Source organism: Pseudophryne corroboree, chromosome 4 (assembly GCF_028390025.1).
Source record: "Pseudophryne corroboree isolate aPseCor3 chromosome 4, aPseCor3.hap2, whole genome shotgun sequence".
Taxonomy (NCBI): Eukaryota; Metazoa; Chordata; class Amphibia; order Anura; family Myobatrachidae; genus Pseudophryne; species Pseudophryne corroboree.
In genome coordinates, this window is record NC_086447.1 from 533,019,790 (window position 1) to 533,283,781 (window position 263,992).

The following is a 263,992-nucleotide window of genomic DNA, read 5'->3' on the forward strand; positions in this document are numbered from 1 at the left end:
CCCACTCTCCCGGATGAAGATCGTGTCTGCTGAGGAAGTCTGCTTCCCAGTTGTCCACGCCCGGGATGAACACTGCTGACAGTGCTATCACGTGATTCTCCGCCCAGCGAAGAATCTTGGCAGCTTCTGCCATTGCACTCCTGCTTCTTGTGCCGCCCTGCCTGTTTACATGGGCGACCGCCGTGATGTTGTCCGACTGAATCAACACCGGCTTTCCTTGCAGGAGAAGTTCCGCCTGGCTTAGAGCATTGTAGATTGCTCTTAGTTCCAGAATGTTTATGTGAAGAGACTTTTCCAGACTCGTCCATACTCCCTGGAAGTTTCTTCCTTGTGTGACTGCTCCCCAGCCTCTCAGGCTGGCGTCCGTGGTCACCAGGATCCAATCCTGAATGCCGAATCTGCGGCCTTCTAATAGGTGAGCCTTCTGCAACCACCACAGAAGTGACACCCTTGTCTTTGGTGACAGGGTTATTCGCAGGTGCATCTGCAGATGCGACCCTGACCATTTGTCCAACAGATCCCTTTGGAATATTCTTGCATGGAATCTGCCGAATGGAATTGCTTCGTAAGAAGCCACCATTTTTCCCAGGACTCTTGTGCATTGATGTACTGACACTTTTCCTGGTTTTAGGAGGTTCCTGACCAGATCGGATAACTCCTTGGCTTTTTCCTCTGGAAGGAAAACCTTTTTCTGAACCGTGTCCAGAATCATTCCTAGGAACAGCAGACGAGTTGTCGGGATTAAATGGGATTTTGGAATATTCAGAATCCACCCGTGTTGTCTTAGCACCTCTTGAGATAGTGCTAAAGCTGTCTCCAGCTGTTCTCTGGACCTTGCCCTTATTAGGAGATCGTCCAAGTATGGGATAACTAATACGCCTTTTCTTCGAAGAAGAATCATCATCTCGGCCATTACCTTGGTAAAGACCCGAGGCGCCGTGGACAATCCGAACGGCAGCGTCTGAAACTGATAGTGACAGTTTTGAACAATGAACCTGAGGTACCCCTGGTGTGCGGGGTAAATCGGAACGTGTAGATACGCATCCTTGATGTCCAAGGATACCATAAAGTCCCCTTCTTCCAGGTTCGCTATCACTGCTCTGAGTGACTCCATCTTGAACTTGAACTTTTTTATGTAGAGGTTCAAGGACTTCAGATTTAGAATAGGCCTTACCGAGCCATCCGGCTTCGGTACCACAAATAGAGTGGAATAATACCCCTTTCCTTGTTGTAATAGGGGTACTTTGACTATCACCTGCTGAGCGTACAGCTTGTGAATGGCTTCCAACACCCTCTCCCTTTCGGAAGAGACGGTTGGTAAGGCAGACTTCAGGAAACGATGAGGAGGATCCGTCTCTAATTCCAACCTGTACCCCTGAGATATTATCTGCAGGATCCAGGGGTCTACCTGCGAGTGAGCCCACTGCGCGCTGTAATTTTTGAGACGGCCCCCCACTGTCCCCGAGTCCGCTTGAGAGGCCCCAGCGTCATGCTGAGGTTTTTGCAGGAGCCGGGGAGGGCTTCTGTTCCTGGGAAGGAGCTGCCTGTTGGTGTCTCTTCCCTCTTCCTCTGCCTCGTGGCAGGTATGACAAGCCCTTTGCTCTCTTATTTTTGTAGGAGCGAAAAGGCTGCGGTTGAAAGGTCGGTGCCTTTCTCTGTTGGGGAGTGACTTGAGGTAAAAAAGTGGATTTCCCGGCAGTAGCCGTGGCCACCAAGTCTGATAGACCAACTCCAAATAACTCCTCCCCTTTATACGGCAAAACCTCCATGTGACGTTTTGAATCCGCATCGCCTGTCCACTGTCGTGTCCATAAGGCTCTTCTGGCTGAAATGGACATAGCACTCACCCGAGATGCCAGTGTGCAAATATCCCTCTGTGCATCACGCATATAGATAAATGCATCCTTTATTTGTTCTAACGACAGTAAAACATTGTCCCTATCTAGGGTATCAATATTTTCAATCAGGGATTCTGACCAAACTACTCCAGCACTGCACATCCAGGCAGTTGCTATAGCTGGTCGTAGTATAACACCTGCATGTGTGTATATATTCTTTTGAATAACTTCCATCTTTCTATCTGATGGATCCTTAAGTGCGGCCGTCTCAGGAGAGGGTAACGCCACTTGTTTGGATAAGCGTGTGAGCGCCTTGTCCACCTTAGGGGGTGTTTCCCAGCGCGCCCTAACCTCTGGCGGGAAAGGGTATAATGCCAATAACTTTTTTGAAATTATCAACTTTTTATCAGGAGCAACCCACGCTTCATCACACACGTCATTTAATTCTTCTGATTCAGGAAAAACTGTTTGTAGTTTTTTCACACCATACATAATACCCTGTTTTACGGTATCTGTAGTATCAGCTAAATGTAACGTCTCCTTCATTGCCAAAATCATATAACGTGTGGCCCTACTGGAAAATACGTTTGAATTTCTACCGTCGTCACTGGAATCAGTGCCCGTGTCTGGGTCTGTGTCGACCGACTGAGGCAAAGGGCGTTTTACAGCCCCTGACGGTGTTTGAGGCGCCTGGACAGGCATTAATTGATTGTCCGGCCGCCTCATGTCCTCAACTGACTGTTTAAGGGAAGATAAACCATCACGTAATTCCACAAATAAAGGCATCCATTCTGGTGTCGACCCCCTGGGGGGTGACATCTGCATATTTGGCAATTGCTCCGCCTCCACACCAATATCGTCCTCATACATGTCGACACCACGTACCGACACACACCGCAAACTCACAGGGAATGCTCTAATGAAGACAGGACCCACTAGCCCTTTTGGGGAGACAGAGGGAGAGTCTGCCAGCACACACCACAAAGCGCTATATATACAAGGGATATCCTTATATTAAGTGCTCCCTTATAGCTGCTTTAATATATATATATATAGCCATTAATGTGCCCCCCCTCTCTGTTTTACCCTGTTTCTGTAGTGCAGTGCAGGGGAGAGACCTGGGAGCCGTTCTGACCAGCGGAGCTGTGACAGAAAATGGCGCCGTGTGCTGAGGAGATAGGCCCCGCCCCTTTTTCGGCGGGTTCTTCTCCCGCTATTTTTCCAGTCAGGCAGGGGTTAAATATCTCCATATAGCCCCTATGGGCTATATGTGAGGTATTTTTAGCCTTGTATAAGGTTTATATTTGCCTCTCAGAGCGCCCCCCCCCCAGCGCTCTGCACCCTCAGTGACTGCCCAGTGAAGTGTGCTGAGAGGAAAATGGCGCACAGCTGCAGTGCTGTGCGCTACCTTATGAAGACTGAGGAGTCTTCAGCCGCCGGTTTCCGGACCTCTTCACGCTTCAGCATCTGCAAGGGGGTCGGCGGCGCGGCTCCGGGACCGGACTCCACGGCTGGGCCTGTGTTCGATCCCTCTGGAGCTAATGGTGTCCAGTAGCCAAGCAGCAAATCCACTCTGCATGCAGGTGAGTTTACTACTTTCCCCCTAAGTCCCACGTTGCAGTGATCCTGTTGCCAGCAGGACTCACTGTAAAGAAAAAAAAAACCTAAACTAAACTTTCTCTAAGCAGCTCTTTAGGAGAGCCACCTAGATTGCACCCTTCTCGTTCGGGCACAAAATCTAACTGGAGTCTGGAGGAGGGTCATAGGGGGAGGAGCCAGTGCACACCACCTGACCTAGTAAAGCTTTACTTTTTTGTGCCCTGTCTCCTGCGGAGCCGCTATTCCCCATGGTCCTTTCAGGAACCCCAGCATCCACTTAGGACGATAGAGAAATATATCTGCAAGAGATGGTTTCTCTTATCATAGTCACAGCGAGCTCAAATCCTTTAACTTTAAAACTAATAGTCTCTTACGTGTCAGTCCTTCTTACGGGTTCACGAATATACATATAACACAGTTGTATTAAAGTGCCACAAGCTAGTCCTTGAATCGGGATGATATTCTAATCCTTTGTGGCTAAGAGGCTTTAACATCCATCCAATGTCACTGTAGTATGGCTACCTTTAATGTCCTTGACTCTAATTCTGCTAATTCAGGGGCATAAATACACACATTAGGTGGCAGCTTTAGGGTGTTACTTTCTATTTAGCGCTGCGGAACAATGTCTCTGGCTCTCCTTTGACTGATGTGATGCTGATATATGGGGGAGCTTTAAAACTATTTATGAAGCGTTAAACAGTTCAAGTTTCACTCCACTTTCACTCCACTCCTGTTACATATATATACCCAGTGCTTTCTACCTTCTCCTTAGCACTATGATTAAGCCATACATGGAACTGTAATTATAGGTCACTCTGACTACTGTGACCCATTACTATCCTCCTGCTTAATAGCCATTATTGCGGCCTAGCCCTGGAGTCCTTAGTCCCAATATGAAATTGACTATGTACCATAGTCATCTATGGCTTGCTGTGCTTAGTGTAGGGGTAATATAAATGGCTGGATTATGCACTCACACTTCTACGATCTAGTGGTGCCGCTGCAGGATGCTCCCCCAACTCCTCCCTTACACTTACAGCCACACAGAATGGAGCCTCTGCTGCTGGTCCTGGCTTCTTTGTTGTGGCTGTCAGAGTCTGTGCCGGTAATAGGTAGGAAGGAACCCTCTCTGTCTCCGTGTCATAGGTGCGCCCTTCCAATACTGCTGGGTGAGTCGACTAGCGCTGATGCCGGGTTCTATGAACAGTGCTGAGTCTCAATGCTGCTGTCACCACCTTTACAGTAAGGAAGCCCTGTTCTGGCTACACACACTAAGCCCCCTCCGGCCGCCGCAATGTATACCGCTCAGCTCTAATGCGGGCGACGGCCGGAGCAGCAAAAAACTATGTCCTCTCACCAAGGGATATGCAGTCTCTCCCCCAGCTACACTCACAGCACCTCTCCACCCCTCTCTAGTAGTCACATGACTCACTCTGAGGTGATGCCCCGCCCACTGGCAATCACCCCACTAGGTGATTGACAGTTAGGAGCACAAGGACATTAACCCTTTAGATACACTGTGAAACCATAAAATAAGCCTTAATTGTATTCACCACTACATTTACATCAATGTACATACAATTACATATATGTGAACTGTATTATTTACCTCAAAACATGCATACAGTATTACAACATCCATTAACTTTTATATGAATAATATATATGCTTATACTCCATTTTAGTCACCATATTATAACTACCTCAGTATAAGTGTTGTTTAAACCCTAAATCAGGGTTACACTACTAACAGAGGGACCGACCCAGCCCCACTGTCTCCCTGCACCCATCTCCAGTGTCTGCCGGGCTGCCGATCACTGCTGATCGGTCAGCATGGCAGGACCCCTCATCTTGCGGCTGCACGGAGGAACAACTGCCTGAGAAATGCAATGAACTTCCCCTGCATATTTTCTAGAATTCTACTTAGCTTTATGGTCATAGCTATTATTCAAAGACACACACCACTACACATTTATAGACCTATCAAACCCTCATAATCTGCATATGTATGTATTTGCTATTTAGATGTGGGATCAGTACGTAATCCCGCTGGACGGGATCCCGGCGGTCGAAATACTGACGCCGGAATCCCGACCACACAATCCCGACAGGGGTGGCGAGCGGAACGCAGCCCCTTGTGGGCTCGCTTCGCTCGCCACGCTGCGGGCACGGTGCCTCGCTACGCTCGGCACACTATTATATTCTCCCTCTATGGGTGTCGTGGACACCCACGGAGGGAGAATATGTCGGGATTGTGGCGGTCGGGATTCCGGCGCCGGTATTTCGACCGCCGGGATCCCGTCCAGCGGGATGTTGACCGCATCCCATTTAGATGGCTGTAAGAATTCTATTCAGATGAAAGAAAAAGGCTATATACAGATGTGTCCTCATACAGTACGTCTATCTTTTCTATGCAATATGGCTCAATTCCTGTGCCCTTTGGGCCTGATTCTGATGTGGTTGGAAGCTGTGCAATACTGTACAACAAATATTCTAATGCCGCAGGAGGTGTCTGTAAGAAATAGACGCCTCCTGCCAGCATCTGCGATCTGAGTGCTGTGTTTGAAGATGCAGCATTGGATGACCATCATGACCATTGCAACATTCAGCTAGACTATGTAAGCCAAAGCTTACTCAGACTGGCCGCCGGAACCCCTTTGCCAGGTCCCATGCCCCCCACCATTTTGTAGAACAGTACTGGTCACGGACCCCTTTCCTCCCCCCCAAATGCTGCAGCTAGGGAAGGACTGCAAGAGACCATGCAGGACTCGTTCTGCACAAATGCAGAACAGGTCCTGCGAAGACCCCAAACCATCGGATTTGTACATAAACCATCAGGTTTACATCCAAAACTTAATAAGGCCCTTTGTCTTCAGTTTTGCTAGTTTTTCCTCTTAGTCTGCATATATGGCCTGTTTCTGATTTTTACACAATGCCGATGTTTATACAGCTATGCAATTATCGAAAGACTGCACATGCGCTGTGGTTGCACTGACAAAGGAACCTTTGTGATGCCAACCACAGTGAGGATTTGTTCTCAGAGTGATTGACTTCCAGAGACCGTTTAGGGGAGGTAACGGGGACTGGTGGCAAAAGTGTGTCACAGCCATTTTCAGGGTGTGTCTCTGTCTTCATCTGTGATCACGGGTTCAGAAAACATAGAACCAGCGTTGCAGCTCTCGCAACCATTCTGTGGCTCGCTCAGACTCACTTTAGGGGTCATTGTTCCCCGGATTTGCGTCAATGCTGAAAAATGTATACGCAGTTGCTGAGATTCTGTGATGGCTCCGGTGAGTGTCTCTATTCACTTGTGTTGTTTCTCTATTCCGTAGGCTGAAAAATCGCAGCTGTGCTGGCTTTAGCGTACAAATCGGAATAAGACCCATAGTGTACTCGATATTTAGGATTAGTGTTTTTGTAGCAAAGGAATTAGTATAAAGTCAGATTAAGCATAATGATGAATGGCGTGGGGGCTTTGTATTGGCAGTGTTTTTTGCCACTTTAGCATACATTATGCTACTTTTTCTTCAATTTTGCATCTTAGTCTACTGATAATGGGGCTAATTCAGTAAGGATAGCAAATTCTGCTAATCAGCAGAATTTGCTATCCTTTTGGATAGCAAGGCAACCCAGCATACTGACCAGCGCCTCCCCCCCTGCTACAAGCAGAAATTGTGATCACTGGCAGAAACTAAAGATGACTCCTGCCAGCTCAGCTTAGCCATCTTACCTGTCGCGGTGGCTGCATGTGATGTCATGCAGCCGTCAGGACCATGCCCCCAATACACCCCTGTTCACGCCACAACGCCCACCATTCAGGTTGCCCCACCCCTGCAATACTCCATCTCCTCCCCGGAAATGGAGCGTTGACCACCCGCCCCGCAACCGCCTCTGCCTGATTGACAGGCAGAGGCAATCGCATTTTCTGCAGACCCCCCACAGAAAATGCGGGCGCATGCGCAGGATGGGCGCTGCTCATGCGCCCGCATCTTTTCAGCAAAAATGACAGTTGGATCGCACACTGCGATCCAACCTGAATTAGCCCCAATGTACTAGGTACTTAGGATTAGTGTTTTGTTGTAAATTGCAAAGTCTGTAGTCTGCTAAATGGGTCTTTTTGGCATGGTTTGAGGATAGGTGTATATGGACACATCTGTACTGGAGATATTCCATTTAATCTGTGTGGAGTATTGGTTTGTTTGTTTGTTTGTTTGCTTATACCCTGTTATTTTATTTGGTCAAATTATGCCACTTAGTAAATGTTTTATATGTTCAATAACCATTGCCCCCCTATGCAGCTGCCTAGTTCTGTGCAGTGTTGCCTCTGACTCTGAGGATGGGGTAAGAGGGCAGTAAAGCATCTGAGAAATGTGAAATGCTGCACCTCTCCTGTATATAGCAATAATGCTTAATTATTGTGAATGTGAACTACAATAGTTTGCTAATCTTTGACCTGCAAACTTTCTTGATTCCAGGGAATAGGATTGCCAACTAGCTGCAGCAGATGGGTGGATGAGTAAGCCTTTCTGATTACCCATGGAACAAAGTAAAGTGAAAAATGTTCACATACTGTAGCTTGATCCTACAGTGGAGGGCATGGCCAAGCATTTGCTCTCTGAGCTGATGGTCATGTAACCGATCAAGACTACCCATCTACCAGAATTACCTCAAGGACCTCTGGAGAGAGAAATCAACAGACCTAGCAAAGGGGGGTTGTTTGCTGTTGCTCAGTGGCAATCCTATTCCCTAGAAAATAGAGTTTTCAGGTCACAGATTCTTGCAAACTACTGTTTGTCTGTCTTGAGGCATGACAAGAGCAGAATACCACCTACTTGGTGGTTGTTCTGAGAAACTCGATATTTGCTTAATCTCGGTTAATCTCTAGTAATGCTTGCCAGATGTTTGCTCAGAGAACCAATGAGCAGTTGGTGGGTGATGCTAACCCTACTAAAAATTGTCAACCAGTAAACCCAGATGAGGAAATGGAGCTGTACTGGCAGTAGTATGTTATGCAGAAAATTATCTTAGAATCACAAAATATATGGTCAAAGCATTGTACTCAATGAGACATCAATGAGAGTTACTATAGAAAAAGATAACCTCAAGTATGTTAGTAGTCCAACAATGTCATTATCTACATGTACTGTGGTAAATTGTCTTGAATACCTGGAAGCAGACTTTGAAAAGACCCAGAGAAATTGTGGGATATTTGCACAACTGGCTGATTATCAGGAGCCATACCCAAGAGAGCATGAATGGATAAAAAAAGATTAACTAGGCTACATGGTCTCATGGGATTTTGGTAAATGTCTTTAGCAGACAGGCAGGTGGGGGAATGGCATATGGGGAAATAAGAACTGACAAGGAAAAACATTGCATCACTCTTGTATGCTACCTGTATCCATACTTGGACACACAGGTGGAAACCTGAGCATTGGAAAGGGTTTGCAAAAATATATATTCCAGGAACCTATAAAAGTTTGGATTATTGTTTGAAATATTAATTTCTTCAAGGCCACATTTCCCAGAGTTAGATGTTGGCAATAGAGAAAAATTGGATGGTTTGTTCTGTTTTTCTGTCCAGACCAGTTTAAATTGCAATGTTCCAAAGGTGATTGTGAATTATTGTAAAGCTCTGAATGATAACTTAGTTCTGAAGGCCATACCTCCAGAAGGATAAAAATACATTAGAGATAAAGAGGGGCAACTAAAGAAGGGCATGGCCTACATCACAAAAAACTTACCCAGAAAGAGTTTGAAACAGAGAAGGCAGAGGGGCGATATGATAGAAATTTTCAAAGATATTAAGGATTTTAACAAGGTACAGTAGGGAAACATCCTTCAAAGGAAGAGAAGTATTAAAAGGTAGAACATAATGATATGCACTGAATCTGGAGGAACGAAGGTTCAGGGGAAATTTGAGGAAAAATTACAGAAAGAGTAGTCGGTAGTGGACAAGTGGGATAGCCTCTCATCAGAGGTAGTAGAGGTTAATACAGTAGAGCAATGTAAACATGTTTGGGATTGGCATAAGTATATCCTTTCAAAGAACTAAAGATAAAGCAGGTTTTGAGGTTATTATAAGAAGGGGCAGGCTAAATGGACCAAGTTGTTCTTATCTGTTATCAAATTCTACAGTATGTTACTATGTTTCTATGTAATTTGGTTGCCTTCGACTCAAGCACATAAATATGAGCCTTCTGCTCTTGTGAAGATCATCTACCTCTCACTGCCTGGTCCTTGGTGAATGCTTCCCGGTCTCTCAGTGATGCATCTGAAGAAATAACTATCACTGCAGCAGAGTCTAGAAGATGTGTGAGAAGAGGATGAGATAAATAGGCCCAACTGACAATCTCTGGATGGACAAGAAACTTGAAAGGTCTGTGTAGTTCTGTCTGATCATGTGTAATTGTTGTAGCATAAATGTCTTAATAACTTCCATGATTGTTTACAGTGCAGATGAACATGGTGGTACCAGAGTGTAAGGCCTTCATTTTCCAATAATGTTCTCTAGGGCACTTAAATGACGATGATGAACTAAACGTAATTCTGAACATCTGACCACTTCTCTGGAAGGAATGCCAGGGAGAAAGAAGGGATACTCTATCTACTACCAATCCCAAAAAGGTTATGTTCTGGAAGGGAGTAAGAACAGGTCTTTGGCTCATTGATAGATAGACCAAGCTTGGCAAAGGTAAACAGTGTTAGATCTTTGCAACTGATATCTATGTCCCAGTCTGAAAATGTCAGCAGCATATCCACCAAGTAGAAAGAATCCTGTGGTTGGGGTAAGCTAGCGCTAAATAAGTCTATTTTGAGGCAAAAAAAAAAAAATGTGGCCAAAATAAAAATATATTTGTAAGCACTTTCTTCCTGTCTTTTTTTTTTTGTGGCAAATCTTATACATCTCTCCATAGACCCCACTGAAAGTTGAAGAATACTCCCACACATTCCTTAAAGAGTAGGATGGGTTCATGAATGGGGAAGCATTGCCAGGCTCAATCACCACTGAACCCTTAGTGATGGCTGTAGTTCTGCCCTTCAACATATATTTATGTGTATTGCATGTTTTTGTTTTCTTCTGAACCTACCTCTCCCCCTCAGACTTTCCACCTCTCTACAAAACTTCAAACGATCTCTCAAGACCCACTTCTTCACCAAACCCAGCCAAATCTCATCCTAACCCTCTGTTCTACGCAGTGGCGGAACAAGCAAGCGGTGGGCCCAGGTGCAACAAAATGCTTTGGGCCCCCCCCATCCCATCCAAGTCCACCCCATGGGCAGTGCGCGCCGTAGGCGTGGCTTCGTGGGGAAGGGGTGTGTCCACAAAATAATATCAATTCATAAAACGGTGCACAGTAGTCTCCATTCTTCAAATTACGCCGCACAGTAGCACCACTACACCAGGTAGAGACCCTTTTACTCCTTACAGCGAACAGATTCCCCTTTTTACACATAACGGCAGACAGCGTGCACTTTTTACACATAACGGCAGACAGCGTGCCCTCGTTACACATAGCGGCAGACAGCATACACTTTTTACACAATGGCAGACAGCGTGCCCTCGTTACACATAGCGGCAGACAGCGTGCCCTCGTTACACATAGCGGCAGACAGCGTGCACTTTTTACACATTACGGCAGACAGCGTCCCCATTTTACACATTACGGCAGACAGTGTCCCCATTTTACACATTACGGCAGACACCATACACTTTTACACATAACGGCAGATAGCGTGCCCTTTTTACACATTACGGCAGGCAGATTCTACCTTTTTACACATAGCGGCAGGCAGATTCCCCATTTTTATACATAGCGGCAGGCAGATTCCCCATTTTTATACATAGCGGCAGGCAGATTCCCCATTTTTATACATAGCGGCAGGCAGATTCCCCATTTTTATACATAGCGGCAGGCAGATTCCCCATAGGGAAGGGGCGTGACCACATAATAGTGTCAATTCACATTACACCACACAGTAGTGGCGCTTATACACATTGCACCAGGTAGAACCTCCTATGCACACTGATCCAGGTAGATCACGTCATACACTTTGCTCCAGGTACAGCACGTCATACACTTTGCACCAGGTACAGCACGTCATACACTTTGCACCAGGTACAGCACGTCATACACTTTGCACCAGGTACAGCACGTCATACACTTTGCACCAGGTAGAGCACGTTTTCATACACATTGCCGCTAGGTAGAGCACTTTATCATACACATTGCACCAGGTAGAACACGTTATACACACTGCGCCAGGTAGAGCACGTTATCATACACATTGCGCCAGGCAGAGCATGTTATCATACACATTGCCGCTAGGTAGAGCAAGTTATCATACACATTGCATCAGGTAGAGCATGTTATCATACACATTGCCGCTAGGTAGAGCAAGTTATCATACACATTGCCGCTAGGTAGAGCAAGTTATCATACACATTGCGTCAGGTAGAACACGTTATTATACACAATGCGCATGGTAGAGCACGTTATCAGCCACATTGCGCCAGGTAGAACACGTTATTATACACAATGCGCCTGGTAGAGCACGTTATCATACACATTGCGCCAGGTAGAACACGTTATTATACACAATGCGCCAGGTAGAGCACGTTATAATACACATTGCACTAGGTAGAACACGTTATTATACACAATGCGCCTGGTAGAGCACGTTATTATACACATTGCACTAGGTAGAACACGTTATTATACACAATGCGCCTGGTAGAGCACGTTATTATACACAATGCGCCTGGTAGAGCACGTTATTATACACATTGCACTAGGTAGAGCACGTTATTATACACATGGGCCCTCATTCCGAGTTGTTCGCTCGGTATTTTTCATCGCATCGCAGTGAAAATCCGCTTAGTACGCATGCGCAATGTTCGCACTGCGACTGCGCCAAGTAACTTTACTATGAAGAAAGTAATTTTACTCACGGCTTTTTCATCGCTCCGGCGATCGTAATGTGATTGACAGGAAATGGGTGTTACTGGGCGGAAACACGGCGTTTCAGGGGCGTGTGGCTGAAAACGCTACCGTTTCCGGAAAAAACGCAGGAGTGGCCGGGGAAACGGTGGGAGTGCCTGGGCGAACGCTGGGTGTGTTTGTGACGTCAACCAGGAACGACAAGCACTGAAATGATCGCACAGGCAGAGTAAGTCTGAAGCTACTCTGAAACTGCTAAGTAGTTAGTAATCGCAATATTGCGAATACATCGGTCGCAATTTTAAGAAGCTAAGATTCACTCCCAGTAGGCGGCGGCTTAGCGTGTGTAACTCTGCTAAATTCGCCTTGCGACCGATCAACTCGGAATGAGGGCCATTGCACTAGGTAGAGCACGTTATCATACACATTGCGCCAGGTAGAACACGTTATCATACACATTGCGCCAGGTAGAGCACGTTATCATACACATTGCGCCAGGTAGAACACGTTATTATACACAATGCGCCTGGTAGAGCACGTTATTATACACAATGCGCCTGGTAGAGCACTGAGGCACATTGCAGTAACCACTCACTTATCACCTCCAGTTGCACGAAGGGGCCGTTTGACACAAGTGGTTCCGCCCCCAGCAGCAACTCACTGACACTCACCATTTTTTCTGACAGCACAGTGCAGTGAGTGCACTGGCACAAGTAGCCAGACTGCGCCTGTAGTAGCCGCAGCCTGGAGGAGCTCTATGTGAAATCGCAAGCAGAGGCTGTTCTCTGGCAAGAAGGAGCTCGTCCAATCGCTTCCCCTGACGGGCTGGCCACTGCTAAATATACCGATAATCAGTTCCAACTGTGTCAAAGTAGTGGAGCCCCAGGTGCAATGGGAAAGTCAGTGTCACTGCACAGTTGTACTGATTACTGGTATATTTAGCAGTGGCCAGCCCGTCAGGGGAAGCGATCGGAGGAGCTCCTTCTTGCCAGCCTCTGCTTGCGATTTCACAGATAGCTCCTTCATGCTGCGACGCAGGCTGGCTACTTGTGCCAGTGCACTCACTGCACTGTGCTGTCAGAAAAATGGTGTCAGTGAGGCCCTGACACTCTGAGCGGCCTCACATTGCACACACGGAGCTTGCAGCCCCCGGACATCCCGCATCTGCACCAGCTACTCCAGGTGAAGCGGGGCGATGCAGCACTGTCTACTGCTTACCTACAGCGGGAGCTGCGCAGCCCGGCCGGCTCCTGCTGGAAGGTAGTTGTCGGGTCTCGGTGGGGCGTTGAGCGGGTCCCGGGTAGGGGGGTGGCGGCGGGCAGATCCGGAGCTGTACTCCCAGTCGCAGAGGAGGGTGCTGGCGGCAGAGCGGCAGTGGAGCCGGATGAGCGGGGCCAGTCTGTCAGCCCTGCAGCACAGATTCATTTGCTGGCGGGGAGCAGGATTCAAAGCGGGAGATGCTGCAGGCTGTGATTGGATGGAGACTACAGGAGGTGATTGGCCGAGGAAACAGCCAGTCACCTCCTGCATTCCGCTGACAGGCTTAACACATGCAAACACATATTCAGATGAGCGCGTCCTGTGGGACCCGCTCATCTTCTAAATGTGAGTCCTGGGCGGCTGTTTCTGGGTAAAATACGCGCCATAGCGCGTTTTTGCGATCACTGACAATAATGCACATGACACAATATGCACACACCGTAATGCCCTCTACACATTATGCCACACACTGTAATGCCCCCGACACATTATGCCACACACCGTAATGCCCCCGACACATTATGCCACACACCGTAATGCCTGTGACACATTATTCCACACACCGTAATGCGTGTGACACATTATGCCAGGAATCGCAATGCCCGTTATACATTATGCTACACACTGCAATGCCCCTGATACATTATAGCACATACAATGTCTGTGACACAGTATGACACACACCACAATGATCCTGAGACATTATACCACATACCACAATGCCCGTGATATAGTATACAACACACCGTAATGCCTGAAACATTATGACACACACCGCAATGTCCGTGATACATTATGCCACACACCGTAATGCCCATTACACATTAAGTTCTACAGTAAGGCTTCCAATTACTTTTAAATTACCTGCTTGTTGCCAGGGGTTTCATGCACTTGGTTCCATGCACGGTGCCAGGATGTCATGCTCGTTGCCAGGGGTTTCATGCACTGGGTGTCATGCTCGTTGCTAGTGGGTAGTGCTTGTTGCTAGGGCCGTGCTCCCAGTGCCACATATGCTCCCAGTGCCAGATATTCCCCCACAGTGCCAGGTATATGCACCCAGTGCCAGATATTCTCCCACAGTGCCAGATATTCCCCCCCAGTGCCAGGTATATGCCCCCAGTGCCAAGTATATGCCCCCAGTGCCAGGTACATGCCCCCAGTGCCAGTTATATGCCCCCAGTGCCAGGTATATGCCCCCCCAGTGCCTGCTTCCCCCCCCCAGTGCCAGGTATATGCCCCCAGTGCCGGGTATATGCCCCCCCAGTGCCAGATATTCTCCCACAGTGCCAGATATTCCCCCCCAGTGCCAGGTATATGCCCCCAGTGCCAGGTATATGCCCCCAGTGCCAGGTACATGCCCCCCAGTGCCAGTTATATGCTCCCAGTGCCAGGTATATGCCCCCAGTGCCAGATATTCCCCCCCAGTGCCAGGTATATGCCCCCAGTGCCGGGTATATGCCCCCCCAATGCCGGGTATATGCCCCCAGTGCCTGCTTCCCCCCCAGTGCCAGGTATATGCCTCCAGTGCTGGGTATATGCCCCCCCCCCAGTGCCAGGTATATGCCCCCCCCCCCAGTGCCAGGTATATGCCCCCAGTGCCAGGTACATGCCCCCAGTGCCAGGTATATGCCCCCCCCCCCAGTGCCGGGTATATGCCCCCCCCAGTGCCAGGTACATGCCCTCAGTGCCGGGTATATGCCCCCCAGTGCAAGGTATATGTCCCCAGTGCCAGATCTGTCCCCCCAGTGCCAGGTATATGTCCCAAGTGCCAGATCTGTCCCCCCAGTGCCAGGTATATGCCGCAGTGCCTGCTCCCCCGGCCCCCCCTCCTCCCCCCTCTCCCCTCTCCCCTCTATGTGTTGGAGGGACACGAGCGCATCGCGCGTCTCTCCTGTGTCCCTCCTGGCTCTCCCCCCGGCCGGTCTAATGAAGGAAGTGCCGTTCGTGAGCCAATCAGAGCTCACGAACGGCACATGCTTCCTTAGACAGCTGGGGGAGAGCCAGGAGGGACACAGGAGAGGCGCGCGATGCGCTCGTGTCCCTCCAACACATAGGGGGGGCCGGGGGAGCAGGCACCGCAGCAGGGAGGGAGAGGAGACCGCAGATTGACATGCGGACGTTCGTCCGCATGTCAATCTGTTCTAAATGCCGGCCGGCGGCTGTGGGCCCCTGAGTGCGGCGGGGCCCCAGTGCAATGCACTGCCTGCCCCGCCAGTAGTTCCGCCCCTGGTTCTACGCTCTCTATGTACCCCATGTGTCACCCCTGTCTGTCTACCCCTCCCCTTTGGAATGTAAGCTCTCACGAGCAGGGCCCTCTTCCCTCATGTGCTTATACTTTTCTTACTTTAATAATCCTCAACTGCATCACACCCAGCAGTCTTCTGCCACCTGATACTTATTCCAGTGTCATCTGCTGATGTAACTATGTTTATTTACCCTGTACTTGTCCTATATTGTTGTCAACTGTAAGTTGCTGTTTTCCTGTTTGATTATTTGTTTATGTACTCTGTAATTGGGCGCTGCGGAACCCTTGTGGCACCATATAAATAAAGGATAATAATAATAATAATATATACACAGTTGAAACCCTCCTATAGAAATCGTATATGTTTCCCGTAAAAAAAACTATATATTTTGCTAACAAAGACACCTATGAAAATAAAAGTACATGCTGTAAATTAACTTAGTTGCAAACGTTTAAAAATTACAGTGGCTTTTGACACTATTCATTAGCATAAGAATAGCGTAACCAAATCTAATTCTGATTGAGACTCTCTGCATGGGATCAGTGTCCAGTAGGGTGTATAGTTTCTATCATTGCCCGAGGGAGCAATACAGCACTACAAAAGGTCATCGAAAGCAAACACTGTCTCTCCACATAGCAGGGAGAAACATAAAGTCATCACTGGGGCAGGAACTCTGATAGAGCCATGTGTCTCAAATCAATACAATAAATAAATAGGTGAATACTATTGCAACTATACCTATATACTGCAGAAGATTACCTTATTTTCTGCTGTTAATCCACTGATTAGTGTGTGTTGATATCCATATATGGCTATATATTGCTTTGCTTATTATATGCTGTTCAGTTAGAGTTTCTTTACACCTAACCTGACATTACTCTTCAAAGACAATTTCCTTGTTTGTTTTGTCTGTCAGATATATAGTACATACAGGAAAATAAAAGAGTGGTATTGGCATCATTATTTAGCTTCTGTTTGTGCAATATAGGGCCTAATTCAGACCCGATCCCTGCTGTGCGTTTTTGCACAGCGGGCAATCAGGTCAGAACTGCGCATGCGCAGGGGCCACAGATGCTATTAGCATCCAGCCCAGCGATCGCCTCTGCCTGATTGACAGGCAGAGGCATTTGCTGGCCAGGAGGGGGCGGGCTGACGGCGTTGGGCTTCCGTTTTGGGGGCATGGTCTGGGCAATGCAGGCATGCCCGGACCGTGCGGGGGGTGGGCCGTGGCAACTGCGTGACGTCACACGCAGCCTCTGTGACCCAGAGAGCGACGGGTAGCTCCCTGCCACCGCGCAGGAGCTGCGCTGGTAGGTAGCTACTCTTCAGGTACAAAAGAATCGCCGCCTTACAATGCTTTTGTACTTGTGCGGCGGGGGGAGGGCCAGACATGTGGGGCAGACTAGCCCTGTGCTGGGCGTTCCCCCTCATGTCAGGTTGGCTGATCCTAGCCGTGCAAAATTTTGCACGGCTACGATCAGGTCTGAATTAGGACCATAGTTCATTGTTTTTCATGTGATCAGAGATCAGTTAACCTATAGTTTGCACTATTTAAGGGGTATGCTGTTAATATACCACCTGTCGGGATCCTGGCATTCAGGATCCGGACTCCGGAATCCCGACAGGCGGATAAATGCCGGTGGCCAGAATCCCATCGCAGCCTCGTATTCCCACTGAGATGGTGGGTCCACACCACCACCCAAGTGGGAATAAAATTTGTGGTGAGCTAAATTCGCAACCTGGCCCAATGTGTTGCGAGCACAGCGAGTCCACGAGGGACTCACTGCACTCGCTGCCGGTATGCCGCCTGCCGGGATACTGACGGCCGGCATCCTGGCAGCCGGTATTTCATATGTATTCCCCTTAGGATGGTTGACTTACATTGTGCTCCATTAAAAAAAACCCTGTGTCCTGGACTCCTATGAAATAAGCACATGCCTTTAGTCTGTTTTCTATTCCATTTAGTCCTGTTACATGCTGTGCTCCCATTGTTTCTATATAATTAGTATATTTTAATGCATATGTAGAAAACTATATACATCTAAATATATAGTATAGCCAGTGGTTCAGGGGCAAATACAGGATTTCCATAGGAGTTTATTCCAAATGTTTTATTCTACAGCAAGTGTCGCCAGCCCATTGGGGGGGCAAAAGAAACCCATCACAAACTATAGGACCTTATTCAGCACTGACTGTAAATGGTTGCGGCCACACAGCGCATGTACGGACTTTCACAGTGCGATCGCATCCCGGCAGGTGCAGCGACGCGGCATAAGGGGGGTGGGCCGGACAGCGCTGGCTGGTCCGGACTGTTTTAGAGGTGGCCACATGACGTCACATGTGGCTGCTGTGAAGGGAAACATGGTCATGCTGTGCATGTCTGCGCAGGCAGGGGTCAACCCTACTGTAGAGTTGCTGCATTTGCAATCTAATTGTGATGCAATCTCAATTAGATAGCAAATGCAGCACTGGGCGGCACTTACCATGCTTGGCGGCCTTCCCTGTGCTGGGCGGCCCCCAGCATGCGATTGTATGCAGTTGTAGTTTAGCTAAATTAACAAAACTGCAACTGAATCTGCATAAGGTCCATAGTCTACATCATGCAAAGTGCAGTGTATGTAATATTTTAGAAATATACAGGACCAGCGATCAAATTATCCCCTTAGTGCAGCAGAAGGACCAGACTGAATATTTTTCCCTGGATGTGGGCACAATCCAAGATCCCTGCTCTACAGAAAATTGGTGTCCGGGTGTAGCAACAAAAGAACGTAGCACCGATCCTTAACATATATGTACACATTGGTCTCCTTATGCACTGGATTGTTTATGTAATACATGCCCAGCAACAGGGGGTAGAAAGAGGACACTTATACTGGGCTCCAAGCTTCAAAGGGGCCCTGATGTCATCATGCTGTGCTGTATTCCATCCACTTTAGCTCTCTCCAAGGCTTGGTACATAGACCCCTTAATACTTTGTGTTCCTTTCGCCTCTGTATTGAGGGGTGGTAGTCATGTGACCGCCGGTCGGCTGACCGACAGTCACATGACCTCCTCCGTGAGCCCGACGGCTCACTATCCCGATGGTCGGCATGCCGACAAACAGGGACTATTTCCACTCGTGGGTGTCCACGACACCCATAGAGTGGGAATAGAACCCGTGGCGACCGCAGGTCGCCACCGAGCCCGCAGCGTGGCGAGCGCAGCGTGGCGAGCGCAGCGAGCCCGCAAGGGGCTTGCTGCACTCGCCCCTCCCCGCCGGGATCCCGGCGTCGGTATGCTGCCGGGATCCCGGCGTCGGTAAGGTGACCGGCGGTCAGGAGACCGCCGGTCACCCGTACTACACCCGTATTTAGGATATGAAGAAACCTTCTAAAGAAGACAAGTGGGGAAGTTGCCCATGGCAACCAATCACCTTCTATGGGCACATTGGGCCTAATTCAGAAGCGGTTGCTAATGCCTACGCAGCTGCAATTTTTAAAGCTACGGAACTGCGAAGCAACACAAGCCTAGCAGCCACACAGAAAGACACAGAGACACCTACCGGAGCTATTGCAACATCTCAGCAACTGCATAGCAGCAATGCAAAAGTACCTTGGCATGTGCTCAGTGCATGCGCAGTCAGCCGATAATCACTCCATTCTGTGAAGACACGCCCCCATTTTCGCAGCCGCGCCCCCATTCCATTAAAAAACACAACCTCTCTTTTTTGGCTGCCGCACAGGGTGTTGTAGGGGTAAGTGACACCACTGAACAAGGTGACATTACTTTCTTTATTTGCTCTAATAGGCTGATGCTGAGCTGGATATAAAATATTATAATTCATACTTAGGCATATATACCAAAAAATATGTTTCCTACATCCAAATGTAGGTGCAGACACGTTACACACATGTTACAAAATAAATCGATAACATAAAACACATCTTTTTTTAATTAATACAATTTATGTTGAATTTAAAAGTGAAGTATTAAACAATTAAAATATACTTTATTACTTGATTGACAGTTACACATCCAATACCCCTGGCACTGCCACAATTTGTAACACATATGCCCCTAATATTTCTGCAGCTGATATAAATATAAAGGTTTGTCACATTCAAACAAGAAATGACACTGATGCTCCTCACAGGACTGTGTCACCAGTTGTTTGTTGTTATTATTATTATTATTATTATTATTTGTGGTAGCAGTAGTAGTAGCAGCAGTATTTTTGTTGTTGTTGTAGGTTACAGGAAGTTATTTTTAATTATGGGCCTAATTCAGATCTGATCGCTGCTGTGTGTTTTCGCACAACGGGCGATCAGATCCGAAACTACACATGCGTATGCACCGCAATGCGTAGGCGCGTTGCATGGGTACAACGCGCTTTGCTTATCAGCGACAGGATGGTGCGAATGATCCATTCGTACGGGCGTTTGCAAGGAGTTGACAGGAAGAGGCCATTTGTGGGTGGCAACTGACTGTTTTCAGGGAGTGTCGGGAAAAACGCAGGCGGGCTGAGGTGTTTTCAGGGAAGGGTGTCTGATATCAGCTCCGGCCCTGATCATCAGGATTCTATTGCAAAGGAAAAGTAAGTCCTGGGCTGCTCAGAGACTGTACAAAATCAGTTTGTGCAGCTCTGCTACACATGCAATCGCACACTTGCACAACAAAAATATACTCCCCCTGTAGGCGGCAACTGTCTGACCACAGGGCAGCAAAAAACGCAGGCCAGAGATCAGATCTGAATTAGGCCCTATATGTTTAACAAATATAGAGGGCGGGATTAATTGGGTACAAGTTTTTAGTGCGGAACAAACTCACACCTTCTTGCACATTTGTAGGTGCAAGTTTGACCTGCAACTCGCACAATGTAATAGCCTGCAAATTTTTAAGTTCATGGCTATTACATTGTAAGAGTCCATGCAAGCTTTTTTTGTTGTAAATCCGCACCTTGTAATGCGCGTTTCATTACAAGGTGTGAGTTATACAGACTTATGAACAGATCAGTCTGTAAAAGTTTTGAAATAGTTAAAAAAAAAAGAGTCCCCACAATCAAGACCAGAACTGGGCTCTTTCAGCTGGTCCTGGTTCAAAAAATACAAGGGCAAAAAATCCAGACGGAGCTCGGGATGCCGGCGTCAAAATACCAACAGCAGAAATCCTGAACGTTTAGTGCGCGGGGGGGGAGGGTTTAGGGTTAGGCACTAGAAGGGGAGTTAGGGTTAGGCACCCACAAGGGAGGGTTAGGGAAGGGAACAGGGAAGAGTTAGGGTACTTTCTGGGGGCTGTCAGGATTCTGATGGCCAAGATGCCGCTGTCGGTATTCTGACCGCCGACATTCCATCCATCCGGATATCATACTGAATCCTGATTATCAAAGTTAAAAGTTAAGAGTAGACCTCTGGTCACATAGTGCTGCAGAGAGATCTTAGTAAAATTTGGGGGCATCATAAGCAAACACAGGGCTCCTCTTGGCCAGCGGCTCAGATTATGACCACAATAGTAAATGGGCCTACACATGGTGCTATTCTGCCTAAAGGCCTATTTTGACTTTGCAATTTCCTTTGAATTCCCCAGAGTCCAGAACCACTGATATTGACTATACACATGGTGCAATATTGGCTATGTACAATTTTGACTATATTTAATTTTGACTATATTAGAAACTAGATTGTACACTTCCTAGTCAAAATATACCTTCCTGCAAAGTATATTTTTCCTGTGATACCGCGCATCGGTAATGCAAAATGTGTATACACATGGTGCGATATGTACTATGTTTTCTACCGATATGGACTATAGACCATATCGGTAGTTATACCGCACAGTGTGTATGCGGGTTTTATAGTATATAATACAATTACTAGAGCTGCTGCCACAACATGCAGTTTGAGGGACACAGTGTAGCTGCTGCACATGCCCTGTGGTGGCGGCTTCTTCTACCGAGTGTGCTGTGTGCGTGGTTCTGAGCCCTCAATCAGTGCTCTGGGCCAGAGAGTAGCTGCCAGGAAGAAGAGACATTCGCCTTAGCATGAGTTGAGCCAACCCTAACCAATTTGATGCTCTAGGCAAGATTCTGGTTGGTGCACCCCTAGCACTGCCCCTAGTTCCTCCTCTGATCCATGAACCCTTCTACCAGCACAGTACCATCACCCAGCAGTACAGATCACAACAGCAACGAACAACACCCAACACCCTTCACCTATAGCAGTCCTCATCCAAAGAGCCGTATCTTAGACATTTTGGTGCTCTGTGCCAGCAAGAGTATTAGCGCCCCCACCACCCATATTTTAAATAGGGACAGCACGCTCCAAAGTGGCCTTGTAAAAGATTGCCACTTTAAAAATAGGGGCAGACTCACACAGAGTCTGCCTTTTCACTCAATTAAAAGTTTGGGTGGTATTTCGGAGAATCTGAAATAGAACGCAAGCACTTGTTGTTAAATTGAGTGAAAAAAGGACAAAATCTATGACATTGGGGGTAATTCCAAGTTGATCGCAGCAGGAAATTTTTTAGCAGTTGGGCAAAACCATGTGCACTGCAGGGGAGGCAGATATAACATGTTCAGAGAGAGTTAGATTTGGGTGGGTTATTTTGTTTCTGTGCAGGGTAAATACTGGCTGCTTTATTTTTACACTGCAATTTAGATTGCAGATTGAACACACCCCACCCAAATCTAACTCTCTCTGCACATGTTACATCTGCCCCACCTGCAGTGCACATGGTTTTGCCCAACTGCTAACCAAATTCCTGCTGCGATCAACTTGGAATTACCCCCATTGTTTTATTTTTATGTTTTACGTACACTGGTACTAGGTTCCCATTTACATTTTCTGTTAAGTTAAATATCCATCTGCAAGTACAATGGAGGTAGATCCGCACCAGTCAGAAAAGGCATTGAAACAGATAAATAACCAGAAAATTTATGAGAATATCCCTAGATAATGTAACTCTGGTGGTGCTCCCTGATTCAAACAGTAGAACTATTAAACACAAATAGAGAAAAAGAAAGACTCTTTTGTGGGTGCACAATTGTTAGTATTATAAGAAAGTCTGAATATTTATCTAAAATAAATAGTATCCAAACGTTGGGGACAAACAACATTGAAAGTTTAAAAACATACATCTGAGGTTTTGTGGTCATGTATAATCACTTATGATAGGTTCATATATTGAACTATAGACCAAATCCGCTTCACATGCAAACTATTAATTAAAATATAGACCAATTGGTCGATGGTATAAGGACTCACAAAAAAATACCTATCATAAGTGATTATACATGACCACAAAACCTCAGATGTATGTTTTAAAACTTTAAATGTTGTTTGTCCCCAATGTTTGGATACTCTATTTATTTTAGATGACAAGAAATAAAGTGTGTTTTAAATCTCTACAATATTCTGATTTTCTTATAATACTAACAAGAGTGCACCAGTGGCGTAAGTTCGCGACAGTCGCCCGGAGGCAAGATAAATATTGGTGCCCCCTTATTTCCTATATTAAGATAAATATGTGTGTGTGTGTGTGTGTGTGTGTGTGTGTGTGTGTGTATGTGTGTGTGTGTGTGTGTGTGTGTGTGTGTGTGTGTGTGTGTGTGTGTGTGTGTGTGTTGTGTGTGTGTGTATGGAGTGTTCTGAAAAAAAATTATATACTGTATTTATACATTTAATTGTCTTTTATTTTAAATGACACATTTCTTAGCAGTCATACCCAGGATTAGATCCCATGACCTGTTACACTAACAGCAGACACTTTACTGATGGAGTTATTTGCTCCTGTAGAGGAAGCATGAGAATTCTAACTATATGAAGTTATGTGTAATTGTCAGAGAAGTATCTTCATATACTGTAGTAAAAATTCTCATATTTCCTACAGGAGCAAACAGTTTCATCAGTAAGGTGTCTGCTTCCAGTGTAATAGGTTGTGGTTTCTAATCCTGGGTGTGATACTTGTAAAATGTGTATATTCAGTATAATAAAACAGGGTGTGATTTGTAGTGTGCAGGGACCAGTGAGGAAGTCTGCCACTGAAAAGACAGCTATCAATTAACTTAATTCAATGGTGTCACAGAATGGGAGGAGAGGTGCCCCCCCTCAGAGCAAGAGCCCGGCGGCAGATGACTCCGTTGCCTCCCAGAGTTCTGCCTCTGGAGCGCACCCAAAAAACAGTTATATATCCAGCGACTTCTGAAGGAAAAGTTGTAATTACTTCAAGTAGGTGTACAGTATATTACAGTTTATATTAAATAGTGAAGAGTTTTTCATACATTGTTTTTTTCTTTTTTTTATAGAACAATTTATTGAAAGATTTTCAATTGTAATACAGCATAGACATTTCAGAGAAAATGCACTAATAACAGTGGTAATGCAATAAACATCTAGAGAAGGGGGGGATTGGGGGGGAGAGGAGGTGGCAAGGGGGAAGGGGGGGGGGGGATCGTGCATCGCCACTCCAACGAGAAGTGGAGAAAATTATCCATAGGCATAATCATGAACATAACCAACAAGAGATAGAAAATCGCCTTTGTGGCATCTGCGCTAGGAGACTACACTTCGATCGACTGAGAAACACATGTTGGAGGTGGAACAGAGAGGCCTATGGGGCCAAGCTTCTTCACAAACCACAGGTGAAAGTTACATGAGTATGCTTTAAGTATAAGTCACAGAGAAAGTGCTTGGAGTATCCCCCTTTTTAAAGCTTGTTATTTTATGCTCACAGGAAAGGTGGAGCCCTATCCTCTATAAGCAGAAACTCAGGAGATCCGTGACAAGCACAGCCTTAACACTTATCTTTAACACAATGCACAAACAGCCTGTCCCCTCCTGTCACTACACACACAGCCTGCCCCTACCAGTCACTACACATACACATAGCCTGTTCCCTCCAGTCACCATACACACACACACACTGCCTGTTCACTCCAGTAACCACACGCACTCAGTCTGTCCACTACAGTCACTACACACACACAGCCTGTCCCCTCCAGTCACTACACACACAGCCTGTTGCCCCTATTGACCACACACGCACACACACATACAGCCTGTCCCTCCAGTTACCAAACACACACACACACAGGGGCGTATCTATCCATTGGCCAGGATGGCACTCGCCAGGGGCGCCAGGTAAGGAGGGGGCGCTGCCTGGCGGTGCCACCCGCGGCCAAAGGTTAGAAAAGTAGTGCTGTCATACTGTACCTGGTGAGAGTCTGTTACTGCCGGCGCGGCGCCGGTGTCCGTCAGCACCGCACTGTACTAGTGACTAATGATCAGACTAGTTTCCGGCAGCACCGCACTTGTAATCAGACTCAAAATAAACTACAGCTCCCAGCAGCCCTTGTTGCTGGGAGCTCCCAACTGCAAGGGCTGCTGGGAACTGTACTTTATTTTGAGTCTGATTACAAGTTCGTAGCTGCCGGACAATAATCTGATCATTAGTGCAGTGTGGTGCTGACGGACACCGACGCCGCGCCGAAAGTAACAGACTCTCACCAGGTTCACAGCAATTGTTTTATAGCACAGTGCTATAGATCTATTTGTTGTTGAAGATAATAAAAAAAGTGGCAGTGTTTGGGAGAAGGGACTGTAGTACCTGGAAAACTACACGATTTTCATGCATGTTAGATGTAAGTAAGTAATAAGTAAGCAAAAGCTTTAACTTGAGTGTAATAAAGAAAATACATATTTTACCTATTTCAAGGCCAGGTTCAAGGAAATCTATATCAGTTTATTGTATAATTGATCATTTTATCTTGGAAGTGATGGCACCCTGATGAAGCACTTCTACCATCCAACTAATGGTGTTTGGTTAATGGTTGGGTTCATTTGAGGCTCATCTCACAGCATTTCATTCGGGATGCAGTCAAGATGCCGGCGTTTGGCATCCCGGCAGTCGGAAAGCTGACGCTAGCATCCCGAAACTGCTCGGAATGCTGATGCTGGCATCCCAACATACTGTAGATAGCTATGCAGAAATCCAGATCAAGTTGGTGCCAAAGTCTCCACTAGCAAGCCACGTGGGAGGATTAGGGTTAGGCTGCGAGGGTGGGAGGGTTAGAGTTAGGCACCACTGAAGAGGCTGGGGGGGTTTAGGGTCAGGCTGTGGGAAAGGTGGGTTAGGGTTGGGGGGATGGTGTAACGTGAATACGAGACACTACTGTGTGGTGTAATGTGAATATGGGACACTACTGTGTGGCATCATTTTAATTTGAAGTACTATTGTGTCCACGCCCTTCCCCCACAAGACTGTGCCCCATTTCCAATACTCACACCTTATTAAAAATGTGTGTAGGGGGTCTGTGTGTATGGGGGAGGGGGTGGGGCGCCAGCCCCTTACTTTGCCTGGGGCGCTCGGACCCCTAGATACAGCCCTGCACACACACACACACACACACACACACACACACACATATAAAGCCTGTTCCCCCCAGTTGCCACACATAAACTCAGTCTGTCCCCTCCAGTCACTACACACACACAGACTGTCCCCTCCATTCACTACACACACACACACACAGCCTGATACACACAGCCTGTTCCCACCAGCCACCACATGCACACACACTCACAGACTGAGTGTACACACACACAGCCAATCGCTACACACACACAGCCAATCGCTACACACACACACTGCCTGTTCCCTCCAGTCACCACACACACAACCTGTTCCCCACAGTCAGTACACACACACACACACACACACACAGCCTTTCCACTCCAGTCACTACACACACACATAAAGCCTGTTTCCTCCAGTCGCCACACATACACTCAGTCTGTCCCCTCCAGTCACTACACACACAGACTGTCCCCTACATTCACTACACACACACACACAGCCTGATACACACAGCCTGTTCCCACCAGCCACCATATGCACACACACTCACAGACTGAGTGTACACACACACAGCCAATCACTACACACACACACACACACAGCCTGTTCCCTCTAGTCACCACACACACAACCTGTTCTCCACAGTCAGTACACACACACACACACAGCCTTTCCACTCCAGTCACTACACACACACATAAAGCCTGTTTCCTCCAGTCGCCACACATACACTCAGTCTGTCCCCTCCAGTCACTACACACACAGACTGTCCCCTACATTCACTACACACACACACACACACACACACACACAGCCTGTTCCCACTAGCCACCACATGCACACACACTCACAGACTGAGTGTACACACACACAGCCAATCACTATACACACACAATGCCTGCTCCCTCCAGTCACCACACACACAACCTGTTCCCCACAGTCAGTACACACACACACACACACACACACACACACACACAGTCTTTCCACTCCAGTCACTGCACACACACATACAGCCTGTTCCCTCTAGTCACCACACACACACAGCTTGTCTGCTCTAGTCTCTACACACACAAACATACAGCCTGTACCCTCCAGCCACTACTGTACACACACAGCCTTTCCCCTCCAGTCACCACACACACACACACACACACACACACACATGTTCCTCTTCAAGTAACAACAGGAACCAGCCAGACATGGATGGAGCAGGCTGGCTGCACACAGACCGCCCAAGCCAAGGCAAAGTCGATGGCATGGCCTACTCACTGATCCAAGTGGCCACGTCTCTTTTAAAAAAAAAAAAAAAAACTCCAATGCAGCAGGCACCTGCACCTTCAATTGGCCCAGGAGAGGAAGCACGGGACCTGCCTAGCAGATCAGTCAGGTGCCCCACAAAACTGCTGCTGCCCCTATCAAGCTGAAGCAGCCCTAGGCTTGGCATGCATGTCCCTAGTCAGCCTATACTATAGATCTATAGTGTTAAACATTAATACTATATTCCCTACTATTCCATACACCATAGACCAATGTGTACATTAATGTCCAGGGTTGGTACTACGTCTTTCTACCACTTTCCCACACTCCAGCACTTGCTCAAATGATCTGCAGAGTCGGAAATTGTGGAATGCGTTTGGAAACCCCCCTCTACAAATCCTGCATTTGTCCCTGCCCACTGACCCCATTGGGGCATCATCCATACCTTATAAGCAATTGGCGAAGGAGGCTACTTCCTCAAAATGTGGAAAAGATGATGTTCATCTAAATGATCTATTCCATGCGGAAGACATTTACCAGTAATTATGTCAAAGTACAGAGACTTCTGTCATGGTGGATTCCAGCGGGGATGAATTATTATTGTGTGAGGATGATGTACACATTGATGAGGATGGCAATGATGATGACATCTTGCCACTACAGAGCTGCTAGATTACCTGCCTTAAGTCCATTGGTAACTTCTTTTGGGGGGACAAACAAACCAAGCACTTCAGACACAAAAGTGTCACTGAAGTGCTTTGTTTGTTAAACTTTGCATGTCCTTTTTAATATCCAACATAAGGACAAGGACAATTCCATCTTGCACCACTTTGTCCCAAGGACAATTCCATCTTGCACAACTTGTAATTTCTGCCACTGCTGTGTGGCAATGTTTCTTAGATGTGCTTTAAACTTCAGTGTGTTTGTGCTGCTGCTCTGTTGCTTAATAACCAGCCAGCTCGCTACAGCCTTTGGCCTAAAGTGGATGATAACAATATTCTAAGCAAGCTGTAAGGTGGTCACAATTGACTGGAAATAAGTAAAAATTAATGTCATTGAGGCTAATAATACTATAGGAACAAAAAATAAAAATAAAAAGAATTATGTGATTTGATTTTAGCTTTCTCTGTACATATTTTGAAAAAAATCCAAAACCATAAGTTGATGACAAATTAGAACCAAAACCAGCAAAAATGGTCTGGCACACATCTCTAATCCTGACACACTGAAGCACACTGAATAAGAGGTTGAGCTCCCCTACTCTGATCTGACTCATGTGTGAGGCTATAATACAATTGAAAGGGCACATTCGATGTAAAAAATGAAACCTTGCTGGACTGAAAACAAAAGACTAAGCTAGATATTAGACTTTTTTAAACATATCCTTTGTTATATTGTTATAACAAATTTTATTTTGACATTTCTATATTTCCTATTTATCCGTTCGGATCCAGACATTTGAAAAGTTTATGTAGCACTATCTTTTGACTTAAGAAAAATTAGTGTTAAACTATTTCCATTTACTTCATTTCAAAATATGGGATGCTATGGAGGCTTGGCAAAAGGACAGCTACCGCAAAATCAGGGTTGCTTTTCGATCCATACAAAAAAGTTGCCTAGGGTTGCCAGGGCTGACAACAAAAATCTTGGGGCCCTCATCGAACACACACACACACACACATATATATATATACAGTAGCACTTGGGACAGCTGTGGAGGCCACGTGCCATTGAGGTGGCCATGATCAGCAACTCGAGGCTGCAACTTCGGTCAAAAGGGCAGACCACACACTCCAGACCTGAGTTTACCTGGCTAGATGACCCCAGTCGGGCAGGTTGAATAGGATCTGCAGACTAAGTCGGAAATCTGGGAATCCAGAACTGTAGCTGCAGACGCATCTCTCCAATGTTGTAGCTGTGCGAGATCTGAGTGCCACTCCGGTCCTGTTGGTTGTGGGGAGTCTGAGTTGGGGACTAGCTTGTGTTCTCTTTTGGACATGGAAAGTCCCAGCTCCATGTTGCCGCCAACCACCCCCACAGTAAGCCTGACAGGAGTTGGTTTTCCTGCTGGGCAAAGAGCTGCTCTGATTCTAAGGATTAGCTTTTTCAGTCTTTGAGTACTTCGAGAACACCATGGAAACAATACTATTTGTTGATATTAGCAAATTGACAAAATGTTTCTGTTCCCTTTTCACAATAATACCTTGATTCTAACATTTTTCCAATGTTGATTAAAGGATGTCCACTCAAAGTGAATTTTTTCCAAATTTTAGTCCCCCGCAAGGATCCTGGCATGACGATTTAGACAGTTGTGTCCAGAATTCCATGTTGCTTGCTACAGTTAGAGTAGATGCCAAGTAAGGAAGCATTTGCCAAACTATTCAGATCCCAGCTAATTGACCTCTGCAAGTTTGTTAGGATAGGGGACAAAGGCGGTAGACTTCTCCAATCAAACCATGAAGAAACCTATTTACCAACATGGTGGTAAATGTATTTCCACAATATGGGCATCACATAAGAAAATGAATTTGAAAAAAAAGGCTTTACTCTGTAAATTAAGCATTTTTTCAACATTAAAATTATTTTTATTATTATTTATGATTTTATATGACAAACTACAACATTTCAAGTCTGGGATATGCTTTTTAAGTTTCTACAATAAGTTATTAAGCATAGTAATGATACTGTATGTTAGTGAACTAGAAGTAACTGAGTGACCATTAAATATCATCTGCAAACTGAATTGTCTAAAACCTGACCCACAACAGGGCAGGAAATAGTCATTCATCTCTAGAAATACACTTAAAATCCTTAATGCACTCATTACAGTATCCTCTCAGATTTAGTATGTATATATGACATTTCCTGGTTCATTTGTTGTAAACAAAATGAAACCTGCTTGCTCTGTATTCTTATATGATCTGCATTGTACATGTTGTTTAGGTAATGTTATATGATGTGTAAAAGATTATGACAAGAGTCTATAAACTCTTTCCTGTGCAGACACCAGGAACATTCCAGAAGACAAACCCTAATGTCCAATATTCCTTTCCTCTTTAACTGGTCTCCAGGTCATCATTCAAACAAGCCATATCTTCGTCTGGTACATGGTATTTCTACTACTACCAAATTGTTTAGCTTACTACCACATCCTTCAGTAATTTACATTGTTTGCATATTGCACCTAAGACGGGGACGGACAATTATGTTTGTATCAGTGTTATTATTAACTTTGCTTAAATGGGAATTATTTAAATAAAAGTGTCTGATTTAAATGATAGAACGCCTTTTCAAGGGAGTGTGCAAATCAAGTACTTTCGATAGAAGAAAAGAGCTGGGTTTCCTACCGCAAAGGAAGGAATCCTTCTTTAAAAATGTCTTCTTCATTTGTTATATGTTTTACATGACCAAGACTTATTTAAATATTCCTCTACCACTTGAGTCTAATCCACAGTTAGCAGAGAACATCCCTGATCCACCCATTTGCCTCCATCGGATGGTGATTCATTTTCTATTTCATTATGCATCACTATCATAGTTGAGGGGCCCATTTATCAAACAGTGGGGCAGATGTATTAACCTGGAGAGTGCATAAGGAAGTGATAAACCAGTGATATGTGATAGGTGATAAAGGCACCAGCCAATCAGATCCTAACTGTTAATTTACATATTGGAGCTGATTGGCTGGTGCCTTTATCACCTTGCACATATCACTGGTTTATCACTTCCTTATGCCTTCTCCAGGTTAATACATCTGCCCCACTATTTGTGGCTATGTCCCCGAAAACCTCTAACCACAAATACTATTCAACCCTGCAATGTATGAAGGAGGGAACGCAGCAGGTATCTTCAATACCTGCTGCGTTCCCTCCATTGCCGCATACAGTCACACACCCCATAGGTTTCTATGGGGGATGCAATGCTGCCTGTTGTATCAATATCTTGATTGTGGTAGCCCATTGTAGCCTATGGGCTACACACCACGAGGTGTAGTTCCAGCAGGGTTCCCCGGGAGCCCTCCACCGGAAATGGACCCTGTACAACTTGGTGAGGCTACTACGCATGCCCAGGGGCCTGGACAACCCGCTCAGTCCATTGCAGTGACGGGCTCCTTTCAGCGCCCCTTTACCTTTATGTGCAGGATGTTACATACTGCCAATAGGATTGCATATTGCAATGCGATCCTGGGCGGTAAGATCCCGCCAAGATCCCATGCAATATGCAACCTTCGATAAGTGCCTGCCTCCCTCAGTCACATGTGCAAAAGGCAGCTCATAACATCACAAAAGAGCATTTAAATTGTGAATATGTACTTTTGTATACCAGTCATCTATTGTCACAGACTCATAGTGGTCAGAAATCACCATATTGTAAATTCTGGTGACTAATCTTTAAGTTCTACTTCGAGACTACCCATCATTCAGGCCAAGCAGCGTCTCTTACATACTGCCACTCCACCCAATTTCTTTCTTATGACCTGCTTTTATGTAACCAAAAACATGAGACCTGGAATAGAAAGGTGGCACTAGTCCTTCCTATTCACAATGGGAGTGTATACCATGGGCCATGAGGGGGTTACTCAAGGCATCATGGTGTCTTATGATGCCATTTCATATGCCCCCTATATACTCTGACCTGAGGCCAAGTGTTAGTATTTCACCTGTAAGTTTACTGATAGCAAATGAGGCTATATGAAAGCACATGACACTTGCTAACTATGTGTACAGTATATTAAGGGATCTAGTCAGGATCCCTGTGGACGGGATATCGACAGTCAGAATACCAATGCCGGAATACGGATGCTGCTCGGAATGCCGATGCTGGCATCCCATCCCAACATGGATTGAAATGCCAGCGTCAGGATCTCGACCTTGTTCTGCCAAGACTACGCACTGGTAAGACGTGAGGAGGGGTGGTTAAGCTGTGGGGGGGGATTAGGGTTAGGCTGCAGGGGGGGAGGTTAGGGTCAGGCTGTGGGGTGGGAGGGTTAGGGTTAGGCACCCTTGTGGAAGGTTAGTATTAGGCTACGGGAGAGAGAGGGCCAGGTTTAGGCTATGGGGAGGTGGGATTAAGGTTAGGCTCCACCCGGGATGGTGAGGGTTAGGGTTAGGCTGGTGGGGGGGTGGGCAGGTTAGGGTCAGGCTGCTGGAAAGGAGGGTTAAGGAGGCTAGAGGTTAGGGTTACTTTACTTAAAAACTAGGTGGCGGGATCTTGAGCATCGGGATGCCACTGTCAGTATTTTGACTGCAGGCATCCCAAACGGTGGGGTCCAGATACCATCCCTATTTTAGTTCTTTTCCATCCTATGCACAATCAAGCTTTACAACATCTGCCATTCTGGAAGTGTATACTTTTTACAATAGTGTGCTCAATATTCACAATGTTGCAGCAAGTAGCCAACATTTATGTCCTATACATATATTTTATAATTGCACTTAGCACAATGGGCCTGATTCAGATTTGGCTAGAGGTGCTATCACTGCTGATTCCCTGGAAGCAGCAGTGATAGCACTGTATGGTGAAGCAGCAGGAGGTGTCAATAATACCACTTTTACACTCGCACTCCCGGGTCACTCCCGGGATGCTTCCCGGGATGCGTCCCGGGATGCCTTCCCGGGACTGACCCCTTTCACACTGCACTAAGACCTGGGATCGACCCGGGACAGCCCCATTTACACTGATCCCGGGATATCCCTGCAAATGCACATGTGTGTCATTAGAAATGGCCTTTTCTGGCTCACATTGATGAGGTCACACTAGTCAACAAAGGGAGGGGTGGTGCCTGCTCACACCATTGCTGCAGTCATGGCCGACGGAGTACCAGTGTGTATGCCTGAGCTCATGATTCTTTCTGCTTTGCAGATGTTTCATACAGCCACTGACAGCATGATGCAGCTTATCACACTGTGCAGTATACTGCACATATATTTTATGAGGAGGAGGAGGGCGCAATTTATGCTGGATAGGGCTGCTAGTCGCCGCCAATATTTGCGCAGGAGGAGAGCCTTCATATCATCCAGGATGAGTATCATACTGAGCGTGAGTATGGGCCTTAACCGCTCATTTTGGTCCAGAGATCGCCGGCACGGAGAAGCCTTTATGAGGACCGTGGAAGCTTACCAGGATGAGGAGTGGATGGCTAACTTCCGTGTGTCTCGTGCAACCTTTAACTACATCCTGGAATTACTTACCCCAGCACTTGACATGCAGACCACCAGGCTTAGGAGACCCATCGAGGCACGCAGGAGATTAGCTATTGCATTGTTGTGGTATGCTACCCCAGGAGAGTACCGCTCAGTCTCATGCTTGTTCGGTGTTGCAATCTCCACCTGCTGTGTCATAGTCCACCAGGTGACTAAAGCAATTGTATCTACCATATACAAGCGCTTCATATCTCTACCACAAGGACAGCGCTTACAGGATACCATCATTGGATTTGTGAAGCGAGGCTATCCGCAGTGTGGAGGAGCGATTGATGGGACACACATCCCCATTATTGCCCCACGTGACAACCATGCTGACTATTTTAATAGGAAGGGCTGGCACTCCATCATATTACAGGCTGTTGTGGACCACAAATATTGGTAAGTGTTTATTTTTGGGGTGGTGGGATGAGTTGCATGTGTGAGTTTTACATTCTAATTGTTTTCAATTTTACTGTTCTTTAGTTTCCTAGATGTGTTTATTGGCTGGCCAGGCCGATCTCATGACTCCCGAGTTCTTGCCAATTCTGACCTGTACAACATCGTAGAGGAGAAGCAGGGAGGCTGGCTGTACCCCAAAGAGTGTGCAAAGATTGTGAATGGGGTGGAGATCCCTGTCCACATCATCGGGGATGCTGCATACCCTTTACGCCCCTGGATTATGAAAGGCTACACCCAACAGGTCCAGTTAACCCCAGAGCAACAAACCTATACTCACACCCTGAGTTCAGCAAGGATGGTGGTTGAGAACGCCTTTGGCAGGTTAAAAGGAAGATGGCGTTGTTTGATGAAGCGCAATGATGTGGACCTTATGAATATGCCTAATGTAGTAGCTGCGTGCTGTATACTGCACAACATCTGTGAACTGCAAAATGAGCTATTCCTTCCTGAGTGGACTGTGCAGGACCCTGAGGTTATAAACCCACATGTGGAAGGTGCTTTGTTTGGGACTGCCTCAAACTCCGCTGCAGAACAAATACGCCACACTATTACGTCCAACCTTGCAGCACTGGTACAATAGTGTTTAAGAATCAGCACAACATGTTTGGTGAATGAAAATGTTTTTATTTTGTATTCCACCTTTGATCTTTGGGTTCATTATTTATGTTTTTCCAAAAAAAACACATTGCCAGCAACTGTGTATATATGCATAAACAATGTAGAAAACACTGTAAACATGGTCTACTTTACGCACAAATGGGAATGTTATGCCTAGATTTGCAAACAAGTTTTTATTGGCATAAAAAAAAAAAAAAACACTGGTAGGTTTGTAGATACAACACCATAAACCACAGTGTCCCTGCAGTATATTATCACTGTGTAAAAAATAAATAAAGAGTGCTTTAATGTAGACACTATACAAAACAGAACATAGAAAAAAATGAAGGAAGGCACAAACAGTTGTGCATAAACAATGACCACACTGTGGTTATTTAACAACAAATAACAACCAAAAAAAGCAATTCACTGTGTTTCACGGCAAATTGCGCAATACAGTAAACTCTGGGCTTGGCGCACTAGATGGTGCAGTATTTGGGGCATAGTATGGACCAGGATTAAATGATGAAAAACCCTGCTCAGGGGGGTATTGTGAGTTGTGGTGTTGGTTTGGTGCTCTTGAGGTATTGGTCATACGCTCATAGAACGCCATGTTCATTTGGTGCAATTCCCTGTGGCGGTCATACTGCTCTCTACTCATGCGTTCCTGCATTGTCATGACTTGGGAAAGGAATGCATCATGCATTTGGCGTTCTGCCTCTAGAAACCTGTCGAGCCTTGCATCCTCCTGTGCGGACATTGTAGCGTCCATCTCTCGGAGTTGGTCGACAAGGACATTTGACATGGCTTTAGCCACTTGCTCCGCTCTGTTCAATTTCTTCCTTCTAGGCGGTACGGTGTAAACTGTGAAGAGAAGAAATACAAAATGAGCGTATATAAAAATAGCAGCGTTAGCAAACATGCGTTTGTGGCATTAATCCACCTACACACTAGCTACTCTGCAACATTGAACTTTTTTTAAAAATGCAAAGCCCCCCTGCGTGGGGGCAGAAAATGCAAAGTGTGCCACCGTGCCAGCAGCGTGTTGAGCGCAGTGATCCTGCAAGGGGCTCATTAGCGCTCGCCACGCTGCCGCCACACTGGCCACTCATACTACGCACATAACCGGATGATTAACAATTGTGGATTTGTGCTATGAGTGTTAATTTCTAAACATGTACTTACTGTTTTTCTGTAAAGTTGGGGTGACGGCACTTTGTACAGTCCCACTGTCACTGGTCTGAGCATCCACGACGTCTTCAATGGTTGCAGTTATGCTGTCGTCGTTTCTGGATGTGTTTATGGACGGCTGGGATGATGTGTCGCTGTCCTCAGGTGTGTCGTCAATTAACAACGGTGATGATGGACAGACGTCACTGCTTGTCTGTGTCTCTTCTGGAGTGCCTTCTGTAGCAGTGTACTGTGAACTGGAAGACAGACTCACCGGACTGCATATAGCTGTGTTTCCAAAGATATTGGCGCACATGTCATAGTACTGCCAGTCGATACGGCCAACACCGCTCTTTTTCCTGTTGTTGTCATGCACCTTAAGGAAATGCTTTTTAAGAGTTTTCATTTTGTTTAACACTTGCTGCTGTGTGCGGATGATTCCCCTGGCTTGCAGCATCTTGGAGATGTTTTTATAAATGACTGCATCTTTGACTGTGCCTGTGATCTGCCTCATAATTTCCTCCTCTCCCCTAATGCTCAGCAACTCTCTCACCTCCTGGTCTGTCCAGGTCGCCATGCTGCCTTCCTCACACGCATCAAGGACGCTCCCCAGGGCTCTGAATGATGACATCATCTTTTCTGAGCCCATGAAAGCTCCAATCGGAGGCCTTTTAACAGTCCCGGGTAGTGAATCCCGGGACGGGCCCTTTCACACTACCCAGCTTCCCGGGACGGTCCCGGGTTCAACCCTGCTTTTGACCTGGGATGAAATCCCGGGATGCTCGTCCCGGGAAATTGTCCCTGTACCCATTTACACTGAGAAGAATCCCGGGATGATGCGCGTTCACGTGCAATATCCCGGTATTTTTCTGCGAGTGTAAAAGGGGTATTACAAGCAGATGCCTTCTGTTGCAGTAGTTATCCGACCTGCATCCTAGGATGCAGTATCGGATCACTGGGCTCACCACTGAGCGGCTTGCAAGACTCATAGTGCCACGCAGGCTGCCCATTGCACAGGCCAGGAAATCTCCCTCCAATGACAGCGATCACTGGCCTCTTCCCTCCTCCTAAACGGTGGCGACACACCTCCGTTTTCACAAATGGAGGCCGCTGTCGCCACCCCTTCCCTGCTCCCAGAACAGCATCAGACTGTCAATTGCTGACAAAATAATATAAAAACAGCGCTACCAATTTTAAAACAATTTTTGTCAATTGCTGACAGTCTAATGCCGGGTTACTTGCTATCGGGTCATAACTGATATTTGGTACTTCAGCTACTTTAGATCATTGATTGTGTGATGTATGGGTATGTCAGCATACTGAAGGACGGGATCGTGGCTGTCACAATACCACTGTCAGGATCCCGCCAGGGGCACCATACCGCCGCTGGTGATTCCCCCTCTGTGGGTCTATGACACATATAGAGGGAGAATAAAACCTGTGGTGAACTAAGCTCGCCAGCGAGCCGCATGGGGCTTCGTTATGCTCGCACCCCCCCTGCTGGCATTCTAATGACTGGGATCCTGACATCAGTACAATGACCACTGGGATCCCGATGTATGATCAGGGGCAGTTTCAGACAAAAATAGTTAATGGACTGGGACCTTTATTTGCGCCTTATAAATAAAATTGCATATACAGGTTGAGTATCCCATATCCAAATATTCCGAAATACGGAATATTCCGAAATACGGAATTTTTTGAGTGAGACTGACATAATGAAAACTTTGTTTTCTGATGGCTCAATGTACAAAACTTTGTTTAATACACAAGGTTATTAAAAATATTGTATTAAATGACCTTCAGGCTGTGTGTAAAAGGTGTATATGAAACATAAATGAATTGTGTGAATGTACACACACTTTGTTTACTACACAAAGTTATTAAAAATATTGCCTAAAATTACCTTCAGGCTGTGTGTATAAGGTGTATATGAAACATAAATGCATTCTGTGCTTATACTTGGGTCCCATCGCCATGATATCTCATTATAGTATGCAATTATTCCAAAATACGGAAAAATCCGATATCCAAAATACTTCTGGTCCCAAGCATTTTGGATAAGGGAGACTCAACCTGTAATAAAATAGTATGCTTTAATGCACCAAATAAAACAGCCACTGAACCCCAGCATAAAGAACAACTAATGTTGTATGTTAGATCAGTATTGAAATTATATGTCACTCTGTTGGCTAGTTTAAAAGCAGATTCAATTCTACTGATAAGTGTGCATAACAAATCTTATCATGTTGACTAATTTCTAGTGATGAGCGGGTTCAGTAAAACCGAGTAAAACCGAGTAAAACCGAACCTCGCTCATCTCTACTAATTTCTATATCAAAGCACCATACTGGTAACTATTATGCAAAATAGAAAATATTTTGATGGTTAGGTCACAGTCAATAGGTGATTTTTCAGGGAACACTTGAAGGTTTGGAGACTAGAGGAGAGTCTTATTGTGCATGGACGGGCATTCCACAGAGTGGTGCAGCCCAAAGAAAATCCTGCAATCATGAATGGGAGCGAGTAATGAGTGAGGATGAGAGACGTAGATCTTGTGAAGAGTGAAGAGGTCAGGTTGGGAGATATTTTGAGATAAGCAAAAAGATGTACATAGGTGTAGTTTGGTACATTTCCCATGATCCTTAGCGGTTTATGTGTTAACGGTTTAAATAAAGCCTTTTGGGTCCACATAATTTACACAGCATATTTAAAATAGTGTTCTGTATAATGGAGGTTCACTCTGTTTGAATATTTATATAATTTGTTGATGTTTTAAAGATATGAAATTATGTAACCAATTAATGATGCGATTTCCTGCTGCTCACCTATTGGATGTTTGTAGTATAAATATCCAGACTCCCCACAGTACACACAGTTCTTGATAAAGGTCCTGCTAAAGACCGAAACGCGTTGAACGAACAGTACTGTGAGTAGCCTGGGACAACCAGAATTGGATTCATTTCTATTTTTTAATTTTTATTTTTTTATTTTTGCCACCTGTATTCCGGCACCTGTTTTTTTAAGAAGAATGTCTTTGACTTTTTAATGCTTTTGGGAAATAAACCCTTCGTATTAACTAAACAAAGAGGAACCTTTCCTTATTTTCTTCGTGTTTCCTGTATGGAATAATTTCCTGAGACAGTGGTAGGATTTGAACATCTCCAGATCCAGTGAGTTGTGGTACGCATTTTTCCTCGGTGGTAGAAAACTTAAAAGATACCTTTATATACATGTGCCAACTGCAAATTGTGTAAGTTGGGGTACGCATCTGACAGAACAAAAGTTTTTAAAGATACCCTTATGTGATTTCTCATCATTCCACTATTGTGAGTCTTGGGTACGCTCCTGAAATTTAAACTCCAACACTCTGAAAGAATATATTTTTGGTCAAAAGATACCTTTATGGGTTTCCACTCACTTGTTTCTGTGTGAGTGGGGTACGCCCTTTTATCTCCTTAGGTTGTGGAAATAACTTATTGGTGAAAAACTGTTCTACACATTTTTCTCTCTACTTCTGTTTTTATGAACATTGGGATCTGTGTATGACTCTACGAGAGGAGGAAGGAGAAATCAGGGAGACCATCAAGTTGTTATACGAAGGATATACCATCTTCTCAATAATAACAGGGATGTATTCCACGCTATAAATATTTTATATGCGCCCTGTACATAGACAGATACCACCTTTTATTGTGTATCAGTTTGGTTAATGGCCTTATTTGTGATTAAAAGTATTTTAAATTGAATACGGTAGAATACAGGTGGCCAATGAAGGGACTGACAGATTGGATCTGCAGAAAATGAAGATCTAGTGAGGAAGATTAGCCTTGTAGCTGCATGCAGAATGGATTGTAGTAGTGAGAGTCTCATTTTGGTCAGACCAGTAAAAAGACTATTGCAATAATCAATGCAGGAGATAATGAGAGCAGGCATTACAGTTTTTGCAGTGTCTTGGGTAAGGTATGGTCGTATTTTGGATATGTTTTTTAGATGCATGTAAAGACTGAATGTGGTGAATAAAGGACAGTTCAGAGTCAAAGATGACACCTAGGCAACGAGTTTGTGGGGTAGGATTGATTGTCGAGTTCTCAACAGTGATATAGATATCAGGTTGGTAACTACTATTGGCTGGTAGAAATATACTTAACTCTGTTTTGAAAATATTAGTTTGAGGTGGCGAGATGACATCCAAGATTAAATGGCAGAAAGGCATTCAGTGACATGGGCCAAATACAGATAGAGACAAATCTGGGGAGGATAAGTAGATTTGTGCATCATTTGCATATAGATGATACTGAAATCCAAAAGGGCTGATTAGTTTACCAAGAGATGAGGTATAGATGAGAAAAGCAGAGGACCTAAGACGCGCCAGTACTCCAACTGAAAGAGTTAGCGAAGAGAAGCTGGATTCAGAGAAGCGGACACTAAAGGAGCAATTGGAGAGGTAGGATTGGAACTAAGAAAGGGCTGTGTCTTGAAGACCTAGGAATTGTAGAGTTTGCATGAGAAGAGAGCGTTCAACAGTGTCAAAAGCAGCAGAGAGATCTAGAAGAATAAGAAGTGCATAATGGAATTTAGACTTTTTCTGACCAGATCACTCACTACTGTAGTTACTGTCTATTTACCTAGAAAACAAAGCTGCTCTATTTTTTTCTGACCAGTAAACAAATTTACTTTGGCAATAGTAATTAGTACAGCCATTCATTGTTTGTTGTAGGGATGGCCATCGGTGGGCTGCTCATCGATGGTTGCAATCGATGGTAGTATCAGTGAAAACAATTGATGTTAGTTGAACCATCTATGGTGAACCATCTATGGTTTGCACTGCTCGATGGTCACCGCTGGCAGGGCCATCGAGGTGGCCATAGTTGGGGGCTGGGCTAAGATTTGTGCGGGGGGGGGGGGGATATTTGGATTTACTTAGCTGTTGATGGCAGAGAACCATTGGCTCTCTGTCATCAATGGCAAAGCCATGGGCCATTGGTAGTTAGTCATCGATGTTTGGCAACTATCGATGGTCGATGGTCATCCCTAGTTTGTTGACAAACAATTTAGACCTAATGTTAAAAAAGTCAACAGCAGCACTTAAAATTAGATATAATTTAGAAACAGTAAATTCTGATTGCAAAGTCATATAGTAAATCCTTACTGCATTTCCCCAATGTTTGAGTCCTGTGCACACGAAGGTGGTATGCACCTCCTCCTGTATTTGTAATCCTTAGTGAATCACCTTAATGCAATGAAACAAATGAAACAGAGAACCAGAGACCTGTTAGAATCGATACTCACTAAAAATATAACCTTACTTGTAAAGTAAAAGTCACTGTATACTGAGTAATAAATAACCCAGAAAGGATGAGATATGTCTTTACACCGTCAAAAGGTTCTGAAACATTATATATACTGTATGTATATATATATATATATACACATATATTTAAGTATTAATGTCCTTCTGTAAATTAAAGTTTATCTATCTGTAGTGAGGAGAAACTGTAGAGCATTTGAACTTTTTTTTTATATTTATAACGTATTTGGGGGCCCATTTATAAAACAATATTTGCAACTATATCCCCGACAACATCCATTTTTGAGGGCTAGCTGCAAATAATATGTATCCCTGCACTGTATTAAGGAGGGATTGCAGCAGGTATTTCCACATTACCGCCCACAGCCACGTCCCATATAGGTTTTTATGGGGGATGCGATGCTGCCCGTTGTATCAGTATTGGCCAATGCAGCTTTGGCAATGTCCTGATTACGGTAGCCCATTGTATCCTACGGGCTACAATTCACTGTAGGTAGTTCTGGCAGGTTTCCACAGGAACCTTCCACCGGAAATGGCCCCTGTGCATGGCAGGGGAACTGACCGTGCATACGCAGGAGGCCCAGACGCGCACTCTGCACGTCACAAGGACGGGCACCATTTGGAGGCCCTGTCTGTGCTGTGCCGGGTGATACATTTTCCCGAAGTGAGCGCATTCTGCAATATAATTCTGGCTGCTAATATCGAGCCCAGATCGCATTGCAAATGCAATCATTGATAAATGGGCCCTTTAGAACTTGAAGTTATAGAATCTTATCTGTACTATGGGGGTAATTCCAAGTTGATCGCAGCAGGAATTTTTTAGCAGTTGGGCAAAACCATGTGCACTGCAGGGGAGGCAGATTTAACATGTGCAGAGAGAGTTAGATTTGGGTGTGGTGTGTTCAATCTGCAATCTAATTTGCAGTGTAAAAATAAAGCAGCCAGTATTTACCCTGCACAGAAATAAAATAACCCACCCAAATATAACTCTCTCTGCACATGTTATATCTTCCTCCCCTGCAGTGCACATGGTTTTGCCCAACTGCTAAAAAAATTCCTGCTGCGATCAACTTGGAATTACCCCCTATAGTACCATCAAAAAGAAAGTTATCATTGTTCTAAAACCGGCATGAAAATAAATTAAATGTGCATACTTTATTCCATCACATAAAAAACTCAATTGTATGTATACAAAGATTGTAAGGTTTTGGACTATATCAGTTTTAAATCATAGTTAATAGAAAAAAGCTCATACATACAAAGATTTACACTTGTCACAGCCCTGTTAATAATTGGTGCTGCAGTTGAAGCCATAATTAAATGGTATCCGGTCTCTAGGTCGACCACACTTAGGTTGACACTGTCTAGGTCGACCACTATTGGTCGACTGTAAGTAGGTTGACATGGTTTCTATGTCGACAGGGACTCTAGGTCGACATGTTCTAGGTCGACATGACAAAAGGTCAACATGAGTTTTTCACTTCTTTTTTTTAAACGTTTTCATTCTTTACGATCCAAGTGGACTACAATTGGGAACGGTAACCTGTGCCAAGCGCAGCGGGAGCGGAGTGAGGCACCTTGCCCGAAACATGGTGAGCGAAGCGAGCCATGCGAGGGGATGCGGTGCACTAATTGGGGATCCCGGTTACTGTACGGAGAAAACGACACAACAAAAAGTACAAAAACTCATGTCGACCTTCTGTTATGTCGACCTAGTACATGTCGACCTAGAGTCCCTGTTGACCTAGAAACCATGTCGACCTACTTACTGTCGACCAATAGTGGTCGACCTAGATACTGTCGACCTTGCATACCACACCCAATCAAACACAATCTTAATAACAGGTAAGAATAGCTAGCTAACAACACAGACAAAGAAATCAAATCCTAAAGAAACGGTGCCAGGCTAACAAATACACCATATTGTAGAACAAAATAAAAACTGGAAACATATGCAGACTCAATAGAAATGCAAACATATTTAAAATACATAAAACAGTTAAATATAATAGCCAACAACCCAGGGATAACTCAAGTCCCTCAACAGATGAATCTGCAAACTATAAATCCAGTCTCGTGGTCAAAGTGTTTCCATCTGAGGTCATCAAAATCAGATGCCAGTGGGTTACTCTTTCAATGCACCGAAATAAAATGGAATTGGCGTTGCCTGCTTATTAAGTCAAAAATACTGAGACACATCAGAATAGTTTTTCCAAAACTCTGTCATCACCCACCCCTCCCCTACAATTAATCCTGGTTTTACTTATATTAAATGCTTGCGTACAGATGGATGACTGAGGTACTTGTTGTCATATGTGCTCAAGCGTAGATATCCTTAAAACCTGGTCTGGACTGTTATAGGATTGTGAGGAGTCGGACCAAGTCTAGGAAACACTGCATTAGAAGTAGGAATGAGCGGGTTTGGTTCCCAGAGAACCAAAACCCCCCAAACCTGGGGGATCACGGGTGATCCGAGCCACAGCTCAGATCTCCCTGCCTGCCTCGGATCCCCAATCGAGGCAAAACCTCAGGATTCCGCTGTCGGATCCTGAGGTTTTGCCTCGGATGATGGTCTCCATAGTAACCTATGGAAGACCGCTGATTGGCTGAGAGAGCTGTCTGTCACGGCTCTCAGCCAATCAGCGTGTCCCCATAGACTACAATGGCCCCAAGATGGATGCCCCCACAGTGCTAATAGTGCCGCCGCCTGCACTGTCGACACCGCCACCCACACTGCCCACACCGCCGCCCACACTGCTGGCACCCTGCACTGGGGACACTGACAGCACTCCTGCACTGAGGACACCTCCCACACTGCCGAAACTGCCGGCACCCCTGCACTGAGGACACTTCCAGCACTGCCGCACCCCTGAACTCCTGCACTGAGGACACCTCCAGCACTGCTGCACTGCCGACACAGCTAAAACACCTGCACTGAGAACACTTCTGGCACTCCCACACTGCCGGCACCCCTGAACTCCTGCACTGAGGACACCTCCAGCATTCCTCCACTGCCGGCATACCTGCCCTGATGACTCTGTCAGCACTCATGCACTGAGGACACTGCCGGCACTCCCACACTGCCGACACTGCTGGCACCCCTGAACTCCTGCACTGAGGACACCTCTAGCACTCCCGCATTGCCAACACTGACGGCACACCTGCACTGAGGACTCTGCCAGCACTCCAGCTCTGAGGACACCTCCGGCACTCCTGCACTGCCAACACTGCTGGCACCCCTGCACTGAGGACACTTCCGGCACTCCCACACTGCCAGCACCCTGAACTCCTGCACTGAGGACACCTCTGAACACTCCCACATTGCCAACACTGCCGGCACCACTGCATTGAGGACACTTCCGGCACTCCCACACTGCCAACACTCCTGCACTGAGGACTCTGCCAGCACTCCTGCACTGAGGACACTTTCTGGCACTCCCGCTTTGCCGACACTGCCAGCACTCATGCACTGAGGACACTGCCGGCACTCCTGCACTGAGGACACCTCCAGCACTCCCGCAATTGCCAACACCGCAGGCACCCCTGCAGTGCCGACACTGCTGGCACCACCACACTGAATACACAGCTGACAACCCCGAACTGAGGACCCTCTGTCACAGTAAGTGCACTACTGGTGTATCTAACCTGCACTGTATCCGATCTGCACTGTAACCCATGCTGTATCTGACCCACACTGTTTCCGACCCACATTGGATTTGACCTGCACTGAAACCTGCGCGGTATCTGACCTACACTGCACCCAACCCGCATTGTATTTGACCCACACTGTATTATTATTATTATTATTATTATCCTTTATTTATATGGCGCCACAAGGGTTCCGCAGCGCCCAATTGCAGAGTACATAAACAAATAATCAAAACAGGAAAACACCAACTTACAGTTGACGACGATATAGGACAAGTACAGGGTAAATAAACATAGCTACATCAGCAGATGTCACTGGAGTAAGTATCAGGTGGCAGAAGATTGCCTAATTTGGTGCAGTTGAAGATTATTAAAGTAAGAAAAAGGATAAGCACATGAGGGAAGAGGGCCCTACTCGTGAGAGCTTACATTCTAAAGGGGAGGGGAAGACAGACAGGGGTGACACAGATGGGGTACATAGAGAGCATGGAACCAGGGCCGGTTTAAGCCCGCTCGGCGCCCCGGGCAGGAAACGGGGCGTGGCCTAATACAGGGGGCGTGGTCAGTTACGCCCCCTGTACATTACTAGCGCCTCTTGACTGCTGAGCGGTGCGCGATGACGTCATCGCGCACCGCACAGCAAAAGGTCCTCTCCACGAAGGGAAACTAGACGTCTAGTTTCCCTTCGTGGAGAGGACCTTTTGCTGTGCGGTGCGCGATGACGTCATCGCGCACCGCTCAGCAAAGGTACACTCCACGAAGGGAAACTAGACGCTATGCGTCTAGTTCCCTTCACAGGAGGCGGGGACACAGCGGGCAGCGGACGGGGGACACAGCGGGCAGCCACGGATCTTGCCACGGTGCGGCGCCCTCCGGATGGCGCCAGCGCCCTCCGGAAGGCGGCGCCCCGGGCAAAAGTCCTGCTTGCCCGTGGCAAGATCCGCTACTGCATGGAACAGAGGGTTAGGATGAGATTTGGCTGGGTTTGGTGAAGAAGTATCCAACCTACACTGTATTTGACCTGCGCTGTATCCAACCCACACTGTATGCGACCTGCGCTGTATCCAACCCACACTGAGTCCGACCTGCGCTGTATCCAACGCACACTGTATTTGATCCGCACTGTAACCTGCACTTTATCCGGCCAACGCTGTACCTGACCCACAATATATATAACTCACGGTGTATGCGACCCATACTGTATCTGACCTGCACTTTATCTCGCACTGTATCCGACACCCACTGTATATGACCTTGTACTGTAGCCAACCCTCACTGTATGTGACACACACTGTATCCAACCTGCACTGTAGCCTACACTGTATCCAACTCACACTGTATCCAACCCACACTCTGACCTGCACTGTATCCGATCCGAACTGTATCCCACACTGTATCCGACCTGCACTGTATCTCACACTGTATCAGACATTGCGCTGTAGCCAACGTGCACTATATCCAACCCACACTCCGACCTGCACTGTATCCGACCCGCATTGTGTGCAATCTGCACTATATACAACCCACAATGAATTACATCTACACTGTATCCGACCTGCCTTGTATACACCTGCACTGTATCTGACCCACACTGTAACCTGCATTGCATCCGACCTGCTTTGTATCCAACCTGCACTGTAACCCGCACTGTGTCTGACCTGCACCGTATGCGACCAGCACTGTAACCTGGTCAATATTTAACTGTGTGTCCCAAAGTATCCCGCACTATACTACGCAGGTACGGAATGCTGTTTTTTATGATTGGGGAGAATTTGGGGAGCTGCTTGACAAAATGGCTGATCGGGGCTTTACATGGGCACAGGGTGCCAGTCATCAGTGACCCAGGACTCCCAGGAGGGAGGTACAGACTGGGCACTGAGAATAGGCATGTGCTGGGGGCATGTGCACTTATGTAGGGGGCATCAATGTCTGCTGTTGCTATTTTACACATGGTTTAGTTTTTTTTCTTTGCTGTTTGGTAACTACTTTGGAGCAATGACATTGTACGCACAATTCTCAGGAAATTTCTGTGTTGGATTGTTTTCTATTGATAGTGAGTTGGTTTGTTTGGTTATTGCAAAAACAGTACTAATTTGTAAAACTATTTTAATCAGAAATAACTGCTGTGTGTTTGTGCCGCTGCTCTGTTGCTTAGTTTAGCCAGCCAGGCTTTGGCCTATGTTGGTGAACAATATTGTGAGTGGTGAGGTGGTCAAAATTAACTGGAAATTAGTGGAAATGAATGTTATTGAGGTTAATAATACTGAAGGAACAAAAATACCCCCAAATTGTGAAATTTCAGCGGCTTTTATGTTTTTTTCCAAAAATTATCCAGATCCAAAATCAAAACCCAAAAGGGTGGTTTTGGCAAAACCAATCCAGATCCAAAACACGAGCGGAGATCCAGATCCAAAACCAAAACACAAAACCCGAAAAGTGTCCGCCGCACATCTCTAGAAGGTTTCAAATATTTGGGATTTTCACACTCAACAACTACGTTGTGCATGTTTATTGTGTTTAATACCTTGTCATAGGAGTCAGCTCTGTGGTTGCTTGAGCCTGCCCCCTCGATAAGTTGCCACTTAGTATGTCTATGTACAGTATGTCATTTTTCATTCATGGATGAGAAGCCTAAAGGGGGGTACACACAGAGAGATCCGTGTTCAAAATCTAAGCAATCTGACTAGCTTGCTTAGATTTTAAGCACGGATCTGCAGTGTGTATGCCCCCCAGTGATATCAATGCACGGCCTCGCGGGTCACTACCGCTGGTGCTAGATGGAGCCTGCATGCAGGCTCAATCTAGCGGGTCGCTCACTTCACCGTTTTGTGAAGTGAGCGGCCCGCCGTCCGACTTCCCCCTCGCTCAGCACATCGCGCTGTGCTGAGCGGGGGGAGAGATGTGTGCTGAGCGGTCTGTGTTAAGATCGCTCAGCACACATCTCTTTAAAAAGTCACCAATTATGCCTTAAATTATTTTACAGTTTCCATCCAATGTCATTAATTATTTCCTTGAGTACCATAAAGATAAAATGCTAACATTTGTTATTTGACACTCAGGGGTAGATTTAATACTGTAAGTCTGGTGAAATGATAAAGTGGAAGGTGATAAAGCACCAGCCAATCATCTCCTAACTGTCATGTTCCAGGCTGGGTTTGAAAAATGACAGTCAGGAGCTGACTGGCTGGTACGTTATCACCTTCCACTTTATCACTTCTCCATGCTTAATAAATCTGCCCCTCAGTATGGTTTATGCTATGCATTAGATTCATTTTTGTGGATTTGACATTCACAAGTACAGTAGTGTTCATATAAGGTATTTGAATCAATAAACTTAGCTCAAGCAATTCACTTTACAAAGCAAAGTAACTGTAACTGCCTTCCTAAACATACTAGAGAAGGTTATACCTGTACCCACTGCAGATGAAATTATTTTCCTGATGGATCAGATATTATGAAACACATGGGGAGATTTATCAAAGCTTGGAGATAGATAAAGCACAGTACCAAACAATCAGCCCCTATCATTTTTCAACACAGATTGTAAAATTGCAGTTAGAAGCCGATTAGATATTACCTTAAATCTCTCTCTCTTATCTCTCTCCAAGCTTTGATAAATCTCCCCCAGAAAATGTTAGCAGCTACCCAATGTGAGCAAATCATTATTATCCTGAAGGATAGAGATAAATAGCTACCTGTTCTCAGATGAACTGTGAACATATATTTGTTCACTTTTCCTATTGCCTATAATGTTGAATAGCTTCAGTATCATGAATTTATTTTTGATGATTTAAATAAATTACACATAGTCCGTATACTTTTTGTGAATCAACTCTACCTAACAGAACTTTGACTTAGAAATCCAGAAATCCACCATATGGCCAGTAGGTAGATCCAGCTAATTGGACTTTACCACAGTGAGACGTATGTCTAATGTATAGCCTTTGTATTGGACTGCATTGTTTAGGCCATTCTGGTCCCCATAGCCTGTGCTCTGGTTCACCAGCTTTAATCTATAATATATTTGCTAAGCCTAATTATAGTCTTTGTGCATGTCACTATAAGTTCCTTGCTCTATGTTAAGCTTTTTCCATGATTACATAGTTATTACTGTTATTTGTTTTGTTTGTTTTGTTCTGTGTCACACTAATTAAGCATTTATATATTTAATTCACAATAGTGTCTAAAGATGGGTACACACTGGGCGGTTTCAGCCTAAAAAATAAACGATAACAACATAAATGTCGTTATCGTTTATTTTTTAGGCCTATATCATCCAGTGTATATGGGGGTAATATTCGTGACCGATGAACGATGCACGTTCCCACACCTCGTTCAGCAATCACCAATATTGAGCTGACATGCGTGTCAAATCTAGAGCCGGCGATAGCGACGTGCAGAACTACGCATCGCTGTCGCCGACACCCTACACATGGAGCGATGTGTGCTTAATTTCTAAGCAATCTAGTCATATTGCTTAGAAATTAAGTAAAAATCATTTTGTGTGTACCCCCCCCTTTTAAATATTGCCTTGGAAAAACTGGTCTGTATAAATCTTGGCATTCCACTATCCTATTCTGTTAAAGTTGCCGCACCCATTTTATTTGTGATTAGCAATCATTTAAAAGATGTGTAATACCCCACTAAATGGTGTAAGGGACTGCAGTGAAATTTTGCCAAACCTCACCAGACCTAGATGGCATGGTCTTCTTTCTGCAAGTTCTTTTGATCCTTTTAAGATGAAAGAGAGGCATGCAGGTCTACTCTTGGCTGTAAGGAATAATTGTAAATGTCTTTAAATAAGTTTATCTTTATTTAATAAGATAGTACCTATACTCAGGAGCCACTGAATTTACCACTTCACATCAATATGTATATGTGCTAACCAATCACCTTTATAAGGAATACACGTTAACAGAAGAATTGCATTTCCAGATCTATTCATGCATAAATGGAAACAATAATCCATTCTGACACTCCACTATGCATAATAAAAATATAATAGAGGAAACAATTACTGTATACCCTTTATCTTATTCCTTCTCTACCTACTAACAGGGTTATTATCATTAAAGTATAGCAGTCCTACATGCATGGGGTTTTTCCACTTTAACTTTCCCACCAGGAATATGCATCAGGTGGTGAATCATAATTTTATACGTTCATATATATACAATTATGAGGAAATAATCCAATATACCCTAACTCCAGGTATTCCTGGTAGTCCTTCCTGACCAGGAAATCTTTGGCACTTTCAAAGGAGTGAACGAATTAGCTGAATGTTATTTTCTCAAATCTGTAAATCCACCAGAAAATGAGTCACTTTTGGGGGGTCTGCAGTCTGACTGTAAGGAAAGTTCACTGAGCCTGGGTCATTCCCTATTGTTTTAGGTCATTCTCTATTCTCTATTTCCTGTTTGTTATAGTAAATAGAGACTGGGTGTAAACAGAGAATGCAGTTATAATGCCAGCTGTCGGGATCCCGGCGTTCAGGAATCGGATGCCGGAATACTGACAGCCGACATATTACCAGAGGTCGGAATGCCGACACCCGCCCGTGATTCTCACTCATTTGGTGGGTCCACGCCACTAACCAAGAGGGAATAGAACCTGTGGCGAGTGTAGCTCACCACTGGGCCTGAAGCGTGGCGAGCGCAGAGAGCCTTTGAGGGGACTCGATGCCTCGCTGTCGGTATACCAGCAGATGGGATGCCACTGTCGGTATACTGACAGCTGGCTTCCCGTCAGCCAGTATATCATCCCCATTCCATAAACAGTAATCAGGGTTATGTTACTGTCCCATATGCTGAGAGTCACTTAAAAAAGCTATTTGCTAACATTTTGCTCTTGTTTTGATGAGCCAACACAGTTCATGGACTTTGGTGGCAGTCTATTTATTATGCAGATAGAGTAAGTAGGGAGAAGTCCCACTAAGAAGCTTCTGCTAGTCCTTCATTTTGAGGATCTAGTCTGACTGACCTTATACTGAAGCCTGGTATTATGTGAGTAATAATGGCCAGTCAGTCTCTTAACAAGCATGATGCTATTTAGCACTTGTTCAATTGAAGGCTAGCTGTATAGCTATGGCAAAGGGAAATAGTGTTCTGCTTTACTCCTGCTAATAGTGTTCTGCAGCATTTGCAGCCCTAGTGGTATCAGGGCCATGCCACATAACTTGGTTAGACTGTGTGAGAGCGAGGTACATCACCCATCTCACAGCTGCTCTCTCCTCCACTCAGGACCCTGGACAACTACTGCCTTAAGGGCCCCATACATTTACGCGACATGGCCCTCTGACATGTCGCAGGCGATCAACCCGGCAGCGTCCCTGGGGGAGGATCGCCCAAGATACATCGTCCTTTTACATACAATGTATCTTGGGCGATCCCAGCCATGCCTGCGGGGTCGGACATAATTGAATGTGCAGCACATTCAATCTGGAGGATCCGATCCAATGCTCACGGGGCCACGCATCGGATCGGAAACCCCTCCAAAATGCCAGATTTCATCCAATGTAACGGGCCGAATGCCCAAAATCAGATGAAATCGGGCATTATCGTCCTAGTGTATGGGGCCCTTTACTCCGCTCCTCCGGGCTGTCAGTAATAGTATCTGATTACACTGGTTGCAGGGGCTAGCCTCAAGTGTCTTCTCCACCCATAATATGTCTGCCAGGACAATCCACATCCCAAAGCCTCCTGTGCTCTGTCCCACTGTCTGCACACCAGACCTCCTGCTCACCGGACCATTACCTCAGCTCTCCCATTTATAACCGTTGGCCAAGTTCCCAGATGTTTGCTGCCTGCAGTGTGAGCAAGTTCAAATCCTTCCTCTCACCAACTGTCCTCTGTATGTGTCCTTGCGCTGTCTGAGGCACATAAGAGATCACTTAACCTTGTCACTGCGGCAAGAGCTGTGATTAAAAGCTCGTTACCAGCAAAGAGGGGAATTTTTAGGTGGAAACCCAGCATAAGTTAACATACATTTTATATACAGTAGGACCCAACATGTGAAGGTACATCAAGGGTCTGGGGTGTCACACATGGATATTAGTTTATCAACTGTAAGTCAAGAACTCTTTTAAACTATTGGAACTTTAATATTGCCTAGTTATTTAAATGATCCTGGCTATAGAAGGTAGAAAATGTTAACTGTAGTAAGCCAATTTAGAACAATTATTGTGCCTTTTACTAGGTATCTAAAATGTTTCAAGTCCGTGTAGTTAGACATTTTAAAATTATATATAGATATATACAGCATGTATGTATATATATATATATATATATATTGTAACAATTTACAATATGTTGTATATATGTATATATCTATATATATATACAGTCACACTTCTGCGGCACTCAGAAAAAATTGACAGTAAGGTAGGTCTCCTGGTCAATTACCAATTTTGACCAGGAGACCTGCTTTACTGTCATTTTTTTCTGAGTGCCGCAGAAGTGTGACTGTATGTAAGTAACACTGCCGCTGTGCAGGTGTAGAGTGCCAGAATCAAGATAGATATATATATATATATATATATATATATATATGAACATATTATTACTTTCAACATATGAGGTGTATGCCAAGTCACATGCATGAATAATGAGAGGGGTGTTGTTAAACATCAATTTATTAGTTCAACTGCAAAATTAAAATGTGAAATTTCTGCAGGCCAAAGCTTTTCATGCCAGGTGGAAAGGCTCATATTCGGTCTTAGCTATTAAGGAGAATTCTGCAAAGCTTTTGAAAATGATTCAATTAATGAAAGGGTGCACTGGGAAATAATTTCAAATGGCAAATATTTTGACACACAATTATTTTATGTTTGATTTTTGTTACTATCACCAGCCTCTTGGGACAGCTATGGGCACTAGTTGTGTCCCTTGCTTTACAAATCCTTTACGTGAGAAAATTTGAGCAATAACTTATTTTCTTTTGGCCCTTTTGGGTGAACCTAATGCTTGGGGGGCACTTTACAATATATAGAGGACCTGATTATTTTTTGAGAAAGGAATCACAATTTTAACTTTAGTTTGTTTCTTAATTCTAATATAATATTTATTTCACATACATCCAGACAAATGTGCTGAATTTTACCTTAGTATTGCCCACTCACTGTGGTCTCAATACAGAGACCAGAAACTATATAATACTTTCATACTCAAGAAAGATATATGTTTGTAAATTTTAACCAAAGAGTATAGCGAATATTTGAAACATTCTATAGAAGTCGATAGAAAAGCGCTGTATGATCAGATATCTGGTTTAGAGGGTAAATATACAGACAGTGTAGTGTGTCTGAAAATATGATTAGACAATTTGTAAACATTTTACCCTTATATACACAGGGGACACTAGGAGACAAGTGGAAGGTATAGATAATATGTGGTAGGAAAGTGTCAGGTAGATTAAGTAAAAACAGACTTTATGAATTTGTGGGCACTTTGTTTTATATTCATAAAGCCTTAATGTGGGTAATGAATGGCTAATTGCTGCCTAAAATCCCAGCAGCGCAGGGAAATAGCCTTTTTTCAATGCCTGAAAAGCAGGATTCAGGAGCAGAACCCCATAGATTCTACGTAAACTGTTGAATCAATTTTGTTTTTCCTCCATGCGTAACGCTATTTTTGCCATTTTTCTCTGACTTTTCCTCGCAAGTTTCTGTGGTAGCGAAGAGGTTGAGACAGTTTCAGACTCAAAGTAGCAGGTTACTTGCCAGGGGAAAGGTAATAAATACCCAGAGGTATTCGGGCGCTATGAGGCGAGGTGCTCCGCTAAGCAGCAGCCAGTATATAGAGGGAAGTCACTCCCGATGTACAACAAGAAAATAACAGAAAGGAAGGCTGCGCTTCAAGAGGAAAGAACAATAAAAATTTACTAAATGTGTTGAGTTAAAACAATTTAATAAAAATCAATTCATTAAAAACAATATTCTGTGCAATACTTATTATGCCACATATTTCATATAATGGAAGAAATAAATTACCCTACATAGGGGTAAATTTACTAAGATGGGAGTTCTATTTAAGATGGGATGTTGCCCATAGCAACCAATCAGATTCCAGGTATTATCTTCTAGAACAGGGATGGGGAACCTTCGGCCCTCCAGCTGTTGATGAACTACACATCCCATCATGCCCTGCAACAGTTTTAGCAAGGCCAAATAGCAAATCTGTAGCAAGGCATGCTGGTATGTGTAGTTCAACAGCAGCTGGAGGGCCAAAGGTTCCCCACTCCTGTTCTAGAAGGTGCTACATAAATGAGAAGTAGAATCTGATTGGTTGCTATGGACAACATCCCATCTTAAATAGAACTCCCATCTTAGTAAATTTACCCCATAGTGGGACACTACATATGACGTAGTGTAATAAGAGGATCCATTTCAAATGGTGCCCTTGAATGATATACAAGTCCAATGAAGGTCCAATTTAAAGAGTCTTTTTTGTATAAAGTTAGAGAGTCCAATATTATTTCCTTACACCGCTAGAGGATTGTGTGTGTGTGTCCCATGTATAGGTGTTGTAGTGTACCTCATGCAGTGCGGTGCTTAGATGGTGCCTCTCTGTGACTCCTCTTACCTTTGATACCTTTGAAAAAGTTGCAAGCTCTATGCAGCGAAACACGTCAGGTACTACCCATTGGAATAGCACAATCTCTACTTGGATCCAAACCAGCCCTCACCATCTATCAGCCATCCAGAGGAGTCACAGAGAGGCACCATCTAAACACCGCACTACATGAGGTACATTTTTATTAAATTGTTTTAACTCAACACATTTAGTGCAATTTTACTGTTCTTTCCTCTTGAAGCGCAGCCTTCCTTTCTGTTATTTTCTACTTGCCAGGGGAGGTAGAAAAGATGGCAATAGTTGAAGACCTGGTAGGGAGGGAGCAATAATGTGGAAGAGCAAGGAGGAGGAAAAGAAACTGATAAGGTATACAGTGACCAGGGGAAAGAATTTAGGGACGCAGTAGAAGAAGGGATGAAAAGTATACAGCAAATGAGTGGAATGGAAATCCTGGCAGGTAACTAATGGAATATTTGCTTGTCACTATCAATGATATGCTGACAATGACACAGTAAAGAGATTATTGGTAAGGGACTAAGTGGAAAGCTCCATCTATAGCCCTCAGGTGGCCACCTGAATGAAAAGAAACTGTTAATGCTGGTGTTTGGAATTGACATTTCCCCAGTATATAAGATTGGTAAACACTCTTGCATTTGTCAGATGAACAATCTGGAACCATAAAGTTCCAGTTATGGCCTGTTGTTTGGGAAAGAGAGAGACCTGTGGTTTACTGAGAACAAGCCTCATTGCTGCTGTTACAACGGTATTAATGTAACTCCACTAGTCTCTGATATAGATATGTGGCCTGCTAAGGACTGTTGTTACAAATTGCATCCCTACAAACATATCGTAGCATTGTATCACTATACTGTAAGTACACTCATTTCTCAGTCTGTTCATTGGAAATCAGCAATTGAAGTGTGAACTCTGATTGGACAGTTATATAAAGGATGATCTTGTTAAAGTATTACCATTTTCCAGTTTGCATATCTTAGCCTGTAAGGAGTCATCTTTCTTATTACAAACAGACCCCTTGTAGATAAGTGTATGGGAGTGTATGTATTTTTATGAAGAAATGAGTGTGAATACAGTTTTTTAGAAACACAATTATTATGTCAATCCTTTGTTATGGATGACTTCTGCCATGATAGTTTGAGACAGTGCTGGTTCCTGTTGTTTGTTTTCAGTAAAGAAAAGTGGCAATGATCTCTATTTCCATTTGAATAAGTATTTTTATCCTGTTTTACTGGTAGGTTTTTTATGTAGCCCCTGGACACATGGACAAATGTGTATTTTTGACAGCATTTCAGTCATACATACTTTTTTCTTTTTTGGTCTATTTCTGTGCCGTGTCAGTATTCCCTTCCTTGGTATCTGAATGTTGTTTAGCCTCTGGACATCTTGGTTCTGCAACTCCTATCCATTTATTTGTATATAATATTGAAAAAAGTAAAAAAAAAAATAAAGGTTGCCCAGAATGCTACATGAGAACCGTCCCATTCCTAGCAAAGACCGATAAAGGAAGACATACAGGTGTCACCTCCAGCTATATGTTTTAGCGCTCATGAACAGCATTTAAGAAAATTAAATAATTCACTGTTATATATGTATGCTCTCTTCTGCGCATTTAATTGGGGTTAGACTGTCAGCACTGAGTGACAGGAATGTCTTCCAATTACAGTGTGAAGACCTCTATACCTATGAATATAAAAAAAATAAAACATTGTTATACATACAGGCAAAATTCCTGGTGGGCATAACCATGCCTTATTCTTTATTTTTTAACGCATATAATTTTATCTTATCTGTCCAAAATGTAAATTATGAGGTATATTTTTTTTTTTATTTCTGAAGGATATATTGATACTGATTATCATATTAAGGATCAGCAATAAGATGATTCTTCTTGACTGTGATCTTAATGCTGTACCTTTACTAGATAATTATTTAGGAAAATGCTGCAAACTTTGAAGAACTCTCATCTCTAAAAAGTATTAATCACACTAATCACAACATTTTAACAAAAAGCATATTTATTTCTACCCTGGATCTCACACATACCCTGTTTGAATAACAATATACTGTATAAACTGCTTAGTATTTTGAATTGATGAGTTTATCACCTAAGGCAACAAGGGAATAGAAGAAGAAGGCAAGGATTAGCATATGGAAGGTGAGGTTAATCCCTGTAATTTCTTACCTCCCCATCTATTTTAACAATGTTTACTTTGTGAAAGGAGAATCCTATTCCATTAAGGTTGGACATGACAGTTCCTTTCTCAGGTGGAGTGTCATTACTGTGAATGGAATGTGAGTATACCCAACAGAAAACAACTATAATTTAAATCTTCCATTTTCTGTTTTGGGATTCATTGTCAAAACACACACACACAGGTAGGTAGGTGTGTGTGTGTGTGTGTGTGTGTGTGTGTGTGTGTGTGTGTGTGTGTGTGTGTGTGTGTGTGTGTGTGTGTGTGTGTGTGTGTGCGCGTGATTGATTTTTTGTTTGCCTGTCTGTCTGCCTGTCTATTTACAGTAGATGGATGGATGGATGGATGGATAGATAGATAGATAGATAGATAGATAGATAGATAGATAGATAGATAGATAGATAGATAGATAGATAGATAGATAGATAGATGTAGAGTTTCTATGTGTATTTCAAAGACACTGCATCTTCATAACGGTACTAAATAGTATTAGAAATAATAAAATCACTAATATTATTAACCATTACATTAGCTGCTGAGGTAGTAAAGACATGAGAAGTTGGAGTACATAACTTAATCCATCTGTTTATATTTATTGAATACATTGTGTAAACGCTCTTGACATCTGCTTGACTTTTTTACTTATGAAATACTTTATTTTCTTTAGTAATTGACACTTTTAGCACGTCGATTTCATGGACGATTTTTCAGACGCATCTACCTTGGTGATGCACTCATCCATGGACATAAATAAATATACTTAACAAAAGTGTGAGCACAACCATATAATGTGTGAAATGTGTTGAGAGACCAAGAACAGTCTCGGGACACAGGACGATACAACGTGAGTCCACACAGAAGCCAAGGGACACTGTACAGACAGTCACCTAGAATGAAGAAATAAAGAGCCAGATGTCAATTATTTACTTTCCCATCAAGTGAAAAGATTCAGCAAATCTTGGAAGTCTTCAGGAAATGTCCTGATGCAAATGGACACAGACAAGCAGAATGCTTCTTAAATGTGCCATCTTCCGCAGCACCTAAGGATAGTGTGTGTGTGTGTGTGTGTGTGTGTGTGTGTGTGTGTGTGTGTGTGTGTGTGTGTATATATATATATATATATATAAACATACACTCACGCACATACATGTATATCAGCGTGAATTGTTCCTAATATTATTTATTTGATGTTCTCTGTATGGGTTAATTCGACCCAGTACAGCGTATAGATGGGCTTTGGCTTCTTTCTAGCACTTCTTTCCCCGAGCACTACCCACGTCCCATTGTAATTTACTTGCACACTTAATCTTCAGCTTTCTTTTCAAAACAGGAGGGGGGGTAGAGAGTGAGAGAGGGGCAGGGGGGAGGTTAGGATCAGTGACATCGGTATAGTGAGGGGAGTCTGACAGGAGCAGCCAGTCTTACATAGCACAGCCCAGGGAGAGCAGGCAGCCAGTTTGAGGGGGAGTCGGTCGGATTACAGTAACCTATAGAAGGCACTCTGGCCTCAGTGAGTGAGTGCTGCAGAGTTTATGTGGATCTCGAGTGTGATAGTTTAGTACAGACAGACCACCCTCTGGTGCCTGCAGACACAGCACTTACTCTGCCTGGATGTCACTGGGAACTGGAACTCTGGAGAGATGTGGATGTGACATGTCCTGACTGTAGCTTCCTCCAGCCAATAGCCTGGGCTCCCTTGTATGCCTTCACCTGTGAGGACCCCTGCTGGGGTATCACCGATGGCTCTTAGGGAGTTTGGATATCAGATGGATGTTTCCCCTGTGTAGGCACACATCACACAGGAGGTGAGTGGGTTGCCCTCAGGATTTTGGAACCTGACAGATGATTCCTGGATCACCAGCAACACGTGAGCTGGATGTGGGTTCTCTGGTCAGGACGATTTATATCCATATCAAGAGAGACCTCTGTTCCTGCGCGCAATATGCTGCCAGCAGCTCACCCATCAGGGGCCCTGCGTGCTGACACTGACACATCCCTTGTAAGGTGCTCTGCCTATCTCACCATGCACGAGTAGTGCCCTCTTATCGCCCTCTTACACTAATTGTCCTGTCCAGTTATCTCTGGGAGTCCTTGTGGATGGTGTTTGCTTTTGGATCACCGGGAAGGAAAGAACTGAAGGACGCAACACTCAACGCTGAAGAACTTATTGGGGAAATCATTACAAGGTTACTATGCAATTGCGACTGCTTTCCTTGTGTTTGATCATTGTGAACATCTTGGAATATATTGAGAGTCAACACGTCCCGAGAGGGAGGCGACATCGGAGAAGTAAGTGTCCCTGCTGGTGCGTGCAATCATCCACCTGTCCTGCCTGGCCGGGTCCCATGGAGGCATCAGCAGCAGCACAGGGCAGAGCCATGCATTCATTATTAACAGCAGCACAAAGCAAATCCAAAGTGGCATTACCATCAGCACAGGGCAGAGCCATAGTGGCATCATTATCAGCACAGTGCAGAGCTGTAGTGGCATTACCCACCAGAACAGGGCAGAGCCATAGTGGCATCATTATCAGCACAGGGCAGAGCCATAGTGGCATCATTATCAGCACAGGGCAGAGCCTTAGTGGCATCATTATCACTACAGGGCAGAGCCATAGTGGCATCATTATCAGCAGCAGCATAGGGCAGCGCACTGGCTCTCAGCACCCTCTTTAGTCATATGACAAGTAAAGTGCACCTGCCCCATTAATGAAACTCTCCGCAAATTAGTCAGGTCTCATTACACACATCACCAAGACTATCTGATCAGTTATACTAGGAGAACTTGGTACCTGAAAAGTCCGCTACATAACAGTATTATCGGGTGAGATGTTTGTGAGAGTAGTATTGTAAATCTAATAACTGATCATTGATTATACTGGTATCTTCCATTGTCCTTCAGTACTGTGGCTCAACTCGTGTGTTTGCTGTATATGTTGCTTGTAGTTGTAACTAAGGAAAGAGCTATTAAATAATCTGGGTTACCTGAATGTTGTTTTGAAATGTATTATATGTTGAATAAAAAAAGAAGTGAATAAAACACAGGCAGCTTTCAAAATAGTTTTAATAAAATATATATTTGATGCACCCTCCAGACTTTGATATGAGATAGATGGATAAATATTAGATGGATGTATAGATATGAGATAGATGGATAGACTTCTGCACCTCATTTCTAGATTCCCAATTTGATTTTCTATATATTTAACATAATGATTTTGCAGACAACTCCTGCAGGACCAGTACTGTGCTAGGACAGACCGGGCTGAGAGAAGTCCACTTTCTGTGAAATTCTGCGTCTCTCTTATCAGATACAGATGTTTTTTTTTCTTTGTCTTGTTTTGTCTGAGCTGGTTAATACGGGAAACATATACAGTTTCACCTATGACCGATGGATCTATGCAATTTAAACTCAGATTAAGCCGAGACCACACACCAGTGGCAGCAGCGTCAGAGTAATAGGGAGGATGCCCCATGCTTTCTTTTATACAGCCTTGTATACACTACAGTTACATTTGTGAGTCCTGAGATGCAGGCATCAGAAAACAAGCCTGTACTTTGTATTTAGACTTTATTTAAAGATAGTTCCTACTGTGACCAGGAAACTGCTTTGTCCCCAGGCTCAGATTAACTATGCTAATATCCAAGGCTGACCCAACACTATGAGCAACTAACTTCGTGCTGTAATTGGTCTGGCTGAGTTAATAGACCTGTCTGTGTACACAGCCCTATAAATAATTCCATGATTTGGCGCTCCACGGGTTAAGTTTATTTGCACAGCACATCTTGGTGATCACTGGTAATTAGTTTGTAATTGGAATGTTTCTCTCCTTGCTAGCAAATCCTATTACAAACTAAATCATTGCATGAATGCCTCTGAAGTTCCCTGACTGTAACCAGGATCCCAAACATACAAGATGTTTGCACTTATCCCACCACATACTTCTTTTCTAGATATCTGATTTACTTCTTCAGTACTTGACACACCCCTTGCCTGCCGGAAAGATCTGGAGATTATTATTTGCAAATGATCTTAGTTTCAATATAGTCCATCGATATGATATATCTCAGTAATGTTCTTTCAGGGTTTTGGGAGAGTATATACTGTAGCAGCTCACAGACTGAGTATCTGTCCCCAATAGCTGCCAATCTCTCAGTGTCTGGTGCAATGGGAGATAATCATCACTAGCCCAGGGTCATAAAATGCAGAGATCACTGAGTCTGACGCAATGCCAGAGTATGATTGCGATGCAGGTACAGTACTCATCCCTGCAATGCAATCTGATTGTCACAGTAATAACAATTAACTGCATTTACTTCTCAAGCCAGGACATACCCAGGATTCTTTATATATGAATATCTATCTATCTATCTATCTATCTATCTATCTATCTATCTATCTATCTATCTATCTATCTATAATATATATGGATATATATAGATATATAGATATATATATATATATATATATACATATATATATATATATATATATATATATATATATATAATGCAACAATATTTAATGCATGTGTTCTCCTCTAACCCCAGTGTAGGTAGTATCGCCTTTTACAGTGACTGCTTGCCTGTCTCTCCCTGGCTGGATGAGGAGGAAAGTCCATGTGTTGCTAAACTACCGGCAGCTCAGCAAGAGACCTCAGTGTATTCCTGTAAAAGTGCTTACAGATGGTACATGAAGGGTGGAAAGTGTCTGCGTGAGTGGGGCCGTGCCCTCCAGCAGCCAGAAACAACGTGTCTCTCTGGGCTTCTACTCACTGATCAGCACATCACCAGACCTTTCCTTATTAAGCATCTGTAGCTGCAATGTGCTGTGTGTGGGTGACAGAACCGGGTCTAGCAAGTAGATAATTCACACAAGGAGCGACATTGACAATCCAGTGTATCTGTAATACGTTATCTTCCCACTGTATACAAATACCACTTATAAATGATCAAGCACGGGATAAAAAAAATACTTAATGATAATGTATGAGGGATACAATGAGAATTATAACTGCTTATGGATAAAATCAACTTAAAAAAAAAGTATTTAGTCTAAAATAATCCCTTATTGCTACCTATTCTTAATAAGAACATTTTATATTCAAGTCAGTTATACGCACCTTCATACAGTATGTCACTGAGGTGTGGCGATTGCGTTTTACATGTATGACAGGTCTGCTACTTTCATGTACAATTTTCCTTTATTTTGCTATTACGTAAACTCGTTTGTTTGTTGATTCCATGTTTGTTTATTTCCCGGATGGATAAGATGTGTATGTGTAAAGAATGGTATTGTGATTTGGAAGAAAATATTTGGTTCTGGGTAAATGTGTCTTCAGTATGCTTTAGCAAAAGACCAACCAACTTGGCGATTCATCTTGGTTGGAGCAAAATAATACAACAACGTGTCACTTTCTCTGATAAAGTAAACAAATAATTTCTTTACAAGTTATATAAACAAATAATGGAACATTATTCTGAAAAGCATAAAGCCATTAAACAGGACATGTAATGCAGCTAATAAATTAATCTTCTCTTACAATGAACTTGTCAGGATATAAACGAATGCTGAACTTGTCTGTAGGCTATACATAATATAAACTCATTTAAACTAGATTATTTGCAAGCATGCAAGCCAACCTGGGGGAGATGCTATAAGACATGCAACAAGTAATAATATACAGTGTAAAGAAATGTTATTCTGTTGCGCTTTCCTTTGGTCCTTCTTAATGTGCAATAGTAACATGTTTTCAGAACTAATAGAAGATTGCAAATTGTAGCGAAAAATGTAATTGTTATTGAGGCTAGACTAGTGCTAGCGATACACTGTACCCAGTACGAATCACAAAGCAGACAAATCGTATAGGCAAACTGAACACTTCACAAGAGCAGTAGTGCTTTTCCCATATGTTCTCTTTACCCAAAAGATGTAGAAGTTGCTCTGAGCTCATGGTCATATTTTTAAGAGTTTGTCTCACATTCCAAGTTACTGACTTGGAACAATAAGTAATCTTCCCTGTAACAACAGTGTATGCAACATCAGAATGTGTTTTACGCTGTTGATATTTGGCACATAAAATGATCGGTTCAATGACCATGTCACTTTTTTGGTCTCAGTTTATACAATGCAGTGTCACCCACTTTGAGAGACATTAGCACCTGATGTGGACAGTGCAGGACTGATGTGTGTCAGGACAACACTGCTCTCTGTAACCTTCACGTGCATATATAGAGATCCATGATTGTAGCTTTAAATGTGTTCTCATTTTTGCGTTAAGTTCTCTTTAGACAAACGGTATAATATACATTATGATTTACTTAACAGTCTCAACTTAGTTTGTCTCTCACTGCGATGTGCTACTCCTGGTTACTTTATCACATTCAAGAAGAAAATGTATATTAAGATAATAGTAATAATAGTTAAATGTCTGCTACTGTCCTTAAGCACCGTGACCACATGATAGAAAAGTATTCAATGCGCTCAATTCTGTGGCTTTTAGTGCCCTCAAGTGGGTGAAGTTGGAATTACTCTAAATGTTGACTGAAAAGAATGTATAAGAATGCAGTAAGGATTAATGTCAGCAATTTCACCGAAGAGGTAATAAAATCTACTCCAGGACTGCATCTTTTTGGCATTAAGGGGCCTTTTCATGATTAACTTACAATTTCCCCACACACATTATGTTTCTAACTCTTGGGCAGTACGGATGGTGTAATGGTTAGCATTACTGCCTCACAGCACTGAGGTCATGGGTTTGATTCCCGCCTCTCCGTGCTTGCGTGGGTTTCCTCCGGGTACTCCAGTTTCCTCACACAATCCAAAAATATACTGGTAGGTTATTTGGTTCCCAACAAAATTATCTCTAGCATGAATGTGTGTGCGTGTACATGTGGTAGGGAATATAGATTGTAAGCTCCACTGGGGTGGGGACTGATGTGAATGGCCAAGTATTCTTTGTAAAGCACTTCAGAATATGTGTGCGCTATATAAATAACTGGTAATAAATAGTAACAAATAACTCACAGGGATTTGCGGCGGCAGACGCAAGTGCAATATATATTGTATAGGAACAATTCTTGTCTCTTTTATTCACATATATCCAAAAATTCATTGCACCCATGCAGGGTCAGGTGATCCAGAAAAAGCATCTGTCCCACAATACCTAACAGCCACACTTCTAATTAATAGGTTTAAAAGTTTACACGGCTGTGCATGTATAAGCTTAAGGGGATTATTTATTAAATAATATTTGGGTGATATTCCCAAAAAACATCAGTTTTTAAAGATACCTGCAGTTTTCAGGGATGTCCACAAATATTAAGGATCCCCCAAATGTACAGTATGAATGAGGGACTGCAGCAGTTATGGGAGATATCTAAAAGCACCTACAGCTCCCATAAGTTTCTGGAGGCTGTGAAGCTGTCAGATTTGCAAAGCTTGGCCCCAGTAGATTAATGTCATTACCCTATAGGAGCCTATAGGCTACTATTTTGCAAAAATTACTGGGAGAGTGTTCCTCCAGATAATTAGGTAATATGCTTCTATTAGTCATACATACACACAGCAAAGGTCAGAGGAGGTGGAGTGATCCAAATGGTTCCCTCTTCGCACTCTGGATCAACTTATAGGAAGAAGTGAAGCTCAGCAGGCTAACACCATCTGAAGATGATGTTAGTTCCTGCACCTTCATAAAAGGACACTGTGCTATATTGGGACAGCAATGGTGAATGGGTCTGATATATGTTTATAATGTGGAAACTACTCTTTATTCAAATATGAATGACCGATAGGTGTTCACTCATCACTGCAGTTAATATAATACATTAGTGCATTAACATTAAGGGGGAGAGTCACATTTTTGAAAAGTCAGTTGGGTGTCTGTTTTTTCCTGTCTATTAGATAGGAAAAAACAGACTCCCAACTGACTTTTCAAACATTTGAATGTCCCCCTAAGACTGAACTGACAATTAGGCGGCATATAAAATGTGTTCATGTTTGCACTATGGTGGTTAATAATTTCTTGTGCTTGCGCTCAGGGGCTTAATGGAGTACACTCCATTGCTCCCAGTGCAGAAACTTTCCATGAATGCAAGTAAACTTATCAGGCAGCAAGATAAAAATTGTGTGGCTGCACAAGAGATACCGACCTTGATGTCAGTTGTGAGTAAAATCATGGAATTTGGCACCAGTGGGTAATAATAATAATAATAATAATAATAATACATTTATTTATATAGCACTCTTTCTCCAGTAGGACTCAAGGCGCTTAACAGATACATAGCATAATATAGAGCAGAAAATAATAAAGTACAGAAAAGTTTTTCATAAAATACGGAAGCATGTAGATACTAAAGGGACATTATGGAAATGCTTGAGTAAACAGGAAAGTCTTGAGTCTACCTTTGAAGGATTCTATAGTATTCTATATAGTATTATATAGTATTCTGTACAAGGAGCCTAAAGGCATAAAATAACCAACCTGCTGTGCTAGCTTCAATAAATAGTCCATAACTGATGTCCTTGCCTAAATTGCGTGTCAGGTCATCCAATTACATGTGATTTTAGGCATCCAAGAAATGTGTTTAACAAAATTGGGATGATGTTTTTTAGCATGTCAGGATCGGAAAAAGTTTTCTGATAGAGATCAATCAATCTATCTAAACACGAGTGGCGTCTCCAGATATGGGGCTACAGCGCAATCCAAAATTCACATAGGAGAGCCACACCAACTGCCACTGAGTCCCGGCCGGCGATGTTTGCCAATGTTTGGGGGAACAGTTGGAGTAGCTCCCCATTTGAATTTTGGACTGCATTACAGTCCTGCATCTGGAGCTACCAACTGGACACACTTGGAATTTTGTGTCCATTATGCATCTACAATATATGTTACTGTAGATAGATACATGTCTGACCATTTGACCCTTGTTTGCATGATATACTGCATACCTTGAACTTATCAGTCATTGTTAACTTATATAAGCAAAGTAACAAAGCAGAGATAAGTGTATATGGGAGCGGAAGTCTCCACATTTATCTCACAATACAGTTACATGCTTTGAGGTGGTTAGCTGCATTTACATTTTATTGCACAAACTTCCAGGGAATATATTTTATATATATATATATATATATATATATATATATATTATTGTATGCAAATGTATTCTTATTATGAGTATTTTACATCCATGGTATATTATATTTTATAATATAACAAAGTGATGATGGGTACACATTATGCCACTCAGCTGATCGGATTAATTCTCTGATCATTGGAGCATCTATACGATCAGTGAGATCCCCTAACACAATGAGCTAGAAATAGCTCACTGAGTATGTTCTTCTATGGGATCTGGAGGTCGAGCATCTAAAATATTAAGATGTGACCTCCCCCTTCAACTGTCATAGGAGCGTTTTAAGCTGTTTATTAGCTAACACTCCTGTGATCAAGCCAACAATTGTATAGATGTGTATCCAGCTTACTATAAGATTCCAAGAGCACCTTATTTAGAGTTGAAGTGGCCGTGTAAATTGTAACTGTATTATCTGGCTGTTAATTGTATACTAAATGTACTATTAAAAGGTAAACTGTGTGCATGATGCTATTGTCCATTAAATAGTTCTTTCATTTTAACAAGCTGGTCTGGCCTGCTCTCTGCACATCCAGATTTGTGCTGTTTGGCTTTCCAAGGTTGTTGCTGAAATGTCCACAGATCCTGATATTTGGCTTTAGAGACTACTAGCTAAGCCTAGGTCATGTTACACTTACATTTAAACAAACTGCAATCTTAATACACCAGCCATGCAAGACTTTTATTTACAGATAAGAGAGTTTCTTTTCTGTAGTTAAATCCTTTATCTTAAAGAAAATTCACTTTTAGAAGCATAATTCAGCAAACAAAATAAAAACTTAGATTATTTCCTAAAACATACATAATTTTATATACAATGCTATAGGTTTTAAGAAATACTGGGGGTAATTCAGATCTGTCCGCAGCAGAAAATTTGTTCGCAGTTGGGCAAAGCCAAGTGCACTGCAGCGGGGGGGGGGGGGGCAGGTATAACATGTGCAGAGAGACGTAGATTTGGGTGGATTATTTTGTTTCTGTGCAGGGTAAATACTGGCTGCTTTATTTTTATACTGCAATTTAGATTTCAGTTTGAACATACCCCACCCGAATCTAACTCTCTATGCACATGTTATATCTGCCCCCACCACCTGTAGTGCACATGGTTTTGCCCAACTGCTAACACATTTGCTGCTGCGATCTTATCTGAATTTGGCCCACTATTATTAACTAAAACCACTGATTTGATATATTTTTGCTCAGACTTTTTTTTTTTTTTTTTTTTTACATTTCCAACTTGTTTCATAGTGTCACAATTTAAATAAATGGGTAATAAAGGCATTTGTAATAGCCCACTTAAATAAAATACCTAAAAACATGATTGGAAAGTTATTAAACTAGCTTGTCAGCATCACATGTAGACATTTAGCCCCGCTGCTGATAAAACCCAGCTTTTTAAACAATGGTATCATATGATTTCTTTGATCAAGGTTAAATTAACCACTTAACTGACTATTTTCATAATATTGTTTACTTTTTTTTTTTAGTTAATATTGTTTAAAAAGTATTTTTTTTTTAAAAATATTTAAATATTATATTATGCACATCTGCAGAATGGATCTCCTTGCCAAAAACTGGGGGACCAGTGGGGCGGCGCGGTCGCATGTGATCTGACCATGCCAGTTAAGTGGTTAAAGCAAGTTCGATCTGTTACAGGATGCAGTTAATATACCACCTGCTGAGGATCCCGGAGTTCAGAATACCAACACCGAAATCCCGTCAGATGGAGAAATGCCGGCAGTCGGAATCCCGACCACAGTCCCTTATTTCAACCTGGGTGTTGGGTCCACAACACCACCCAAGTGGGAATATAACCTGTGGTGGCCCGAGGCGTGGCGAGCGCAGTGAGGATTCTAGCTGCCGGGATGCCACTGTCGGTATACTGACAGCCGGCATCCGGTCACCTGGTCTCACATGTGTATTCTTCTGTTACTATCAGGGTCATTTATTAACAATAGGCAGAGCCAAATTAATATTTTGGAGCCCCACTATCTAGAGGGGACCTACCAATACATTTTACTGCAATCATATCAAGGTGTGTAGGAGACACACTGTGACTTACAGTGGATGTTGTTCCAAAGTGACGGATGATCTGGCTGCAGTCAGCTATTTAAATAGTTTTAGACATATAACATACCAACCAAGTGCTACATACATACAGTACAAAGGCTCCATCAATTTTTGGTGATAGCAGAAGGTGGTTTGCAGCAGTACTTGGAGCTTTTGCCAAAGAATCCCAATGAATCTCAAGAAGAGGCAGTGACCCATCAAAAGCATTATCTCCAGGAAAAAAACACGCCATTTTTGGCTGAGAAATGGTTCTTCTAACTTTGATAAAGAGCCCTAAGTTTTAATATGTACCATTCCTAAACTAACAAGCGCATCGGAATATGCTAAACTATATAAAAACTGTTAAAACATAAATATCTCAAGCCCTGTAAGGTCATGTCATACTTGTGTACTTTACTCAGACTACCCTGTAGATTGTCAAAATTTTAGAGAATTTCACAGGCTTACAGGAGAATAAGCCACCCTCCCACATGCGGCCCACTTCCTAGCGAAATGGTCAGGGTGGGAGGAGTGATGACACGATTTTCAGCGAACTGCATCATTATAGGCCCGCATCCTCTGTGTGATGCCTCTGTGTGATGCCATGATTTCTTGGCCATGTCAGGTGAGGCAACCATGACTCATGGTGATAAAAGAGCTCTTATCTCACCCTTGATTGAGCCTCTAAACGCCAAACAAACCTCCCACACATAATAGCTTACATTAGTAAAACATAAACATGTGAATACTTAGGTCTGAAATGCAGCTGCAACTGACCCAGGCAACTTTGGACCCCCAAATGTGATCTTAGCCCAGGGTCCATATTTATTGTTAAAGAGGCTATGACAGTGGATGCCATCATGAATATGTATGATGTAAGAAAATATGAGCTTAAGCAACATTTGATAAAACAGATTGGTAAATAGAAGCACAGAGTATGCTCCAGTAAACTGAAGAGGAGCGCTTGTTATGTAGTGACAGCAATAGTGACAGGCATTATGTACTAATTTATGGAATAAAGTAATATATTTTGAAGCCTTAAGATATGTATACACATTTTCCCTGATTTTGAGACATGCTCTTTTATGTACATCATATTTAATGGAAAAAGCTAATGCTAGCTAACTTCACTGAAGCCAATTATAAATATACCATGATTAACTACCGATTTATTAAGTTAATTAAGCAGAAACCTTGTGCAAAGGTAGACTTCAAATATTTGAACCCTTAATAATACTATAAACCTTATTAACATTAAAGAAATATCATATATTTTCAATTCATTGATGCTGCATCATGATTAACCCTTACTTCACCTGCCCCAATTACATGGAAAACAGTGTAAATCAGTATTCAAACTTTCAGCTTTCAGTATATGCTTTACTATGGATGACATTCCCTCTTGTTCTTTCCCTGCACTATCCATGCCCCCAGTGGGTTCCAACTCCTGGACGTTGTGAATGATCTTTTCTGTCTGCCTGGCCCAGGACTGGATTATTGAGATAGACAGTTTTATTGACACTCCCTAGTCATCATGCATCACTGTTTAGTCTATCCCTTCATACATTATTATGCTATTTGATTTCTATATTGAAGTGGTTGTTTTTTCAATGTAGTCATTTCAAGGTAACTCTACAGCACTATGGATAATTATTAGAGCCATACAGACAAAAGATAATAATAATAACATATTAGTAGCTTTCCATACAGACACACGTGAAATGGCCCTGCTGCTCAATTATAACTATTAAACTGCTCAGCGCATACTGTATATAGATAGATTAAAACCTATAGATAAAGAGATGATAACAGATTGTTATTTCTGCCAATTATTACCGCTAAGCAGTGGAGAAAAATGGTGTGCCGTTCTAGAATACCTTACTAAGGAACTGTTTAAATTGAAAAGTAATAGTTTTTAGGGGTTATTAAATGGTCCTAGCTTATTCCTCCCCATCTGTTTCATGCAATGCCTCTTTGTAACCTAAACAGGTCAACCATGAGCTGCATTCCTCAATTAGTATATGGAGTCCATTCTAGCCATTCTAATTTAAAAAGTGTTAATTCCCTGTTTCTCATTATAGGGTAGACATATTATATGGCGTTTAGGGTACACATAGTATATGAAGTTTATGTTCTAATGAATTCGAAAGCTTTAGTATTGTACAATTAGTGATTTAACATTTTATGTGAAATAAAGGTCAACATGAAAAATATTACGTGTGTGTGTGTGTGTGTGTGTGTGTGTGTGTGTGTGTGTGTGTGTGTGTGTGTGTGTGTGTGTGTTAGTAAGCTATTTGAACTGCAAGTTGCAGTGAGGCAGAGACTGATGTGACTGATGCATTATCCTCAGGAAAGTGCCACGTAATGTAGCGGCACTATACATTTATATACATAAGGTGAAATTTAGCAAGAATTTAAACTCACTAAGGGGAACCTGGTGAATGTTTCCAGACACAATGCATACACAGAAACATTTAGTGACATAAAGGTGAGCTTGGTTAACATTAAGTGAAACGCTGAGAAAAAGGTTAAAGATTCTTCATCTGCATCAATATTTTATTTTCTAATGTCCTTCAACAGGCTTTTTATAATGCAAAAATGCAACCTATAATCCAGCACATACTCATAAAATAAAAAGAATCCATCATTTCATTGATGTAAGACATTGTATGGTCTAAATTGTATTTAAGTCTATCTAGTACATTCCAGAGCACCCAACTTGGCGTTCCGGAAGGCGTCTTTCAGACAAGTGCGGCTAGCAAATACTTGCCAATTATACCATTCCTTGTCTACAGATGCAGTCTTGGTTTACATAATTTTTTTTATGACTTATATTGATGTGGCATCTTCTGGAAGCAGCTGGCATTGCTTGGTATGCCATCATATGCCTCCCTGTGAATGTAGCTGGGCATACTGAAAATATATTTACTTAACATATTGCTACATATATGTTTTTTGGCAGGGAATAGTTAAGACATTCTTTTTGAAATATTGCAGTTTATCTTTAAAAGTCAATCAATCAATCAATCAATCCATAAAACAGCTAGGTACTGTATACTGACTTAGATATCTATGCTTCTTCAGATGTTGGTCTGAATTGACTCATTTTTGTAAATTGGAGTATTACAATAGGATGCATATTTATCAATAATGTCTATAAGTGATTGAACATTGCTAACTGTATGTTAGAGGTTTATGTTTTAAGCTTGGCAAAGTCCTTTCTCCAGTGTTTTGACCAGAGATAGGGTGTTTCTCAATTTACTGTCAGCTCACCTCCTACGGTCTCATTTACGTGGCCCACCTATGTCAACAGAGATGAATTATACAAGAATAGCTGTGGTGTCAACAGCTCCACTTAGGTGCAGTGTGATAACCAGGTTAGACGGTGCAATATTTCTCCGTAAGGGTCCTGTTGATGATGGGCCAGCAAAAATAAATCTAGTACACATTTTGTAACATTGTTATGCCACATAGATAATAATAAAAAAGGAAATTCCAATCAAATTTTTTTTTGTCTTTTAAAAATCATAGTACAATTCTGCCATTTCTTTTTTCCACATATTTATAGCATTATCTTTTTTGTTGTAGGTCCACATAATATATCAATATTTAAATTTAGAGCAAGAAACAATATCAGTCTGCCATGCTATAAGACCACGGAACTGATTTCTTTTTGTGGCGTCTAGTCAGTTCCCGGAATCTGGAGAAAAAATAATACAGAGGAAAGATTAGCAAGAACTGAGATGAGGACCATTTTTAATTTAGGAACCCTAGACCCCAAAGGTCTCAATTTAGATTTTGAGACCAAGTGGTTCTTATGAAGTAGATAAGAGTGTACATATAAAACAGTGTCTACCATTCTAACTTTACTCTAGAGGGAAAGCTTTTGTTAAAACTCATGTAGGTTGTTCAGCTATTACATGGATGTTTCATTCTTTTTTTTCTAATGGTATTCACCCAAAGATCGCTGGCAGTTACCACCTTAATATTTGACAAAGGATCTGGGATATCCATCTATTAATTACCCACACTGTTATGGTCATTTATTATGGTCTAGTATATTATGGAGTAACCTGGTTGGTTCATAAGCTAAGGATCATTCCCTTATTTTATTATTTTTATTACACTATGGAGTTTCAGGTATAATTATAAATGTCTACTTTTTTAAGTTCTGTGTTGGTATAGGATGTTATTTTTTATTATGTTTGCATATATAAGAACCTGGGATGGCATGTGGATTATCCAGTCTTAATTTGTCTTTATTAATATACCACCCCCAGTGCCCACCCTCCGGTCCGCCCATTGCTCCACCTTGCATGCATGTGATATTATATACCGCCGGGAACCTATGCGCTCCACTGCGGCTTGAATGGAATGCACAGTGGCGGATCCGGAAACAATCATCCTGTTGCAGGCCCGTGCGCTCCACCGCGAGGGAGGTGGAACACACAGTGCTTCACACCGGAAGTCTGTGCGTTTCACCGTAGGGAAGTGAAATGCACAGTGGGGCAGATGTATTAACCAGGAGAAGGCATAAGGAAGTGATAAACCAGTGATAAGTGCAAGGTGATAAACGCACCAGCCAATCAGCTCCAATATGCAAATTGACAGTTAAGAGCTGACTGGCTGGTGAGTTTATCACCTTGCATTTATCACTGGTTTATCACTTTCTTATGCCCTCTTCAGGCTTAATACATCTGCCCCAGTGTATTTATTATGTAAGCCCCAGATTGTGGCGTGTGCGCTCCACCATTAAGAAGGTGGAACGCACAACACACTTTACCGGAAGTCCTGTGCATTCCACTTCGGAGGAAGTGGAGCACACAGCATGCTTTAAAAACCTGACACTCTCCACAGATTTATTGTAATCCATTCTGGGGTCTTATTGTTAACCAACACTGAAGATGGGTATATCCTGTGTATCATTTTACAGTAACTATGACTATGGTAAAATTAAATTACAAACCGCACCCATCAGACAGGATATCCTGTCTACAGGTATAAATACCTGTACAGTTGCCCTCAGCACACACCTTGAAAAAGACATTGGTCGAAACCCGTTGGTGTGAGGGCCAGGAACGCTAGGGAATTACTGGGGTCACATAGTTTGAGGTGAGAGAGTCCGGACATTTATACTCCACCCCGTTTTTTGTATTTTCATCTACCCAAGTTATGACCGTTGTTCACAGCCTTTGTAAACATTTTTAACTTTGTTGTGTATTGTTTTTATGGAAAAGACATATCCTTTTACATATTACATTTTTTTTATACATCCATACTGTGTCCCTGATACAAATCCCCTTTCTTTGTGTATATACTCGACCTCATGGGAGGTACGGATACTGCTAACCAGTGCAGTAACTAGACATTTTAGCGCTGTGTGCAAGAAACGGCATTGGTGCCCCCACCCCCTTATGTAAAGTAGGGGCAGTGCGCACCTTATGCGCGCGTCAAAAATATAAGGGCATGGCTTCATGGGGAAGGGGTGTGGCCACAAAATAATACCAATTCATATTACGGTGCACAGAAGTCTCCATTATTCAAATTACACCGCTCATTAGCGCCACTACACCAGGTAGAGCACCTTTTACACAATACGGCAGGTAGAGTCCCCTTTTTACACATTACGGCAGGCATCGTCCCCTTTTAACACATTATGACAGGCAGAGTCCCCTTTTTACACATTACAGCAGACAGCGTCCCCTTTTTACACATTACGGCAGGCAGTGTCCCCCTTTTTACACATTACTGCAGACAGCATCACCCTTTCTACACATTACAGCAGACAGCGTCCCCTTTTTACACACTACGGCAGAGTCTCCCTTTTTACACATTACGGCAGACAGAGTCCATCTTTTACACATTACAGAATAGATAGATAGATAGATAGATAGATTAGATAGATGATACTTACTCTCTGCTGGCTCAGGCAGTCAGGCTCCTCGGTGCAGCAGTTGTTGGCAAATCCCGGACAGGGGAGAAGGAGGAGGAGGGAGGGGGACTCGGTAGCCGCAGCAGCGCACCATAATTGGTGGCGGTGCCGCTGCAGCTGTTCCTCTCCTTCCACATTGGCTGGCCACCGCCACTGTGAATGCTGGGATGAGGGAAGCGCATCCCAGCATTGCTGCTGCTCCTCTCCGCGCACATACAGGCGGCTTGTAATGAGTCAGATTGACTCATTACAATGCCGCAGACTAAAGTCCTCTTGGAACGGAGATGCGGCCAGTTGCATCCTCAGGGCACACACATAGTTATGGCCCTGCTGCTAACTGAAGTTAAGAAGGTGGAGAACAACAAAATAAACCATTACGGGCGCGTCTCTGTGCATTAAATTGTGAGTTGGGTCTGTCCCATACGTCTATCATTTTGCACTGATTTTGGTGAATCCTACTGGTGAAAAAGGGATGATAAATACCCTATAGAGGATGACTGAATTGGATTAAAGATACCTTTATATGTGTCCACCTCCTAAAATGGATGTGTCTAGGGTATACACACGGTTATTCTAAAGGGTAAATTGTACTTTGTATGAGAAAATTATTCTGTATGGAACCTACTACACGATTGGTCGGTCTTTGTCCCTCCGCCCTTTCTTTTTTTGTCTCTGAGAACCTGAGAGATTAACTCCTGTCGTGGAAGGCCATAACAAGGACCACGAGATGTAGGATTTAAAGATACCTAGTGTTCATTCTAGCACCCTGTACCTCTCAAAACTCATGCAGTACCACTTTTCTGCTTGGTGTGTCGCTCTCTGCTGTGGTGCTTCTAGCATACTCTCTGGTCTGTATCTCCGTGATACAGACCAGAGAGTTTGTTAGAAGCACCACAGTAGAGAGAGCGACACTCCAGGCAGAAAAGAGGAACTGCACTGGTTTTGAAAGGTGCAGGGTGCTAGAATGAACACTAGATACCTTTACACGAGGATAATTTCACGTTCTAATGTGAGTACAGTACGAACACCTTTCTCCTTTTTCGTGAAATTCCCCATGTAAGAAGAATCTAGAAATCCTCTTTATGAATAACGTTTGACTACTTTCTTCTAAGAAACTTTGGACTTACTGAGACTCTACTAATATTCTTAAAGACTTACCTATAATATAAACTTTTTACCTTAGGCCTATGAGCGCAGAAGTGGTATCTAGTCTTTATGGTCTATGTTTTTCAAACCCCCCAGAAAATGTCTGTTCCTGCTCTTGATTAGAGTTTGCGATTTTACTAAAAGCCAGATAAAGGGTCCTGGGGGTATGGCAGTGAGAGAGAAAGGAGGGAGGGGGGGTGCGGCACCCATAAAGCCCATTTCAGGTTTTAGGCCTCTATTTTAGAGAAGGCTAATTAGTGCCTGCACATGTACGAGGCTGATATAATATGTGTCAGGGCTTGGTTCAGGGTCTCACTACCTGGGGAAACAAGTGGCAGGCCTGTGATGAGACACTGTGGTTTACTTACTATAAGTACTGTGCATATGCCTGTGTTTTGTGGTAGGGGCATTAGGTGCTACCACCCTGAGAGAGGGAATCTATTATGTTTAGTTAAATCCTGGACTAGTGTGCTGTTTTCCTGGCTGCTGTGTGTTTGGAGGTGCCCATCTACCAAAAATGTGCCAGAAAGGCCAGACTCTAGCCTACATCCCCACCTCTGTATTCTCACATGTGCAGTGTAGGTCTTCCACTAACCCTGGCTCTTATGCTGTGGCTCCTTTCTGTCCCCTCTCCTCTACATTTCTCAATTCAGCTTTCATAATGAGTACTTCCTAAATGTTACCCATCTCTCCATATTACCACAGACCAGAAGCTTATTTTTATAGATTTCCTAGGCCCTGATAGGATAAAGGCCTGTGATTTCAGCAATCTTACATATGATGATGGATTGCATATGTTGAATTATATGAATATTATCGATATGCTTCCTAATAGACTTACATTTTGTGTCAGAAACCAGATTAATTTTAATCCAACATTTTTTAAAGCACCATGTGCACAGTACGTAACATGCAGAGGAAAGTATCCCAATTGTCTGAAAAAATGATAGATAGATAGATAGATAGATAGATAGATAGATAGATAGATAGATAGATAGATTGACAGATAGATAGACAGATAGATATTATAAATATATAAACATGTTTAATCTCTTATTATATATATATATATATATATATAGTTTCAGAGATAATCCTTTCGTATATTGGGAGAAACCTGATTATTTATTGTAGATCAGTGACTACATATTGTTGCTTGTTATAAACAGGATATGTATATTTTAATCCCCATTCAGTGTAAGCTGGGTACACATTAGACTAGAAGATGATATGTCCTCCGATCTGGCAGATTGAACTGACATATCGGGCACATTGTGTAGTGTGTACCCACTATGTTGCTGACAATGGTGCTTCTGTCAGTCATCCTCCATCAGTCCTTCATGCAGTACAGACGGAAGGCATCTCTTGCAAGGGCTACGCTGCCGAATGTGTATGCACTTGCCACTGTCAGCCCTCCTGCCGGGTCCCGTCACCCAAGATATCATGCTGGGTACACATCATTAATGTGTGTGCCCAGTATAAGATGCTTTGATGGCAGCCCACTTTTTATGGTCTTCTTGGGCCCTTAGCCTTTGTAAATAAATATGTAGGACTATTGTGATTAAGTGAATCTGCAACCAAGCAGGGAAACAATTTGATGCACAACAAGCCTTGTGGATATAACTGCGGTCAGGTCATTTCGTTTTCCTTAAAGAGATATAAAATAACTTGAATGCTACAACTATAACACAGACAGAAGAGGTCAAGCATTACAAGTAGAAAATTGTAAGATGTCGTCCATTAGTAACAATCACAGTCAGTCAGCAGGGTCATTTTTCATAGGCAAGTGCAGTGCAAATACTGTACGTATGTCAACTGTTATATCCAAGCAAAAGCATGGTACCTGTGCTGAAAGCTTTGCTGCCAGTTTTGGACATGGTATTGGCACATTTGTGAAAAGTTTCGTTTACATACCTATGACCTATACGCTTTTGTTCTCATTAAGTCAACCTTCCCATAGCACCCTAGTTTGTTATTTCTGTAATCCTTATACTGGTTATACATGTGTACATTGTGTTAGGCAAGTTAGTAAATCTTGACCACAATGCATAATCCTAAATAATCAAAGTACAATTGGAATAACTGAATGTGACAGAATGTGCTGATTACAGTTATAAGGCTATCATCTGACTTTTACATGACAGAGTACGCACACATTCAATTTACAGTACAATCAATTTTACTATGGAAATGTGCTCTTCCACATGCATCCCCATATTGTTCCCATTTCTGACTGGCTTCCAGTAATCCAACTTGTTTGGATTGGGAAGTATGTCTAGTGCCAAAATGATTGGAGAAATATGATATATACAGTAAATATGCTGAAGATGGGCACCCACATCCATCACACACAGAAACACATATGGGCTGATTCTGAGCTGGGAGAAAAGCAAACAAGATAGATATGTTTATCTCTAGGATCCCCCAAAAGTTATAGATGTATGACATACACAAAACAATAAGTGAACGCTAAATAACTGAGGGTAGTTCTAACACAAAAGAAGATCCACTTATTATTCATTTTCATGAGACATTAAACAATAGAGACATCATCCAATAGTAAAATAATATTTATCTTTATTTAGAATATAGTGTGACTTTATACAGTAATGGGAGTGTTCAATCCTTCATTGCCAGTATATAGTTACAATACAAACAGGTTACAACAAACAGGTGGAGAGTGTTAATCTCTTCATTTTTGTAATATTTGTCAATAAGTAACCTTCTAGTATAAATGTATAATTATCTATATATTTAATCGGCTAAGCACATTTTTTGGGAGACCAACTACTCTGAATTGACAACACCGGTTTTGATGGTTAAGGTGTTACATGATGTGTGATGTAGATCTGCTATAATTGTCGTATAATTTTAATAAGTGGTCAGATTGTTAAGGAATAATATGTCAAAGTCATGATTTTTTTTTTTCCAAGGAAAAGCATTGACTGGATAAAGGGGGCACCCCCCCCCCCTTTTTTTTTTTGCTCGATTTCGAGCAACGGTTGTATAGTGAATATATGAGTAAAAATGAGATTGTAAAGAAAACAAACTTCACAGCAAATTCAAATCTCTTTCCACTTTAAAAAAAAATAAAAGGAAATATGTTTCTAAATCAATAAAACATATGTAGCAACAACAAATCCGCAACCATAAAATAAAATAAAATAAAAGATTTAATTCTCACTTAATGAGCTTTTGCAACACGTTTCTTGATGCAACTTGTCGCTTCCTCAGGTAATATACTATTTCTATTCCTGCTCCTATTTGCCTGAGCTGCAGGGCACATACCCTATTAAAAACATTTTGGTACTCACGCTAGAGGAACCTGTCAAAACACTACTTAGCAAAGCAAAAATTAGCAAGTTCTAACTTTTAGGGATGGCAATCGATCATGTTCATCACTTGATTTTAAATGGGTTTTATCATCGATGTCAGTGAACCATCTGGTTTCACACCATTGATGGTAGTCATTGGCCTGCCTGCTAATGGTTTTATGCATCAGCCAGTAGTAGTCCAGTGCTACAGTGCTGGTTCTGAGTTCGACGCATCTCTCATCATGATGTGTGTGCTGACTTCATCTTCAGTACAGCCCCACCACTGTCTCATTTATATGCAGGCAAGAAAGCTACTCACTCTTGCCCCGTGGGTGCGGTTTCTGTCTCCCAGCAAAGAAATGCATGAAATTTGGGAATGCAGTAATCATGTTCAATACTCCAATGGTAGAAACCATCAATGGTATAACATTGAATGGTTTCATACTATCGATGGTTTTTCTTTTGTTTTTACCATTGATGGGTAACACTCCGATGGTTGTACTGCTGATTGGGGAGATTTAAAACGCGAGAGATTGACATTTGAGAGGGTCATGTTCAAACTGAAATCTAAATTGCAGTATAAAAAAGCTGTTCAGTATTTGTGGGCTACATGCAAAAGCAGCCATTAATGTAGAATAAATAAATACAAAAATTAAAAATGTAGCTGCACTCCTTGCATTGTAACATGGTTTATTCCAGATGCAAAGGTACTTGCTTTTTTTTTTTCTTTGCTCTCTACTCAGAATCAGCTCCATGGAGAGATATTAATAAATAGTGTGCACCATTTTAGCACCTGAAGCTATCCTGATTAAAAGCTTAGTGAAAAGACAGTCTACAGCAGTGATATCTCCAAAGGACACGAAAGGCCTTTCCACTTGAAGCATCCTTCTCAAGGCCAACACAGAGACTCTTTGTGTTGACCTTGAGAAGGATTTAAGTGTCAGAGAAACAAGCTCCATGTCTCTCTGTAAATGACAGCTCTGTCTGTTATAAAATTCCAGCCCAATCTGCTTCAGTAAATACAGTATAATAAATATAATTGGAATACAACAGTGTGCATACATTGTAAGCACTGTGGCCATCTACTTGCTGTTGGTATGGTATCTATTCTGTAGAGGAAGTTATTCTTAAAGCATCAATCTTCTCTTACATCTGATAAATTTAGCTTATTGTACATATTGTTTGATGAGTAAAGATACTACAGTGGGACAATATTACTCTTTATGGTGGCTGTGAGCACATTCACAACATGTTGCAGTCCATTTGCTTTGTCTGTACTGGGCTCTGCTGGTGGAAATGCAGTTAAGGGGGGGTACAGATGGAGAGATCTAGTCAGATTGCTTAGAATTTAAGCACGGATCTCTCCGTTTGTATCCCCTACAGCGATAGCGATGCACGGACCCGCGCGTCGCTATCACCCGTGCTAGATTGGCCTGCATGCAGGCACAATCTAGAAGATTGCTCATTTCACCACTGGGTGAAATGAGTGGCCTCCCCTCACTCAGCACACATCACGCTGTGCTGAGCGGGGGGAGAGATGTGTGCTGATAGATCGCTCAGTACACATCTCTGGGGAAATCTCCCCGTCAGAACTGGCCTTTAGGAGCTGCCATCCTAAGGAGGGTACTCACGGAGCGATATTCTAAGCAATCTGACTAGATTGCTTAGAATATAAGGCTGATCGCTCCGTGTGTACCCCTTACAGCGATAGGCTGCGCATCACTATCGCTGCTGCTAGATTGGCCTGCCGTGCGGTTCGCTCAGCACACATCTCTCCCCGCATCGGCCCGTCTATATGGGCCTTAACAGCTTTTTGTCTTAGCATTGAGACCAACAAAAAGGGGCAGATTCAATAAGCCACGATGTTTACTGGAGGTTATTGGTCTGCCCTGAGCTATCCAACTGAGTGCCGACACAATGTGCATTGAGCCCTATAGGGTGCATTTAAGGCAGATTTTTCCTCACACTCTCTGGGGCTTAATGCATATGGTAATATGTAGATTCTGATGCAACATAGAATCTATGGGTTAGCATGCATTAGCCACAGGTTTACAGCACACGGAACATGCACAATAATTGAATAGCTCCAGGAGATAAACCCAGATATTTACACTCACGGTAAACATCACGGCTCTTACAGACAATATAAACACATGAGAACAAACCTCTCTACATGGTAAGTGTCTGCCATAGTTTTTCTTTTGTTTTAGTTTTCTTGGATTTATTATCTCCACAGCTTTTTTACTAATATATATATATATATATCAAGTGTAGATAATAAAAAGACATGTTGTTAGATTGCACAGTCTCTAATGTGCTCTAAATACAGAACATTTTGTTAATGCTCCCAGTAACTAATAACTATCAGTAGGACATTGGTTTCTAGTTTCTACCAGTATCCAGGTTAGTTGCTTTAGTGATTAAAAATAAAGCCATGTAGCTGGTTGAAGTATATAAAATTGTGAACTATACACAGAAATACAATATGCTCTATCAATTACCTTTTATTAATATGTTTAAATAATGTACACGCAACTCTACCTATACTAGTATGAAAACGGTTTGAGACATGAGCAATATTGAGAATCCATGTTCTGTCTGAGTTCTATAAGGCACAGTCATCGTAAAACTTTACATGGTGATTTCTTGCAGCTGACAAACCAAGAACAGCAGCTACAACTCATCTGCTGGCCACATAACAAGTTCTAGATTTCATATACAGTATTATGAAGCACATTTAAAAATTAATAAGCATGACGAATTAGTGAACATGGGTTATTCTTCTGCTCATTCAACACAAACTACTGTTAGACTTTTTCTTCTAATACTTCTATTTCATTTTTTTACCAAGTCTTTATCCTTAAACCTCCTTAAACCCCTTGACATGTCAGCTATGTGATATCAGTCAGACCCCAAACACTCCTTAAGGAATTAACATAATTAAGACACAATATTATTAGTATTATCCTTTATTTATATGGCGCCACAAGGGATCTGCAGCGCCCATTACACAGTACGTAATCAAATAAGCAAACAAGAAAACAGCACTTATAGTTCAAAACAATATAGGACAGGTATAGAAACCTGGGGTAAGGTGCCATCAAAGGGAGTAAGGAGTATAATATTGTGTAAGTATGAAAAGGAAAGGCACATGAGGAAAGAAGTCCCTGCTCTTGCAAGCTTACAATCTAAAAGGTGAGGTGCTAACAGACCGGGGTGGCACAGAAGGGGTAGACAGAGAGCATAGACAAGAGGGTTAGGAGGAGAGTTGGCTGGGTTTGGTGAAGAAGTGGGTCTTGAGAGCCTGTTTAAAGTTTGTAGAGAGGTGAAGAGTCGGATGGGGAGAGGGAGAGGTAGAGTATTCCAGAGATAGGGAGCAGCACATCCAAAATCTTGTAGGTAGGAGTGAGAGGAGATAGTCGGATAGCAGGAGAGACGGCGTGCATTAGCAGAGCAGAGAGGATGTGTGGGAATGTAAAGAGAGATAAGGTCAGAGATGTAAGAGGGAGAAGAGTGGGTGAGGGCTTTGTAGGTGAGTGTGAGAAGCTTGAATTGAAAGTGAAGGTCTTGCAAGAGAGGGGATATGGATGTAGTACGTTTGGTGAGGAAGATGAGACAGCAAGCAGCACTGAGGATAGATTGGAGTTGAGAGAGGCATTTTTGAGGGAGGCCAGATAGGAGGAGATTGCAGTAGTCCAATCTGGAGATGACCAGTGAGTGGATGAGGGTCTTAGTAGCGTCCTGGGTGAGAAAGGGTCTGATCCTGGAGATGTCTGAGATGAAAATGGCAGGTTTGTGAGAGGTACTGAATGTGTGGTTTGAAGGAGAGGGAAGAGTCAAGGATTACTCCAAGACATCGCACTTGGGGGCTAGAGGAGATAGTTGTGCCATCAAAAGATAATGAAATTGTGGGAGGTGAGGTTATGCAGGAGGGAGGGAAGATGATCATCTCAGTCTTAGACATGTTAAGTTTAAAAAAGTGCTGGGACATCCAGGAGGAGATAGCAGAGAGACAGCTGGAGATACGAGTGAGGCAAGCAGGGGAGAGGTCAGGGGAGGAAAGGTAGATTTGAGTATCATCAGCGTAGAGATGATATTTTAAGTCAAAAGAGCTAATGAGCTCACCTAATGAGGATGTGTAGAGAGAGAAAAGGAGAGGCCCAAGAATAGATCCTTGGGGGACACCTACTGGTAGAGGAAGTGTGGGTGATGTGAAGTTATGAGAGGAGACAGAGAAGGAACGGTCAGAAAGGTAGCAGGACAGCCAGGATAGAGCAGTACTGCGCAAACCAAGTGAGTAAAGGATTTGCAGGAAGAGAGGGTGGTCTACAGTGTCAAATGCAGTAGAGAGGTCAAGGAGAATAAGCAGAGAGTAGTGACCCCTGGATTTAGCAGCAAGGAGGTCATTGCAGACTTTCTTGAGGGCAGTTTCAGTGGAGTGCTGAGGATGGAAACCAGACTGGAAAGGGTCAAGCAGTGAGTGGGAAGAAAGAAAGAAAGAAAGAAAGAAAGAAAGAAAGAAAGAAAGAAAGAAAGAAAGAAAGAAAGACAGTAAGGCGGTTGTAGACAATACGCAAAAGGAGTTTGGAGGCAAAAGGGAGAAGAGAGATGGGTCGGTAGTTGGAGAGATTGGTTGGATCAAGGGTAGATTTTTTAAGAATAGGGTTGACAAGTGCATGCTTGAAGACAGAAGGGACAGTGCCTTCTGAGAGTGAGAGATTGAGTAGATGGGCAAGATGGGAACAGGCAGAAGAAGAGAGGAAGCGGAGAAGGCGGGAGGGAAGGACCGGATGAGGACCATGACTTCCTCTCCAGATACAGGGAAGAAAGATGTCAGAGTTGGTAAGAGGGAAGGAGAGGGGGTGTCGGTAAATGGAGGAGGGGGGTTGCTCAGGTTCTGGTGGGATGTTATGTCCTGATGAATGGGGTCAATTTTGGATGTGAAGTAGGTGGCAAAGTCAAGAGCAGAAAGTGAAGAGGTTGGCAGAGGAGCGAGGTGACAGTGGCAAAGAGGAGCCAGGGGTTTGAAGATTGGGAGGAGATGAGGTTTTTGAAGTAAGATTGTTTAGAGAGGGTAAGGGCAGCAAAGTAGGATGACAGCATAAATTTGTAGTGGAGGAAGTCGGCCTTAGAGCGTGATTTCCTCCACTGTCGCTCAGCGATACGTGAGCAGTTTTGCAGATATCTGGTGCAGTTGGTGTGCCAGGGTTGAGGTGTCGATCTGCGAGGGTGAATAGTGGTTGGTGGGGCGACAGAGTCAAGAGCAGAGGTAAGGGATGCACTGTATATGGAAGTAGCTTGTTCAGGGCATGAAAGAGAGATAATTGGAGAGAGCAGCGAGTCAAACAGGGAAGATAGGGAAGTGGTGTCAATAGCCTCAATGTTACGCTTTGTGATGGTAGTCTTAGGTGGTAAAGATGGAGAGGGGGAACAGGGAGTTGGAGAAATCAGAAAGATCACAGCGTTGAGTGAAGACCAAATCCAGTGAGCATCCACTCACATGGGAGGGGGAGGAGGTCCACTGGGAGAGACCAAAAGAAGAGGTGAGGTTAAGGAGTTTAGAGGCAGGTGATTTTGTGGGGTTATCTATAGGGATGTCGAAATCACCTAGGATAATGGAGGGAATGTCAGAAGAGAGGAAATGAGGAAGACAGGAAGCAAAGTTGTCAAGGAATTTGGAGGGCATGCCAGGGGGGCGGTAAATGACAGCTACTCGAAGATGAACAGGTTGGAAGAGGCATATGGCATACTCCTCAATGTAGAGAATGTAAGGGATGGTTCTGGTGGTATGAGTAGCTAGAGGGTAGTAGGAGCCCAACATCACCACCGTGGCGACCCCTAGGTCCGGGGGGGGGGGGGGTGAGAATGTGAGAACCCCAGTAGAGAGAGCAGCGGGAGAAACTGTGTCAGTGGGGGTAATCCACGTTTCAGTGATGGCTAGGAGATGCAAGAAATTTAAGATGAAAAGGTCATGGGTGGGGACCAGTTTATTACAGACAGATCTGGCATTCCAGAGGGCACAGGAGAGAGGGAGAGAGTCTAAGGGAGTGATGTGAATGATATTATCAGGGTTGCTGTAGCGACGAGGTGAGATGGATTTAGAAGACAGGGATACAGAGGGTGTAGTGAGGGTGCTGGCTCCTGGGCTAAGAAGGGACATTGCAGCAGTTGAGCATGGAGGGAGTAAAGTGTGGTACAGAGTGGTATGAGGTGAGGTAGGGAGAGGAGGGAGCAGGGCAGAGTGGTGGACGATTGGGCCCATGGTAGTGTAGAGATGAATGACAGTGGGGTGTCAGGGGAGGGGAGGAAGTGAGGCAGTGGGGTGGATGGGAAAAAAAGGAGAGGGGAGGAAATGTAAGAGACCAGAGTAGAAGGACTAAGGTGGGTGCAGGGGGCAGAGAAAAGGATAGGGCAGACAAGGAGTGTTGGGGGGGGGGGGGTGATAGTGACACTACAGCTAGTGTGGATGAGGTAAATAGTATGATAAATTTAGAAATAGGAGTGGTGGTTGTGAGACAAACAGAGCAGTAGAATTGCAGAAATGCAGGTGAAAGTAAAGTGTTGGAAGTGTTCAGTGGCATTAAAATTTGGTTAAAGCAGAAAGTTTATGTAGTTGCAGAAATTGAAGTTGAAGGATGTGTTAGAAATGAGAGAACATGAGAGGGTAAGCAAAAAGCAAAGGTAATTCAGACTGTATTTGCAAGTGTGTAAAGAAAATGATACAGGTTCAGCATGTGCATGAAGATGTTTGTGAATACTGCAAATAAATATACAAGTAACTGAAGGAGAAATTAAACATTGTAAGTGCGTCAAAAAGATGGAAATACAGTGCCTATTGTCCAGTTTACACAGACAGGATTTGCTAGGTATGATAAGAAGGTGAACTCACAATTGTGTCAGTGAAGATATTTGTGATCCTGATTATGGATGGAAACTTTATTTTACACATGTTCCTTTCTGCAAATGGGTTGCATAGTGTTCACAGAGTGAAAGTTGGAGGGTGATCAATTTGCATATACAGTTGATATTGATAAGTAGTTCATCTGTTGTTATTTGTGTTGTGTGTTGATGTTTTTTTCTGTTTTCTGTTTTTTCTGTTTTCGTCCAGTTTAAGTCCAGGCTAAGTCCAGGCTTTGATATTAAAATTATATATCTTCTCCCTTAGAGCCTACTCCCTTAGAGTCCTACACCCTGGATCAATCAGCCATTCCAGCCATTCTTAATCAGGCTACAATGCTCTAATAAATAAATCAATAGAAATTATTGTCCTTTAAATGGTCATCAATTTAATCTCAAAACAAAATGATTTATGGTGGCAAGGAAAAGGTGGCAGACAAATTAACGTTAATCAATCAGGTGCTATATTACTGCAATCCAAATATATAATACAGGTTGAGTATCCCTTATCCAAAATGCTTGGGACCAGACGTATTTTGGATATCGGATTTTTCCGTATTTTGGAATAATTGCATACCATAATGAGATATCCTGGTGATGGGACCAAAATCTAAGCACAGAATGTATTTATGTTACATATACACCTTATACACACAACCTGAAGGCAATTTTAGCCAATATTTTTTATAACTTTGTGCATTAAACAAAGTGTGTCTACATTCACACAATTCATTTATGTTTCATATACACCTTATACACACAGCCTGAAGGTCATTTAATACAATATTTTTAATAACTTTGTGTATTAAACAAAGTTTGTGTACATTGAGCCATCAAAAAACAAAGGTTTCACTATCTCACACTCACTCAAAAAGGTCCGTATTTCGGAATATTCCGTATTTCGGAATATTTGGATATGGGATACTCAACCTGTAAGGCAGCATCATGCTCCTGGACCATTAAAATGGTTTCCACCTACTCCTTCATAGCATGCTTAGATAAATATTCAAATGGTAGAGTGGTTTCACTGACCCCTTAGACAGGTGGTATCAGCCAATCTCCTGAGGTCCAAACCCTCCCCCAACCTAAATATCTATTGGACCAGCACAAACCCTTAACTACATTCAGTGTCAGAACAACAAAATTCAGTGTCAGACTGGGGCATGAAGGGCTCACCGGGGAAATGCAGAGGTTGGTTCCCATGTTTAGAGGCTCGGCTAACCATTAGTGCATGAACTGGGACCTTTGAAAAATATATATAGCAAATACTGCTAGTGCATGCATGATAATGTACCAGAGTAATAACAGCCATGCACCATAGTCCTGTGCAGTATAATGTAACATATGTATTTATAATTCAAGTGCACAATCTGGAACCTGATCCCTGGGAGGGAGGGGCAGCGGGGCCCACCGGGGGTTCCCCTGTGGGCCAGTCCGGCCCTGACTGCATTAACAATTCATGTCCCTGACCTCATCACAAAGGCCAGCCCAGCCTCAGATCTCACACCCTTGAGATTTGGAGATCCTTCTGTCCATCTTATACAGCAAAAACATATTATGCTGTGCTGTACAATTAGTGAATGAATTATTTATTGACTTTAGTTCCTGGCCCAGTAGAAGTTACAGTCTTAGTGGTCTATTTGTGAGTCCACAAAATGCCCTGTTATTGGTGGAAAATGCTGTTTTTGACAGTTTTTTCCAATGTATCAAAGGCTGCAGCTAGCAGTAGCCATCTCTTACTAGAGCTTCATATCGCCACTGTCCTTCAAATACAATCACCATCTGAGGATGGCAATAGTAGAAGGTGGCACAACAGTATACATGTTTATAGTGGACCGGACTGACTAGAGTGCCCTCTGGCTCTGGCCATTCTGGACATGAAATGCTTCTCATTCAAAGGCTGTCTTTGAATTGAAACCAGTTTGTGACCAAGATCATTGGTGTCAGCAAGCCCTGAGACTGAGTGAAGGTAATTGCTAGTTCAGGTGAGTAAGGGCCCACCCATGCCATTACCCAACTGAATCTATCACACAAAAGGTGGGGTGGAGCTATTGTGGCATACCATTCTGGGTGTCAGGTGAGGAATGCTTCTTGACCCAAGTGCCCATGTGCAATGCACACCCTATACCCATTATTGATATGCCAGCATCAGAGGTACACCCCCTGGGAGGTAGTAAAGGAAAAAGCTTTATTACTAACATAGAGCATTTTCTGCTTTAAATAATCAATAAAATATGTTAGGTTTTTTTTTCAGTTTTTTACTCATTTTTTTTTTTTTTATAAAAATTTGCTTGAAAGCCTAGTCTGGCAGATGCACGGGGTGACATGGATTGGATGATTGCAAGTTTCTTCTTATTGCTGTGAGCTAGTATTGCCAGGGAGCTGAGAATATATTGGCTAGAAAAGGTTTTCTATTGTTGCGGTGTTTCAGTATATAAAAAAAAAGCGGGCTATACTGATAAAGGGGGCCCTCATTCTATACCTAATCTTGGTTTGGCATCTTTGCTTGTGATTCCAAAATACTAACTCACCATCTACAATATGATAATGAGTAGCAGTCACCAACAGAATGGCAAATATGATTCAGGATAAGGGCTGGATTAAGGGTCACATCGTCCTGGAGCTGAAAATGATCAAGGGACTATTGTGAAAAGTGGAGGAAGTGTGACCAGTGTTGTGTGGGTGTGACCACTGTTGTGTGGGTGTCACCAGTACTGAGTGGGTATGACTAGCACCATATAGGTCTGTACACCACCTACACTATCAGCCCCAATGTCTCCCGGAATTCAGAGAAGTAGAAAAATTGCATTTTTTTTACATCTATGGCCAACCGTATGGCCAACTGGGCGGCTGGTCATCATCCTGCTGCTATGATGATGGGCCGTTCTTAGCTGGAAGACTGTAGATGTAGCTCCGTCCACCCCATTGTTCATCTGGCTCTGTTCAGGACATTAAATATGATAAAACATGATATCACTGAAAAAAATCCCACATTATTAAATTCAGGCTTGTTTTATTTTAGCTTATACCTTATACTATATGTCCAAATGAACACATGGGACCAAATAATAGCCTTTAAAAATTGCATTATAGCTAGAGATGAACGGGTTCGGCTTTACTTGGATTTACTTGGATTTACTCAAATCTCCATATTGGCTCTTAGATGTCACGTGTTTTGGTTAGCCAATAAGAAAAATCCGGAAAATCTGATTTTGCGATAATTCTGGCATTAAGAACCGAGTAAATCAGGTCATGCAATGAGTTCAGTCTGATCTAAACTTGCCCAACATCATTCTACTAACACAATCAATCTAATACCGCTTTCAGATCGCAATGCCGGCTCCCACCCAAGAATTGGAAATGGGACCTTTCCGGGTGGGACCTGGCATTGGACCCTACACACCGCAATCCCAACCCAGCAACATGGGCGGATCCAGAAAAAAATGACAGGGGGGGCACCATGACTCGGGGGGTACTTTGTGCGCCAAAGGCAAGCACGCTCCTGGGAAAGTGGGTGTGGCCCACAATAATAAGCGTGGCTTCAAAGGGAATGCTGTATCCATGAGCTAGTGGGTGACAGGAATGGTAGACACGGAGACACAGTGGGTGACAGGGAAAAGTTGACATGGAGAGGGAGAGGGTGATGCTTTGAAGAGGGTAACATGAGAGAGAGGCGGATGTCGAGATAGTGATGCAGGGGAAAGGCAGTGTGTGAAAGGAGAGGGTGACAGGGAGAGGAAGTGGATGATGAGAGGGAGAAGGTGACGGCAGAGGCAGTAGGAGACAGGGAAAGGTAGTGGGTGACATTAAAAGGGTGACAGGGAGAAACAATGGATGACACCAGATAGAGGTTGATGGGGAGATGCAGTGGATGATATATAGGGGGGCACTGGGCTGAATGGAAAATAGGCACTGACATGGTGGGAAGGGGTGGCACTATGTTGGAGAAGGGGGTACACTGGGCTTAATAAGGGAGGGAATACCCAGTGCTGGTAGGGTGGGAGACATTGGGATGGGAGGGGGGCCAGTGAGATGGTGGGGGACGCTAGGCAGGATGGGAAGGGGGCAGGGGGATCCCTGTGACTGAACTGGCAGGTAGGTTCTAGGTGGGGGGGCAATGACATCGATGGGCGCAGTGGGCTGGTGGGGGGCACACAAAGAATTACCCCTACCCACTGATATACCACCCCTGTACCCCCACACTAACACTGTTGATGGCCGCGTGCTATGGAAACTGTTCCCTGGTACTGGCATTGAGAAGAGTGGACGGAAGGTACCAGGGGTAGGATGGGGAGCGGACCTTTACCTGATGTCAGATATGGAGATCTGGCTGCAGCAGGGCCGGTGCTAGGGTGTTCGGCGCCCCCCTGCAAACTATAAATTTGCGCCCTCCCATAATCCTTTGGCGCGCGCCGGGAAAAGGGGTGTGGTCTCACAAGTAAGGGGCATGGCAACACAATAGTACCCCTATTTAAATTTATGCCAAAATGTAGCACAATCTTATTTATCTTATACGTAATGCCCCACCCGTAGTAGTAGCGTCCTTATGCATAATGCCCCCCCAGTAGTATTAGCGTCCTTATACATAATGCCTCCCCAGTAGTAGTAGCGTCCTTATACGTAATGCCTCCCCCAGTAGTAGTAGCGTCCTTATACGTAGTGCACTCCAAGTAGTAGTAGCGTCCTTATACATAATGCCCCCCAGTAGTAGTAGCGTCCTTATATGTAATGTGCCCCCCCCCCAGTAGTAGTAGTGTCCTTACACGTAATGTCCCCCCCAGTAGTAGTAACATCCTTATACATAATGCCCCCCAGTAGTAGTAGCGTCCTTACATGTAACGCCCGCCAGTAGTAGTAGCATTATACTTAATGTCCCCCTCTAGTAGCGTCCTTATACGTAATGCCCCCCAGTAGTAGTAGCGTCCTTACACGTAATGGCCCCCCCAGTAGTAGTAGCGTCCTTACATGTGATGCCCCCCCAGTAGTAGTCGAGTCGTTATACGTAATGCCCCCCCAGTAGTAGTAGCGTCATTATATGTAATGCCCCCCCTGTAGTTGCGTCCTTATACGTAATGCCCCCCCAGTAGTAGCGTCCATAAAATGTGTGCGCACACACACAATTCACACACATAGACACACACATACACACCCACCATATATACACACACACACACACACACACACACATTTCTCTGTCACCCACCACTTACCTAAGCCACTGTCTCCCTCAGTACAGCACTGCAGCAGCCTGGTCCGTGTAGCTCCGCCCCTTATGTCCCGTTTAGCTCCGCCCATTCCGGTCCGTGTAGCTCCGCTCTCTCCTTTTATATGTACCGAGCCACTGACACACAGGTGAGGGAAGGGGGGAGTGGGCTTTTCATGCTGCCAGCGCCGCACAGCAGCTGGCAGCAGCACGGGTGTCATCATGGGCGGATCCAGAAAAAAATGACAGGGGGGGCACCATGACTTGGGGGGTACTTTGTGCGCCAAAGGCAAGCACGCTCCTGGGAAAGTGGGTGTGGCCCACAATAATAAGCGTGGCTTCAAAGGGAATGCTGTATCCATGAGCTAGTGGGTGACAGGAATGGTAGACACGGAGACACAGTGGGTGACAGGGAAAAGTTGACATGGAGAGGGAGAGGGTGATGCTTTGAAGAGGGTAACAGGAGAGAGAGGCGGATGTCGAGATAGTGATGCAGGGGAAAGGCAGTGTGTGAAAGGAGAGGGTGACAGGGAGAGGAAGTGGATGATGAGAGGGAGAAGGTGACGGCAGAGGCAGTAGGAGACAGGGAAAGGTAGTGGGTGACATTAAAAGGGTGACAGGGAGAAACAATGGATGACACCAGATAGAGGTTGATGGGGAGATGCAGTGGATGATATATAGGGGGGCACTGGGCTGAATGGGAAATAGGCACTGACATGGTGGGAAGGGGTGGCACTATGTTGGAGAAGGGGGTACACTGGGCTTAATAAGGGAGGGAATACCCAGTGCTGGTAGGGTGGGAGACATTGGGATGGGAGGGGGGCCAGTGAGATGGTGGGGGACGCTAGGCAGGATGGGAAGGGGGCAGGGGGATCCCTGTGACTGAACTGGCAGGTAGGTTCTAGGTGGGGAGGCAATGACATCGATGGGCGCAGTGGGCAGGTGGGGGGCACACAAAGAATTACCCCTACCCACTGATATACCACCCCTGTACCCCCACACTAACACTGTTGATGGCCGCGTGCTATGGAAACTGTTCCCTGGTACTGGCATTGAGAAGAGTGGACGGAAGGTACCAGGGGTAGGATGGGGAGCGGACCTTTACCTGATGTCAGATATGGAGATCTGGCTGCAGCAGGGCCGGTGCTAGGGTGTTCGGCGCCCCCCTGCAAACTATAAATTTGCACCCTCCCATAATCCTTTGGCGCGCGCCGGGAAAAGGGGTGTGGTCTCACAAGTAAGGGGCATGGCAACACAATAGTACCCCCATTTAAATTTACGCCAAAATGTAGCACAATCTTATTTATCTTATACGTAATGCCCCACCCGTAGTAGTAGCGTCCTTATGCATAATGCCCCCCCCAGTAGTATTAGCGTCCTTATACATAATGCCTCCCCAGTAGTAGTAGCTTCCTTATACGTAATGCCTCCCCCAGTAGTAGTAACGTCCTTATACGTAGTGCACTCCAAGTAGTAGTAGCGTCCTTATACATAATGCCCCCCAGTAGTAGTAGCGTCCTTATATGTAATGCCCCCCCCCCAGTAGTAGTAGTGTCCTTACACGTAATGGCCCCCCCAGTAGTAGTAACATCCTTATACATAATGCCCCCCAATAGTAGTAGCGTCCTTACATGTAACGCCCGCCAGTAGTAGTAGCATTATACTTAATGCCCCCCCTCTAGTAGCGTCCTTATACGTAATGCCCCCCCAGTAGTAGTAGCGTCCTTACACGTAATGGCCCCCCCAGTAGTAGTAGCGTCCTTACATGTGATGCCCCCCCAGTAGTAGTCGAGTCGTTATACGTAATGCCCCCCCAGTAGTAGTAGCGTCATTATATGTAATGCCCCCCCTGTAGTTGCGTCCTTACACGTAATGCCCCCCCAGTAGTAGCGTCCATAAAATGTGTGCGCACACACACAATTCACACACATACACACATACACACCCACCATATATACACACACACACACACACACATTTCTCTGTCACCCACCACTTACCTAAGCCACTGTCTCCCTCAGTACAGCACTGCAGCAGCCTGGTCCGTGTAGCTCCGCCCCTTATGTCCCGTTTAGCTCCGCCCATTCCGGTCCGTGTAGCTCCGCCCCCTCCTTTTATATGTACCGAGCCACTGACACACAGGTGAGGGAAGGGGGGAGTGGGCTTTTCATGCTGCCAGCGCCGCACAGCAGCTGGCAGCAGCACGGATGTCAGGACGGCACTCAGCAGCAGGACGCGGACCGGACAGAGGGGGACTTCAGTGCAGTCTAGCAACAGGACTGCACCATCTCCCCCCGTACTGCAGGGGCCGCCGCCGCGGAGATTGGAGCGTCCCATTTCCCTTACAGTGTCGGACTCGTGCACTATCAATTAAAAAAAAAATCTTCTAAACGACAGGGGGGGCACGTGCCTTGGTGCCCCCCCCCCCCCCTGGATCCGCCACTGCCCAGCAATATGGCGGGTCGGGTTGCCATCCGGGGGCGGCGATGGAGCCAGCATCGGGGGCGGGTGTGGAGGCGGTGCTGCGAGATGAGATCATCTCCGTGCCGCCTTTCCCTACGCACTGAACGGGTACCAGGTCGCATCGACCTGGGTAACCTGTTCACACTGTGCCTGACCCAGTAATACTTACCCGGTAATAACCCTTCTTATAACCCAGGTTGAATTACCGGGTCAGATGACCTGGGAATTCGTCCATGGCCGCTTTCACACCACACATCGACCCGTGTCGACCTGGCAATATACCAGGTCGAAACAGGGTTATTTGTGTGGTGTGAAAGAGGTGTAAGATTCAAATGTTATAATGTAGACCTACATTGGAGAATGCCGTTGGCCACTGGCTACAATCTGCATAGTTTGTGTCACCAATGCATCTTGAACACTATGATTTACTTCTATCGACTGATTTCCAATTATCCACATCTGTGCAATGTGTGTGATCAAGTTGGCAACCAGACATCACTATAGATGGCATGTTGTGAATAAAATAAGTAGATTTTAGGCAAAATTGACAGATTTATTATCAAGTAGGTTGAATTTCTTAGGATACATGTAGCTTACACCTAAGAGTAAGGTAGTTAAAGAAATACCTACATGGCATCTATAAAAGATTTCCTCAATCTAAATGTGACATAAATAGGCTTTAAAGTATATACAAGTGTAATATAAACCAGCAAAAACTTTATACAATACCATTTCTCTTGTAAAAAGTAAACATGGTTTTATATAGTGCGATTCCTCCTTTTATTGGGTTGGAGCCTACACAAACTTTCTCTGGTATATGCTGCAGTGCTTGCTTGTTCAAATGGTGTCTTGTAAATATTTGTCCTAATCCTTTTCGCACAGATGACACAAAGTGTAAGTAGCAACTCCTAAGTGTGTGTTACCTGTTGTTCATTTTAGTTACTGCGAGAGCTATGCCTTGTGTCATGCTTGGGTAGAATGGTTTAATGCTCCGAAGAATAAGAAAAAAAAGCCTAGTATGAAACTGACACTGAAGAAAGACAGTGTAGTATGTAGTAATGTGATCCACTCAGTGTTATCATTAGGAACAATAATTGCAGATGCCGCAGACTGTTATTCTAACTTGTGATGGTTCACGGTCTGCATGAAAAACGTGTTGGTAAATCACACAGAAAGAATGTGGACATTACCCTTTGAATCAAGTTTTGTTTTTTTAATAAGAGGCTTTGACTGAAATCTCAGAAAAGGCATTAACGGACACTATTATGATTAACAAATGTGCATCAGTAAAAATATAAAACAAATACACAGCTCAATTCTTCAAAATCGCCACTAGCTATAAGTGGTTTTAGGAAAATCGTATTACGGGTTGACATATAGTGTATCAGTCTCTCTTTCTTCTGGATTCTGCAATCTCAGGATCTAGGTATATTGAAAGATATAGACATTCGCTACATAGCGTAGTAGTCAAATCACCAGCAAGGAAGTTCACAAGTATTTATATAAATTGCACGCGTACCAGATATAAAAATATAAAGTGCATATCATTATTGATCACTCATCCTGGTGTTCATTTAGCAGGAACGCCCATTTAATATATGGAAGACTCTAATCTTTTTTATAAAAAAAATAACACCCACAGAGGGAGAATATGTCGGGACTGTGCCGGTCGGGATCCCGGTGTCGGTATTCCGTCCGGCGGGATCTTGACCGCATCCCAAATGTCTTCCTGGAGGAATTTATAATTCATTTTGATGAACATCATCTTCTCCACATTTTCTGGAAGTAACCTCCTACGCCGATTGCTGACAAGGTGACCGGCTGCACTAAACACTCTTTCGGAGTACACAACTGGAGGGGGGCCAACTTAGGTAAAATAAAGCCAGTTTGTGCAAGGGCCTCCAAATTGCCTCTTTTCCTGCCAGTATACATACGGACTGTATGACATGCCTACATGGATGCTGTCACCCACATAATCCTCCACCATTCTTTCAATGATGACAGAATCATATGCAGTGACAGAAGACATGTCACTAATCATTGGCACGTCCTTCAGTCCGGACCAGATGTCAGCACTTGCTCCTGACTACCCTGCATCACCACCAGCTTGGTGGGCTCAGAGAAATTTTATCCTTTTCCTCGCAGCCATAGTTGCAGGAGAAAATGAAGGAGGAGCTGTTGACGGGTCACATTCCACTTGAGTTGACAGCTGTCTCACCAGCAGGTCTTTGAACCTCTGCAGACTTGTATCTGTCGTAAAGAGAGATACAACATAGGCTTTAAACTCTGGATCGAGCACAGTGACCAACATTTTTAGCTCTGATTTCAAAAGATTGACCACCCTTGAATCCTGGCAAATCAAATGAAGGGCTCCATCCACAAGTCCCACATACTTTGCGGAATCATTCCGTATTATCTCCTCCTTCAATTTCTCCAGCTGCTTCTGCAAAAGCCTGATGAGGGGAATGACCTGAATCAAGCTAGCAGTTTCTGAACTGACTTCACGTGTGGCAAGTTCGAAGGGTTGGAGAACCTTGCACAAGATGGAAATCATTCTCCGCTGTGCTTTAGTCAGGGGCAATCCCCCTCCTTTGCTTATATTGTAGGTAGATGTATAGGCTTGAATGGCCTTTTGCTGCTCCTCCATCCTCTGAAGCATATAGAGTGTTGAATTCCACCTCGTTACCACCTCTTGCTTCAGGTGATGGCAGGGCAGGTTCAGGAGTGTTTGATGGCGCTCCAGTCTTCGGCATGCGGTGGCTGAATGCTGAAAGTGGCCCGCAATGTTTCAGGGCCACCAACAGCATCTCCTGCATGCCCCTGTCATTTAAAAAAAAAATTCTGCACCACCAAATTAATTGTATTGCAAAACATGGGACGTGCTGGAATTTGCCCAGATGTAATGCACGCACAATATTTTTGGCATTGTCCGATATCACAAATCCCCAGGAGAGTCTAAGTGGGGTAAGTCATTGTGCGATGATGTATCTCAGTTTCCGTAAGAGGTTGTCAGCGGTGTGCCTCTTACAGAAACCGATGATATACAGTGTAGACTGCCTAGGAATGAGCTGGCATTTGTGAGATGCTGCTACTGGTGCCGCTGCTCTTGTTGCTGCGGGAGGCAATATATCTACCCAGTGGGCTGTCACAGTCATGTAGTGCTTAGTTTGCCCTGCTCCACATGTCCGTGGTTAAGTGGACAGTGGGTACAACCTCATTTCTGAAGACACTGAGGACACTTTTCTTAATGTCCCCTGTACAATCCAGGAATCACTTTCCTAATGAAGTGGAATCTAGATGGGATTTGGTACCGGAAACACACTACCTCCATCAACTGTCAAAATCCCACTGCACCAATGGCGGATACCGGATGCACATCTAACACCAACATAGCTGTCAAGGCCTCAGTTATCCACTTTACAACAGAATGACTGCTGTCATATTTAATCTTCCTCGCAAAGGACTGTTGGACAGTCAGTTGCTTAGTTGAAGTAGTACAAGTGGTCTTCCGACTTCCCCTCCCAGCAGCAACAACAGCAGTGGCAGCAGTAGGCGTACCACTCAAGGATCCTCTGGAGGAATTCTGGTTAGGAGAGGACTCGTCAGTTATGCCAGTGACATGGCCTGCAGGACTACTGATGTTCCTGAATGAGGAGGAAATTGACGTTGAGTGAGTTAGTAGTAGTGTGGCTTGCAGGAGCTTGGGTACAAGAGGAAGAAGGGATTTAGGTGTCAGTTGACTGCTTAAGCTCTTACCCAAAGTTTCAGAACTTGACAATGACTTCTGATGAACGCGCTGCAGGTGACGTATAAGGGAGGATGTTCCTATGTAGTTAACGTCCTTATCCCTACTTATTACAGATTGACAGTGGCAACACATGGCTTGACACCTGTTGCCCGGATGTGTGGAGAAATAATTCCACACTGAAGAGGTGGCTTTTTTGATATTTTGCCCAGGCATGACAATGGGCTTTCTCATCCCACGGACAACAACTCCCCTGGTGCCTGATTTAAACATACCACAGCACCATCAAAATCCTCCTCGTCAACTTCCTTCCCAGTGCCAGCAACACCCATATCCTCATCCTGGTGTACTTCAACAGTGACATCTTCAATTTGCATATCAGAAACTAGGCTGTGGGTGCTCCTTCCAGCACTTGCAGAGGGCGTGCAAATGGTGGAAAGAGCCACCTCTTCCCGTCCAGTGTTGGGAAGGTCAGGCATCGCAACCACCGACCCACTTCGACTCTCCTTGGGGATTTGTGATACCATCTTAGAACTCAGAGTTCTTTGCTGTGCTTTTGCCAGCTTAACTCTTATAATTTTTCTAGCGGGAGAGTGAGGGCTTCCATCATCAGGTGAAGCTGAACCACTAGTCATGAACATAGACCAGGGCCTTAGCCGTTCCTTGCCACTCCGTGTTGTAAATGGCATATTGGCAAGTTTACGTTTCTCCTCAGGCTATTAAAAACATTTTTTTGGGGGGGATCATTTTGCTGAACTTTGGCTTTTTGGATTGTACATGCCCTCTATTATGACATTGGGCATCGGCCTTGGCAGACGACGTTGATGGCATTTCATCGTCTATGTCATGACTAGTGACAGCAGCTTCAGCACTAGGAGGAAGTGGTTCTTGATCTTTCCCTATTTTATCCTCCAAGTTTTTGTTCTCCATTATTTTTCTGGAGTTATATAACAATATGTGGCACAGGAGAGCGTACCTCGACACCACACAGGGCAAACCATGTGAAAGTTATTTGGATAAAATATTAATAACCGCTTTATTTAGAGTAAATAATATACAGCACAGGACAGCATCACTGAACTTATACAGCAGTATGACTGGACTGGATTTATACGGCAGTACCACTGGACATATACAGCAGTATCACTGGAATTATATGGCAGTACCACTGGACTGAACTTATATGGCAGTACCACTGGACTTATACGGCAGTACCACTGGATTTATACGGCAGTACCACTGGACATATATGGCAGTATCACTGGAATTATATGGCAGTACCACTGGACATATACGGCAGTATCACTCGACTGGATTTATATGGCAGTATCACTGGACATATACGGCAGTATCACGGGATTTATACAGCAGTACCACTGGACTGGATTTATACGGCACTACCACTGGATTTATACGGCAGTACCACTGGACATATACGGCAGTATCACTGGAATTATAAGACAGTACCAGTAGACATATACGGCATTATCACTGGATTTATACGGCAGTACCACTGGACATATATACGGCAGTATCACTGGACATATACGGCAGTACCACTGGACTGGATTAATACGGCAGTATCACTGGACTTATACGGCAGTATCACTTGACATATACAGCAGTATCACTGGACTTATATGGCAGTACCACTGGACTTATACGGCAGTACCACTGGACTTATACAGCAGTATCACTGGAATTATATGGTAGTACCACTGGACATATACGGCAGTATCACTGGACTGGATTCATACAGCAGTTCCACTGGACATATACGGCAGTATCACCGGATTTATTCGGCAGTACCACTGGACATATACGGCAGTATTATTGGACTGGATTTATACGGCAGTATCACTGGACTTATACAGCAGTATCACTGGACATACACGGCAGTATCACTGGACTTATACGGCATTACCACTGGTCTTATTTGGCAGTACCACTGGACTTATACAGCAGCACAGGGACACCACCACTGGACTGATGCAGAACAACACAGCACCACTTCAATGGACTGGACTTATACAGCAGCACTGGACATATGGCAGCAGAGGACACCACCATTGTGACTGGACTAAGGGAGCACAAGACGCCACCACTGGACTGATGCAGCACAACACAGCACCACTGGACTAAACTTATACAGCAACACTGGACATATGGCAGCAGAGGACACCACCCTTGTGACTTGACTGATGCAGCACAAGACACCACCACTGTACTGATGCAGGACCACACAGCACCACTGCACTGGACTTATACAGCTACACTGGACATAAGGCAGCAGAGGACACCACCACTGTGACTGGACTGATGCAGCATAAGACACTACACTGGACTGAGCAGCACAAGATAGCACTGGAATCGCCACCCCACTTTCCTCTCGCTACACTCTGCAATGCCGGAGTGAAAATGGCGGTGACGCACGGCTCCTTATATGGAATCCGACAGTGGATGATGACATTTTGCCTCGTTCTGGTTTCCGAGTCTGGCGGGAAGTCCCGAGCCGGGCTTGGGACATGATGTTCGGTAGGGTTCGGTTCTCAGGGAACCGAACACGCTCATCTCTAATAATAACAGGGATGCAGTTGGGCTCCCAACAGTCAAAATACAGATGGTGGGATCTTGATGAATGTTGTGTGGGGGAGAGATAGGGCTAGGCACCAGTTGGAAGGTAAGGTTTAGGCTGCCAGGGTGTGGGAAGTTAGGGTTAGGCTGCGGTTAGGGTTAGGCTGCAGGAGGGACAGTTAGAGTTATGTTGCGGGAGAAGGAGGTTAGGGTTAGACTGTGGGAGGGCTGGATTTTGGTTTGAGGTAGAATTTGTTTTTGGTTTGAGGTAGGATTAGGGGTAGGGTAAAAATACTGTGATCTGACAGGATTCTGACAGTCTGGATCCCGCTGTTGGTATTCTGAATGTCGGGATCCCAATTGCCAGCATTCCCTACCCAACAGTAATAATAATAATAATAATAATAATAATAATAAAAAGAATGCAAAATATAACATTTTTCAAAGAAAAATTCTGCCCTTCCCTCTTTATTAATCTTATTTTATTTCTAATACATTACAAACAAGAAAGAAATTCCATCTGAATTCTATAATCCATAGAAACACAGGAGGGCTTGATAGATGTGCACATTGATGGATACTAAAGATATAAATGGGATACAGATACAAGTGGAGACAACATATAATTTAATAAATATGTTCTAGTCACCAGTGATAAAGTTATCACTGGTGACTAGAATTTCTGTGCTGCTGCTAATGGCATGATATGGTTGTAATAAGAAGAGGCAATGTAAGGTGAAGACATAACAGTACACTATCATTTTAATATATTCATCCACCGTAACACAGAATACCACCAACTCAGAAATGCAAGAAAGTTTACTTACAGGGTTTTAGAGACCCAAGACATATTAGAAATGATATCTTAATCCAGAAGGTATTTACCAATGTCTAGTACAATTTCAGAAAAAGTAATGACTCACAGCAGAAGCAGATTAACAGCATGATAATACATCAGCCTAAATAGACATCAAATGTAATACCCATCATAAACAGGCGGTGAGCATTGATTTACCTCATTGGTGTCACATAATTCTGTATCTGCAGAATGCTTTACAAGGCCAGAATGCAGAGTGCTCTGATTACTGTGCAGATGTGACTAACTATACAATGTACGTACCTTGTATCCCATGGTTTTACATTTGCACTAGTGATTTACTGTACACAAGTGACTTAATACACCTGTTACCTCTTGTTTTGCAACTGCTGTAGTGTTTGCACATGCAGAAGCAGCAATATACTGTCTACACACATACCTGGTGTAGCATAGCTCTACATCTGATGTAGTGTGATATATAGATTATAGAACACGTGTAACTTACTCCCTGTGTCCTGGTTACATTAAAACTCTTATTGAAATATAAGTAACAGATTTAACACTTATTACATCAGGTGGCTTGTCTCAGGGGGGCATATTTATTAGTGATCACATTTTAGACATGAAAATTATATTTTTTTTATTGCCATTTATGACAGAAAAAAAATATTTAGTATGCTCCAAATTTGTTAGAAAACAAATGCAGGACAAGGCACCAATAGGGTGGGTATTCAGTAGCAATCTCATCTCCCCGCTTGCACCCGCAATGTGCACGCACAGGACCCACTCTGCTTGTGCACAGGAGGATAAATGCGATTGCACCTCAGTTATGCAAATGCCTCTGATTGACAGGCAGAGGCATTTGCGGGATGGTCATGGGCAGCGACGCGGCCTTGCGGGGGTGACAATATGGCATTGGGTAGGTGTGGCATCGGAAATGGGGGCAGGTTCGGGGCAGCAGCATGCAACCCGAAAAATGGCCACCCTGGGCCTGCCTTCGCAGCCTGGCTGCAGAGGTGGGGGGTGCATCCACAAATCAGCGATGTGGATGCAACTGAATTGCGATTACATCGATACCAACGATTTGCATGCTGGAAGGCCTTGCACTGTGCTGGGTTGCGAAAATAGCCAAAACTGCAACTGAAGCTGAATGAGGGCCAGGAGCCCATATGCTGCAATGGCTTACACCATCTGAAGTTCGCATTAGCTACCCAAGTTCTGGAATGCTTTAAAAGGCCAACCAATTAAGAATCCCACATAGAAACCTACAATGGCTGTTTTTCTTGCAGTCAAAAATGGTCCCAAGTTCATACATTCATGTGATACTTAAAATTTGCAGGTATTTGGGTGTTTTTGGGAGACATCTTGCAATTTTTTCTTGAAAAACATGTCCCAAAGTATGTGGTCTACAGCCAGAGTAGAGAATCTAAAGGGCCCTACACACTGGCCGACATGACTGCACGATATGAACGATCTCGTTCATTAATGAACGAGATAACGTTCATATCATGCAGTGTGGAGGCTCCAGCGATGAACGATGCACGGCCCCGAGCTCGTTCATCGCTGGTCCCCTGTCAGCTGTACATGCAGGCCAATATGGACGATCTCGTCCATATATGCCTGCACTTCAGTGCAGCCGAGTGACGGGGGGAGCGGATCGGCCAGTGTGTAGGGCCTATAAATCCTTTGTTGGAAAGCTCAGGGAGACATCTTCACTGAGGACATGGGGGACAAGTAAATTTTGGAAGAAGAATGTCCTATGCGTAAGGCGCTAAAACATTGCTGCTCCTTGGGGGGGGGGGGGGGGCATAAAAGAGCACAATCCTGAAGACAGGATGAATGAAATCATAGCAATATTGATGAAAACTAGATCTGTAGTTGGAAGGGAAAATACATTTAAAACTGGACAGCGGTTGTCAAATCACTAAACACGTGAACGTAGCGAAATATATATATATATATATATATATATATATATATATAAGCAGATTTGATTGTCATGTTAACATAAAAGGAGAAAAACAAAGATGACATTTTAAATACCTGGGTACCAACCTTGTTCAAAGAAATAATAGTGTGACCTAGGAAGATAAGGAATGCTTTCCATATGGAAAAGCCACCACACTTTTATCTACTAACATTTGCTGAGTAGTGATGGGTCACTTCCAGATGCCTGCCAGCGCACATCTGGCAGCAACACAGTACTGTACGCTTATTCCAAATTCCCAATTCCAGGGATTCCAATTGTTTGTACTTTATAAGACACTTGGAGGGGTGGGGATTGCAGTTTCTGTGATACTTGGACGGGGTTTGCAATTCTAAAACTGCCATTAATCGTATGCAGTTTTCAAACACAAACGGCTATATTTATAAAATCGTATCCCATGTGTGGGAGTTTTACAGGACACAAATCATGTGAGGTTTATATTAAACCGCTGCTTTAAGGAAGCATATGCCCTACAGTCCTAGTGAAAGTTTACTTGTTGATGATGATGAAGAAGGTAAAACCTGTGCTCTGGATGCCTCTGGACGATACTACCCACTCTGCTGGAACTTCTGTGTTTCTTATGAATTTGGGGAAGATTCTCACAGCCCCCAGGAAAGTGAATAAATAACACTTTCCAGAGGCAAGGCACAGGATAACATAAGTTTCTGCGAATAATGCATTGCCTCCCTGCATCCTGTGACATTTTGCCCACTATGACACAATTTTACATGCCATGTCCACAAAATGCCCGTCTGAACCTCCCTTGGGATACCAACAGTCAGAAGACTGTCAGCGGCAGACAGACATCAGAATGTGACGAACATAATCCTGGTGCATTCCGGTATTTTAACCCTACCCCTATCCCTAACTCTAACCCACTTCTCCCACAGCCTAACCTTAACCCTCAACCCCCCACAGCCTAACCCTATCTGTAATGCCTAACTGCTGGCAGTGTGTGCAATCAGTGGAGGTACATATTACAGTAATAGCACACAGTGGGGCTGCAGTATGCTGTAAGGAAAAAAAATAACTCATTTGTAGGTATCCAATGGAAGAGGGAAAATTGGAATAACATTATTTTGATAAAATTGTAAATGTCCTGGTCTCATGGGAACCATATGGGTGGGTATGAGATTGTAGGAAGCACACTAATGTCCAATGGAAATGTCCCTGCTGAGATTGGTCCTGGTGCTTTCCCCTCACAGCTCCCTGCTTACCTTGAGGGGTAGGCCCGGGGGCAGTCCTGAAGTTCTCAGCCGGAGGGGTATTAGGTTTGGTCCTGATGTTCTCATGGCAGAGGTGAGGAAAGGCCACGTAATGGTCCTGAACTGCAGTGTTTGTAAAAATCATTTAAGTTTAGATTCTAGAGTAGTCCAAATCCAGTTCAAACTCCGGTTCTAACTGCATCCTTGAAATCTTTAAAAAGCATTCTTAACAATTGCAGGCCAGGCCCTGACTGCAGGCCTTGTCAATAATGCTCTTAAATAATACACACTATAGGCCCGATTCAGACCTGATCGCTGCTGTACGTTTTCGCACAGCGGGCGATTATCGAATGACTGAGCATGTGTATGCACTGCATTGCACAGGCGCATCACCAAACAGCGACAGGATGGTACGAAAATTGTGATCGCACAGGCGTTCGCAAGGTGATTGACAGGAAAAGGATGTTTGTGGGTGGTAACTGTCCGTTTTCTGGGAGTGTATAAAAAAACACAGGCATTCCCAAGCATTTTCAGAGAGGGTGTGTGACGTCAGCTCCGGCCCCGATCAGCCTGATTTCTTTGCACTGGAGGAGTAAATATTGAGCTACGCACAGACTGCACACACTGCACAGAATGGGAAAAACATTAGATGGTGTGTGTGATGCGAACGGATTTGCAGCTGTTTGCTGACTGGGGGGAATTTTCGCACAGGCTCAGCATACACACATACCTCCCAACTGTCCCGATCTCAGTGGTACAGTCCCACTATTTGGACACTGCCCCGCTGTCCCTCCTGCGGGTTACAGTGTCCCACGGGCGGGGGGTAGTTGGGGGAGGCTTAGATCACCCGCTGCTCTGCTCTGCAAAGCAGTGAGTGATCTCTGAATAAATGCTGTGCGCACACGCACAGCATCTATTCAGTGCGGGGAGTGAGCCAGGGGCTGCCAAGCTGCTCAGGGAGCGCTGGGCATGCCCCCAAAATGACGGTAAATAAGTCCTCGGCATGTGGCCACGCCCACTCGGTTGTAGCCACGCCCTCCCACTCGAGGCCACACCCCTGTTTGTGAGTGTCCCGACTACAAAAGATTGAAAGTTGGGCAGCGACTACAGTGACAGTGTAATTTGCAGCACATCGATCAGGTATGAATTAGGCCCTATATTAGCTGGCACAGGGGGAGGTGCAGTGCTGTAACTAGACATTTTAGTGCTGTGTGCAACAAACAGCATCGGCGCCCCCCAAAAAAAAATATATATAGGGGTGTGGCTTCATGGGGAAGAGGCATGGCCACAGGGCTTCTTTTTGCACATTACGGTTAGCAGAGTCCCCTTTTTGCACATAACAGCAGGCAGAGTCACCCTTATGTACACATTACAGCAGTAGAGTCCCCCTTTTACACATAACGGCAGGCAGAGTCCCCCTTTTTACACATAACGGCAGGCAGAGTCTCCTTTTTACACATTACAGCAACCGAGTCCCCCTTTTTACACATAACAACAGGCAGAGTCCCCCTTTTTACACATTACACAGCAGAGTCCCCCTTTTTACACATAACGACAGGCAGAGTCCCCCTTTTTACACATAACGACAGGCAGAGTCCCCCTTTTTACACATAACAGCAGCAGAGTCCCCCTTTTTACACATAACGGCACGCAGAGTCTCCTTTTTACACATTACAGCAGCATAGTCCTCCTTTTACACATTACAGCAGCAGAGCCCCCCTTTTTTACACATAACAGTAGGCAGAGTCCCCTTTTTACACATTACAGAAGCCGGGTCCCCCTTTTTACACATTATGGCAGGCAGAGTCCCCCTTTTCTATACATTAGGCAGGCAGAGTTCCCCTTTTTTATACATTACAGCAGCAGAGACCCCCTTTTTACACATAACAGCAGGCAGAGTCCCCCTTTTTTACACATTACAGCAGCAAAGTCCCCCTTTTAACACATAACAGCAGGCAGAGTCCCACTTTTCTACACATTACAGCAGCAGAGTACCCTTTTTACACATTACAGCAGCAGAGTACCCCTTTTATACACATTACAGTAGCAGAGTCCCCTTTTTTGCACAATAACCTAACCCTTCTTGATAGCTCAACTGCCCCTCCCCCCCCATCCTCCCTGCAGTCGATCAATGCACTTACAGTATTGCAGGGTGAGGGACAAACCGAATGTATAGCCACGTTGTGTTGCTGGTGCCTGTGCTGAGCACACGCTACCACTGGGGACTGGACTGCCAACTTCCCCGCCCTCACTCAGTGGCAGGGTACCGTGGGAGCAGGCTTGATTGGGAAAGAGACATCACACGTCTCTCTCAGTAGACACTGCAGGCCTGTGGGCGGAAACAGTGTAAGCCGGGAGGGTGCGGAGCATACAGGTGGAAGCTGCGCTGCTGCGGCACTGCTCGTTGTTTTGTATGTAGTGGTGTGTAGAAGGAGTCGAGCGCACCACCCAGTGCCGTTTCTTGCGGCGTGCGAGCCGTACAATCACACTGGGCGCTGGCCGCGGCACTTCTGTGGCTCCCTGCTTCCCCTCGTCCCGAGTACACCGCTCGGGGGGCGGAGTTTCATGCAATAATGCGGTTGCGTCGTGACGCCACGACGCAACCGTGTGATTGCTCGAAACTCTGCCCCCGCGAGCGGAGTGCTCGGCATATGTGTCATACATGCAGGGGGTCCGGGGGGTCGGGTGAGCAGTACCTTCCGGTGAGGCGAGCACTCACTGTCTTCCACTGTGTGGTTGTGGCTAGTTGTTTGTGGGCTACATTTGCCATAATGCTCTACCCTTGATTCCCCCTGTGTGTGCATCATAGGAAATGTAGTCTAGGGAGACAGTGCTGGCTTCTGCAATATGAACTGGCTGATGCCTGTCTCCCTCTCTCTCCACGCACCCCTCTCTCTCCCCATGACCCTCTCTCTCCCCCATGCCCCCACCACTCTCTCTCTCTCCCCTTTCCCTCCTCTCTCTCCCTCCCAATGCGTATCTCTCCCCATGCCTCCTTCTTTCTCCCTCTCCCAATGCTCCCATCTCTCTCCTCATGGCTCTCTCCCTCCATCTATCGCTCTTGGTGTGTGTGTGTGTGTGTGTGTGTGTGTGTGTGTGTGTGTGTGTGTGTGTGTGTGTGTGTCTGTGTGTGTGTGTGTGTGTGTGTGTGTGTGTAAAAGAGCCATTTCTTGGGGCGGGCGGGACGTGCATTCGCACGGGGCGCTCGCCGCGGCTCTTGGTGGCTCTGTTTGTGCTCCCCCTCCTCCCCATTATTACTACTCCGCTCGGGGGGCAGAGTTTCATGTAATGACGCATTTGCATCATGATGTCACGCCGCAAATGCGTCATTACACAAAACTACGCCCCCGAGCAGAGTACTGATGACGGGGAGGGTGGGCAAGCCAGGAGGAGGGAGAAGCGGGCCGAAGAGCGGGAAGCGGGATGGAAGAGGGCCTCTGGCCGGCGGATGCCGCTGCAAACGTAAGTATAACACACTCTTTTCTTTTCTTTTTCTCTCTCTCACTTTGTAGAAGGGGACTCTGCCTGCTATAAAGTGTAAAATGGGGACTCTGCCTGCTGTAATGTGTAAAATGGGGACTCTTTCCTGCTATAATGTGTAAAATGGGGACTTTTGCCTGCCGTTATGTGTAAAATGGGGACACTTGCCTGCCGTACTGTATAAAATGGGGACTCTTGCCTGCCGTACTGTGTAAAATGGGGACACTTGCCTGCCGTACTGTGTAAAATGGGGACACTTGCCTGCCGTACTGTATAAAATGGTGACTCTTGCCTGCCGTACTGTGTAAAATTGGGACACTTGCCTGCCGTACTGTGTAAAATGGGGACACATGCCTGCCGTACAGTGTAAAATGGGGACTCTTGCCTGCCGTACTGTGTAAAATGGGGACACGTGCCTGCCGCAATGTGTAAAATGGGGACACATGCCTGCTGTAATGTGTAAAATGGGGAACTTTGCCTGCCATACTGTGTAAAATGGGGACTTTTTATTTTTTCCTGTGGTGGCCATGATGATGAGATCAGAGGAGGCAACGCCCATTTTAATGAGACCACGCCCATTTTAAATAGGTCACACACCCTTGCCGGGAGCGTGCGCGCCGAAGGCACACGCATGCTTTTTCTTTTTATATCTATGGGAGGGGGGCGCATTTTTTTTATGTCAATGGGGGGGGCGCATTTTGAAATCTCGCACTAGGAGCCAAATTGGCTAGAAACAGCCCTGGCACTACTACATACATGACAGCGGGCAGCGCCGCAGGTAGCGGCGGTGGTGAGTGGCCCTGCTGGTGTGCTGCCTGATGGTGCACCCACAGAGCATATGCGCAGTGGGCAAGGCACCGCAGGCACACACCTAGTTACGGCTCTGGGGAGGTGTGTTCTAGAGATGAGCGCCTGAAATTTTTCGGGTTTTGTGTTTTGGTTTTGGGTTCGGTTCCGCGGCCGTGTTTTGGGTTCGAACGCGTTTTGGCAAAACCTCACCGAATTTTTTTTGTCGGATTCGGGTGTGTTTTGGATTCGGGTGTTTTTTTCAAAAAACACTAAAAAACAGCTTAAATCATAGAATTTGGGGGTCATTTTGATCCCAAAGTATTATTAACCTCAAAAACCATAATTTACACTCATTTTCAGTCTATTCTGAATACCTCACACCTCACAATATTATTTTTAGTCCTAAAATTTGCACCGAGGTCGCTGTGTGAGTAAGATAAGCGACCCTAGTGGCCGACACAAACACCGGGCCCATCTAGGAGTGGCACTGCAGTGTCACGCAGGATGTCCCTTCCAAAAAACCCTCCCCAAACAGCACATGACGCAAAGAAAAAAAGAGGCGCAATGAGGTAGCTGTGTGAGTAAGATTAGCGACCCTAGTGGCCGACACAAACACCGGGCCCATCTAGGAGTGGCACTGCAGTGTCACGCAGGATGGCCCTTCCAAAAAACCCTCCCCAAACAGCACATGACGCAAAGAAAAAAAGAGGCGCAATGAGGTAGCTGTGTGAGTAAGATTAGCGACCCTAGTGGCCGACACAAACACCGGGCCCATCTAGGAGTGGCACTGCAGTGTCACGCAGGATGTCCCTTCCAAAAAACCCTCCCCAAACAGCACATGACGCAAAGAAAAAAAGAGGCGCAATGAGGTAGCTGTGTGAGTAAGATTAGCGACCCTAGTGGCCGACACAAACACCGGGCCCATCTAGGAGTGGCACTGCAGTGTCACGCAGGATGTCCCTTCCAAAAAACCCTCCCCAAACAGCACATGACGCAAAGAAAAAAAGAGGCGCAATGAGGTAGCTGACTGTGTGAGTAAGATTAGCGACCCTAGTGGCCGACACAAACACCGGGCCCATTTAGGAGTGGCACTGCAGTGTCACGCAGGATGTCCCTTCCAAAAAACCCTCCCCAATCAGCACATGATGCAAAGAAAAAGGTTAGGTGGTATACAATTATGGACGGACTGCCTGCCGAGTGCAGACACAGAGGTAGCCACAGCCGTGAACTACCGTACTGTACTGTGTCTGCTGCTAATATAGACTGGTTGATAAAGAGATGTCGTAGTAGTATGTATGTATAAAGAAGAAGAAAAAACCACGGTTAGATGGTATACAATTATGGACGGACTGCCTGCCGAGTGCAGACACAGAGGTAGCCACAGCCGTGAACTACCGTACTGTGTCTGCTGCGACTGGATGATAAATGATATAAAAAATATATATATATCACTACTGCAGCCAGACAGGTATATATTATATATTATATAATGACGGACCTGCTGGACACTGTCTGTCAGCAGAATGAGTTTTATTTTTATAGAATAAAAAAAAAAACAACACACAAGTGAAGTCACACGACGAGTGTTTAACTTTTTCAGGCAATCACAATATAAGTATACTACTAACTATACTGGTGGTCAGTGTGGTCAGGTCACTGGTCAGTCACACTGGCAGTGGCACTCCTGCAGCAAAAGTGTGCACTGTTTAATTTTAATATAATATTATGTACTCCTGGCTCCTGCTATAACCTATAACTGGCACTGCAGTGCTCCCCAGTCTCCCCCACAATTATAAGCTGTGTGAGCTGAGCAGTCAGACAGATATATAATATATATAGATGATGCAGCACACTGGGCTGAGCCTGAGCAGTGCACACAGATATGGTATGTGACTGAGTCACTGTGTGTATCGCTTTTTTCAGGCAGAGAACGGATATATTAAATAAACTGCACTGTCTGGTGGTCACTCACTATATAATATTATGTACTCCTGGCTCCTGCTATAACCTATAACTGGCACTGCAGTGCTCCCCAGTCTCCCCCACAATTATAAGCTGTGTGAGCTGAGCAGTCAGACAGATATATAATATATATAGATGATGCAGCACACTGGGCTGAGCCTGAGCAGTGCACACAGATATGGTATGTGACTGAGTCACTGTGTGTATCGCTTTTTTCAGGCAGAGAACGGATATATTAAATAAACTGCACTGTCTGGTGGTCACTCACTAGTAAACTCTCTGCACTCTCTACACTTCTACAGTACTCCTCCTAGTCCTAAGCTCCAGTAAATCTCTCTCTCTTATAATCTAAATGGAGAGGACGCCAGCCACGTCCTCTCACTATCAATCTCAATGCACGTGTGAAAATGGCGGCGACGCGCGGCTCCTTATATAGAATCCGAGTCTCGCGAGAATCCGACAGCGTCATGATGACGTTCGGGCGCGCTCGGGTTAACCGAGCAAGGCGGGAGGATCCGAGTCTGCTCGGACCCGTGAAAAAAACCATGAAGTTCGGGCGGGTTCTGATTCATAGAAACCGAACCCGCTCATCTCTAGTGTGTTCGTCAGTATGTTCAGCAATCTAATTAGCAGAGGGGATGTTGCATTGCAGACAGGATCACAGTTGCAGATAAACTGTCTTGGGGTGTAAAAAGTATAGCCAGAGAGAGATGGGAAACTCAGATATATAAACTTGAATATGGTTATTACCTGTGAAGAAAGCAGAGATGGGATTTCAACACCGTTTCTAACCGCATCCTTGATTTATGTTCAAACAGCAAGTTATCTGCCATTTACTGCATTTTTGGTCTTTGGAGCCTATTGTACAAATTGGCTATGAACTGTATCTGTGGTTTCCAAACTGGGTGCCATGTATACTTGCCGACACTCCGGCATTCTGCAGGAGTCTCCCATTTTCCCGGCCAGTCTACCGCTGCCCCGGAAAGTGCCTACAATTCCCCGGAATCTCCCTGCCCCATGTAAAATCCGGGTCATGCATGTGTGACCTTTGGGTCCTGATGCGATGGGGGCAGAGCTTGATATGGCCATACACCGCGGCCCAGGGCGCTTAGCCGCACACCAATGCCTACAAGCGGTGATCTCCCTCCCGCTTACCAGTTCAGGCAGGGCAGGCATGGAGACCACATGGGATGGCAGCGCCGGAGGCAGCAGCATCAGTGGATCCCTTCCCCTGCACATTGGGAACAGCGGGCAGTGAGATATGTGGGAGGGGGAGTGACAGGCCAGGCATGGAGAGCCGCTCTGGCAGGAAGACTGAGCTAGGAGGTGGCTGGGAGCTTGGACGAGAGGCTGGAGATGGAGTGCCTGATCCCAAGGTGAGTGTATGGTTCTACCCACAGCGTGTATGCATAGTCTGGAATTGGCCCCTGTGTAACTGTAGGCTGGCACTTACCCATGTAACCGGTGTGTAGGGTGACACTGACCCATGTGTGTGTGTGTGTGTGTGTGTGTGTGTGTGTGTGTGTGTGTGTGTGTGTGTGTGTGTGTGTGTAGGGTGGCACTGACTTGTGTGTGTGTGTGTGTGTGTGTGCGTGAGTGTGTGTGTGTGTGTGTGTGTGTGTGTGTGTGTGTGTGTCTATAGGGTGGCACTGACACGCCCATAGGTGGAGCTAGACATGCCCCCTCAGCACACTCTCATAAAGTATACTGTATAATCTCCCTGAAACTGGTTTCCGAAAGTAGGCAAGTATAGTGCCATGGCACCCTGGGATGCCTCTGTGAACTTGCAGGGGTGCCCTATATTGGTGTTCCTGGGCCGATTCAAATTATTTATGGTCAATGTAATAGGAAAAAACAGTGCTAGTGGCTGCCAATCTTAAAATATGTGGACAAACAGAAGCAAATCCTGTCCCTCACCAAATAACTGAACCTAAAGATAACATATAAACGCAATGTACTTAATTTAATATTTTTTTATGAATTTCTTAATAAGAAACTTTTGGTCATAGGGGTTCAATAATTCAATAGGTTTTGGAACCACTGAACTAAGGGCCTAATTCAGACCTGATTGCTAGCAAGCGATTTTTACACTACTGCGATCAGATAGTCGCCGCCTACAGAGGGAGTGTATTTTAGCTATGCAAGTGTGCAAACGAATGTGTAGCAGAGCTGTACAAACAGATTTTGTGCAGTCTCTGCGCAACCCATGACTTACTCAGCCGCTGCGGTCACATCAGCCTGTCCGGGACCGGAATTGACGTCAGGAACCCTCCCTGCAAATGCATGGACACGCTTGCATTTTTCCAGACACTCCCTGAAACTGGTCAGTTGCCACCCACAAACGCCTCCTTCTTGTCAATCTCCTTGCGATCGCCCGTGCGAACAGATCCGTCGCACAAACCCATCGCTGAGTGGCGATCCCCTTTGTACCCGTGCGGTGTGCCTGCACATTGCTATGCATACGCATGCGCAGTTTGGACCTGATCGTCCCCCGCTGTGCGAAAACGCACAGCAGCAATCAGGTCTGAATTAGCCCCTATATTGTAACCCGATTCTAGAAGTAACAATGACTATCTTCATTACAGATCTTAGACTGGTGATACCGACTTTCAGCACACAAGGGGTTTCTGTATTTTCAATTAATTTTAAAATATTAAAGTTTCCTTTGCATTGCTATGCACTATATATTGGGTTTTCAATATATAGAAACAAATGTTGTGGGCTAATGCCTTCAAGCATAATGGTGGTCATTCTGAGTTGATCGCTCGCTAGAGGTTTTTAGCAGCCGTGCAAATGCATTGCCGCCACCCACTGAGGAGTGTATTTTCGCTTTGCAGAAATGCGAACGCCTGTGCAGCAGAGCGCCTGCAAAAACATTTTCTGCAAAACAAGACCAGCCCTGAACTTACTCTTCGTGTGCGTTGATTCTAACGTTGGAGGGTTGGCTTTTGACTTCACTCACCCGCCCAGCATTCACCCAGCCATGCCTGCGTTTTTCCTGGCATGCCTGCGTTTTTCTAAGCACTCCGTGAAAACGGTCAGTACGCCCCTTTCCTGTCAATCTGCTTGCGGGCGCCAGTGCGAATGAAAACATTGCTAGAACCTGTGAAAAACCACAAAGGCCTTTGTACCCATACGTCGCGCGTGCGCATTGCGGTGCATACGCATGTGCAGAAATGCCGCTTTTTAGCCTGATCGCTGTGCTGCGAACAACGGCAGATAGCGATCAACTCGGAATGACCCCCAATATCTGTTGTTGTTGTTGTTGTTGTTGTTGTTGTTGTTGAATTGATTTGTTTCTGTTGATTAGTAGAGGGTATAAGTTTGCCCAGGGTCTGGCATGCTTCAAAATATAGATATGCTCTTTAGGGCAAGTGCGAAGTTTCAATGAATAAGAACCTAGAGGAACAAAAGGATTAGTGCACTTTAGTGGGTTTTAAAAACTTTTTAGTGCTCTCTGACAGACCTTTTGTGGTCAGTCTTATTTTTTACTTACAACTTTCTACAACAAACTGTTTTCATGTTATTAGTTCGCAACAAGAAAAAAAATGAGATTTTTTTGTACTTTATTGACCTCACCGCATGCCACTAATGCATAATGGGGGTAATTCCAAGTTGATCGCAGCAGGATTTTTGATTGCAGTTGGGCAAAATCATGTGCACTGCAGGGGGGGGGGGGGGGGGGCAGATATAACGTGCAGAGAGAGTTAGATTTGGGTGGGGTGTGTTCAATCTGCAATCTAAATTGCAGTGTAAAAATAAAGCAGCCAGTATTTACCCTGCATAGAAACAAAATAACCCACCCAAATCTAACTCTTTCTGCACATGTTATATCTGCCTCCCCTGCAGTGCACATGGTTTTGCCCAATTGCTAAAAAAAATCCTGCTGCGATCAACTTGGAATTACCCCCAATATCCTTATCGTAATATATAAGTTTTCCATATATAATATATATTTCCATGAATTGGATTTATAATACTACCTAATAAGTATTGGTATCAACTAGAGATAGGCACCAGAAATTTTTCGGGTTTTCTGTTTTGGTTTTGGATTCGGTTCCGCGGCCGTGTTTTGGATTCGGACGCGTTTTGGCAAAACCTCCCTGAAAATTTTTTGTCGGATTCGGGTGTGTTTTGGATTCGGGTGGTTTTTTACAAAAAAACCTCAAAAACAGCTTAAATCATAGAATTTGGGGGTCATTTTGATCCCATAGTATTATTAACCTCAATAACCATAATTTACACTCATTTTCAGTCTATTCTGAACACCTCACACCTCACAATATTATTTTTAGTCCTAAAATTTGCACCGAGGTCGCTGGATGGCTAAGCTAAGCGACACAAGTGGCCGACACAAACACCTGGCCCATCTAGGAGTGGCACTACAGTGTCAGGCAGGATGGCACTTCAAAAAAATAGTCCCCAAACAGCACATGATGCAAAGAAAAAAAGAGGCGCACCAAGGTCGCTGTGTGACTAAGCTAAGCGACACAAGTGGCCGACACAAACAACTGGCCCATCTAGGAGTGGCACTGCAGTGTCAGACAGGATGGCACTTCAAAAAAATAGTCCCCAAACAGCACATGATGCAAAGAAAAAAAGAGGCGCACCAAGGTCGCTGTGTGACTAAGCTAAGCGACACAAGTGGCCGACACAAACACCTGGCCCATCTAGGAGTGACACTGCAGTGTCAGACAGGATGGCACTTAAAAAAATAGTCACAGCACATGATGCAAAGAAAAATGAAAGAAAAAAGAGGTGCAAGATGGAATTGTCCTTGGGCCCTCCCACCCACCCTTATGTTGTATAAACAGGACATGTACACTTTAACAAACCCATCATTTCAGCGACAGGGTCTGCCACACGACTGTGACTGAAATGACTGGTTGGTTTGGGCCCCCACCAAAAAAGAAGCAATCAATCTCTCCTTGCACAAACTGGCTCTACATAGGCAAGATGTCCACCTCATCATCATCCTCCGATTCCTCACCCCTTTCACTGTGTACATCCCCCTCCTCACAGATTATTAATTTGTCCCCACTGGAACCATCTCAGATCCCTGTGTACTTTCTGGAGGCAATTGCTGGTGAATGTCTCCACGGAGGAATTGATTATAATTCATTTTGATGAACATCATCTTCTCCACATTTTCTGGAAGTAACCTCGTACGCCGATTGCTGACAAGGTGAGCGGCTGCACTAAACACTCATTCGGAGTACACACTGGAGGGAGGGTAACTTAGGTAGATTAAAGCCAGTTTGTGCAAGGGCCTCCAAATTGCCTCTTTTTCCTGCCAGTATACGTACGGACTGTCTGACGTGCCTACTTGGATGCGGTCACTCATATAATCCTCCACCATTCTTTCAATGGTGACAGAATCATATGCAGTGATAGTAGACGACATGTCAGTAATCGTTGGCAGGTCCTTCAGTCCGGACCAGATGTCAGTACTCGCTCCAGACTGCTCTGCATCACCGCCAGCGGGTGGGCTCGGAATTCTTAGCCTTTTCATCGCACCCCCAGTTGCGGGAGAATGTGAAGGAGGAGCTGTTGACGGGTCACGTTCTGCTTGACTTGACAATTTTCTTACCAGCAGGTATTTGAACCTCTGCAGACTTGTGTCTGCTGGAAAGAGAGATACAACATAGGTTTTAAATCTAGGATCGAGCACGGTGGCCAAAATGTAGTGCTCTGATTTCAACAGATTGACCACCCGTGAATCCTGGTTAAGCGAATTAAGGGCTCCATCCACAAGTCCCACATGCCTAGCGGAATCGCTCTGTTTTAGCTCCTTCTTCAATGTCTCCAGCTTCTTCTGCAAAAGCCTGATGAGGGGAATGACCTGACTCAGGCTGGCAGTGTCTGAACTGACTTCACGTGTGGCAAGTTCAAAGGGTTGCAGAACCTTGCACAACATTGAAATCATTCTCCACTGCGCTTGAGTCAGGTGCATTCCCCCTCCTTTGCCTATATCGTGGGCAGATGTATAGGCTTGAATGGCCATTTGCTGCTCCTCCATCCTCTGAAGCATATAGAGGGTTGAATTCCACCTCGTTACCACCTCTTGCTTCAGATGATGGCAGGGCAGGTTCAGGACTGTTTGCTGGTGCTCCAGTCTTCGGCCCGCGGTGGCTGAATGCCGAAAGTGGCCCGCAATTCTTCGGGCCACCGACAGCATCTCTTGCACGCCCCTGTCGTTTTTTTAATAATTCTGCACCACCAAATTCAATGTATGTGCAAAACATGGGACGTGCTGGAATTTGCCAAGATGTAATGCACGCACAATATTGGTGGCGTTGTCCGATGTCACAAATCCCCAGGAGAGTCCAATTGGGGTAAGCCATTCTGTGATGATGTTCCTCAGTTACCGTAAGAGGTTGTCAGCTGTGTGCCTCTAATGGAAAGCGGTGATACAAAGCGTAGCCTGCCTAGGAACGAGTTGGCGTTTGCGAGATGCTGCTACTGGTGCCGCCGCTGCTGTTCTTGCTGCGGGAAGCAATACATCTACCCAGTGGGCTGTCACAGTCATACAGTCCTGAGTCTGCCCTGCTCCACTTGTCCACATGTCCGTGGTTAAGTGGACATTGGGTACAACTGCATTTTTTAGGACACTGGTGACTCTTTTTCTGATGTCTGTGTACATTTTCGGTATCGCCTGCCTAGAGAAATGGAACCTAGATGGTATTTGGTACCGGGGACACAGTACCTCAATCAAGTCTCTAATTGCCTCTGAATTAACGGTGGATACCGGACACACGTTTCTCACCACCCAGACTGACAAGACCTGAGTTATCCGCTTTGCAGCAGGATGACTGCTGTGATATTTCATCTTCCTTGCAAAGGACTGTTGGACAGTCAATTGCTTACTGGAAGTAGTACAAGTGGTCTTCCGACTTCCCCTCTGGGATGACGATCGACTCCCAGCAGCAACAACAGCAGCGCCAGCAGCAGTAGGCGTTACACTCAAGGATGCATCGGAGGAATCCCAGGCAGGAGAGGACTCGTCAGACTTGCCAGTGACATGGCCTGCAGGACTATTGGCTTTCCTGTGTAAGGTGGAAATTGACACTGAGGGAGTTGGTGGTGTGGTTTTCAGGAGCTTGGCTACAAGAGGAAGGGATTCAGTGGTCAGTGGACTGCTTCCGCTGTCATCCAAAGTTTTTGAACTTGTCACTGACTTCTGATGAATGCGGTCCAGGTGACGTATAAGGGAGGATGTTCCTAGGTGGTTAAAGTCCTTACCCCTACTTATTACAGCTTGACAAAGGCAACACATAGCTTGACACCTGTTGTCCGCATTTGTGTTGAAATAATTCCACACCGAAGAGGTGATTTTTTTTTTGTATTTTGACCAGGCATGTCAATGGCCATATTCGTCCCACGGACAACAGGTGTCTCCCCGGGTGCCTGACTTAAACAAACCACCTCACCGTCAGAATCCTCCTTGTCAATTTCCTCCCCAGCGCCAGCAACACCCATATCCTCATCCTTGTGTACTTCAACAGTGACATCTTCAATTTGACTATCAGGAACTGGACTGCGGGTGCTCCTTCCAGCACTTGCAGGGGGCGTGCAAATGGTGGAAGGCGCAAGCTCTTCCCGTCCAGTGTTGGGAAGGTCAGGCATCGCAACCGACACAATTGGACTCTCCTTGGGGATTTGTGATTTAGAAGAACGCACAGTTCTTTGCTGTGCTTTTGCCAGCTTAAGTCTTTTCATTTTTCTAGCGAGAGGATGAGTGCTTCCATCCTCATGTGAAGCTGAACCACTAGCCATGAACATAGGCCAGGGCCTCAGCTGTTCCTTGCAACTCCGTTTCGTAAATGGCATATTGGCAAGTTTACGCTTCTCATCAGACGCTTTCAATTTTGATTTTTGGGTCATTTTACTGAACTTTTGTTTTTTGGATTTTACATGCTCTCTACTATGACATTGGGCATCGGCCTTGGCAGACGACGTTGATGGCATTTCATCGTCTCGACCATGACTAGTGGCAGCAGCTTCAGCACGAGGTGGAAGTGGATCTTGATCTTTCCCTATTTTAACCTCCACATTTTTGTTCTCCATTTTTTAATGTGTGGAATTATATGCCAGTATCAATAGCAATGGCCTACTACTATATATACTGCGCACAACTGAAATGCACCACAGGTATGGATGGATAGTATACTTGATGACACAGAGGTAGGTAGAGCAGTGGCCTTCCGTACCGTACTGCTATATATACTGGTGGTCACTGTCAGCAAACTGCAAAACTAAAATGCACCACAGGTATAGAATCTAGATGGATAGTATACTTGATGACACAGAGGTAGGTAGAGCAGTGGCCTTCCGTACCGTACTGCTATATATACTGGTTGTCACTGTCAGCAAACTGCAAAACTAAAATGCACCACAGGTATAGAATCTAGATGGATAGTATACTTGACGACACAGAGGTAGGTAGAGCAGTGGCCTTCCGTACCGTACTGCTATATATACTGGTGGTCACTGTCAGCAAACTGCAAAACTAAAATGCACCACAGGTATAGAATCTAGATGGATAGTATACTTGATGACACAGAGGTAGGTAGAGCAGTGGCCTTCCGTACCGTACTGCTATATATACTGGTGGTCACTGTCAGCAAAACTCTGCACTGTACTCCTCCTATATAATACTGCTGGTCCCCAGTCCCCACAATAAAGCAGTGTGAGCACAGATATATGCAGCACACTGAGCCCAGATATGGAGCGTTTTTCAGGCAGAGAACGGATAAAACTGGTGGTCAGTGATCAGCAAAACTCTGCACTGTACTCCTCCTATATAATACAGCTGCTCCCCAGTCCCCACAATTAAGCAATAAGCACAAATATTTGCAGCAACATTAATAAACGGAGAGGACGCCAGCCACGGCCTCTCCCTAACATTTCCAATGCACGAGTGAAAATGGCGGCGGCGCGCGGCTCCTTATATAGAATACGAATCTCGCGAGAATACGACCGCGGGATGATGACGTTCGGGCACGCTCGGGTTAACCGAGCCATACGGGAGAATCCGAGTATGCCTCGGACCTGTGTAAAATGGGTGAAGTTCGGGGGGGTTCGGTTTCCGAGGAACCGAACCCGCTCATCACTAGTATCAACATCAATTTACTGGACATTTTAAATGGAATAAAGTCCAAATAAACATGGGCCCTCATTCCGAGTTGTTCGCTCGCAAGGCGATTTTAGCAGAGTTACACACGCTAAGCCGCCGCCTCCTGGGGGTGAATCTTAGCTTCTTAAAATTGCGAACGATGTATTCGCAATATTGCGATTACAAACTACTTAGCAGTTTCTGAGTAGCTTCAACCTTACTCGGCATCTGCGATCAGTTCAGTGCTTGTGTTCCTGGTTTGACGTCACAAACACACCCAGCGTTCGGCCAGACACTCCTCCGTTTCTCCAGCCACTCCCGCGTTTTTTCCGGAAACGGTAGCGTTTTTATCCACACGCCCATAAAACGCAGTGTTTCCGCCCAGTAACACCCATTTCCTGTCAATCACACTACGATCGCCGGAGCGAAGAAAAAGCCGTGAGTAAAAATACTATCTTCATAGCAAAATTACTTGGCGCAGTCGCAGTGCGAACATTGCGCATGTGTACTAAGCAGAAAAACGCTGCGATGCGAAGAAAAATACCGAGCGAACGACTCGGAATGAGGGCCATGGTGCTGCATAATATTTATTTACTGTAAAATGTGGCTATTTTATCAGATTTTCACTAATCTAGATGATTTCTACCTTAATGTAAATTACACTATCACCAGCAGCTCACTAATTATCATTATTATCCTCTAATTATATTGTGCCACAAGGGATCCACAGCGCCCAATTACATAAATTAAAAATCAAAACAGGACAATAGAGACTTTAGGTGGGTACACACTAATAGATATATCTGCAGATCAATTGATCTGCAGATATATCTATGGACGGATCGAGCAGTGTGTTCAGCATACACACTGCTCGATCCGTCGTGGACTGACGTCATGAACTGGGCGGGCGTGTACACACGCCCGCCCAGTTCAGCTGTCAATCACCACCGGCCGCCGCAGCATGTGTACGGGCGGTCGGCCGACCGCCCCGTACACACACAGCGACGCGCCAATATATCGGTAGATATATTGGCCGTCGGCTGTGCTGCGCGGCCGACGCGATACGTCTGTGAACGACGGAGTTCACAGACGTATCGGCCGTACACACTGGCCGACGGTCCCGCGATATATCGGCCGTTCAAAAGAACGGCCGATATATCGACCAGTGTGTACGGGCCTTTACAGTTGAAGATAATATAGGAGTACAGTGTAAATAAACACTGACATAAGTATCAGGGTGGCAGAAAACTGCGGGATTAGGTGCCGTTGAGTATGGTTTAAGTAAGAGAAGGATAAGCACATGAGGTTTGAGGGTCCTGCTGCATATTAAAAATATTTTAACAATAGAAAACAACATAGAGGCATACAGCTGATTAAGCAATTTTTTTATTCACTTCATGATATATTAAACATTCTTTATATGTTATTTTAAAGATAATTCACTGCATATTGTCATAATTTACTGATTTTAAATTTAATTTTTAAAGATTATATTTTATTTATAGTGCACCAAATACAGACTTGTTTTCTCTCTTCTTCACAATTTTGTACTTGAACAAAAAACAATCTTTATTAGCCAATACCCATACAGCAGTATTTATTTTATGTCAAGTTTTGTCAGCAAGACTCCACCCTTATGGATCATATGAGCCAACTTATTATATAATTGTGCATTTTTTTCAACAATGGAAGTCAAATAAATAATAAAAGTTCTTCCCAGAACTTCTGCAGAAATTACTATGAAAGGATTGTACTTGTAGGTTGATTTGTTTTCACCCTTCTGTCCAGTTCATCCCAAAGCAGCTTGATGGGGTTTAAGTCTGGAGATTTTCTGGCCATTTCAAGATTTCAAGCCTACCATCTTGTTCTTTTGCTCAAAGATAGTTTTCACATAGCCTGCACTGATATGGTTGTGTCTATGTTCTCTTCGTGCTAAGGACCTGGACGTGACAAAACGAGAGGGCAGGAGAGAACTTCCGCCCTTACAGCTCCTAAATTTCTGCTTCGTTCTCCATTCGTTTGGGGTTTTTGTTTTTTTCTATGCAGTATTGGACCCTCGCGGGCTTGCTTCGCTGGCCACGCATCGGGCTCGGTGTCTGGCTTCGCTCGCCACTCTTTACTATTCCAAATAGATTGTGACATGGTCCCAGGGGATTATGGGAAAGTTCCTTAGCATGAAGAGAAACTAGACGCTACCGCACTGGTATGCCTGGGACATTATCTTGCTGTTAGTTGAACCCATGACCATTTAAGCACTGACTATTGGATGGTGCTGCAAAATGCTGTGGAAGCCCTTAGTTCAGGTTGCTAGTCACTTTGTGCAAGTTTCTGACTTTGCGTATATCTATAATGCTGCAGTCTGTGCTGTGCACACAGGCCTTGTGTCCAGGGGAGGCACACTGCATACCCTGGACACATTTTTAATACTTACCTCTGCTAAGTCCCACATTGGCACTGCAGCAGCAACAAAAATCACCTGGAAAATGGTGCAGCAGCCATTTTCCTGGAGATTTGCATATGCACAGTAGAGAAGTCTCAAGGAACAAGGCATGGTCACCATGCTCCCGGAGACCTGCATTATGCCAGAACCTCATTCAGAGCAGAGTGGAGGAGACCTGCATGGAGACTGTACACAAGTCCTTTCTTCTCTTAAACTCCCCCATTAAGAGCCCCAGACCATCCCCTTTACTCCTTCGTGTTTGACAGATGGTGTTACACACTGAGGAACCATACATTTGTCTACTCGATGGCATACAAAAACTCTGCATGATGAACTAAATATTTAACATTTTGATTCATCGGACCATAAGAGTTTCTTCCAATCTTCAATAGTCCACTGTTGGTGCTTCATTGCCCAGGCAAGCCTCTATTTCTTTAGAGTGACCAGATTATCCCTTTTATCTGGGACGCTCATGGATTACACAGGTTCTGTGGCAGATTAAAACAAATGTAGGCTTGAAGTCAGCCAGCCACAGAATTTGTGTAATCCATGAGCGTCCCAGGTAAAAGGGATAATCTGGTCACTCTAATTTCTTGTTTTGCCATTTTAGCATTGTTTTTTTTACTGCCACTTGACCTGTCAAACCTGCTCAATGACTTCTCTTTACAGTTTAAACTAAGACATTCTTACTTCAACCAGTGTTAAGCTGTTGCCCTGTGAGCCACTTTTCATGCAAGGTGTTAACTCTCAGAAACTTGTCTGCGGATTCAGTTTGTTCTTTTGATTTGCCAGACGTCTTCCAGTCAGCGTTTCCTCCTGTTTCTAAGTGTCATTTGATTGTGTAGGAAACTGTACTTGCTGACACCTTGGCTTTCTTGGCAATTTCTCTACAGGAAAGATCTACACTTTTATGGGTTATAACGGTCTGTTTGTATTCCTTTGTTAATTGTCTATTTCTAGCCATTATTACAGCAATATACTGCTTCTTGCAGTGCAATTTTGTCCATAATGCTTTAGAGTAATAGTTCTGGGCCTAATTCATGTTTGGATGCAATACTGATGTTCATGCAATGGAGTGATTATCGACAGACTGCACGTGAGCTATAATTGCACAGAGACTTTTATTGCAGAGTGAATGACAGTAAGTGACCATTTGGGAGGTAACGACAGTGGCTGCAAAACACAGGGGTGTCATGGCCAGTTTAGGGCCATGTATCTGCCATCAGCTGCAATCATGTATGCATAAAAACATAGCGCCTGTGTCGCTACTGCTGTATCCAGTCTCCGTGGCCATAGGGCTACCCTGGCAGTCTATATTCCTTGCTATTGTGTATATGCCACGTATGTGTACGCAGTTGCGAATGAGTTGGTTATGGCTCTGGTGGGCGTTTATCTTCTTTTCTGGGTGGCATCTTCACTTGCGATGACCAGCAATTCCATAGCCTAAAAATTTGCAGCTGCATAGCCATGTGCGTACAAACATGAATAAGGCCCACTGTTCCAATAATTCTTGGACTGATGAGGGGATTTTAACCAAGTATTCAACGGAAGTTGAGACATCTATTGGAATTGTTTGCATCAAATTTCAAGATTTCATTTGCTCCCATTGCTGCAGAACTGCTGTAAATTTAAACCCATTAATTGTTCCTGTTTTTATATAACTGTAAAATAAGTTGTTTTTTGCTAACGTAAACTGTCTTTTTAACCTCTAGCAGTTTAACGCTTAGCTTTGTGCCATTTTGGGTTATTCAATGGACTAGAATTGCTTACAGATACAATTACGGATGTTGTAAAACTTTTTATCTGTAGTGTAATAAGAACATATGAAATGTGTATTTAATAATCATGAGCTTCCCTGTGTGTTCATTAGGAGTGTTCACAGTTACTGTAATGCAAGGATAAATGAAAATACGTATTCGAAATAAGTCAGATAAAGGTTTCAAAATAAGATGATGAAATAAAGTACAATTACACATATACTGTATTGCAATTAAAATGCTTCATCTGGAGCTTGTAACTAGCGGTTGAAGCTTCCCTTGGTTCAACACAACGCTGCTTTAGGATTTATTATAGACTCTCTTTTTGAAAGGGAGAAAAGTAGTGGCATATCTATAATGGGTGCAAGATGTGCTGCACACCCTGCACCTATTGCTTCAGTTCTTCTATACTTATCTCTCTGTCCTACTTTGGCAGCAGCAGCTCTGTACAAACCACAGGGAAAATGGCCACCGCACCATTTTCCTGGAGACCTGTGCATACGCAGTAGATTCTTGCACATTGCCAGAGTCTACTAGTGCTCAGTGCTGCTGGCTACACTTTAGAGAGGAGGGGGCCTGGACAAGACAAGGCTGCACATGGGCCCCCTCCACTGTTAATACGCCCCTGAAGAAAAGCCTTATCAAAGTGTCACTGCCAGGGAAAAGATTTGTTGGTTCTCATTAGCAAAAACTTTGGATCACAGCAATACTTTTTCTCCAATTGTCATATAACCCTTAAGCAACAGAAGTTCAGTGGGAAAAAATGCATTACCGTTTAAATAAAGCAATGTTAAACACAGGGCTGGTGCAAGGTTTTTTGGCACCCTAGGCAAAACATCTCCCTACTGCCCCCCAACACTATCAATTACCCACTTTCCCAGTCAGTAAGGTGAAAGAGATTAGGCAGAGTCTTATATGTTTCCCAGTCGTCTGACTGCATTGACTACAACAAGGATGTATCTCTCAAAGACATCCTTAATTATTTGATGGGTACCCCCTTCCCAGATCCTGGCACCCTACCCAGCTCCCTATCTTTTTCTACTTGATTTGTCTCTCATACATACACACATACACTGCCTCTCACATACATACATACATACATACATACATACATACATACATACATTGCCTCTCTCATACATACATACATACATACATACATACATCCATACACTGCCTCTCTCATACATACATACATACATACATACATACATACACAGCCTCTCTCATACATCCATACACTGCCTCTCACATACATACATACATACATACATACATACATACATACATATATAGCCTCTCTCTTACATACATCAATACACTGGCTCTCACATACATACATACATACATACATACATACATACATACATACACTGCCTCTCTCATACATACATACATACATACATACATACATACATACATACATAGCCTCTCTCTTACATACATCAATACACTGGCTCTCACAAACATACATCCACTGCCTCTCTCATACATACATACATACATACATACATACATAGCCTCTCTCTTACATACATCAAAACACTGCCTCTCACATACATACATACATACATACATACATACATACATAGCCTCTCTCTTACATACATCAATACACTGGCTCTCACGTACATACATCCACTGCCTCTCTCATACATACATACATACATACATACATACATACATACATACATAGACTGCCTCTCTCATACATCCATACACAGCCTCTCTCATACATCCATACACAGCCTCTCTCACACATACATACATACACCATCTCTCTCATACATACATACATACATACATACATACATACATAGCCTCTCACACACACACATACATACACAGCCTCTCTCATACATCCATACACTGCCTCTCACATACATACATACATACATACATACATACATACATACCTACATAGCCTCTCTCTTACATACATCAATACAATGGCTCTCACATACATACATACATACATACATACATCCACTGCCACTCACATACATACATACATACATACATACATACATACATACATAGCCTCTCACACACACACATACATACATACACAGCCTCTCTCATACATCCATACACTGCCTCTCGCATACATACATACATACATACATACATACATACATACATACTCTGCCTCTTTCATGCATATATACATCCATACACTGCCTCTCATACATACATACATACATACATACATACATAGCCTCTCATACATTATTATTATTATTATTATTATTATTATTATTATTATTATCCTTTATTTATATGGCGCCACAAGGGTTCCGCAGCGCCCAATTACAGAGTACATAAACAAATAATCAAACAAGAAAACAGCAACTTACAGTTGACGACAATATAGGACAAGCACAGGGTAAATAAACATAGCTACATCAGCAGATGACACTGGAATAAGTATCAGGTGGCAGAAGACTGCTGGATTTGGTGCAGTTGAAGATTATTAAAGTAAGAAAAGGGTAAGCACATGAGGGAAGAGGGCCCTGCTCGTGAGAGCTTACATTCTAACGGGGAGGGTATACATACATCCATACACTGCCTCTCACATATATAATCCACTGCCTCTCACATACATACATACATACATACATACATACATACATACATACACTGTCTCTCACATACATACATACATACATACATACATACATACATACATACATAGCCTCTCACACACATACATACACTGTCTCTCTCATACATACATACATACATACATACATACATACATACATACATAGCCTCTCTCATAATAGTAAACTATTATGTGTCGATGAGTAGAGTAATGGGAAACACAATTTCACAAAAACAGTTGCTGAATTCCTAGCTTTCCCTAACCAAGTTGTTATAATCTTTAGCGGCAAATAATGTTGGAGCTCTCTTTAAATCCTGTTGTGCCACAGTGCTGCAATGGGGAAATGGCACATGTGACCACAAGTAATCCTGGGTTAGTAAGAATGTATCTGTAACTCAGTCTTATTCAAAAAGGATGTAGCTAGTGAAAGTATATTTTGACAAGTACAGCATACTTAATAGCAAGTGTTCCTTGGGCAAATAAACTCAGTCTTTTCCAGATAAAGTAACTCACTTTCACCTGCAAAAATGTCTCAGTTACTTTCTCTTCCATGATCACTAATATATCTCACAACAATGCTTAAGCATGGAGTTGTTGTCTTAGATATAGTCAAGCATGGTGCTGATTTGTGAGATGTTGCGCTTTAAGGCTGTATTACACTGCCCTTTACACTGTGCAGCGTGTGACAAATTGGATACTACTTGGGTTTAATCATGAGGACAGCCTTTATTAAAATTATTTCTTAAAATTATAAACCTGATACAATCAAGTTGATGTAAAATGGTTTTAAATTGTTATTTGGAATAATTGAAAGAAATAGTAGAGAAAAATTGATTAATTCCAATAAGCAGCTAGTTTTTTTTTTTTTTTTTTTATATATATATATGTGGCTAAAGGTTCCCTATATACTTTATGTATGCCTCCCAACATCATTGAAACCAAATTTGGAACTGCTCACGTGCTGAAGGAATGCGCTCCCAAAAAGAGTCCGTAGCTTCGCGGCAATGCCATGACAGTAAGCCATGCCCCCATTGTCCGCTACTGTGGGGGCATGCACACCACTCTATGAGCTGCTGATATGTTCCAAGTCCCTCTGTCTCCTGTGAATAGACAATGACATTTACTACAGAGCAGTGAATGACAGGAGCCTCCCAACTCCCCCCCCCCCCCCCCCCTACTGCGGGACACAGAGACTTTAAATGGCTTTGGGCTATTTATAAAGGGCTATGTATGGCATCAGCTATCACCATGTATCACAGGTGGTAAGTCATCTCTGCCAATATCACCTCAATACTGACACTTTCCTCCAATCATTATGGTCATACCTGGATGGCAATAGTGAGTAGTGATGTAAGGAAAATGCTTTATTAGTAAAATAAATGATATTTCCTTCTACTAAAATATATATATATATATATATATATATATATATATTTCTGATTTTATACAAATGTATTACTTTTGCTCTTTTTTATTTTTTTATTTTTATTCACTCTGCACCTGCAAGCGCAGAACCAAGCTTTCAGTGCAGTGCAACTGTGTGACCTGGCAGTACCATGCACTGAAGGTACCCTGACTAGTAAATACAGGTATCTGTGTTATGTTTCTGGCCAGTATTGCTGGGAAGCTGAGCTTTGCATTGAAGCCAAGCATTTCGACTCCCATCTAGAAATTCTGCAGCAACATTGGCGCCTGCTCAGAGTGTTAGATCAGTTATCCATATATATGGACTGCAGCTTTGACAGTCAGCAGATAAGAGAAAGAGATATTATTTTGCACAAGACAAGTGTCAAAAAAGGGGTTGGGACATGGGTATTGGGGGAAGGCAGTAGCTAAAGTGGGCCGGAACGGGGCGGAACTGCGTTCTGTCACCTCTAATTGCAGGCGGAACCAGTTCTGCCTCTGCCCGGCCACAGCATCAGGTCAGTGCTGCACTGTACAGGTGGCAGCGGCCACCAGCCAATACCGGCTCGCACGCCGTCTGCAGCAGCAATCAAAAGAAGGGGCGGCTTTCTTAAAATCTGGCGTGAGCCAGTCACAGCTCATGAACGCCAGCCAATGAGAAGCGCCAGATTCAAAGTGCAGTTTCAATAGCAGCTGGTCCGTGAGCCAGGACTGTCTGGCGGCTGCTGCCAGCTTTACACCGCAGCTAGGACCTGATGCTCCAGGCCATGGCCACTGAAGCAGGGGGTGAGATGGGGAGTGGGTTAGAGGAGCAGCGGGTGAGATGGGGAGGGGGTGAGAGAAGCAGGGGGTGAGATCGGGAGGGGGCGAGAGAAGCAGTGGGTGAGATGGGGAGGGAGTGACAGGAGCAGGGGGTGAGTTGGGGGAGTGGAAGCAGTAGGCAGTGAGATGGGGGAGTGAGAGGAACAGGTGTGAGATGGGGGAGTGATTGGCACCAGGGTGAGATGGGGGAGTGAGAGGAACAGGGGGTGAGATGGGGAGGGAGTGAGAAGTGCAGAGGGTGAGATGGGGGAGTGGGGCACAGGGAGTGATAGGTATAGGGGGTAAGTAAAGGAGAGAAAGATTCAGATGATCAGACACAAAGGAGAGCATATAGGGAGTAAGGGATACCTAGGATGACGATATGGACTCGTGATAGACAAAGGAAACAAGAAAGCAGAAGGGACATATAGAAGACATAAGAGAGGTGAGCAAAGGTTGTTCAACATATACTGCTATATTGTGAATCAAATCTAAAATTAGGAGGGAGGGCACTGCTGTGGGCATTGTGTGTGCAAGTGGCTCTGCTATTGTGGGCATTGTGTGTGTAAAGGGCACTAGTATGTGGGGTGGGCAATGTGAATAAGATTGTGCTACTGTGAGGCATTATTTTGAATTGGGGTACTTTTGTGTGGCCACACCCCTTCCTTGTGAGGCCACACCTCTTTCTGTGGTGCACGCTAAGCGGGAGGGGTCGTGGGGGAGGTAAGTTCCCCCACCTCTCCAGGACTGGGGAAAGGTGGTGCTTTAGGCTGAAGACTTGCATAGGGCACTGTGTATTTATTTACCTATTTATTTGCAGTTGTCGATCCCCCCCCCCTGATACAGCAGAGAAGAAAGTGGAGTAACATGGGATTTGTAGTAATGTCTGTTACTGGTCAGACTTTGAGCAGTAACAGAGAGACTACAAATCCCAAGAGGCATTTCACCCTGCAGCGAGATGGCCGCTGCTGGAGCTGCAGAATCAGCTACCCTGAGTGGCATGCCAAAAAAGTACACTGGCCACCTGCCCTAGCTGTGACTGTTGAGCTTTCTGCAGCCCCACAAAGCCCTGCACCACAGTGATTGATGGAAGTATAAAAGCACTCTTCACCTCCCTTGTCTAAGTAGAGTGAGAGGACTGGAGGTAAAACACACACACTCTCTCTCACTCTGACCATTGTTAACCCCTGCAGCTCATGTAAACTAGTTTATTTAAGTATATATATATATATATATATATATATATATGGCCCACCGGGGAATGCAGTGATAGGGGCCCATTCTTTTGAGTGTGACCAGCCTCCAGAGGGGGTGTGGCCAACCTCCACAGAGGAGTGGCTAACCATTACAGTGTGCATGGCCTGGGCCTCTTTATAAATATACAGTATATATATATATATATAGTAAATATAACGTCCTATGCAGTATAATATAACATATGTGTAATGTATAATTCAAGTGCTCAGCCTGAATCCTGATCCCTAGAGGAGGAGATGGGCCCTCAGGTAGTGGGGCCCACCGGGGGTTTCCTCTGTACCCCTGTGGGCTAGTCCAACCCTGTATATATATATATATATATAAGAATAGAAAAGAGATTATTGCGCCACTTGTGTACAACAACATAAATTTAAGAACCAAAGGTATAAATGTATTCAAAATAAATGACACTCCCTAAGGGCTAATACAGGGCGTCAGCTGTCCCCCAAAAACAGGGATGGTGGTTCCCTGTAGCAAGATATTAATAACACACAGGGGGGTGGGGGATATAGCGACCAATGGTGTCTTAGAGAAATGCAATAAAAATAAGTAGATCTAAAAATGTATATATATATAATATGATAAAAGAATAATCAAAATTAGTAGATCTAATAAATTTATTAACACATTAAACAAAATAAAAAATGGATTAACAGCTAAGATAAAATTTGAGCAGCAAATCTCTTTAAAAAATGGGATAAAAACAGTATACACAATACAATATAATACCAGTTAAAATATATAAAAAGATTTTAGCTTAACTTGGTATGAGGTCACTGCCAGGTTGCCCAACACGTTTCGTCATTCAGACTTCATCAAGGGGTCACCCCTTGATGAAGTCTGAATGACGAAATCCCCTCAAATATTAAGCATTCCCAGGATGTATGTACGGGAGGACTGCAACAGATATCAACGGCAAAAGTAGAACCAGAGGTTTCTTCGCTACATTACACAAAAATTACCAGGAGAGGGATCTTTAGGATCTTTCCCCAGTAGTAGACCATATTTGCAAGCTTTTAGTTACTCCTCTCTAGGAAAAGCCAGGAGAGAAGATGCAGCTGACCATTTCGTAGTGCCTGGCTGGGCTCTTCACATCAATAGGCGCTGCCCCATCATGGCAAAACGCAGTGAATCGAGTGTCCATGGGGAAGGGGTGGGACTAACATGACACAAATCACATAATTTTAGCTCCACCCTCTCCATTCAGACCTGAACATCCTATATTATCTCCTAATCCTGCCCAGTTCACTAGGAAGTGGTAGGGATATGGGAGATCTACCCACTCTTCCAGGGATCCAGGGTACTTCCCAAAAAATAGGGAGACTCCCGCACCTTTCCGGGACAGTATGGAAATATGTAGTGGATGCTAGCGCAGTTGGGACCTAAACCTGGAAGCAAAGGGATCGCATCAGAGATCAACAAAGTTGTCTCCGCCACTTTGATGAAGCATTAATTAACTGTATAGTTAAATGTTTGTGTTTTGCATTAAAAATATTTCTTTAAATCACAATGTGCAAATTATCTGTTGTTTCCTATTTGATCAAATTATTTGCAAATAATTTTCTCTACTGTTTGAAATCTAGCACTTAGAAATGCTGCTTTTATCAAGCCTTCCTGTTTAAGGCAACATCCATCCAAGTCATTGCCTAGCATTCAATAATTTATTTCAGGTACAATAGCAAACTAGTACAGGAGCTGTTATCACAGCTGTGTGCAGAGTGAAGCTCATTGCAAACTATACAACTTAGACACATCTGGATACAGATTCCTCAACCTTCACTAATTCTTTCTGAATAACATAATTTCTCCAATACATCATTAGACCTGTTAGCATTTTGAATGTCCAAATCTATCCAAATCAATTTGTAGGTTCAGTAGGAGTAACATCAAATTGATGGCAATTCCACTTGCAGAACACTAAACTTATGAGATTTTTTTTTTTCTTTTATGGCTCTCAATGTTTTATTTGTAAATGAAATATGCAGCTCAGTACAGCAATCACAGATTCAAGGAGAAAAATATTGTTGTCTATCACATATTTTTACAAAAAAACAAAAAATTGGGACTTCATATGCAAAAACAATGAAATTCTGTAATCAAAACCCTGGGGCATAGCTAGACCAAAATTTCCATTGGTTCCCGCCGAGGTGCATTATTCAATGTGGAGTGGGTGCTCAACAGTAGCGGCTATGAGTACGGTAGCCAACTTTACCCCCCCAGGATAGAGTTACATGCTGCAGCCAGCCGCATAGTCAGCCAAATTAGATTTTAAAAAATTGCGGACACCCAGGAGTGGGAATAGCCCCTGTGCGCTGGGATTCCATCTGTCGGCATTGTCAGTTGTCAGGATTCCGGCGTTGGTATCCTGACCGCTGGGATCTCGAGAGCCGGTAAAAAAAACTGCATCCCGTAAGACCACATTAGCAGTAGCTATAATTACATGAATTTAGCTTAGAATGGAAAAACTATAGTGGTAGTAAATGCGCTTTAATTGTGTTGAGCTATTTGTGTTGGAATTTTAGTGGGTGTCTATGCTGTTCTTTAGCATGCAGAGCTGAGCCAAAAATAGTTAGAGAAATGTGCTTATTTAAAAAGTCAATGAAGCCTGTATTGGATATTTTCTTTTTTCCGGGAAGTAAGCCAACATGGCTGTCACCTGGATATCCGTCATCCAATCAATACAAACCCATATCTAGTTCTGCTTGACATACCTTGTGAATATTTGTTATGGGCATTACATGAGGACTTTAAGCACCATAATTTCAGTTTTCTGGATGATTGGGAACAGACATGGGTTCTTCTAAGTGAAGGTGAAATGGCAGATGTTTTAACAAACTCCTGTTTCCTTCAAGCGCATTTAAAGCTAGAGTATGTGAAAAACTATATGATAATTTACATTCTGGCATTAAACATAACAATTCAAACTCTTGATAGCACTATAATGTTAGCCAGATACGTTTTAATTCAGGCTGTGGTGGCATGATCACTGGTTGATTGGATAGGTGAGCATGCATCACATTTATGGAAGGACAAATTGCAGAGCCGGCTCTAACCAATATGATGCCCTAGGCAAGATTTTGGCTGGTGCCCCCTAGCACAGCCGCTAATTCTGCCTCTGACCCTGCACCCCTCACCCACAGCAGTCCTCATTTTGGTGCACCTACCTCCGATATTTTAAATAGAAATAGTGCGCACATTCGGCGCACAGCCCAAAAAGGGGTGTTTTCTTGCTGTGAAGGGACATGCCCACAGAACAGTACCCCTAATTCAAATTACGCCACACAGTAGTGCAACTTTATTCACATTATATCATGCGATAGTGTCCTTTATTTACGTTACATCACACACTAGTACCCATTTATCTAATATATGTTACTCCTCACAGTAGTGCCCCTTATTCACATTACATCATACTGAATTGCTCCTTATTCACATTACATCATACTGAATTGCTCCTTATTCACATTACACCACACCATATTGCTCTTTATTCACGTAGAACACACAGCAGTGCTCTTTCTATGCAGTACAACACACTGTAGAGCACCTTATACACATAATGCCACACATTAGTAATGCCTTAATACACATAATACCACACAGTAATGCCCCTTACACATGACACACATTAGTAATGTCCTTATAAACATAATGCGCCTTACAGATTATGCCAACCTTTATTAATGCCCTTATACACATAAGGGGCCTAATTCAGGCCTGATTGCAGCAGCAGACTTGGGTGGGTTATATTGTTTCTGTGCAGAGAAAATATTGGCTGCTTTTAATTTTACACTGTAATTTAGATTTCAGTTTGAACACACCCCACCCAAATCTTACTGTCTCTGCACATGTTATATCTGCCCCCCCCCCCCCCCCCCCCTGCAGTGCACAATTTGCTGCTGCGATCAGGTCTGAATTAGGCCCAAAGTCCCTTACACATATGCTGCACATTATTAATGCGCTTATACACATAATGACACACATAGTGCCCCGTACACATATGCTGCACATTATTAATGCACTTATACGCATGACACATGCCATACATAATGACCCTTACGTATACATATTCCAAACGCTATTGAACAACCAACCCACCTGTTCACAGCACTTACACAGCTGTTAACACTGTGAACTCTGCCTCTGCATGGATACAGATGTGTCCTCATACATCTTGCCTCAATACGCCATGCAGCAGGAGATGCCTGGTGTTAGGCCAGCTCTGCTAATGTTGGCAACCTTTGTTTGCCAAAAATCCATCTTATTTGCATTACTATGTGGCTAGGATGCACAAGCGGCTTCTGCTGATTAAAATTATATGCAGCATGCATATATTAGGTGTACGACGGTGACTACGGAATTCTACGTTACAGTGAATACAATGTAACATAGCATTTCATATGCAGATACAGCCGCAGTCACTCAATGACTATAGGCTGCTTGTGTCCCTAGGCGTTCCAAATGCCTTAGGCATTTACCTAGTTTGCCTATGCCTAGGTCCGGCCCTGACAAATTGTATAGGCTGTAAGCTGACTGGCTATTTTATTATTATTTTCCTTTATATGGCACCACCATAGGCAAACGTAGGAGGAGTTTCCGGTTGCTCGGAAACTTCCCTCCTCTCATGCCCAGTGGCAGCAGCTTCTTCTACTAAGTTTGCTGTGTGTGCAGATCTGAGTCCTCAATCAATGCAGTGGACCAGAGAGTAGCTGCCAGGAACAAGAGAGAGGAGCCTTACCATGTGATGGGAGAATGTATGCTTAGAAAGTTTAGTACTGGTTCTATTATGTTTGTGTATTTTTTTATTATGGTATGTTTAACCTTCTCTTGACCACTTAGTTATATTATTTAAATATGTTTGCTACAGCCTATACTAGAGACCAATCAATAGTGTTAAATATTTACACAGTATTCCATACAGTATCCATTGTTTACATTAATGGCCAGGGTCGTTACCAGGGTCTTTTGCCACTTGCCCAGACTCCTGCCCTTGCTCCAATGTTCCGCAGAATGAGAAATTGTGAATTGTGAATTGCATTTGGAAACCCCCTCTAGAAATCCTGCATTTGCCACTGACCACAAGTACTTAACAAATGAGTAAAACAAGAAAACAGTGACTTACATCACAAGTCCATACAGGGCAAGTACGTGGTTTCTAAACATTGCTGCATCAGCGGACATAATGTTAGGGTCTCCTGCTCTGTGCTGCCACGTCGTCATGGCAACCGGGAGACAAGTGCTAGCGGAGTAACCTGAGCGTAGCTGATGCACGGCAGGGGATCCGGTGCTGGTTTTTGTGCTCACAGTCTGTGAGGTCTGAGTGGGGCGTGGACAGCACCTGCTATATAAACCCTCTTCTCAGGTTAGGCAGATGCTGCTGAATCTTTGTTGGTTAGTCAGTTCCTGAAAGCTAGCTAGTACTGTGTAAACTTTGTATTTGTTTGTTGCTTACTGCAAATAGGCCTTGGGATTTGGTATTACACTCTGCCAATCCAGACCTAGCAGTAAGACTGGAGTCAGTCGTTTAACCTGCTGGGGTTCTTTTGCTACTCTGTGAACCTAGCAAGTTTGCGGCTGTATTCTCAGACTTGCCTGCCAAAATCCTTTCTCACTGTGCAAGGTGTTCAGGTGTCAGTTTAGTGGCAGTAAGCTGAATCAGTGCACTGCAAGTGAGGACTAGGATTGTGGAGACTCTCCTTGTGTCTATTATTCCATCTCTGACCAAGGAGTTTACTGCCACACCCGTTGGTAACCCTTTAGGGTTTTGCTGTTGCCCTTAGCAACAGCATTTCGGGTTCTCTACGTATTAAATCACTACATCTCGCTTCTTTCCATCTGAGCATTCCTAATACTAGGGAGACACCCAGTTTCTTAGCCTTTGGGCTTCTCTGTTCACTTTGTGTTTATTTTGTTACCCTATCACCTTCTGTGTATGTAATGTCATATTCCCCAGTCTGTCTGTGAGTTCATTTGTTTTGCATCCCTCACCGTTCAGACACCAGTACATTCCTGCTGGCACTGGTGTGCATAACATATTCAGCAGCCTAATACTCCTGTTGAAATTTTGTGGGAATATGGAGCATATCCCTCAAAATACTTTGCAACAGGTGGTCGATCAGGTGCAGGTCCTGACTCGACAATTTAATGATTTGTCCATTAAAATGCACACCTCGCAGGCCGCTGGCGGAGCTCCCGCAGCAGCAGTACCTTCAGGGGTTAAGGAGCCGAAAGTAAATCTCCCGGATCGTTTTTCTGGAGATCGCTCGCAGTTCTTTTGTTTCAAGGAGAGCTGCAAGCTATATTTCCAGCTTAGGCCTCAGTCTTCTGGGTCGGAGATTCAGCGGGTGGGCATAGTGATTTCCTTGCTACAAGGAGACCCACAGGTCTGGGCATATGGGTTGCAGCCTGACTGTCCGTCGCTTAAAAGTGTTGATGCTTTTTTTACGGCACTGGGCATGTTGTATGATGACCCTGACAAGACGGCCTCAGCCGTGGCTCAGATTTCGATCCTTAAGCAAGGGCGAAGGCGAGTTGAGGTTTATTGTACGGAGTTTCGGAGGTTGGCCCATGATACCCAGTGGAATGACCCAGCCCTGAGACACCAGTACCGAAGAGGTCTTTCTAACCAGTTAAAAGACCAACTGGTACAATATCCCTTGCCTGATAGCTTGGATCAGCTCATGCAGTTATCCATTTGGGTGGATAGACGGCTGAGAGAGCGCAGGCTTGAAAGGGAGACCGAGGTTTCCTTCTTTCCCAAGGGAACCTCAGACTCTGAGGAATTTTCCGAGGAGCCTATGCAGATTGGGGCTACCCGCCTCTCCTCGCGTGAGAAGACGCGGAGGAGACAGCAGGGGTTATGTTTGTACTGTGGGAATAAAGGTCATGTGGTAGTATCATGCCCAGAAAAGCCGGAAAACTTCAGGGCCTGAGGGTGATGGGAAATATCCTGTCAGGTCAGAAGTCGGAATTTCCCAAGAAGACTTATCATTCCGGTGACCTTGAAGATCCTCGGTCAAACTGTCAAGACTGAGGCCTTTGTGGACAGTGGGGCCGACGGGGTTTTTATGGACCGCCAATTCGCCCTGAAACACTCTGTTCCCTTAGTACCCTTGGCATCGGAAATTGAGATTTGTGGGTTAAACGGGGAACCATTATCCCAGGGTAAAATTACCTCTTGCACTAGCCAGATTTCTTTGTTTATTGGAGCCACACACTCTGAAAAATTGTCCTTTTATGTGACTGTCTGTACTTTTGCCCCATTGGTGTTGGGGTTACCCTGGTTAAGGGCCCACAATCCTCAATTTGACTGGGTCTCTGGGGAGATTCTTAGTTGGGGTACTGATTGTTTCAGGAGTTGCTTGAGCCTTCCAGTCAGGCTTTCGCAGCTAAATTTGCCAGGATTGCCAGGATGTTATGCAGATTTTGCGGACGTGTTCTCCAAAAGAGTTGCAGAGGTACTACCTCCCCATCGCCCCTATGACTGTGCCATTGATTTGTTGCCGAATGCTAAGCTTCCCAACAGCAGGTTGTACTCCCTGTAACGTCCTGAGACTCAGGCTATGGCAGAGTACATTCAGGAGAACTTGGCTAAGGGATTTATCAGACCTTCACAGTCTCCAGTTGGGTCGGGGTTCTTCTTCGTGGGTAAAAAGGACGGTTCGTTGCGACCCTGCATCGACTTCAGGGAATTGAACCGTATCACGATTAAAAACTCATACCCACTGCCTCTCATTTCGGTCTTGTTTGACCAGCTTCGTACTGCCACCATTTTTTCTAAGATTGACCTACGCGGTGCGTACAATCTAATCCGAATAAGAGAGGGGGATGAATGAAAGACTGCCTTTAATACCCACTCAGGGCATTATGAATATTTGGTGATGCCTTTTGGGCTCTGTAATGCCCCGGCAGTCTTCCAGGACTTCATGAACGATGTGCTCAGGGAATATTTGGATAGATTCTTAGTTGTATACTTAGATGACATCCTAACCTTCTCCCATTCCCTGGAGGAACATCGGAAGCATGTACGCTTAGTCCTCCAGAAACTCAGAGACCACCGGCTTGGGGCGAAGCTGGAGAAGTGCGAATTTGAAGTTCAGCAAATCGCATTTCTAGGATATATTATCTCCCCAGAAGGTTTCCAAATGGAGGGTTCCAAGGTACAGGCAGTCCTGGATTAGGTGCAGCCTACTAGTTTGAAGGCGCTTCAGCGTTTTCTGGGCTTTGCGAATTTTTATAGACGATTTATCGCTGGATTTTCATCTATAGTGGCGCCCTTGGTGGCACTCACTAAGAAAGGGGTGGATGTTGCTTACTGGTCTTGTGAGGCCAAAGCGGCTTTTGCCCGTCTCAAAAGGGCATTTGTCTCGGCCAAGGTGCTGCGACACCCAGATCCAGAGCGTCCTTTTGTGGTGGAGGTGGATGCCTCTGAGATGGGTATTGGGGCAGTGCTCCCTCAGATGGGGGTGTCTGATAATCGCCTTCATCCCTGTGCTTACTTTTCCCGTAAATTTTCGCCTGCCGAGATGAATTATGACGTGGGTAACCGGGAATTGTTGGCTATTAAGGATGCACTCGAGGAGTGGAGACACTGGCTTGAGGGGGCTAAGTTTGTGGTCTCAATTCTCACCGACCATAAGAATTTGGCATATTTAGAGTCAACGAAGCGCCTCAATGCCAGGCAGGCACGATGGGCTTTGTTTTTTGCTCGCTTTAATTTTTTGATAACATATCGCCCTGGGTCAAAAAACATCAAGTCTGATGCGCTCTCGCAGAGTTTTGCTCCAATCCAGGAGACCACCGAGGAGCCATTGCCCATTGTGTCCCCATCATGTATTAAAGTGGGCATTACCCAGGACCTCTTGTCATTAGTCCTTAGAGCACAGGAGCAGGCTCCTCCAGACCTTCCGGTAGGTCTTTTGTTTGTGCCTCCTAGGTTAAGACAGCGAGTGTTCCTGGAATTCCATGCCAAGAAGTCGGCAGGTCACCCGGGTATTGCCAGAACTCGGGAGTTGCTATCTAGGGCGGTGTGGTGGCCCTCGGTGGCTAGGGATGTGGATCCGTGGGTTCGGGCATGTGACATCTGTGCCCAAAATAAGACTCCTAGAGGGGTTCCTGTTGGCCCATTACATCCACTCTCTATTCCATCTAAGCCATGGACCCACATTTCAATGGATTTTGTGGTGGACTTGCCCAAATCCTCGGGGATGACAGCCATCTGGGTTGTCGTTGACAGGTTTCCGAAGATGGCGCACTTCGTTCCATTGGTTGGGCTGCCATCGGCCAGACGCCTGTCTGAATTATTTATGCTGCATGTTGTGCGCCTCCACGGGTTGCCACTTGATGTGGTCTCTGACCGCGGATCCCAGTTTGTGGCCAAATTCTGGAGGGCATTTTGTTCTGATCTCCAGATTTCTGTCAGCTTGTCGTCAGGCTATCATCCGCAGTCTAATGGGCAGACTGAAAGGGTGAACCAGTCCTTGGAGCAGTTCCTCAGGTGTTATGTCTCCAAGTGTCAGACTGACTGGGTGGCTCATCTGTCCATGGCGGAGTTTGCCTATAACAACGCGGCTCACTCTGCTACAGGGATCTCTCCCTTCCTTTGTGTGTATGGGCATCATCCTAAGGCCAATTCTTTTGACCCCCTGGACTCCACGCCTGGTGGTTCCTCTGTGGTTTCGGTCCTTAGAGGTATTTGGAGGAAAGTGAAGAAAGCCCTTGTGTCTGTGTCATTAGTGACCAAAAGGGTTTTTGATAAGCGGAAAAGACCCTGCAGCTTCAAATTAGGAGACTTCGTCTGGTTGTCTACCAAGAATTTAAAGTTGAGACAGCCATCTCATAAGTTAGGCCCCCGGTTCATCGGTCCTTATAAGATCACTAGGGTTATCAATCCGGTGGCATTTCAGTTAGATCTACCCCGTTCTTTGGGTATCAATAAAACATTTCATTGTTCCCTTTTAAAACGGGCGATTAGTAATCCTTCTTCCAGTGGAAGACCTTCCCCTCTTCTGATACGTGGCCAGAGGGAGTTTGTTGTTGAAAGGATTCTTGACTCCAAGATGGTTCGGGGTCGGCTGTCATTTTTGGTGCACTGGAAGGGGTATGGCCCGGAGGAGCGGTCGTGGGTGCGCAGTTGTGATCTTCATGCCCCCAGACTGTTACGCTCTTTCTTCTCGCAGTTCCCCGATAAACCCGGTGGTAGGGGTTCTTTGACCCCTCGTCAGAGGGGGGGTACTATTAGGGTCTCCTGCTCTGTGCTGCCACGTCGTCATGGCAACCGGGAGACAAGTGCTAGCGGAGTAACCTGAGCGTAGCTGATACTCCGGTTCGGGTCTTTTGCTGTGCACGGCAGGGGATCCGGTGCTGGTTTTTGTGCTCACAGTCTGTGAGGTCTGAGTGGGGCGTGGACAGCACCTGCTATATAAACCCTCTTCTCAGGTTAGGCAGATGCTGCTGAATCTTTGTTGGTTAGTCAGTTCCTGAAAGCTAGCTAGTACTGTGTAAACTTTGTATTTGTTTGTTGCTTACTGCAAATAGGCCTTGGGATTTGGTATTACACTCTGCCAATCCAGACCTAGCAGTAAGACTGGAGTCAGTCGTTTAACCTGCTGGGGTTCTTTTGCTACTCTGTGAACCTAGCAAGTTTGCGGCTGTATTCTCAGACTTGCCTGCCAAAATCCTTTCTCACTGTGCAAGGTGTTCAGGTGTCAGTTTAGTGGCAGTAAGCTGAACCAGTGCACTGCAAGTGAGGACTAGGATTGTGGAGACTCTCCTTGTGTCTATTATTCCATCTCTGACCAAGGAGTTTACTGCCACACCCGTTGGTAACCCTTTAGGGTTTTGCTGTTGCCCTTAGCAACAGCATTTCGGGTTCTCTACGTATTAAATCACTACATCTCGCTTCTTTCCATCTGAGCATTCCTAATACTAGGGAGACACCCAGTTTCTTAGCCTTTGGGCTTCTCTGTTCACTTTGTGTTTATTTTGTTACCCTATCACCTTCTGTGTATGTAATGTCATATTCCCCAGTCTGTCTGTGAGTTCATTTGTTTTGCATCCCTCACCGTTCAGACACCAGTACATTCCTGCTGGCACTGGTGTGCATAACACATAATATGCAAATAAGCAGCAGTGTGGCAGGAAAAAAAGTGGAGAAAGGTGGGAGACAGGGAGGACAGATTTTAGGAGGTTACAGTAGTTCAATCTTGAGATGACCAGGAATGGATGAGGGTCTTATTAGCATCCATGAATGTAAGCTCTCACGAGTAGGGCCCTCTTTCCTCACGTGCTTATACTTTTCTTACTTTAATAATCCTCAACTGCCCAGATCCTGCAGTTTTATGGCCACCTGGAACTTATCTCTATGTTGTTTACTGGTGTAGATATGCTTAGTTACCCTGTACTTGTCCTTTGTTGTCTTCAACTGTAAGTCACTGTTTTCCTGTTTTGACTATGTGCATATGTAATCTGTAATTGGGCGCTGCGGAACCCTTGCGACGCCATGTAAATAAAGGCTAATAATAATAATAATAAAGGTGGGAAATGGTTTGATCCTGGAAATATTTTTGAGAAGGAAACAGCAGGACTGCAAAAGGAACTGATTGTGTGGTTTGAAGTAGAGAAAGGATTCAAATATAACTCCAAGACAAAAGACTTGGTTGCTAGGGTAGATGGTGGTGCTATCAACAGATAATTAAATTGTGGGAGGTGAGGTTATGTGGTAGGGTGGGAAGATGATCAGCTCAGTCTTACACATCTAGGAAGAGGCTTAAACATCTAGGAAGAGATAGCAAAGACAGTTGGAGATACAAATGTTGATAAAGGGTGAAAGATCGGGGATGGAAGGTAGATCTGAGTGTCATCAGCATAAAGATGATATTGGAACTCAAAAGAGCTCACTTAAAGAGGACATATAGAGGGAGAATAGGAGAGGTCCAAGAACTGAACCCTGGGGGACACCTACAATTAGTGTAAGTGGGGGTACAGTGGAGTCATGAGAGGAGAGAGAGAAGTTATGGTTACAGAGGTATGAGGACAGCCAGGAGAGGGCAGTAACATATAGACCGATGGAGATAAGAATTTGCAGGAGGAGAGGGTGGTCCACATACAGATGTGTCCTCATACACCTTCCCTTTTTGCTTCATTTGGCACAAAATGCTTCGGATGGCTATGATGCTCCACCAGAAGTAGAGATTGGATGGATTCTCAATAATATGTTTAAATAACAAATGAATGTCGTATAGCTTAAGAAAAATCATGGTTATGACTCGGCATGGATATGACTCAGGGAAATGTGCATCTGTAGTCAAGAGCAGCAGAGGTTGAGGGAATGAGCAGAGACTAGTGGTCCTATTTGGCAGCAAGGATGTCATTGCTGACTTTCATGAGGGCTGTTTCAGTGGAGTGGATAGGATGGAGACCAGACTGAAATGAGTCAAGCAGGGAGTGGGAGAAAAGAAAGATGGTAAGTCATTTGTCGACATTATACTCAAGGAATTAAGAGGCAAAATGGAAGAGAGAAATAGGTCCATAGCTAGAGAGTGTTAGAATCAAGAGTGGATTTTTATAAGAATGTGAGAGACAAGGCATACTTGAATGCAGGGGGGCAGTGCCTGATGAGAAAGAGAGATTGAAAAGGCGGGCACGATGGGAACAGTCAAAATGAAACAGGTAGCAGAACATGCAAGATAGGATAGGGTCAAGGGGAGGGTGGGGGGCACTGGAGAAGGGCCATGACTTCATCTCCAGATGAAGTCAGAGTTGGTAAAATGGATGAGAAGAGTAAACCAGGAAAGGAAGGAGTGAGGTGCTAAGAGTCTGATAGGATGTGATGCCCAGATATACAGAGTACATTTTTTTATGTGAAGTAGGTGGCAAAGTCAAGGGCAGAGAGTGAGGAGAGTAGGCAAGGGGGAGGGTGTTGAAAGCTATGAAGAGTCGCTGGAGGTTGGAGGACTTGGATGCGATGGAGATTTTGAAATACTACTATTTAAAGAGGGACAGGGCAGCACTGTAGGTTGAGAGCATACATCTGTAATGGAGGAAGCCTGCTTTGGAGCGCTATTTCCTCCACTTTCGCTCAGTAGTACATGAACATTTTTGCATGTATCTGGTGCATTTGGAATGCCATGGTTAAGGTGTGGATCTGTGAGTAGTGAACGCTGAAGCAACAGAGTCAAGATCACAAGTAAAGGAGGCATTGTAAAGGTGAAAGGCTTGTTCAGGGCAGGAGAGAGAGACAGCAGGGCAGCTTGAAGCTGGAAAGAGAAACAATAGGGCAGCTTGAAGCTGGTTACAGTGTTACCAAAACTCCCTAGTACTGACCCAGGCTCACACCAAGCTATATCCAATCCGATCCAAGATATAATGACAGATAGATAGATAGATAGATAGATAGATAGATAGATAGATAGATAGATAGATAGATAGACTAGAGACAGGTGGGAGATCTGGTGGATCTTCTTTAACTGCATCAGTAACTTTGGCAGTTACTCCACTCTGCCCCTCTGCAATTCTAATATATACAGCTTGAGTCTCCCATATCCAAAATTCTGAAATACGGAATATTCTGAAATGTTTATTTTTTGATACTGACCAAGATAGTGACACCATTGCTTTCTGGTTGTTCAATGTACACAAACTTTGTTTAAGGCACAAATTTACATAAATTAATTTTATGTATCTATGTACACAACTTTGTTTCATGGACATAATTATGAAAAATATTGTATAAAATTATCTTCAGGAATGTTTATAAAGTGTTTATGAAACATAAATGCATTCTATGTATAGACTTTGGTCCCATCCTCAAGATATCTCATTATGGTATGCAAATAATCTAAAACACGGAAATGTCCGATATCCCAAAAAAACCTCTGATCCCAAACATTTTGATTATGCGAGATTCAACCTAAAGTTCAGTAGTAGATCCACCTGTAAATCAGTGAAAAAATGTAGTCTGCTGTTATACAAACTATTGAAATTGATCTTGAAAAAGTTCCCAGTAAGCGAGAAACGAAACGCGTTGATTCCATTACACAGAGCCACTCCGGTGTACCAACAGGGACCTGCTCCGTGATTATTCCTAGAGGTCTAACGGAACTTGCCAAACACCCTCCTGAGACAGCATACTCGGAACTCAATCGGACGGCTCAACATTGCACATTGAGCACCATCCAAGATCAGTGTCCCGGATGGGGTGACTCACTGGCCTGGTCTCCCTTGCAGCATGCTGCCATCACCGGCCCGCATCACTTGCAGGACTTTGCATTCGCCCCAAATGCCGGATGAGTGATGGATCTTTCCACTGACCAGAATAAGCTTGCTGCGATATCAACGTTATCTGTTGGAGCTGGTTACAATATTATAAGGGAAAGGGTAATTATTATCCACTGCTTTTATACTCAAATCCTTTACATTGTCATCAGTACCATTACCAATAAAGGCTTTGCTGGGACGCCAGCATATAGCCTATACTGCATAAGAGACACCGACTTTATATTCAAATTTTCATTAAGGATACACCTGTTCAGCACGCTCACTATTTAATATATGTTACTGTGTGTTTTTAATTGTTACATTTTGTTGCAGTTGTTGCAGCTTGGCCAAGCTGAGTTATATATGCATACCATTTTATCAAATATGCTCGTTTAATTGCTTATTGAAAAAAATATATGTAATAAAACTATTTTTTTTATATATATATATATATATATATATATATATACATATTCTTTGTGCCATTTATGAGAGGCAGACACCTTCTAGAATCATAATTATATACAGAAAAACCAGCGCAGTGAATCCCTTTTTTGTATATATGTTCTCATCTCATGAACAGCACTCACCAGGCTTTTTGTCACTAGCTGCAAGTTACTAACAGCTAACAGCTGATGAAGTAGCCAGTTTCTAAATGTAATTTGTATTAACATCACTAAATTTACCAGTGCCTGGAAATTTGAACAGCCCAATCTGTTCACAAATCCTTTCTATATCTATTGAAATTTATGTACTCAAATTGTTTCTAAAGCAAACAGATCCACTTCCGTGTCAGATCATCATGTAATGTTTTGGGCTAAAATAGTTTGACCCCTGCACCCAACATTCTCCTCTAATACCATTTGTTAAATATTAAGTTACATATTTTAAATTGTAACAATTCTTGCAATTTAAAATACGTCTAAATTTCATTCCTTCTACATCCTTTTGAATACAATACTAAAACATCTACAGCAAAAATTAATTCCTTTTGGTCATAAATTATAACATTAATAAAAAGTGTTTCACATTCTGACTACACTAAGCAAACATACACTGTATATCAAAATGCTAACAAGATCTCACCTCATCACTTTCAGAAATATTTACCATGTGCAGGCTTGGACTGGCCCACAGGGGTACCGGGGAAACCATCGGTGGACCCTTCTGCCTGGGGACCCACCTCCTGCTCAAAGGATCGGGTTCCAGACTTGAATTATACATTATACATATGTTACCTTATACTAGACGTTGGTGTATTTTCTACAGTGCATTACTGTTATTAATCTGTTATTAATCTGGTACATTATCATGCATGTAGCAGCTGAATTTACTGTATACATTTATGAAGGGGCCTAGACATTGTACTCTCTAATGGTTAGTCAAACCAATGAGGTGGCAGGCCACACCCCCTCTGCAGACTGGCCACACCCCTAACACAGGCCCCTACCACTACATTCCCCCGGTGTGTCCTACATGCCCCAGTCCGACACTGACCATGTGTACTGTATATCTGTCCAAGTTGTCAAGGTAGTGTTTATACTGCCTTTATACTGCATACTGCCTCCTACAGTATGTGATGGGATGTTCTCAAGCTGGATTTACAACAGTTGGTGGAAAACACTGACAATAAATGAAAGGGCAATAAATAAAATAATCTCACATGGGGATTTAATTGTACTTTTTTTTTTTAAAGAAAATTTTAGCACATTGTCCACAGCATCAATAGATAATATGATAAAAGTGGTCATATATTTGCATAGCTGGTAGAAAATGTTTGCTTTTCTTACTCAGTATAGCAATATTCATCTTCTTTATATCTAGTGTTAATTGAAATGGTAATTTATATTATAATACATGAGTGGTGTCAACATGTAGTATAAATAGTTATAAAAGCAATCCTTATTTTTAGTCATCCAATGGCAACACTAATAATCAAATATAATATCTACAGTGGATATATTAGGACATACATAATTTTAAATATACATAGAGTAATTCACATTTATTTACACATTGCATTTTGTCAGTACATTTTGATTTAGTGTTTCCTTCCTGTTGTACTCCAGTTACTATGGTGTAATACTATTATTATTCATGTCTATGTATTATAATGAATAATGCACTGTTGTGAAATATGAAGAGATTATTAGGTACCTTGGAGTTTATTGACTTGTCACAGAACTGGTGATTTCTAATATACTCACATAAACATTTTAGGGGGTGATTTATCTCATTTTCTGAGTTCCCATTATTTTGAACAGTACCTGATGTCCAAAGATATTGCACCAATATTGAAATCAGTTTTTATATATACACAATTCCGCCATACGGGAGAAGGGTGCACTCTCCAATAAATACTCAAATTATAATTCTTTTAGGACGTCATCAATTTATTCAAAAAACTTCATGATCTAGACGTTTCGATTAAAAAATAATGAATCTTCATCAGGAAAAGGCTTATATAACTTCAACAGACTCAGCTGTACAGACACAAGTTGATCATATTAATATCAGCGTCTAAACAAAGAAAAACACATAAAAACATAAGACAAAGTCTGGCAGACCACCTCGGAGCATACTGTTATAGAACAGCTAAATACCACCACCGTTCTCATGCTACTGCGAATTACATCAACACCACATTGTGATCAAATCTAGAAAAGCTTAACTCACTATATGCCAAATCCACAAGCCCAGCCGGGCACTCCCATAACATGGATTAAAACCAAGACTGCCAGCATGCCTCTAGGATTGAAACAGACCGGTTCAGTAGGCTGAGTCCGGCGGCCACTTCCGGCGGATGCACCCGGGGAATGCATGGGGCTTCCTGCCACGGTGCCTGAGCTGTCTTTAACTTTACATTTGATGGTGTGTATTAGCTAGCGCTAGTTAATACAGTGGTTGTGAATAAATGTATGAGTTGGAAGAGGCGTGGGTATCTTTTGAGTCGTGATTAGCGGTATTTGTTATATATAGCTTTACTTCCGGTCCATTCATGCATTTCCTGTTGGTTCACCTATAAATATCCGGAGTGTAGCTTTTCATGTACTGCCAGCATGAAATAGGATCTTGATGACATTATTGGTAAGTGTTTTGTTCTGCTGTGAGTTACTGACCTTAGTGATTGTATTAGTTATTGACATCATCTGTGGCTCTCGTACAGCTTGTTTTTCTGAAAAAGGAAGTCACCCCTTAGATCCTTTGACATGTTGATGCTGAGGTAAAATACTCCAGGTAGTGACCTGTATTACTATGGTCATTTAGATCTTATGTTTGTTATATACATGTAGCTTGTTATATATAGTTGTCCTGTTTCATTCCTAGAGGCATGCTGGCAGTCCTGGTTTTAATCCATGTTGTGAGAGTGTCTGGCTGGGTTTGTGGATTTGGCATATAGTGAGTTAAGCTTTTCTGGATTTGATCACACTGTGGTGTTGATGTAATTCGCAGTAGCATGAGAACGGTGGTGGTATTTAGCTATTATATAACAGTATGCTCCGAGGTGGTCTGCCAGACTTTGTCTTATGTTTTTATGTGTTTTTCTTTGTTTAGACGCTGATATTAATATGATCAACTTGTGTCTGTACAGCTGAGTCTGTTAAAGTTATATAAGTCTTTTCCTGATAAAGATTCATTCTTTCTGAATCGAAACGTCGAGATCATGAGGCTATTTGAATAAATTGATGACGTCTTAAAAGAATTATAATTTGAGTATTTATTGGGGAGTGCACCCTTCCCCCGTATGGCGGAATTGTCTGTATATGTGGTGGACCACCCTTGAGAATCCATTGGGAGCACCCTGGGAAGTGGATGAAGAGATTTGTGCGAGTGCGGGACCTGTGTGGATATATATATACTATATATATATATATATATATATATATATATATATATAAATCCAAAATAGCTGTATGTATATATATATATATATATATATATATATATATAAAAAAAATAGTAGGTTATCTATTCTTCATAAAGTCATGTCACGAGGAATATGTCAATATTTCGATCCCAATCAGACATGCTGCTTTGTGGTGCTTTGTGGTTGTTCCTGTGTGATGTACAGGATGGTGTCTTGACAAAGATCTGATTGGAATCTACACATCTAAATATTCCTTGTGACATGACTTTATGAAGACTACATAACCAACTTTTTATGGATTTGATGAGTGTCTGCTTGTTATATCATACTTCCAAACTTTTCTTCACTCTAAATCGTGCCCGATAAGGGGGTAGAGCCTTAGTAAAAAAAGGGGGCGGAGCCTCACATATTTCCTTTCTGCATCTTTGTGGGGGCATGCCCATCACTGCTTTTTGCTGGGCTACTCCTAGTTTCCCCCAGGCCTACACTGTGAATAGATGCCTTGTGCATGCACATGGCATCTATTCACGCGCTGCTATAGAAGATATGAGCCTAATTATTATTTGTTTATAAAGTATTTTACCAGTAGAGATTAATCTATTGTTTTTTAATATGTTCTCGGTATGTATCAAAATTATATTCCTACCGTAGTTTGTACATTTTCTTAGTGGTATTATTATTTAGCATCATCCTATCATTATTATTCACATTAAATGTAGACATTCATAGAAACATAGAATTTGACGGCAGACAAGAACCACTTGGCATCTAGTCTGCCCCTTTATTGCCTTTTGGTAATATCAACACTGTTTGAACCTTAGTTATTTGTAAGTATGTCTTTATGTCTATCCCAAGCATGTTTAAATTACTTCACTGTCTTAGCCTCTACCACCTCTGGTGGGATGCTGTTTTCCCTTTTGTGAAGTAGTTTTTCCTTAAAAGTCCCCTGAACCTACTTCTGTCCAGTTTCAGCATATGTCCTTGTGTCCTAATACTTCTCTTCCCAGTGGCAGGCTGGACCATGAGGCAGGGTGACAAATGCCCACTCGGGCCAGACCCATTTTCAGTACTTTAGGCAGGCTGCCAAGCACTGGAATGCACAATACCTAATACCATAATTAGGCAGCACACAACTATATTAGATTACATAGGAGCCCAGCACTGCTTACCGAACAGAACCTCAGCCCCGCCACCACATCTATTTCCTTTCTGCTCGTGGCCACCAGTGACACTACCTCTGGCTGGGCTGAATAACAGATGCATGAATACAGCAAAGGTGTGTGAGAACACATCTGTATATAGGGTAAAGGGAAAATTAGCTTCTTGTGCCAGTGAAAACATCAGTTTTCTCCAGCAAAACGGCTTTTCATGTTTGATTAATCATCCCATGTTCAAAACCTTAAACCATCTTCTAAGTATAGGCTTCTCATGGGCCAGTGCTTTGGACTTGCCCCCCCAGGATTTGCCATCGAGCCCCTGTCTCTTCCTTTAAAAAATGTTTCCCTCCTGGACCTTGTCAAAACCCTTGATATAGTTGAAAGGTTCTATCATATTCAACCTTTCCCTTCTCTGATCCAAACTATACATGTTAAGATCTTTCAGTCTTTCCTGGTAAGTTTTGTGATGTAGATCATGTACCGTTTAAGTTGCCCTTCTTTGTACGCTCTCCAATATATTTATATCCTTCTGGAAATATGGTCTCCAGAACTGAACACAGTATTCCAAATGAGGCCATACCAATGACCTAAACAGTGACATTATTACCTCTATTTTCCTGCTACTGATTCCTCTCTATGCAGTCAAGCATCCGAGTTGCCTTTCTCATTGCTTTGTTACATTGCTTCCCAACCTTTAAGTCACTTGAAATAATGACTTCTAGATCCCATTCCTCCTCCATAGTTTCCATTATAGTACTCTTGATACTATATTTAGCCTTTGGGTTTTTGAGACCAAGGTGCATGATTTTTCATTTTTTAGCATTAAACTGTAGTTGCCACGTTCTTGACCATTCCTCAAGTCTAGATCATCAATCATTTTTTTTACTTCTCCCTGGATGTCTACCCTGTTGCATATCTTTGTGTCATCTGCAAAAAAGCATACCTTCCCTTAAATACTGTTGGCAATGTCACCATAGATATTAAAGAGCACTAGTCCAATTACTAGTACTCCTTATTTATTTATTTAATCAATCAACTTTATTATTTGTACATTTTTCATTGTGTGTCATTTATCATTTTAATTCCACTATACTGTTTAATTTTGAAAGTTCTAAAACATGTATCCAAATAATGATTCTTACTGAAACTTAAGCAAATCCTATAAAACGCAACATAGCAACAATAAAATAAATGCACCAAAATGGAAAAACTCATGTAGACTACAATATAGAATATCACAATATATAGAAGATAACATAAAAGTTATTACAGAACATATATAACTAAACAAATGTATTCAGTCACACAACACACTTGAAGCTTGAAAATGAAATAAAACTGCTCTAAACACATGATATGGTAACAAATGTGTAATTGCCGATACCATACCATATAAGAAATAATAGCAAGGTATGGCAAACATTATAAAATATGAAATAACTCTAAAGCTGCTATAACATAAAATTCACAATATTGCAAACATATACAATGCAGAGTTAATCCCAAAATCACATCCCTCTCAAATACATATGGAGTATATATATCTACAATCTCCAAAGAAATAACAAAGAAATCCCTGAGAGAGGAAGAAAAGAAGGGGAGAGAGTGGAACAAATTATATGTATATTATTTAAATAAATGGTTGCCTCATGTATCACTGAATGTGAAGAAATAACAAACCAAGGGGTCTATGTACTAAGCACTGGAGAGAGATAAAGTGGACAGAGATAAAAGGCCTTATTCAGGTTGGATTATAATTGCAAAGCTGCTCTTAGCAGTTTTACATTACGATCATAGCAATGCAAATGAAGGAGGATGTGCATACCACCTTCATCCTGCATTTGTGATTGCTGATAACTGCGATGCTATCGCAGTGCGGGATGGACATCTATATCCAAGGCTTAGTAAATAGACCCCATAGACCCCAAGAAACCCTAGACTCTAATATGGTAAATCATATTTTATGAATGTGCCCTATTTGCTATTATTTCGTATACATTATGTTGGGGGGGGGGGTTGTTTTTTTATAAGCCACATATTGTCTTTTCCTTGTGCAGTTTATGCAGCAATTACATGGAGCATTAAGAATACTTAAGGAAAATATGACAATTAGACGTACGAAATCACCAATCTCTATAATTAAAATGTAGTCTAGTAAAATACTAATAGTGTAACTATACTCACGCCAATTTGTTGACACATTTGTAGCAAATTATGTCATATTATTTTTAAGTCTACCAGGACACCACAGTATATTTTATTTTCTTCCTTGCTTTTTTTAGAGCACTGCCAATACTGTTTTTCAATACGGGGGCGACACTAAACTCAGTGCCAGTCAACACAAACTAGAGATGGTTGGTTCAATTCTCCAGAAATCCAAATCCACACAAATTTTGTGGACACAAACCAAAATTCGGTTCGGATCCCTTAAAGAGATCCGATCCAAATCGGGCCCCGCGGTTTGGAATTCAGATTTAAATCTGAATTTTGGGTTTTGGAATGCAAAAATGATGTGATTTTAGCTGTATTTATTGATTTTTTGCTATAATTATCAATGTTTAATCGATTTTAAACTGAACCGTAATCTGAATCCGAACCAAAACACTTGAGGGTGGTTTTGTCAAAAAACCAAAATAAAAACACGATGATGAATTAGAACCAAAAGCAAAACACTTGTTCACACAATAGTATTGTATATCAAATAAGGTGCTCCATGTTTGATTTATCTATTGAAAAGTACAGCGAGTTCTGGCAGGGTGATTTATGTAGAGGCCTACTATATGTATGACAGGGAGAAAATACATTTCTCTGGATTCTCACCTATATTTCAATGGTTCTATGATGCCATGTCAGCATGGAAATAGCAGAAGATAATCAGAATTCAAAATAAATAAATAAATAAAGATTTATTTATTTTTCAAATATGATTATTATTAAAATAGTTATTTTTTACTTTTATCTTTATTTATTTATTTATTTATTTCACTTTTTCAAGTAAAATCAGTGCCAAAGTCTGGAATTCCAGTTCCACTGAACATGTGTGAACCAGCAAAGTCAGTCACGTATGCACAAATCAATCCAATATTGTCCAGCAAAACTGTAAGACTCACCTTATTGCAGCTAGCCAGCGTCACTGGGCAACTGAATATCAGTCGATGCTGTAACAATGAGCAGAAAATAGACAAGTTGCACATGTTTACTAATAAGACATGTGTACGTTAAAAATATTTATTTGTAAAAAGAGTCAGTGGTTTGGTCATTAAAAATGTACAACATGTAGAAGCACATTTCGGTTTCAGGTGATAGTCTCTTTAAATTATAAATATTGTCAGCTTGTTTCACTCAATTTCAATGTGTGATTTTACTAAATTCTCAAGCAATCCTTTTACAAACAGTATTTTTTTTCTATTGTCATCAATCACTTCTGCATGGGATATGTTGGGAATCTGAATGATGCACAGTGACAATTTTATCACAGTTTTCTTTTTCAGTCTAATGAGGCATAGACACAGTTTTTTGGATATACCCCATTGCAATTTGCTTGAAACCACAAGCTCTCTATTGTGAATGTGAAGTGTTAGTAGTTTACATTCTTTAATAGATCACATTCCTTGACTGAGGTAAATGTGGATATGAAATCTATCTATCTATCTATCTATCTATCTATCTATCTATCTCTAAATTTTCTATTTGTTATGTGTAAACAAATGTGGTGAACATGGTTGTGGGGATGATAGTGAGTCATTTGAGAACCTAGTTAAACTTGTGATGTGAACACAAACAGTAATAACATAGCCAGGGGCGGTGCTAGGATTTTTGGCACCCCGCTGCAAACTATAAATTTGCGCCCTCCCTCCCACAGATTGTAAAGGGGAGAGAGGGCCTTTGGCGCGTGCCACACAAATGGGTGTGGTCTCACAAGGAATGGGTGTGGTCACACAATAGTACCCACAATTCAAATGACACCACACACTAGTACAATTTATTCACATAAGACCGAACGTAATGCCCCTGATTCACATTACACCACATACTGTAGTTGTGTCCTTATTAATGTTACAACACACAGTAGTCACACATAATGCCCACAGTAGTAGTACTGCTTACACACATAATGCCCACAGTAGTACTTTCCCTTATACACATAATGCCCACAGTAGTAGTGCCCCTTATATACATAATGCTCACATTAGTAGTGCCCCTTATACACATAATGCTCACAGTAGTAGTGCCGCTTATACACATAATGCCCACTGTATGAGTGTCCCTTACACACATAATGCTCACAGTAGTAGTACTGCTTACACACATAATGCCCACAGTAGTAGGGTCACCTACACATAATGCCACTTTCACACATAATATCCACAGTAGTAATGCGGCTTATACACAAAATGCCCACAGTAGTAGTGACACTTTTAAACATAATGCCCACAGTAGTAATGCCGCTTATACACATAATGCCCAGAGTAGTTATGCCACTTATACATATAATTCCCTTAGCAGTAGTGCCACTTTCACACATAATGCCCCCCCCCTAAGTAGTAGTGTCCCTTACACATAATGCCCTCAGTAGTAATGCCGCTTACACACACAATGCCCACAGTAGTGCCACTTAAACACAATGCCCACAGTAGTAGCATGGCTTACACATATATTGCCCTCAGTAGTAGTGCACCTTATACATAATGCCAACAGACGATAGTAGTGCCCCTTGCACACATAATGTCCACAATAGGAGAATAAAATAGACAGGCACAGAAAGGTGCAGCGTGGAGCAGACAGTGGAGGAAGGAGTGGAAGAAGAAGGCACAGAGGGATCAGGTGGGAGGCAGTGAGATTGAAAAGGGGGTGAAAGGGATCAGGAAAGAGCTGGAGAGGACAGAAAGGTTCAGAAATCAGAAAAGGGAAAATAAGAAAATAAGCTTTTAATAAGGAATGGGAAACTTTCTTTAACTTACTCTATCTAGGGGGAGATGTGGACCATGGAGGAGATGGGTCCTGCGGGAGGGGGTGGAGCCTCGGTTGCTAGATGGCTGCTGTAGCAGGAAAAAACTTTGTATTTACAGCAGCAGCAACACTGGGGGATTGGCACTGAAGTGCCTTGACGCTACTGTTCTGTGTTAGGCGCCGTGGTCCGCTTAGCCGCCGGCTCCCTAGTAACACTGAGCCGCCTGGACCCTAGCAACGGGGACGCCACGGGCGGACCGCGCTCTCCGTTGCAGGGTTAATCTAATCAGTTTAAACTTTCTCATTTGTCTTCTGCTCGTGCAGCAAGCCAGCTGCACGGCATCTTGTTAATCAGGCTCCAAGCTTCTGATTGGAGGACTCCCTGCTAAATACCTGCTCAGTGCTGCACACAGACGCCGGTAATAGCTTCCTGCATGCTACCTTGGTTTGCTGAACGTCTGTTCCTGTCCTGCTGTATCCGGTCATTCCTGTCCTCAGAAGTTTTGTATCTTGGAGTTGTCATCTCATCCCAAGAAGTCGTTTGGTCCCCTGTTGTCCTCAACGATCACCAGAGAATATCGTGTGGTATTCGTGAGTTACGGCTCTGCCGTATGTTGCGGCTCAGCTGCTTTATCTTTATATTCTGTTTCGGAGCATTTGCGGAGGGTTCCGCTTCCACAAGTCCTCTCCGGAACTCGGCGGTGCCGGGTAGGAGAGTGGACAAGTGGATATTTTGGTTGTCCTTTTCCCTGGCGGTTTTTCCGCACATATTCTAGTTTTTAGTTTCTTGTAGCCCCTGGCCTGGTTGTTTAGTCAGAGGGCCCCTTGTTATCACCCTGTCTCGGATTTCCTTTTGTCTCCCATTAAGACCTGAGGGGGCATCGGAGTTGGGCAGACATAATCCGCCCTTCAAACGCGGCTGCCATGGGCTCAAGCAACCATAGTCTCGCAGGGGATTTCTGACAGCACGGGCGAGACAACGGAGTTAGGGCGCATGGGGCTATTTTCCATTCCCGCTCCCTTCCCCAGCATTACGTTCCAGTGCTCCGGTCCTCGCAATAAGATCTCCTCAGACCAGAGTGCTGGAATCATAACAGTCTGCTGCTGCCTGTCAGTTTGACACAGGGCCGGCCACAGAAATCTTGGGGCCCAATACAGTGATATCTCTGGGGCCCCCTCAAATATCTATCTATCTATCTATCTACTTTGTGTGTGTATATACACTGGAGATGAGCGGGTTCGGTTCCTCGGGATCCGAACCCCCCTGAACTTCACCCATTTTACACGGTTCCGAGGCAGCCTCAGATCTTCCCGCCTTGCTCGGTTAACCAGAACGCGCCCGAACGTCATCATTCCGCTGTCGGATTCTCGCGAGATTCGTATTCTATATAAGGAGCCGCACGTCGCCGCCATTTTCACTCGTGCATTGGAGATTGAACGGAGAGGACGTGGCAGTGTTCTCTCCCTGAAAAGCTCCGTAATCTGTGCTCAGTGTGCTGCAAATATCTGTGCTCAGTGTGCTGCAAATAATCTGTGCTCAGTGTGCTGAAAATATCTACGTTCTCTGCCTGAAAACGCTCCATATCTGTGCTCAGTGTGCTGCAAATATCTGATCAGTGTGCTGCATTGTGGGGACTGGGGACCACCAGTATAAGTATATACATGATGTGGCCATTCACTGGTACCTGGTGACAGAACGTATACTGGATTGGATTCCCCCACAATGTAACTTTATATCTGTCACCTAGTATATACATGATGTGGTCATTCACTGGTACCTGGTGACAGAACGTATACTGGATTCCCCCACAATGTAACTTTATATCTATCACCTATATACATGATGTGGCCATTCACTGGTACCTGGTGACAGAAAGTATACTGGATTCCCCCATAATGTAACTTTATATCTGTCACCTATATACATGATGTGGCCATTCACTGGTACCTGGTGACAGAACGTATACTGGATTCCCCCACAATGTAACTTTATATCTGTCATCTATATACATGATGTGGCCATTCACTGGTACCTGGTGACAGAACGTATACTGGATTCCCCCACAATGTAACTTTATATCTGTCATCTATCTAATAATTATAGTAGTACAGTACAGTAGGCCATTGCTGTATCTTGCAGCTCTGTGTCACTGCAAGTATCCATTCCATATCTGTGCGGCATTTTTGTGAGCAGTATATATAGTATTACAGTGCAGCATTTTGGTGACTAACAGTATATAGTTGTACAGTAGGCCATTGCTGTATCTTGCAGCTCTGTGTCACTGCAAGTATCCATTCCATATCTGTGCGGCATTTTTGTGAGCAGTACATATATAGTATTACAGGGCAGCATTTTGGTGACTAACAGTATATAGTTGTACAGTAGGCCATTGCTGTATCTTGCAGCTCTGTGTCACTGCAAGTATCCATTCCATATCTGTGAGGCATTTTTGTGAGCAGTATATATAGTATTACAGTGCAGCATTTTGGTGACCCAACAGTATATAGTTGTGTACAGTAGGCCATTGCTGTATCTTGCAGCTCTGTGTCACTGCAAGTATCCATCCATTCCATTTTCTTCCAGTGATTTGGACCAATAATACCATTGATTAGAACGAATAATTCCAGTGATTTTGTCATTTTCTTCCAGTGATTTGGACCAATAATACCATTGATTAGAACGAATAATTCCAGTGATTTTGTAATTTTCTTCCAGTGATTTGGACCAATAATACCATTGATTAGAACGAATAATTCCAGTGATTTTGTCATTTTCTTCCAGTGATTTGGACCAATAATACCATTGATTAGAACGAATAATTCCAGTGATTTTGTCATTTTCTTCCAGTGATTTGGATCAATAATACCATTGATTAGAACGAATAATTCCAGTGATTTTGTCATTTTCTTCCAGTGATTTGAACGAATAATTCCAGTGATTTTGTCATTTTCTTCCAGTGATTTGGACCAATAATATCATTGATTAGAACGAATAATTCCAGTGATTTTGTCATTTTCTTCCAGTGATTTGGACCAATAACACCATTGATTAGAACGAATAATTCCAGTGATTTTGTCATTTTCTACCAGTTATTTGGACCAATAATACCATTGATTAGAACGAATAATTCCTGTGATATTGAGGTATTTGTATCGCTTAGCTTAGCCGTCCAGCGACCACAGTGCACCTCTTTTTCTCTTTTTTTTTGCATCATGTGCTGTTTGGGGCCAATTGTTTTAAGTGCCATCCTGTCTGACACTGCAGTGCCACTCCTAGATGGGCCAGGTGTTTGTGCCACCCTCTTGGGTCGCTTTGCTTAGTCATCCAGCGACCTCGGTGCAAATTTTAGGACTAAAAATAGTATTGTGAGGTGTGAGGTGTTCAGAATAGACTGGAAATGAGTGGAAATTGTGGTTATTGACGTTAATAATACTATAGGATCAAAATTACCCCCAAATTCTATGATTTAACCTGTTTTTGAGGGGTTTTTGAAAAAAAAACACCCGAATCCAAAACACACCCAAATCTGACAAAAAATTTTCAGGGAGGTTTTGCCAAAACGCGCCCGAATCCAAAACATGGCCGCGGAACCGAATCCAAAACCAAAACACAAAACCCGAAAAATTTCCGGTGCACATCTCTACATTTATTTATACACATATATAAATATGTATATCTCTCCTTCCTTCCAACCACCCCACAGTCAGTCTCCCCCGATGACTATATGTTGCATTTGTAGCTCCCCACCTCATCCCAAAGCTCTAGCTCAGTGTGCCTGTATCCCCTCACCACACATCACTTTTTCCTGCACTGCTTTCATACTCTTATTGGACAAGACGGCTCACATCCCTGCTGGGCACTAAGTGGTGTATCCTTGGAGCCCCTCTGATCTTCGTGGCTCCGGTACAGGTGTCCCCTATGACCCCCCTGTCACTGGGCCTGGTTTGACAGGTGCAGCAGCAGTGGATACTGTAGCAGCAGAGCGGGGAGAGCACCTCTATAGTGCATCGCCTCTCTGCATTGCTAAACCTCGCTGAGTATATTGCAACGGCTCTGAACATACCCAACAAGCAAGGACATGGCTACTTGTAGTGAGGCACCATCCCTGTTTTTACAACACATATTTTCAGTGTTGGACTGGGGCATGAAGGGCTCACCAGGGGAATGCAGTGGCAGAGGGCCATACTTAAGAGACTTGAACAACCATTAGAGAGGACATATTCCGCAGATAACATGGATTCTACAGTGCCTGAGTCCATATAAATATGTTAACGTAACCACTAAATTTCATTGGCAGGAGGGCGGATCTTGGTGTAGTTTCTATAGAAACAAACCAAGCAGCCATGTTCATCCATGTTCCTGCTCTACGAATCTGCTCTACTAATAGAGTAACAATGTATAATGCAAATGCACAGTCTGAAACCTGACATTAGACGAGGGGTTAGGGCCAGGGGTGTAAGTTCATCCCAGTCGCCCGGAGGCAAGTTAGAATTGGAATATATGAGCACACGGTATCCGGACTCCAGGTCGACAACAAAAAGGTCGACACACCTTAGGTCGACATGGACAAAATGTCAACATGGACAAAAGGTCGACAGGAACAAGTTCGACATGGAAAAAGGTCGACATGAGTTTTTCACATTTTTTTTCTTTTTTGGAACTTTTTATACTTAACGATCCATGTGGACTACGATTGGAACGGTAATCTGTGCCGAGCGGAGCGGAGCGGAGCGAAGGCACCATGCCCGAAGCATGGCAAGCAAAGCGAGCCATGCGAGGGGACACGGTGCACTAATTGGGGTTCCCGGTCACTCTACGAAGAAAACGACACCAAAAAAACATAATAAACTCATGTCGACCTTTTTCCATGTCGACCTTGTTCCTGTCGACCTTTTGTCCATGTCGACCTTTTGTCCATGTCGACCTAAGGTGTGTCGACCTTTTTGTTGTCGACCTGGAGTCCCAGACCCGAGCACACACAACTTACAGAATTACATAGGTAGTGCTCTCAGCCGGACTACAGGGACCTGAGTCCACAGTGAATTTGCAGGGCTCCAGCTCATATTTGCCTACCCTTCTGGAAGCTGCGGGAGTCTCCCGATTTTTTGGCTTGTCCCCCGCAGCCCCGGAAGGGTAAGTGATTCTCCCGCATCCCGCACAATCCTGCCCGCTTCCTAGGGAAGCAGGCAGGATAAGGATAAAATAATACACTCTAAGGCAGCCGCCTGAGGGGGCGGGGCTAATTGTGTTATTTAGCCCCGCCCCCTACCCGCAGCCCATCCAATCGCTGTCATTTCCTCCTCTTGGGGTGGGGCTTAATGATATCTCAGTTTAGCCACGCCCCCCGAAGTTGCCTGCTGCATCTCCTCTCCGGGATTCTCCCGGAAAGGAGACTTGAAAGGTAGGCATGTATGCTCCAGCTATGCTGTGTGACCATGTCCGATGTGTCAGGGTCACACTCACAAGATTCAGCTGTCTGCAGCATGCAGAATCAGCTTTCACCAGTGGGTCCCATCCACTGGCATATTTATAATGGGTGCAGTGTGTGCAGTGCACATGGATCCCTGAGTCCAGGGGGGCCACACTGCACCTATTTTTTAATACTTACCCGTCTGGGGTAAGAGCAGCGCTGCAGAAATCACCAGGAAAATAATGTAGCACAGTATTAATTTTGTTGATGAAAATTTTGACTAGATGTATTCGGCAACTACAGTTTATTTCAGGATTAAAATGAAAGCTAAGAGCCACTGACTAAATCTTAACTAAAACAAAGCAAAAAAGTGACTAGGACTAATGCTAAATTTAAACTCCCTATCAAAGTTAACACTGGAAGTAGGGTTTTACTTTTTTAAAGGATAATTATGTGTTCTAGATATTTGCAGAAAATAAATATGACCCGCTGTGAAGGAAATATGGTTGTGTATTGTACTTGTTTGTTTTAACAAACTTAAGACAGTCATTTGTACATGATATATGGAAGCACTACAGTAAAAAACGTAACTTTAAAGTAAACCAAGTACAATTTTAAGTAAGGGACTAAAACAAAAATTCAATTCAAATCCTTGTCAAAATTAACACTGGAGCTGCAGCCATTTTCCAGATGTTTTGCGCATTCGCAGTAGAGAAATCACCAGGAAAATGACCTCTGGGACACCGGGAAATATTCCCAGAGATCTGCGCAGGCACTTTAGAGTCTGTGCTCCTAGTGCTCAAACGCTACACCTCTGCCGGCTAGAGAAGAGTGGCCCTGGACAGAGAAGGCTGCACATGGGCTGCCCCAGGAGACTCCTCCAGCACTGCTGGCTCCTTCTCAGTGACAGGTGCCAAGTGCTGCAGGATAATGTTACACAGCAGCACTCAGTTCCTGTCACTGACGAGGAGTTGGCATTTTGGTGTCACTCCCTTGAAAGGTTGACACAAGGGTGCAGCCTGCATCCCCCTTGTGACACCTCTGGATTTAGGCTTGCTGTTTAGACACAGCCCGAGCTGTGTGCTTGCTCCTGCCCAGCTCACCTCTTCCTGCTCCTCTTTGGTGGCTTTGGCGGCTGTAACTGTTACATGCAGGGGCGGATTGGGAACAAAAAGCGGCCCTGGAAAAATTTGTACTAGTGGCCCCACATGGACAGCACCAGAGGTGTAAGGTCTAGCCATGGGCCATGGCAGCAGCACCCTCCCCCCAAGACTTTCCAGATAGTGGGCATGTCCAGCATCAAGGGGGAAGTTAAAAAGAAATAAAATTAAATATCATGAGCACATTATATGATACACCTTCAGAATTTAGGAAACTATATCATTCTTTAGAAAGATATATTTTCTTGCTTATTACATCAACCGTATCCCAATCACTATTCACTCAATCTTATATGTCAGCCAAGCAGGCAGACAGAGCATACACTAGATCATCTGCAATCACAGGCTAAGTGGCAAAGTCATTTTCATATATGCAAATTATTTTGCATCTTATTCATTATGTCTATAAAAATGACCACATGTCCTCAAACAAAACAGGTCCCACGGGTGCGCCGGCCCACCGGGAATCTTCCCTGTAAACCCTATGGCCAGTCCGCCTCTGGAACTTACATGTGCCGTCACGATAACTAGGTCTGTACGAGGAAAGCAATGCAGTTTTAGCACACAGTCTGCCCTATTGCTGTAATCTGCACTGTGCTGACCAGGAAGGCCAGTAAGAAGTTGAATGCCAAGAACGTACTAGGTACACTCCAGGTATCCCACTAGGCTGCAGGGTACCATTCCAGGGCCCCTAAAAGTTAAATGCAGAGGCCAAGGGCAGTGATCATGCTGATGCCTAGGCCCTGTTTACTGAGTGTTTCCCCTAGTTATGTGGGACTGGTAGGCAGGGCTTTCTGCAAAGTTCTACCAGTAATCTTGTAGCGTCTAGTTTACCTTCGTGGAGAGGACCTTTCCCATAACCCTTCGGGTCCATGTCACAATCTATTTGGAATATTAAAGTGTGGCGAGCGAAGCGAGACACCGAGCCCGAAGCGTGGCGAGTGAAGCGAGCCCGCGAGGGTCCAATGCTGCATAGAATTTTTTTTTTACCCCAAACGAACGGAGAACTAAGAAAACATGTAGGTGCTGTAAGGGCGGAAGTTCTCTCCTGCCCTCTCATTTTGTCACTTCCAGGTCCTGAGCACGAAGGTAATATAGACACAACCCCAGTAATCTTTCAGCCTCAGTCCCATAATGTTGAGCTGCAGGGTACAACTACAGTGTGATGATCACTGATAGGTGGATCACAACACATGGTCCTGTGATTAGCTCAGACTAGACAGCTCTGAGTAGAAAGCTCTGCCCCTACTACACTGATTTTTTTCTCTGTATACCATGTAAATACCAACACTTCTAGCAAAGGGCCTAATTCAGACCTGATCGTAGCAGCAAATTTGTTAGCTAATGGGCAAAACCATGGGGGTAATACCAAGTTGATCGCAGCAGGAAATTTTTTAGCAGTTGGGCAAAACCATGTGCACTGCAGGGGGGGGGGGGGGGAGCAGATATAACATTTGCAGAGAGAGTTAGATTTGGGTGGGTTATTTTGTTTCTGTGCAGGGTAAATACTGGCTGCTTTATTTTTACACTGCAATTTAGATTGCAGATTGAACTCACCCCACCCAAATCTATCTCTCTCTCTGCACATGTTTTATCTGCCTCCCCTGCAGTGTAGATGGTTTTGCCCAACTTCTAACAAAGGCCCTCATTCCGAGTTGATCGGTCGCAAGGCGAATTTAGCAGAGTTACACACGCTAAGCCGCCGCCTACTGGGAGTGAATCTTAGCTTCTTAAAATTGCGACCGATGTATTCGCAATATTGCGATTACTAACTACTTAGCAGTTTCAGAGTAGCTCCAGACTTACTCTGCCTGTGCGATCAGTTCAGTGCTTGTCGTTCCTGGTTGACGTCACAAACACACCCAGCGTTCGCCCAGGCACTCCCACCGTTTCTCCAGCCACTCCTGCGTTTTTTCCGGAAACGGTAGCGTTTTCAGCCACACGCCCATAAAACGCCGTGTTTCCGCCCAGTAACACCCATTTCCTGTCAATCACATTACGTTCGCCGGAGCGATGAAAAAGCCGTGAGTAAAAATACTTTCTACATAGCAAAGTTACTTGGCGCAGTCGCAGTGCGAACATTGCGCATGCGTACTAAGCGGATTTTCATTGCGATGCGATGAAAAATACCGAGCGAACAACTCGGAATGAGGGCCAAAGTTCCTGCTGCGATCAACTCAGAATTACCCCCCATGTGCACTGCAGGTGGGGCAGATATAACATTTGCAGAGAGACAGTTATATTTGGGTGGGGTTATATTGTTTCTGTGCAGGGTAAATACTGACTGCTTTATTTTTACACTGCAATTTAGATTTCAGTTTGAACACACCCCACCCAAATATAATTCTCCCTGCACATGTTATATCTGACCCCCCCTGCAGTGCACATGTTTTTGCCCAACTGCTAACAAATTTGCTGCTACGATCAGGTCTGAATTAGGCCCAATACTGGCAGAACAGCCACAAACTCCAAGGAGCCTATTCACCTCTGCTCTAGAATCCAAAAACCCTCTGGCCTGCGATGCCCTTTGCCTGTGAAACAATAAATAAAAATGTTGCCATTCAGATGTACCCTAAAGGCCTAGATGGCCACTTACAGTATCTTTCCTTATGGATATTAAGGCCGTGCGCTGGCACCATGTTTAACTGCTATATTAAAATGGCTGGTCAAAATACAGTGGTCAATGCTACAACACTCAGCAGGTATTTAAAAACATATTTAAGTAGCTGTATGAGGTCAAACATTTTCAGATTTAGTATACGCTGTTTATAATAGCACATTTTTTTATTCATGAGTCAGGAAACAAGAATGAGGAATAGATGCACACAGATGTATAACAGTAGCCAATTTCTGAATGATTTTCTGGGAAAACAGAACTATGGAAGTTACTCAGGTTTGTTAGCAAACCAAAAAAGCAAAAATGGGCAAAACCATGTGCCCTTCAGGTGGGGCAGATGTAACATGTGCAGAGAGAGTTAGATTTGGGTGGGTTATATTGTTTCTGTGCATGGTAAATACTGTCTGCTCTATTTTTACACTGCAATTTAGATTTCAGTTTGAACACACCCCACCCAGATATAAATCATTCTACACTTGTTACACCTGCCTCAACTGCAGTTTAACATGGTTTTGCCCATTAGTGTCCTTTTTTGGTTTGCTAACAAACCTGAATAAGGCCCTATGGGGGTCATTTCGGCCTGATCGCACGCTAGGATTTTTCGCTGCGCTGAGATCAGGTCAGAACTGTGCATGCATATGCACCGCAATGCGCAGGCGCGTCGTATGGGTACAAAGCGGATCATTGCTGAGCGATGGATTTAACCAAGAATCCATTCGCTCAGCCGATCACAAAGAGATTGACAGGAATTGGGCGTTTGTTGGTGGCAACTGACCGTTTTCTGGGAGTGGTTGGAAAAATGCAGGCGTGTCCAATCGTTTGCAAGGCGGGTGTCTGACATCAATTACGGGCAAGAACAGGCTGAAGTGATCGCAGCGGCTGAGTAAGTTGTGAGCTACTAAGAAACTGCACAAAACTTTTTAGTACCACTTGGCTGCACATGCGTTCTCACACTTGCAAAGCAAACATACACTCCCCTATAGGTGGCAACTATGGTGGTCATTCCGAGTTGTTCGCTCTGTAATTTTCTTCGCATCGCAGCGATTTTCCGCTAATTGCGCATGCGCAATGTTCGCACTGCGACTGCGCCAAGTAAATTTGCTATGAAGTTTGGTATTTTACTCACGGCATTACGAGGTTTTTTCTTCGTTCTGGTGATCGTAATGTGATTGACAGGAAGTGGGTGTTTCTGGGCGGAAACTGGCCGTTTTATGGGAGTGTGTGTAAAAACGCTACCGTTTCTGGGAAAAACGCGGGAGTGGCTGGAGAAACGGAGGAGTGTCTGGGCGAACGCTGGGTGTGTTTGTGACGTCAAACCAGGAACGACAAACACTGAACTGATCGCACTGGAAGAGTTAGTCTCGAGCTACTCAGAAACTGCACAGAGAAGTCTTTTCGCAATATTGCGAATCTTTCGTTCGCAATTTTGATAAGCTAAGATTCACTCCCAGTAGGCGGCGGCTTAGCATGTGCAATGCTGCTAAAAGCAGCTTGCGAGCGAACAACTCGGAATGAGGGCCTATATGTTTGCAGTGCTACAAAAAATAGCTAGTGAGTGAACAACTCGTAATGACCCCCTATGTTAGCTCGCAATCCTCAAAACATATGAAAAACATTTTAATCAGTATGACAATTTCATAATTTTTGGAATATTTTAGCCAGATCCTTAGAATCTGTTCCACTTTTTGATAAATAGCCATTGCTGACCAAAACAGACTAGGAGCTAAAATATATATATAATGCAAATAGCAAAGTTTACCTTTTATATTTGTGTGCATATACTGTACACATACACAGTATAAATACATACTATAAATACACAAATTAAGCATACAGCATTGGTTCCCAAACTGAGTGCCATGGAACCCTGGGGTGCCTCGGGGCACTTGCAGGGGTGCCTTGGGTTGGTGGTCTAGAGTCAATTCAAATTATTTATGGTCATTGTAATATGCAATCCCAGTGCTTGTACCTTCCAATCATGAAATATGTGGACAAACAGAAGCAAATCCTTTATATCACCACATACAGGGTGGGATATACTAAAGGGAAAATACGGTAAACCCCCCGTTTTACAGCATTTTCATATGTACTAACCCCCGGCTGCAGGGTTTTTGACGCAGAGGGTATCTTTGTATGGCGATACCCTATAGAAGCCTATGGGCTTCTTACCGCATCGTGACACCGCATTCAGCTGCCATCACCGCCCGGCGCCGCTGACACCGACCCCCACCCCTCTGGCATACCTGTGTGAGGAGGAGGAGCCCGGGACTGACTGCTGGTGTCACCTCCCGGGGTTGGGAGGTGACAGAGACCCCTGGAAGATAACGTAGACCCCCCACACACCTTCTCACAGGTATCGCGGGGGGCCCCTGTCATCGTATTGCGATGTTAATTGCATATGTTAGTACATATGCAATTAGCATCGCTGCGGTGGGTGGCGATGTATTTTAATACATCCCGCCCCTAGTAACTAAACCTAAAGATGACATATAAACAAAATTTACTTTATTCAATAGTTTTTTTCTGAAATCTCAATAAGAATCTCTTTGTCTAGGGGTGCCCTGATTTTTTTGATACTTTATGGTGCCCTGATTCCAAAAAGTTTGGAAAATACTGGCATACAGTATAAAATAAATTAAAATATCTTAATGGTAAAATAGTCAAAACACTAATTTATATTGTTGTGTGTTGGAATTTTGGACTCATTGTAAATTTTAGAAGTGACCGACACCTACCCACGCGTTTCTCTTATTCCCCAGCACCAAGAGCACAATGCGCAGAGACACATTAACAAGACTATATAAGGGATGATATATTAAACCTGGAGAAGTGATAAAGTGAAAGGTGATAAACACACCAGCCAATTAGCTCCTAACTGTCAAGTTACAGGCTGGGTTTTAAAAATGTCAGGAGCTGATTGGCTTGTGTGTTATCACCTTCCACTTTATCACTTCTCCAGACTTAATACACCTGCCCAAAAAAACCTAAAGGTTGCTCTGTGCCAAAGGTTGACCACCACTGGTCTAGAGCTAAGATTTCTAACATGTATCTCTTCTGCTTATATGTAGTAATGAAAGTGAATAATTATTAACTACTGAAACTAATTTTATGTTTTTTTTATCTTCTCTTTTTCTCAGTGCATCCCAATGTCAGCCAGGGTTGCCCAGGGGGATGTGCCACATGTTCAGATTACAATGGCTGTATGACATGTAAGCCAAGACTGTTTTTTGCTCTTGTAAGGAACGGTATGAAGCAAGTTGGGGTTTGTCTTTCCTCATGTCCAAATGGATACTATGGGATACGTTCTCCAGGAGACAATGAGTGTAAAAGTAAGTGACACACAGAAGGAAAATTACATTATAAATTCAATACTATTTCCATATAATATATCAATGCAATACCATGACATATTATTTATTTACAAATATAGTTTTATAAAACAGCAAAATACTACAAAAGTCTTACACAATGGGGGGTATTCAATTGTTTGAAAAGTCAATTGGGTGTCTGTTTTTTCCTATCTAATAGACAGGAAAAACAGGCACCCAACCGACTTTTCAAACAATTGAATTCCTCCCAATAGATGTATATAATAATTTCTGGTACTTAGGGATTTAAAAAAAAAAAATTAACACATGTGAGGTTTGTTTACTAAAAATTCTAAAAAGTAAAAGTTTAGGTTTTGTCCAAGTACATTCTAGCTTTCATTTATCTAGTACATTCTAGAATATTAAAGCTAGAATGTGATTGGTTCCTCTAGGCAACACCTTCATGTTTTCTCTTAGATGTTTTAGTAAAACTACTAATATAAGTACAAATTGTACATTTCAAATGGTTAGATCAGTGGTTCCCAAATCCAGTCCTCACTAACAGTCCAGGTTTTAAGGATATCTATCGTTGAGCACAGATGGTTAAATCAAATTGACTGAGGTACTAATTAAGTCGCCTATGCTCAAGCATGGATATCCTAAAACCCTGCCCTGTAAGGGTTTGGGTACCTCTGGGTTAGAGTAATCTTTAAATGAATAAGTCAGAGATACAACATGTCATCATTAGAACTGATTAGTGTCTGTTCTGTGTTTTTAGGATGTAAAGCTGACTGTGAAACATGTTTCAACAAAAGCTTCTGCACAAAATGTAAAGGTGGATTTTATTTGCACAGTGGGAAGTGTCTCGACACATGTCCAGATGGGTTTGAGAACAATAACCACAGCATGGAATGCAATACTATTGGTGAGTAGTATCCACAATATGACTTACAACTGTTTATTAAGGTAACGTCAGCATTTACGATTTATCATTAAGGGTGAGATATATCAAGCAGTGAAAAGAGTGGAGACATGGACCTGTGGAGAAGTTGCCCATTGCAACTAATCAGCTTAGTGGTAACATCAAGTACATTCTATAAAATAATAGAAGCTTTTTGGTTGATATGGGCAACTTCTCCAGTGGCCTACTTTTTCACTCTTTTCATTGTTTGATACATCTCCCTAGTCAGTTATGTCCAGGATTGGGGGCCTCAAAACCGTTAGACAATTTGGGGGGAGACACCTATGGCGCTTCTACACAGAGCTGCTAGAGATTCCTCGCCTGGTTTCACCCAATAAAACCAATGTGTGAACAATAAAAGGGAAATGGTGGAGGGTTTTTTCTGGCGCTAGTGTTGCTGTGGTAAGGTGGTGTGAAGGAAGTGCTGGGATGTAATGTAATACTTCCCTTGATGTAACTTGATCTGTGGGTTTTCTTCAGTGATGGTGTTCATATGCTTATATTATAGTGAGAGGTTCCCCATGAAATATACAAAAATTAGCAACAACAGTGTAATATGTTAACATGCAAACATTTATTACACACGAATCAGAACGTTGTTAAGCAAAACAACATAGGAAAACGTCATTAAAAAAATCATAAAAAAATGTTTAAAAATATCTGAGGTAAGCAGTGGGGACTGTACCAAAAAGTAGCTTTCAACACGGCATGTAGTATACAGTGGCTCCAGATACTCCTGCACACCTGTCCACGGAATGTACGTCTGGTTGCTGTCAAGTTCTTCTGAGTCTCAGTGTGTTACTCCCCTTGTAGCCCCTAACGCATTTCAAGTCTGTAACTCTTTCTCAAGGCAGTGTAGTGGTAGTATGGATGGGGTTATATATAGTGTAAACCATTATTACTTCCGGGTTAAGGGTCACTTCATTTCTCAAGTGGTTAAAAACTTCAAAACCCTGTTTAGATAGGGTAAAAAGAATCTTGCACTAATTACATCAAAGATAATATAAAATACTTATATAAATGTTATAGATATTTTGTTTTGCTTAACAACGTTCTGATTCTTGTGTAATAAATGTTTGCATGTTAACATATTACACTATTGTTGCCAAATTTCGTATATTTCATGGGGAACCTCTCACTATAAGCATATGAACACCATCAGAGAAGAAAACCCACAGATCAAATTACATCAAGGGAAGTCTTACATTACATCCCAGCACTTCCTTCACACCAGCTTACCACAGCAACACTAGCGCCAGAAAAAAAACCTCCACCATATCCCTTTTCTTGTTCAAAACCGTTGTTATTTGCAAATATGATGTTAAAAGCTACAGAAAAGATAACTAAACAGTAACTTAAAAGTTTACAGTTCACTTTGATATTATTTGGTGACTGCTCAGCAGTTACTCACCTGTCTCCAGTGAATCAGGTGTTTACCCTCTTGAGTACATGTGTACAGGAGGTGCCATTGCTGTCTGTGGTTAGGTATATCACACATCAGTCATTTTTGCTTACTGGCCAAGTGTATAGTCTTTGAAAGATGATTAAGGCCCAGTCTATGCAGTGCAGTTGAGAAGTAACAATGACTGATGGTCAGTCTAACCAATCACAGTAGAAGTGTAACCTTATGCTGTGTTGTTAGGTTGATCTGAGCTGCTACAGTACTGTCTTACCAAGAGTCAGCCTACTCTGACTTTATGTCCTGTAGTACACATACAGTATAGTGAAAGGACTATCCACTGAAACATACAATAATTAAACATAAAATGGAAAATTAAAAATCAAGTTTAAATAAAAAATGGGTGTGAGCACTGGTATACTGCAACTACACTGTTCTAGTATCTGGATTTTTTTTCTGTAGGATTCAGTTTTATTGGTGTAATTAAACAATAAAGAAATGTGTCCAAGATTGTATAGTGGCCAGTGCCGGCTCTACCATTAGGCAGCTTTAGGCAGCTGCCTAGCGCGCCGGGATCTGCCAGAGTCTACCTCTCTAAAAATGAAGGTTGTCTCTGAGAGAGATTGTGGCTCTCTACCACCACCCCCGCACCCCCCCCCCCCCCCCCACCCCCACAATTTCTATTGTGTATCCCTTTTTCTACCATATTGATTTTATTTTAAATTACCATGAAATGTTTATGTTGGGGTCCAAGAACCCAGTTTCCTTAGAGTTATAGAATTTTCGAAAATAGAAAATTTGCATTGCCAGGTCTAACAATGACAGTTTAATTTTTGCGTTTAACGTAATTTGCTGAGATTAGTTCATAATGTTTAATACATTGATTATATATCTATTTCATATTGTTTCAGAAAGTATCTAATATTAAGATTAACCCTTTCATGCACAGAGGCCACTGTTTTTAAGTCATTATCGCCTATAGAAACTCTCTATTGAACTCTCAATAGTGTATGTTGTTCTCTTCTTTGGACTGCTACCAAATTTAGAAGGCATGCCACCTTGTGGCTTCTTTTAATTCCTACGAAAAAGGTCAAAATAAAATGGTTGAGAAAAGTTCACCAACACCAAGCACTTCAGGGATTTCTCAAAAAAAGAATAAAATAATCAAAGATAGTAGAGGAGGTAAACAAAATAAATTCAAGGAAAGAAACATTTAGGGAATAACATGGTAGATGTTTTAATCAAACACTAAATTTTTTTTCACAGTTGATTTAAAATCATATGTCCTCTGCAGTGGACGTCATGCAATACAAGTATTCATATTGCCTGCAAAGCTTATAATGGCATATATGCCTAACCTAAATTTTTTCCTTATATAATATATTATATGCCAGTTTTGACAGATGATGGCCTTATATTTATCATTATATGTTATCTTAATTTTTTTAAATTGTAAATGATTTCAAATTATTATCATTAGTAGCAGCTGTGGTAGTAGTGGTGGATGCTTTATTAGTGTTGTTTTATTTTCTCCAGACATCAAGGGTAGCTAGAAACAGGGTTAGTTACAGAGTAGTATAACACACATATGGTGGGGAGTAGATCTCATAGAACAGTGTGTGGCGATGTACCCACACATGTGCAAAAACAGGGGATGGTACATTCTTGATGTGACTTGGCTGTTGTATTAATGTGACATGGCTGCTATATTGAATGTCTAGATTTAGTGACAAGAATCAGTTGGATTTCAAATCATCCATTGCCTGAGCATTAGTCAACTGGCTCTAAGAAGCAGTGTTGAAGAGGAAGACCAAGTGAGACACCGTACTTCCGTTGAAGCACAGTGACATGTCAAAGACACCCCCTGACATCAGGTTCAGTGTGGGAAATCACTGGCCAATGTTTACGGATGCAAAACATGCTAACAGGTGCCATGATGCAGCTTGTACACGTAAAACTAAGTACACCTGCATGCAGTGTCTTGAGCCTTCGTGTACAGGGTGCTTCACCAACTTTATACTAAGGGGGAAATTCAATTAGCTGAAGTAATTTTTTCATAAAAAAACGGGCTAGTACGCGATTTTTTGCTCAATTGTTGCCTGTTTTTTTTCATGGAAAAATGTACCGGTTTTCGTGCAAAAACACACAGGATCCGGGATGAGTTCCCGGATCCATGTATTTTTGCAATCCCTGCCGTGGAAAAATGGCACTTATAAAAGATTTTGTTTCTACTTCCTCTGGGCAGGTTCAACAAAATCCCTGATGCTGCCGGCTATCGCCGTCAATTGAATTATCCCCTCCACCAGGGATCAATTAGCTATAGTCATGGCAGGATTAAGGGTGGTGGGAGCCAGTGGCATGCTGTGGGGTGAGGGAGAGCCTTTGCTGCCATACTAATGTTTAAACCAGAGGTTTGACTATATAAAGTATATAACAAATATATACTTTTTACTCTCTGGAGTCAAAGGTTTATGGCAGGAGAGGCAGTGCCTCATCTGTTTTTCTTTTCTGAACATTTCTGATTAAAACTTGCCAAATTTCCTGCAGTAAAAACTGCTGCACCTGTGTATAATGCCCACATGCACCCTTTGGCTCATAAATTGTGTATAAATCTGGCACTGGTACTTGCCAGTGCCTCCAGTCCTGAGCCATTTATCTCACCGCATGTCCCTCTTGGGAGCCCAGGGGCAACAACGTTGTGGGAGCCCCCACTAGTATACCCCTGAGTGCACCCTCGACACCCGTCCCTCCCCCATCTCTGAAACACGGACCCTGCAGACATGGCCGGCTCAGCTTCATTGTGTCAGACATGAGTGGCTCTGATGATCAAGAGACAGCAGCAGCAGCACAGAGTGTCCAGCTGGTGGACAGCTTGGGGTTGGGGGCAGTGCCCCAGTGTTCTCCTGGTGATTCTCCTCACTGTGTACGGTGTGTGAGGTGGACAGTCCCTGCAGTAAGAGGGATTTCCCAGAGCTGCCGGCAGGTAATGAAGGGGTGGCTTAGAAGGAGAGGACTATGGGCACTCTCTCTTTAGTCAGTGGCAGCAACAGCATGAAGTGGGGTTCCTCTGCTCCCCTCTACCACTGCATCTTCATCACGAACCCTGCGGACATGGCCGGCTCAACCTCAGTGTCTCGTAGGATGTCACTGCACTATCTCGCGAGACTCACTAGACACGGAGGAGCTCCCGGCGGCCGCTGTTAATGAACAGCTTAGCCGCTGAACGGAGACACTTCTGATTCAAGCAGCAATGTGTGGTGGCCTGGGACGACCTCACCTGTAACTTTAATCCGGACCTGGCTACGGTAATTTACAGCTGCTAATTGAATTCCTCTATAAGCATTAAAATCAGTCAAATTCAGGTTGTGAGAATGGCTAACTTTCTAGGTACCGTATGAAGCAAACTCAGAAGCAAATTAAAATATTTGTATTAAAAATACTGAGGATATTTTTATTTCTGGATGAATATATCTATAAAAAGGCAAATTTTTTTTATAGTTTTCAACTTAGATGATATTTTTTTCTAGAGAAATAATACACTAAGCAACATGATAATAACAAATAAAAACCATACCAGACATTTTTTTTTTAATTTTAACTTAAAAAAATTATAATTTATGGTTAAAATACTGTTCCATGATGATAATAGGGCAATTTTTTATGTTGCAAACACATGATGCCCACTCAAGTGTAGACACGACCATAACTTTTTTAATTGTATAGAGTTAGGAGTAAATGGAAAAAGCTGTTTCTGGAACAAACCATGATGCACTGCAAGGGATGCATATACATTTGTTATTTTTGCATGCAGGGTAAATACTGGCTGCTTTTGCATGTAGCCTACAAATGCTGGGCAGCTTTATTTTTACATTGCTATTTAGATTTTAGTTTGGACACGCCCCACACATATCTAAATCTCTACTCACCTATTAAATCTACAGTACCCCACATGCTATTGGCGTTTCTATCATGGGTGCAATGTGTGCGGTGCATGCAGGCCCCTGGGTTCCATGGGAGGCCCACACCGCACACACTTTACCCATATTGTTTTTCAACCTTGGCAGTATGGATGGTGTAATGGTTAGCATTACTGCCTCACAGCACTGAGGTCATGGGTTCAATTCCCACCATGACCCTAACTGTGTGGCGTTTGTATATTCTCCTCGTACTTGCGTGGGTTTCCTCCGGGTACTCCGGTTTCCTCCCACAATCCAAAAATATACTGGTAGGTTATTTGTCTCCCAACAAAAATTAACCATAGTGTGAATGTGTCTGCGTGCACATGTGATAGGGAACATTGGTGGTCATTCCGAGTTGTACGCTCGCTGCCGATTTTCGCAGTGCAGCGATCAAGTGAGAAAACTGCAAAAATGTGCATGCGCATGGTACGCAGTGTGCATGCGCTAAGTACTTTCACACAAAACTTTGTAGATTTACACAAGCTCGAGCAACGTTTTTTCATCGCTCGAGTGATCGTAGTGTGATTGACAGGAAGTGGGTGTTTCTGGGTGGTAACTGGCCGTTTTCAGGGAGTGTGCTAAAAAAATGCAGGTGTGTCAGGCAAAAATGCAGGAGTGGCAGGAGAAACGGGGCAGTGACTGGCCGAACGCAGGGCGTATTTGTGACTTCAAACCAGGAACTAAACGGACTGAGGTGATCGCAGTCTAGGAGTAGGTCTGTAGCTACTCAGAAACTGCAGGGAATTATTTAGTAGCAGTTCTGCTAATCTTTTGTTCGCTATTCTGCTAAATAGATAAAAACAGGAGCGCTAGAAAAAGAGAGAGATTAAAATAATGAATTAAATAAAAAAGTTGCAAACACCTGTGAAAAAAAGGAAAATGATTAATTAAAAATGTTTACAGCACTTCTGTGCTGATGTGAAAGTCCCGTGCGTGTGTCCTTTTGTGGACACCGGAGCTGTGATCCGTGCTGCGGCTGCAGTGGGGAAACCTGACTGTCTGTCTCTCCCTTACTCTGCCTACCTGTAGTAACGTCCGTCACTCAGTTTTCACATTGAGATCTTGTTCCGCTGCCCCGTTCTCGATGCCGTCTTCTGCACTGTCGTTTCCACACCCGTGTGGCGCAGGCGGGATGACGTCCGACTTTCACTTGTAACTCCTCATCAACGCGTTTCGGACTTGTCTGTCCTTAATCCACAAAAGGACACACGCACGGGACTTTCACATCAGCACAGAAGTGCTGTAAACATTTTTAATTAATCATTTTCCTTTATTTCACAGGTGTTTGCAACTTTTTTATTTAATTCATTATTTTAATCTCTCTCTTTTTCTAGCGCTCCTGTTTTTATCTATTTACTGTTATTACGAATTTAAAGGAGCAGCTCCATACTTTTTTAGCGCGGGTCATTTACCACATTTATCGCTATTCTGCTAAGCTAAGATACACTCCCAGGCCTAGCGTGTGCAATGCTGCTAAAAGCAGCTAGCGAGCGATCAACTCGGAATGAGGGCCATAGATTGTAAGCTCCACTGGGGCAGGGACTGATGTGAATGGCCAAATATGCTCTGTAAAGCGCTGCAGAATATGTGTGCACTATATAAATAACTGGTAATAAATAATAAATAAATAAATAAACCTTACAATGGGTGCTGCAGCTGCTGCAAAAATCACACCAAAAATGTCCATCATGCATGCGCAGTTCGAAATTTGTCTCTGGACCATGTTAGGCTCCATGTTTCCGGAGAGCTGCGCATGTACAGTGGACTCCGGCACAATGCTGGAGCCTACGGTGCCAAGGAGAGGAGGGAACCCACCTGGAGTCTCCACACGGGTTCCCTCCTATCTTAAAACACCCCTACCACATGCAGTGCAAATTGGTTTAACCAAGGTGCAAAGTTACTCAGAATCAGCCCCACAGTATACTGAAGAATTAGATGTACAACACTTTTAGTGGTGTAAAAACTAGAGATGAGCGCCTGAAATTTTTCGGGTTTTGTGTTTTGGTTTTGGGTTCGGTTCCGCGGCCGTGTTTTGGGTTCGACCGCATTTTGGCAAAACCTCACCGAATTTTTTTTGTCGGATTCGGGTGTGTTTTGGATTCGGTGTTTTTTTTAAAAAACACTAAAAAACAGCTTAAATCATAGAATTTGGGGGTCATTTTGATCCCATATTATTATTAACCTCAAAAACCATAATTTCCACTCATTTTCAGTCTATTCTGAATACCTCACACCTCACAATATTATTTTTAGTCCTAAAATTTGCACCAAGGTCGCTGGATGACTAAGCTAAGCGACACTAGTGGCCGACACAAACACCTGGCCCATCTAGGAGTGGCACTGCAGTGTCACGCAGGATGTCCCTTCCAAAAAACCCTCCCCAATCAGCACATGACGCAAAGAAAAAAAGAGGCGCAATGAGGTAGCTGACTGTGTGAGTAAGATAAGCGACCCTAGTGGCCGACACAAACACCAGGCCCATTTAGGAGTGGCACTGCAGTGTCACGCAGGATGTCCCTTCCAAAAAACCCTCCCCAATCAGCACATGACGCAAAGAAAAAAAGAGGCGCAATGAGGTAGCTGACTGTGTGAGTAAGATTAGCGACCCTAGTGGCCGACACAAACACCGGGCCCATTTAGGAGTGGCACTGCAGTGTCACGCAGGATGTCCCTTCCAAAAAACCCTCCCCAATCAGCACATGACGCAAAGAAAAAAAGAGGCGCAATGAGGTAGCTGACTGTGTGAGTAAGATTAGCGACCCTAGTGGCCGACACAAACACCGGGCCCATTTAGGAGTGGCACTGCAGTGTCACGCAGGATGTCCCTTCCAAAAAACCCTCCCCAATCAGCACATGACGCAAAGAAAAAAAGAGGCGCAATGAGGTAGCTGACTGTGTGAGTAAGATAAGCGACCCTAGTGGCCGACACAAACACCGGGCCCATTTAGGAGTGGCACTGCAGTGTCACGCAGGATGTCCCTTCCAAAAAACCCTCCCCAATCAGCACATGACGCAAAGAAAAAAAGAGGCGCAATGAGGTAGCTGACTGTGTGAGTAAGATTAGCGACCCTAGTGGCCGACACAAACACCGGGCCCATTTAGGAGTGGCACTGCAGTGTCACGCAGGATGTCCCTTCCAAAAAACCCTCCCCAAACAGCACATGACGCAAAGAAAAATAAAAGAAAAAAGAGGTGCAAGATGGAATTGTCCTTGGGCCCTCCCACCCACCCTTATGTTGTATAAACAAAACAGGACATGCACACTTTAACCAACCCATCATTTCAGTGACAGGGTCTGCCACACGACTGTGACTGATATGACGGGTTGGTTTGGACCCCCCCCCAAAAAAGAAGCAATTAATCTCTCCTTGCACAAACTGGCTCTACAGAGGCAAGATGTCCACCTCATCATCACCCTCCGATATATCACCGTGTACATCCCCCTCCTCACAGATTATCAATTCGTCCCCACTGGAATCCACCATCTCAGCTCCCTGTGTACTTTGTGGAGGCAATTGCTGCTGGTCAATGTCTCCGCGGAGGAATTGATTATAATTCATTTTAATGAACATCATCTTCTCCACATTTTCTGGATGTAACCTCGTACGCCGATTGCTGACAAGGTGAGCGGCGGCACTAAACACTCTTTCGGAGTACACACTTGTGGGAGGGCAACTTAGGTAGAATAAAGCCAGTTTGTGCAATGGCCACCAAATTGCCTCTTTTTCCTGCCAGTATAAGTATGGACTGTGTGACGTGCCTACTTGGATGCGGTCACTCATATAATCCTCCACCATTCTTTCAATGGTGAGAGAATCATATGCAGTGACAGTAGACGACATGTCCGTAATCGTTGTCAGGTCCTTCAGTCCGGACCAGATGTCAGCATCAGCAGTCGCTCCAGACTGCCCTGCATCACCGCCAGCGGGTGGGCTCGGAATTCTGAGCCTTTTTCTCGCACCCCCAGTTGCGGGAGAATGTGAAGGAGGAGATGTTGACAGGTCGCGTTCCGCTTGACTTGACAATTTTCTCACCAGCAGGTCTTTCAACCCCAGCAGACTTGTGTCTGCCGGAAAGAGAGATCCAAGGTAGGCTTTAAATCTAGGATCGAGCACGGTTGCCAAAATGTAGTGCTCTGATTTCAACAGATTGACCTCCCGTGAATCCTTGTTAAGCGAATTAAGGGCTCCATCCACAAGTCCCACATGCCTAGCGGAATCGCTCCGTGTTAGCTCCTCCTTCAATGTCTCCAGCTTCTTCTGCAAAAGCCTGATGAGGGGAATGACCTGACTCAGGCTGGCAGTGTCTGAACTGACTTCACGTGTGGCAAGTTCAAAGGGCATCAGAACCTTGCACAACGTTGAAATCATTCTCCACTGCGCTTGAGACAGGTGCATTCCACCTCCTATATCGTGCTCAATTGTATAGGCTTGAATGGCCTTTTGCTGCTCCTCCAACCTCTGAAGCATATAGAGGGTTGAATTCCACCTCATTACCACTTCTTGCTTCAGATGATGGCAGGGCAGGTTCAGTAGTTTTTGGTGGTGCTCCAGTCTTCTGTACGTGGTGCCTGTACGCCGAAAGTGTCCCGCAATTTTTCTGGCCACCGACAGCATCTCTTGCACGCCCCTGTCGTTTTTTAAATAATTCTGCACCACCAAATTCAAGGTATGTGCAAAACATGGGACGTGCTGGAATTTGCCCATATTTAATGCACACACAATATTGCTGGCGTTGTCCGATGCCACAAATCCACAGGAGAGTCCAATTGGGGTAAGCCATTCCGCGATGATCTTCCTCAGTTGCCGTAAGAGGTTTTCAGCTGTGTGCGTATTCTGGAAACCGGTGATACAAAGCGTAGCCTGCCTAGGAAAGAGTTATCGCCTGCCTAGAGAAGTGGAACCTAGATGGTATTTGGTAACGGGGACACACTGCCTCAATAAATTGTCTAGTTCCCTGTGAACTAACGGCGGATACCGGACGCACGTCTAACACCAACATAGTTGTCAAGGCCTCAGTTATCCGCTTTGCAGCAGGATGACTGCTGTGATATTTCATCTTCCTCGCAAAGGACTGTTGAACAGTCAATTGCTTACTGGAAGTAGTACAAGTGGGCTTACGACTTCCCCTCTGGGATGACCATCGACTCCCAGCAGCAACAACAGCAGCGCCAGCAGCAGTAGGCGTTACACGCAAGGATGCATCGGAGGAATCCCAGGCAGGAGAGGACTCGTCAGAATTGCCAGTGACATTGCCTGCAGGACTATTGGCATTCCTGGGGAAGGAGGAAATTGACACTGAGGGAGTTAGTGGGGTGGTTTGCGTGAGCTTGGTTACAAGAGGAAGGGATTTACTGGTCAGTGGACTGCTTCCGCTGTCACCCAAAGTTTTTGAACTTGTCACTGACTTATTATGAATGCGCTGCAGGTGACGTATAAGGGAGGATGTTCCGAGGTGGTTAACGTCCTTACCCCTACTTATTACAGCTTGACAAAGGGAACACACGGCTTGACACCTGTTGTCCGCATTTCTGTTGAAATAGTTCCACACCGAAGAGCTGATTTTTTTGGTATTTTCACCAGGCATGTCAACGGCCATATTCCTCCCACGAACAACAGGTGTCTCCCCGGGTGCCTGACTTAAACAAACCACCTCACCATCAGAATCCTCCTGGTCAATTTCCTCCCCAGCGCCAGCAACACCCATATCCTCCTCATCCTGGTGTACTTCAACACTGACATCTTCAATCTGACTATCAGGAACTGGACTGCGGGTGCTCCTTCCAGCACTTGCAGGGGGCGTGCAAATGGTGGAAGGCGCATGCTCTTCACGTCCAGTGTTGGGAAGGTCAGGCATCGCAACCGACACAATTGGACTCTCCTTGTGGATTTGGGATTTCGAAGAACGCACAGTTCTTTGCGGTGCTACTGCTTTTGCCAGCTTGAGTCTTTTCATTTTTCTAGCGAGAGGCTGAGTGCCTCCATCCTCATGTGAAGCTGAACCACTAGCCATGAACATAGGCCAGGGCCTCAGCCGTTCCTTGCCACTCCGTGTGGTAAATGGCATATTGGCAAGTTTACGCTTCTCCTCCGACAATTTTATTTTAGGTTTTGGAGTCCTTTTTTTACTGATATTTGGTGTTTTGGATTTGACATGCTCTGTACTATGACATTGGGCATCGGCCTTGGCAGACGACGTTGCTGGCATTTCATCGTCTCGGCCATGACTAGTGGCAGCAGCTTCAGCACGAGGTGGAAGTGGATCTTGATCTTTCCCTAATTTTGGAACCTCAACATTTTTGTTCTCCATATTTTAATAGGCACAACTAAAAGGCACCTCAGGTAAACAATGGAGATGGATGGATACTAGTATACAATTATGGACGGACTGCCGAGTGCCGACACAGAGGTAGCTACAGCCGTGAACTACCGTACTGTGTCTGCTGCTAATATAGACTGGTTGATAAAGAGATGTCGTAGTATGTATGTATGAAGAAGAAAGAAAAAAAAACCACGGTTAGGTGGTATACAATTATGGACGGACTGCCGAGTGCCGACACAGAGGTAGCCACAGCCATGAACTACCGTACTGTACTGTGTCTGCTGCTAATATAGACTGGTTGATAAAGAGATGTCGTAGTATGTATGTATGAAGAAGAAAGAAAAAAAAACCACGGTTAGGTGGTATACAATTATGGACGGACTGCCGAGTGCCGACACAGAGGTAGCCACAGCCGTGAACTACCGTACTGTACTGTGTCTGCTGCTAATATAGACTGGTTGATAAAGAGATGTCGTAGTATGTATGTATAAAGAAGAAAGAAAAAAAAACCACGGTTAGGTGGTATACAATTATGGACGGACTGCCGAGTGCCGACACAGAGGTAGCCACAGCCGTGAACTACCGTACTGTACTGTGTCTGCTGCTAATATAGACTGGTTGATAAAGAGATGTCGTAGTATGTATGTATGAAGAAGAAAGAAAAAAAAACCACGGTTAGGTGGTATACAATTATGGACGGACTGCCGAGTGCCGACACAGAGGTAGCCACAGCCGTGAACTACCGTACTGTACTGTGTCTGCTGCTAATATAGACTGGTTGATAAAGAGATGTCGTAGTATGTATGTATAAAGAAGAAAGAAAAAAAAAACCACGGTTAGGTGGTATACAATTATGGACGGACTGCCGAGTGCCGACACAGAGGTAGCCACAGCCGTGAACTACCGTACTGTACTGTGTCTGCTGCTAATATAGACTGGTTGATAAAGAGATGTAGTAGTATGTATGTATAAAGAAGAAAGAAAAAAAAACCACGGGTAGGTGGTATACAATTATGGATGGACTGCCGAGTGCCGACACAGAGGTAGCTACAGCCGTGAACTACCGTACTGTGTCTGCTGCGACTGGATGATAAATAATGATATAAAAAATATATATATATCACTACTGCAGCCGGACAGGTATATATATTATATAATGACGGACCTGCTGGACACTGTCTGTCAGCAGAATGAGTTTTTTATAGAATAAAAAAAAAAACACCACACAAGTGAAGTCACACGACGAGTGTTTAACTTTTTCAGGCAATCACAATATAGTATACTACTAACTATACTGGTGGTCAGTGTGGTCAGGTCACTGGTCAGTCACACTGGCAGTGGCACTCCTGCAGCAAAAGTGTGCACTGTTTAATTTTAATATAATATGTACTCCTGGCTCCTGCTATAACCTATAACTGGCACTGCAGTGCTCCCCAGTCTCCCCCACAATTATAAGCTGTGTGAGCTGAGCACAGTCAGATATATATATACATTGATGCAGCACACTGGGCTGAGCAGTGCACACAGATATGGTATGTGACTGAGTCACTGTGTGTATCGTTTTTTTCAGGCAGAGAACGGATATATTAAATAAAACAAACAACTGCACTGTCTGGTGGTCACTGTGGTCGTCAGTCACTAAACTCTGCACTCTCTTCTACAGTATCACAGCCTCAGGTCAATCTCTCTCTCTCTCTCTCTCCTAATCTAAATGGAGAGGACGGCAGCCACGTCCTCTCCCTATCAATCTCAATGCACGTGTGAAAATGGCGGCGACGCGCGGCTCCTTATATAGAATCCGAGTCTCGCGAGAATCCGACAGCGTCATGATGACGTTCGGGCGCGCTCGGGTTAACCGAGCAAGGCGGGAAGATCCGAGTCGCTCGGACCCGTGAAAAAAAACATGAAGTTCGTGCGGGTTCGGATTCAGAGAAACCGAACCCGCTCATCTCTAGTAAAAACAGTTATTTCCATGCTGCGTCATGTGTACCAAAATGTGCCCTTTCTAGAGTTCATTGTGTCTTAGACTTAGTAGGTGAATGGTTGCAGAAATGTGTAAGTTGACTATAGAAATGGAACGTAAAGGTAAGTGTAGCAAACCTCTTGAAAAGCAACCTAATGAAACTTGGACACATCCCCATACAGCTGCAACTTAACATAGGCACAATGATAATAAATACTATAACCTGGTTGTCAATGCGCAAACAGCTAATCAGAAGCAGCTACATAGTGTTCCTGGTGTCATCGTCATCATCTTTATCATCCTTACATAACTTTACATCTGGCCTCCTGTATCAACAAAAGTTACACCTGCAAAGAATGTATCTGGTCAGGGTAGGACTGGACCACAGGGATACAGGGGAATCCCCCAGTGGGCCACACTGCCCGAGGGCACACCCCCTCCTCTATTGATCAGGTTGAATTATACATATATTATATTATTATACTTCACAGGACTATGGTGTATTTTCTACAGTGCATTGCTATTACTAATCTAATTACTAAGCATTGCTATTACTATTATCATGCATGTACTAGCAGTATCCACTCTCCATATATATTTATAAAGGGTCCAAACATGCAATCTTTAATGGTTGCCCAAGCCTCTGTGGTGGTGGCTACACCCTTAAGGATGAGACCCTACCACTGCATCCCCCCGATGGGCCCTTCATACTCCAGTCCGACACTGTATGTGGTGTAATGCTGAAGTCTCATTGGGTTACATATCCAGGTTTCATGCTAGACTTACATGTGCACGCCATTACTATACGCAATGTTTATCAGCTTCCCTTTCCACCTTAACATAAGGGACCACAAGTTACAAGATATGCTGTAAGGAAATAATTATGTTTACCACGGAAAAATGGATGTTCGGCAACTCTAAATGAAGAGGATACCACATTCCTTTGGCTAGCATAGTTTTTCCAAATGATATCCTTTCTTTGAACTAAATATTACTTAATATTAAGTAGCATTTTCTGTAACCATTATCAATTTACAAGAAGATATTACTTCACTAATAGCTCTAGTACGGTATTAAATATAGTCTGAAAACTTCTGTCTGACGTAATGTCTTTTTCCTGCAGTGCATTGTGTAGTCGGGGAGTGGAGTCCTTGGAGCCCCTGCACAAAGGGTGTAAAAACCTGTGGCTTTAGACGAGGGAATGAAACAAGAACTCGTGAGACACTGAAATATTCATCACCACGTGGCACACCTTGCCCACCAACAGCCGAGACAAGGAAATGTATAGTGCAGAAAAAGAAATGCTCAAGACGGTAAAAAAAAAAATTTTCATTCTTAAATAATTTCGTTATGAAAATCCAAGTTATGTGGCCTAACGTTTGCTTAAAGCCATAAAAAAGCATAAAACTTGGCTTCTTTTGGCGTCACGGGGAGTATACATTTTTGGAAAATAAGTACTGTGAGCTGCATATCTGCTCAAAGTGAAATGGGATATTTGGCAGATAATTATACAACAGTGTAGATTACAAAATAGAGCTGATCTATTTATCAGACTAATGTAACATTTACTGTAAAATATAAGGATAATAGAAGTCACCAAGGAGCCTTTTGGCAATTTTAAGGGGGTATTCAATTAGCCACAGGGTTTAACTCGCAAATAAGTGCTGACAAAAATCCCTGTGGCGCAGGGAAATGCTATTCAATTAAATATAATTTTTCCTGCACCGAAAAATCATGATTCATGTGCGGAAACCCACTTATTCCACCTAAATTGTGGAATAAATGTTTTTTCCCCGTGCATGACCTGATTTTGTGGGGTTTTCCACAGACATTAGCTGCGAGGTTCAATCGGTCTGCGGGGACTCGCGTGCAGGATATTAACTGCTAATTGAATACCTCTGGCATGGCAATTAGCCCTCCGCTAATTGAATTCCCCCATCATGTGATTTTTAAGCTTTAATTTGATTATGTACATTATTTGTTAAATAGGTTGTTTACATCTGAAACAAGGGGCCTAATTCTGAGTTGATCGCAGCAGCAATCTGTTTAGCAATTGGGCAAAACCATGTGCACTGCAGGAGGGGCAGATATAACATGTGCAGAGAGAGTTAAATTTGGGTGGGTTATTTCAAACTGAAATATAAATTGCAGTGTAAAAATAAAGCAGACAGTATTTACCCTGCACAGAAACAAAATAACCCACCCAAATCTAACTCTCTCTGCAAATGTTATATCTGCCCCCCCCCCCCTGCAGTGCACATGGTTTTGCCCAATTGCTAACAAACTTGCTGCTGCGATCAACTCAGAATTACCCCCAATGAAAGTTGTTTGCATAAAGTGATATATCCAGGTGCATTGTAACAGTTATACATTCATGTAAGTACATTTCTACAACAAATGCTGTTGAATATCATGATGTGCATCATCAAGCCTCTATAACTTTCCCTTTCAACAGGGTAAGTGGGCTTCATTTCAGAGGCTACTCTTTTCGGAGTCCGGGAGAGCTCCCTGAAATTCTGGAGTCTCCTGGACATTCCGTGAGAGTAGGTAAATATGATTTGTATTAGCCAGTTGGGCACAAATGCTAGAGACATTTCATCAATTGTTGTTAGAACGTTTTCAGACAGCGTAGGTCTGGTGTATAGTGTGAGCAAGCTACTAAATACAACATAGAAAATAAATGACTATCTGTTGACATGCTACAAAAGTTTCAACTCCTGACTTTTCTAGTGGTATTTAAGGTTTATTTTTCTGGCAGTATGCATTCATATAGTACTAGAGAGGAAAAAGTCTCTTTTTTAAGAACTAAAAGATAAGCTGTCTGCATTATTTATTAATGTTATCAGGACATGAATAAGTCAAGGTCTTTAACATGCCTAAATGACCAAAATGAAGTTGTTAATTCCAATACACTCCCCTGATTCAGAATGCAATCCTTATATTAGAGCGTATGTGTGGCAGAGCTGGGTGGGAGAGCAGCAGTTACATGCAATGTTTGTGAAAGTACGAGGCAGGAGGATTTGATAAGTATGCAGTTGGCGTACTCTCGCTGTGTTTTATCATACTTTGATTGGAGTTCAAAAATATGCTGAGGAAAAATTCCCAAAACCATGCATCAAGATTAGAGTAAATGTTACTTTAGCTGGAGATAATGTAACATAATACCAAAAGGCTTAAAATATTAAGTGTTAAATTCCCTTCTCATCCACCCACTCACACTCTTTACAGACACAATCTGATGTAACGCAGATAGGCAACAGACTCCCTATCACATTTAATGATGTGCTCAATGATAATACTGTACTAATCCACTTTATTCAGCAGTATTTTTTTCCTGTCAATGAAGAGAGTCATCTCTATTGCAGAAGTGAGTGATTCTTGATAAAGTGTTCGGAGAATTCCTCCAAAACTGAATTTGCGGGGTGAATTTATGCTTGCCGTGTGAACAATTGCGTTGCGCTCTATATCATTCTATGGATAAAATAGGGGCCTCAGGTGACATTAGTTTACATAACAGACACATGGTATGCACTGTTCTATCACCATCTTCCATAATGCTCTGCACTTGTTACCATATTTCCTGAATATTTAACAAATGGTAACTAATTAAAAACTATACCAGATTCCTTCAGGCTAGGTCCCTTCTTCGACACATACAGTACTGTCATTTTTCTTTTGTCATTGGCCGCACACCTCTTCCAGTGCTAAATACATACCAGTATTAACACAACAATCTTAGTAATCATTGAAAACAAGAAATTATAAGTCTAATGGGGCTAAAGGTTTTGGTTAAGATCATCTATATATCCCTATTGTACTAAACTTACATCTAATCATATCTCAGCTGCCTCTTCAAGTGCAGAACATATTACCCTAACACTCAAGTGATAAAGAATAGGAGCAGGAAGAATAGTCTTATTGCCTTGCTGGGCCAGTTCTGGTGTGTCTGCACATTCCACAGTGTAACTAGAAACCCTGGCTTGGGATACCAGTCACACTAATCACAATAAATATATCAATAATTTAGTCTACCAATAATGGTAGATTTCAGTAATTGGTTTACTTAGTCATTTAAACCATATAACCAATGGTAGGATGTTTCACAGTATTCCGGTGGAGTACAATCATTTAATTTGAACAAAGAATATTCATCTACTCCAAATGGTGCGTTGATGCCCCTCCTGCAACCCTTAAACTGCAATTGCGTGTGATCACAGTTTAAGACCTCGCACATGCACGCACTGCTGCGGGAACTGGGAGACATCCTGAGCAAAGTTGCTTAAATGAAAATTTTAATTTGGAGACTACAAACCCTAGTTGGTGGCCAACATGTAGACCTCCATGGCCCTGATGAAGTTCAAACGACCCCACCATGCCAAATTTGGTGAAGCTACATACTGTATGAAACAGACAGCCACTCACACACACACACACACACACACACACACACACACACACACCTCGCTAATACTATAGATGTGTTAGGGAACATTTAAACAAATAGAGTAGAGTAGAAACATGGAAAAATATTGGGTATTGTGGCTAAAGCCCTGATATACTGTACATAGGTGTAGAAGTATCAAACCATCTAGAGATACTGTATATAGTGGAGAGAGGTAAAGTACCAACCAACTAGCTCATAACTGTCACTTTACAAACACAGTCTGTAAAATGGCAGTTAGATATGGTTAGTACTTTATCTCTCACCACTGTATCTCTTTCCAGGGGCGGATTGGCCACAGGGCTAACCAGAGCGATTCCTGGTAGGCTGACGTGTCTCTGGGGCCTGTTTTATGTATTGTTATGTGGCCTCACCCCCCACGACAGTCAGCCCACCACACTCAGTACACTGCATTGTCCCCATTCATTCTGTTATTCCATCTCTGCAGTACAGCAACTCTGCCACCCAGTGATGCTACCATGTCTACACGGTATGCTATACCTCTTGTGCTGCCCATGCCAGGCCACTTCTACAAGATTAACCAGGGCCACTTTTTAGTTCCCAATACGCCCCTGGTCTCAGACACTACTGCAGCAAAAGACTCAAGGGAGGCCGCAATTTGCATACAATCAAGCCCTATGAGGTTGGATCCAACCCCCCTCAACAGACCCCATACCCTCATCAGAACGCACCCCCATTAGGGCTGCTTCTATAAATTTCCCGGGCTGGTTTTCCATCCCAATCTGCCCCTGTCTCTCACCAAGGTTTGATACAACTCCCCCATAGTGGTGTTTCGGAAATAGTAAAGGACACGTGTGCATAATATTACAAAGACAAAGATTGAACTACTGTTGAGTAGAGCACTATGCAGAATATTGGTTATAAAGTGCAACACTGTGCAGAACAGGGATCATAAATGGTTATAGCGTTCTGTTGAATGTATAGAGTGGAGAATTAAATCAGTAAGAATATGGAATATACGTAAGTTGCAGTATTTGTACAGTGCTTCCTTGTGATCAGAGTATTGTGAAGAAAATGGTGGAGCATTGATAGCTATAGTATAGTGGAAAAGAAGGGCAAAATAATGATGGAGTATTTTGGAAAAGGATGGATCAATGAAGGGCCTAGTTTTGAATAGTAGGATATTAGTATTTGGCGCACTACTGTGCAGAAGAAGGTGTTGCATATTGGTCTATTGCCTATAGAGAGCCACCAGATCATTTCAGTACAGACTGGAGAAGAACGTTGGAGTATGCATGTATTCTAGTACCTAATTGCATCTGGTGAAAACTGTCATACTTGCTACCATATCAACTTCCTTGAGATGAAAATGAATAATTCACTGTTATTAAAATAAATTACTTGAAATATAGTGATTGATTTAAGTCCTGACTGTCATCTGTTTGTAGAAATATCCCACATGCGTCATCTAGCTGCTTATTATAATAATATCATATGTCTACGTGTAAAAGACAGAAACTACAAACATTAATTTATTTTAAAAATAAAAATGTTTAACTTACCAAATCAACAGGAAAATTAGTCCCTAATCTCACAGTTTATTCATAGTGGAAATAAATGAGTTCTGGTATATTTCCGGTTACTTTATCAAATATGACAGTATAAACAAAAGTGCGTAGTGTCAAACACTCATAAGTGTAGGAGTACTTAAAGGTATTTACAATATGCTGCTGCAGAATTGACAAGTGACATTTTAGCAGTATATGCAAACAAATTAAAATAGTCAGTGTTTTGTGCATATAATATACATGGTTCACAGCGAGAGAACACATTAATCAGTGAGAAAACAAACATATAACCCCATGTGGTGTATCAAATGCTAATCAGGGTCAGAATGGCTTGTAAAGCAGCCTGCAGAAAGTTTTAGTAACATAGCTGAGAGGCGTGTGTTTTATGTGTTAAAGACACTAGTCTGGTTAATGACCTTACTGTGTGATCATTCCCCAGGCCTCTCAGACTCCAAAATTAACTTGAAACTAATTATGGTTTCCTGATGTTTATATATTACATATACTACAAGGTCAACAGTGAGTATTTAAGAATCCTTTACGTCGACATTCTATTTTTGCACTGTGATATTGCTAATATGTTTGCAACCCTGGTGCTTTAAAATTATATGATATATTATATTATTGAATAATTTGGCTTTACTCTTACTAGGCATCTGAGTTAAAATCGTTTTTTTCTGTTTAAATATATTTCCAGTGTTTTTGCTATACCGTGTGTATAGGTCTGCAATAATGTTCATTAAGCAACCACATCAGCTTTTTTTGTGCAGTCATCTGATAACTAAAGCTTATGTGATTGCTTGAAACTGAGTAATTTGGTCAGACTACCCAAGGGCTGGAGCTGCACTATTTAGTCCTCCATGTGTACAAGCGCATTAGAATGATGATTGGTTGAGAGTCACTCCTCTATCAGTCAATGAGCGCATAACCCATGTGGGCAAGCGGCTGTATGCTGCTTTATTTTGCCAAGACACTGGATGCCTACTGGACAAGAGAACTGACCTGCGCCAGGAATACAGGTAAGTATTTTGTGTGTGAGTGAGTGTGTGGATGCAATAAAAGTTTACAACATTCGGTGTGTGCGTGTATTGTGTGTTTCTTTATTATATCTTTTACAAGGACTATAGGTACCAGATGGCCCTTAATGTCTGTGCTCGCTTGTTCTCCATGTACTTGCAAGCGGGCAGGCAATATTATCTCTATCTTTTACACAATAAACCCAGCACCCACCACCACCAGGGGTGTGGGGAATAACCCTGGCCTTCAGGCCATGCCTCAGGCAAGCTGAGGGGGGGCTTTATTGGGGCCCAATGTTAGTTGATGAAAAAATTGGGGGATCATCTATTCTCCCTCCCATATTTGCACAACCAATGCCAGAGGTTGAGTCAGGGAGAGAGACCCCATGTAATTTTTTTTTTTACACTTTCATTAACATTTAACACATAGAAGCCTGCATGGATCTCACTGATCTGTGCAGGCTTCTGTCAATCTAGCACCTTGTAGTGATACTCACATTACAAGTTGTGAGTTTTCGCACAGTATCAATAGGATAAAACTCACATGGACTTGCATTTCAGATAAACTTGCACCCTCCAATTCACAAGCTATTCTTACCTCCCAACTGTCCTGAATACAGCGGGACAGTCCCACTAATTGGACACTGTCCCACTGTCCGGGCGGTGGGTGGGGGGGGGGGATTGGGAGAGCCAGTGATCACTGCTCCTCTGCTTTGCAAATCAGCCAGTGATCACAGTGCAGGGAGGGTTAGCTGTGGGCTGCCCCAAAAATGATGAAAACAGGGGTCACGGCAATAGGCCCTGCGCACCCCTCCCGAGATCCCTCCCCCTTTTTGGCCAAGTTTGGAGGTATGGGCTATTATATACTGCAAGCCTTACATACATATACTGCCCTAACCACCCCCCCTGTGCATTTTTGCCGCTATGCCTCCGCAGCACTGCAACACCGATTACCCCTGACACCCGCCCCTGTCAATCAAAATACAATCGCATCCTCCTGGGATTCAATCTAATTTTTAACCCCGTGCATGCGTGCACGCAATGCAGCACATGTGCAGATGGCCGATAGTCAGCCAATCTACACTTTCACAGCATTGTGATAAGGTCCTTAGTCCATGTAATGCACCATAGAAGTGCCCTAGTTAACATTATACCACACAGTGCAAGAAGTTTATATAATGCCATATTGTATATGCCCAGTTCACAGTATGCGACATTGTAGTATTGCCAGTACATATTATGGTACACAGTGCTCCCAGTTCACGCTATGCCCCACAGAGGCCAAGGATCAACCAGCTTCTACCTGAGGGGAATACTTCCTAATTTAGGACATGTAAGTTTTAGTGGAGATCTTCTTATTTCAGACACATTGTTCCTTTCTGGGACAGTCCTAATCTCAGAGCTCAATTACCTCCCCCCCCCCCCCCCCCCCCAAAGTCTTTAAACAAGGAGAAGCCTACACACTGACATTGCTGGGTTTACTGATTAGCTCAGTTGGTCTGTGAGCATGAAACAGGATTGTAGGAGATGGATCATATCAGTATGGAGTTTTAATGAGAGGGAGAGACAGAGATTGCCACTGATGAGTCCCCCTTTTCAGGCCTAGGCAATTGGCCAGACCCAATTTCTTAGCAGGCAATCAAGAACTTGGTAGACAACTATATGAGTTGGGCCCAGTGCCCCCTAAGCCCAATAACAATGACATCACTTGCACCCACTATAGTTATGTCCAGACAGATTGCAGGAAGGAGACATTCAAAAGAGAAAGAAGAAAATAACAGGAACCAAAGCTACACCCTCTTTTTAAAGTGTTTATGGAATAGCCAGAGAATAATTGATTTAAAGAAATAGAATCTAAATACACTGTCTATCAGAACGTCTAACAAACTGGACAAAAGGAGTAGTCTGTTTTTCTGCAAGGGTTAATCTGGTGCTTATTTTACTTGCATTTAACTTAAAGATAATTAAATATTGTTGCAATCTATGATTCAAGTGTTGCAACCGGTGACTCAGCAAATTGTGCACTATGTAACATGGTCAACAACTTTGTCAAGGTGAACTTGTAGTTCCCAAGATGAGTTACAGACATAGAGTGTTATCTCATAGTATACACAGAACTATTCAACACACAGAGATATCTTGGATTAACAGGATTCTTTATTTAATATAGTATTAGGTTATGAAGAATTTGAATATGTTTTTACAGTTTTGTTTGGAAAGACATTATGAAATAACATCGAGATGTTGTTTCCATAGCATGACAAATAATAATTAGTTGTAATAAATAATAATTAGTTGTCTATGTATAAACACATTATAGGGCTTAAGATTCCTTATACTACATTTTGCAGCAATAATAAATATTTTTATATCAGCGGAATGTGCTATGCTACACTCACTGAGCCATGGCTCTGATGAGAGCCTGTACAGGCAATAAGAAGTGATCACTAATGCCATCTGCTTTCTGGAGCTTGGTACATTTCATATTTTAAAAGCCTCCATTAAACTAATGGGGGCTGGTTTTGCTATCAAAATAAAGGGACCACAGGAGCCATATTCAGAGTTCGGTAAAATAAAAAAGGAGCAGTGGTAAAACCATATCGTACTGCAGATGGGGCAGGTTTAAAATGTGCAGAGTGATTTAGAGATTGGAAGAGGTGTAAATATAAAGTTCCCCAGTATCTGTTTGCTACATGCAAAAGCAGCCAGCATTTTGCCTGCATGCAAAAAATAATTTTCATCCCTATGCACTACATCACGGTTTATAACTGCTCCTGCCTTTGCTCATTTTTCAATTTGCTTCTAACTTTGAATGCCTTCATTGAAAGCTAATAACTCATTATATCACAACATTTCAAGCACTGTTTGACTGCTAGAAATCAGAACTGTTTGGCTTGGAATCTACAAGACGATTTCCTCATAACTTTAATGATCAGTCTGAACCTGTGCTCTGTAGACATTGGTAAATCATGAAATTCAATATGGCTGCCTTGTTCTTTGTCTAACTACAGTAGCAGCATTTGCAATCCTAGTTATCTACTTCTGTCCATAGTTTACTGTCATCAAGAAACATAGTCCTTCATAATTGTATTATTATCTAAATCGATATTGGGGTTCAGGGGCTAAAACACAGATTTGCTAACAGACTTTTTTATATTCATATTAGCCCCTGAAACCCAATATCGATTTAGATCGATTTTCGTTGCATTTTTTTTATCAATAAAAATCTACCTTTAATAATTAAACCCCTTTGTATCCAACCTATGTTACACAAAGTACTGTTTTCATTAAGTTATTTCAGTGTGCCAGGAACAGCTGACATGTTTCTAATACTAATTCTAATTAACTGCCTGGTGTCTTATAATTTTCAGCAGTAAGCTGTTAGCACTGCATAACAATACAATAAATATGGAACCTTGAATGGCCTTGTAAATTGCATACCCACATGAATATGTACATTAGTTGCCAAAAAATGTTCATACATATTTTTTTTTTAATATTCATAATGATCCTTGTTTGCGAACCACAGGATCCTCTTTCATTCTGATTGGGGGTCTACTTGGCTGGTTTATTTGAAGTTGTGCAAAACTGTGCAATAATACAAAGATGTCATCTGCATTTGGTTTGTTGATACAAACCTAAGTCATAAATCCTTGAGGCTAGATTGCTAAAAGTGTTTTCAAAAGAGAAAAGCTTCTCTCTAACATCTGGAATTTTCTCAAATTCACAGAACAGGCATATCGGGCAGTAGCTAAGAACAGTAGCTCACACACCAAGATTTACAACAGTGAAACGTTGCTATTTAGATGGTATCTGTCCCACCGGTCTGCACTCAGATATACCCGTTACTCATTAGTCATCAGCTTTCTGTTTAGGGAAAAGGAGGTTTTAGACTTGATATCTCAGGAATGTTGCTGTGTTTCATCTACATAGACCACTGCAGATTGTCTAAGACATGAAATTCACATCCCTTAATCCATGTGACCTATGAAAAACACTTATTTCCTCTTTGATGCTTTATAGCTGCATATCTTATTTGACCAATGGCCAAAGGAGAATAAACCCCTGGAAAATGTAGTTAGACTGTTATGAAATTATAGAAATCTAATGGATAGGAGAAAGATCTCAGAAAGGATAATGCACTATGATGTGTAAAGCGGGAGGCACTCGATATCCTGGCTGTCGGGATCCCGGCGCTCTGCATACCGGCGCCGGGATCCCAACCGCCGGGATCCTGACAACTATTCTCCCTCCACAACACCCCTGGAGGGAGAATAAATATTGTGGCGCGCTAAGGGGCTCTTCTGCGCTCGCCCCGCTGCTGGCATTCCCGAGCGTCGGTATATTGTAGTACACCCGTTTAAAGCTGCATACACACTATGAGATATTGCATACAATTTTGCCGATATTGTATGATTGCATACTATGTTGCATAGTGTATACACACGATTTATCATATGATGCGCGGTCCGCAGGTCACATTGGACATCCAATATCTGACCTGCATGCAGTCTTGATGATGCAATATCGTGACCTTTTTTGTAGTGTGTATATACAATCATACGATTTTAGGGCGTTGACGTCAGCCTGGACCCTCCTCCTTCTTGTGCTCCCTTAAAAATAACTCCAGCCCCATAAGATATAATTTCATCTTATCTTGTATAGTGTGTATGCCCGATATTATATGTCTGGAAATTGTATGCAATATCGCATGGGGCACACATTGTACTAGTGTGTACATAGCCTAAGCTAAAGCTGCCAATGGTAGAGGGATAGTTACTAGTTTAGCCTTAAACTACACAATTAAGACCATTAAGAAGATTAATGGAAACAAAGGGGAATACGTACAGCCTCTACATTTATGCTGTGCAAAGAGGGGGCCTGGCTAAGCAGGGGTTGCCCCTGTAATAAGATAATATGGAAGTAAAAAAATGTATTACTTACATTAATGTGGTTGATAGTGGGCATAGGTGGAAATATAATAGCCTGTAGGCATCGGCAAGTTTTTGGCAAGCAAACGTTGCAGAAACTCACTATTGCCTGGAAGTGGAAGGCTATCACATTTCCCCCAGAGTGCTGTTGTAGTGGTTTATATGAAAGTCAGTCAGTTGGCAAAAAGGAAATTTCATGCATTACCCCATCACACATATAGAAATTATTTTTATATCATGTTATTTGTTAGCAGAAATTTTTATCTTGTATTCGTTTTTCACAGATAAGTAGAGATGGGCGGGATTGGTTCCCTGAAAACCGAACCCCCCTTCCCCCCCGAACTTTACCACCCGAGCACGGATCCATGCCCGGCTCTGGTTTTCCCGCCAGACTCGGAAACCAGAACGATGAAAAATGTCATCATCCCGCTGTCGGATTCTTGCGGGTGTTGGATTCCATATAAGGAGCCGTGTGTCGCCGTCATTTTCACTCCAGTCCTGGAGAATGTAAAGAGAGGACGTGTCTGTGCGGGAGTAAAAGTGGGGTGGCGATTCCAGTGCTGTCTTGTGCTGCTCAGTCCAGTGTAGTGTCTTATGCTGCATCAGTCTAGTCACAGTGGTGGTGTCCTCTGCTGCTTTATGTCCAGTGCTGCTGTATAAGTCCAGTCCAGTGGTGCTGTGTTGTGCTGCATCAGTCCAGTGGTGGTGTCTTGTGCTGCATCAGTCCAGTCACAATGGTGGTGTCCTCTGCTGCCATATGTCCAGTGCTGCTGTATAAATCCAGTCCATTGCAGTGGTGCTGTGTTGTCCTCCAGTGATACTGCCGTATATGTCCAGCGGTACTGCCGTATAAATCCACTGATACTGCCGCATATGTCCAGTGGTACTACTGTATAAATCTAGTGGTTCTGGCGTATAATTCCAGTCCAGTGATACTGCCATATATGTCCAGCTGTACTGCTGTATAAATCCAGTGATACTGCCGTATATGTCCAGTGGTACTGCCATATGATTCCAGTAATACTGCCGTATAAATCCAGTGGTACTGGCTTATAAATCCAATCCAGTGGTACTGCTGTATAAATCCAGTGGTACTGGCTTATAAATCCAATCCAGTGGTACTGCTGTATAAATCCAGTGATACTGCTGTATAATTTCAGTGATACTGCCATATAAATCCAGTCCAGTGGTACTGCCGCATAAGTCCAGTGGTACTGCCATATAATTCCAGTGATGCTGCCGTATAATTTGAGTGGTACTGGCATATAAATCCAGTGATACTGCCGTATAACTCCAGTGGTAATGCCGTATAATTCCAGTGATACTGCCCTATAATTCCAGTGGAACTGGCGTATAAATCCAGTGATACTGCCGTATAAGTCCAGTCCAGTGGTACTGCCGTATAAGTCCACTGGTCCTGCCATATAATTCCAGTGATACTGCTGTATAATTCCAGTGGTACTGGCGTATAAGTCTAGTGATACTGCCATATAAATCCAGTCCAGTGATACTGCCGTATAAATCCGTTCCAGTGGTACTGCCATATAATTCCAGTGATACTGTCATATAATTACAGTGATACTACCGTATAAATCCAGTCCAGTGGTACTGCCATATAATTTCAGTGATATTTGCCATATAATTCCAGTGATACTGCCATATAAATCCAGTGCAGTGGTACTGCCATAAAAGTCAAGTGGTACTGCCGTATAATTCCCGTGGTACTGACGTATAATTTCAGTGCTACTGCCATATAATTCCAGTGATACTGCCGTATAAATCCAGTGATACTGCCATATAATCCAGTGGTACTGTCCTATGCTGTATATTATTTGCTCCATTTAAAGGGGTTATCAATATTTAATCCAAATAATTTGTTAATTTGTACAGGGTTTGCCCTGTGTGGTTTAGGGATACGCTGACCTGTGCCTCATATTGTTATATAACTCCAGAAAAATAATGGAGAACAAAAATTTGGAGGATAAAATAGGGAAAGATCAAGAACCACTTCCTCCTAGTGCTGAAGCTGCTGCCACTAGTCGTGACATAGATGATGAAATACCATCAAAGTCATCTGCCAAGGCCAATGCCCAATGTGATAGTAGAGGGCATGTAAAATCCAAAAAGCCAAAGTTCAGTAAAAAGACCAAAAAAATAAATGGAAATGGTCTGAGGAGAAATGTAAACTTGCCAATACGTAATTTACGACAGAGTGCCAAGGAACGGCTAAGGCCCTGGCCTATGTTAATGACTAGTGGTTCAGCTTCACATGACGATGGAAGCCCTCATCCTCCCGCTAGAAAAATAATAAGAGTTAAGATGGTAAAAGCACAGCAAAGAACTGTGTGTTCTAAGATGGTATCACAAATCCCCAAGGAGAGTCCAAGTGTGTCGGCGGTTGCGATGCCTGACCTTCCCAACACCGGACGGGAAGAGGTGGCTCCTTCCACCATCTGCATGCCCTCTGCAAGTGCTGGAAGTAGCACCTACAGTCCAGTTTCTGATATTCAAAATGAAAATGTCACTGTTGAAGTACACCAGGATGAGAATATGGGTGTTGCTGGCGCTGAGGAGGAAGTTGACGATGAGGATTCTGATGGTAATGTGGTTTGTTTAAATCAGGCACCAGGGGAGACAGTTGTCCATGGGATGAATAAGCCCATTGTGATGCCTGGGCAAAATACCAAAAAAGCCACCTCTTCAGTGTGGAATTATTTCTCTACAAATCCAGACAACAGGTGTCAAGCCATGTGTTGCCTCTGTCAATCCGTAATAAGTAGGGGTAAAGACGTTTACCACCTAGGAACATCCTCCCTTATACGTCAACTGCTGCGCATCCATCAGAAGTCAGTGTCAAGTTCTGAAACTTTGGGTAAGAGTGTAAACAGTCCACTGACACCTAAATCCCTTCTTCCTCTTGTACCCAAGTTCTTGAAAGCCACACCACCAACTCCCTCAACGTCAACTGCCTCCTCAGTCAGGAACATCAGTCGTCCTGCAGGCCATGTCACTGGCAAGAATGAGGAGGCTTCTCCTAACTGGGATTCATCCGGAGGATCCTTGAGTGGTACGCCTACTGCTGCTGTTGCTGCCGCTGCTGTTGATGCTGCTGGGAGTCTATCGTCATCCCAGAGGGGAAGTCGGAAGACCACATGTACTACTTCAAGTAAGCAATAGACTGTCCAACAGTCCTTTGCGAGGAAGATGAAATATGACAGCAGTCATCCTGTTGCAAAGCAGATAACTGAGGCCTTGACAGCTATGTTGGTGTTAGACGTGCGTCCGGTATCCACCATTAGTTCATTGGGACTTAGAGAATTGATGGAGGTAGTGTGACCCCGGTACCTTATCCCATCTAGATTACACTTCACTAGGCGGGCGATACCGAGAATATACAGAGACGTCAGAAAAAGGTTACTTCCACAAAATGTGGAGAAGATGATGATCATCAAAATGAATTATAAATTCCTCCAGGAAGACCTTTACCAGCAATTGCCTCCAGAAAGTACACAGTGACATGTGATGGTGGATTCCAGTGGGGACAAATTAATACTCTGTGAGGAGGAGGATGTACACTCTGAAAGGGGTGAGGAATTGGAGGATGAGGATGAGGTCGACATCTTGCCTCTGTAGAGCCAGTTTGTGCAAGGAGAGATTGATTGCTTCTTTTTTGATGGGGGCCCAAACAAACCCATCATTTCAGCCACAGTCGTGTGGCAGACCCTGTCGCTGAAATGATTGGTTTGTTAAAGTGTGCATGTCCTGTTTATACAACATAAGGGTGGGTGGGAGGGCCCAAGGACAATTCCATCTTGCACCTCTTTTTCTTCTTTGCATCATGTGCTATTTGTTGACTAGCTTTTTTAAAGTGCCATCCTGTCTGACACTGCCTAACAACTCCAGGGGTACTGCCGTATAAGTCCAGGGGTACTGCCGTATAAGTCCAGTCCAGTGGTGCTGTCTTGTGCTGCATCAGTCCAGTGGTGGTGTCTTGTGCTGCCATAAGTCCAGTGGTGGTGTCCTGTGCTGTATATTATTTACTCCAAATAAAAGGGTTATATACATTACTTATATTATTATCCAAATAATTTTGACAGGGTTTGCCCTGTGTGGTATAGGGGTACGCCCGCCTGTGCTGCATATTATTCTAATAGCTCTAAATAAAAGGGTTATTGTTATCCAAATTAATTTTACAGACTTTGGTGTGTGTGTGTGTGTGTGTGTGTGTGTGTGTGTGTGTGTGTGTGTGTGTGTGTGTGTGTGTGTGTGTGTGTTTGTGGTTTAGGGGCACACTCTCCTTTGCCACCAATATTGTGCGTGTATTACATCTGGGCAAATTCCAGCAGGTCCCATGTTGTTGTGCCGCACACTTGTATCGCTTAGCTTAGTCATACAGCTACCTCATTTCACCTCTTTTTCTTCTGTGCATGATGTGCTGTTTGGGGTTAGTTTTTTTAAGTGCCATCCTGTCTGCAACTGCAGTGCCACTCCTAGATGGGCCAGATGTTTGTGCTGCACACTTGTGTCGCTTAGCTTAGTCATACAGCTACCTCATTGCACCTTTTTTACTTCTTTGCATGATGTGCTGTTTGGGGCACTGGCGTTTCTATAATGGGTGCAGTGTGTGCGGTGCACACGGGCCCCTATGTCCAGAGGGGGCCCCCACTGCACATGCTGCACCCATTTTTTGAATACTCACCCTTCCGGAGTCCCGCGGCGACGTCCACGGCAGTGTTAAAACTCCGTGAAAATGGCCCAGCGGCCATTTTCACGGAGTTCTGCGCATGTGCAGTAGAGAAATCTCAGGGAAAATGGCCACCGCTCCATTTTCCCGGAGATCTGCGCATGCGCAGTAGAGTCTGAGCGCTCTAGTGCTCAGACTCTCCCAGCTGCCGGCAGAGAGGAGGGTGCCCGAATGGAGGAGGCTGCACCCGGGCCTCCGCCTCTCTTAAAACGCTGCTGGTATGGGGACTAGTTTTTTTAAGTACCATTCCTGTCTGCAACTGCAGTGCCACTCCTAGATGGGCCAGATGTTTGTGCCACATACTTGTGTCGCTTAGCTTAGTCATACAGCTACCTCATTGCACCTCTTTTTCTTCTTTGCATGATGTGCTGTTTGGAGCCTATGTTTTAAATCTGCCATCATGTCTGACACTGCAGTGCCACTCCTAGATGGGCCAGGTGTTTGTGCCGCTTAGCTTAGTCATACAGCCACTTCGGTGCAACCTTTTGGCCTAAAATCAATAGTGTGAGGTGTTCAGAATAGACTGGAAATGAGTGGAAATGAATGTTATTGAGGTTAATAATACCGTAGGATCAAATTTACCCCCAAATTCTGTGATTTTAGCTGTTTTTATGTTTTTTTTTAAATTATCCAGATCCAAAACCAGAACACAAAAGGGTGGTTTTGGCAAAACCAATCCAGATCCAAAACACGAGCATGGAACCAGAACCAAAACCAAAACACAAAACACGAAAAGTGCCCGCCGCACATCTCTACAGATAACGCATGTATTTTAAATGAAAATAAGCATTTATGTTTTTTTTCTTTCTTTTCATTGTATTATGGAGCAGAATGTATCTGTGAAGGGGTTTAATAGAATATTCTGCAGCTCTAGAGGGGTTTGTACAGAAATTATCTACAGTACAAAGGACTAATAATAATAATAATAATAATAATAATTGAGTTTATTGTCCTCCAACAAAACAAAAACATGATTTCTTAAAGGAAATTACAAGTACCACACTATGTCACTAAAAATGACTACCACTTCATTTTGTGATATGCATCTGCGGGGCTCAAGGAGGTGCAAAGTACAGACTTATAGGGTGATAGTGCTTAACTATCATAATAAAAGGGGGGGTTTTCTTAGAAATAATAAATATTCTACATTGTTTTTATCTTTGTAGCTATAAGACAATTAATAACATATATTACCTCATTGTGAATTGTATTTGTTTCAAAGTGTGATGCAGGCTAAATGTTACCCTTGCATACTGTATGCCTTAGTTTCCACCAGAATACACCATTACACTACCATAGATTCACTAGAGGTATGATTTAAAAGGCTCACAGCTGCTAGTCTTGGAATTCACCGCTCCGTGGTCATTTTTAATGAATATTAATGAATGGCGGATGACAATGTTTACATCCTATTTTTTACTAGGCCTTGCTGAACAAAAGGCATTGCACTTTCATTTTAGATTATTTTCAATTATACCTATTGGTGTATATAAACCTTTTACAGTTTAAATAATTTAAGACCCATGATTGCTGATTGGGGCAGAGACAAAATATATATTGTGCTTTGAATCTGTTGGCCTGCCCATCAATTGTTCGTCTGTCTACACATCATCATCATCACCATCACCATCACCCAGATATAGCAATTTAGTCTATTCCCACATGAATGGCCACATGCTAAAAAAACGTGCAGACCTTGCAACCCAAACCACATCTTACAAAGGATTGCTGGTAAATGCCTAAGGCACCATTGCTCCAAGGGGGTGCCCAGCAGGCATGGTCAAAGTTTAATGGTCACTAGCAAAAAATTTTGCCTGGGGCACCAAATTAGTCAGGACTGGCTCTGTGTCCAGCAGATCTTATTCATTTTTTTTAGGTGTGTAACAGTAACATTAATTCACACTGTGTAACATTTAGCAAGGAACAGAAGAAATAAAGCATTTAATAAGATTTTATATGAGGCTTATGCAATAGTGGTAAGTATAACTTTTAAAACATAACTTAGTATTAATGCAGCTGCGAACCTTGCTGCATTTCATACATGGGATCTGTTATCAGTGCTGCTTAGGATGTAGGCTTTTATTGATATGTATTTTCTTGGGATCTAGTTGGCATCCCGACTTATGGGATGTTGGCAGTTAGGAGACCAGCACTGGAATCCCGACACCTGCCAGAATGCTGATGCTGGCATCTTGACCGCCAGAATACCGCCCGCCAGAATCCCTAATGTAGTATGCTGGGGAGGGTTAGAATTAGGCTGCGGGGGGAGGGTTAGGGTTGTGTGTGTGTGTGTGTGTGTGTGTGTGTGTGTGTGTGTGTGTGTGGTGTGTGTGGGTGTGTGTGGGGGGGGTGATTGGGGTACGATTAAGCCGCAGGAAGGGGGGCTAGTGTTAGGTTGCGAGGAGTGAGGTTTAGGGTTGGGGGTAAGGTTGGGGGTAAGGTTAGGGTTAGCTTAGTTTTTTGCCCCAATCAGGATTATGGCCGCCAGGATGCTGTGGTCGGTATTTTGACCATCAGCATCCTACATGTCGTTATCCCATACCCAATCCTTTTTTTTCTGTAATTTATTGCACAATGCCTACAATATATGAAATTTATTACATGTAATACTCCTCCCAGTGAGTAGAAGAAAAAAAATTCTAGGCAACCCTTTCTGTGTATACAACTTTTTTTTGTCACACACCAAGTATCCTTTTGTTTGTGCTTTTCAGGACTTTCTAGATAAGAGGTTTCCAGATTTAAAATCTCTTACCTGTATTGGAATGTCAATAATAGTAAATAAAACAATCATAGATTTTGGCTTTATAATGTAATATGACTTCATGGCTCATAATTTAATTAATTATATTTCAAGGTTTGCACTTCACTTTTTAGAATATAGCTGTTAGATAACAATGTCAACACATTCGTCTTCATTTTAAACCATTCCAATGTTGCTCTTGCAGTGTGCTTTGGGTCATTATCCTGTTGAAAATCAAACCTGCTCTACAGATTTTTCTCTAGGATTTGTCTGAAATCTTCCCATCAATCCTGACAAGATGTCAGTCATATTAATGGAATGGATTCCCAAAACATTGTAGCATTATAACTCCCCTCTGGTATCATATGTCCATAGAATGACTACAGGTGGAGTGACACAGGACGGTTCTACCATCAATGCTTTCTAACCATTGGTGGAAACCATTGATAGCTTCTATCAATAGTTTTGGGAAGGCTCCTACCTGTTTTGGGAAGGGGAATGCTGTTACCCATGCCCAGAGAGAAGGAGGAGAAGAGGAAACAACTGGGTCCCGGCATCTGCGAAATGGATCTGGCAGACACCGGGACCAGCGCACAAGTGGCGGCTTGACTGCACATATGCAAAACACTGTCTTCTTCAGCTCCTATGGACTGCATTGTCTGAAGGCCATAGAATCCAGCTAGTGCGGCTAGCTGCAGCCTATAGAAGGCTGGTGAAAGCCACTGGCACATAAGACGTCTCTGCTCTGGGTCTCAGTCAAATCTAAAGAATAGGTCAGCATCCATCATCCAGCCGTGAGTTGATACAATAAGAGGCAACAGAAGAGCCCCATGATTGTGTTAAAGCAGCATTGAGAAACAAATGGGGAGCTGTAAGTCTGTGTTCGGCCTGTCCTGCTGGCTAAAGGCACACACTTTAACTTGTACATTGTTTGTCCAATACTGATTGGAGATATAGGTGCAAAGACAGACAGACCTGTGTATTGCTGTCATTCAAAGTGTATAGGCAGTTTGGGTGGAAGAAGATGTATATTGCAATCCCCGAGGGCAGAGGAATTTTAGGCAGCTAGGAATATCGCTACTTGGTTGTCAATTCTGCACTGAGAATAGAAAGCATGACAGGTGGAAAGAAAGGCTGTGGAACTACAGGCACCAGCTGGGAGATAATAAGTGGCTTAGTGTGAAAAATAAAATATACTTTAAAGCACTTGTGCAAGAAGATCAGTGGATGTGTAGATATTACAATGTTGTTGAATCCTCTAATGTGTCCAGAGTTTCAGGCTGAAAATTGAGAGAAGGGAAACCATAAGTGCTGCACGGCAAGCAGTATCTATGAAAGCCTGTAAGGAGAAGTAGGGATGACCACCAACCAAACCATCAATGGTCTGCACCTAGTTCCTGATGGCTTTTTCCATCGATGGCTGTGATACAGATGGTAGCCTGCCATTGATGGTAGCCATAGGGCAGGTGGCGATAGTTTTTTCCATGACAGTGTCAGAGTCATATTGGCACTGCATCATATGCAGAGAAGCTACTGGCTCCTAGCCAGTATCCCTGTGCAGCTGGCCAACAAATGAAGACAGTTTACCACTGTGTAGTTAGTGTCAGTCAGTGATGGATGGGGCAAGAGCTGACCCAACTCACTGTCTGGCTGAGCAGCCTGAGCTCAGCTGTCAATCAGCGGTCTAGCCCTGCCCCCCAGCTCAGACTCACATCAGATCACTGAGCACAGCAACGCAGCCAGACCTAACGCTGGCGGCCAAGCATTCGCAGAGGAAACTTTTGCCCACTGAGTTTCTGACTTCAGTGCAGCAAATCCTCTCCTGTGCCTGCGTGGCAGCACAGGTATTCGATAGCAGCAAATATCAATGGTAGGCTATCACATAGTTTTAGTTGGGACCATCTATGGTTAGAAACTATCATCGATGGTAACCATCAATGACATAGATTCCGATGGCCATCCCTAAGGTGAAGTGAAACTTCAGTGTTAAAGTTATATTGATTAAACAAATAGGGAGCCTTAAGCTCGTGGGAGCCAATCAAAGAAGCCTGTCTGCCTGCTTAGACACCCAGGGGGATATTTATCAAAGCTTGGACAGAGAAAAAGTGGAGAGAGATAAAGTACCAACCACTCAGCTACTAACTGTCCTTTTTCAAACACAGCCTGTAACATGACGGTTTAGGAGCTGATTGGTTAGAACTTTATCCCTCGCCAATGTTTAATACATCTCCTCCCTAGTAAGCCCCTAGATATTAAATAGTGTGGATGTGCTGCCAGAGATGAGTTTCTCTTGTACAGGAGAAATTCCCTGAGGTCTTACAGTTTTACTAGTTGTCAGTAGAGATGAGCGCCTGAAATTTTTCGGGTTTTGTGTTTTGGTTTTGGGTTCGGTTCCGCGGCCGTGTTTTGGGTTCGAACGCGTTTTGGCAAAACCTCACCGAATTTTTTTTGTCGGATTCGGGTGTGTTTTGGATTCGGGTGTTTTTTTCAAAAAACACTAAAAAACAGCTTAAATCATAGAATTTGGGGGTCATTTTGATCCCAAAGTATTATTAACCTCAAAAACCATAATTTACACTCATTTTCAGTCTATTCTGAATACCTCACACCTCACAATATTATTTTTAGTCCTAAAATTTGCACCGAGGTCGCTGTGTGAGTAAGATAAGCGACCCTAGTGGCCGACACAAACACCGGGCCCATCTAGGAGTGGCACTGCAGTGTCACGCAGGATGTCCCTTCCAAAAAACCCTCCCCAAACAGCACATGACGCAAAGAAAAAAAGAGGCGCAATGAGGTAGCTGTGTGAGTAAGATTAGCGACCCTAGTGGCCGACACAAACACCGGGCCCATCTAGGAGTGGCACTGCAGTGTCACGCAGGATGGCCCTTCCAAAAAACCCTCCCCAAACAGCACATGACGCAAAGAAAAAAAGAGGCGCAATGAGGTAGCTGTGTGAGTAAGATTAGCGACCCTAGTGGCCGACACAAACACCGGGCCCATCTAGGAGTGGCACTGCAGTGTCACGCAGGATGTCCCTTCCAAAAAACCCTCCCCAAACAGCACATGACGCAAAGAAAAAAAGAGGCGCAATGAGGTAGCTGTGTGAGTAAGATTAGCGACCCTAGTGGCCGACACAAACACCGGGCCCATCTAGGAGTGGCACTGCAGTGTCACGCAGGATGTCCCTTCCAAAAAACCCTCCCCAAACAGCACATGACGCAAAGAAAAAAAGAGGCGCAATGAGGTAGCTGACTGTGTGAGTAAGATTAGCGACCCTAGTGGCCGACACAAACACCGGGCCCATTTAGGAGTGGCACTGCAGTGTCACGCAGGATGTCCCTTCCAAAAAACCCTCCCCAATCAGCACATGATGCAAAGAAAAAGAAAAGAAAAAAGAGGTGCAAGATGGAATTGTCCTTGGGCCCTCCCACCCACCCTTATGTTGTATAAACAAAACAGGACATGCACACTTTAACCAACCCATCATTTCAGTGACAGGGTCTGCCACACGACTGTGACTGATATGACGGGTTGGTTTGGACCCCCCCAAAAAAGAAGCAATTAATCTCTCCTTGCACAAACTGGCTCTACAGAGGCAAGATGTCCACCTCATCATCACCCTCCGATATATCACCGTGTACATCCCCCTCCTCACAGATTATCAATTCGTCCCCACTGGAATCCACCATCTCAGCTCCCTGTGTACTTTGTGGAGGCAATTGCTGCTGGTCAATGTCTCCGCGGAGGAATTGATTATAATTCATTTTAATGAACATCATCTTCTCCACATTTTCTGGATGTAACCTCGTACGCCGATTGCTGACAAGGTGAGCGGCGGCACTAAACACTCTTTCGGAGTACACACTTGTGGGAGGGCAACTTAGGTAGAATAAAGCCAGTTTGTGCAAGGGCCTCCAAATTGCCTCTTTTTCCTGCCAGTATAAGTACGGACTGTGTGACGTGCCTACTTGGATGCGGTCACTCATATAATCCTCCACCATTCTATCAATGTTGAGAGAATCATATGCAGTGACAGTAGACGACATGTCCGTAATCGTTGTCAGGTCCTTCAGTCCGGACCAGATGTCAGCATCAGCAGTCGCTCCAGACTGCCCTGCATCACCGCCAGCGGGTGGGCTCGGAATTCTGAGCCTTTTCCTCGCACCCCCAGTTGCGGGAGAATGTGAAGGAGGAGATGTTGACAGGTCGCGTTCCGCTTGACTTGACAATTTTGTCACCAGCAGGTCTTTCAACCCCAGCAGACTTGTGTCTGCCGGAAAGAGAGATCCAAGGTAGGCTTTAAATCTAGGATCGAGCACGGTGGCCAAAATGTAGTGCTCTGATTTCAACAGATTGACCTCCCGTGAATCCTTGTTAAGCGAATTAAGGGCTCCATCCACAAGTCCCACATGCCTAGCGGAATCGCTCCGTGTTAGCTCCTCCTTCAATGTCTCCAGCTTCTTCTGCAAAAGCCTGATGAGGGGAATGACCTGACTCAGGCTGGCAGTGTCTGAACTGACTTCACGTGTGGCAAGTTCAAAGGGCATCAGAACCTTGCACAACGTTGAAATCATTCTCCACTGCGCTTGAGACAGGTGCATTCCACCTACTATATCGTGCTCAATTGTATAGGCTTGAATGGCCTTTTGCTGCTCCTCCAACCTCTGAAGCATATAGAGGGTTGAATTCCACCTCGTTACCACTTCTTGCTTCAGATGATGGCAGGGCAGGTTCAGTAGTTTTTGGTGGTGCTCCAGTCTTCTGTACGTGGTGCCTGTACGCCGAAAGTGTCCCGCAATTCTTCTGGCCACCGACAGCATCTCTTGCATGCCCCTGTCGTTTTTTAAAAAATTCTGCACCACCAAATTCAAGGTATGTGCAAAACATGGGACGTGCTGGAATTTGCCCATATTTAATGCACACACAATATTGCTGGCGTTGTCCGATGCCACAAATCCACAGGAGAGTCCAATTGGGGTAAGCCATTCCGCGATGATCTTCCTCAGTTGCCGTAAGAGGTTTTCAGCTGTGTGCGTATTCTGGAAAGCGGTGATACAAAGCGTAGCCTGCCTAGGAAAGAGTTGGCGTTTGCGAGATGCTGCTACTGGTGCCGCCGCTGCTGTTCTTGCGGCGGGAGTCCATACATCTACCCAGTGGGCTGTCACAGTCATATAGTCCTGACCCTGCCCTGCTCCACTTGTCCACATGTCCGTGGTTAAGTGGACATTGGGTACAACTGCATTTTTTAGGACACTGGTGAGTCTTTTTCTGACGTCCGTGTACATTCTCGGTATCGCCTGCCTAGAGAAGTGGAACCTAGATGGTATTTGGTAACGGGGGCACACTGCCTCAATAAATTGTCTAGTTCCCTGTGAACTAACGGCGGATACCGGACGCACGTCTAACACCAACATAGTTGTCAAGGCCTCAGTTATCCGCTTTGCAGTAGGATGACTGCTGTGATATTTCATCTTCCTCGCAAAGGACTGTTGAACAGTCAATTGCTTACTGGAAGTAGTACAAGTGGGCTTACGACTTCCCCTCTGGGATGACCATCGACTCCCAGCGGCAACAACAGCAGCGCCAGCAGCAGTAGGCGTTACACGCAAGGATGCATCGGAGGAATCCCAGGCAGGAGAGGACTCGTCAGAATTGCCAGTGACATGGCCTGCAGGACTATTGGCATTCCTGGGGAAGGAGGAAATTGACACTGAGGGAGTTGGTGGGGTGGTTTGCGTGAGCTTGGTTACAAGATGAAGGGATTTACTGGTCAGTGGACTGCTTCCGCTGTCACCCAAAGTTTTTGAACTTGTCACTGACTTATTATGAATGCGCTGCAGGTGACGTATAAGGGAGGATGTTCCGAGGTGGTTAACGTCCTTACCCCTACTTATTACAGCTTGACAAAGGGAACACACGGCTTGACACCTGTTGTCCGCATTTCTGGTGAAATACCTCCACACCGAAGAGCTGATTTTTTTGGTATTTTCACCTAGCATGTCAACGGCCATATTCCTCCCACGGACAACAGGTGTCTCCCCGGGTGCCTGACTTAAACAAACCACCTCACCATCAGAATCCTCCTGGTCAATTTCCTCCCCAGCGCCAGCAACACCCATATCCTCCTCATCCTGGTGTACTTCAACACTGACATCTTCAATCTGACTATCAGGAACTGGACTGCGGGTGCTCCTTCCAGCACTTGCAGGGGGCGTGCAAATGGTGGAAGGCGCATGCTCTTCACGTCCAGTGTTGGGAAGGTCAGGCATCGCAACCGACACAATTGGACTCTCCTTGTGGATTTGGGATTTCGAAGAATGCACAGTTCTTTGCTGTGCTGCTTTTGCCAGCTTGAGTCTTTTCATTTTTCTAGCGAGAGGCTGAGTGCTTCCATCCTCATGTGAAGCTGAACCACTAGCCATGAACATAGGCCAGGGCCTCAGCCGTTCCTTGCCACTCCGTGTCGTAAATGGCATATTGGCAAGTTTACGCTTCTCCTCCGACAATTTTATTTTAGGTTTTGGAGTCCTTTTTTTTCTGATATTTGGTGTTTTGGATTTGACATGCTCTGTACTATGACATTGGGCATCGGCCTTGGCAGACGACGTTGCTGGCATTTCATCGTCTCGGCCATGACTAGTGGCAGCAGCTTCAGCACGAGGTGGAAGTGGATCTTGATCTTTCCCTAATTTTGGAACCTCAACATTTTTGTTCTCCATATTTTAATAGGCACAACTAAAAGGCACCTCAGGTAAACAATGGAGATGGATACTAGTATACAATTATGGACTGCCTGCCGAGTGCAGACACAGAGGTAGCCACAGCCGTGAACTACCGTACTGTACTGTGTCTGCTGCTAATATAGACTGGTTGATAAAGAGATAGTATACTCGTGACTAGTATGTATGTATAAAGAAAGAAAGATAAACCACGGTTAGGTGGTATATACAATTATGGACGGGCTGCCGAGTGCCGACACAGAGGTAGCCACAGCCGTGAACTACCGCACTGTACTGTGTCTGCTGCTAATATATAGACTGGTTGATAAAGAGATAGTATACTCGTAACTAGTATGTATGTATAAAGAAAGAAAAAAAAACCACGGTTAGGTGGTATATACAATTATGGACGGGCTGCCGAGTGCCGACACAGAGGTAGCCACAGCCGTGAACTACCGCACTATACTGTGTCTGCTGCTAATATAGACTGGTTGATAAAGAGATAGTATACTCGTAACTAGTATGTATGTATAAAGAAAGAAAAAAAAACCACGGTTAGGTGGTATATACAATTATGGACGGGCTGCCGAGTGCCGACACAGAGGTAGCCACAGCCGTGAACTACCGCACTGTACTGTGTCTGCTGCTAATATAGACTGGTTGATAAAGAGATAGTATACTCGTAACTAGTATGACTATAAAGAAAGAAAAAAAAACCACGGTTAGGTGGTATATACAATTATGGATGGGCTGCCGAGTGCCGACACAGAGGTAGCCACAGCCGTGAACTACCGCACTGTACTGTGTCTGCTGCTAATATATAGACTGGTTGATAAAGAGATAGTATACTCGTAACTAGTATGTATGTATAAAGAAAGAAAGAAAAACCACGGTTAGGTGGTATATACAATTATGGACGGGCTGCCGAGTGCCGACACAGAGGTAGCCACAGCCGTGAACTACCGCACTGTACTGTGTCTGCTGCTAATATAGACTGGTTGATAAAGAGATAGTATACTCGTAACTAGTATGTATGTATAAAGAAAGAAAAAAAAACCACGGTTAGGTGGTATATACAATTATGGACGGGCTGCCGAGTGCCGACACAGAGGTAGCCACAGCCGTGAACTACCGCACTGTACTGTGTCTGCTGCTAATATATAGACTGGTTGATAAAGAGATAGTATACTCGTAACTAGTATGTATGTATAAAGAAAGAAAAAAAAACCACGGTTAGGTGGTATATACAATTATGGACGGGCTGCCGAGTGCCGACACAGAGGTAGCCACAGCCATGAACTACCGCACTGTACTGTGTCTGCTGCTAATATATAGACTGGTTGATAAAGAGATAGTATACTCGTAACTAGTATGTATGTATAAAGAAAGAAAGAAAAACCACGGTTAGGTGGTATATACAATTATGGACGGGCTGCCGAGTGCCGACACAGAGGTAGCCACAGCCGTGAACTACCGCACTGTACTGTGTCTGCTGCTAATATAGACTGGTTGATAAAGAGATAGTATACTCGTAACTAGTATGTATGTATAAAGAAAGAAAAAAAAACCACGGTTAGGTGGTATATACAATTATGGACGGGCTGCCGAGTGCCGACACAGAGGTAGCCACAGCCGTGAACTACCGCACTGTACTGTGTCTGCTGCTAATATAGACTGGTTGATAAAGAGATAGTATACTCGTAACTAGTATGTATGTATAAAGAAAGAAAAAAAAACCACGGTTAGGTGGTATATACAATTATGGACGGGCTGCCGAGTGCCGACACAGAGGTAGCCACAGCCGTGAACTACCGCACTGTACTGTGTCTGCTGCTAATATAGACTGGTTGATAAAGAGATAGTATACTCGTAACTAGTATGACTATAAAGAAAGAAAAAAAAACCACGGTTAGGTGGTATATACAATTATGGACGGGCTGCCGAGTGCCGACACAGAGGTAGCCACAGCCGTGAACTACCGCACTGTACTGTGTCTTCTGCTAATATAGACTGGTTGATAAAGAGATAGTATACTACTAATATTATATATACTGGTGGTCAGGTCACTGGTCACTAGTCACACTGGCAGTGGCACTCCTGCAGCAAAAGTGTGCACTGTTTAATTTTAATATAATATTATGTACTCCTGGCTCCTGCTATAACCTATAACAGGCACTGCAGTGCTCCCCAGTCTCCCCCACAATTATAAGCTGTGTGAGCTGAGCACAGTCAGAGATATATATACATTGATGCAGCACACTGGGCTGAGCAGTGCACACAGATATGGTATGTGACTGAGTCACTGTGTGTATCGTTTTTTTCAGGCAGAGAACGGATATATTAAATAAAACAAACAACTGCACTGTCTGGTGGTCACTGTGGTCGTCAGTCACTAAACTCTGCACTCTCTTCTACAGTATCACAGCCTCAGGTCAATCTCTCTCTCTCTCTCTCAACCCTAATCTAAATGGAGAGGACGCCAGCCACGTCCTCTCCCTATCAATCTCAATGCACGTGTGAAAATGGCGGCGACGCGCGGCTCCTTATATAGAATCCGAGTCTCGCGAGAATCCGACAGCGTCATGATGACGTTCGGGCGCGCTCGGGTTAACCGAGCAAGGCGGGAGGATCCGAGTCTGCTCGGACCCGTGAAAAAAACATGAAGTTCGTGCGGGTTTGGATTCAGAGAAACCGAACCCGCTCATCTCTAGTTGTCAGGAGACATTTTATTGCAGGAAAAGACTGGGCACATCTGTTTGTTAAGCACTTCTTTAAAAGGGCACTTATTTTTATTTTAAAAACACTACAAATGTACTGTGACAGTGTATTTAGAAACCTTTTCTGTGTTGCATAATTAGTCAGCTATAATTATTAAAGCTGACAGTCACATTCAATCAGATCATCTGTCACAAAGTTCTTTTTGTGTTGCGTACCTTTAAAGCACTGGGCATGATATACTCTATAACTTGGCAGGCACTGAGGGATTTGTATGAATACTTTTCTACATATTCACTGTTTCAGAAAATATCCATTTCCTAGTGCTTGGGCCGGTGACCAAAGAAAAGAGTTTAGCGTTGGCCTACTCTTTCCGAATGTCTGCTGTTTCTGGCCTGGAAAAGTAATTGTGTCATAGGATTACTGATATAAGGAGAGGCACAAAAGTCACTTATGGTGTATTACTATAGTAGAGATGGTGTTACAGTCCTTGACTTGCTCCCTTTTTTTATAGTAAGCGTTTAGTCAAGTTTTCTAACTGGATTACTAATTATGAGGATTATGGGTATCATTTGATTAAACATAGATACACAATCATGATTACTTATACCAAAGTATTTTCTTTTTAAACCCTATTTTTAACTTGTCATGGCACTTGGTATCCCATCCGCAAAATTAAATGCCACCACTATGGTTAGTATTTAGTATACCCATGGTACCCACAGTCCAGTATGTAGTCAAAATATCCATATTCAGAATGTCAACACCAAAAACCCCTCATAGTCTGAATATGTTGACAGTGAAACTTTGACAGACCATTTGGGTTAAGGTAGCGTTAGAGCAGAATTTTGTGGATAATGCTACGTGTATATGCTGACTGTCAACCTTCACAACACTGACATTCTAGCAATGTCAATATTATGTCAATGTCGACATTTCACTTGTCAACATACTGAAAGTCAATATTTTGTACCACATACCACTGTCCATTGGGGACTGGGGTTAGAGCCAACAGTAGTAGGCCGGGGGTAATTCATTCTTACAGCTTCCACCCCATCATGGTGCAAAGTCTTCAAAAACTGGGTCTAACACACTCTTAAGGTCCAAGACTGGGCCACAAGACTGGGTTGAAACTTCTAATATTTAGGGGCACATTTATTTTAATTTGCCCTTTACCTCTGAAAATGAAGAATCTTTAATGCCACGTATTGTGGCAATAAGGATTCAATTATCATTGAAATTTATTGATCTAAATTGCCGGGACACTAACTCTGATAAAAGCCAATTCCAGTGATTAGTAAGCAGTAAAATGATTGCATATGGCTGTGCAGATCTTGTTGTATACTGTCTCCATAGAAAAGGAAGGGTAATGCTTGCGCAAGGGCTGGTGGGCTGAAACATTAGAATTACTTAATAAATCTCCCCTTAGTGTAGAAGATGACATTAAGTAGAGCCGCTCCATTAGAGAACAGTTGGATAGAGAACAATATGCAGACAATAGCAAGCCCAACTCTTTAATGTATTTGCTTTGTTATGTCCTTTTATTCCAATTAATTGGACACCATGTGTTTATAGGAAGCAAATGCAACTTTGTTCTTTAATATTAAATTGCTGAATATTTGTAGCCTGCAGCAAAATTCTCAACTTCAAAACAATTAAGACTGGAGTCAGAGCCATTGTTTAAAATTATTCTGCTGTATGTAGTCTAGAATATTAGTGTAACAACAAACCCAGTATGTATACATAATCTTGTTTTTGTATTAAGAGTGAAGCATTTGGCTACATCAAATTGCACCTCTCACATAATGCAATAATGGTAGTCATTTGTGGGCTGATCCAATATATATGGGATTGCAGTCTATTAAAATAACTAAGAACAAACTGATTCAAGATCAAATATTTATGATGCACTGGTGAATTGATTGCCTATAGTTTCATGAATGTGACATGCACCGCAAAATGGCTGCCTCCATTGGAGGTTATTGGAATTGTGCAAAACATATGATGCTTGGTGGAAAATCAGTTTTGGAGGCACCATTCACCTAGATGTGTGTAGGAAGAAAGTGGCATTTGGGAGGAGCAAAAGATTGCACAGAAAAAGGGAAGGAGTCCTTGGACAGAGTGACAGTGTTCCTTCAAAAGTTGGTGTACCGATTGTTGCAGGGCAGTGAGTCATGAGATTTGCTATTGCAGGCCCAGATTATAAAAATGGAATAAGGGGAGGAGAAGACACATTCTTTGGAACATTTCTAGCAATGCGAATAGGCCATTTTCACTCTGCATGATTTACTTTCACTTTGTACCAGTTATGAGCTGACACTCTTCAGGTTCTCATCATATACTTTTAATTGAAACTGTTTTGCACTTCTAGAGTAGGTTGCACTTAGATGCAAAAGTGAATTTCTAGACACATTCCCCCGATGTTAAAAAAAAAAACATTTAAAAAAAACCTTTAAATTGTCCCATGCAATAAAGTCCCAATGCCCCTTCGTAGTTTCATGTAAGCCACATGAAGCTAAGGAAAGCAGTATTGTAGGAGAAACACTGAATATTATTTTTAATGAAAGGCACAGCACTAAAATAATATAAAGTTACATAAACCTAAGAAATGTTTCCAAAATATTTTTTCTAAGACGCCTGAAAATGTCTTCAATCATCAGTGCCGTAACCAGACATTTTAGCACTGTGTGCAAGAAACAGAATTGGTCCCCCCCCCAATAATAAAAATAGGGCCAGTGCGCACCTAAAATATAGGGCGTGGCTTTGTGGGGAAGGGGTGTGGCCACAAAATAATACCAATTCATATTACACTGCACAGTGGTCTCCATTATTCATATTACACTGCACTTACAAACAGGTAGAGCTCCCTTTTACACATTACTCCAGGTAGAGCCGCTATCACACATTACGGCAGGCAGAGCTCCCTTTTACACATTATGGCAGATAGAGTCCCCCTATTATATGTTACGGCAGGCAGAGCCCCCTTTTACATGTTATGGCAGGCAGAGCTCCCTTTTACATGTTACAGCAAGCAGAGTTCCCTTTTACACATTACGACAGGCAGAGTCCCCTTTTACACATTACGGAAGGCAGAGTCCCCTTTTGAACAGTATGGAATGCAGAGTCCCCTTATACACAGTACGCCAGATAAAGTCCCCTTTTACACATTACATCAGGTAGAGTCATGATAGAGAGAGAGAGAGAGGGAGAGAGATAGGGTTGGGAGAAAGAAAGAAAGAAAGAAAGAAAGAAAGAAAGAAAGAAAGAAAGAAAGAAAGAAAGAAAGAAAGAAAGAAAGAAAGAAAGAAAGAAAGAAAGAAAGAAAGAAAGAAAGAAAGATGGCAGGTAGAGAGACAGAGAGAGAGTGGTGGGATAGGGAGAGATGATAGCTGGAGTGCAGGCAGCCATGGCGGTGGTGGGGGGATGTCCCTCTGCTGGTGATGGCTGTAGCTGCAGCACACTATGGAATCAGAGCTGCTGCTGGAGCTGCTGCCACTCTGTCCTCCCGGCATCCCCTGGAGAGCGCATATGCTTACTGCTGCCGGAAGCTGGGGGGTGGGGGCGGTGGTGCCAGGCTCCCTCTTAGATGAGTGACACTTAAATCAAATAGTCTGGCAGTCAGGGTAAGCTGTACGAGAGGGGTGGAGCACACAGGGACCACAGTCTGTCTACCCAGTCTGCTGTAATGTGCACCCTCCTTTACTGTACCCATCTCATTCACTTCACTATTCTCATTATGTGACTATATTGCTTTCTCCTCTCTGAACACCAGCCTCTATATTTTTACTTCCTCTTCAGCTACCTCATAACACTGTGCTGTGCTGGGGCGGGCTGCGGCTTGGCAATGCAGCTGGGGTATGCTGGTGGGTCCTCCTTGCTCCATACAGAGGAGCTGAAGCGGCTTGTGGCAGGGAAATGCTGGTGGGTCCTCCCTGCTCCGATGCTCTGTACAGTGGAGTTAAGGTGGACTGCGGCCGGATGGCTCTCCGCACTCCGGCACTTTAGTTCTTGATGTCAAGGCACCGCATTAACTGTACCGTACTCGCAGCGCTCCTCTGGGAAGGGAGCCTGCAATTTCAACAATGTCACTCTGAAGGTACTGATCTGCTAAACAGGGCCGTGATAGTGTGCTCCCCAGGGCTCTGCGCTGTGTGCGAGGCACCACTCGTACACACCTAGTTACGGCCCTGCCAATCATACAATATGGATAACAGTAGCTAAATAATACATGATACGGAATAATGCTATGGACAAAAAGCTACAAGTCATTTCCTTTGAGAAACCTGTAATGTGTAACTTTTTTCCCCTCCTTTTACATAAGATTTTTTTTTGCTAAAGCTCGCTTTAGCAAAGTATGCACAAAGGGTTAATGCCTAACTGGACACATGTGGTTTCATAAAGAAAGCATTAAAAAGTCACAAGCAGAAATATGTACTTACACATATGCAAAGCCACACGTAAGCAAAAATACACATCCAGCTCTTCACCAGTCACATATGCGTTAGGCATACATACACCTGGATGCACTTACACCCAAACAGGTCACAAGTGCAAGGAAAGGTTATTAACTTTTGTTTTCATAGCGAGAAATGCAATAACTATTAGGTTTCATGCAAATAAATATACCTGTACAACACAGCAGGTATAATCCATCCGGAGAGGAGACGCTGCTGGGCACTTCAGGGTGGAACTACTGCAAAATGTTGTGGTTCCCGGGTCCGCAGGGAGGGGTCGGGGTTAAAATTATGTGAATTGTATCATTTTAGTCCCACACCTCCCCCCGTGGCGTCGTGGTTGTCGGTAATTATCTCTCCATTCTGCCCGCTTCACTAGGATGTGGGCAGAAGATCTGCCTACTCTTCCAGGGGTGCGAGGGACTACACCAAAACCTGGGGGTCTCCCGCGAATTCCAGGAGAGTAGGCTAGTATGGTATAATATCTCTTCTTGTCTGCAGAAGAAAGTAGTAAAAAAAATAAATCATGCTGGATAAACTCCAAAAATCAGTTACTATAGGCATATCAATCACCTTCAAGTGCTGGCTCTCATCACCAGGCATTTTGGTGTGAAGGGCAAACTTGCCAACTTTATGTTTCTCTTCTCCAAGAGTAGCCCGAATAGGAGAAGCAAATTACACCTGTGATGTCACTAGGCCCTACCCCCATCATGTCTGCATCATGGCGAAAGGGTGGAGGTAAAATGATGCAATTTGCATCACTGTAGTCACACCTCCTCCATACAACCGGTGATTTCTGGTATTATGTCCCCATCCTGCCCACTTCACTAGGAAGTTGAACGTGTATCTATGATAGGTGTCGTGTATGCAATGCCCACAGGCAACACACACCCTGCATCCATGTTTGATTACTTACCTCTCTGGAGTCCCACATCAATGCCATTGTGCCAATGATTTGCACATGCGTAGTACAGTTTTGTTTCTGGGAACATGGCATATACCATGTTTTCAGAGACCTGCACATGGGCATGAAGGATTAGTTTCTGGGATTATGGCGAGAGCCATGTTTCCGGAGACCTGCATGTTGCGCAGAGGGAGCCTATACAGAGTCTGCATACATGCCCCATCCTCTTTTAAAAGCCCCATACGTGGGCCAGGTGGCAGAGATAATCCACCCACTCTTCTGGGGTATTGGAGGTAAAGAAGTCAAGTATTTCTACATATGTGCAATATTTAACTAAGAGCTACCTTGCTATTTATATCTTAAAGACAACAGCCATATACAGTACATAAATACTCTACAAGCAGATTTGGAATTTAAAGTCCCCTGGGAAAAATACTGAAAGTGGCCTCATGTTGGCAGGACCAAATACACTGTGGTTAGGGCCATGGTCGCAACTTGGCAGAGGGGGGGCTAAGGGGTCACGTGCCCCGGACGCCGGATTTGAGGAGGCACTGAGAACTCTACCAGGCTCCCTCAACAATCCTTATGCACCCTCTTACTGCAGTATATGGAACTACCAAGTGACCCGTCTGACTGGAGCAAGTCCATACTTTCGCCGAGCTACGCGAGAAGAGACCACGAGACCCCCGCACACGGAAGTCAGAGGACGCACTTCACCATCCCCATAGCCGGCACAGCAATGCCCTGCACAAACTGAGTGTGGGATCTGGGGAGACACGTGAAAGGGATCACGAGACCCCGCTCCCGGAAAGTCAGAGGACACACATCACCATCCCAGTAGCTGGTGCAGCAATCAACGAATTCCATGCCAAATTACTGCCTTACCTCGGGTGCCAAAAATCCTAGTTTCAGCAATAGTAGGGCTAACACAAGTAGGAGTATTACCCAGGAATAATGACTACCCTTCTGTTTCTATACCCAAATCTCAATCACAGCTGGTCTGAGAAATGGCTCAAAATGATTAATGACATTGGGGGTAATTCTGAGTTGATCGCAGCAGCAAATTTGTTAGCAGTTGGGCAAAACCATGTGCACTGCAGGTGGAGCAGATATAACATTTACAGAGAGAGTTAGATTTGGGTGGGGTGTGTTCAATCTGAAATCTAAATTGCAGTGTAAAAATAAAGCAGCCAGTATTTACCCTGCACAGAAACAATATAAATAACTCAGAATTACCCCCATTGTGAGGTGTGTAGTGTTTACTGCAAATCTTTAATAACATGACCACTTTTTTTTTTTATCCTGGCAGTGGCAAAGGAAAATGCCCTAACTGCTGTAAATGCTTCTGATCGCAGATTACAAAGTGGAGCTACCCGCAGTCACTTACTGTTTAGCAACCAAAACGTTCTTCAACACAGTCATTACTGCTAATACACCTAGAAAAACTTTTGTTGTTCTATTTAAAATTCTTGCAAATATTTAGCTTTTAAAAAAAAATGCAATTGTGCAGTGTTGTCTAACTACTAAGGTAGGAGTAGACATGGGGCAGATTGGCCTGGAAGGGGCAGATTCCTGGTAGGCCGACCTGTCTGTGCGGCCTGTTTTGTGCATTGCCATGTTGCCCCACCCCCCACATGACAGGCAGCCCACTGCACTTAGTACTCTGCATTGTCCCAATTCATTCTGTTATTCCATATCTGCAGTACAGTGCCTCTGCCATCCAGTAACAGTGCCATGGCTACATGGTATGTTATACCTCTTGTGCTGACCATGGGGGTCATTCCGACCCGTTCGCACGCAGCTGTTTATCGCTGCGGTGCGAACAGGTGCGGAATGCGCATGCGAGGCGGCCACAGTGTGCGTGCGCAATGTTGCCCGGCTACAGGGGTCGCCGGTTTACGCCGCGTCTTGAGAAGGAAGCGGTCACAGAGTGGACCGCAAAGAAGATGGACAGGAAGAAGGCGGACCTGGGCGTCTCCACAGCGTTTCCAGCCGTTTTCGGGGATTGGATTGGAAAATGCAGGCATATCCGGAAGAACGGAGGGTGGATGTCTGACGTCAAAGCCAGCTCCTGCATCGCTGAGATCGTCACACAGGGTAAGTATGTCCAGGGCTGGTCTACTTGTGCTTGAAATTTTTTAAGCTTAGCAGGGCTGCACAAGCGATCGCAGCCCTGCTAAGCTAAAATGCACTCCCCCATAGGCGTGTGCTAGTTGATCGCAGCAGCAGCAAAAAGTTGTTGGCTGCGATCAACTCGGAATGACCACCCATGTCGGGCCACTTCTACAAAATTTTACAGGGCCACTTTTAGTTCCCAATCCACTCCTGGTCTCAGACACAACTGCAGCAAAAGACACAGGGAAGGCCTCAACTGTGTACAATCAGGCCCTATGAGGAGGGATCCCGCCCCCTCAAAAGACCCCACCCCTTCATCAGACCGCAGTCCCATTAGGGCTGCTTCCATATATTTCCCAGGCTGGTTTTCCATCCCAATCCACCCCACGTGGTTGAGGGCCACTAGGTTGGGTCTCTGCAAAACATTTAGGAATGCACATTTATCAAGGCTACTTGATAAAAAAAAAATACTACCAGATGGATTGCCTGTAAAAAAAAAACCTTCTCCCGAAAACACACAGGTTCAGTGAAACCTGTGTGTTTTCGAGTGAAACAGCCCCGTTTTCGGACGAAAACGGGCTGTTTCCGGGGATTCTGCTTCGACTGTCGGAGGCAGGTGAAACAAAATCCCAGATAAGCCGGCGAGTGTCGCGGCTTATCGGGGCTAATTAGCTAGCCCCTCGGCAGGACAATTAGTTGTGCTGTGTAGTCCTGCATCAGTCCACGGGGTGGTGTCCCTGTGCTGCTGTATATGTCCAGTGGTACTGCCGTATAAGTCCAGTTATACTGCCGTATATGTCCAGCGGTACTGCCGTAAAAATCCAGTGATACTGCCGTATATGTCCAGTGGTACTGCCATATAATTCCAGTGATAATGCCGTATATGTCCAGTGGTACTGCCATATAATTCCAGTGATACTGCCGTATATGTCCAGTGGTACTGTCATATAAATCCAGTGATACTGCCGTATATGTCCAGTGGTACTGCCATATAAATCCAGTGGTACTGCCGTATAATTCCAGTAATACTGCCGTATAATTCCAGTGATACTGCCGTATAATTCCAGTGGCACTGGCGTATAAGTCCAGTGATACTGCCATATAAATCCAGTCCAGTGATACTGCCGTATAATTCCAGTGGTACTGCCGTAGAAGTCCAGTCCAGTGGTGCTGCCATATAAGTTCAGTGTTGTCATATCCTGTGCTGTATATTATTTTTTGGAGGATAAATAGGTGAATATCAAGAACTACTTCCTACTAGTGATGAAGCTGCTGCCACTAGTCATGACATAGACAATGAAATGCCATCAACGTCGTCTGCCAAGGCCGATGCCCAATGTGATAGTAGAGGGCATGTAAAATCCAAAAAGCCAAAGTTCAGAATAAAGACCCCCAAAAAAATTTTTAAATGGTCTGAAGAGAAACGTAAACTTGCCAATGTGCCATTTACGACACGGAGTGGTAAGGAACAGCTATGGCCCTGGCCTATGTTCGTGACTAGTGGTTGACACATGATGATGAAAGCCCTCATCCTCCCACTAGAAAAATAATAAGAGTTGAGCTGGCAAAAGCACAGCAAAGAACTGTGCATTCTAAGAATCCCCAAGGAGAGTCCAAGTGTGTCGGCGGTTGCGATGCCTGACCTTCCCGACACCGGACGGGAAGAGGTGGCTCCTTCCACCATTTGCATGCCCTCTGCAAGTGCTGGAAGTAGCACCCACAGTCCAGTTTCTCATATTCAAATTGAAGATGTCACTGTTGAAGTACACCAGGATGAGGATATGGGTGTTGTTGGCGCTGAGGAGGAAGTTGACCATGAGGATTCAAAAGGTGATGTGGTTTGTTTAAATCAGGCACCGGGGGAGACACCTGTTGTCCGTGTGATGAATAAGCCAGTTGTGATGGCTGGGCAAAATACCAAAAAAGCCATCTCTTTGGTGTGGAATTATTTCTCCACAAATCCAGACAACAGGTGTCAGGCCATGTGTTGCCTCTGTCAATTTGTAATAAGTAGAGGTAAGGACGTTAACCACCTAGGAATATCCTCCCTTATATGTGACCTGCTGCACATTCATCAGAAGTCAGTGTCAAGTTCTGAAACTTTGGGTAAGGGTGTAAGCAGTCCACTGACACCTAAATCCCTTCTTCCTCTTGTACTCAAGCTCCTGCAAGCCACACCACCATCTCCCTCAACGTCAACTTCCTCCTCAGTCAGGAAGGTTAGTAGTCCTGTAGGCCATGTCACTGGCAAGGCTGAGGAGTCCTCTCCTAACCAGTATTCCTCCGGAGGATCCTTGAGTGGGACGCCTACTGCTGCTGTTGTTGCTGCTGGGAGTCGATCGTCATCCCAGAGGGGAAGTCGGAAGACCACTTGTACTACTTGTTCCCAGTGGGACAATTATATCGGAAGTATAGTGAAAGTCAGGAACACTAATACAGTTTAACAAATCATTTATCTACAATACCATTGACAATAATTAATATATACTTATCCAAGTTCATTAAGGCAGTTATAAAGAATAATCAGAATCCTAGCATAAGGTGTAGTTCCAGGGAGCCTCCTGTCGCTGCGTAGCGCCTAGGTCTTGTCAGTCAAAGGAACCCTATTGCCAAACTCAGGTCTTAATGGAGGCTGCTATCAGTCTGAATTGACCCTCTATTTAACCCAGAAATCTGGGAGGTGGTCAAGGGATCATATCTCCATACACATGTCTTTGGAGTCCCTGGTCACTCGTACAATATTGTGAAATTCTAATGTAGGACAAATAGCCTTTTACCTTTGCGTATTTTAGATGTCTAGGCCACCTGATCAAAGGTAAACATCTATTTGTTGACCACAAATAGACCCATTGTCTGACCTATTATGTAACCCAAAAAGGAGAACAATTCCTATTTAACACATTATAAATAACAAACAGCTTGTTCCTACAAAGATGCAAAATTAAAGACTTACAACACTAATACAGTATATGGCTATGTGTACACATTTTATACATAGAAGACAAATAGTTAGCTTTAAGTCAGGAATCAATACTGTTACACTACTTCAACTAAGCAATTGACTGTACAACAGTCCTTTGTGAGGAATATGAAATATGACAGCAGTCATCCTGTTGCAAAGCGGATAACTGAGGCCTTGACAGCTATGTTGGTGTTAAATGTGCATCCGGTATCCGCCATTAGTTCAGTGGGACTTAGAGAAATGATGGAGGTACTGTGTCCCTGGTACCAAATCCCATCTAGGTTCCACTTAACTAGGCAGGCGATACCGAGAATGTACAGAGACGTCAGAAAAAGTGTCCTAAAAAATGCAGTTGTACCCACTGTCCACTTAACCATGGACATGTGGACAAGTGGAACAGGGCAGACTAAGGACTATATGACTGTGACAGCCCACTGGGTAGATGTATTGCCTCCCGCAGCAACAACAACAGCAGCGGCAGCAGTAGCAGCATCTTGCAAACGGCAACTCGTTCCTAGGCAGGCTACGCTATGTATCTCCGCTTTCTGTAAGAGGCACACCCCTGACAACCACTTACGGAAACTGAGGGACATCATCACACAATGGCTTAGCCCACTTAGACTCTCCTGGGGATTTGTGATATTGGACAACGCCACCAATATTGTGCGTGCATTACATCTGGGCAAATTCCAGCACGTCCCATGTTTTGCACATACAATTAATTTGGTGGTGCAGAATTTTTTTTAAAATGACAGGGGCGTGCAGGAGATGCTGTCGGTGGCCCGAAAAATTGCAGGCCACTTTCGACATTCAGCCACTGCATGCGGAAGACTGGAGCGCCAGCAAACACTCCTGAACCTGCCCTGCCATCACCTGAAGCAAGAGGTGGTAACGAGGTGGAATTCAACACTCTATATGCTTCAAAGGATGGAGGAGCAGCAAAAGGCCATTCAAGCCTATACATCCACCTACGATATAGGCAAAGGAGGGGGAATGCACCTGACTCAAGTGCAGTGGAGAATGATTTCCGTCTTGTGCAAGGTTCTCCAACCCTTCGAACTTGCCACACGTGAAGTCAGTTCAGACACTGCCAGCTTGAGTCAGGTCATTCCCCTCATCAGGCTTTTGCAGAAGCAGATGGAGAAATTGAAGGAGGAGCTAAGACGGAGCAATTCCGCTAAGGAATCCCAAGGACAATTCCATCTTGCACCTCTTTTATTCTTTACATCATGTGCCGTTTGGGGACTAGTTTTTTAAAGTGCCATCCTGTCTGACACTGCCGTACAACTCCAGAGGTGCTGCCATATAAGTCCAGTCCAGTGGTGCTGTCTTGTGCTGCATCAGTCCAGTGGTGGTGTCTAGTGCTGCCATAAGTCCAGTGGTGGTGTCCTGTGCTGTACATTATTTACTCCAAATAAAAGGGATATATACATTACTTATATTATTATCCAAATAATTTTTACAGGGTTTGCCCTGTGTGGTATAGGAGTACATATTATTATAATAGCTCCAAATAAAAGGGTTATTATTATCCAAATTAATTTTACAGGCTTTGCTGTGTGTGTGTGTGTGTGTGTGTGTGTGTGTGTGTGTGTGTGTGTGTGTGTGTGTGTGTGTGTGTGTGTGTGGTTTAGGGGTACGCTCCCCTGTGCCACCAATATTGTGCGTGTATTACACCTGGGCAAATTCCAGCAAGTCCCATGTTGTTTGTGCCGCACACTTGTGTCGCTTAGCTTAGTCATCCAGTTATCTCATTGCACCTCTTTTTCTACTTTACCTAGTTTTTTTAAGTGCCATCCTGTCTCCCACTGCAGTGCCACTCCTAGATGGGCAAGGTGTTTGTGCCGCGCACTTGTGTCTCTTAGCTTAGTCATACAGCTACCTCATGGCACCTCTTTTTCTTCTTTGCATCATGTGCTGTTTGGGGCCTATTTTTTAAATCTGCCATCCTGTCTGCCACTGCAGTGTCACTCCTAGATGGGCCAGGTGTTTGTGCCGCCCACTTGTGTCGCTTAGCTTAGTCATTCAGCCACCTCAGTGCAACCTTTTGGCCTAAAAACAATATTGTGAGGTGTGAGGTGTTCAGAATAGACTGGAAATGAGTGGAAATAAATGTTATTATATGATCAAAATTACTCCAAAATTCTGTGATTTTAGCTGTTTTTATGTTTTTTTCAAAAATCATCCAGATCCAAAACCAAAACACAAAAGTGTGGTTTTGGCAAAACCAATCCAGATCCAAAACACGAGCATGGAACCAGAACCAAAACCAAAACACGAAAAGTGCGCGCCGCACATCTCTAGTTTTAACAAGGGTGCAAAGATATAGTAGATGCAGCAAATGATCTAGAAAACAGCACCCACAGTGGTGATTCAAACACCAAGATGTTTATTCACAGCATTTGAAATATACAGCAATGTTTCGGGCAGGCAAGGATGGATAGATAGATAGATAGATAGATAGATAGATAGATAGATAGATAGATAGATAGATAGATAGATGACATGCAAACTCATGCCAAATACAGTAAGGGCATATTCAGCATATTCATGTAACTGGGAACTTATACAGGCTGGAAAGGAGTCCCCCATATACTGTACCTGTCAGTAGCTGTTGTCACTTGGTGGTGTCTGAGCATTGGTGCAAATACATGCTGATGATGATGATGATGATGACAGTTGTCACAACTAACTAGATGCTTCTGATTGGCTGATTGCAGATTCTCCTCTGAAGCTTATAGGTGCTTTCTTTATTGCTTGTGATTATATATTCTGATTTATTAATATTATTATTGCAGTTTTTTTGTAGTGTGCCATAACAAGTGGTTTGCAGAATCGCGGGTGTATTTTTAATAAATTTTTTATTATATATATATATATATATATATATATATATATATATATACAGGGTTTGGTAGCGGCACTCAGGACACAGGCACGGTGACAACGATGTGTAGATCACCGTGCCTGTGTCCTGATTGCTGCTACTAAACCCTGTATGTATACTGCTGTTACACAGCTGTGAGGGCACCGGATCAAATTACGTGTTTCTATGGGAGTGCCGAGTTCTGTGGACTTGTATATATATATATATATATATATATAAAAACTAGTGGCATGCGGTGAGGTCAGTGACTGGTGAGGCACTACAGCCATAATGTCCACCGAGCCCCGCCGATGATCCCTATCGCCGCCGAGCCAATGCTCACTACTGCCCCTGAGCAGATGTCTACTACTGTCACATTCCCTGATGCCCGCTACCCCCGCCACTAATGGACACCACCCCCACCAACGGATTACAAAATCACCCACCATCAAATGCCCCGGCCCCCTGCCACTATTTCGCATACAGTACCAGTCCGATGCCACCTCCGCCAATGGCTGCAGCCTGCCTGCTCATCAAACTTGTGATGAGCAGGTGGCTAGTATATTGTAAATTTTTATAAAATAAAATTAAAACTAGTCTTTGGGAAAAAGGAGGGAGTGGAAGGAGGTCATGAATACAATTTTGTTGTACAGGGCTTCCATGGAGTCTGGTAGAGTAGGCCAGAGACGGGCAGTAAAAATGAGGTGGGCGTAAGGTACAGGACTGGACAGAGTCGGCCAGACTATTTTGATGCCGTAGGCAATATTCTTGCTGGTGTTCCCCCTCCCCGGAGATAGTGGGTGACTGGGACAGGGTGACATGGAGATAGTGGGTGATGGAGGTAGTGGATGACATGGTCAGGGTGACGGGGAGGTAGTGGGTGACATGGTTAGGGTGACAGGGAGATAGAGGGTGACAGGGAGATAGACGGTGACAGGGAGATAGCGGGTCACAAGGTGAGGGTGACAGGGAGACATTGGATGACAGGGAGATAGCGGGTGACATGTTTAGGTTGACAGGGAGATAGTGGGTGATGGAGGTAGTGGGTGACATGGTCAGGGTGACAGGGAGATGGAAGGTGACAGGGAGATAGTGGGTGACATGGTGAGGGTCACAGGGAGATAGAGGGTGACAGGAAGATAGTGGGTGACGTGGTTAGGGTGACAGGGAGATAGAGGGTGACAGGGAGATAGGGGGTGACATGGTGAGGGTGATAGGGAGATAGTGGGTCATGGAGCTAGTGGGTGACATAGTCAGGGTGGGAGATAGAGGGTGACAGGGAGATAGTGGGTGACATGGTGAGGGTGACAGGGAGATAGAGGTTGATGGAGGTAGTGGCTGACAGGGTACAGCCAGGCTCCTCAAACAACCCCCCCCCCCCATCCCATCACAGGGGGCATCCCAGCAGCACAGATAGCCTACTACCCCCACAAGTCACAGGGGATGCCTCACACTACTCAGGCAGACCCCCCCCCCCCCCCTGCAGTCACAGAAGATGACTCCGTCTCAGCGGCATAGGCAGCCCCCTCTCCTTCCCCCTCCCAGGGGAATCAGGGGATGCATCCCAGTGGCACAGCGGCACAGCCGGTCTCCTCCATGTCCCCTTCACCGCTCACTTCTTAGTAGGTCCGCTGCCGCATATCCGCCTACGCCTAGTGGCTCAGGCCGACTCTGGGACTGGGGGCTCTCTGGCTGCACACAGGGAAATTTCTCTGCAGTTACTTCTCTGGCCAACGGCGCCCTCCTCTACCACGATGCACGGCGACGGGCTGCAGAATGGACTGGAGGGCGGGCGGGCAGGCTCTTACATATGGTCAGGAAAAAAAAAACAAGATGACAGGGTGGACACCTACCTTGGTGTCTCCCCCAAAGCCGCCACTGCCCAATCACATCTTTCTTAGTGACAGGGGCGTGCTTTCATATGGGATGAAAGCACACCCCTGTCAAAGAGGCACTTCTACTAGTGCCGCTTTCATTGATTTTTTTGAATGGGCTTTTACTGCCTGATGTTAGGCCCCGCCCCCCGCTTCCGCTCCTGGGAGGCACCACTCTCGGTGTCTACAAAACACTATTAAAACTTTTTACAAAGCTAAACATGATTAAAATAATATAGAGGCTAAAACAGATACTTATGACACAGAATATGTGTCATAAGTATCTTTTTTGTATTATTTTAATCATGAATTACAGGGGAGGCACTGCCTCCCCTGACTGCACGTCCCTGATATATACTGTGTATATGTGTATATGTCATTATTTAAATTGAGCCTTATAGCAAATGCGTTTATTTCAGAACAAAGGTTAACAAACTGTTCTTGCACTTATGATCTGGTTGTGTGTAAGTGTGACTGAGTGTTAAGGGCCTCATACACTAGAAAGATAATGGGCGATTTCCTGCGATTTCGACCTTTCGGTTCGATATATCGGATTAAACGTATCAAATCGTATATATGTGTTTTCCATCCAATACGATACGATGCGCGTTCCTGTGAGTGTCGTGTCGTATCCCCTAGGTCGCAAGTGCTGCACTCGTGATATATCATAATCGCATGGAATCATATAGAAAAAGGTGTGTTCTTTTGTGCCTGCGATATATCACATGCAATATATCGTAGGAAGTTTGACTGGCATTCTCAGGACACTCCCATCAGCGGCAGCAGCAGCAGCATCAGCAGCATGCTATGACGCAGGAGAAGGAGAGCGCATCAATCGGATTTGATTGGATTTCCATTGCCCCAGGTATGTATTTAATCCACACTGACCACCAATATCACTGTCCACCTAGCACACTGTCCACCAATGTATATCACACTGACCACCAATGTAATCACACTGACCACCAATGTATATCACACTGACCACCAATGTAATCACACTGACCACCAATGTATTCTATTTGTTCACATTTTATTCATTTCTGTGGGCCCAAAGCCATTTTAAAAACCCCTAAAGGCCATGTGTTTTCACCGCCACTGTACCCCAATGCTGCACCTTGTGTTTCTCTGGCCTCAAAGTCATTTTAACCCCCAAGTGGCCATGTGTTTTCACTAGAGATGAGTGAGTTCGGATTTACTCGGTTCTGTATGCCAGAATTATCAACATTTCTTATTTTCTAGGTTTTTCTTATTGGCTATCCAAAACACGTGACGTCCGATATCCAATAAGGAGATTCAGGTATATCCGAGTAAATCTGAGTAAAACCGAACCTGCTCATCTCTAGTTTTCACCGCCACTGTACCCCAATGCTGCACCTTGTGTTTCTCTGGCCTCAAAGTCATTTTAACACCCAAATGGCTATGTGTTTTCACCACCACTGTACCCCAATGCTGCACCTTGTGTTTCTGTGTCCCCAAAGTAATTTTAACCCCCTAATGGCCATGTGTTTTCACCACCACTGTACCCCAATGCTGCACCTTGTGTTTCTCTGGCCTCAAAGTAATTTTAACCCCCAAATGGCCATTTTTTTTCACCGCCACTGTACCCCAATGCTGCACCTTGTGTTTCTCTGGCCTCAAAGTAATTTTAACCCCCAAATGGCCATTTTTTTTCACCGCCACTGTACCCCAATGCTGCACCTTGTGTTTCTGTGTCCCCAAAGTAATTTTAACCCCCTAATGGCCATGTGTTTTCACCACCACTGTACCCCAATGCTGCACCTTGTGTTTCACTGGCCTGAAAGTCATTTTAACCCCATAATGGCCATGTGTTTTAACCGCCACTGTACCCTAATGCTGCACCATTGATGTTTGCCCAAATTGAACCATATATCATAACATTTTGAAAGTATATTTTTAAACTTAAGTAAAACCATTTTGAAAAATAAATTTTTATTTTATTTTAAAACCCTATATTAACCAAATTTAACCATATACCATATAACCATAACCATATAACCATTTAACCATATACCTTAAGTAAAACCATTTCTAAACACAAAATATATAATAATTTGTGCACCACTTTTTTTTCATTATAGATATGTCTCTGGATCAAGATATAGACTTCATCACCGGCCTACTAGAAATGTACCGTGGGCATGAATGTTTATGGAAAATCAAAGCCAAGGGCTATTCGGATAAAGTGAGGCATAATGCGGCCTTGGAGGAGCTAGTGGAGTACAGCAGGCCCTTTGTGCTCGATGCTAACAAGGACTGGGTAAAGAAAAAGATATAGAACCTGCGTACCGTGGCCCTCATTCCGAGTTGTTCGCTCGGTAAAAATCTTCGCATCGCAGCGATTTTCCGCTTAATGCGCATGCGCAATGTCCGCACTGCGACTGCGCCAAGTAAATTTGCTATGCACTTAGTAATTTTACTCACGGCTTTTTCATCGGTCTGGCGATCGTAATGTGATTGACAGGAAATGGGTGTTACTGGGCGGAAACTGGCCGTTTTATGGGCGTGTGGGAAAAAACGCTACCGTTTCCGGAAAAAACGCAGGAGTGGCCGGAGAAACGGAGGAGTGTCTGGGCGAACGCTGGGAGTGTTTGTGACGTCAAACCAGGAACGACAAGCACTGAACTGATCGCAGATGCCGAGTAAGTCTGAAGCTACTCAGAAACTGCTTCGAGGTGTGTAATCGCAATATTGCGAATACTTCGTTCGCAATTTTAAGATGCTAAGATTCACTCCCAGTAGGCGGCGGCTTAGCGTGAGCAACTCTGCTAAAATCGCCTTGCGAGCGAACAACTCGGAATGACCTCCTGTGTTCCTCAAAGAACACAAAATATCTGGAGCAGGTCCCTCCCAGGTTTACAAGACCTCGCTCTGGTACTACCCCATGCTGGAGTTTGTCCTGGACCAGGAGGCTACCCGGACAGGTTTCACCTCCGTCCCTCGGACTGTCACACCAGAGCCTCAAGAGCGTGAACTATCTTTGTCGGCATCTGTAAATATATATTTTTTGAATAAGTTTTTAAGTTTTTGCAAGTTCCATCAACAGTCCAACACAATACACTTAAATGTGGTCCTCCTGCCAATCGACTGCAGCCACCCCGTTAAAATAGGCCAGGTACTCATCCCTGACCTATTTTGCCCATAGACTCGCCCTAGAATGGAGTGACGGTGGTTCCACAGAGGGAAATGGTGAAGTCTCCTCTGGGTGTTCGGGGTCTGGGTCTCCTGGCGCTGCTCTGGGCAGTGTCCTATGCTGGGTGGTTTTGCTGCACAAATAGTTATGCAGGACACAGCACGCAGTCACCACCCAATCTATCTTCTCCACCTGCAAATTGATAGCTGTTAGCAATATGCGGAAGCTGCTACAGGATGCCAAAAATGATCTCTACAATTCGGCGTGCCCGGGATAGCCTATAATTGTAGATGTGCTTCTCCCTTGTCAGGTGCCTTTGGGGGCACGGTTTCATAATGTTCTTGTGGAGTGAGAATGCCTCATCAGCCATGAAAACAAATTTTAGGCCGTGTTGGGTTTGCGCCCTAGATGGTAAGTTCAGGGTTTTTGTGGTGAGCCGCTCATAGAAGGTGGAATTCCTCAGCGACCCACCATCTGATGCACGTCTGTTTTTGCCAATGTCAATGAAGATGAATTCATAGTTGGCAAAAAACTTATTTTCACCACTACCATCATCACGATGCTGAAATACCCTTTATAATTAAAATAAAGGGATCCGCTATATGCAGAAGGGTTGATCGGGTGTGTTTGCCATCTATCGCTCGCCCAGTTACGGAATTGCCAGGTGGTGGCAAACTCCTCTGCAACGGCTTGCCATTCAGATGTACTTGCAGGGAGAGCTATAAAAAAAATAGAAATAAAAAATTAAAACATGTATTTAACAGTGTATTTTTATTTTTTAAATCTACTACAGAGTGGAAGTGTGGAGATTCCCACCACCCCAGACCTCAGTCTCATCCTGGACACCGAGGAATCCCAGACCCAAGATACGACCCCTGAAGCACCAGCTACCCCTGATACCTCTGCAGCACCAGTTCCTCTGCCATGCCCCTGGAAAAGAACCCCAAAATAAAAAAAAACACCAGCCAGGGGGGCGAAGACCTTATCTTGCCCAGCACCCCAACTGCTACACATGATTTGGGGAAATCTTGGCCTCTGCCATGCGCAACCTGCCACCTCGGCAAGCGGAGCAGATTGAGCGTCTAAATTTAAAGATGATTAACAAGGCCAAAAAGCGCAACTCCATGATAATGTCGTACTGTTCGACCACCTTCCTGCCACTGCTCTTTCCACCCAACCCCATCCTATTCCGCCCACCCAACCCCATCTTATTCTGCCCACCCAACTCCATCTCATTCCGCCCACCCAACCACAGCCTATTCTGCCAACCCAACCACAGCATATTCCGCCCACCCAACCACAGCCTACTCCCCCACCCACCTGCTCCTCAGCCATATACTCTGCTATGCTGGAGGCAGAGGAGGACATGCCTCAGTTTGAAATTTTTTAGGCATCTTATAATTCCCAATAAATATGGTGAGGTATAGGCTACAGTATATGGTGTTTTGGGGCAGATTTTTGGCGGAGGATACACGCATGCTGTAGGTGCATAATAGTGGGGCCAGGCCCATTCAGCCTGCACTTTACAGCATGTGTGTATTCTCCCAATCAAACCTGTGACCAAAACACCATATAGCCCTCCATCTTAGGAGTGAAAGTACCGCATCATATTTATTGGGAATTCAAATTAAAATAAATTGTTATTTAATGATTTTAATTATTTTATTACCTATATATACAAATTGTGGTGTCATGTTTTATATTTATGTGTACCATGTTGGCAAATCATTGCATAGTTTTTGCACAGTTGTTTAAAAGAAAAAAACTTTTTTTCTATAAACACTTTAAAAGTAACTAAACAGGTGAGATGTGTATTTTATTTACCTTTAAATACTGGTCCTGCAGCACCTTGACAATGGCCTTGCAGGTGTCAGGGATGATCCGACCCAAAGCCTGGGGAGAGATGAGGGTCCCGACTTCAGCTCCGCCAACGACCGCACTGTAGCCAGGAGCCTCAGAGTAGCAGTCAGCCTCTCCTCAGCAGTGATGGCCCTCCGCATCTTGGTGTCCTGCCTCTCGATGTAGGGAGTCACAAGACCCAGCAACTCCTGGAAGGTATCGTCATCCATTCGAAGGTAGTTGCGATAATCTTCAGGATTATTATCCCTAATCTTGGTCGGGAGCGATATGTGAGAAAGAGTCCCCCTCTTCATCAGCCACTCCTTGCTCCAAACAGACCTCAGCCTCTTCCGTTTTAGATCCCTGTCACGTTTCAGCTTCAGATAGCCATAGGCTAACAGAAGTTGATACCTGTAGGAATCCATCACAGAACAGGGTAAAGAGCACTTTGTTCAGAAAACCAAACAAAGCAAAGCACAGTAACAACGTGGAACGCTCAGAAGGTATAAACCAGCCTCACTACTCACAGAGCAGCAGTGTGCACATGCCTAAAATGGCTGCTGCTATTTATATGCCTATTTGGCCCAGCCCCCCCTAGCACCCTAATCCAGCCCATCAGATATATCTTATGGTACATGTGAATTCATTGTTATAGATCGCATGCAAAAAAAGTCACACATGTACCAAATAGTAAAAAGTCACACATGTACCAAATAGTATGGAATCGTATGAAACCACTCCCGGGAAGCTCCTTGGAGAGTTCAAGGGAAATCGCCTCTGACTTCAGCCTCAGACATATCGTTCTAGTGTATGGGGCCCTTAAGGTTACCATGGAGCACATGTGCAGATCTTAAGATGCATCCGACTCAATATATGGGTGTAAATATGTTATTGTTATACAAGGCCTCTTAGATCCCTGTTTTCGGAAGCCTATGCGACCAACTGAGCATGAGCCTGCTACTATTTTCTGACACTTATGCTGCCAGGAACATATGTCCATGCACTTGTTGATAATATATTGTAGTCACACAATTCTCCTCTTTATAGAAGAGTGAACGTAACTCTAAAACTCTAATTTGCTTAAAATCTAAATGCACACTTAATGGAGTTCATATACTATTTTAAATGTTATAATGATTAATTAGAGCCACTTCAAAATCTTCTGTTTAAATACTTGTAATTTTACTAGTGTAAGGATGCCCCCAAGTGGTGTTTTACAAGTTTGCACAGAAAAAAATACACATTTTATTTATTTTGCAGTTCAAAGAAATAGGTTTCAAGGATCCTAATTTTCATGATGATAAAATAGATAAAAATGTAACAGCCCCATATTAGCAAACAATCGGAGAAACAGGAGAGGATATGCCATGGGGAGTTGGTTGTTATTATTATATTACAACCTCTTTCTTCTTTCTAATATAAGGCACACAAACTGCAATATTGTAGCTAATACTAGGCAACTGCATCTGTCATTACAGCATGTGTGAACCACATACAACGTGATGCTCAGGGTTGGACTTGCCTACAGGTGCACAGGGGAAATTGTAGTGTGTATGCAAATGATAAGAAAATGTTTTTATTTAGTTATTAATGTGTTTTTAAAAGATAGAATTATTATATTTATTGCCACAAATATGTTATACAGTTCATTACCATACTGGGACTGATCTAGAGTTGCTCTCAAGTCAGCTGCAGATGTGCCCGTCCATCTTCATCTGTATTCAAAGTCAGCCACATCTATGTGGCCAAAGAGCCTCAAATCCATCTGATTATGAAAGTAGTCATCCTATCTGCACGCATTTGCGTCAGCCCAATACCTGATGTGAGATATCAATCTGAAGACAGATCTCTGCATACGCTCACCCTGAATAGCGCACAATGCCATCTACATGCCTTCTAAATACTGTCAATATCCAGTTACCACTTAGGTTCTAATGTTTGTACACACATGCCTACGCAGCCGTGAATCTTCAGCCCACGGACTTGTTAATTATCGAAAGTGAAGCTACGTCCAGAAAATAATATAGACACCCACCGGAGCCAAGTCCTCAGCAACTGCATATACATAAGCAGCATCGACACAATAATGAGGAACATCGGCTTCCTTGAGTCTATGGCCACACAGACTGGCTGCCGTCATGTTTCTCTGCATACATGATCGCAGCTGAAGGCAGATACATACCCAGATACCATGACATGCCTGGGTTTTTGCCACTACTCCCCTTTACTTCCCCCAAAATGGTCCCTTCCTATCAATCATTCTGTGTTTAAATTCTCACTGTGAGATGTATCGTACCGGTCAGCACCTTGGCTCATGCACTATGCATGCGCAGTCTACCAATAATCGCTCAGTTGCGTGAACATCAGCATTGCATGTAAACATGAATTAGGCCCTGTTACTAAGTAGGTACTGTACACCCATTCCAGTGGCTCAGATGCATATGATTCTGAATTGCCCATAGTATATCTAATTTATACGTTGTACTTCCAGCTTTATATACCAAATGTAAGTAGACAGTAGAATGTCCAGGGGAAACATATAACTGCTGCATTATACACTGTATATATTAACACTTAGCTAGCCTTCCAACTTCGCACCAAGGAACCTGCAAAGGACCTTTTCCCATTAAGATTCTCATTTTTGGCCACAGGATAAGCATGACATAAGTACGGAAGGAATAAGGAGATAGTTGATGAGAATTGTTGAGATTGTCCATCTACTGAGGAAAGGTGTGAAGATACATGTGTGATTCTGACTTATCCAGTATCAAACCCAGTCGGAGCATCAGCCACAGCTACTTCTGTACCATTACATACTGCATACGGTCCTCACAATGAAAGCATGTCCAGCTGTAGCAGGTGCATGTGAACTGCAGCTATTGTCAGTTTACCAGATAGGAGTTAATAATATAATAGTGTGAGACCGGCAACATGGAATACCGGATCTAATGAAAAGGATGGGTAGTCCCCCTCTCTTACTTGTATCATCTATCTCCAAGATGAACCCCACATTTATGTTTTGTGGCAGGAAAAGTTTTTAATTCATGTGCTGTGGTTTGATATTAAGCCACCCATGGCTATGTCACCTGGAGATTGCCAGATAAGCCACTCAGATCCAGACATGCGTTTATTGCAAATACTGCATGGCTTCATTGTAATTCATTCATTTAATGCAAATTGTGCATTGCTGCATTGCACTTCTCTTAGATTTAGTGTGAATACTGCATTGCTCCATTGTACTACATTCATATCCTTCAATATAACTGCTACATGGCCCTGTTGTACTTTGCTCAGATGTATTCCACAAAGTGAGTGATACCGACAACAGACATGCCGTGTGCATTGGACCACACAATGGGGCTGATTCTGAGTTGCATGCAAGTCACAATGTACACCAGTAACATGCGGTGAGGATAATAGCTGGGGAGGCACACATGGTGGTGGGTCTGAGTGCTGAGAACCTGTCTCACCCCCTTCTCAGTGTAACTCTCCCCTCACTACACTATACTCAACTCTTGTATACTGGCTTCTGAGCTGCTTCCCTATGTATAGATATAATTCTCTTCTAAAGCTTCAGTGTACTTTGATTTTCCTTCCTGCATCACTGTTTCTTTTCTTCCACACCTATGACATAAGTGCCACCATGGCCCACAGCGCTGCTGCTGAGCACCGGTCACTGAGCAGTGCACTTCCTGGTCACATGACACATCCAAGGTGTCCATCACTGCTCAAACATGCTCCCCTCTCCACCCCACACAGTGAGGCATGCCTCTTTTGACTTTTTTTCTGTGCAGTTTTACTGGCCGCGTTGTGGCCCAGCCCCCAGCTCTGCAAGCAGCATCTAACTATAAGAGGGGAGTCTGACTGCCTCACCTCTCATCCCTTTTGCATGTACCTAGAATCCAATGGTTGCTATTATTATTATTATAAAGGTTTTTTTTGTTAGTTTGTTATTGTTTTCTTTATTGTTTTGTAAATTAGCTACTATTTAAATGTATTCAGTTAATATATACATTTTACTTATACCTTTATATGCATTTATTTTGTAAAACAACTCTTATGGCATATCTTTATTAGCCTTAATATTTGGTTTATACATTGTTCTATTTGTAGTCGCAAAACTGCCAATGTTTAATAATGTGGAACATAATGTGAATTAAATGTGAAAATACATTAGTGACATTTGTCTTTGCTTTATGTATTTGAACTCAGCAGTGAATGCTCAAAAACTTGCTGCTAGATATTTGACCTTTTACTTTTAATTGGGAGCAGTGTTCACACCAAGATGTAATTTAATACAAACAATATGAACACATTTCACATGTAGCAGGTCACAGAATACTGCCTATGAGACAGGGATCTAATCTAGTAATTAATTAGTTTGTGGAAAATAAGAACACGGTTAAAAGAAACAAACACAGTGAAACCATTTTGTGCCAATATCTATCTTTTTAGAACTGTCCAGAATTTGATTAACAAGTATTTCGAAACATACTTTTAAAAAAATTGATTGGCCTGACATGGTTGTGCAAGAGTGCTGCATGAGAACTAATATTTGCGTTGAATAATGCTAACATCTGTGACACAAATCCCATTGTTCACAGATGGGATTTTACAGAGTGCTTTTCTTTAACTTATAACACGTGTGCTTTTTCATTTGAAGTTCTCAAAAGTGAATTAGACTAAAAAGAGCTAAAAGAAAAAAAAGAGCTAAATTCACTAACAGGTTAAATCAGCTATTTAGAAAGACTGACTTTGCTGTGCTAAGATATATAGAGAGAGTACATTCAGTTAAAGAGAATAGAAAGTCTGGGTCATGTCAATATTTATCAGGATTAGACAAGAGGATGAGCAGTAGCACAAAACTAGCTGAAAATGAAAAGGCACCATAGGATTCAGTGTCAACTGATAGTGATATGCTCATACACTATCCTAGGGGGGTATTCAAATCACTGGTGTTTCTATAATGGGTGCAGTGTGTGCGGTGCACACGGGTCCCTGAGTCCAGAGGGGGCCCCCACCGCACACACTGCACCCATTTTCTGAATACTCACCCCTCCGGAGTCCCGCGGCGTCATCCACGGTGGTGTTAAAACTCTGTGAAAATGGCCCAGCGGCCATTTTCACTGAGTTCTGCGCATGCGCAGTAGAGAAATCTCAGCGAAAATGGCCGCCGTGCCATTTTCCCGGAGATCTGCGCATGCGCAGTAGAGTCTGAGCGCTCTAGTGCTCAGACTCTCAGCGCTGCTGGCAGAGAGGAGGGGGCCCAAATGGAGGAGGCTGCACCCGGGCCTCCTCCTCTCTTAAAACGCCCCTGATTCAAATGTTTGAAAAGTCATAGACAGGAAAAAACAGACACCCAACCGACTTTCCAAACATTTGACTTCCACCCACTCCCCCCCACCCTGCTGCCAATTGTCCTGGGCCATTGGGGAAATATTGAGATTTTTCCTTTTCAAACCACTTTGTTGAAGAGATGAACATAAATTCACTCAGTCAATCTCACTGTCTACAAAGAAAGAACTATACAAAGGGGGTTGGGGGGGGGGGGTTGTGTGCAAATATAGCACAGATTTGTTTCATATAGTGCATATATTAAAAATCACATCTCGCCTTTAAATGGGTTTTGCAATTCAAGTTAAGATGCCATTACATTCACATTTTCATTGCATACTATACAAATATGTTTTCCTGTTCTGAAAAACATCATTACAAAGGACCATTAATAATTTTAAAACCAATGCAAGAGTAGCATCATCTCTGATATGTTTTGCTCAGTTACTCCCCATTTTGCTCTATTCTTTTGTCACCGTTTAACTGGAGTCCATCGATGAAATTATTTATCACACAGGCAAAATACACTGGAATAAATTGTTGTGTAATATGAATTATTTATATTGATACAGCCTCAGTAACAGAAATCTTGGGTACACTCCTACTTTTGCTCCCAACTCTTCTAGTAGTTGCAGAGTTTAAAGTGTTCCTAGAAAGGCTGTGCAACACCTTCCCCCAACATCTCATGCCCCACACCCTCCACATCCTGTGATGCTGCTTGTTTGGAGCAGAGAAGGGAAAGGGGGACATGATAGAAACTTTCAAATATATCAAGGGTTTTAACAAAGTCCAGGAGGGAAACATTCTCCAAATGAAGAGAAGCAATAGGACACGAGGACATGTCTGAAACTGGAGGGGGGGAGGTTCATGGGAAATTTGAGAAAAAATGACTTCACAGAAAGGGTAGTGGACAAGTGGAATAGCCTCCCATCATAGGTGGTAGAGGCTAAGACAGTATAGCAATTTAAACATGCATGGGATAGACATAAGGATATCCTTACAAAGAAATAAGGATTAAATAAGGTTTGAGATAAAAATATGGTTAAAAAAAAGGGGGGGGGCAGACTAGATGGGCCAAGTGGTTCTTATCTGCCGTCAAATTCTATGTTTCTATGTTTAATGTTTAAATGTTTCTATATTTAAATGTCAGCATTCAGTCCTGTTGGCTGCTCTGACAATGGGGCAGATGTATTAAGCCTGGGTAAGTGATAAAGCAGTGATAAGTGTAAGGTGATAATGCACCATCCAATCAGTTCATAACAGTCATTTTTCAAACCTGTAGTAATGGGCTGGTGTGTTATAACCTTCCCCTTATCACTGCTTTATCACTTCTACAGGCTTAATACATCTGCCCCACGGTGCCTTGCCACTGCGCAGAGGCATAACTTGGGTTATGCCTCTTTAAAATTCTGGCGGAATACTCTGGTATTTAAACAAACAGTGGAAACAGAAATTAGGGATGCATGAGCGTAAGGCAAAATATTAAAATTATGGGGATCAAAACACTGTCCACAGTGGAATACAACTTTTATGTGAATGACCATAGACCTTGGAGGCTGCCTTGACCCTAAAAGCTTTAGGGACTTAAATACATTTTCAATGTTTTGAAATACTTCCGTTACTAGCTAAGACTCAACTCGTATGCCACACATTGCACCCAGGTCCCATTATCTGACACACATAATCTCTTTTGTTGTAGACAGAATAATAATGCAAATGTTACAGTGTCTATAAGTATTTGTGGCTTTGTGTTGTGGCTACAATATGTTTCATGTTAGTGTGGAGGTTTTAGGAGGTGTGTGAAATTATGTAAATGGAGATGGGACAGACCTATAATATATAAAAGTGGAAGTGTAGCCCATAATAATCAATCATATTCTAACTATCGTTTTCTAGAATGCAATAGATAACTACAGTTTTCATTTTAATTTTAGAGCAAAAGGTAAAGATGAAACAAAAAAGAATAAGAAGAGAATAAACAAAGGAGATGTACCGAGTAAAGAAAGGCAGAAAAAACAGAACAAACTTCAGCGAGAAGAAGGAAAGCAAAGAGAAGTCAGGACCTAGGAGATGGAAAATGACGAAGACACAGCAAAACTCTTTCTTGTGTTCTTATCAGTCAGGAAAGGCCTTGCACCTCTTTCACCGACTTTTGGTGCTGCTATATCAATCACATCCCCAGTTGACTAAACCTCTTTATGGAATGGGTAGTTCTCATAAAGCAAAGGCCTAAACAACATTCCAAGCTTCTCTCATCCTTTCTGTGGAATTACTGATAAAGAAGGAGGCTAAAGAGAGACAGGGATATAAAAAGAAAGCCAAAAAGCTGGAAAGTGCTGTGCAGATGCTTCATATTTGTATGTTCTGTGCATCTGTAAAAGACTATTAAGACTGTATTCTATGTAATTGTTAATAGCAACATCTTCCCCTATTTTGTAAAGTATTTTAAAGCTGTTTTTTTTCTCCAGAAATATAGGCAAAATATATGCTGAAGTCTACAGCACCATTTTTTCTATTGCATTTCTGTGGTTAAATCGTAACAAACGATATACCAGCTGTAAACGTTGCTAAGAAAATGCCATAGCCGGTTATATAATGGATACCTCACCACACTTCCACTGTAGAATTGGAATTTTTTCAAAATATTTTTGTCTTTGGTTTCAGTCTAGTTACAGTAGTTTGACCTGAGTTTTATCTGTAATGACGCTGCTTCACAACTGTAACAAACTATATTTAGTCAGTGTTGGAGGATAACATGTCACTTATATGTCTAATCGTAGGAACAAACTGCAACACTAATCTCAAAGCAAAGCTGCTCTTTTTTGTAAAATGGTTAGATTTATTTTAATTTATTAGCACTCACATATATGACTGTTGACATACTCATATTCCAGGTAAAAGAGTATTGTTTTTATCATTTGACGGTTTGCTTGGGCACAGCCAGTGGACAAATTGTGCGATCGAAATTATCCAATATTCAGCTTATGTTTTTAGGTCCAGAATGGACCATCATTGGCAGTTACCTGGGCAGAATGCCTATCCCTGCTTTCCACCAGGTCCATGCAAAAGTTGACAATGATGGCATATGTAGTAACTTTGGAATGACTATAGCTATTTCCACAGTTTCTGAAGGTGGGTAATATATATACAGTCTGCGATATCAACCCCCAGCCTGGTGTGCTACATATGATTGGTTATATGAGTGTATGTGAACAAGAGCTGGCTTTATAATGTTACAAAGAAATGCGAAACGTCCAGAAATAACACTGGCCTTACCTAATATTCTTTTCCATGGTGAAGAAATGAAAAGAAATACAATATGGTCATGCATTTTAGAGGAGCAGTTGGCAGTCATAAAAAGCTTGTAGTGGTTATTTCTGTGCAACCTTGGAAGAAAATCCTGAAGGAATTGTTATTGTAGAGTGCTAGTAATATTGCTTAATGTATTGAACATCAGAATGGTTTCCAGACGGACGTGGTGTCCCAGACTTAATTACATTTGTGCTGGGCAGCTTGTTCTATGCCTTTGCTTTAATTTTTACTGCAATATTTTTCATGCGTCTATCTGCATGTAAAAACAAATATTTTACTGAACAAGATCTTTAATCCTTGTTCTGTTGGGAGGGTCTTCAAAGCATTGGTCTGCCTGTTGCTGTAGACTCCTCCAACAGCTTAGATGTTTGGCTGTAAAGGGTAGAAGAGCTCAGCGATACAAAGGAGTAATATATCATGGAAGCATTGTGGGTTTTTCTCAGTCATATTATCTTATGGAAAAGCTCATTTTAACTTTATAATCTGCTTTTCGATCAGCATGGAGGATGAAGGGGCACAATTTCAATAATGTGTGTATCTATTGAAAGAAATTCCACTACAATAAATATATTTCTTGACAAGGTTCTGTTTAACATATTTTGTTACTCTATATTCCTATGCTGTCCTTTTGCACTTGACAGTCCATAAACACCTTATACTGTTCATGATGTTTGTTGTGCAGTAATAGGCCCTGGTATGGGTGGTGATGCAGAGCTGAATGTGCAAGCATGGGGAGAATATGCAAACTCCACACAATTAGGGCCCTGGTGGGAATCGAACACAAGACCTTAGTTCTGTGAGATACACAATCGAGTCACATTATTATGACCACCTCCTACATTTGACATTGGTAGCACGTAGCCCATAAAGTACGTAACATATCATACGCTGGCTTGGTGGATTTATAAGGTGTGTTATAGGCTGTCTGTACACATATCACCACATGCCATTGATGTGAGAGGTGATAGTTGAGTACAAGGTGCATGAGGGCTGGACGACAAGCTACAGTGGAGCAACTTACCTTAAAAAGAACCCCGGAGGCTACCAGACGTGTGTCTAAATGACAGTTCAGCCCATCTAGCTGCTGTCCATGCTGCACGCGGCGGTTACTCTGGCTATTAGCTAGTGGTCATAATAATGTGACTCGACCATGTAGTAATGTATTACACTATCCATGCCACCCAAACCATTCTGCACATGTTCCAGAACCAAGTACAGGTGATGCAGAGTCACACACATTTCAATCACATCACCACTTATGACTGATGAAGTGTAACTGGGCTGTAACAGCAATGTCACATAGGCAGAGTTCACTGAAAGCAGTGGTAGGCTATTCAGAGTCTTCAGGCATATAGGCTGGTGCCTGTGTGCCCTGATTGTGATGACAAATAGCAAAACAATCATATGAAGAGGGGACGGGGTGATCACATTTTGGGCCACCAACACATGGGGCAGGCCTGGGTACTGGGAGGTTGGCGTGGATCTGGAGATGGGTGCGCCCACACCCTGTAGGGTTATAAATTACAGTGGTGCTTGAAAGTTTATAAACCCTTCAGAATTTTCAATATTTCTGCTGGAATTTGGCCTAAAACTATTTCAGATTTTCACACACGATCTAAAAGTAGACAAATGAGACAAAAAAAAATGAGACACGCTCCTTTTTTTTCCCGAGGAAAGTGATCCATTATCACATATCTGTGAGTGGCAAAAGTATGTGACCCTTTAGGCTTTAGGATATTTTGAAGGTGAAATTAGAGTCAGGTATCTTCAGTGATGGGATGACAATCAGTTATGAGTGGACAGCATGTATTTTTAAAAGAACAGGGATCTATCAAAGTCTTATGTTCACAACACACGTTTATGGAAGTGTATCATGCCACGAACAAAGGAGATTTCTGAGGACCTCAAAAGAAGAGTTGTTGATGCTCATCAGGCTGGGAAAGGTTACAAAACCATCTCTAAACAGTTTGGTCAGCCAACAAAGATCATATCAAGAGCAAAGCATCTAAGTAACCTGTAAGCAACTAAAGGCCTCGCTCACATTAGCTAATGTTAATGTTCATGAGCCCACCATCAGGAGGACGCTGAACAACAATGGTGTGCATTGCAGGATTGCAAGGAGAAAGATGCTGTTCTCCAAAAAGAACATTGCTGCCCATCTGCAATTTGCTAAAGATCACCTGGACAAGCCAGAAGGCTATTGGAACAATACTTTGTGGACAGATGTGTACAAAATAGAGCTTTTTGGTTTAAATAAGAGCGTTAAGTTTGGAGAAAGGAGAACACTGCATTCCAGCATAAAAACTTCATACATCTGTAAAACACAGTAGTGGTAGTAGCTTGGTTTGGGCCTGTTTTGCTGCATCTGGCCCAGGATGACTTGCCATCTTTGATGAGACAATGAATTCTGAATTATACTAGAATATTCTAAAAGAAAAATGTCAGGACATGTGTCCATGAGTTGCATCTCAAAAGAACATGGGTCATGCAGAAAGACGACGACCCAAAGCACACAAGTCATTCTGCCAAGGAATGGTTAAAGAAGAATACATTTAAAGTTTTGGAATGGCAAAATCAAAGTCCTGACCTTAATCCAATCGAAATGTTGTGGAAGAACCTAAAGCAAGCAGTACATGGGAGGTAACCTACCAACCAGAGCCGGCGGAACCCGCTCAGCAAAGGGATGCAGTGCAGGAAGGCACTAGGCAGGAGAGGCGCTCTCCCTGCTCTGCATCCCTGTGCAGCTGCAGCCAGTAGCCCGGATCACGGCTCTTCCAGTCCAGCCACACCGCAAATGTCATCTCCTCCCATCCCATCCTGTGTCAGCGCAGTGATGCTAGCAGGAGGACAGAGCCATCTCATCATCTGCCAGTACTCAGGAACAATAGAGAGACTGCCTGGGACCAGTACAGAGGAACGAAGTGAGTTTTCTTTTTATGTGTGATTGTCTATCTATCTATCTATCTATCTATCTATCTATCTATCTATCTATCTATCTATCTATCTCTGTCTGTCTGTCTGTCTGTCTGTCTGTCTGTCTGTGTGTCTATCTATGGGGGTCATTACGACCTGATCGAACGACGCAGATTTTTCGCAGCGCAGCGATCAGGTCAGAACTGCACATGCATATGCACTGCAATGCGTGGGCGCGTCATACGAATGCAAAGTGGATTGGCGCCCAGGGATGGATTCTACGAGGAATCTGTTCGCACGGCGTTCGCAAGGAGATTGCTAGGAAGAAGGCATTTCTGTGTGTCAACTGACCGTTTTCCGGGAGTGGTTGGAGAAACGCAGGCGTGTTCAGGCATTTGCAGGGCGGGTGTCTGACGTCAATTCCGGAACTGAACAGGAAGAAGTGATCGCAGCAGCTGAGTAAGTTCTGAGCTACTCAGAAACTGCACAAATCGCGTTTGCATCTCTCGGCTGCAAAAGCGATCGCACCCTTGCACAGCAAATATACTGTACACTCTCTGGTGGGCGGCGACAATGCGTTCGCATGGCTGCTAAATACAGCTAGCGAGCGATCAACTTGGAATGACCCCCTATGTGTCTGTCTATTATCTATCTATCTATCTATCTATCTATCTATCTATCTATCTATCTATCTGTGTCTGTCTATTATCTATCTATCAATCTATGTGTCTATTATCTATCTGTCTATTATCTATCAATCAATCTATCTATCTGTCTGTCTGTCTATCTATGTGTCTGTCCAGGGGCGGAACTGCCGGAGACAATGGAGTCTGTTGCCACCAGGTTCCAGCCCAGAAGGGGGCATTACCTCCATTGTCCCCCGTTCCATTTGTACCCATTCTGCAGTTGCTGTAGAAGAGGAGCCACCGAGTGCAGCGTCTATCAGCAGCAGCGCACGTTCGTCCTCTGTGACTGTCTCGGTGCTCTAGCCTGCAGACATCATGTGACATCCGACAGCAACCCAGAGTGAGGAGCCGGCAATGTAAGGGGGTCATGGCTAAACCGGAAAGCACCAGGAACACATCGGTGTCCCTTATACTTAGGCGCTGCCTGGCTGAGTAGCCCGGGGTTCGGAGGCTGTACACGCGGCCTGCACTGAGCTGGCATCCCTTCTCCCGGCTGTCGAGTCTGGGTTCCTGCTTTCTCTATGCTCTGGTGCGGCTGCATCTCTCACTCCTTCCACACTCCGTGTGCCGCTGAAGTGCCTGTGTGAGGCAGTTACCCTTCCTTGCTGCCAACGCCTCCCAGCTGTACAGTAGCTGGAGACCTGAGGGTTCATGCTGCACAGTGAGTTGCCGGCCGGGACACCATGCTGGTGAGCAGTGTGGGGCTGTCACTGACTGGGGAGAGTGCACAGGAATCCAATCTGCAGTGTTAAGTGCAAGCCCTATTGGGGAGGGCGGAATGGGGGGGGGGCGAACTTCGGTGCACACTGTCCCTTTATTAAGTATGGGAGGGAAGGCGCAAATTTATAATTTGCAGGGGGGCGCCGAACACCCTTGCTCCGGCCCTGCCACCAACATAACAGAGATGAAGCTGTTTTGTACGGAGGAATTGGGTTAAATTCCTTTAAAAACTAAATAAAAATTACCAAAAACATTTACATGCAGTTATTGCTGCACAGGGGTACCAGACTACCAGATACTGAAAACAATGGTTCACATACATTTGCCACTCACAGATATGTGATTTTAAAAAATTAGCATGTCTAATTTTCTTCTCTCATTTGTTTGATTCAGTTGTCTTTATCTACCTTTAGGACATTCTGAAGGGTTCACAAACTTTCAAGCACCACTGTACTATGGTCATGCCACTGTGAAACAATGGGGGAAAGCATAGTTGCTGATTCATATTACATCTCCCCTGCACTCCGTGCCCTAACAGAGGGCTAATTTGTACCTGCCAACCCCCCTCTCTGCGTCCCTGATCACACCACAAGATGCATAGGTACAAATATGCTATTTTTTTCTGTTCACACAATGCGGGACCACATTACCATTCAACACTGCATCAGGCCCATAAAAAATTAGTTTTAACCATACAGTATATGTGTACCATATCAATGTATTACTGAGGTACAAATGGCCCACTCCATGTAGTCCCTCTGTAGAAATCTCACCACCTCCCGATAGAACCTCCAGCATTACCTTTTCAGCTGCATAAACTCTAGGTCCACTGTGTCTGACAGCATACAGAGGAGAGTGATATTACACACAGTAGTTTGCAAAGCTATCCAATTAACAAGGACTGATCAGCATTTTTCCACAATTAGCTGCTACATATATCACATACCAACTGAGCCAGGAGTTTGTACCTTCTATACAACAGAGCCAACAGTGTTCTCCTTTGAAAGTTGTATCAATACCTGGACCAGGACGTGAATGCAGGTAACAGTGGGGTTTTCATGGATATAACAGACCTAAGCCAATTGCAGATTTTACCTGTGGGCTGCAGGACTGCAGCTCCCCCAGGTAAAATCAACCACCTCTCAGTCTCAGTGAGCCAGATGCAGTCTGTGACTGTGCTGACTTCACTGTGACTGGCAGTGACTTCCTATTGGAAGTCTTACCTGTCAGTAACAGACACACAAGGCAGTCCAATTTGGAGATGTTTCCTCCCTTCGGATCTGCCAGACCGGACTATGATTAGCAGAGAGCTGGCTTCCTATAGGAAGCCACTCCCTGTCTTTGGTGCAGCCCAATCCGGCTTCTATAGCCTGCAGCCAATGCAGTCTATAGAAGTCGGGGGTTTGTGCATGTGCAGTTGCACTGCGGCGTCTGTGCATGCACCGGTCCTGACACGTGCCAGATCCATTGCGCAGGTGCTGGGACCCAGGGCTGGCACTTAGCTTTCTTCTCTCCGGGCATGGGGTAGTGGCGCCCCCCCCCCCCCCACACACACACACACACACACCTAAATGAATGTAAGTGGAAGCCACTGCTGTGTACTATATATGGGAGGATGTGTTGTGGCAAAATAGTAGCAGTTGTTTTAAAATCCACATTCCCTTCAAATTATCCACTAAGGGTCTATTGCAGCACAGTCTCTTAATACAGCAATTTTATTGTTTCTATTTAATATTGTTCTCTTTAGTTATTCAAATAAAACTATGTTTACATTAGAAGAAAATGTATACATATGTATGTTCCTAAGAACCACTGGCTCGAAGAACATATCGGGAGTGTCAGTCCAACAGCAGCTGAAGAGCCAAAGGTTAGTATATATTATATACAGTACATATGTTAATGGAGATATAAAACATAAGGTTCCCTTGTGTTCTTCCTCATGTTGAATTAGTTACAAAGAAAACCATTGTTATGAAGAACATTTCTTGCACTATGAAGTTTCATTACATCCATCAACACATCACATATCCTTTCGAGCAAATTATAGCATAAAAGCTTCCACATGAGACAGCTCTGATGCATTTCTTACTCATACATCACTGTCCTACATCACAATAAACAACATCTTCAACTGGATTGGCTTTGTATTCTTTCTATGTGAAAGAACACATTTAAAAGACATTTATATTGCCAGCAAAATGGTATAAATAATATATTTAGAATTGTTTGTAATGTGGCCATTTTATATGTATTTTCTGAAAAAAAGATAACATTAAGGTTCATATGTATAGAAATAGGGGAAAACATATAGGGCCACATGCAATTTAGTAACAAATGCGAGTTTATCGCTAAACTCGCACATTTTGATCATCTCGCAAATGTAATAGGATGTGAATGTGAGTAATCTCGCATTTTTCAGCCTTACAAAAAAACTTGCATTCGACAACTCGCATCCAGATGTTTTCCAATAGAAAAGATAGATCTCGAGCAATGTAATGCAATGCGAGTTTAACTCGCACCCAAAACCTTACTAAAAATCGCAAAAACTTTAGACCAGGTTCAGGTAGGCGATGTGGATGTGGAACAACTGAACATTTAACAACTGAACTATTTAGAACAGCTGAACCCACTATTCAACATAAAAAGCCAAAAAGGACCAACTTTTCAATTCAGGCGCTATTTATCAAATAATGGTCAGATCTTATAACGATGCATCAATACCGATTATTTCTCAGCTGCAAGGTTCAATTATGCTTGTGAAATATTTGTCTACACGAAACACCAAATAGGACTATAGGGCACCTTGCGCTGTTTTACCATAGAAACACTTGTATAAGTAAACTCACAATTAAAGTGGATGAAATGTTTTTTATCATTATTATTATTATTATTATTATTATTAATAATAATAATAATAATAAAACATTTCTTAAAAATACAACTCTAAAATACTACAAATAGAAAATTCAGCACTCACAATAGCAAGCTCACTTGTCCTCACAACATCAATAAATAAATGATGGGTGTTTAGTTAGTGAATTGGCCAATGCACGGAAGCCTGCAAACCGCTAAAATACTAGGCACAATCAAATGACTTTAACCTTTATATGTAACATCATAAAACTAAACCGTTGGGAGGTGGATCATAAATGGTTACAAAAATATTATTAACCGTGCATACATAGATAAAATCAATAATTATACTGAATGAATCAAACACACTATAGCTTTCAGCCTGTGTCCGAGTTCTGGGGGGATAATTGTAATCTCTGTCCCTCCACTCCCGGCTGATACGATTTAGAGCACAATTCTTATGTTATAATGTGAATCTGGTTTGACCCATAAGTACTTCACTTACAACTGGTTACTGGGTGCTGCGGGAGCTGAAGCTGTGTTGCCAGTTCTCCTCTGCGGGAGCTTCCTCCAGCCTCACCTGCAGTTTTGCACACTCTCATTCTGGACCCTGATACATCACCTGTATACAGCGGAAGTCCACAACAGCTGTATTTACTTGACTGTATATAAGTATGTACCTTAATGCCTATCACACACACTGAATGCTGTTATGATGTTATTTCTCCATATTCTAGAATGTGCATACTTTGCCATTTAAATTCATAAACAGTAAATGTGCACTGTAACTTTAAATGGTATGCATCTATACATGCTACTGTTCCGTTAAATGTGTACACAACCTTTTTTTGGGTTTGAAAACATATTCATAATAAAAATTCACACCATTAATTTTCCCACAAATTTTCCCCTCTCTATACATACAGGTGATTCAGGATATGGGTGTCAGACTTGGCTCATGACACCTCTGTCAAAACCACAAGGTCCTTCTCAACACAGGTACAACAGTGCTCACTCTGCCACCCGAAATGTATTTGAGTGGTCATTTGGCATGCTAAAGAGCAGGTTTCGTTGTTTGTGCCGGACGTCTGGAACACTACTTTACAATGCAAGAAAAGAAGAAAAGTAGCTGACATCATCCAGACGTGCTGCATGCTACATAACATTGCCCTGGGTCAGGGATATGCTGACCTTGGGGATATTGCAGCTGTTATGGAGGAGCCAGACCCAATAACACCAGGGGATATGGTAGATACACAGGGGGGAATGAGGTACATCAGAGAATTATGGGGGTCATTCCGAGTTGTTCGCTCGTTGCCGATTTTCGTTATACTGCGATTAGTCGCTAACTGCGCATGCGCATGCGCTTAGTTATTTTACTAAAAACTTAGCTGTTTTGCTGTAGCGCCTGCGGCGCATTTCAGTCGCACTGGTGTTCGGTAAATGGTTGACAGGAAAGGGGCGTTTCTGGGCGGCAACTCAGCGTTTTCCCGGCGTTGGCTAAAAAACGCAGGCGTGTCAGGGAAAAACGCAGGAGTGTCTGGAGAAACGGGGGAGTGGCTGGCCGAACGCATGGCGTGTTTGTGACGTCAAACCAGGAACGAAACGTTCTGAGGTGATCGCAGTGTAGGAGTAAGTCTCGAGCTACTCAGAAACTGCTAAGAATTATTTACTAGCAATTCTGCTAATCTTTCGTTTGCAATTATGCTATGCTAAGATACACTCCCAGAGGGCGGCGGCCTAGCGTGTGCAATGCTGCTAAAATCTGCTAGCGAGCGAACAACTCGGAATGAGGGCCTATATGCCAGTATTTCTCAGGTAAGTGTGCTTAAAATTAACGTTTAAAAAAAAATAATACTATGTACTAGATTATTTACTTGATTGGTTTGTTTTTCATTTACATTTTTTATTTCAGAAATTATGTAATGGCCTTGGAAAATAATGGCATAAAATGACTGACATACGTATTTTGTTCTCTGTTGTTTTGGTAGGAATACTGAGCCTAATTCAGACGTGATCGCTAGCAGGCAATTTTTGCACTGCTGCGATCGTATAGTCGCGACCTACAGGGGAAGTGTATCTTAGCTGTGCAAGTGTGTGAACGCATGTGTAGCTGTACAAACAGATCTTGTGCAGACTCTGTGCAGCCCAGGACTTACTCAGCCGCTGTGAACACTTCAGCCTGTCCAGGGCTGGAATTGACATCAGGAACCCTCCGTGCAAACGATTGGACCCGCCTGCGTTTTTCCAAGCACTCCCTGAAAACGGTCAGTTGCCACCCACAAACGCCCTCTTCCTGTCAATCTCCTTGCGAACGCCTGTGCGAATGGATTCTTCGCACAAACCCATTGCTGAGCGGCGATCCGCTTTGTACCCGTGTGACGCGCCTGCGCATTGCGGTGCATATGCATGCGCAGTTTAGACCTGAATGCTCGCTGTGCGAAAACGCAGCCTAGCGATCAGGTCTGAATTACCCCCACATACGGCTGTCACAATACAGATAGTGGCATTCCGGAGTTAAAAATCCCAACAGCTGTTTCAAAGGTAACCAAACCCTGATTCCTCCCCTCCAACCCTAACCCAGCTTTCCCATAGCCTGACCCTAACCTTTCCTCTCCGCAGCCTAACCCTAACCCTCCCCAGTGGTGCCAAACCCTTACCCACCCTCCCCATAGCCTAACCCTAACCCCTCTCCCCACAGCCTATCCCTTACCCTCCTACCCCCGCAACCTAACACTCCCCTCGCAGCCTAAACATAGCCGCCTTCACACACACACACACACACACGTGCCTTACCAATGGAGACTTGCAGCGGCAAGCTGGTTCCGGAATCCGGGATTCTGCATCCCCATGCCAGCATTGCTATCCATGTCAGGATGCTGGCATCGGCATTATGAGCAGTTTCGGGATGCCGGCTTCGGCATTCCGACCAACAGGATGCCGAACGCCGGCATCTTGACTGCATCCCGTTTTGATAAGTGTTTGTAATGTTTTGTAAATAATGTTAAAAAAACACACACATCTGTTGCGTGTTTTCATAAACCACAAATAATTATTTGGTTTAAGCCTGTATAGACCATCTTGAAATGAAAAAAACAACTTATATTTCAAATAGAGATGAATAGGTTCAGTTTTACTCGGATTTACTCGGATCTCAAAACGGCATCTTATTGACTCACGGATGTCACGTGTTTTGGATAGCCAACTTTACCCGAGTAAATCCGAACCCGCTCAACTCTAATTTCAAACATTTCCCCAACTAATAATTTTAGACTTTGTTGTGTGTATATTAAAGAATACCAAAACACATAATTTGTCTGACATATACATTTTTAATCAAATGTGTGAGTTTCTACAGAAAAGTATGCCAAGTTTCAGGATATGTGTATTGAATACACACCATTACAACATTATGTCATTTACAAAATATGAAGAATACTGAAATAGAATTAACTTTACATGAACAACTAGCACCGTCTCAAGGTACGAGAAGATGGGAGTTGGAATTTGACTAACAACTCGCAACACATTACATCCGACCCATAAACTGATACACAGGTCAGTTCCAGCATGTTATTGTAATCCAAAGCAAGATTCTGTTATTTTCTTGAAATATCAGAAATTGAAAGAACATATTTAATCAATTTGTCATTGATTACTGAACACCAGATATAAAGGTAACTATATGATATTTGTTAAATGAGTAGAACATGAGTTGTACACAGTACATAATGTGGCATTGGCACATTATGGCACTGGTGAGCATCTGATTCGGTGTGGGGCTGGAGGGATCTGCCACACAAGGAACAAAAGGGGTATGTAACCACACCTAGAGGCTGCCTTTTGCACAGAGCCCAGGTGGGGCTGAGGCGGTGAACCTCCTGGGTGGCCAGGGTTCAGGCCTGGAGGATGCAGGGAGAACTAAAAACCTCTGACACTGCACTTATATAGCTTTGGCAGCCAGTCAAGCCAGGCTAGAACCTGTGAGAGAGACAGGACTGAGACTTTTGTGACAGACATTTGGGGATAAATGTAATAGGGTGCAAGTTTTTTGTGGGATCAAACTCGCACCTACTCGCACATTTTGCAGATTCAAATTTCTCCTGCAACTTACAACTGTAATAGGGTGCGAGTTTTCTGGCTCCCATGTAACTCACATGTGACTGCACATGAGAACTGGGAAGCATGCAAGAATGTGACCAACCGGAATGCGAGTTTCATAATGCAAGCTGCACAGTTTTAAAGAAACTCACCCACTGGCACCCAAAAGTTGCCTGAGTTATACCTCACAGACCCGATGTAAATCCCAGCTCCACCATTTTGACCTTTGAAAGATTTGTGCATGAGTAGAAGTTTTGGTGTACTGGTAGAGGGAGAGAAAGGCAGTTTGTTTCCAGCATTATGGCATTCAGGCTAAGAGTTGGGGGTGAGCAGAGGCTGGAGGAGGAGGTTGTTGTGACCCAGTCTGAAAGCGAGCAGGAGGAGGAAGGTAGTGAGGAGCAGAAGACAAAGGAGAAGGAGGAGGAGAAGGATTTAGAGCCTGCTGGTCCACTCCATTGAAAGATGCACACCGGCAGGAATGTGTATTTTTCCTACGAGGAGAACTGAGCACTTGTGCATGCGATGGTGTCTGTGTTTGACTGCCTCCTTGGAGTCAAGGTGCACAAGTACTTCAGTGGCACGGAAAAAGGCAATGTGGCAAATCATCACAGATGCAGGAAATGCGGTGAGCTCCTGCCAGCCTGCTGTGGGCAACATCAAGAAGCACTTCAATAATGTGAAGCATGTATTGAAGGCCATGATGGCAGATGAGCACAAGGGGCCGGATGTAATGCCATTTGAGTTGTCCGGGGATGCGGGTTGCCACCCACACTCGGACATTTTTTCAAGCAGCAATCAATTACAAGGCATGGTTTTGCCTTGTAAATGATTGACGCTTTAAACATACATCCGAGTTCAGCTGGCAACCGGCACCTCTGGCCAACTCAGATGGCATTACATACGGCCCATGCAGTCCTGCATGAAAGGGTGTGGCCATGCAATTGCGATCCACTATACTGCATATGAAAAAGAGCTAAAGCAAATAATACTACTTGAAATCCTTCTGGGAATCCACATAGAGGACACACACTGTCCTCTGACCCAACACCGTTCTGGTGCAGCTTGCAGATGACACAGCACCAGTGATAATTCTGGACACACAACAGCACCAGTCAGCATCCCAACCGTTGAGGAGTTGGCTCTGTCATTGGACAAATTCAGGTGGCAAACACAGCACATGAATGCCATGGGTCACCAGCTTAGAAACATAGTTAATATCACCAGAGTGGCCCAGGGCACCAGAACAAGAATAACATAGTAACATAGTATCTAAGGTTGAAAAAAGACAATTTGTCCATCAAGTTCAACCTATTTGTGGTCTCCTATGCAGGATTATTTTGGTCTATAATTTTGCCTGATGCTGATGTCAGCCGTTGCGTTTTATCCCTCTTTTTATAGTAACTATAGTGCGCGACTACGCACCATAACCCTGTATATCCTTATCCATTAGGAATTTATCTAACCCATTCTTAAAGGTGTTGACCGAGTCCGCCATTCAACTCCCTCAGGCAGAAAATTCCAAACACGTATTGTCCTTACCGTGAAAAAGCCTTTACGACGCATTGTACGGAATCTCCTCTAACCTAAGCGAGTGTCCACGAGTCCTCTGTGCTGATCTTACCAAAAACAGGTCACGCGCAAGCTCTGTGTATTGTCCCCTTATATACTTGAAGATGTTGATAATGTCCCCTCATGTCCAGGAATATTAATATGCACCTGCTAGAGGTCACTCAGACAATTTGGGGGCTTTCTGAGGTGCTTTATAGCATCCAAAGGGAGCTGAGATGTGCGGCTGGCACTTTTCATGTTTTGTGGTTTGGTTTTGGTTCTAATTCCACTTTCGTGTTTTGGTTTTGCCAAAACCACTCTTTCGTGTTTTGGTTTTGGATCTGGATGACTTTTTTTAAAAACATAAAAACAGCTAAAATCACAGAATTTGGGGGTAATTTTGCTCCTACAGTATTATTAACCTCAATAACATTCATTTCCACTCATTTCCAGTCTATTCTGAACACCTCACACCTCACAATATTGTTTTTAGGCCTAAAAGTTGCACAGAGGTGGCTGAATGACAAAGCTAAGCGACACAAGTGTGCAGCACAAACACCTGGTCCATCTAGGAGTGGCATTGCAGTTGCAGACAAGATGGCACTATTCAAAAACTAGTCCCCAAACAGCACATGATGCAATGAAGAAAAAGAGCTGTAATTAGGTAGCTGGATGGCCAAGCTAAGTGACACAAGTGTGCGGCAGAAACACCTGGCCCATCTAGGAGTGGCACTGCAGTGGCAGACAGGATGGCAGATTTAAAAAGTAGGCCCCAAACAGCACATGATGCAAAGAAGAAAAAGAGGTTTAAGATGGAATTGTCCTTGGGCCCTCCCACCCACCCTTATGTTGTATAAACAGGACATGCACACTATTTAACAAACCAATCATTTCAGCAACAGGGTCTGCCACACGACTGTGGCTGAAATTACTGGTTTGTTTGGGCACCTACCAAAAAAGAAGCAATCAATCTCTCCTTGCACAAACTGGCTCTACAAAGGCAAGATGTCGACCTCATCCTCATCATCCGATTCCTCACCCCTTTCACTGTGTACAGCCTCCTCCTCACAGAGTATTATTTAGTTCCCACTGGAATCCACCATTACAGGTCCCTGTGTACTTTCTGGAGGCAATTGCTAGTAAAGGTCTTCCCGGAGGAATTTATAATTCATTTTGATGAACATCATCTTTTCCACATTTTGTGGAAGTAACCTCCTACGCCGATCGCTGACCAGGTTACCGGCTGCACTAAACACTTTTTGGAGTACACACTGGAGCGGGGGCAACTTAGGTAAAATTAAGCCAGTTTGTGCAAGAGCATCCAAATTGCCTCTTTTTCCTGCCAGTATACATACGGACTGTCTGACATGCCTACTTGGATGCTGTCACTCATATAATCCTCCACCATACTTTCAATGGTGACAGAATCATATGCAGTGACAGTAGACATGTCAGTAATCGTTGGCAGGTCCTTCAGTCTGGACCAGATGTCAACTTTCGCTCCTGACTGCCCTGCATCACCACCAGCGGGTGGGCTAGGAAATCTTATCCTTTTCCTTGCAGCCCCAGTGGCGGGAGAAATTGAAGGACGAGCTGTTGACGGTTTACTAATCAGCAGGTCTTTGCACCTCTGCACACTTGTGTTTGCTGGAAAGAGAGATACAACGTAGGCTTTAAACCTAGGATCGAGCACAGTGGCCAAAATGTAGTGCTCTGATTTCAACAGATTGACCACCCTTGAATCCTGGCAAAGCAAATGAAGGGCTCCATCCACAAGTCCCACATACTTTGCGGAATTGCTCCATCTTAGCTCCTCCTTCAATTTCTCCAGCTGCTTCTGCAAAAGCCTGATGAGGGGAATGACCTGACTCAAGCTGGCAGTGTCGGAACTGACTTCACGTGTTGCAAGTTCGAAGGGTTGGAGAACCTTGCACAAGACGGAAATCATTCTCCACTGCGCTTGAGTCAGGTGCATTACCCCTCCTTTGCCTATATCGTAGGTGGATGTATAGGCTTGAATGGCCTTTTTCCTGCTCCTCCATCCTCTGAAGCATATAGAGTGTTGAATTCCACCTCATTACCACCTCTTGCTTCAGTTGATTGCAGGGGAGGTGCAGGAGTATTTGCTGGCGCTCCAGTCTTCGGCACGCAGTGGCAGAATGCCAAAAGTGGGCCGCAATTTTTCGGGCCACCAACAGCATCTCTTGCACATCCCTGTCATTTTTTTAAAAAAATTCTGCACCACCAAAAGAATTGTATGTGCAAAACATGGGACATGCTGAAATTTGCCCAGATGTCATGCACGCACAATATTGGTGGCGTTGTCCGATATCACAAATTCCCAGGAGAGTTGAATTGGGGTAAGCCATTCTGCAATGATGTTCCTCAGTTTCTCTAAGAGGTTGTCAGCTGTGTGCCTCTTACGGAAAGCGGTGATACAAAGCGTAGCCTGCCTAGGAACGAGTTGGCATTTGCGAGATGCTGCTACTGGTGGCGCCGCTGTTGTTGTTGCTTCGGGAGGCAATACATCTACCCAGTGGGCTGTCACAATCATACAGTGCTTAGTCTGCCCTGTTCCACTTGTCCACACGTCTGTGGTTAAGTGGACACTGGATACAACCGCATTTTGTAGGACACTGGTGACTCTTTTTCTGACGTCTGTGTACATTCTCGGTATCGCCTGCCTGGAGAAGTGGAACCTAGATGGGATTTGATACCGGGGACACAGTACCTCAAACAATTCTCTAAGTCCCACTGAACTAATGGCAGATACCAGACGCACGTCTAACACCAACATAGCTGTCAAAGCCTCAGTTATCCGCTTTGTAAAAGGATGACTGCTGTCATATTTCATCTTCCTCACAAAGGACTGTTGGACAGTCAATTGCTTACTGGAAGTAGTAAAAGGGTCTTCCGACTTCCCTTCTGGGATGACGAATGACTCCCAGCAGCAACAACAGCAGCGGCGGCAGCAACAGCAGGTGTACCACTCAAGGATCCTCCGGAGGAATCCTGGTTAGGAGAGGACTCCTCAGTCTTGCCATTGACATGGCCTGCAGGACTACTGATGTTCCTGACTGAGGGGGAAGTTGACATTGAGGGAGTTGGTGGTGTGGCTTGCTGGAGCTTGGGTACAGGAGGAAGAAGGGATTTAGGTGTCAGTGGACTGCTTACGCTCTTACTTAAAGTTTCACAACTTAACAATGACTTATGATGAATGCGCTGCAGGTGACATATAAGGGAGGATGTTCCGAGGTGGTTAACATCCTTACCCCTACTTATTACAGATTGACAGAGGCAACAAATGGCTTGACACCTGTTGTCTGGATTTGTGAAGAAATAATTCCACACTGAAGAGGTGGCTTTTTTGGTATTTTGCCCAGGCATCACAATGGGCTTCTTCATCCCATGGACAACAGGTGTCTCCCCCTGGTGCCTGACTTAAACAAACCACATCACCATCAGAATCCTCATTGCCAACTTCCTCCTCAGTGCCAGCAACATCCATATCCTCATCCTGGTGTACTTCAACAGGGACATCTTCAATTTCAATATCAGGAACTGGACTGTGGGTGCTCCTTCCAGCACTTGCAGGGGGCGTGCAAATGGTGGAAGGAGCCACCTCTTCCCGTCCAGTGTTGGGAAGGTCAGGCATCGCAACCGCCGACACACTTGGATTCTCCTTGGGGATTTGTGATACCATCTCAGAACGCACAGTTCTTTTCTATGCTCTTTCCAGCTTAACTCTTTTAATTTTTCTAGCGGGTGGATGAGGGCGTCCATCGTCATGTGAAGCTGAACCACTAGCCATGAACATAGTCCAGGGCCTCAGCCGTTCCTTGCCACTCCGTGTCGTAAATGGCATATTGGCAAGTTTACGTTTCTCCTCAGACGATTTAAATTTCGTTTTTTGGTTCTTTTTACTGAACTTTGGCTTTTTGGTTTTTACATGCCCTCTACTATCATTTTGGGCATTGGCCTTGGCAGACGACGTTGATGGCATTTCATCGTCTATGTCATGGCTATTGGCAGCAGCTTCAGCACTAGGAGGAAGTGGTTCTTGATCTTTCCCTATTTTATCCTCCAAATTGTTGTTCTCCATTATGTTTCTGGAGTTATATAACAAAATATGCGACACAGGGATGACTGATGGCTGATGGCCAGGACACTACCACTGGTCTGATGCAGCACAACACAACAACACTGTAAGGGACTTGTGGTTGTTGTTGTTATTATTATTATAATAATACTGGAGCAGTGGACATATAGCAGCAGCGTATACCACTGTGACTGGTCACTGGAATGACTGATGGCCAGGACACTACCACTGGTCTGATGCAGCACAACACAACAACACTGTGAGGGACTTGTGGTTGTTGTTATTATTATTATAATACTGTAGCAGTGGACATATAGCAGCAGCGTATACCACTGTGACTGCCTCGTCACTGGAATGACTGATGGACAGGACACTACCACTGGTCTGATGCAGCACAACACAACAACACTGTAAGGGACTTGTGGTTGTTGTTGTTGTAGTTGTTGTTATTATTATAATACTGTAGCAGTGGACATATCGCAGCAGCATATACCACTGTGACTGCCTCGTCACTGGAATGACTGATGGACAGGACACTACCACTGGTCTGATGCAGCACAACACAACAACACTGTAAGGGACTTATACAGCTACACTGGATATATGGCAGCAGAGGACACCACCACTGTGACTGGTCACTGGACTGATGCACAAGAGACTTCCCCTGGTCTAATGCAGGACAACACAGCACCACTGAAAGGGACTTATACAGCTACACTGGATATATGGCAGCAGAGGACACCACCACTGTGACTGGTCACTGGACTGATGCACAAGAGACTTACCCTGGTCTAATGCAGGACAACACAGCAAAAATGCAAGCCAGCAGCACTGGGGACATATAGCAGCAGAGGACACCAACACTGTGACTGGCTGGACTGATGCAGCACAATACACTGACTACACTGGACTGGACAGCACAACACAGCACAAGACTCACCACCCCACTTTCCCGCCCCCACACAGACACTGAACACTGAGGACACGTCCTCTCAATACACTCTCCGAGACTGGAGTGAAAATGGCCTCAACGTGCGGCTCCTTATATGGAATCCAAATCCCGCGAGAATCCAATAGCGGGATGATGACGTTTTGCCTCGTATGGGTTTCCGAGTCAGGCGAGAAAACCCGAGCCTGACTCTGGGACGGGCTCGGAAGGCAATGTCCGGTAGGGTTCGGTTCTCTGAGAACCGAACCCGCTCATCTCTAGGAGCTAGTAGGTCAAAGGGCCACATTGGGTGCTCCTTCTGTGTCTACTGTAAGCAGTCTGGCAACAACCTCACAAACAGCATCACCAACCGCTCCATCCAGGCGCAGCCGGTGCACACATGGTGGTGCAGCTAAAGGCCTAGGTAGGGGCAGAGGAAGCACAGGCCCAAACAGGTCATTTTTGTTTAACTTTTGTTACAATTCTCATTTTTAACTTTCTTTGTGGCAGTAAATTTGAATGACATAGTCAAAGGTGTCTGCATTTTTTTAAGTAAAATTAGTTGTATAAGTTTAACATTTTTGGCTTTAACAAAGGTACACATGGATATAGTGTTCTAAATGTGTACGTGGTAAATTTGCCCAAAAGAAGTAGTCTTTAAAAATTAAAAATAACACAACATATAATACCCCTTTCACATCGCACAAATAACCCGATATCAACCCGGCATATTGCCGGATCGACACGGGTCAGTGTGAGGTGTGAAAGTGCCAAGTCCAAATTCCCGGGTCGCCTGACCCAGTAATTCAACCCGGGTCTATAAGCAGTGTTATTCCCGGGTTGAATACCGGGTTAGTGGCTGCGTAAACGGATTTCCCCATTTACTAGATAGGGAGAGGCGGCGCGGAGATAAGCTCAACTCCCAGCACCGCCTCCGCTCCCACTGCCGGCTCAGTCCCCCGCCGCTATGGCAACCAATCCAGCATAGTGCCAAGTCGGACAGCCAGCCAAAAGGGGTAGGAGAGTCTCCAATGCTGGATCCCACCCGGGAAGGACCCGTTTCCAATTCCCGGGTGGTATCCGGCATTGGAGATGTGAAACGGGTATAAGTTGTTTGGTTTGTGGAAAAATTGTAATCACTTACCATATATTCAGTGTCCACAATAAATATACCAGCACATCCCAAGGGTCAGTCTCATTGGGGGTCATTCAGACCTGATCGCATGCTAGATTTTTTTGCTGCGCTGCGATCAGGTCAGAACTGCGCATGTGTATGCACCGCAATGCGCAGGCGCGTCGTACGGATCGTTGCTGTGCAGTGGATTTTATGAATAATCCATTCGCACAGCCGATCGCAAGGAGATTGACAGGAAGAGGGCGTTTGTGGGTGGCAACTGACCGTTTCTGGGAGTGTTTGGAAAAACGCAGGTGTGTCCACGCTGAAGTGATCGCAGTGGCTGAGTAAGTTCTGAGCAACTCTGAAACTGCACAAAACTTTTTTATAGTGCTCGGCTGCACATGCGATCGCACACTTGCAAAGCAAAAATACACTCCCCTACAGGCGGCGACTATCTGATCGCAGCGCTGCAAAAAATAGCTAGCGAGCGATCAGGTCTAGATTAGGCCCCTTGCCCTCTATAAGGACAGACGAAGGCTGAATAGGTATGAGGTTAAATAAGACTCCTGGTTTTTCCTAATTAGCTGAATATGGCTTTGTTACTAGGCAGATTAAGGGGGTCAAGGCGAGTTTTTTGCAATTTCTGAGTAGCTCAGAACTTACTCAGCCCTTGCGATCACTTCAGCCTGTCCGGTCCCGGAATTGACGTCAGATACCCGCCTTGCACACGCCTGGACACGCCTGTGTTTTCCCTACCACTCCCAGAAAATGGTCAGTTGACACCCATAAACGCACTCTTCCTGTCAATCTCCTTGCGATCGGTTGTGTGAATGGATTCTTCACTAGAAGCATTGCACAGCAATGATGCTGTTTGTTCCCGTACGATGCGCGTGCGCATTGCGGTGCATACGCATGCGCAGTTTTTCCGTTTTTTTAACTGATTGCTGTGCTGCGAAAATCGGCAGCGATCGATCAACTCGGAATGACCCCCTAAGTTATGTGCGTGTTGTCAATCAGTTGGTTGAGCCAATTAGGGCTCTGGGGCTGTATCTGCTTGTGGAAGCTTATTTAAGGAGGCTGTTTTGTGCAGACAGCCTCTTGGTTAATTTTTTATTGGCGTTGAACCCTTGCTGTTTGGACCCAGCTGCTGGCTAAGTGCGCCACACCTGTCTTTTTCTGGCTCATCTTGGTTTTTCTTATCTTTATCTGGTTTTTATAAAAAAAAAATATTTTGCTTTATTTGGGTTGTTACTACCCCCTCTCAGTGTCCCGACAGTATGCACCATTCCTGCCACTCTGCCCCCCCCCCCCCTTCACTCCAGCTGGTCCTCTGTTGTGCCAGATGGGCAGCGTACTGACACAGCTTACACCAGCATATTTGATGTGCCGCCCTGGCTCCCTCTGTGCAGTTGGCTGGTGGCTCATCATTGTGGTCACCTGCAGCATTTGATCTTGGGGCTACTGGGGGCCCTCCTGGGGTGGTGCTGGTGCCCGTTAGTGCGGTGGGCCCAATGGATATTTTGGATATGGCAGTCATTTTGGGGGCTAGTCCTGGTCCCCTTCTCACATCCTTGGGCCAGAGTTTTGCATTGGGGGTGTCAGTGTCCTTCCCCTTTGTGTTGGGTGCATTTCACCTGGAATTTCTTTGATGCCCCTCCCCATGAGTGTTGGCTTTCCTGGTGTGGGTTTGCCGGGGGCTGTGTCACAGTGCCCTCTTTCTTTCCCTCCAACTTCACATGCATCTTGGCTGCAGGCATCCTGAAGTTCATGGTATGCGCCCCCGATGTACCCCGCTGCCTCCGTGGCTCCATCTGCCTCCTTGTCTGCTGCGTTTTCAACATCCCCTAGGAATTAGTATTACGGATAAGGCAGGAACTGAGATTGCAGCGTCTCCTGCCCATCTTTCCTGTTAGGTTAATTATAATTGAATAAAAGCTGTGACCTTTAAGCCAAGCTGTTTCTGTGTCGTTATTTCAGTTATAGATAAGTTTTACTGAGGTGGGTTAATTTTAATCAGTATGCTCTCTTGAGGTCATGTATGGGCCATTTAATTAGGGCAAAGGTTGAATGTGGTTTAGTTTTATAAGGTTTAATGGGTTAATTAGGAATAAACCAATGGAGCTATTATGAAAATACATATTTTGAACATTAATAAAACTGTAAATATGTGACATATCTCCCTATATTCACATTTACCTAATCACACTCACATGAGGAATACTGGTATATAATCCTCTGTCTAACCTCATACCTCTGTGTTCACTACACCCTCAGATGGTTCAGGCTTCTCCACATCTGCCGCAATGTCCCCAAGGTCATCACACCGTTGACCGAGGGCAATCTTGTGGAGCATGCAGTAGGTATTTCCAATGTCACCTACTTTATGGGTATCATAAAGCAGGATCCCAGCCGACCGTTCCAAACACTGGAAGCTACGCTTTAGAACTCCAAAGGTCTGCTCAATGACACCATGGATAAAGGACCTCAATCACTGCATCCACAGCAAGATCTGCATCCATCTCCTCATATGCTTGGGGCCGCCCAGCACATGGCAAGTCCGTCAAGCATGTGTGGTGCTGCGTTATGATGCGTCTGCAATTTATTTGGAGTGGCTGCGTTTTTGGCCCCCATTTGGCCCACCATGTCCCCGCAATGCCGTGTCGCCTTCCCCAATGGCCACACATACGCTAAATATTGTTGCTTTAAATTTGTGCAACAAACTGTGTTGTTTGTAGCACTGCTGCAGTCACAATGTTAGATACACCTGCTACAGCACAAAAAAAATGTTTTTGGGTACAGCAGCAAGTCCAACATACCCAGTAGCAAGCCCTCTGACATGTGGCTGACTGACACAGGATATAAGCATCATGGCAAGACTGCAAACCAGTGGTGTCGAGATGGGGGAGCAGGTATTCCCACAGGGCCGGACCTGGAAGGGGGGAGCACGGGGGACCTGAGTCTCTCTCTCCTTGCATCACTGTATGATGTGAGGGGGGTGATAGATGACCCACTCGCGGCCTGCCTGCCCGCCTCCTGCTACCATCAGCCCCCATGCCGGCGCTCCCCATGCGGCCGCTTCACAGGCACACAATACCTAACATTTTTTTATATTTCCTAAGTAGGTCATCTGGCGACACCTCCCTGCATTGTCCACACGCACCCTCTCAGAACCTGAGCCCACCACAGCTGTCAGTGTCCCTGCCTGCAACCATAATGAGAATATGGATGTGAGCATTACAGACCTGTACGTTTAGGCAGTGGTAGTTATGCCCATTAACATAGAGATAACTCCTCAAATGTGGTGCTCTGACTCCAATGTGGGTACAATCTATGGCTCCTATCACATTAGGGAATACTGAGAGCCTATAGAAGGCTAACATCAGGTCCTGCCACTCGGACTCACAACTGGGAAATGAGATATATGGGGAAGCAGTTAAGATATTGCCACATGGGATCCCAGTGATCATAATGCCAATGCCAGAAAAATGGCAAGGTAGGTGTTTCTCCCTCTATGGGTGTCCACGACACGCATAAAGAGAGAATATAACCTGTGGCGAGCACAGTGAGCCCACAAGGGGGTTACTAATGCTCACCCCGCTACAGGCATACTGGTGACGGGGATGCCACTGTCAGTATACTGGCGACCGGCATCCTGGCCACCGGTAATCCATACCGAACCCGATATATGTACACCACAATTTCTTTATGGCAGATAATACTTGAGTTAAATGCCTTGAGAAAGTGGCCTACATAGTCTCCAGCACTCTAGAGCTCACAGACTAAAAGAAGCCTGTTGCAAAAAAGTGCAGGTCACACATTAATTTATGCAGCCCAGGCACTACATAGTTATTGCCAGCCAAATGATCCAAATCATCTCTCTCCTGCTCATATAAGTTCAGGAGGTTGTGCGATTCATCATAAGAAGATGAACCACCTCTTGTTCTGAGAGTGAGTCCAGGTCCATCCTCACTCTGTAGGACTGTCTGGCACATACCCTAATAGGATCTGGATCTGGTGTAGTTCCTGCACTCTCCTTCTGTGCAATTCACAGGGCCGGTTCTAGACCTTGTGGCGCCCAGGGCGCCAATGTAAAACTTGGTTAGTGTGCACCAAAGGTGTGTGTAAAAAATAGGGGCGTGGCTTCATGGGGAGGGGTGTGTCCACAGAATAGTACCAATTCACCTTACATTGCACAGTAGTATCCATCAGTCACATTACACCACACAGTAGTACCCCTTATACACATTACACCAGGTGGAGCCCTTTATACAGAACAGGAAAAACAAAAACACAGGGGGAAAAAACCTGATTCGTGCCCTTTACATTATTTGTAATTTCTCTTACGTCCTAGAGGATACTGGGGTTCCATTTAGTACGGGTCCATTAGGAGCCATGGGCACTTTAGAATTTGATAGTGTGGGTTGGCTCCTCCCTCTATGACCCTCCTACCAGACTCAGTTTAGAAAATGTGCCTGGAGGAACCGGTCACGCTTATGGAAGCTCCTGAAGAGTTTTCGGCATTTATTTTATATGTTTGTTATTTTCAGGCAGGGCTGGATGGCACCAGCCTGCCTGCTTCATGGGACTTAAGGGGGGGGGGGGGGCAACCTCTTGATGGGTTAATGGTCCCGTTCCCCACTGACAGGACACTGAGCTCCTGAGAGAACTATTTGCAAGCCCCACCATGGCGAGCGTACATTCCCGCAGCATGCCGCCACCCCTGACAAAGCAGGAAGAATGAACAGTGGTGAGTACTAAGCTGGCGTCCCGGTTAACGGGGTGCCGGCCATTATGGCAGCTTGAGGGTATAGAGATGCACGGCTTCTAACCAGGGCGGAATGCGTCTAAAGACAAAATACACAGCTGCGTCTCAGTACATTTTACACAGTACCCCGACTGGCAAAGACAGCCTTAAAACGGTTTTCTCTCCATTTTCTGCACCAGATTACCTCAGCGAGTATATAAAAGCGGGAAGACCACATGCCATTGAAGGGGCGGGGCCTTACTATGAGCGGATGCAGCAGTTCACCAGCGCCATTTTCCCTCTGCAGTGGACACAGACACTGACTGACAGGGATGCGCAGCTCCTCCAAAGAGGCTCCTGATTACCTCAGCGGTACCAGGGGGTCATAGCAAGGGGGGGGGGGAGGATTATTAGTGTGCTAAGTCCCCTACCAGGGTACTTAGTCTGCGACCTGGCTAAGCTTGGCATTAGCGATAAGGGCACAGTGGGGGCTGGCTCCAAATAACTCTGTGTCTCCCTGAAGGGCTCTTTGTGGGTTAATTGTGCTTAACCTTTTCCTGTCTGTGTGTGCTGTCACATTTACATTATGTCAGGCAAAGAGTGTGTTTCTTGTACAGCGGACTGCTCCTCTTCACCAGGGGGCTCACTACTGGGTACTCAGGGCAGTGCACCTTCCCAGAATAGCGGGGCTTAACCGGAGTGGGTTAATTCCATTAAAGGAATGATCTCTATATCAACAAAATTATCTTACAATGAGAAAGAGATGCAATACTTAAGACAGACTGTGGATGAGTTTATGAATAGAGACTTAGAGGGACATTTAATAAGCAGTGATTAGAGCGGAGAAGTGAGCCAGTGGAGAAGTTGCCCATGGCAACCAATCAGCACTGAAGTAACATCTATAATTTGCATACTATAAAATGATACAGAGCTGCTGATTGGTTGATTGGGCAATTTCTCCACTGGCTTACTTCTCCGCTCTTATCACTGCTTAGTAAATGTCCCCCTCAGTCCCCAAACCAGCGTCTCAATCCCCTCCCATTTGGGCCGCAAAAACGATCTCTGGCCCATATCCTGCAGTCTGACTCTGACGCTGACGGGTCAGACATGGAGGAGGGCGAGGTGGATTTGGAGGGGGAGAATGGTACTTTGTCACAGGGAATAGAGGCTCTTATAAAGGCTTTCAGAGATGTTCTGCAAATTCCTGATAAGGTGTCAGAGGAGTGTGAGGAATCTTATTTTAATGTAAAAAAGAAGTCCTCAGTCACTTTTCCTGCGTCAAAGGAATTGAATACCCTGTTTGAAGAACCATGGGTTAATCCTGATAAGAAATTTAAAATCCCTAAAAGGTTGCTCTCATCTTTTCCTTTTCCTCTGGAGGATAGGAAAAAATGGGAAAATCCACAGATAGTGGACGCATCAATCTCTAGGCTGTCACGAAAAATTCTATTGCCTGTTCCTGGTGCAGGCTCCCTAAAAGACATGGCTGATAGTAAAATTGAGACTACACTCAAATCATTGTACACAGCTTCTGGGGTGGCCCAGAGACCCACTATTGCATGTGCGTGGATCACAAAAGCCATTGCTAAATGGTCAGGTAACCTGATTGAGGGGTTAGATTCCTTGTCTAGGGGGAATGTTGTTTTACTCCTGCAGCATATACAGGACTCTGCGAACTTTATGGTGGAAGCCATAAAAGAGATAGGCTTGCTTAGTTTGCACTGCAGGACTGTCACTACCAGTTCCAGGCCCTGCCATTTGGCCTCTCCACGACACCGAGGGTATTCACCAAAGTGATGGCAGAGATGATGTTTATACTCCGCAAACAAGGAGTGAATATAATTCCGTACCTGGACGATCTTCTTATAAAGGCGCCATCCAGGGAGAGGTTGCTGGGCATCATTGGTCTCTCAACCAAACTTCTCTAGAATCATGGGTGGATTCTGAACCTTCCGAAATCTCACCTAGAGCTAACACAGAGGCTTCCATTCCTGAGAATAATACTGGACACGAAGTCGCAGAAAGTGTTCCTTCCGTTGGAAAAGGCATTGGTAATCCAGTCGATGGTTCTGGATTTCTTGAAGATAACCCGGATATCGGTGCATCTATGCATTTGCCTTTTGGGGAAAATGGTGGCCTCTTACAAGGCGCTTCAATACGGAAGGTTTCACGCAAGACCCTTTCAGCTCGATCTGTTGGACAAATGGTCCAGATCGCATCTTCACATGCACCAGAGGATCCATCTGTCGCCAAAGCCAGGATCTCCCTTTTGTGGTGGCTACAGATTTCTCACCTCGTCGAGGGTCGGGGGTTCAGAATTCAGAACTGGATTCTGTTAACCTTGGACGCAAGCCTCAGAGGTTGAGGAGCAGTCACTCAGAGGTTGAGTTGCAGTTTCAAGGAAGATGGTCAAGTCAGGAAGTCATCCTTCAAATCAACATTCTGGAACTCAGGGCCATATACAATGCCCTTCTGCAGGCCTCATATCTTTTTCAAGATCGGGCCATTCAGCTCCAGTTCGACAATGTGATGGCAGTGACGTACATAAACCGACAGGGCGGGACAAAAAGCAGAGCATCAATGTCAGAGGTGTTAAGAATTCTCC

The 263,992-nt window shown here is 43.9% G+C and overlaps 1 protein-coding gene across 1 annotated transcript; it reads left to right on the top strand.

The window, feature by feature from the left end:
- The first annotated feature begins 58,019 nt into the window (after positions 1 to 58,019).
- On the top strand, positions 58,020 to 238,275 carry RSPO3 (R-spondin 3). The gene is made up of 5 exons (XM_063917294.1): positions 58,020 to 58,912; positions 165,253 to 165,444; positions 166,202 to 166,348; positions 181,150 to 181,339; positions 236,301 to 238,275. The coding sequence occupies exons 1-5, from the start codon at positions 58,816 to 58,818 to the stop codon at positions 236,431 to 236,433; spliced, it is 759 nt and encodes a 252-aa protein (XP_063773364.1). The 5' UTR covers positions 58,020 to 58,815; the 3' UTR covers positions 236,434 to 238,275.
- The last annotated feature ends 25,717 nt before the right edge of the window (positions 238,276 to 263,992 follow it).

Excerpts from the sequence above, each read along its gene's own strand:
- RSPO3 (XM_063917294.1), top strand. The coding sequence starts at position 58,816 with ATGCAATTGCGACTGCTTTCCTTGTGTTTGATCATTGTGAACATCTTG. Across the intron at positions 58,913-165,252 it reads AGGGAGGCGACATCGGAGAA|TGCATCCCAATGTCAGCCAG; the intron begins GTAAGTGTCCCT and ends TCTTTTTCTCAG. Across the intron at positions 165,445-166,201 it reads AGGAGACAATGAGTGTAAAA|GATGTAAAGCTGACTGTGAA; the intron begins GTAAGTGACACA and ends CTGTGTTTTTAG.